This window comes from Dufourea novaeangliae, unplaced genomic scaffold (assembly GCF_001272555.1).
Source record: "Dufourea novaeangliae isolate 0120121106 unplaced genomic scaffold, ASM127255v1 scaffold7, whole genome shotgun sequence".
In the NCBI taxonomy this organism is placed as follows: domain Eukaryota; kingdom Metazoa; phylum Arthropoda; class Insecta; order Hymenoptera; family Halictidae; genus Dufourea; species Dufourea novaeangliae.
In genome coordinates, this window is record NW_015373896.1 from 2049652 (window position 1) to 2338009 (window position 288358).

The 288358-nt window shown below is 41.9% G+C and overlaps 13 protein-coding genes across 28 annotated transcripts in view; 5 read left to right on the forward strand and 8 right to left on the reverse strand.

Moving 5' to 3' along the window:
* Positions 1 to 2303, forward strand: part of LOC107193366 (flocculation protein FLO11) — an 8468-nt gene extending 6165 nt beyond the window's left edge. For all 4 annotated transcript variants that reach the window (XM_015582780.1, XM_015582782.1, XM_015582783.1 and 1 more), the window contains 2 exons: positions 1 to 192; positions 548 to 2303. The exon at positions 1 to 192 is cut by the window's left edge. In XM_015582780.1, the coding sequence (XP_015438266.1) occupies positions 1 to 192; positions 548 to 645 (290 nt within the window). In that variant the 3' untranslated portion in view covers positions 646 to 2303. The remainder of the gene's footprint in view (positions 193 to 547) is intronic.
* Positions 2304 to 14640: 12337 nt separating this feature from the next.
* LOC107192016 (ADP-ribosylation factor 1) lies at positions 14641 to 18443 on the forward strand. 4 transcript variants are annotated; one of them, XM_015581193.1, is made up of 5 exons: positions 14641 to 15028; positions 15910 to 16081; positions 16238 to 16347; positions 16548 to 16673; positions 16877 to 18443. In XM_015581193.1, exons 2-5 carry the CDS (start codon positions 15934 to 15936, stop codon positions 17039 to 17041), a joined length of 549 nt encoding a protein of 182 aa, XP_015436679.1. In that variant the 5' UTR covers positions 14641 to 15028; positions 15910 to 15933; the 3' UTR covers positions 17042 to 18443. The 4 variants fall into 4 exon arrangements, with proteins under 4 accessions (XP_015436679.1, XP_015436686.1, XP_015436693.1 ...); XM_015581200.1 differs by having other exon boundaries at positions 14641 to 14799; XM_015581207.1 differs by having other exon boundaries at positions 14641 to 14746.
* A 19601-nt stretch (positions 18444 to 38044) lies between these two features.
* On the forward strand, positions 38045 to 108717 carry LOC107193284 (dorsal-ventral patterning protein Sog). Its single transcript, XM_015582689.1, has 8 exons — positions 38045 to 38174; positions 79926 to 80029; positions 85444 to 85573; positions 97367 to 97432; positions 97696 to 99495; positions 101847 to 101998; positions 103920 to 104243; positions 108520 to 108717. The coding sequence occupies exons 1-8, from the start codon at positions 38045 to 38047 to the stop codon at positions 108715 to 108717; spliced, it is 2904 nt and encodes a 967-aa protein (XP_015438175.1).
* A 6638-nt stretch (positions 108718 to 115355) lies between these two features.
* LOC107192859 (serine--pyruvate aminotransferase, mitochondrial) lies at positions 115356 to 119959 on the reverse strand. 2 transcript variants are annotated; one of them, XM_015582216.1, is made up of 8 exons: positions 119720 to 119959; positions 118943 to 119170; positions 117917 to 118117; positions 117598 to 117755; positions 117077 to 117232; positions 115987 to 116334; positions 115506 to 115698; positions 115356 to 115395 (listed from the first exon to the last, which is right to left on the reverse strand). In XM_015582216.1, exons 2-7 carry the CDS (start codon positions 119117 to 119119, stop codon positions 115545 to 115547), a joined length of 1194 nt encoding a protein of 397 aa, XP_015437702.1. In that variant the 5' UTR covers positions 119120 to 119170; positions 119720 to 119959; the 3' UTR covers positions 115356 to 115395; positions 115506 to 115544. The 2 variants fall into 2 exon arrangements, with proteins under 2 accessions (XP_015437702.1, XP_015437695.1); XM_015582209.1 differs by lacking the exon at positions 115356 to 115395 and having other exon boundaries at positions 115439 to 115698.
* Positions 119960 to 123553: 3594 nt separating this feature from the next.
* LOC107193371 (rho guanine nucleotide exchange factor 10) lies at positions 123554 to 167572 on the forward strand. Of its 4 annotated transcripts, none has more exons than XM_015582793.1 (15): positions 123554 to 124171; positions 130666 to 130833; positions 130919 to 131187; positions 132634 to 132921; positions 133151 to 133311; positions 161971 to 162187; positions 162529 to 162766; positions 163243 to 163425; positions 163534 to 163830; positions 164057 to 164149; positions 164230 to 164454; positions 164538 to 164699; positions 164805 to 165011; positions 165116 to 165430; positions 165602 to 167572. In XM_015582793.1, exons 2-15 carry the CDS (start codon positions 130726 to 130728, stop codon positions 167468 to 167470), a joined length of 4632 nt encoding a protein of 1543 aa, XP_015438279.1. In that variant the 5' UTR covers positions 123554 to 124171; positions 130666 to 130725; the 3' UTR covers positions 167471 to 167572. The 4 variants fall into 4 exon arrangements, with proteins under 4 accessions (XP_015438279.1, XP_015438281.1, XP_015438280.1 ...); XM_015582794.1 differs by lacking the exon at positions 123554 to 124171 and adding an exon at positions 127023 to 127075; XM_015582795.1 differs by lacking the exons at positions 130666 to 130833; positions 130919 to 131187; positions 132634 to 132921; positions 133151 to 133311.
* On the reverse strand, positions 136484 to 142456 carry LOC107193372. Its single transcript, XM_015582797.1, has 5 exons — positions 142343 to 142456; positions 140538 to 140631; positions 138335 to 138437; positions 137263 to 137588; positions 136484 to 136871 (listed from the first exon to the last, which is right to left on the reverse strand). The coding sequence occupies exons 1-5, from the start codon at positions 142374 to 142376 to the stop codon at positions 136484 to 136486; spliced, it is 945 nt and encodes a 314-aa protein (XP_015438283.1). The 5' UTR covers positions 142377 to 142456.
* Positions 167573 to 174225: 6653 nt separating the features above from the next.
* Positions 174226 to 177642, reverse strand: LOC107193287 (transmembrane protein 47). Its single transcript, XM_015582691.1, has 6 exons — positions 177465 to 177642; positions 176593 to 176653; positions 175195 to 175381; positions 174877 to 175026; positions 174742 to 174804; positions 174226 to 174664 (listed from the first exon to the last, which is right to left on the reverse strand). Exons 2-6 carry the CDS (start codon positions 176641 to 176643, stop codon positions 174450 to 174452), a joined length of 666 nt encoding a protein of 221 aa, XP_015438177.1. The 5' UTR covers positions 176644 to 176653; positions 177465 to 177642; the 3' UTR covers positions 174226 to 174449.
* Positions 177643 to 179927: 2285 nt separating this feature from the next.
* LOC107192126 (cyclic AMP-responsive element-binding protein 1) lies at positions 179928 to 184502 on the forward strand. Of its 6 annotated transcripts, none has more exons than XM_015581325.1 (8): positions 179928 to 180001; positions 180815 to 181025; positions 181495 to 181644; positions 181754 to 181883; positions 183189 to 183278; positions 183724 to 183867; positions 184159 to 184246; positions 184358 to 184502. In XM_015581325.1, exons 2-8 carry the CDS (start codon positions 180834 to 180836, stop codon positions 184500 to 184502), a joined length of 939 nt encoding a protein of 312 aa, XP_015436811.1. In that variant the 5' UTR covers positions 179928 to 180001; positions 180815 to 180833. The 6 variants fall into 6 exon arrangements, with proteins under 6 accessions (XP_015436811.1, XP_015436818.1, XP_015436834.1 ...); XM_015581332.1 differs by having other exon boundaries at positions 184186 to 184246; XM_015581348.1 differs by having other exon boundaries at positions 180815 to 180926; positions 184186 to 184246.
* A 4218-nt stretch (positions 184503 to 188720) lies between these two features.
* LOC107192407 (uncharacterized protein C9orf78 homolog) lies at positions 188721 to 190272 on the reverse strand. The gene is made up of 7 exons (XM_015581651.1): positions 190167 to 190272; positions 189948 to 190069; positions 189704 to 189812; positions 189482 to 189627; positions 189189 to 189407; positions 188974 to 189107; positions 188721 to 188887 (listed from the first exon to the last, which is right to left on the reverse strand). Exons 2-7 carry the CDS (start codon positions 190067 to 190069, stop codon positions 188721 to 188723), a joined length of 897 nt encoding a protein of 298 aa, XP_015437137.1. The 5' UTR covers positions 190167 to 190272.
* Positions 190273 to 194151: 3879 nt separating this feature from the next.
* On the reverse strand, positions 194152 to 195531 carry LOC107192415 (syntaxin-7). Its single transcript, XM_015581662.1, has 5 exons — positions 195390 to 195531; positions 195257 to 195326; positions 194995 to 195169; positions 194707 to 194919; positions 194152 to 194621 (listed from the first exon to the last, which is right to left on the reverse strand). The coding sequence occupies exons 1-5, from the start codon at positions 195496 to 195498 to the stop codon at positions 194373 to 194375; spliced, it is 816 nt and encodes a 271-aa protein (XP_015437148.1). The 5' UTR covers positions 195499 to 195531; the 3' UTR covers positions 194152 to 194372.
* A 3362-nt stretch (positions 195532 to 198893) lies between these two features.
* LOC107192515 (adenylate cyclase type 2-like) lies at positions 198894 to 221520 on the reverse strand. The gene is made up of 20 exons (XM_015581798.1): positions 221328 to 221520; positions 208232 to 208366; positions 206938 to 207158; positions 204979 to 205135; positions 203793 to 203942; positions 203588 to 203709; positions 203258 to 203505; positions 202800 to 203152; positions 202326 to 202609; positions 201496 to 201672; positions 201225 to 201405; positions 201068 to 201151; positions 200902 to 201000; positions 200637 to 200780; positions 200445 to 200540; positions 200243 to 200366; positions 199958 to 200167; positions 199652 to 199832; positions 199440 to 199575; positions 198894 to 199200 (listed from the first exon to the last, which is right to left on the reverse strand). Exons 1-20 carry the CDS (start codon positions 221436 to 221438, stop codon positions 199036 to 199038), a joined length of 3378 nt encoding a protein of 1125 aa, XP_015437284.1. The 5' UTR covers positions 221439 to 221520; the 3' UTR covers positions 198894 to 199035.
* An 8427-nt stretch (positions 221521 to 229947) lies between these two features.
* LOC107192302 (importin-4) lies at positions 229948 to 234957 on the reverse strand. Its single transcript, XM_015581520.1, has 15 exons — positions 234815 to 234957; positions 234360 to 234446; positions 234181 to 234288; positions 233959 to 234111; positions 233689 to 233874; positions 233326 to 233620; positions 233081 to 233235; positions 232410 to 233007; positions 232090 to 232325; positions 231808 to 232013; positions 231398 to 231738; positions 231145 to 231320; positions 230861 to 231063; positions 230471 to 230781; positions 229948 to 230385 (listed from the first exon to the last, which is right to left on the reverse strand). Exons 1-15 carry the CDS (start codon positions 234866 to 234868, stop codon positions 230261 to 230263), a joined length of 3234 nt encoding a protein of 1077 aa, XP_015437006.1. The 5' UTR covers positions 234869 to 234957; the 3' UTR covers positions 229948 to 230260.
* Positions 234958 to 239902: 4945 nt separating this feature from the next.
* Positions 239903 to 246254, reverse strand: LOC107193310 (forkhead box protein E1-like). Its single transcript, XM_015582713.1, has 2 exons — positions 245069 to 246254; positions 239903 to 240162 (listed from the first exon to the last, which is right to left on the reverse strand). Exons 1-2 carry the CDS (start codon positions 246252 to 246254, stop codon positions 239903 to 239905), a joined length of 1446 nt encoding a protein of 481 aa, XP_015438199.1.
* Between the last annotated feature and the right edge of the window lie 42104 nt (positions 246255 to 288358).

A 288358-nucleotide genomic window follows, 5' to 3' on the forward strand; every position in this document is an offset into this window, starting at 1 on the left:
TGATACCCGATCAGGTGAATCTGGCCTCGCAGTTCTATGTGAAGGAGGGCGGGACCGAACCGGCCGAGAACCCGATGGTGATGTCTATCATGGATAACACAAGCACCGCGGACGTGGCCGAGGGACAGGAGGACGGTGATGGTAACGGACAAGTGGTGGCTCAAGTTGTACAAGCAGAAGAACCTACTCCAGGTAGAGTGATAAATTTAATGAAATTGTTTCGGGATAGGGGGTAGAATCTTTGGGACTGAAACATCTGAATACCTTTGATATCATCTAAAAAGTGAACTAAATATAATCCAATGAGAGTTTTATAGTTTATACAGGGTGAGTCCACCTAAAGCTGCGTCTACACTACATACCATAATATGTTATATAGCGAATGTATGACGAAAGATGTTTTTGTTTGGAATGTTCAAATTTATTCATTGAAGATATTCAGGTGTTTCATTTCCCGGTGACTTGTTTGTTGCATAGAACGAAATCGTTCTTTTTTTCTTTGTAATCGAACCTTATTGTTATTATATTATTGTCGTGTTGTAATTAGGAGGCACCAGAAGAGTAGTGTTACTCTTACCCGATGGAAACTTAATGATGACAGAAGTGACGGAAGAACAGTACGCTGCGCTGGGGCTGGGCAAGTGAAGAGAACACTTAAAAAACAAAAAAGAAGCAACTGACACACGCGGTTTGAAAAACAAACGATCATGCATCGAATATAATAATTTACATGGAAGTTGTACGCTTTAAGGGTGACCGTGGGTTGTATATATGTAAGAACGTTCACTTCGTACAATTGCAATGAATGAAATTATGTATTGACGATTTTCCAGCTAACAAAAGCAAGAGGCAAAATGTGAAAAGTAAAAACATATATATAGCTGGTGTGTTGTAAAAACAATTTAACAAAAAAAAATACAAAAACTGAGAAAAGCAAGAGGAAACGCAAAATAACAGAAATCTAGAATTTAGATTACGATTACAAACAAACAAAACAAAAGAAAGAGAGGATGACTATGTTTTAGAAATTCGTGTCTCAGTGTAAAAGGGAACCGCTGAAATTTTAATTTTTATCGTTTAATTTATGATAATACGCGAGGATCGCTGGTGTTTTGCCTAGGGTTTGAAGCGGGGTGAAGAAAACGATATCATATTACAGATAATATAAAAAAAAACACACATACACACAAAAACGTGCGACGACACCGTTATACACACAAGTTTGAAGTAAGCATTGTATTTGTAGGATTAGTGAAGTATAATCTGGGGTTTTATATTTTCCAAACGATGAATAGGCTTTTTAATTAAGAACTTTATTCCCCGCATACAAAGTCCAAGCTTATTATCGTCATCGCAGCATAGAGAACTCGCTGGACAAGCTATTAGGATAGTCGAACGAGAGATAAATTTGGCGCTTAATGGATTAATAAACCAGATGTAAATATACCATGTAATTGACTATTTAAAAAAAATAGATTTTTTCATGGAAAGCTTGAACCTAGTTTGACTCTGTGCTGAACCATTTCTTCACTGGGAAAATCGATAACGGAAACTGTCGCGTTTCTTATTATTATTATTTTTTTCCCGTTATATCCGAAATTACAATGATTTCGCGGCAGGCAAAAAATGATGGTGTCCGCGGGTGTGGAATTTGAAAAACTCTTCAGACTTGTTGAATCGTTCTTCGCGGCTAAGCAGCAACGGACACAGAGGAACACCCTGTTTCGCGTTTTCCACGGACTGTGTATGCTTACCTGTAGATTTAACTAAGCGCACTCTTATCAAAGATCACACATAATTTTCCGAATCTATAAGGCTTTAAGGAATGACGAGGGAGAACTAAGGCAAAAATACAGTGTTGTTTAATGGAACATAACGCGCGTCTCATTATTAAGCCCATTCCTTTTCAGCTTAACCGTGCACTGAATTACACGGAAAAAAAAGAAACAATAAATAAGTAAATGTAAACAAATAAGATTAATCGCTTTTGCGCTGTATGCTTCTATCAAACAAAATGTATTGATATATATACATATATTTTTTTTTGTTCATTTCTGTATGTTAATGGAAATCTGCGAACGATGGAAAATCGTTATTCAGGGGGGAGGGGGTATGTTAAACGACGAAAAGACTCGAGATTCGATCAGAGGATGTATGTTTCCGAAAAAACGCATAAGGAACAATGATTTTTTTCGCATTGTTTATATATCCTTAGATTGTACATACCGAAAGCGTAAATCTGTAATGTCGTATACGTGAAACAATACATATGATGTCTATATGCGTGTTAAAAAAAACAAGAAATGGATAACGAAAAGTAAAAAATCAGCGTCCATAGAGTTGAACTAGATTCAAGCGTTAAGTATAGGGGGAGTCGAGGACTCGCAATAAACAAAAGGGGAGAAAGAATTGCACGCGAAGAAAACGGATCATCACGTACAGTTACTCGCAAAAACTATCACGCCTGTAACAGTTTTTTACACATTTAATGGAATGTTGAAGTTGAAAAAGTACCAATTATGTACAGTGTGTATGGTTAATATACCTACTTTAGTTTTTGTAGTTTCCTTTAAAAAGAAAAAGTATTGTTCTCAATGGAAATAGTAAAAGAGCACACATGATCCACCCCAAGATCAATATTTATTTTGAACAAACTTATTCACGATACTCTCTTGGATATCCCAGCGATTTTACTATATAAGTTTTAATTTCTTATGCACACAGCTTTTTTTTGTCAAATTTGGTGTGTATGTGTGTGTGCGTGTGTGCGTGTGTGTGTCTAAATGCATTACGGTATATCGATTTAGTACCGAGATAAATTGTAATTGTTAACTTTAATGTTCAATCGAATATGTAAAAAATATGCAGACATGTGTATTAGATGGGCGGATATTTATGCGAGTAACTGTCCATTACGTTTCTCAGTATAAGAGGAAAACTATTTTGCACGGAGTACGGCCCAGGAATATAAAATCCTAGTATTTTACTAACGTAACCCTTTTGTACATAGAACTTCATTCTCTAAACCTTTATATAAAAATTGTTTCCAAATAAATCATAATCTTAAAATTATCGTATCTGTAGTTTTTTCTTTTTTTTCTTATATTCCTAAAAACACCTTAACCGAAGAATTTTTCATGTATTTGTATGGTGTACAGAATTTTATATCTAATCTTATGTAATGCACCAATGAATGAACGTTTACGGGATTTTGTAACTATTACAGTTGAATTTTAAGTGACAATAATATTAATAAATATTTAGCACATGAAATTTCGATTTTTTAATGTATGTACCTTTTTCTAACGTATATATTTCAATTTGGGAAATTGGAGAAATGTAATTAATGAAATTAAAATTAAAATTTTATCCCGGCCAATATCTTAGATTCTGGTTCGAAATAATCCTTGCGGTTGGTCGTGCAATTTCTTACATTTTTGCCATCCGACAAATCAAACGATCGAGCGTTCTTTTGTCAACGGGTAACGAACGCTTGTCAAAAAATAGAAACCAGCGATACCTATATCCTATTGAATAGCTAATTTTGCAACTGGAATGGCTTCTGTATTTGTGATTGACAATAAAAACGACGAGAACATCGATGCGCGAAATGTCGAGAAAAGATGGCAAAACACACCACGTCCGAAATCGTACAATTGGAAAATGTCGTACAATGTGATAAAGTCTGGTCAGCAGACTATAATGTTACAACAAAAATCTTCTTTCGTCATCTGTGTAAGTTCCTGTGCATCTTAAACGATCGGTAAATAAAGTAAAAACGCCAGAATATGAGGGTTGAATAAAACGAAATCTTGCTAGACTTACAGAAACAAATTACAAAACGCATGCCCTGGAGATATAAAACTGTTGAAAGAATGTACAGGCAGTGCTAAAGAAGCTAAACAAGAATTAAGAATCGAGGATGATGACTATGAAGAGCATGAAACAAAGCTGGGTACTAACATTGTTAATCAAGGGGTTCGAGATAACGATTTGCATACAGATTGACACCAGATAGTGACGAAATCTCTCTACAACTTCCAGATCCTAGTGGTTCGGTGCTCGAACCACCCAAATCGAAAGTCTGGGACGAGTACAAGAAATTGCTGCAATTGGAACGGTCGACTCCGAAACGCCAAATAGATTTTACGTCGCTGTTCACGGACATAACGTGTTTGAAAAGATTTTGCTTGGACAAGTACTGGATTCGAGAACCCTTATATATTTTTGTTATTTCAGTGTGACGCCGCAAATTGAAAGATCCTTGACTTTTTTAACGCCCAGACACTTAAATCGTTGTTTCAAAATTATGAGACTGATATACATACATGTAGTATGATGTTATTTTGAAGTAACAAAAATATCGATACTAAACCAACCTATTTAACCTTTTTGAAAATTTATTTTTAACCCTTTAACACTACTGAACACCTCTTTCAGGGGCAAAGGGGCAAAGGCCGTCGAAACGCCATATTTCTTTTTTCTGGCGAAAGTCTAAAAAGCATTAGCAGACTTTTTGTTTATCCTTTACTTTAATGATTCTCTATTTTTAATGGTCGATAATTAAGATCGAAAAAAATCATGGTTCGAGTAAACAAATTTAGAGAAGTAGAAGACTTTTTCTACGCCGCTCGTGTCCTATGAGGATTGAAGCAATATGGCGGACTGGTGATAGCATAAAGGCCTTGAAAACTCGATTAGTCTTTTCTTTAAAAAAAAACAACTTAGTTCTTTTCGCACAACATTAGATCGCTAGCGAAGTCGGAACCTCATTTTGGCGCTCGAGCAAAAAGGAGCATAATCAGGATAGACGTGCAAAAGACGATACTGGTCGCGGACACGAACTACGTGCAGTTTCGAAATTTCAAATTGAACAAGCTGTACAAGGTAAGACGTCGTCGCCCAAGTTCTTAACCGTTCTAATTCCATTTTACAAAAAAATTTAGAAATCCAATAGAATCCAAAGAATTCAAATTCACCATAATATAACGAAAATTCAACCTAGAAAACAACAAATATTCTTTTAAGCCATAACTCCAAAACTTTCAAAGTTTTTTTTTCTTAATGGTTGTATCTCTAAATACTAACAACAATTAAAAATTTGTGTGGATAATAAGATTAAATTTTGTTAACTATTTTAATTAATAGCTATTTTCATGACGCCTTGAAGACGCCTTCTAAACTTCGAAAATTTTAAACTCAGTTTTACTCAGTTTAGAAATTAGTGGAGATAGAACAATTAAGAACTAGAGCGATGACGTAAATTAGGTCTGATGCAACCTTCGCTGATGTAATTGTTACACGGTCGTTGATACAGAAAACGATCAGACTGCAAAACGTCACCACGTCCCCGGCGAGATTTAAGTTCGAGGGAAGGCCGATTCGATCCAAGTTTCAAGTTCTGGTGGAGCCTGTATTGGCGAACAGTGCGATCATACCGCCGGGGATGCGGTTGAAATTGAACGTTTTGTTTTACTGCGACGTGATCGAACAGCCGGAAGAGATGCTGATAGTGAACGTGCAAAATGGGAAGCCGTTGATCATCAGACTACACGGATTTAAGGACGCTCCGATTCTGTTAGGTAATAATTTACAGGGGAACAGCGAAGTAGAAGCCGTTCCTGGCGGGGGTGCAGAAAATGCCCTCGCACCTGGGTGGTCGCAGATCATTTATTATATGTAAAATTTTGGCTAGTAAAAATAATAATCATGATTTTTTTTATGATTATAAAAATTGTAGATAAATAGAATTCAATCAAAGGTTGTCGTTTATTGCTGGCAATTTGTTCGAAACTTGTACACAACTGGTTATCAGGGCTATCTGCTTCTGGCATAAAATTTTATTCAACAGGAACAGATCCACCGATCGAGAACGATTCCAACGATACAACAAGCATCCAGAGGTCTTTGATCACATCGCATCCGGAGCTGGACCTGCAGCCGGTCCAAACGGATGTAATATTCCAGTCTGACATTCGATAACAACGATAATGATTTCTGATTGACTCTTAAACACATTGTACATTACACGTCACTTTGCAGTCGTCGACGGAGACTAACACAAGCAGTGACACCTGGGATTCCGAGTCGCCTAAACGCAAAAGCACGACGTTCGACTGCAAGAAATGTTTCGTGGGCGAGGAGGTCGAAGTTTCAATACGATTCGAGAACATCGGGGGCGAGGGACGGTTCTTCTTAATGAGCGAGATCGATTGGAGTTCGATGTACATCGAGGTAGGGTAAATATTTACAGAAAGAGAGCCACCTCCGATTTCGATGATTTTTCAATTTATGTCGTCAAGGTCATCATCCTAAGTAGTGTTGTAACTTTTAAAAATTTGTCTAAAGGGGTGTAAACCGCCCTTAAATCTAAACAATCCAGACAGCACTGAGAGTCAAAGTAACCGTCAATTTATGGTAATTTATTTGTTTGTCCTACTCCAAGGATGTCACGGACAAGAACATTCTGACGATACCACCATTCGCGATCCGTCCAGCGTACTTCGAGCTGAAGCCCCAGGAAGAGATAAAGCTATTCATGCGTTTCCTGCCAGACAGTTACGGAATTCATGTAATAAGAAGTGGGGAAACGCAGCTACGAATTCAGCCGGGTTTTTCTTCTTTTAATCGTGTCTGTTGTTATCAGGTCGACAAGCTGTACATACTGAGCGACAACTGTGCCATGTTGGCGTCAGAAATGATCGGCGACGGTGTGTTCTACGAGCCGAGTTTCGTTCAGATTCGAACGATATTATCAACGTCACTCTTACGAAACGCTGACGACTCCGCATCGGTACGTTCTCGACGGGAGATCGAGTATCACTTACAATGTAGTACCACGTTACATTTAAAATATCTGAATAGATACATCATTAGCTAGAAATAAGAGTAAACATTTCAGCAACCGGACAGCGATTACGGGCCGATAGGGGACATCGATAAACGTACACGTTATCATGTAACCTTGAATGCGAGCTTTCCAGACGGAATTGGGCAATGCATGATATTCGTGAGCAATATTAGGTACGTCATCGTTAAACTGCGGATATTTATGCATTTATAGCGCCACTCCTGGTATTTAATATAATTAACCTCTTGAGGAATACTGACACTTATAATGTGTACGTTTAGTTTTACTTTCATTCATCATTTCAAAATAGTAAATACAATAAATATTCACGAGAAAATTCCCCAACAAAAAAGGATGTTCTACCACTTGATTGTCATTAATATTTATAAATATATTTCATATTAAATACAGCTAAAGAATAAAAAATATATTTTCTGATCTTCATAAATTCATGCCTGAAGAGGTTAATGGTATTTACGTATTATTATTGACGTATTGAAACAGTTAGTATGGAAAAGAAAATTCGGTTTGAGTTGGTTTGTTAATATATTATGGAATATAATTCGGAATTTGCATAAACATCCGTAATTTAGTCACTGGGATCATCGTAACTCATTCACATCACAATGCACGAAAGATCCAATTCGATCTGTTATTTCTTTTTTCCAGCGAGATAAGCATGCACTTCCGGTGGAAGAAACGGAAAATACGCTACGACGAAGATAAAGAGAAGAGTTACAATAATATGCCGTTAAAATACCTTCGTATCGATCCGGTTCACGGGATTCTTTCGCCCACTTCCGTGCATTATTTTAACGTCACTGTCGAATGCAGAGATTTACATCCAAACCTCTACGCCGCTGTTCTGCAGTTAGTATAGCAGCGGAACCTCCCTAAATAATTCTACTTTCATTTCCTTTGTCTTTCGATTTCTCTAAGTATTTCCAATTCCTTAGACGCTTTTCGTACAACGAACCTATTAACCCTTGTGTAGGCAACCAAAATATTCATAGTTATTGAGCAATCTGAATACTTCTATTGTGGTAGAAAGGAAATTTAGAAATGGGTACCTGAGTACCCGGTTCGATGTCTCGATTATCGATCGTTAGCTGCGAAAGACACTAAAGAAGCGTTAACTTGTTTTTAGACTATACGTGGAAGACATACCGCTTGCAGCCATTTCGAAAAAACTCGAATTGCATACCGAGAGGTGCGTCAACAAACGGCGGAAATGTTTAACCGTAAATTCTTCAATGATTCATCCAAACCAACCGAAACATACAAAACTGTTCGTTACGACTACATTAATGCGATCGTCAGTCCGTAGATATTATGGTCGCCGATTTGGTGGTCTGGTCGCAGTACACAATGGACAACAAAAGTAAAATGTGCGTTGTCTCCGAGAAAACGTTCGAATGCTCGATACGCTATTTAAATTTTTGAGTTTCTTTTTAAAGCGACGAGAAACCTAGCGAAACATCCGAGAGTCACACCGAAACTACTTTCTCCGATTTCGAATGTTCTCTGTCGAACGAGGAATACGTCGGAGAGGATACGTATTATTCGAACTATATCGAGAATCATTCTTTGCTTCCATTAGTGAGTCGATCGACGATACCTGTGCAACTCCAATAGAGTAAAGTCTCATTAACTGCGAGAAATTCGGGACCGCATACGCGCAGTAAACGTGGATTTGTCAGAATTTCAATAACTCGACATACCGACGTTTAATCTTTTTTGGAATGCCCTCGTTCAGGGAGGATCCCTCCAGTGATGGGGATGCCGCGTGGACAGTTAACGTGGAGGATTTTCCGCGCAGTTAACGCAATTTTACTCTATTCTGACTTCTTCGATAACTCTGCGTATTGTTACAGATGACGGATGAGATGATTTCGCATTACGATATAGTGAATTTCAAACAATTCGAACCCCTTGCATGGGAACGCATAATAAGCACAGGAATAGTCAGACCAACCAAGTTCCGTAATATTTTTTCGTGCGTGAATTATCGAATTTTTTAATGACAAGAAAAAAAAACTCGACAGAACGTTACACATTGGCATCGAAGAAACGTTCGTGTTGCTGGTTAAGAATTTTTCCGAGAATTCTTTGGCGTACTCGTGGGGAGAAGCGAACGGTTCCGATAAAGCGATGGTGAAGCTCTGCGTGTGTCCCGAAAATGGCGTCGTGGGTGCCAAAAGCACGGAGGAAATGAAGATAACTCTTGTACCTGTCAAAGAGGTCGATTATTTTCGCTGATATTCTTTTCTCTACGAACTTTTCGACTGAGCTTCGAGAATTACTTACGGCTAAAAAATGAAAAAAAAAAAAATACTCGTAGTTCGTTCCAAGAGGAATCGAATCCTCTTTCTCTGATAAGGAATAATAATAATTACAATCGAATAAGTGAAGGGTCACTTCTGATAAAAATGGTGGTTTCTCTCTCAAAGTCTAAAAGTAACACTAACCGAATACAGAGAAATTCGTAGTTTGATCCCATAAAGAATGTAGTTATAGAAAAGTAAAGAATTACAGAAAGTTCAAAATTAAACGTCTGATCAGAGGCACACAATTCGAATGAAACTTTTTTCCAGGGAATCGTGCAATACCTGCACGTGCCCTGTTTCGTCGGTGATTCCCAACGAATCGTGCTGTTGGCGATCGAATGCTCCATCGATCCGCTCCGAGTCACGTTTTATTTGCCTCTGAGCAACCCCGAGATTTTCGAGTGGGAGACGAATTTCACGCGGATCGAATGGCGGGTGGACAGCTTGAGGATGGCTTTGGACACGGCGGATTTGACCAAAAGGGGAATGGTATGTTTCATCGTGGATCGAAAAAGGGGTAGTGGGGTGATGGAGTCGAGTGAGTGAAGGTGAAAAACGTTAACGAGCGACTTTGCAGAAACTGTTGGACAGGTACAAGACGCGGGACGAACGTGAATTAATGAACACGAATCTGGATCAAGGGGACGTTCTTAAAGATGCTTCCGCTGGCCCCTCGGTGTCTGACGCGGAGGAATCGGGGGTGGAGTCCTCCTTAAGCACCCGTACTTCGGAGATCATTAAAGTAAAAGACCGCGACACTATTAACCCTTTCGTTCCCAGATTACAAAAACAAAAATTATTTTGTACTGGGACCAATATGTTGCAAGAATAGTATTTTTTTAATGGTCATTATTTTCGGAGTTTTCAAGGTTGTTAAAGACGAGGAATCCTTAAAATGTTAAATGATCGTTATTGGGTTAAAAAGATCGTAACGATAAACGGGCCGTTACTAATCTTGTGATTTAACGATAATGATTGTAGATGAGCGATTTCGCGACGGAAGAACTGGAAAGAACAGAGGATAATATTTCACCTGGACACGTGGTACCGTTTCACGAAACAACTCTTCCGGCGCCGACGCAACCGGTTGTAATTGAATTTTTGGGTTTGTCGTTACAAAAAGGTATCGGTATAGAATATAGCTGTTGGAACGAGGTGATTAATTTAAAAAAAATTCAATTTTCAGCGGTGAAGAAGACCTTCGTGATAAAAAATGAAACTCCAATACCGACCAGCTTTCGGATTTGGATGAAAAATTTCTATCCGATTCAGTGTCACTGCGAGAACCAGACGAGGAAAGATAATATAAAGTTGATTTACAAACAAGCTTTCGGTCATAATAAAAGTATAGTCGGTAGGATGATTTCTGAATGGTTATATTTACCCAATTCAAATCGTTGGATGATTGGATATATTTCAACAGGATATTAACTTTTTTCCTTCGTAAAGAATAATATACGTTTCCTCCGTTTTATTGTCAGAAGAAACGCTTTGCCGTGTGAAGCAACCCGACGCGGGCGTTGTGATTTACGTAGATCCTTTAAGCTCCGACCTCGACCCGTTCCAGGCCGTGTCCGTGGATGTATACGTCTTCGCTGACACTTGGGGCGTTTACGTCGACGAGTTAGACATTAATATCACCGGTCTGCCACGTTATACATTGGCGATATGCGTTCAAGTTGTTGATCCACCGATATCGTTGTCTATCGCGCAGCCAAACTCAACAAGTTTGCCCGTTATCAAGTAAGAAAAGCAAGAAATTCATTTAAACAATCAAATTGTTTACTACACGTTCTCAAAATCAGTATCGTTAACTTAAGTCGGAAACAAATCAAAACCAACAGACTCAAAGTAGACTCAAATTAGACCAACCCAATGCACGATTTGTTACCCCAAAGATTCGAATTGGACTAATACAGGACTGAGACGCTCGAATGGGATTCACGCAGGACCTACAGACTTGCATTGGATTCATACAGAACCAAGGGTCTCAAACTGAATCAACTTAGGGAGTCAGAGCCTTGAAAATTTGACAAACAATGGAGTGCTAAGACTAGAATCTGATTAATTCGAAACTCACAGATTGGAATCAAACTCAGAAACCTATGTCTGAGCTCTCCCGACACTGAGACTCCAGATCTTCAGACTAAAGGAAATAGGTTCGAGACTCCCGAATTCAAGTATTCAAGTCCAAAGTTACCTGAACTTCGAAACCCAAGACAGATACCCTCTAACCTGAAAGCCCCCGGCCCAGGAGATCCCTTAACTTGAATCCCAAAATTGGCAGGTCCTTAGGAGTCGGCTTCTTGGGTCCTTGGATCCAAGTCCAGTCTTGGCTTGGTTCCTTGGGTCCTAGGTTGTTCTGATCCAAATCTCTGGGCCCTAGATAGGTCTGATCCAAGATTTTAAGTCCTAGATTTGCCCTAACCCCTAGACTCTGGATTGGCCTGATCCGAATCTCTTGATTCTGGATTAACCTGGTGCGAGTGGTGACTTCTGGGTTCGTCTGATCCAAGTTCCTAAGTCCTGGATATGTCTGATCCTAGTTTCTCTTCCAAAAACTTCTAGGTTGGTCTGACCCAAGTCTTTGTATCCCAGGTTGTTCTGATTCACGTCTTTAAATCCTGTATTACTTCAAGTCAAATGTATTGGGCCTTGGTACCTCTCCCTTTTAGTCGCCTCTTACGACAGGCAGGGATTACACTGGCCGTATTCTCTATTCCCCGGTCCACAGGGTCCAAATGTATTGGGTCTAGATTAACCTGATCCAAGTTTCAGGATCGTAGGTCGATTCAATCCGAATTTTGTGATTACCTACTTTTTTCCCGCAGATATGGAACCGAAGAGATAGGAAACCGTCTGATGTCCAGGAAAATATATTTGAAGAATACAAGTGTTGTACCGGTAGCTATCGACTGGCACGTCTTCTTGATCCAGCCGACTAGAACTCAAACACTTCCATTTAATGTTATCCTCGATGTTTGCACTCCATTTACCGACGCATTATCCAAAGAATTAAGGGACAGCAAACATCGAAGCAAAAGTGAAACGCATACGGAAAAACACATAACAGTTGAACGAAAATCAAAAACTACAAACTCGGATGATGTTATTGGGATTAATGATAGTGTTGCGGATTTGTTGAGCAACGTAACAAACACTTATAGTGACACAACACTACCTTCTTATCTGTAAGGAGTTATATACCTACGTATGTCAAAGTATCTAAATATCGAAGACAGTATAAATTTCGCGCAACACATTTAGTAACAGTATCAATTTACATTGTAATTTTTAGTATCAAATATTATCTGACATTGTAATCTATAAATTAATTTAGTACATTAGGAACTAACTCAACTTGGATATTAAATAACAAGAATTCAGACAAGGCTAAACCTTCTACAGTTGACGTTAGCAGTAATGTTATTTGGTGGACCAAAGATCATCATGAATATATGGAGGATGATACACGTGTAGATTCACATCAAACTAAAACTACTGAAGATTTAGATATTGAATTTAAGATTTCCATACTTCCATACTATGGCGAGGCTGATAAAGATTTCTGCACTGTAAGAAGAACAAAGATTTGTGTTCTAATTATTTGAAATACTTATTATGTAATATTTCTCAAGGTCACTCCTACTGAAACATTTATATTACCAAAAAGTAATGAAACAGTGAACATAAGTATATGTCCAGATAAATGTACCAATAATGGAAACTTCAAAGGAGAATTTTCCTGCAAGGTCTTAGGATTCTTGCGAATAGCTCCAAGTGATAAGTTTGTATATATTATTAGTGTTTTACATGATCAGGCTATTAAACATTTTATTGCCTTTCAGATATCGAGACAATCAGTATTCTAGACCAGATGGAAACTACTTGCATCCCATAGAGTTTGATGTCACAGCAACTTTTGTTAAGCCACGATTGCTGTTTAACATTTCTGAAGCTGATAGAACATTTACATGCTGTGTTAATGATGTAATACAAACAAAAAGAAAAAAACTGGAGTATGAATATTTATTATATTCCAATATTTTTTTCCACACATACATTCTAATTGTAAGCTAAAATTATCCCTTTTAATTTTAGATTGAAAAAAACATTTTTTTTCTATAATAATCAGACTAATGTAATAAAAGTTGTTATGGAAACATATAATCCATTTCATATCAAATCTACTTCAATTTATGTCGAAAAAGATCCCTGCAAGCCTACAGTAGGCATGTGTGTAAATGGACACGGATGTGCTGAGGTAATGAAATTTTTTGTTTAGTGTAAAATATGTAAGAAAGCTTAAGTTATACTACCCTTATAGGTAGAAATTGTATGCACTGTGAATGAAGAATTAATTAATACTATACTACACACAAGTAAAACTGAAGAATTTCGTAATTCCATAATCACACTCAGAGAATCATTAGTTATCATATATTCAGATAAGGGCAATCAGGTCTGAAATTTTTATTTCTTCTCTTATCTGTCTTAATATGACTTTGCATATATTAAACTTATTATGCAATTCTAGGAGGTCGAATTAATTCTAGACATTTGGCTACCATTGTTGAAACTGTCATCGTATACATTAGATTTTGGGCTTGTCTACATAGGTGACACCAAAAAGTTAACATTACTTATTAAAAATTTATCAAGTACAGTTATTATTAACACCTCATTAGACGATCATTTAAATAAATTATTTTCCATAACAATATACACTGCTTCAATTGTATACAGTATGCACCCACACATTTAAAATAGAACGTAAATTTAAAAACGAAGACTTTGCGATTGATCACGAGGAAGGAAAATTGTTACGTACTAACATTAGTGGAAGTTGCTTTACACTTACAATTTCCTTCCAACCAAAGTAAATGCATTAAAGTAAATTGAATGCTGTTAATATCATTGCTAGCTTTAATTGTTTTATCTTCATGTACAGGAAACCAGGACAGTCTGTCGAGACATTAGAAATAATAACTGATATTCCGTATAATGTGGAAGAGTGTGAAATTTCAGGAGAAGGAACATTAGATGAAAAGTATCATAACCCAGGAGTATAAATGAAAACAAATATACGTGCCTATATAAATAAATACGATTGCAAGTTTTAACAGTTTTGTTCAATTCATGCCAGCGACTTCGTATGAATTGAAAAAAAAAATATGATTTCAGATTTTCCCTCTTTCGTGTCTAATACGACCTACTATATTTAAGAGACTTACCCATCTACAAATATCTGTGTTCACGAGCGTAAGCCTTTTCTACGAACACGCACGGTTGGCTTACCCAGCTTACACTCACCCACACACTCACGAAATTTTTGATGACTTACCAGAGTCGCGGGCGTCAGTATCGCCACCTGGTGAACTAAATTCGAGCCACCGCGAATACTGTACGTCACGTGACCGGTCTAACCAATCGGAGAATTTCGAGGGCCCTATACGTGGCATAAGGCATGAATCCTTTCCACGTCCGCCATTTTGACATACGGTACTTTTCAAGAGTGTTGGTTTTATGTTTTATCGTTTCCCGTGAAAATAATCTTTTTTACTGAAACGTAAGTAACGCAAGTGGCTTGTACGGGCGGCCTGACATTACGGGAAGCACACGGTAAATCAGACGACGTTTCTAAGTAATGGAAGTTTGAGCGGGGAACCTTTGACGATTCGCTGGGGAGTAGGTCGAAGGTGACAGACAACCGGGTGTACGCAGTGGCTTCGCAAACCGCACAATATCTTCCGCCTTGCTCGCAATACCTCGGTATTGGCGTATTAGCTAGCCGATCACGTATCAAAAGTGCATAGATCACCGACGAAACACTCTAGAGTGATCCCCGACGGTATGCTAGTCCGATAATCATAGCGATGTATTAAAATGAGAATCAATAGCGGGCAGCGTGAGCATCTCGTGCGTGCTTCTACACATTCCTATTTTTTTTTCTTTCTCTTTCCTTCGTTTTCGTTCGTTAATCTGAAAAATCGACGATTCGCGTTATTCGGGACGGTTTGGTCTTTCTTTTCTGTTTTTTGTCGCACACTCCTCGTTAATGTGCAGGTTAGCTTTTTCGTCTTTGTGTCAGCAGCGTATCGGTACTTCACGCATGTTTCTGGTCCGTTCGCTCCGTTTGCGTCATTTCGGTGTTTCGCGGGTACGTGGATCTTTTCTTTGGCCACCCATACTACGCGTTTTCTTTTGATCGTAGCGATTGTTTTTTTTTTCTTTTTTTTTTTACCCCATAGAAAATCTCTCGTCTCTTTTTCTTTCATCATCGGAGTTTAAAGGCCCCGACGTATTGTTGCACGTCGATTAGTCGTGGCATCGTAGACTCGCATATGTCAGGCATAGTTATTTCTTCGTAGACTAATTTTAACTACGTGTATCGGTGATGCAAAGTTATTGTTTCGTGATTACGTGCCTTTTTTTCTCTGTATTTACCCGCCTGCAGATGATGCTCTTGCCCCCATATTAATTGATCTGTATCTCATTCTTTCTGTGTATGTTTGTGCATACTTTTGAATAGATTTTACACAAACTTAGGAATTGTTTAACATTATTTTGAAATATTCAGTAGCAGCTGAATGAATAGAACAAAGAGAGAATAAAGTTATGATATATGTATATATATACGTGTATTCGAAATAAAGTATATGTTTTAAGAATTTTGATGTGCGATGTGCTTGAAATGTTATTAAGTTTGTTATGCGTCATTTATTGTTACAGGTATATACATAATCAACACCAGCCATGGGGAACATGTTCACAACGTTATTCAAAGGCCTCTTTGGCAAAAAAGAAATGAGGATTCTGATGGTGGGTCTTGATGCAGCTGGTAAAACCACAATTCTGTACAAATTAAAATTAGGGGAAATTGTTACTACAATTCCCACTATAGGTAAATATAACATTTTATTGTCATTATATTTTTTTTTTTAATTTTTAGAATTTTGTATTTCCTATGGTTTCATTATTATCTTAACCTTATTAAGTATATTCGTAATAACAGGGAACGGTGCTATACAGAGTACTAATGATAAATTAAAAATTTTAGGTTTCAATGTAGAAACAGTCGAGTACAAGAATATAAGTTTTACTGTATGGGACGTTGGTGGCCAAGACAAAATCAGACCTCTCTGGCGACATTACTTTCAAAATACACAAGTATGTAAACCACTGATTCGGTACTAAATTTTTGCACTAGTTACATTAGATCTAACATAAAGCTGAACAAACTTACGTAGTCCCTTGCTTTTTATGTAGATACAAATGTATATAGTCAAAATGTATGTTTATTTCATAGTTTACTTGAGACGCATATGAATTATAATGGACTTGTATTCATGGATTGAACCTACTTGCAGGGACTGATATTTGTCGTTGACAGTAATGATAGGGAACGTATCGGTGAAGCGCGCGAAGAATTGATGAGAATGTTAGCAGAAGATGAACTTAGAGATGCGGTACTCCTTATATTTGCTAACAAACAAGTGAGTATAGACTCGAAAGTATTTATACACTTAAAGACTTGTGTATAGTCCATTGAAATATAGTAGCACATAAAGCATTTAAAAATCTAACGCGTATGTTTGTTGTGTAAACATATGCTATGTGCATGAAATGGAGATGTGCCAAGAAAAATATAACAATTAAGCCGTGACCATAAAAATAAATCGATCGATGAATATTTCAGGATCTCCCAAATGCAATGAATGCAGCAGAAATTACCGACAAGTTGGGCCTGCACTCTCTACGTAATCGTAATTGGTACATCCAAGCAACGTGTGCCACAAGTGGAGATGGACTTTACGAGGGTCTTGATTGGCTCTCCAATCAGCTCAAAAATGCCAATCGCTAATTGGACCGTTATTCTGTCAACATTCAGTTGCTATATTAACATCATAAAAAATCAGCTGCACACCTGTCCCCCCCCATGAATGAGTAATAATATAAAAACAAAAAAAACAGAGGTAACACTAAGTGCAAACTGCAAGATCGTCTTGGATCTTGAGTGGAGGGTGGAAAGATTATCGAAAGTTGTCATTGTGCCAGGAAGTTTTGTCGGGGGGAGGGGAGTGGGGAAATTCGGCCGGAAGCACACATTCGAACGGCCACACAGGACTATTTGCCTTGTGCAACTTATTATTATAATTATTATTATATTAGCATTATAGTTACACTTTTTACACAGAGATACCACGAGAAAAGTGGAAAAACTTGGAAGTAATTGTATTAAAGTACCTAACTCTGAAACATACAATACACATTTGATTAATTAATAATTTGAATATCTTTCGACAAAAAAAGTTTACGAACAACAAAAAAAAAAACCACAAGTGAAGTACCCACGGTGTTGTCAGTTTGAATGCGTTGGACATACTGATTATCATAATGTAGCTGCATATTGTACATTACATTATATAAATACGATGATAAAAATGTGATCAATAGATGAGAGAATGTTGCTCTGTCCATTACATTACAAAATGTCACATCGGATCACCAGTTGACATGAAAAAAAAAAAGAACGTAATGATGCAGTGAGTGGTAACCGACGGTGCAATGACTTACTGTTTCTAGTTACAGAAGTTTGTTTCTATTTTTTTAAGTTTTCAGTGGTATACGTCGAAATGAAAAAAATATGATGAAATGCAAAGCAAAACTATACAAATGGTTGTCTTACTGCTTGGTTATCGGCAGGTGCAGTTACTGCACCCTCCTTCACCTGCTCGCGATACAACGGTTAGCCAACCAGGTATATCTCAGTGTAAAAGAGATATCATTTATTTATTGCACCTTGATAAGGTAACAAGAAGAATTAGAATATTGTCAACATTCCGAAATTATGCATCGATCGTGGCGGGAAATGCAGATGAATCATTTGAGAAAAGAAAAAAAAAGGTAAAAGAAAAGACGCTGAAAAAAAACGTGTGAAGCAAAAAAAAGAACTAGGAAAGAACCTCTCGCAAGCAACGAGAGATAGGCCTCGCAATTTTTAAGCCAGCAATTCCGTACTGGCATGGCGATCCGCCAGATGAAGCCATTTTTGCAAGCCCTTCAATCTCCTAATGTTTTCCTTGTCCTTTTAAAAATACATTGTTTTTACGAAGTAATATTCCCCTAAATTGATCAAATCGCCTTTCCCTCCTATGCGAAGATTCGTATAATTATATATGAATGTTTAAACAATTTGTGAAATATACTGTAATTGTGCTTTATGTAGTCTATATGTTATTTGCCGTTGAAAATAGTTTTGTTTTTGTTCTGGCTGATTATATATATATTATATATATATGTATACATAGAATTATAGAGTCCTCTCTACAGGATGCATGCATACTGTGCAGGGAATGACTAGGATAAAGGAGTTTCTGCACTGATACAAGAAAAACCATAAATATCATGGAAATATGTATATGTATATGCATATATGTATATACGTAATGAAACGCATATATACATACATAAATATGTATATACACATACGTACCATACATAATACATGCATATTGTTACATACAAAGAGGCAAGCACACACCTCTGTCCTCCTAGTGACTTCGTGCTCGGTCTGCACGCATCCCTTGTTCAGACGATGGTACTTCAGTTTCACACGCACGATTACATTTCTTTATTTCTTTTGTTTTCTTTTTTTTTTAAATTACAACTAAAGACTGCGCACCGCCCATACCGCATGTTTCATTTAGCCACTTAAGTTCTCGTTTCTTACTTATCGACTAATTATAGGTTTAGTTACGGATAAATCATGAATTATAAATTTTTTATTCTTCCATAAAAGGAAAAAAATAACGAAATTTGCGTAAAATCTTACAAATTAGCAGTAAAATTGTGTGTGACAAGACTTTTCTTTCGATTTCCGAATAACGTGTGTATGTTTAAACGTTTAGAGATAATTATGGACTTGGACGAGGATATTATTTCCCCGACTCTGTCAGAACAAAAATAAAGAACGTAATATTTAAGGTGTACGATAACGTTTTATTACCGACACCGCGGGTTATCGGCTTATTAATCAGAATACAATTACTGTCGTAAATTTGAGATATTCTGTTTGTTGCATCGATAACGAGCCTCAAAGTTCATAGAACTGTTGCAAAAAAATTGTACGCAATACTCATTATTATTCTGTGTTTCATCAATTCATTGCACGTATACAGGGTGTCCTAAACTTCATTTCTCTATAGAGTTCTATAATTATACAATAACATATTTTATCATTATCTGTATACTTAATGATTGTATAAATTTCAAAAGCAAAGGTCAACTTCGATTTTTCCACGTTCAAAGACAACTTTTACAATAATATTTAACAATTGCACAGGATCGTCTCTTTAATTACAGAAAGCATTTCGAACGATAAAGCCGTGTGGAACACTGTATATAAAAACGTCATGGAAGTGTATAAACATTATTATGTTGTTTCCTTCTCGTACATTTCAACGTGTGCATATTTGCTTCAAGTCCCTCTGGTTGTGTTTCGTAGAACGGTATATTTACTACACACAGAGTTAGGTTATCGATCACAGTCGATTCGGAATCGATACCAGAATATTCATATTGTGCCACAATGCATTATCGCCGCGACAACGATAAATGGGTTAAATGCTTATAAATTGCATTCATGACATCGCACCCATGCGCGTGACCTCAGTGTCGTGACATTTTCTCGCGTCGTAACCTTCGCCGTATGAGTAAGTACTCAATACGGTGTATTGTCATTCGACATCGACTGGAGATTATACGCGCGCACTAATGAATCCGGTTCCATTAAGAGTGGATTGTTCGATAAATATATTAAACAAATATAATAAATAGCTTTCATACCCGCGTATGTAGAACGGTCGTCACCACAAATCTCGAGATGAGTGATCTCTGAATTGCATGATCCCTTAATCATAGGTTGTGTCGCCTGTTATAAGAGCCCTGATTTTTCACTGGAATTATGAAAAATAAATTTCTGCATTATACAACTTTCTATGCGATTCGATTTCTATCGTAGATGGACCACGATTCGTGACATTTCAAATAATTAAAACGAAAAAATTAATCTTTATCGTCTATGACAAAGAAACATTGGGTAAAAATATTTTCCCTTATGGGGAACTATAATATCGATACGGAAGATGTATTCTTTTCCTACGTTCGAAAGATGCAATTGGGAAAAAAAGATGGCGCTGTCAATCAAATATAGGCCAGAGTTTGTTATTCCATATCTATTCAAACGTACTTCCTATCCATCATGCTTACGGTTCCCGCGCGTTTGTATGCCATCGCGGACGCGGACGTGCTTGTGAAACGGCGCAAACCCGGTGCCCCCCTCGTATTTTTAGAATTATTAACAACCTGCGAGAGAGTAACGATCACGTATTGAATGTCAGACGAAGCTGTTTGTGATAGATATGTCTCGCAGACGGCGCCAGGCAGGCATCTCCACGCCGGCAATATAACGAACCGTTCGGATGCCGCTCGTCATCGGGTGGCCTTTCGGATCTCTCGCGGCGTCTTCTCGCAACCGCCACGTAAAACTGTTCATCGGCGAATAACAAATAGCCTTAGCAGAGCTGAAGGGTTCCGCCGACTTCCGAACGGGCAAGGTAAGTGAAAACATCCTTCGCGGAATGGTAATTTGTTCACGGAGCAACACGCGTACGCGTAAACCTTCCGAATAGTACTGATTTAAAGACTAGGACAAGGCGATGAATCGAAATAGTTAACGAAGATATTTGTTATTTCCAGTTATCCTAACCTTACCCGGTTCACGAGTTCATTCGTTTTTTGTTTCACACCATAACACTTCACTAGATTTAAATACAGTTATTACCGTTGTCAGTTCTCGAATACAAGTCGGTGTCCTTTTAAAAAGGCTAACCCAACATCTCACTAGCAATTGCAGCTAGCTACGTCAGGAGTCGAATGACGCGTTTACATTGGTGGTGTAGTTCTATGGTTTGCTATAACCGGAACTGTTTCCAAAGCACACAACTTTCGTCCGAAAATCTCTACCTACCTGGAATAAATTTACCAAGTGATAGAAGACTTTTCTTCTACGTCGCTTTTTCCCCTAATGGAAGCCGAGTTTCCTCGCGAGTGTACAATTTCACCCTTGTAAAATTCGAGTGTCCCGGGAGAGTTTTGTTATTCGAAATAAAATTTTCTCGAACCCTGCCATCTGTACGTGAACGCGAGCGTTCGTGAGCGAGCAGTCGTGCGTACATCTGACAAAAACAAATGGTACACAGGCAGTGGTCGAACTAGAAGCAGAGAGGCTGTTCCTCTCGACCTCAGCTTCGAACAATAACGATCTATGGCTAGGGCTTTCAACATCGCCGGATCCCGATCAGGATTATAAGCGTTCGAATGGCAAACGAGATTCGACTTGCTTCATCATCGTCGATTGTGCCACGCATAATGTCTGCTGTCTTGTGCGTATATGTATATGTGTATGTGTGTGGCGTGTGAACGCGTAATGGACGACGAGAGGTTGGCGCCAACATTCCCATCCATCGGACACCGGCGTGTATATTCGCCGCGAGAAACATTGAAGCGAACGTACTTACACACAGAGCACAGTGATAACGTGACGCGGTCGTTTGTGTAGGTGGTTGTGTGCGTGCGACATATTGGAATTATAAGGTGAATTAGCCGCGTGTGATGTAGGTAAATCCATGTTGGACAGCAAGAAATATATGTTTTCGCGTGCCGGCGTTTTAAACATAGAATCGCCTCTTGACATTTTCCCCGTTTTTCCAACCGTCGACGACGATCAGACGCGCGCCACGCATTTTTCTTTTCTTTTTTTTTCCCCTTTACTTCTCGCCACGTCTTCGGCCGGCTATTGATGACTGTTTGGAATAACGGACGGTCTATATTTATCTTCCACTCGCCTTCGATGAATATGCACAGGGTGAGAGACAAACGTGACGGTCGAATTGGGATACAGGGGTTGATTCTTCGCGAAAAAGACGTCGAAAGTCGAGGATAATGTTTTCTGCGAGTACAACTTTGGCGTTGATGGAATTCACGTCCGAACATATGCTTGGTGCGCATGTCACAGAATGGGACCAGAAATGGGCAAATTCTTTATCTGAACACAAAGTTTTGAGTAAAAGATAAAAACAGTACTTCGCTATTTTTAATCGATTGAACGTGGAAATTTCAATTTCTATAATAGAATAATACTTCTCCTTGAATGAGTAGACACTTGTCAAACAATTATTTAATCTCACTAACTGTTTAAAGGTTAGGATGACAATCTTAAAGTACTGTTGCATTTTGAATAAAACTATTCCCAACTCTGAACAGTATTAGATGAATGTTCAAAATTGATTTTCTTTTAAACAATATCTGGTATACAAACTATTTATTTTTCCATTTCGATTGTCACGTAGAATTAAATCACAAGTTTATCTGTATCCAGTATGCATATACATATGAGGTGACCTATAAAAAGTGTCAGTTAAAATATTCCTAAAATTATCGTCTTTATGAGAAACAGACAAAAGAAAAGTTTTTATTGTACAAATTATACAATCTGTTTCCATAAAAGGGACATCGTGTTTTCAAGATCGTTTAAAACTGAACTCGATTTTTTTAATTTAATCGTGCATACGTATACATTTGCAAACGGTAGAAAGCGGAAGTGGGTTTACGAGCTCGATAAGATTTTCGCGAGTGATAGTGACTACGCGGGCCTACGTGATTTACCGATCGGACTGGCGGCGGTTCAAGCGTTATATTTATTTTACAACCACGACAGTCACGTCGTTCGCCGTGAATTTAGTGATATTGGCTGTCGGCTACGGATATACGCGATTTGAGCGATGAAATAAATTTAATCCGCAAATGACGATCGATTCGGTTCAGTGGTTCGGTATCGTGAACGGTTGATCGATCGGAATGCCGCAGTATCAAGGGGACACGATGAAGTTATCGATCGGGGCACCCAATACACCACCGTTCATATATTTAAATTTCCCGCCGTGAACCACTTCAACCACGTGGAGAGATGATGTGCAAAATCACCAACAGTGATTTATCACGATCACGGTTGTGATTTAACTTCATTCACAACCGTGATCGTCGTTTCTTTTTATCTTGAGTAAATTTGCTCGTTCTGATCGGTAATTCTTGATCTTTAAAAAAACTTTAATGAATTACTTTACCAATTGTGTTTTTAAAAGTCAGGAGGAAAAAAAAGAAATTCTAAAAGAATGATTTGCTAGGTAATATATAGATTAGTATTTATAATCATTAATTGAAAATATATTGGAAAATAGGAAAGCACACACTAACCTTCAAGGGATGTATGTTTTCACCCCGAAGAACCGAATATCAGTGAAAACGAAAAATTGCCCGATGCTTCTGTCGAGGTTCCTTACAAACCTGTGAAGTTTAACAAAAAAAAAAATTGGAATTTTCAATGTACCGAATATGCCCCTGTTCATTCCAGGATCCACCACCCCGTTCGGAATTTCACGTCGGTGGCGGCGCAACAACAATCTGGCCCCGGGACTTGGAATAATATTTTCCCAATGTCCAGGCGGGAAAATTGATAACCGCCGCGCCGCCACGTCGATGGGAAAACACAGACGGTCGTGTAAACTAAAACAGTTTATCGTACGTGTACGGGTAACGAGCGAGCACAGAAAGCTCTCTCTCGGTCGAACCGTCCGAGAATTTTCGTGAGCACATTTTTGGCCGCCCGTGATTCCGCGAGGACAAAATGGTCGTCGTGTCGAACGGCGCTACGATAGATGAAGAGAGCGAGAAGGAGAGAGAAATCTGGCGGAGAAATGTTTCCGCAGCGTTAATGGCCGCGCACGTAGATGTATTACTCTCGTTAAAGTTTCAGCGTGAACCCCCAGTCGAAGCTTGGGTTCGACGCCGGGGGCTAAATATAAAGGTTTCGGCCGAATAACAACCGATTGCACGCGGCTGACGAGGATTTTTATATTCCGTTTCTCGAAAGTGCGCTACCCGATGTCCTGGTGAACGGAAAAATATTTTGAAATTAAGACCCAACATACCTTCGCCGCCGTGTGTTGTCCGGAGTTTTCGTCAAGCATGCACAAGTGTCGGCGACGTTCTTAATGTTCACACCGTGGAATAACGTTTCGATGGTGTAAGTCACTCGATGCGTGCTCCGGAAATTTACATAAACACGCGGGCAACCCCGGCTAAAACGCATTCACCATAAAGCACGGAGGGGATCGACGGCGGGCGAGGCGCGATGCAACGACCCCGCCGGGCGGTCGTGTGGGACGAATAATGCCGCACGACGGTATGTACAATCGAATTCAGTAACGTTGGTTTTTAGACGCATTGTTTCACCTCAACTTTGGTGATCCCACAACACAAATTACAGTAAACTCGCGATAATTGCTCGCATTTCGGGCTCTGTGGATGAGCAGATCTAGGAACGAGTAATTATCGAGGGGTAATAGGACATCGCTCGATTAATTACAGTAAATCCTCGATGAGTGTTCGAAACCTCCTCTACACTGACAAGAAAAGGTCCACAGATGTTACGCTGACTTTTGGAATGAGGTTTAGCACACTGTTAGAGCTTGGAATTCTGAAGCCAATGATATTTTTTTAGCCGCATGTTTTTCTGAACTTGTGACCGACTAATCGCGATTTGCTGGAGTTTATTAAAGATTAATCACGACTGGTTGACATCTAACAGAACAGTGACAAAGTGAAAGACGTCGTCCAGGTTGTAAACGTCATCGAAGTGTTTTGGTGTTACTGTACTCTGGAAGATGATAATCTCATTGGAGCATCGGCCGATATTCGAATGCATGTATGCCAACAAGGCGTGGACTAATACGGATCCACGGGAACAGTAATATGTTCGCCGGACGCAGAAGGGCGAACGCGTGTTTCTGCTCCGGGCACGTAGGCCACACGGGATCGATCCGTAGGGTGTGTTTGCGTTTGGACCGATTTTATGCACATACATTAAGGACAGATTATTTACATATGTGTATTTCATATTTATGCACTGATCCCGTGGCGGTGAACCGGCTGGCAAACTGTTCGAAGTGTGCGTTTAATTCTGATGTTGAAAGTGTACATTTTGGTCGTAGATCAATGGCGAAAGTAGACGATACATGGGTATGGAGTTGGAGAACCGTGAAAAGTGGATACATCATAAATGATGTGCAGAATAATTTTACTCTACCTGATAAATCATCGCGATCCAATGCTTAAGAAGCTAAAGATCCAGAGTCTCAGAGCCCAAAGATCCAAAGCCTAAGAACCCAAACTACTGTATATGCATTTTGATTCATCAAACTATATACGAACGCGCTCGGGACAAAGAATTTCCAGCCAATTACTTCCGACGGCATAGAAAACGCGTTCACGAGGGCATGATTAATTAATTGTCGGAGCGGAACGCCGGTGAAAGCCAGCGATCATAACAAGCTGACGTTTCGCGAGGGTCAGTGGGTGTGTTCGTTTTTTTGGTATCCCCCTGGTAATGTTTCAGGACGTGTTTCGCGTGATCGATACCACTACGAATCCATGGGGATCGAACCGTGAGGCCCCTTGAAGGTTTCTCGCGGTAGCTAGTGTTCGACGTACCGTGCGTGTGTGTGTGTGTGTGTGTCTGTCATGTGAAGATTATAAATTGATTGTTATTGGAGCGATAACGTTAAGACGGTTACCCTTAACACTGTTATTTTATGCTCACGTTCCTATGGCCGTATAATGTAAAGCATAAGGTAGACCAGAACGAGCCTGATAAAAGCAAGGATAAAGGATCCTGGAAATCGGTAGATGAGAGATGGAAAAGGTGATGACACGACGAAGAGGAAGAAGAAGCGAAGGGAAAGATAACCAGAGAACCGAACGAGGCGTAGAGAATGGAAAAATATCGCGGGACGGCTGGTAAACATCAGGGAAAAAGAGGGAGGTGAACCCGTGCACGTTGAATACGTGGGACGGATAATACTTCCTTGGCGCGTGTAATGCGCCCGTCTGGCGGCGCCGGCGCCTGCACGCCTCCTCTCTGTTCCATTCCCCGCTTCCATCTCTGTCTCTGAGGCGTATTTATAGTGTATTATTATTGTAGTATGTTTACGCGGCGTGACATAGATTTGATGTGACCAGATTTGCAAAACTCCGCCGCGAGGGACTGTGTGTATACACTTCTAGTTTCGCCTCGGTGACGAAAGTCGATTTGCAGGATTAAGGTACGTCTCCACGTGATAGCAAAAGTTATGATTTTCGTTATCGTGACACTGTATGCTATTATAAATCAATGTCACGATAACGCGATACAGTAATGTCTCTGAATGATATTTATATATTTCTATCAATATAATAAAACATTTCATGTTTGTATATTAATGTCTAAAATTCCGAATTTGCATATAAACATCCGCAGTGTAATTGTAAGTTTCAATTTTTTCGTTGCTCGAGTCAAAACAGCTATGACCTATATAAGCTAGTTCGTATAACGGAGGTTCCGTTGTCTCGCGGTTTTCGGCCCACCCTGTACGCAGGCGTCGCGGGCGGCATTTTTCCCCCTTTCCGCAGCCGGTGGAGAAACGATTTCTCCGCGTAACCGATACGTTGTGACTGGCGTGGGGGCGACAATAACGAGCAGAATCGGTCGCGATTCGCCGCGCCGTTAATTAAGTGCTCGACCGCGCAGAATGGACCATGCGCGCATTCCTTGGGGACTCAATTACCGGTCCTGCGACACGGTTTCCGTCGGTAATCGACGACCAATAACGGCCAATTTACGTCCCGACGGGAATAATCGAATAGCTCCGGGGACGACATTAAAGGCTGGCGTGGACATAACCTCGAACCGAGGCACGCAACATTTTTGCGCACCTGACGACTCGTGTTGTGTGAATCTCCGACCATGTACAGGGTGTGACAAAAGTGTTGTAGGTCTTTGAAATGGGTCATTCGTGAGGTGACTTGTAATAAGTTTTTCCTTCGCGAAAAAGTTCTCCGAGGCTTTGTTAACGAGATACAAAGGAAAAACCCCGACCAATCACTCTGTCTGCTTTGACGCCCTACCAATTTTACTGACTCGCTGTCATCTTGGTCCGTACTATAGAACGAGCCCCCCTCCCCCCTGTTCGATGGTCCGTCCATCCTTGCACTCGTATATCTCAGTTGTACACGGCTGGCTACCATCGATAAATCATTCAGGTGCGCCGAAGGTATGCGGGGCTTGACGTGCCCGATGTTCGCCACGCATCTCTCTTCGCGGACGGTTTTTTTCCGTGTGTCGCTAAATGAGATTTGAAAAGCGCGGGAAGATCGGGATCGGTGTTGTGAAATTATTTTGAATTTAGTTTGTTTTTCTTTTTATCTTACGTTAATCCAGCGTACGATATTGTGGTGATATACAATTGGAGAATGTGACCTACTTATCTTCGAAGGTTTTAGGGGTCTGAGAGACCAAAGGGAAGGATTTACTTGGTACCCCTTGGGTCAAGAAGCTTTAATTTAGCCTGGTCTTTGGAGTTTCTCGATATCCAGACTTCAGGTTCATATATTGCGATCTTTTCGTGGTGTCCACTAGCTCTCGAAGCTCCAGGTTCATATCCTCAAGCTTCTACCGAGTCTGACGTGTTTGGTTTCGTCTTCTGCGATCTCTTGCTAGTCTTCGTTGGGCCTTACATACCTGAGTTCGTTTTTCTACAGCCTAAGTATTTAGATTCCACTGGGTCTTAGGTATATATGGGTTTGTATCCGGTGCTGATCTGTATCGCTCGTTACGTGTACATAGCGCGTCGCACCTTACGACCCACAACTAGTCCCCATTCCTATCACACGTATCTGCCTGTCCGCCCTACAACTCGACGCTGTGCTCCGTCGAGCCCTACGTGCCTCTGATCGTTCTCTACGATTCACAGATGGTCTCCATTCAACGACTATATATTGGTAATCCTATCCCGTGAATCGGAACCATTCTAGTGTTTATCTGATCCCCACGTGTCCAGAACCACGATTTCTCGACATCCACGGGTGTCTGGTATCCGAATCTACTCGACTTGTTTAATATCATTTGTCGAGTTACACGAGACTTTGCTACTCCAGTTCTCACGATCCCATCCTGTCTTTCGAATTATGGGTGGTGACTAACCAGTCCCAATGTTTTTACGACACTATCAATAAACGTCTTAATCGACGTTTAGAATGGTTCTGATTGAGAAAATTACTACCATCTAAACTGGTTCCAATCAAACATACCTAGACGTTGCTGTATCGAAACGAGATTTCGTTCAGAAAGAAAAAGGGGCCACACCCGTTCAACTCGAGGGGTCCAGAGCTTACGAACCCATTCTCAAAAAGGTGTACAACGCGCCTTGAATGTGTCACGTTCGGAACACCCAGCATGCGCACCGAGCAACGGCCTCGGTAGCGGCGACATTCACCAAGAAACCGGGCGTTTTACCTGAATGGAACCGTCGTCGTCGTGTCAGCGGTATTTTCAAGAAACGGCCTCACCGGTGTCGGTGTCACCGTGAAGCAGCGCGCGGGCAGGTGTCTTTCAGACAAGGCGCCGGAAGGTCGTAAACCGATTCATGCCACGAGGTTTCCCGGTGTCACATACAGGGTGTCCCATCTAACTTGAACACCGTCAATATCGTTCGTACAGTCATAGAATACGGTCCTAGATCCGTAGGACCCAATAGAGATCATAGGTACGAATAGTAGGATGCACTTATGACCCATTTTTCTTCGAAGTTTTTAGGGGTTTGAATGACCCCAAATGGTTTGGTGGGTCCAAAAGGTTCTAGGTCACATACGTTTCGGAGATCTCGAGAGTCCATGGGGCCTCAAGAGATCTGTTTAGGAATCCTGTACACTATCATCTCACAAAATCCCGTTAAAATCGAAGTCGGACAGTCTTTCTCTTGTTGGTAGAAAAATATGTCAAATTGACACACGGAACTCGCAAGTCAACAACCCCGTACACGAGGAACGAACGCTGTTTCACGTATCGTCTCCCCAGAACGTTCGAGTAGGTGGGCCATAAAAAGAAATCGCTTTGTCGTGCGGCAGTGTATATGTACCTTGCGCGATTAAACGTGCTTCCGCGCTCGACACAGGGATTATCCATGCCCCTCGGCCAGACCAGGTGAAACACCGGGGTGCGTGTTGGTAACTTTATTCATCGGGTTCGGGGGCACCCTCGGTCCCCGCTCAGTTTTTCGTAGAAACCGGGCCATTGTCTCGGAGATTAATGGTCTCACGGGGACCCCGTTCCTTCTGCCCGGCGAACCGGGGGAACCCCCGGAAGATTTCGCTCCTTTGTGCCTCCCTTCCTTCCCTCTTTCCCCACCATTCCTTGCTCCCTTCCTCCTTCCTACCTTCCTTTCCATTACTTGCTCCCTCCCTCCTGCTCTACCTTCTTCATTTCCTCCCATCTCCTTACACACCCTTCCTCTCTCTCTATCGACCTACCCTCCGTCACCCCTTCCCTTAGTCCCTCCCTCCCACTCCCCCCATCCCCGCCATGACTCACTCACTCCCTGCCTCCTTTCCTTCCCTCCCACCCGTTGCCCCCACGTCCTCGGGATCCGACGGTGTGAAAAAGATAGGGTGGCCCTAGGGGCCCCCATTCAAACGGGCGAAATTATGCGCCAAGGGTGGCTGGTTTCCGTTCCGTTCGCCTTTCTCCGGGCACCTCCGGCCTTTTCAACGCGGCACGCGCGCTACAGGTCCTCGCAGGAGGATTTCTTAATTGGCGGATGAAATTAATCACACCGTTGCTGTTCTGCCAGCCGAACGTGTTTTGGGTCTTTTGTGAACAGACGCAGATTAGGGACGATTTCACGTGAGTCGTGCATCACCTTTCGGAACATTCGCATGTTTTTCTTTTGTTTGTGTCCTTCGAATGAGGACGCGAGCTTTTGAGAAATTACGCAAGTGTGCACGGTGATGAAATATTATACGTATACTAGACTGCTAACTCCCCAAATTTCGCTTAAATGAAATGTCTTCAAAAAGTATGTGCCTATTAAAATGTCTCATTCTGCACATACGCAGAAGCAATGTGATAGGTATGGTTAATACCTATTAAAATTGTATTATGAAAAATACATTTTGTCAGACTAAGGATAAGGTTGTACTACTGAGCAAATAGAACAGACGAACTACCTGAAACGTGTTTGGATTGGAATCAGGCGGATAGGGGCAGAATTCAGAAGACATATTGGGGAATAAATCGATCACGTGTCGCCGATTGGATTTTACTGATTTTTTAACAATAATTTCTATTGGTAATAAGAAATGCTTGGATTCCCGTAGCCACCGATATCTGTTTCAGTCGCATTTGACCATTAGTTTATGAAATATTTAATATTGAGTGCCGTAGAGCTTTCGAACACCTATAGAGGATTTACTATACAATAATACAATAACTTCGTTCGAATGATTGAACGGAAAGTTCATTCCGACAACGCCTTGCCCGTACAAACCACCCAAGGATCACCTCTATTCACCGCCGCGACGAAAGATCCCAACCGAGGGATCCACCAAACAAAAAGACGCAGAGCGCGCGAACGGAGCACGGGCACAAAGAGCACGGAAATGATTTATTTCAATTCTCGATCGCGGTTATTCTACTGTCGCCCCTGGTGGCGCAGCATGGAAAGGAAAGGTAGAGAGGGTGGGGGTAGAGGATCATTTGCGCGCTGGACCACACGCACAATGAAACAAGAAGAAACCCAATTACTTCGGGGAATCATTGTGGGACCGAGGGGGGGCATTGTAGTGCACCTTCGGGGGCTTTACGATCGTGAATTCTGACGTTGCATCTTGCGTTTTCGCAGGTACACTACGTCTGACAGCGGAAAAAAGGAGGTCGACGGAGGGCCTCGAAGAAAAAAACGGGGGGAGTTGGAAAGAGGTGAGACGGCGTGGGTAAAAGGGATCATCCCGACCTGGACCATTCACCGTGGCTATGACAAATCTAATAGATCCTCGCCGACTTAGGGCTCCCCCATAAGGGGGACCTGCTTCCCACTAACCTAAAAAGGAGAAGAAAAACCACCGAATAGAGGGGGAGTAGGTTCTATTGAATGGTAGATGAGCGGATGTAACGCTGCATTCGGTTGGACCCTTCGCTGTCCCTTCTAACAATGATATCCTCGCTCTGCGGCGAGCAGACCAGAGAGACCGAGAAATAAAGTCAAACTCCACGACCGAACGAACGAACCACTAACGTGGGGTGAGGAGGGGGGAGGAAACCTCTCCACAATGGTTATTGTCGGGGCCGCAGCGAATACGGGGGAGAGTTCTGTATTGTCGGCGCACGCCAAATGTGTATCCCCCTTACGGTCTGACACCGACGTTCACGCCAACCCCCCCCCCTCCTCTCCTACATTATACATTCCTTCCTTCGCAGCGCCAGGCGTTGTGGTTTTCTTATTGCCCCGCGTATTGCTCCGACCTACCCTCCAGCGCGACTACGGAGCGCCCTCGGCACAGTGGGACGAACCATGTAAAAACTGCGACATGGACGAAAATTTCAATTTCGGATTTGGTCTTTTTTTAACTATCCCAATGTAATCCTTGGACATTAACGAACAAGGTGTGTACAAGGTGGTAACAATACAGTGCCATACAAATATTGAACGGTTTTCTTTTCAACATCCTGTACACGATACTTTCGTCTATGCCAACATATATCTCACCAAGTTCCCTCGCTATTTTACCACACCGCCAAACGGTTAAACGGAACACGAGAATCCGACACGGCTAGAAGATTAGGAGGCTTCGACGCGTAAACGTCGCCGCGAAGAATCACGGTTCGTCGTCGGATTAGGAGGATTTTATTGGCCCCGCGGCGTCTGTGTGTCCTCCCCAGTGTCCGTGAAATAAAAAGATTGATGTACAAAACGTAAAAGAGAAGAAATCGTCCCCAGTCCTGTTTGTCCTGGCCCCGTGCGGTCCGACAGGAGGTTCCTCCTCTAAGTCGCGAGGAAACAAAATCTCTTCCCCCCCCGTAAAATTCGTCTCGAGGCGGAAGATACATTTCTTGGAAATGAATTCACGTAGCGTCCGTCCACGACGAATGTGCATCCGGCTTAAATGGCCCCCGGTGCAGAACGAAGAATGCCGCGCCAGGTATCTCACGTGGAATCTGCGAAAGGCGTCGTCGTCGGGTCCCCTTCTCGCCTTCGAACGACGGATGCAGCAGCAGCAGCAACAGCCTCGGGTCGATCTTCGCCATTTTTCTTTTCTCACCTTAAGGCCTCACACGCACACGTTCTTCCCCCTCCCCCCACCCATCCCCCTCCCGCTCCTCGCCCTGTGCCGCCAGCGAACCTAACCTCTCCCTCTCCACCCACCGACCACTCCATTTGTCTCTGTTCCGGCCGCTTTCCCTGTCGTTCGCTCCGTGTTCTCCCTTCTTCTCGCGGCCGTCCGTCTCTTCTCTAGTCGACCGTGCGCGTTGCACACACGGGGCAAAAAGTGTATTATAACGGCCGCGATCGGGAACGGGGGCCCGTAGCCAGGCCGCACGATGTCGACAGACTGTCCTGGCGAATTTTTACAAGCCGCTTAGCAATTAGTCACCCCCCTCCCCCACGTCTTAGGGACGATTCCGTAAAGAGTTTGCCCGGCTACCCCCTCCCCCTCCCGACACTCCGCCGTGTAACGATGAGCGATATTTATCGATGACTGTATACATCTACTTTTAGTATTAGTTAAGTGGAATATGGTGTGATATCATGTAATGTAGAATAAGAAAGCATAATTTCAGGAAATGTGAAGTCAATTTTTGTTAAGAATACTTTTTAATGGTTTATCCTCGTGACAGCATCTAATAAATAATCAGCATCGACCCACGAAGTGTGGACGCCCGTGGAATCCAGTGACCCAGCCGTAGGAGCCTAAAGGTTAGTCATTATAGGATATCCAAATAAGGTCGTGTTTCAACTGTTTTTCGGTATTTCAACAGAATTCCCAGATATACGAACTCGCGCAACGACCGATAAATGCTTCCATGGGAATACACATCAATGAGCCTCGGGGACACCAGCGTGAATGGAGCCGCACGATTCCCTTGCGGCCGGGTTCTCATTCGGCTTGTTGTTTCGCGACACGCGTCGAAATGACGTGGACGTTAAATACGTTCGACGCGCGTACGATGCAAATCGGCGACGACGACGGCGGTTGCACGCGACTTGCATACGTAACGTACGGGTTCGCAGTTATCGCGTGTAATCTATATATTCGCGTGTCGATGGTACGTAGCTCAAACGGCGTCGCGGCCTTCCGAATTCGCCTTAAAGGTCTCGCCCGTAAGACCCATGGACATCAATTACGTCTGACCTTAACTTTCATCTGGACCTAAAGCCAGGCTACGGTTTGGTCTGTGTGTATGTCTTTCCTTTGAAATTGCCCAATTAGAGGACAGAATGGTATGAAATGGACTGGTTTGACATTGAATCAGGGTACACCTTGAATTGTCTATGAAAATTTCGAGTGAAGCTGAAATCACTCATGGTCTTTGAGCAACCTCAAAGAGAAACAAACGATTTTTGTATTTGAAAATAAAAACACATTTCGATCGAGTGAAACTGAATTTGTTTCATGAACCCTTTCAGTACCCACAAGACGAAATATAAATAATAAATTCTCCTACAGAAAGTGACGAATATATAATACTTGTAATATTTATTATATAATACAAAATAGACTTCACTATAAAATTCAAAAGAAAAGTGTAAAATTATCTCTATTTTTAGAAAAATATGTGTGAATTTTAATAAGTATCTTCAAGAATGCATATTTCCCAAGGTATATCTAGATGATACACAGAAAAAGGATAAGATACTAAGAGGGTTAATAAACAGCGATTTTTCTTTCGACCAATGTGACCGGCTGTTTCGCATCGTGGAACCCAATAAATAAATAACAAACCGCGGGGAGAGTGTGGGTGAAACGAGACGAAGAGCTAACAAGAAGTTACGTTTCATGCCTGCCACTCTTCGATACCGGTGTATTTCGCTGTTCAGTGGTGCACAAGATGACGTGTGGTGGTAGTGGTGTGCCGGCAGCCGGTATACACGCCGGTGGTGGGAATCGTGGTAGTGGTGGTGACCGTCTGTGTAGTGGTGGGGGGAGGGGAAGGGAGGGGGGAGCACCCACACGCGCGGCGCGCTGTCGCACACCTCTTGGACAGAGGCACAGTCATTCGCGACACCCACCGCGATCGAGGTATCACACACCGGACGACACGAGTTCCCCTTCGGTGGACCCTTGTTTCGCTTTGCTTGTCTTTCCTTCGCGTATATCCTATATCTGGACACCAGAACCAGAGTGTATTAAGTCACACTATCCAAATTTTAGAGAAGAGCAAATCAAAGGTGCAGAAAAACCTTGTAATTCTGGAACGATTACCGGTAAGAATTCAACGAGAAACAATCACTACCTTTGAATTATTGAATGGACCTAAGACAAGTCTCGATATAGTAGAAATGGCGTACATTCCATTAAGTCCCTTATCTGTTAGAATTTACACTGTTTTGCTCGGAACAAGATACGGACATAATGTCACTTTTAAACTATTATATTAAAAACTACACGATTTAGTGTATCACGAAATAATCTGTACCATCGAAAAGAGTGACAGATTTCATACGGGAAACATGTAAAATGTCATTTTTTTTAAAAACCGGACTTTGTACACTCTTGCTCTGGGGTTTAGATACATGCATCTGGCCCGCGTCGCGTCGCCCAGGAGAAGATTATCGAGAAACGATCCTATTCGGTCATGCATACATACATACACACACATATATATATAAAGTCCACCACTGAGAGAGAGAAAGAGAGATAGAACGCGCACTTGCACGATAACGCGGTACATCGAGCACGTAAACTCGGTACGCACACACTCGGGGGATATACGAGGCACGGGTCCCGGTGCAGCAGCGTGCTCGGCTATCCCCATAAAAGCGACGGACTCGACCGGCCTGCGGACAGTTGTCATCGTTGGCTACATCGGCGCAACGTGTCTCTCTCTCCTCGTGGGGGTCATCCGAGTCGTGCACACAGAATTTCGCGAAGCATCCCGATCGCCCCCCCCCCTCCGTGCTTGCGAACCGTCCTCTACCTACATATAATCCCAGTCGAACGTGTTCAGCCGTTGTTACACGGACGGTGGAACCATGAAATGACACACGATCGCGACGACACCGCGATCAACCGCCAGTGAATAATAGGAGAGGCGTCGTGGTGCCTGAACGGAGGTGGATTTCTCTTGCCTGTACTGTTCCGAGACCTGTGCCGCGTGTCTTGGGGGTAGAACCGAAGCGATTTCGCGAAACTGAGAGAAGAGAGAAAACGGAAGGAACGATAAGATGGATCTGTTTGGTTGGTAGATAAACACCATCGATTATAACGGTGCGATCGTGCAACGAAATCTCTCACGCCTACAATACGATTTCGATTTTACCTCGCGAGGGCAGACCCCTTCCCTTGGTAACACGGCACGTGGTTGAAAACTATTATAAGAGAAGAGGAGAGGCCGGATGATACACGGCGAGTGCAAGCGCCAGACAGAACGACGCTTCCGCGGCCGAAGACGTGGTCCTGTCTCGTCTTTCGTGTGTGCGTGTGTATGTGTGTGTAAAATAGCGAGAACGTTACACACAGTGACTGAGTGGAGGGGGGAGGGGGAGCGAGCGAGGGAACGGCGAGCGCATCGGCTGCTGCTGCTGTTATAACACGCGTACCGGTGGGGCGAACGCGCGTGTACGTACGTACGTAGAGAGAGAGAGAGAGAGAGAGAGGGAGGGAGAGCGAAAAAGCGAATCGTTGTGTGGCGCAAGCGCCAAAGCACCCAAGAAGCTTTTTCGAGCGAGCCAGCCAGCCGGAGGAGGACGGTGGTGCCGATGATCAGATACATCGGATTCAGTGGCGGCACGGGCGGTAGAGAGCGACTGGTCGAGTATAACACAGCGTCCCACCAGTCAGTAGTCACTCACTCACGGCTAGTCAGTCACGGCAGTCACGGCAGTCACGCGGCCGACCGTGTCAGAGACGCGCACACTCGACCTGTTGTTGTTGCGCGGTTACCGCGTGGATAGAGGGCCGCTTAGGAACGGTCGGTGGTAAAACGGGTGAAAAGAAAACAGACGAGCCCAGTGGTTGGAAAACAGGGTGTTTCTAATTGAAAATTCGCGGCAGGGGAGACGTCGGTCGAGCGAGTAGAAAATTGGAGGAGTATTATAATATACCCCGCTGTGTGGATATACCGGCGGCGCGCGGAAAATCGCGAGAGAGAGCCACTCGCGCAGGCGCGATGGACGGACGTTTCACGTATCACGGGATTCGGTATCGTCGATGATCATTCGATACGATCCGGCGACGAGCACACCGGACCCCAGCAGCTCTCTCGATCTTCATCGCGGGGCTAATCTGGTCGGTGTTTGGACGATCGATCCTGACACCTCCCCCTCCCCTCACCCACCTTACTTCCCCACCCTCCCTCTACCCTGTCTGTGAGATCATTCCTAGCCGGTACGTACGGATTCGAGAGCTCCGTGGAGAATCATCGGCGGTGTGGTGTGTAGTAATCCGCGCGCGCGCGCGCGAGTCTCTCGGAAGTTATACCGGCGGCGGGCGTCGAGAGATACGGACACGGGACGACGACGCGTACGCGCGATCTAAGGTAAAGGGGAGGGGGCGAGGTGGCGCGTGGAGGACGGTTAGTTAAAAACGGTAACAGAGGGAAGAAGACGCAGAGAGAGAGATAGAGAGAAACGACAGAGAGCCACACACCACCGCGGTCTTTCGTGTCCCGTCCCTCTGGTCGCGCGTTCGAAACTCGTTGCCGTCGTCGCCGCTCCGTTGCGTACCGCCTTATAAAACGCCGCCGCGCGCAGTAACACAGAACGCGCGACGAACCAGCACGGTGGAAAGAAGAACGCGGGAGAGAGACCAGAGGAGAGGACAAGCAAGCAAGCAGCAGTCCGTGTACGAACTGTGTGCGGCACTCTCCGGGTAAAAAAGAGAAGGAAGGATAGCGAAAAAAACAAAAGAGATATCGAGAGCGGTGAAAGAAGAGAGAAGGGAACGTGCATAGACGGATCCGCGGGACCCCAAGAGAGAGACGGCGTACGAAAGAATAACGATCCTGCGTGTGTACACCTTAGCCTATTAAGCCGTCGGATGCACTCGTTGAACGTGTCTCTCTTGAACGGTGCACGAGTATATACAAGCTCGCGCGCACGTTATCTGCAGTAAATATTGCGGCTGGCACGGGCATCTCTATCTCTCTCTCTCTTTCTCGCACGGCTGATTGTTTCTAATCATTATCGTACACGTTCGCGACCTGCGAGCGTATCGTCGTGCTCGACGTCGTGGTTGTCGTCGTGGTTGTCGTCGTCGTCGACTTCGTGGTCATCGTCGTCGACTCGGAACAATAACCGTATTTCCCTTTTACTTTTTTTTTTATTTTTTACTTTCAATGTGTCGCGTTAGGCTGGCAAGAGGAGATTGAAGGTGGTGCGAGGTACCTTACAGTGGCGTACAGTGCAGAAAGTTTCGTGCAGTGAACGGTCGTTAATAGACCAGTGCCGCGGCTCCGACGACAGAGACAGAACGCTCCGAAGAAGACTAGTGCGCGACTGTGAGAGAGAGAGACAGGCAGTGGGGGTATCGGGAGAGAGAAAAAGAGATACAAATAGAAAATAAGAGCGAGAAAAACAGAACGGTGGAACAGAGAGGACGAGAGACCACGCTATATGCGTTGTCGAAGCACCGTGCCCAGGGACGAGAAAGTGAAATAGGAGATACGCGGGTGTAAGTGAGAGAGAAAGAGGACCACGATAGACCGAAAGCTGCCGAGATGCGTTACTACGGTGCCTTCCTCTTGTCGATTCTACTCGTCGTTGTTTCTTACCCGTCGACTTCACGCGCCCGAAGGGTCGCGCCCTTGATCGAGGACGACTGGGCGAGGAGGCCTCATCGTGCAGCCGGTAAGTCGCCATTGTTCTCTCACCTTCATTTCTATGTTGTGTTTTTCGTTAACACGCCGAACGAACGTTGGATCCCGACGGGGGACGCGCGTGCATGGCGACGCTCGAGATTCATCGTTGACGATCGCCCGTGCGTTCCCGTCACCCGTGGTCCCAACTTCCCGTCGCGATTTCGTCAGAATCCGTGCAGTTTCTTTTCCTTTAAAGGTTAGAGAACGCTCGAAAATACCGGGGGGGAACCGTGCCGAGAGTGCCGCTTTTACGTAACGAGAGCACGGTCGCGAAAAAGGCGGGAATCGAACGGCCGATTGTCCGGTTTGAATCGGTGTCGCGTGACGCGGATGCATTCCGGCCACGCTTCTCTGCTGCCCGGTGAACGGAGAGCATGTCTCGTGAGATGAAACGCGAAAGAAACACGGGCAAACGGTCCAAATTGTGTCTCAAATGCCGCGTTAGTAGTTTACGAATAAAGTGGTGGTGTTTTATTTGTACCTTTGGCTGAATCTTTTGTGGACATTATTAACTGTCGGAAGGCGAATAGTACCGTCGCGACACGACGACCAAATGTGAGGTTAGTTTGATTTTCTTTACATTATAAGTGGTTAACCGTAATTTCGGACTTTGTTTAGAGAACGTAATTATCTCTACGACAAATAGTTTATCGTCTACATTTATCAGAGGCTTTAAATTTGAAAATTTATATTGTTTGTACAACCTTTGTAGAAGGTAAACGTATTGTAGTGTTATGGTGCAAGCATAGGTCAACGAATAGGCATCTGTAATAGATGCTAGTTGTAAAAAGTAGAGTATTTCGATTCCTTTTAGAGTAATCGTGCGTGTAGATTAAGTGAAATGATTTTTTCAAAAGAATTAACGTATGCAAGTGTTGCGAAACGGTCGAAGAAAAATACACAATCGTTCATGGATGTCGCGACAAGGCAGGAAGTAACGTACCGGTTCTTAAACACCTCGTGCTGACCCAGATGTTAGAACGAGCTAATAGATGTGTATTGTCGTTGCGTTTCTACGTAAAGTAACCGTCGGCACAATCCTTCGAGAATGTACTGAAGTTTTCAACCGTATAATTTACATTTTTCTTTTCGTTATATTCGTTCGTTATTCACAGTACTTTATTTAGATCAAATATTTTTATCTACACTGAAATTCTAATTCTAAAATTTTATAAACAAAATTTTTTTATCTAGATACAAAATTCTTCATTCAAATGGTAATTTTAGTTTTTCAATTTCTATAAAGGACTGTTCCAATCTTTATTTAAATTATATTTTTGCTCGTCTACACTTAAATATCTATTAAACTTGGATCGTCGACGACAAAGCTTCGCGTCGGTGTACAGTGTACACGATTCAGTTATAACACCTCTACCATACTGCGCTGCAACGTAAACCGAGCTACCAACGGAATTATCAGCGTTTAAACACAGTCCTGCTCCGTGCGTCGTGTGATTTATTCTCACAAAACACGCTCGTCCGACGCTGAACAATTTAAGCAAAAATGTTTCGAGAGGAAATGCGGTTACATAGCCGGGGATTAATTACAGTTGCTTCTAGATTACGTAGCGTAATACTTACCTTTAATAACGATCGTGTTACCAGGCGAATGAGATATCGAATTCAACTATCTAGTAATCAATTTAATGGTGGAACGCCGAAATAAACTGGTGATAAAGGGTTACACAAAATTATGGGGTTACCCACTGAAAAATCGGTCGGGTGTACGTGACGAGTGAATTGAATTTTAGGCGGGAACAGGTTCCACCGATCTATCGCACGGTGGACTGCAAATTGTTTATGCAAATATGAACATTTACGGATTGATTTACAAGAAACTAGATTCAATCAGAATTCTATTACCGGACTGTCATCCGATTCTAAATACAGTAAAACATCTCGTTAGACTTTACTGAAGTTTTCTTGCTCCAACAATTATTCTATTCACCTTCAATACTATCCGCCATTTTTTTGCCATCCCTATTGGCTTGCCTCACTGACGGACTCCGTCAATAAACACAATTACCGAACCATTTCTGCAATGGACCAAGTAAACATCAGCTTATACACATACACATATTTGTGAGGTTGTGTTATGGGTCACGATTGACCCAGACGCTGGACCTCGACAATCTAAACACTGAAAATAAAGAAAAATAGGTTATGTATTTACTAATATGCATACAAATATCTGTGAGATAATGTTACGGGTCACGATTGACCCAGACGCTGGACTTTGACGGTCTAAACTTTGAGAGTCAAAAAGAAATAGGGTATCCACTTCTATTTAGTCACGTTCACTCCATTCCCAAGGAACATGCCATGTCGTCCCTCGTTTTTTCATTCGTGTATTTACCCGGAATAAAGTGTACCACGAGTATCCGCTGGCCCGGGTCAGGCAATTAACGGGAATACAGGTACGCGTCCCCGACGACGGTCGTTAAAATCGTGTAAAGTCGCGGGCGGGTCACAGTGCTCGCGCGCGCCCGGGCGCGCACGGCGGCGTTATTTGTCGGCGCGAACGCAAAGCGCGAGGCCCGCGTGAATTACGCGCTCGTCGCCGAGCGAATATGTAAACAGGCACACCGCGATGAATGATAATACCGGCGCTCGCGGTAAAATTTCCGCGGGCCGGTTCCCGACGTCGCTGCAACCGGGTCCTTCTCGCTGTACGTCATTAACATTTCCGACGGCGACGTAGTGCAGACTAAATCGGACTCACGACGATTGAATGTCGATTCTGTCGCGATATTGTTATATTGAAAATCCGTTAAAACTTACAGATGAGCGAACAAAAGTTAACTTTAGTCGTGATTTTGTAAATTGAAAATCTTTTAGAAGTCACAACATTTTGAATTTCTTGTTAAAAGTTGCACATTTCTAATCGCCGTGAGAGATTGTTTCTGTCCCACTGTGTCCGGTCTCTGAGTGACAGGACGAAACGTATTTCGTGGATTTTCCAACGACTGGAATTCCTCGACGTGTCGGCCGCGGGAAACGCGTCGTCGCCGTCGTCGTCCTGATTGGCGCTGTATATCTGAACCGCCCGATAACCCGTTTAACTGCACCCACATACCAGGCGCGTTTACGTTACGAGTCGAGCGACTCGCGAACCATACGTTTGACCCGAAAGTCGCGTAGTCGGATCGGCGGGTGGGAGGAGGGGCGAACGTAGGATTGGCTCGTGCGCGCGAACCCTGCTCGTAACCGAGGATATAGGGAGGGACAAAAGTATTGGTGCGATTCGTGTATTACATCCACATATTGTAGAGCAGGTTGTTTACAATTTTCATTAGTTTTTTTTAATCACCCTGTATATCACCTAGTATATGGTAATAGTTAGGGTATTGATTTTCGAAGACCATTAGAGTCCGTTGTATAACCGATTAACCGCGATTAGAAAAGCTCTGGAATCGTACCTGTCCCCGTTTCCAGCCCCCGATCCATTTCGCGAACACCTGAACTTTCGCTCGAACGACCGTCGTCTCTCCGTTTTCCATTTCGCGAAACCAACCAATCTCCCCCCTCTACCGGCTCGACGATCACGCGCTGAATGCCGAACGAAGCTTATTTAGATCCAGTCCACACCTTCCCTGAACATCGTTGGCAATCGACTGAATATTCATTAAGCTGCGTGGATTTAATTTATTCGTTGTACATTTAGTATTTGGATTGTTACCGCTAATTATAAATATTATTTATATTTTATATCAATTACCTGTTTACAGTATATCGCGAATGTATTACAAGTATTTGTCGTATAACTTAATGGCGCCGCTCGCTGGATGATCATTAACGACAGTTAGCAACTCGTTTTCACTCGTGACAAGTGGTATCATTTCCCGATGTACCAAGAGCAATTACAGATAAGTCTAAGTGTTTTACTGTGAAATATATCAATGGTGTAATTTAGATAATTATAAAAAATAGGACGCTCTGTATAATGGTACTTAAACCAGACTGAGACCAGTTACCACGCGGAAATTATTATCAGACATTGCGGTTCAACTGTTCACTTCGCAGATTACTCAGTCGTGGCCAATATTTAGTCATGGTTATATTTATAACTAGTGGGACACCCTGTATATTAATCCATAACGAGGACCTAGTGTTAGCACGGATGTTACAATCAAACATTGAAGTTCAAACCATTTACTTCTCAAATAACCCGACCGGTCCCAACATTTGAAACGTTCGTTTACACGCGTGTTCGCTCTCCGGAAGGCGCCTTTTCAGAATCAAATAATACCCCGATCGCGGAACTCTGTTTTGTTACCGTGTACGATGTTTGTCGCCGTAATTGCGCAATGTTTTTGTAGTTTCGATTGTGAAGCATATCTCGAGCGTTCGTCGAGAGTACGTAGAACAAGGTCGGCTCGACAAGACGCCGCCGTTGATTCTTAACGAACCAATTCGTTTTTTTTTTCTTCGATTATCGCGTTTATCCTGTATACGGACGAATTTATCGATTGACTGTTCGAAACTTATAGGGATAAAGCAGAGATCTTCCGCCATTTTCCCAACTTTGTTTGACAAAACAGTGCATTTTTACGTTTCTAAATGAGCTCACTTTCTGAAATTTTTTAAAATGCCCACGGATCTTGAAAATCTGTATGTTCCGTTAAATACAAAGAAATGAGCAACGAAATTGAACATTTAAGCCGGACAGATCGATAGGGAATTTCATTACCTAGAGTTGAAAAAAAAAACAGCTTTAAATTTACTCAAAAATTACGACTTGTAGACTGATTTGAAAAAAATAAGTCATTATGTACCACTGTGTGCAGGGGGACAGAAATCTCTCAGTATCCGGTCGCGTTTCGCCGTGGCGAGATCTAAGTGGTCCGTTCCTCTTCTTTATAAGGATCTAGCAGTTGTCCAGTGTCGTCCACCTCCTCTCTACCCCTTCTCTCCGATTCTCTTGCTCTCTCCTCTGGTTTCGTACCTGTTCCCGGCTGCTGTTACCTTATCTAGCCCGGTCGCCGTTTCGCGGCCGTTCGAATCCGCGCCACCTCGAAAAACCCGCGTACTTACATACACGAAACGATATTTCATCGTTTGATTCGTCGTGGAGGCGACGGACGTTCGTCGAGTGTCCCGATACCGTTTTATCGCCGGTGACATCACGTTGCAGCACTCTCTATTATCGTGCAACAATAAAAGAAAAAACGGGAGCAACGATATCTCGCGACCAACGGAGCGAATCGACCGATCCCTGGGACAATCCACGGAGATTTGTCCCTTTTGCGATCGTGGTCCCCGGATGCTCCTCGATGCAGCTAGATCACACCTGTACGGATAACGGAGATTCCCAGTGCAATATTCACAGAAGACCATCTCGTTCCTCCCACAACCTGGACCCATCGTGTTGTCCCAATTGGGGGGAACTAAAACTGGGATTATCCAGTGAACCGCTGTGTTTGTCGGTAGTTAGGTCCAGGGACACGATGGGAAAAGCCCCCTGGGGGCGTACAGGTTCCGTGCTCGGACAGCAACACCTGTGCGTTACCTGCCCCTTACCTTGATTGATTTCTGGTGGCCGTGAGGTTAAGTACACGGCTACCTGTCGACCGTGATAATTTCCGTGTACTGGATTACCGACCGTTTTCGGGACACGCGCACGTCTTCGAACATTTAAAGGGGAAGGGCGGTTTTTGTAGTTTGCTGGTCGGTTTCTCTGCACGAATATCTTAAACTGTTCCGTGTTGTGTAAAGCTTTATGGGACCAGAAATGTGTCCGACAATGGTCAGAAGGGTAGGTCGGTGCAGTAAACCTGAATAGGGGCGGCTCGATTTTGCTGCAGGCTGACCCGCAGTGTGGTATTATGGGGAAAATGACGGACAATTAGGGGAAACGGGAAATACAGTAATTCCCTCGTAACCGGGTAAATACAGATTTCGAGTTTTTAATGGTGATTCGTGTTGGCTGGTTTTATGTATTTATGGTGGATACAAATAAAATCTCGTTGTATTTCTTTTTTTTTTATAATACAATTTATTAATGGGGAAAGTGTGATTCTGTTTAATTTTGGTTTCTTGATGTTGTTTCGAAAAATCGAAAATTTTGTATAAACGAGAGGCAGCCGTAATTTTTATGAAATACACATTTGCTTTCTTCTGCGGATATATCCGCTCCAAATCGATTAAACAAATTTTTTTTCTTTCTATTAAAAGGTTAAGTAAAACATTCCAAAAGATTCGAAAAAAGTGCGATTTATAGTTTGTTTGTAAAAAAATCCCGAAAATACCTGTATTTTTGGGGCCATTACTGTCCTCTTGAGGAATTAAAAATGATTGGCCCCGTAAGTCGAACAAAATGCCGAAGAAACTGGAATTTTCGTCGAGGCGTTTTCTCCCGAGGCGGCATTAAGAGGTTTCAATCGCGTGTGCCACGTTTTTTCTTAATTTTTTTTTGTTTTTTTTTTTCATTTAATTCGTGAAAGTCCCGTCGATTGTCGGGCGATTTGTCTGATCGCATCGGTAATCGTTGGCGGTACGTAAGTAAATTAGCGTTTTGCGAATGGGCCAACGCGGACCCTCCGATTTTCACGTGCATTACGCATTATTACCGTGGAATCGGACGGTCGGTCGTTAATTTGCGAATCGATTTACGAGCCGGCGTGGCCTTGATGACTTCCATTACGGCGTGATCCCCCCATCCAGAGACCGACTGTTATTGGCGTCTTCTTGTAAAAGAACAAAAAAATTGTAGCATTCCGCGGGAGAAAAAGGGACATACGAGGGTCACCTTGATCCTTCTCCGCGTGTGTCCCCCCCCCCCTCCGTCTGTGGCCGACAACTTCCGTGAGAAAATGTTTGCGCCAAGTTTAAGTGAAGTGAGAGAAAAGGACGTCAACGTGTTTGCCAGTCTCTTTGGTCGTTTCATCGTCGACTTTCAAACAGTAATTCTTGTATCGAATCGTACGTCCTTTTGTATAATTACATTTCGTAATACCTATATTTTTGGTAGTTTTTATGGTTTGCTTTTTGTAAAGACACTCTATTCCGTTTTATGCACATAATTTGTTTCCATAATGGTGAGCTTATGAAATATCAGGTTTTAATAATTGCAACTTTGCGTGTTTGGATTTGCCTCGGTTTATTATTTATACACAAGGGTGATACAAAAAACAGTGAAGTTTATAGAGTCAAAGTGGACTCCGGCGTGTACACGCTCTGTAACTCATTTATGCAAAATATATAGAATCGTAACACGACGGACACACACGAGAGACAGAGAAGCTATTTTGCCATTAGAATTTCTAATTTTACGACAAGTTGATATAAAACCGCGTGTCCTTGGTGGCGAACAGTAACTAATCATATAGAAACTATTGCAACAGAATCCCACATAGGCTATATCGCAACATTCTGTTCCCGAGGAAAAACAGTCTTTTCATATGTAACTGACCGACAGTGTAGTGGACTCTCTTACTGCTCAATGACCACTATGAGAGTATCATATAGTACACGTAGCTCACAGTAATAGTAGTGGTAGTAATAATAATAATAATAATAATAATAATAATAATAATAATAATAATATTAATACCGGTTTTATTACCACAGACTAATAGAAAATACGAGAGACAAACATATAGTGGGGTGAAGGCGAGGCTCAGCCATAACTAGCAAGCACAATCTACTGTACACTTATTGTGCAGGGTGTTTCGTTTATCTAGACCACAAAATTTTACTGTACTATACTTTATACTGCCATACTAAGCCTTATACTACACTTCATAAAATGTTTTGTCGCGGGTCATCGGTGACCCACGTGGCATGAACTCGAAGAGTCATACGTAAATGTCCGGTGTCGAACAAAGTACCGAGGTGCACGATAACTGCGCGAAGAGAAGAAAAGGGGGCGTGGCGCGGGCGGATGGAGCGCACCGATCCCAGCGATTTCTTTCGAAGTTCGTGCCCAGGAGGGAATAACTCCGTAGCGCGTGCTATGGAGGTTCCGCGCTTACGGGTCTCCTCGGTGTAAATGGATCTTATTCACGTGCGGACCGATCGGTCTCTCTTTCTCATTCTTTCACTCTATCCTACTCACTCTTTCACGTCCCTGTTCCCCGTGCACGCCACACCGCGGATCCCTCGCCGCATGATTCGCGGCTAATTGGCCGCAGCCACGAGGACAACGTGGCCGTTGTCCGTTAAAGAAGTGTAGCGAACCAATGCGCGTTTTAAGTAGGTAAATCACGACGGTTCCTCGCCAGCTCGAACGACGACGCGCTGACCCCGGTGGTCTCCCGTTCTCTCTCTCTCTCTCTCTCTCTCTCTCTCTCTCTCTCTCTCTCTCTGTCTTTATAATTCCTGCGTTCATCGATCGCGGTTGTAAGAACAGATTTCGACGGTTCAAGGTCAACCGATCGACCTCTGCCTTGAACCGTCCGAGAGTCGTCACTAAGAATTAATAAATTATGTATAAAGTCATATGTATTACAAACTTTTATGTTTGCTTAAAAAAACTTCATCGACTTGTTCCGTTCCCATACTCAAAAGGTTCCGACTGCAAAGGGTGTTAACGCGCGCACAGTCGTGTCTCTCCGATTGATGCGTCGGGTCGTACAGGTTCGGTTGACGCGCGTGGATAATCCTTACGACCGGCATCGGTCACGTTCGAGCGGGGTCCGTCGTCGGTGTCACGTTCGGAGCGGCGGCGCGAGGCGGTCCGTCGATCGGTCGCGGATCGACGCGCGCCGTCGTGCACGACGTTAAATTCTATTAGGTCCGTTTCGATCTCATTGTGTCCACGGTTCGAATCCAATAATAGAGCGCGGTCGGATAAACAGGGCACGGCGGGGCTCGTCCTTGATATATATCGACCTCCTTACGAAAGGCACTAGCTCTCGCGCGGCGGGGACGTATTTTTAATTCGCGAAATCACTTGACCGGCAAAACACGATCGTTTCCACCGCGTGACAACACGCCGCTCCCGCGCTCTTAATTAAACGATCTGCGTTGTTATTGGCCCCGTGATATGCAGTAGCTCTGAACCGGTCACTTGATACGTCTAGCGCACGCGTCTGGGATATTTTTCGCTGCGGTGAAATTATTCGCGATGACTGTAGTGCTTCCTGTATCCGAACTAACAGGGAGAGGATAAGTGTTCGGATGAAGGAACTTCTTGGATAATAGAATCCATCGGTTTTCCGAGATTAAAGTTTCGTTTATTTAAATAGAGATCTAGAAAATTGACAGTCATCTGTTGCTGGGAAACACTCTGTTCGGATAACAGAACAGATGCGTAGTGGAATGTTCGAATAACAGAACGTTTGGATAGTAGATTATTCGAATAGTAGAACGTTCGGATAGTAGAATTAGAGATAACAGGCTGTTCGGATACTAGAACATTCAGATGGCACAGCATTCCGATGGTGGAACGTTTTGATGGCATAGCATTCCGATGGTGGAACGTTCGGATGGCACAGCATTCCGATAGTGGAACGTTCGGATAATAGAACATTCGAATAGCAGAGCATTCCGATGGTGGTGTGTTCGGATAGTAGAACGTTGGGATAACAGAACATTCGTATAGTTAAGGTATTCGGATTACGGGTGTTCGGTTACAGGAGGCTGTACGTATCTAATGCCACAGTCATGAAATTTTATTCTCGAGGCTTCCACTGTTACCCTTCTCCACCAGAATATTTATCTCGCAAACAAAGATATATACCTACTACATCTCCTAAACTTATTTTCTTTATGAATTGTCTTATCGAAATATCAGTGTACAGTTTCTACTCCTATACACAAACACCGAAAGACCGCGGATCCAACGGAATTTATTCGCCTCTCCACCCCGTATATCGGGTCACGTGGTGGTGTCGTTAGATGTTGATCACGGTACACGCCGGATCCGCGCGCTAGCGCTCGCGGCTACGGTTAATCGCGTGACAAATATACAGACACGTCTATATTCGCTTGGCTCGGCCCGAAGAATTTATATAGGGAGGAATGCAGCGCGAGTCAGCAGCAGCAGCACACCTCAAAGGATCATACGAGCTTGTGGGAGTCACGTGTTTTTCGCCGGGATGGTCGTGGGGGCAGGGGACGTGTCTCTCGATTTATGAATAGGTCTCTTTACTTACGGCCACCGGCACGTGAACGCTTTGAGAATCTATACAAATAAAAGAAGACAACGGTCCGCCTAGACTCTCTTGCTCGCCACGTGAATCCACGGGGGACACGACCGACGCGGCGGATTGGACGGGGTAATACCCCGTCGGCGGATTCATCGTCGGGGTCTCAAACGTGTACCGAAAATAACTCAAGTTGAAGTTTGAACGCTCGCGGGGTATCTAATCGCCCCCGAGATATTTATTGTCCAGCCAGGAGATGTTGTCGCATTGTTCAGATATTTGTCGATTTGTAAAACGTCCGCGGTCGCAACGGTTCCGGGGTCGTATTTATAACAGCTCTTGAAAATGGTCGAAAACACATAAAAATTAGACCTTTTAATATTTACACCTTTTTCCAAAATGTACAGATTTTTATTTGAATAATTGGAAAACTGTAATTAATTCAATTGAAAAGGAAGAATACAAATTTCACCAGTGGCGCAAAAATTGTTTGAATAGAAATAAGGATTTCATTTACTGGTACATCCCCCAAAAAAGTTACATTTCCACCAAATCTGACTGCCTAGTCCCCTTAATGCAGTACTCCTGGAAACTGAGCCCTCTACTGTAACGGATAACGAGGGAAAAAAGGAGACCGTATGCCATAACTGTGCATCCAAAAATGACCGATCGGGCAATGCAGAATTCTCATCCGAGTAATCCGTTCTCGAGCGAAAAAGACCGCATTGGTATTCGCGAGTCGAATGGGGCGAGATATGATAAACAGAATTGTCGCGGGTGCGCGAATGTTTTGACTTGCCCGAATACTTGGGAAACACGATATCACGATTGTTTATTTTAAGAAATCCCGCCGTCCCCACGATCCGTTTACACGTGTGCACGCGTCTGTGCGCCTGGGGGAGGGCCATTGGATATACGCGAACGATCGAACGTGGTTTCACGTTTGGTCCCTTTGCGGAAGTTCATCTTGTGAATCGCGTTTCCTCGCGTTTTCCGACCTTTCTCTGAAGTCGCGACAGCCGTTAGACAGTTCTTCTATCGGCCTGTCGGCCGATTCCCGTGTGGAAACGCTGTGCACAACTGTCGGAGAGGAGAGGACCCCGCGTATATTTAGACGGGCTGTAGACACAAAACGACTCACCACCAACACCAACCAACCACCAACACCAACCAACCACCACCAATTCGCGTCTCTTCTCGCAGTTTCTTCTCTCCCCCTTTCTGCGGCCGAGTCTCGCGTATTTTTTTTTTCTCCTGACGTTCTTTTCTTCTTTCGTTTTGTTTGCTTCTTTTCTCTCTGTCTCGCGACGTTTCGGCAATCGTGCCTGGACGAAACGGGTATTGAATCGCGTGCAGAGACCTTCGGGATGATTCGGTTTTTCTATCGTGCTTCTCGATCCAGAAACGAATCGAAATACAGTGAACTCACGATAATTGTCTGCATTTGGGGCTCTGGAGCAGTTCTAGGAACGGGTACAGTAAATCCTCGATAAGTGTTTGAAGTTTAATGAAGTTTAGCATCGCGATAGAGCTTGGAATTCTGTAGCCAATGGTATTTATTTCAGCCATATATGGCTTATAGTTTAGAATATATTTCATGTTCAGTGGTTTTATTTTTGGCATTTCATTCTCATCGAGGTTTTATTGTAATTATCGAGAGGCAATAGGACGTCATTCGACCCAATTATTAGTAACAGAAGCTGAAAGGGAGTGGGGTGCGTGTGTGAGCAAGGGCATTCCTTAACGGGTATATATCCAGCGAGCAGTTATCGCGACTCTATTGTACATCGCTAATATCGTCGAGTTATGAAATGCATCATATGGATTCGTTAACTGCTCGTCGGAGTCCGGTGAACAGTCGTTCCGTCCAATGATTTACCGCCGTGAACCGAGACAATTCGCATGGGTTACGGCCGTGCGATACGGACAGTTTCAGGTGTCGCCACGTTTTACTTATTGGTATCAGTTTCTCGACACGGTGAGTAATCGACGGGAGCACACGAGGAAAGTCGAAGTATGCGCAATGTATCACCCAAGCGAGCCGCGTTGCGCAGACGATTAATGGTCCGATGAGGAATTCGGCGCTGTCGCGGCCGGCAGCTGGCAATAATGATGTTTCGAGAGATTTAGATTCTCGGAAACGATACCGAACCTGCGCCGTATACACTTCGAATGTATTTTAACCCTCGGCTGGCGGTTGCAGAGGGTGATTTTATACCCGAATGGCCATCACATCGTGTTCAATAAGGCGCTAAATGTTCACTAGTCAGATCCCTTCCGGAATGTTGTCCTCTACAGTAAATCATCGATTAGTGTCAAGTTCGTCGCATTGTCAATAATTAACATTACTGTATTAGTTATTTTCATTTTCGTGTACGTCCTTCTCTTGGTACCATAACTTTTTACTAAAAGGGTATTTGTCCCCTTAATAAATAAATAAATAAATGGTCACAGAAAAGTTGAATCGTGGTATGTTATACACTTTGAAATTTATGCCACTGGTCAAAATGACCCTTGCATTCAGTAGTCGTATCGCTTCGATACGATTCAATTCGTTTCTGATACACATCAAATGATAGATTATCTGGAGTAAACAGGATTGCGCGATCGCAAACGATGAAAGTGAGATTTCGTCCAGCAGATTTATAACCGTTCGTTAAGATCCGGATATACGTGCTGTCTGATTAATGATTGGATCATACGGACCGGACAGGGCACGGCAGGATACACAAAATAGGTTGTCCGGTCGCATTACTTCGCGTAGGTGTGGTTTGCGCTTAACGCATTCCCGCGTTCGCGATCGGTTTCGGGTCGAGACTTTTTTTTTTTTCAAATATCTTTTGTCGTGTTAGGTCACCGTGCGGGCGGATTTGTAAAAGTAAACGGACAACAGGAAATCGAATTTTTCGTGTCTGAAGCTTGGAATTTTCAAATTCCATAGAATGAATCAATTGGTATCTAGATTGGTCATCAAATAATACTTTGAATCCAAAATTATTCGAACACACACGCGCATACAGTTCGCTCGAATTTATTCGAACGATGAAAGGTCGTATAGATAGAGAGCGAGAACGGCGACGGGGGCAACCTGATGTCGACCCTGATGAATCTAAAATTACGAAAGCGTTTATTTGTCGGTTTTGCTCCTTTAGAGCCGCATGCTTCCAAGGTCACCAGACGCAACGAAACGAGATTCCTCGTTACGTATGTGCGGCATGCACCGGCTTGTACACGCGCGTGGCCCCCGTGCACGAACGTTTCACGGGATCCGCCGATCCGTACGCATCGCTTCGCGACGGCGGCAGCTTCACGCGTATCACTTTGCCGCAACTCCACGCGCATCACTTTGCCGCGTCGAGGCGGTTATTCGGGCGATTCTTTCCCCCCCCCCCTCTCCTCCCGCTAGTGCGTTTCTCCTCTTTCCATCCCCTTTCTCTGTGTTTGCATTATGGACTCGGGCGACTAGTGAAATTTCTCTCCGATTTAAGTGCTCGCCGCGGATGAATGAATCGTCGTCGAGGCAAAGAAGGCCGATTGCGCGCGCCCATTTTAAGGGGATCATGAAATACGTAATCTGAGCTGCTTCAAAAACCGTCAGGATAAGAAGTGCACGTTTACACCATTGACCGAAATATTTATGGATGAGAGGATTTGTTCGGCAATACAGTAAATCATCGATAGATCTGTAAGAAAGAAATGTGACAAAATATCGAATGTATCTGATCAACAAATTGTTTATTTTACGATCAAGTAACCGAAGCGAAACGTCAACAGCTTATAACAGAGTGGAAATGATTAGAACGTCGTTGACCTCGGGGAAGCGAGCGTGTTTTCGTTTGGTCTGGCGACGGGAGTCCACGCCGCGTTTGGATTGCCGACTTTCCCGTCTGTTCGTCGTGCGACGACTTTTCTCCAGGAGAAATCGGACGTCCGATTGGCAAAAAACAGAAGGAGACACCGCCATGTAGGTGTGTTCCCGAGAAACCGCAACCATTAACAAGACGACTACGAGTCGTAGTTTCGTATACGGTTGTACCGTACACGCGGCGGTAGCCATCTTGAATCGTCGGTCTCGGGGAAAATAGGAATTCATTGTTGACTCGATAAATGGCTCAGTCATGTTGAAATTACAATTTTAAAGTAGAAATTAAGAACTTATCGCCCATATCCATCGAGTATCCTTCGCTACTATGTCGCCCAAGTGAATACGCGGCCTAACACGAGCGATTCTCCTTCGTTCACCGAATTCGAGCACGTCCATGCGATCCTTCGAGGCATTCCGGGCGTAACCTCCTCGGCCCCGAGTGTTTTCCCTCCGACATTGAGTCGCGACGCACGAAGACGACCGTTAATTTTTTTCCAGATCGAAAATCACACGGCTCGCCGAGATTACACGCGTGGGCAATTTCTTCGGCGCGAGGAAAGCTTGCTCGTCGCCTGCATAATCAGCGCGCGGGCATCAATAAGCCAGACGGAATTGAAGCCCACGGGGTCTCTCGCGTTGTTTCATTTGGTTACAATGTACCTTGCACTTACAGGCCTGTCCGTGAACGTCGTCGTCGCGCGGTCGTTCCCCAGCTCCAACCACGGGGCGTCGTACACGGGACACTTGGTGTCCGTAATTTCACTGGGTCGTTCTTCCCCCAGACGCGCCGACAGTTTCCACTGGCCGATTACAATCCGAGGATTCTGCATACAATGTCGACCGATTCGTGTCATTGTCGTTTTCTAATTATCTTCCAACGTGTTCGTTTGCTCGTGTTGGTCGTACGTGGGTGCGCTCGAACTCTGTTTTCCCGAGATCGATCTGTTTCTTCGTCCGTTGGATCGCGAACGTTTGGGCTGATTCATGCTTTTCTCATGGCCGATATGAAGAATTTTCTTTCTAATACTAAGGCTTTCAATGTGTTAACAATAACGCATAAATACTATTCAATTTTACTAGAATCATGACATACATAATCATCCACAGTCTAGTTATGACATTTGTCGTCGTGGAAACCAGATGTCGCGTTATCGTGACATTGGTTTACAATGTCATACAGTGTCATGACTTTCACTGTCACGTGAAACCGTACCTTTAGGATACAGCTCAATGCCCAGCCGACGTAAACGGACCTCGGCCGGTCTATCGATCTCTCTCGACGGTGCTGCACGAGTCTTCCAAGAACTTGAAAGACGGTTAATCCCTCGCAGGTGGTGGCGCGAAGTTTCAGTTACCGACAACCGATACGGCGAAACATTAAGCCCTTTGTTTCCGGAATGGAATTCTGACGACGAATCGTTTCTCGTTCGGTCCAGAAGCGGCTGAAATTCGAGATCGGTCTCAAATGAGGGGGTTCGGAGAGGGATGGGGGTACACACATACACACCGTTGATTTATCGCTAGTCATGTTCCGTTGTGCCAACAATGTTTTGGCTGTCACATCGAACACCACACCGCCGGCCCGCCGCGTAATAAAGCGAAACGATGCTGCATTAAACCGGATTACAACGTTAACGGGTCTGGGACGGGGCGGTGTGTTCCACGGCTCGTCCATATTTCACTCTATGGCTGTTACAGGTCGAAAGATTTTCTGTGTGTGTTGGATCCTTGGTTTTAGTCATCGAACATTACACGCTCCGTGGCTTTTGCATAAGACGGAGATGCCTGTCCTTAGCGAGTGTATACTATACAGGAAGTAACAAAAATGTTGGAGGGCCCGGTAATGGGAGACTCGTGGGTGATTTGAAACAATTTTTTCCTTAGCAAAAATGTTATCCGAGGCTTTGTTAACGAGATATTAACGAAAAACCCCGACCAATCAGAGCGCGAGTCTGTCGGCCGAGTTCCCGCGGTAACGTTGGCTACGCGCTGCGATTGGTAGGCTACAGGATTATTGTCTCGGCGCGGACCCGAGTTCAGGACGATAATCGCGAAGAGTCTGTATACTTAAAAATTCAGAGTATAAACGTTAGCAGCAGTAATACCGTAAATCCTACCGATGAGAAAAATGTTCCAAAGTACGTCTTTCCAGTAAGTTTCCGAAATGTCCAAGACGAAGGAATATTTTTATTGTTCCGAACAGAAAAAAGAATCAGACAAGAAGAAATCGCAAAAAGAGCGGGACCAAAGTGGAGAATCCGAAGGAAGGGAGAAGTGTCGAAAGGAAGACGAGTGTCCCCGATGCGATTGGATCGTGTGAACCAGCAGCTCGATCCACGATTCCCTTCTTTCTATTTGTTCTGTGCCCCTCCTCTGGACGATGGTCTCAGTCTTTTTTCACTTTTTTCCACCGTTTTTGCGGCTCAGCTCGTATTGTTCATGCTCGCCGCGTTTTCTGACCCTCGCACCTCTCGCCCCTCGATAGCTGGTGTCCCGTGATTCCCAGGCGACTCCGTCGATCGCGTGCCACTTCGCGATCGGTTCCACGTTTCCAGTCGATTTTGCTACCTTTCGTGGGGGCTAATACTGGTTTTCTGTTCGAAATTTCTTTCATCCTGCACACCAAAGAAACGTATTCTATTTAGAAATGAGAAGCCCAAAGGTGCTGCTGGAACTGCTGGTAGACACTCAATTGTTCGATGATTGGAAATATAACTCCGAACGGGGATGGAAGTGTTAAAATTGGCTGACTGTATCGTCTGCATTCTGCAAACCAGAAAAAAATATTACATGCATAACAATAGCGCCCAGATTCCAATAATACAATATTTTTCTCCTCTTGGCGGGGGAGGGACGTTTAATTTTTTTCCCCTAAGTGGGCAAAGGCCACTTTTTTCTTTCTAGAGGATCGGGGTAAGTGCCCCTCTTTGTCCCCCTTGGCTACGCCCATGATTGTACGTGCCCCGTTCGGGTTTTCAAGCGACCGGCCGCGAGCCAAGGTGAAAATGCGACGGGCAGCATGCGAACCATTCGAAAGTTCCTATTCCCGAACGTGAGACGACGTGTACGGTTTTACGTGAGCCGAATACGAGCGTCGGGGATGATTTACAGAGATGAATCCCGTTTGATGGAAGAGGACCGTGGACAGGCGCGCATGAACGCCGAGGGTATCTCGCTGTTACACGGTCGTCGGGTTGGCGCCTGGCAGCCACAGTCGACCGGAGAGGAGTCCCCCTAGCCTTCCTAGTTCCCACGTGCTCCTTAAAGTCCGGTTCTCACGGGGGCCCCTTCTCGTTGGAATCTGAAGGTGGATCTGTCACTTGCGATTGTGCCGATTACGATTTACCGATGTCTTCTCCCACCCCATCCTCTCCACCTCCTGCCACTGATCGTTAATCCGTTGTATCGGGCTGCAAAGGCGCGCACGGTTCAAAGGGGATCAGGCGCCGCGGACCTTTTTTATATTCCTTGCCCGCGGAACCGGTTGCCGCGCCACCGTTTTATTCGCGAGATCCCGTGATTTATGGCCGATTCCCTTTTTTTTTTTTTTCTTATTTCGGGTGGCACAGGGGGCGGAGAGGAGATATCCGACACTAAAAATCGGATTTTCTCCTTGGTCGACCGTTGACGATCCCCGGACGACGCTACTAAGTCTCCTGGGAATCTCTTGTCCCCTTTGTGTTGCGTGTGCCTCGCGGAGTGAACGAGACTACAGCGAATTGTACCGGTGATTTTCGTTCGGTTGACGAAGCTTCGACGAAGGGATGGATGTTGATTTATCGAACATTTTTCTGTTCAGTATTCCTTGATGTTTTGGGAAACGAGGATGTGTCCGAGGAATGAACAAAAATGCAAATTTTGCATTCCTTTTTTTGTTTTACAAATTCTTGTCAATGAATATAACATTTTTATGTAATGTATACGGTCGACTAACATATATTTGTTTACATCTATATTTCTAATCGTAAGAATCCCGGAAAGCTATTAGTTATCTGCTATCCATTCAGAGCTCGAGTGTTCCGAATGAAATAAAATAAAAAGTCGCCGGTGTGCATCGTTGAAACGTTCCACCAGACGTGTGCGCGTCATCCGTGGATTCGACATCTGCGAGAATTTTCCTCCAAGCGTGTTTCCCAGGCGTACGTTTTCCGCGGAAACGAGTCTATGATAGAAACGCAAAATACATACATAGGGGAATCATGCTCGAAACCACCGCCGCCCTGGTTTTCTCGGTAGGCCACCGCGATGATCAAAGTCCGCGTTATCGGCACCTTCTGGACGCGACACGAATCAACCCGCGACGTCCTATTGGTCGTCGTCGGTTATCTTTCATCTGCGACGAGATTTCCAGAACACCAGAGCGCAAACATGCTTCCCCCAGAGCCTTGAGCCCGCGAGTAGGAGGATGAGGTGGAGGAGGATGCCAGGGGGGCCTTCTCTACCGGGGAATTCTGCGTAACTCGGTTGCACCGTGACCGAGAACCGTTCACGGATCGCTTGGAATTCGTTCCGTGATTCCTTTACCGCGAAACACTACGGGAAAGCGGCGACGCTTCGTCCGTGTCGATTATTGTGTACCGCGTGGAGGGGGACGTACAACGAATAAAGAGGAGTTCTCTAGTGACTGTACAGGTGACTGTAATTCTCCAACGTATTGGGCAGGGTATATCGAGCAGAGAAACATAGTCATCGAACTGTCTGTCACATATAGACGTGTCCTATAAGTTCTTGTTGTGGCTCACGATTAACCCAGTCGGGAATCGAATCGACTTATATGTATGTATATATGTGTATTGATTCCTTATGGGTCACAATTGACTCTGGCATCCGTTTTGGAAGTCGCAAATTCGTCGATGAACGTTCCAGTTTTTTCTCCACGTACGTTGTAGAGAGAGAAAGAGAGAGATGATAAGAATGCATTATTCATCGTTGCGATTCCATCGTATCCATCCTCGCGGCGTTGAACCTAGATGAGGAAAACTACTACGTCCCAGGTCGCGGATATACATCCAATGGTTTATCGTGATTTCGCGGGTGTCTTGTGTTCCCTTACCGCGAGACCAGTCCGGTGTAATTTTCCCTGACGCCTTTGGACCTCGTTCCTCTCCGTGGCGGGAGGGATGAGGAAAGGAAAATGCCGGTTGTGTGATGCTTGTCACATTAACCCACTATCTTTCTGGCACAGTAGCAATATACTTCGTCCGGCTTCGTAACTGGAACAATTATGCGTGACTGCATGGTTTTTCCTTCCTTGTTATCGAACGGACGGTTAATTAATCGCTCGTCGTCACATGTTTCAATACCGACAGCCGGCGGGGGATTCACGTAATTCCGTGTCTCATTTCGCTGCAGGGATTCGTTTCTTCTCTTCTCGAGTTCACATTGCGTTTTCTTGTGACACCTCCGAGACACTGTATTAATTGAATGATTGTATTCGTGAAGTGTTCGACAGCTGATTTCTTGTTTCGTTCGTGTGATAATTGTCACGAGTACCAGAGAGATTCGTTAAATGCTCGTCACGAAGACTTGTTAAACACTCGTCGTTGTAGTACAGTAAATCTGTATTCGCTATGAAGTCTCGTTAACTGCTAGCTCCGAAAACTCGATAAATCCTCGTACCTAGTTAAATATTTGCCGTGACAAACGCACGTACCTGGTTAATATTTCCCATACGATCCATATAAATGTTCGTCACGAGTAACATATTACAAAACTACATCCTGAACCATAAAAGAAAAAACATCTCGTCTTTGCTTCCGAACACTAATTCTCATATTGTCAGCTATGGACTGTGCGACGAGAGTATCGGCGGTCAGTCGCGATAAAAAACGATCCTCGTCCGGCCGACTTCTGCGTTTCCCACCGAAAATACGTCTCACTCTCTCTGCCCCGATGATTTACCGCGTTATTTTGCCGTGTCCCGTGCGCGGTAGAAACACCGTTCCAAGGTCGCGTCTCGGGCACCAAGTCATTTCAGAAAATCCACGATTCTGACTCACGGCCACTGTTTTTAGCGCGACCGTTGTCGGAAGCGTAACTACACGACCACCGCCGAATAATAAAAAAATAATGGGTCCTCGAACGTGCTCGACTCGACCGGTCAGTTTTCTTGGCGCTGTGAATTGACGCGTGCCACCCGGATCCGAGGGGAGGGAGGGGGGACTTGACAAGCCAAACCCCGAGCTTGCTTTTCGGCTGCGACAGCGGATCACCCGTTGGGGACGGTTTTGATTTAACGCAGCCTCTAGACCTGGCATCGTTCCAGCGTGGTTAACTCAATACAGTGACCGTGAATGGCGAACCACTCGTTCGGATGGAAACTGGACCTTAAGGTCCTACCGCCTCGTCCACCCCTATTTGGCGTTGCTCGTCGAGACACTTTGTACAACGGGTGACCCGAAAGGTTCTCTCCGGCACAATAAGTTTTACTATACGATATTTACTGTGGAATTGTCAGTATTCGAAGTATTCGAATATTCGAATATTTGATAGTTTTGTTTACAATCTACATTCACGAGAACGTATTGCAAATGCTGTAGCTTTTCGATACATATCCACGGGTGTGTGCGTGTGTAGACTACTGTCAGGTCAAGCACACGCAGCAGGAGTCCCTTTGGCGCCGGAAACAGGAGCAGGATGTAAACCGACTACATTCCGTTATCTGTGACACTGGACGGATTGACGACGCGGAAAGACGATCGGTACTCTCGTGTCGTGGCATCTTGTAATGTGATATACTTTTAATCAAGCATCAGACACACGTACGAAGACTATAAATAAGTTTATATGGAAAGTTTATGTTGGTAAATGGTATAATGGTTTACGTATGATTACTTTAAAAATAAACTTTGCCTGATACATTAAAAGCTACCGTTTTCAAGTTATATTTTACAATTTCTAGCGACATTTGTTACATTAAATTTGTCATATTAGCAACAAGCTGCTACTCGCTTAAAAAAATGAATTTTGGCCAGTTTACGAAATAAAGGACCACTGCGCGGCGATGCGTATAGGTCCATTGGCGAGTCGTATTGGTCCGCCGGCGAGGTATGCTTATCAGTACGAAACGACAACGGTGGGATCGGCCGAAAGGCTTGGCCAATACAAATGCATCGCATTACGCGTGCACTGACTTGAGTCGCAGCCGCAAGGTCGGCATTTCTGACGCGCGCATGACATCACGTAGGCGTGCAACGACGGAATATATCGTCCGTGCCGTATATAATGCACCTTCGAAGCGAAGAAGTCCCCTTGTCTCGTTTACCACCGACATCCACTTACGGGTACGACCTCTCTCTACTCGCGCGAATTTTACCTTCCGTCGATCAGACATTTCGAAGTTTCTCAAACGTTACTTCTGCTAAGAGTTCCAGTAAATTCAAAGTATTCCCAATAAATGGATGTCATTCAATTTTTACGAAAATTGTCACCGTACCTTAAGTTGGGGTGATTTCAACTGACAACGGATCATCGTAAACTCTGACTCGCCGATTGGAAAGAAATTTCGTGGGTTTATAGAGTGATTTAAGATAAGAATAACGATATTGACATTCTTGCCTTGAACAACTCTATAAATCCACAAAGTTTTCTTTCCGAAAAGCTGCTGCAATCGAAAACGATCACTTTTGGACTATGTTACTACTGGCTGAGTCAAAGTTAGCCCAACCTACGGTTATCAAACATTAGCCCCTCAAGTGTGCTATAAACGCATGAAATCCGCAGTCTAACGATCATAAATCTTCCTCTTTCCTGTTGCTTTCAATCACAAGCAATACTAGTTCCTATGAAAATGAAGCTGGTCCGACAGTTACCAGGATAAATGCAACGAAAACGGGTTTGAATACCCAACATTTATCACGCCATGGTCACGTCCTCCACGATCTGTCCAGGGGATCCAATCCGCTCGAGTGAATCGTTAAAACCAGGGTAAAAATGTCGAGATGTAACTCGTTACCCCGTAATACCGATGCAAATCGCGACTTTGTGTCCGGATCGATCGCGACATCGCCGAAGGAAGGATCGTCTAGGGAGCTGAGTGAGCAAGGCCTCGATCGTCCCCATAAAGCCTGATTGACGCAGCCAGTTCTGCTCCTGGGCCGCGCGATCTCAATCCGTTCAAATATTAATCGATGCCATTTCAATCGGCCCGGAGATTTGATTTGCATTGATGATCCAGACGGCGAGATACCCAGGGGCCTCGATTCGCATTCGAGACGCGTTACTCAATACGCACTCGAAGAGGGGCCTAAGAGCCGACTGACAATGATGGGGGGGCTTAGTCATGCCCACGGGGCCCCTCCCCCTCCCGATGTCAGAGTGTCGCTTCGATCCATCCATTCGACGCATGATTTACGTGTACGATCTACCCGACGATCGAGTTTATAGATTGAATATGACCGACGTTGTTGGCCGCCTTTGCTTCTTAAGGTGGGCAGGAGATGTGGTTCGATTGGATTATGAATCGGGACATACGGTTCGTCTGATGGGTGAGGTCGCGTTGCTTCGAGGGGACAAAGAAGATTCCAGGGGTGTTAAGGTAATTCAGGTATTCTTTGTAAGTTCAGTATTTTTATTACGAATGTGTGCTGGTACTTCTTGTATTCGCCACTAGAGAACTTCCGAGTCAATACCTTTCCCGTAGCTACTCATTACCATAGTTGGAACAATATAAACTTCGATCCGATCATTTTGGCCTGCCTCGTTGAATTGGTACGTCATCGACAGCATCTATCCCCCAGTTCTGATCTGGCTGAACGTAGACTCGGTAGACCAGCCACCCCAACCGAGGTCGAACCATGAACAACGTCGCGTTGGCACCCGCAATTTCTGGAATAATGCGCTGAAACAGTTGGGTAGTCGCGATCGTTTGCGTAACAAGCGATAATGATCGCGCGAGCACTCACTCGCTCGCGGCAAGAATTAACGTCGGGGCTTGCGCGAGCGCACACGTGTCCGAAAATAAAACACAGATAACGTCAGGCGGCGGCGGTGGTGATCACGCCGTGAACCCGTTGCTCATTTGTTTCCATCAGTTTCCATGCAACGACGACGACGACGTCGGCAGTCGGGGGGGTCATCTTGGCGAACGGGGCATGAGGTTCAACACGCCGCCGCGTCGTCTTATTCCCCTGAGTCACTCAATAATACAGCTGGTATTTTTACTGACCGACCTCACACGGCAATTCCGGCCTGGTGCAACCGCGTTGATGGATGTTGCGCGACCAACACCGACGTCCATCGTCGGTCCCGTCGTCTTTGGGTGGATGGAGGGGCAGCCACGATCACGTTCGTCTTCCCGCGACTTTTTTCTTTCTTTTCTCCTGCCCGCGACTGTGCATTCTGCTCGCACGCATTGCTCGTTGAATGGAGAGAGAGAGGAGGAGGGGGGAACGCGTGACGACTAAATCTTTTGCGTTCGTTCGAGTTATGCTGACTGCGTCAAGAAGCGGCGAGAAGAAAGAGACTGGGGTTAGATTTGTGTTGAACTTGGGTTAGACTTCAGTTAGACTTTAAGTCTATCTAAATAGACTTTAGTTAGATTTTAGTTATATTTGGGTCTATGAACCTAGGATCTATTGGTCTTGTGTTTATGAACTTATAGTCTATGGGTCTACGAGTGTAAAGGTCTATGGATCTTGGGGTCCATGGGTCCATGGGTCTAGGGGTTTAGGGGTTTAGGGGTCTAGGAGTCTAGGGGTCTAGAAGTCTTGGGGTCTAGGGTTTAGGGTCTATAGGCCTAGTGTCTATGAGTCTAGGGTCATTGGATCTATAGATCTAATGTTTATAAGTCTGAGATCTAGAATCTTAGTCCTTGGTCCTTCGTCTATAGTCTTTGAATCTGGGTCTTTGGTCCTCGCCAGCTCCAATTTGAATCTTCTAACTCCAGACCGGTTTGCCTCAACTCTTCCAAGTCAAAAACGGTTAAATCGTCCAAGTCTCAACCATTTCGAGTTTCTCCATCCACAATCATCACCGCTTCGAGTGCGTTTTACTTTAAGCTCGCTTGAATTGGAATCTTCTTATCCTGACCAGTTCCATCAATTTCATATCCGTTTACCTAGATTCCACATCGAAATCTTCGTGTATTTGTCAGTCCGTGCACTTTGTCGGATCAAGTAACTCCGATGACTCTGCGCATACGTCTCCCAGCTACGACCGGGCAAGAATCATTTCAGCGAGAGGCACGAAGTAACGCATAGATCGCGCGCACACCAATGAGTTAACAGTGACTTTCAAGCACGATGACGGATGAGGCCGGTTCGCGTATACCCAGCAGAGAAGAAATTACGAGGAATCCAGCTTTGCGCATCTGGGCGGCCCCGGGAGCACACACCCGTTTTCTGACTTCTCTATTTCCCGCCTCCGCCTCTGCGTGACGTCCCTTTGAGCAAGCCTCTGCCACGCCACGATCCGCTGTCGCGTGAACGACCGAATCCAGCCGGGGACGCGAATTTTTCCTCGGTCCTGAAGAGACACACGCGATTTAATGGGACAATTGAATCAGGGATATCCCCCCCACCCACCACGGAGGCCCTTCTTTACGACGCGCGGCTTTAAATTGGAATTCCTCGCGCGAATGCAAAGATTGGAGGATGTAGATTACAGGAATTCGTAGGAATTGCATGCGCGCACGTTCGTGATTCGTCCCTGTTTTCCTCGAATGGTATGCACCTTTTTGTTCGCTGTGCTGCTGGTAAAATCACATGTCAGTCTAATGAAATTTATCGTTAAGCCCCTATCGTCTAATCTTCAGTTAACCTTTAGGGAAGCTTATTTTTATACTCTAGAGGGGTTGTTTATTTTTCGTAGTATCATACTATAACAAATATATAAAAGTTCTAACTCGAAAATATAAAAATTTGTGAAAAACACTTTTGGAGGATATTTGGTTAACTTAACATTTCGCTTAGCTTTCATTGAATCTTTCTAGGTAACAAACATTTCTGATAAAACTGCACACAGTCAACGCACAAATCCATACAAGAAAGAAATTATCCTCTAATTTTTATCATCCTGAATATAGACCCCTGACATTACGCTCTTGAGACCGGTCTTTTGAAAGACTTCAGGCCAATCTTGGATCTAGCTTCTGTATAATTTCTTTTTGTCCTTTTTTTTTTACTAACATTAGAAAAAATTATTCATTCTCTACAACAAACCTATAATTTCTTTCCAAGGTGTATGGGAGTCCGTCTAGCCCGTGTCTAGTCGCGGGCCCACACGATGCATCAGTTTCAGGGAGGGGGGGGAGATCACGAGACGGTAATTTCCAAGTCACGAACCAGGTGGCAGAGTTTTGCAAGAAATTATGAAGAATCGGTGCCGTTCGATTTGTACATCTGGCTGCTGCCACAGGCCGATTTGTTTTGCTCCTCGATATGGGGCTATTTATTCCTTCCGCCGTCCAGTCAACTTTTTCTCCGTAATACTTGCCCCCCTACGCTGCCTCCCAGCCCTTCCTCTCACCTCGTTAATTGAATCGCTCAATTTTCAAGCATCATCAGACCACCGTTTACCGTCGTATTTTCAGAATATTATTGATGGTTTACGATCCAATCGATGGAGGGGAACGGAGCGCCCTCCAGTTCGTCGTCGACCCGATTAATTTAGCGCGAGCTGTCATCGTGAAGGGGGGCCTCTTTTATCGGTCGTTTTTTCTTCCGTCGACACGCGGAATGAAGTTGTTTTCCGCGGTGGATCGTACCTTGTATACACATACGTACAACCAGACCTGGGAAAATTTTATTCGGAATGAAAATAAGGAATAACTATTTGAAATAATTTCTTTCGGAACGTTATTTTCAACGCTGTTATTTGAAAATAAAAATATTATCGATTCATAGCAATTTCAAATAATGAATTATTTTGTTATTTGTGTATTTCAAATTTGGCGAAAGAAATAATACTCAAAACTCATATTAGAATTATTACATTTACAACTTATATTAGGAGTAGACTGCGGGTTTTATGCAGTTATAGCCTATGGTTAACAATGTACGTTTTTTGTTAACAAGGTTGGATTACAGTTTGAACGTAAGGTATCTTCCCGCCCTTTCGAGTGACAAAAATGGTGGCGCAATATTGGCGACCAATGGCTAATATCTATAAGGGGTCATATTACTCAATTTTCTTGAAAACAAACATAAACTTCGCTTTCGTATGCAACTACACAGATGACCAATTAAGTGTGCGAGACCTTATAAAAGGGAATATAGAGAATCAGGAGCTCGAAGTCGCCTTTTTTTTTTATAAATCGTCCACGGGGACGTGTTCCGGAAACGTAACCAAAATGGTAGGCGGCACTGAAAGGGGGCGAATAATGGTTATTAACAGTCGACGTACATATAATTCGAACCCGCGAAACGGCGTGCTAACGACTTAATAGCACCGGAAGAATTACCGTTTGTCAACGTACGAATCACTCGCGACTGTACTTCAACGGACACGATCCTCTATGCGGAATAAATCAACAGAGAATTCGTGTGTTTAATTCTAGAATCTCGAGACAGTACGAATTTCCCGAAATAACGCCCGCCACCATCGACGAAGTATTTCTTTGATCGTCAATTTGTTAGTTACGGTTAATTACGGTTAGTGACGTGTCCGTCTTCCGAAGGTTAATCCGTGAGAGAAAAATAAAGTGTCATCCCCGACGAGGCATTCCCCGAAAGCTTATCAGCGGTTATCATCATCGTCCCGGTTTGTTCGCACGGGAATAGTTTCGCGATGCGTGGCACACACCATCACCGGCATTCCTGTCCCGTTTCTCGTTTCCCTCCAGCGGAGGCTTCCAAAGCGGATTCCGAGGACGTACATACGTTAGGTGTCCGCTCGGAGTATTCCAGAACGAAGTGTCGGCGCCTAGCACTTCGTCAGATAGTGAGAAAGCGACAGGGGGTTGGGGAAGCATTTATCCATCGGTCCCACGAAACGTGTCTCCGGGTGCCGTGCATTATATGAAAGGTGCGTATATACATAGCCACCGGCGACAAGTGGTAGGGGTAGTGCAGTGGCCCGTGCCGCCTGAAATACACGGACAACCGACTCTCTGGCACTCGACTCCATTCTGAGTGTGCCAGCACACCGAACGTCCTACCCCCTCCCCCTCCATAGCGTCACCCAGCGGCCGTTTGCTCTTCAAACGCGCGGACTTCAGTCCCCTCCCTCCGTCTCCAACCGTCCAGTTCGCCTTACTAGATCGCTCGAGAGAGGCTGCTTTACACGAGTGCGCCTGTGGCTTTTTTGCGACGGGCACTCTCTCTCGATACAGGGTAGATATGTTCGATTCACTTCGAAGAATCGATTCAAAAATCGATTGTAGGATCGAATCGTGAGAATCGATCTTAAAATCGTAAAAAAAAAACATATATGCATACATATGTAAGTATAGGGTAAAAATCCGTTTTTGCACTCTCGTAACAAAGTTTACACTTGCGGAATTTGAGCCCGTCTCGCGGAAATCCGAGAAACCTTCAGTCACCGATACGAACGCGTATATACACACTCCTTGTGTGTATGCGTGTTGATTCGTGGCGTGCGGTTAAAAAATATATTTTATACGCTACAACGCCTGGAAGAGTTTACGTCCTCTAAAAATACCGAACGAACTGCGCTCTCGAATGAAAGCGACTGAAAGACTGCGCGAACGCATACGCACGCGCGCATGGTTCGAGGGAACGCGTTTGTCAGGTTTTTAAAAGGGCCCCGGCCGCCTTCCCATTATTAACAAACCAATGTTTTCGCACCTTGCCGCCAATAAACTTGCCTACCCCCGGACTTTACAACGTCCGCTCCCTGCCAGCCTCGTGACGCGTACACACAAGCACATTGGTCGTTCCTCCGCTCCCGTAGCCAGCACCGACTCGCCTTCTTTGTATCTTTTTCCGGTGCGGTTGCTCCTCCTCTCTCTTTCGTTAGAATTCCGGTTCCATTGGCGCGTCGACGCGAGAGGAAACAAGTCATTTTGCGGTGAAAATCCCTGGTTCACCCGCCTGGTCGTGTCGGTTCGAAACGAAACACGCGGGGGGTGGCTTTAGTTTTGAGATAACGTGGTTTAAGATGGAAGTATAAATTTGTGTCACCGTTGATTCACGTGAATAGAGCGGTACACTGTCTATTGAAGGGAGAAGTAGATTGGACCAAAATTGAGAGGAGTCGCTTCAGTTCTCGAGAGTCTCGTTAACTGCTCACGCGTGGACACACAGCCTAAGGTCCCTAGTCGCTTCGCAGCAAGCAAGGACTCACGGTGGGGGACGGTTCCCTCTAATCGTTTCCATACTCACGGAAAACGCTGGTCGTGGAGGTGAACGATCAGCCGCGATTTATACCCGATCTATTCAATCTTCGACGCCGTTACATATTCAGTGACTATATAAATAGGACTGGTAATTGCCGCCACGCGTAACGTGCAATTGTGCACCGTGCGTCGACGATCGCCGTGGGATATCTATCGAGTAGGTACCTGTCCGCAAGGATCGGGGGAATAATGGGCGTTGATCGGTTTTTCTTTTTTTCTTCTTGCCCAACAGAATCGTCGACAACACGACCGGGTAAAGACCGTTAATAACAGTCGTCGACGGGCGGGAAAAAGTAATAATTTTAGGTTGCCGTGGCTGATCCACGAGAGGAACGGATGACGCCCGGGTTAATCGCGATATTATTCTGTCGTGACAGAGGGTAAGAAAGGAGAGCAATAAACTGATTACAACGATGGACGATCGTAGTCCCATGATCGGCGGCGCCGTCCTTAGTCGGACCATCAACTCGCCCCGGTTCTGTGTAGTTAGCGAATGTCGTGTTAACTGTTGCCCAGTTACGAATAATACGGGGTACTGGCTACAGGAGAACATGAATCGAATATTAAAACGATAATATTGAATTCCGAATCGCGGTATTGAATGCAACACTTTCAGAAAAATCTTGAAGAGGTTTATTAATTGTTACCCCTGTTTATTATTCAATTACATGGCACAAGATTTAATCCATTATCAGAAAGCTCAGTTTTTCGAATTTGGCACGAACCGCCTTAGTACGAAGAAGAAGTGCTACAAAATTCCACGATTGTCGTCCGAGGAACACAGCAGTAAGCAAGTAAGGAAGGGGAACTTAGTAAAAAGGCCCAGTTAATGGTCGTAGAAATGGATATAAGGAAAAATCGGGTGGAACTGTAAAAATTGATAAAGATTGAGGCTGGAAGAAGCGTAGAATTGAGAGGGGGATAAGGCACACCGAGTGGAACAGCGGTGATCCGAACCGACACGACCGATACGGTCATGATTACGCGTGTAAGGAAGTGTAACAGCGAACCTGCCCCTTTTCTCGTTGCGAGGTTTGGCCATTTTCGTACGAAGCCAGGCGCTCACGCCACGATTTTTTTCTTGCCCGTTTCATTGCACGGATACGGTCGTCGTCGCCGCGGCTGACTTATCGCTTCGTCCGATCTCTAGCGGGTTCCTGGCGCCGGCGGCCGCGCGCGAATTTCAATTATTCCCCTGGGCCCAATGTTTAATGCAACACCCTATCGGGATTTCACCGCGGTTCTAAGCGCCGAGAACTTTCTATTGACACTCCCTTAACCCTTGAACGGTGGAATTTTGTAACCATTTGATTCCCTTAATAGAAGTAATGTATTTCTTCAATTTTTACTGATATTTCAATTTTTATTGGGAAAGGTAGGTTTATTTTTACACGTGACGAGTATACTCGTCGTTACCCGAAACTTAAGCCTTAAATGAAAAAACTTTATTCCATATTTTGTTCTTATTTTTTTCGTAAGGAATCACTTCGTACCAGCTTGTACATGTTATTCGGCCGCACCCTGTATATGGCGGGCGGTGCGCGAGCTGAAGCGAGAGCCACGCGAAAAAAGGGCCGTTTTGTCATCAGTGGTGAACGATGACGATGTCGTCGACGACGACGAAGGGCGACGTCCGTCGAGTAGTTCGAGGGTACACGCAACAGACCCGCGGTACCCGTGCGATGCCTGGCGTGGTTGGTGAATGGCCCCTTGATCCAGATTTTTGTAGGGTGATTTTTGCACACTCAGGGCCACCTATATATAGCGCAACGGGCATTGCATCGCCGGTTGTCGCCTCGGCGACAAGCGTACGAGAGTGGCTTCCTCCGCGTTATACACCCTTCCCTTCGTCCTCCTCTTCGTTTCTCTCGGACTTCATCCATCTTCGATTTGTTTACGCCTTTTCTGCGTCTACCCACATGGAGTCGTCTTGGACGGCGGCCATCTTGGAAGGCGGTAGAGACAAGTGACTTTTATAGTTTTCTTTAACGATATTTGGTCTCGTTAGGTGTGTATATCCGATGATCGTAGAATACTTTGCATACCGTTCTACGTTATTTATTGACAATTTGTGCAAAAGTACAATCAAAATCGAAATATATCCAATTGGTAGGGGGGGGGGGCATTAACACGGCTACTGCCCACGAAAACAAAGGGACCCCACGCTCTGATCCGTGTTTCTATTCGAGATTGCTGCTTCTTCAGCGCCTGCATGGCGACAGTTCACATATCTGTTCGCGCCCGCTCCTTGCGAAATCCCATCATTTGTCATAACCCTCGATGCTCTCTGGGGCTGCATTAACATTCCCGTCGTTCTTGCGGCATGGATCTTCGAGGACCTGTTCAGAGCGACGATCGACTGGCAGAGCGTTCCTTTTCTTGTTCCCGTGATGATTAAGGGCGCCGCCGCACGCGTGGTTTAAGCTGCGTCTCCACTATGTAACATAACATGTTATATAGCAAAGTTATATAACAATTTGTTGTATAACATTATTTTGCTGTATAGTGTAGACGCAGCTTTAGCTTCTTCTGCTCTTTCGTATCTTCAAAAACAACGGAGATATTCAAGTTCTAATTTTTATTGGACCACCCTCTGTAAACTGACACGATTATTTAAGTACAGTTACAAAATTTTCCTGTAAAATTAATGTCACAGTATAATTTCAAAGAAAACCAACAGCCTCCTGTTAACTGAACGCCATATATTTCCGACGATTTATGACTGAAAAAAACGAAATAAAGCATGTCTGACTACGGTACCGCCTTTTTCACTGTGGCGCAGTAAACGTGTTAAACCCGCCGAAACAGCCGTGTGTCTGGAACTCGTGAATTCTTTTTCTTCGTGGCACGATCACGATCAACATTGTTCCCCATTCGTGAATTTCGAATTCCACCGTTTCTTTTATTCTCTCTCCCTTGTCCTCGAAACGCAGGTAGGGCCCCCGATTCACGCCCGTTTTAACGCGCCGTTATTATGGATTTCACGCGTAGTTCGCCAGAGAGGATCGTGTGGCTGGACCGCGCGCGCGCATGCATTGTTATATACAGGGTGTCCGAAAAAAGATGGGACAATCTACAACATTAATCGAAAGGTCCTTTGCCATTTTGTAATCTGAAGCTTCATTTCCGAGATGTTAGCAGTTAAACGAACTCAGTACGTGTGGCCCACCGCTCAGCTGATTGGAGTTCGTTCAACCGCTAATATCTCGGGAATGAAGCTTCAGATTAAAAAACGGTAAGGGACTTTTCAATTTGTATTTACACGAGGAGTATGCATGTTCCGAGTTGTCCTATCTTTTTGGGACACCCTGTATATATGTCGGGGTTTTAACTGTATCGCCTGGGACGAAACGGATAAATTTATTCCGTAGTCGGTGGAGAAAAGAGACCCCCGCCTCTAAATCGGCGCCGCGGCGGGCTCCCGAACAAAGCGGCATTGTTAACCGGGGCTCCATGGCGGCAGTAAAACATCGCGGAGTGTCTGTCAACCGGCGACAAACGCTTGTTCTTCTTCCTTCCACAGATGCGTTTCGGGAGATATGGAAATTTCACTCGATGCGCGCACACAGTGTGGCGGGTGTACCTATACGTGCAGATTATGATAGTGGTGCAAGTAAAAAAAAATGGAGTTCTTTCCCTCTTATTTTACATTACATCGATTTATATTGCAACATCGTGGGGGAATTTTCGAAACGAAAGACACATGATATGGAGAGGGGAAAAAAATTAAAAGCCAAATTTTTTCGTTAAACTAGTTAATATTTAATCTAAGTGCACTTGTTTCGTTCACTATATTTGCTAGAGTCGCTACATCCACTGTGTCCACTATATCCACTACATATTACTTATTAATGTTTGCTTAATACGCTAAACTGAAAATATGGGATATTAAACGTACAACTAGATCCCATTTATAAAGTTTAATAATTTTAAACTTCTTTGCCTAATGGTCATTCACTGTTATGCAGTCAATTGCTGATTCCTTTACCCTACAATAACCATATTCGCTGTAAAAACTGTATTCGCCACAGTCACCACAAGGTACCTACATCATTCACGCCCACGAAATTTCATCGAAATCGGCGGGGCAGCACATCGTAGGCAGGGAGGATGATGTCCCTTATAAACAGGCATCGTGTAGACGCCACGCCCACGCGACTTCTGCTCTCCTCGGGGGCGCGTGCCCCAACCGGGTGACTATATAGGGCCCCGGCGCGTCGCTGCCCACGTTTAAGGGTCCCGTCGACGATCGACCGAGGAGACACGGTATCGGAAATAATTCCGACGTGAACACGCGAGGAGAAACAGGACCTTCGTTCCGACCTGGTGACTTCAATGATCCGCCCACCCCCCGTCTGGGGGGAGGGGGGAGGGGCGTCGACCGCCCGTGGACTATTATGAAATATTAATGGGCCGGCGTGACTGAGATTAAAGGCAATTAACTGGTCTCGGAACGGTGCCACGGATCGTGGAGAGGAAAGGGAGCAAAAAAATTAAGAGGAAACACGAGGTGTCCTCACCAGAGGGAATCGAACGTCTGCCCACACGTAGAACCGGCGGAATATTAACCGGTGCTACCCACGGGAGGAACACTTGTACGTGGAGTTCGGGCAACTTTGTACGCCGACCATGTAAAGGATCGTGGTTTTTTTGAACCAACGGAAATTTATGTGGTGAAAGTTGAGATGGTGGGTTCGCTGCTCGCTGCTTTTTCTTCTTCTCGAATGAACTCACCCACGACGTCAAATGATTGCCCTATTTCTGGGTTTGAGGTTATGTGCACCTTGATGGAAGTGGATTACCGATTGATATACCTAAGGGTGTTGTATTTTATTGAAAATACCTGAAAAGAAACCAAAGTTGCGCTTATTTATCGAAAATGAAGATCGTAGAAGGTTATTATTTGGACAATCTAGCAATAAATAATAAGAAAAGAAAATGATCAATCATGAATGCAATAGCGAAACTTAACAGAATCGATAACAGCTCTATTTCACGAGCACACTGTATCGCCGGGTCCACCAGACGCGCGCGCGCGCACACAGAGAGACCACGAGATGTCGAAGAAGTCGTGGCGTCGAGTCACCGCGTCGCCTACGTGTCTGCCCACTTGCGGAGACGCGACGACGAGGGCGATGGCGAGCGACCTATGAGAAAGTGGCCCCGAGGATCCGGCAACCGGAAGATGAAGATAGCGGGTAGCCCCCTCCCCCCCCCCATCTTCGTCCAGACGGCGGCCCCAAGGGAGTCGTTGCATAAGGAGAACCCACGTTGGTGTGTGTGTGTGTCGACGCACCTGGTTCGTCCGTCTCGTCGCGGTTTCGTTTTCCTTTTTTTCCCCCCCCAACCCTCCACCGTATTTTATTTTTGTTCCTCGTATTTTTCCCTCTTTTCTTCGTTTTTTTTTTTCTTTCTAGTTCCTGGCCCCGACGATTCCGTTGGTTAAGCAGTCGCGAGGACGCTCGCGCGCGCACGACGTCGCTGTTTTATTTTTGTCCGAGCTTGCGAACTACACACTCGCCCCGCAAGAAACACCTCGCCCCGGCTACGTGGGTTTTCGACTTTTTCTTCCTCTCTCTATCTCGGCTACCTTCCCTCGCGACGACGCCTGTCGGAACGGCCCGCGAGTTCGTTACGATCGGACGGACGGATTTCGAATTTGGAATCGAACGGGGCGAAGGACTTTTAGGGATGGTTGATCATCTTCTCGCGAGAGTTATTCCTAGTGGCACAAAATATTGAATACATTTTTATACAGTATGTAAAAGAGATTCAGAGTTTTTGTTTCAAATGTAAAATCAATATTTATTTAATATTGGAGACGAAATAGTTTTTTCCAAATATAAAATTATTTATTCTATTTATTCTACATTTTCTGAATATTTATTTCACATTGTCTGAACATCTACTGTACATTTTTTAAAATATTTCTTTGATATTCTCCTAATATTTAGTTTATATTTTCTAAACATTTATTTTCGATTTCCTGTATACGTATACAATATTTTTTTCATATTAAAAAGTGAGGCCCCAATCCCTACATTGCTTTTTCTCCCAACGGAAGCCGACTTTGCTCGTGGGTGTACATTTAAAATAAAACACCTAAAACAATAGGGAGTTATTGGAAAGAAAATCGAGAAAAGAATTAGAGGTACAAACGACTCCCCTCCCCCCTAGCCACAAACGCGTCCTCGCTAAAATAAATAACGCTCTCCTCTCGCGCAACCGTGGAAAAAAAGGATGGCCAGAAGTAGCGCACGATAGTCGGGTGAGTGAACGACAAACACACGTCCCTTTCTATCCTCTTTTTTTTGTTCTGCCACCTCCTCGCCCCGTCTAGCTGCTTTTTCCGCGGGCTCACCTCGTCCCTTCCTTCCTGCACCCCCCTCCCCTCATCATTGGTTCGCTGTTTCTCCCTTCTCTTTCTCTCGTTGCTGCCGTTCCGTTCCTTTTTCCGTACGTTTTTCCCGCAGCTCTGCTGCTGCCTGCTCTCTCACTCTCTCTCCTGCTACCGTCTCGAGTTTCACATCACCTTTAGCATCGTATACGATCTCACGTGTCACGTGACGAACGGTCGCGATGCACCACTCGAGTCCACCCCCTCCCCCCGAGACGGTTATTTTATCTTAACGTGCGCGAGTGTGTACGTCGCTCTCTCGCTGATTTCTAACGTTTCATTGCCATCCGAGATAATGATATTGTAGCAGCACGCGCAATCCAGAAGCCGGCGCGAAGGAAATCTTATGGTGTGTATCCATTTGTTGCGTATTCTTGTATCGTGTCAACGTTGCCCGTACGCATTGATACGCAACAGTGATACGATACGAGGATACGCAACAAGTGGACACGCACCTTAAGAGGCTTTGCCGCTGTAAAGCCCTCGAAAATTGTCAATTTTTTGAGAAGTTTTGTTTCAATGAACAAAATGGTCAACATTACGGAAGCGTTATCTATTTATTTATAAACTTATTGAGTGTACACAAATTTTTTTGAAACTTTTATTAGGCTTTTTTATATATATATAAAGAGATATTAACAGAGCCTCGGGTAACATTTCTGCTAAGGAAAAACTTGTTCCACCTCACAAGTGACCCATTTTAGGGACCTACAGCACTTTTTTTACACCCTGTATATTATGGGTAAAACGACCTTTAACCCAGAACAAACGATAGGCGATCGACCAACAAGATCTGTGACGATAGGTGTTCGCCGCAAATTCGTGCACTCGAACGTCGACTGAGTAGATTCGTTCACGGCGAGAGGAGCGACACACGAATTTATGTAACCCGGCCCCAGCAGACGAAATTAATAACTCGGCCGACGGTTACATCTCGCGTATACGGGCACGGCCGTTGCGGTTTATCGTCCCCGAAATTTCTGTCCGGTATTTAATTTACCCACCATCCGTAAACGACAGCAACGAAGTAAGAGAGGAAGGAACCGAGAAACGTGGAGAAATTATCATGTTCGTCCCGAGGCCAGCACTCCTTGCAACTTTCTTAACGTTTTTCAGCCACACTTGTATACAGGGCGGTCCACCAGAAGCCGAACACCTGAATAACTATTGAGTTGTTCGGAAAGGAATTTCGTTTCTTTGTTGTTGAAACGTGAAGAAAACGATCCATTTTTGGATCGAAAAATGGATGTATACGACAGTGTTAAAAGTAAGCTAGCATGGAGCAGACGTGATGAATCAGCTCAAAGTACATTGAAATTTGAAATCCATCGAAAGAAGGTTATGCCCTCTGTTTGGTGGGATTAGAAAAGTATTGTTTCTTCTTTGAGCTCCTACAAAATAAACGAGCTGATCGCGAGACGCCGCAACAATTCCACCAAGCATAAGAGGCTAGAATTGGTGAACAGAAAAGGTATAGTGTTTCTTCACGACAACGTTAGACCTCGCACATGTTTAGTGACCTTCATAACCATATATCCAAGTAGATATTCAGATGTTCGGCTTCTGGTGGACCAGCCAGTATATATTTAAATATATTCATCGAGTTTATCGAACATCGGTATAAATAAAACCCGTAACGTGTTGTTCCCGCCTTGGGAATCCAGGTCGTGTCTGTTTTATTTATTTATTTAATTTGTTTTTTCCGTTAGTCGAGGCGAGAAAAATTTCACGTCTGTCTTCGACGGTTGGGAAGTTCAACCGGGGTGCGGGAAGGGGAGAGAAATTATCATCGAGGACGGGTGCCAAGAAATGTCCTCTGCAACTTTGTTGATGTTTTCGAGTTCAGCGTGTGTCTGGTTGCTCTGGAAATAATCACAGGGAAACACGAGTTTTCGTCTCTTTTTTGCCAGATGATTGCCGTATGAGAGAGGGAAACGAACTTTTTATCGGGGGTTCGGTATTATGGGACGTTTTATTGGGCATGTACCAGTGAGTGTGACCTAATAGTTTTTATGAAAATTTGAGTTTTTCAGAGATTTCTGGATTATCCGATTCGCTCCAACTTTTGTGGCGAATCTGATATTTTTCACTTTTTCGTTTTTTGTTTGCAAACAATTTTTAAGTTTTTTGTCATTTTACTATTATTAATGTTCAAGTGTTAAGCGTTGTGGCAAGGTTTAACGGCAGGGAGGGGGATGTTCTCGTGTCCACACTTTGTGGACGTAAGTCGCGTTAAAGCCCCAAGCCTGTGGAACGTCGCGAGCATCCTGCGCATCGAGACGGACGAGTCGACGACGGGTCGACGGCTCACGGATATTTTCGGATTAACAGTGGTCTATCCTGTTGTATTTTTCCTAAACGGACCACGGGCGGAGGATTCATCGCGGTTCATCGAACCCTCGGCTTTAGAAGCTCTGCGACGGTGGTTCAACGGTTATCCTAGACCGGTCGCAGTATCTGCGAATAGTGGCGAAACAACAGGTGTGACCACCCAATACAAATATTTAGTACTCGTTTATGCAGAAAATATGGTACTAAATTTAAAAAAAAGAAAGTATTGCGTTTTACTAGGTAAAGAACAATTTACGATATTACTTACCTTATTATTGAAACATCCGACTAATTTGTTTAACTTTCAAACTTTCAACCCATAAGTTGCAAATTTTTGGATTTTTTTCCCCACTTCTTGGGCTTCTGCCTCACTGTGCGTCGTGCCGCGTGGTTCCCGGAATTCGCGGTGAAGTTCGAGGTAAGCCTGCCTCGAGAGTCAACCTCGAATAACCACTCATGCGGATCGAGCGTAAATGACGACAAAGTTTCGCAAAAAAAAAAAAAACGAAAAAAATTTTTTATCGGGATCAACCTCGAATCCTCGTGAATTATATTAGGTAATCCCATGAGTGTGGGCTGTTGCAGCATCGTTCGTTGCTTTTTACGGTCCTCGAGACCCCGCGACTCGAGTGCACTTGGTGTCGGGGGACGCTTGTTATCATCACGCGTGGTGTCTTTGATTCGATCGTACCTATTTTTAGCGACTACTTTTCTTTACAAGCAGTTTATATACTTGGCAGGTTTGAGTGTACTAACTGGTGACAAGGACAGATAGCGTGGTGGTATAGTAAGGCCCATTGATAGTCGGATCCAGCTAGCGACCCAGAATATATATGACACTGGTAGCTAATTAGGCGACTCTTCTGCTGGCTGAAATTTTTTGTCCTATTTTAATTTGTGCTCGCCGTAAATACTTCTGTAAGTTTTTTATTTTTTTTTTTATTCTGGTGTCTATGTTTGTAATTCTTCATACAGTCCCATCGAATTTTTGTTACATTTTGTTACATTTTTTATACATTTTCTATAAGCCTTTGTGAACTCTGACATATCTTGACGCATAATTGTAGACTTCCATATACTTGTATATTAACCAAAGAGTTCATAATCCGTTTCTAAATAAATATTGTATTATTATTATTATTATTAAATCGACACTGATATCGAACTGAAGCGATCTCTATTAATTTCTATCGATTGCTCTATTTTAGTGTTTGAAACACGAGCAGTTTAGATACTATGTATACTTGGTTGTAGAATCACAGTATATCTACTTCGCCAAGAATACTTGATATCTGTCTTGGTTGAGTTTCTCGGTACCACCAGACTTCTTTTTCATTTAAGCAAATCGCGGCCAATTCACGAACTCGTCTAATCCACGTCGCTTCTCCATTGTGCTTAATTCATGGTAATCCGTTTATGCAAATCTCCGCGCAGTTCGCGTAAACGTTCTCTGTGACGCTTTCCGGGTATCCCCGATCACGTTACGATGAGCAACTAAATCGTCCGTCGTACTAGACCGCCTAGACACTTGTTAGGACCACTCGAATAGTCGAATTATTTGAAATATTCGAATTGTTCGAATTATTCCACTTATTTTAATTATTCGAGTGATTCGAATTATTAGTTTCATTTGACTTATTCTAATTATTGAAGTTATTCGAAAGTTTCGAAATATTTGTTTTATTCAAAGTATTCGGAATACTCGCAAAATCGGTTCAGATCGGAGCAACGCGATACGAGAGGTCCGTTCGATTTTCTCCCTATATCCGTGTGTTCTCTAGGCAGCTGGGACGTATTACTCTCGTTTTGGGTTCGAGCCTTCTGCGAATTCGACTACGCGGTATGTTTAGACACAAAAGACCCGTGGTCCGTAGATAAAGCGTACAAGATTTCACAGTTCATAAGTTCCACCACCGGAGTCAACGGTCTATGAAACGTTGGTATATGGGCCAAATTAGCACCAGCGGGCTCTATACTCCACACCCGTGTCGACCACGGCGTCCTATTCTCATCCTTCCAATAATAGATTAAACGTTTAGCGGGATTCGACGCCTATGTTCTATCGTCGTTGCATTCTCCTCCTCCTCCTTCTTCTCCTACTCCTTCGTGGCTCTCGCGATGGACATCGCGAATGCGTCATCCACCGTTGATTTAACGAGCCTCTGTTGCACACCGCTCAATTCAAAGAAAAAAAAAAAAAACAAATAACCTTTTAAACTTTCAGTACAATCACTATAACACTTTGTAAACTCTCGTATATCTTTACGTATTATCGTATTTTCTCCTTTTTTTTCTTTTTCTACTTTTTATTTCCTCCCCATACAATCGGAGTTACGTAGATACACAAAATCTCTACAGTGTGCCAATGATTCGAGACTTTACAAAGTTTTCAGATTTTCAAAGGCTTTCCAAACTTTCTAGACTGTCAAGACTTTCAAGACTTTTCAAACCTTCAGGACTTACTTGCCAGTCGGTAGCTGTAAGTCCATGGGTGTTGCGACAGCATCATTCGGGGTCGATTCTATCGTGGAATTCACTAGTTTTCCAGAATCGTGTCGCCTCGTGGATCGCCTATTGTGCCGAACGGGGGCCCTCGATGGAACACACAACGTGCCCGGGGCCGTTGTTCAACTCGCATATTTGCGATGCGATGGCGTGTCGAGGGGCCTCTCCTCTCTTTCTCTTCTGCTCTCTTGCTGGGCTGCTTAGGACCGCGGCTCTGCGCTTAGAACGACTTAGCACACGCGGTGCAACGACCTCGCGCAACAAGCCTTACCGTGTGTCTCTTTCTCTCTTTATCTCCCCTTCCCCCCCCCCCACTCACTATCTCTTTCTCTCTTTCTTGAGTGCATAGCCAAAGCAAACGGACGAATGAACACACGGTACCAGCTTAAGAGGGACCGAGTTACGATCTTTCGTTCTCTGTTCGTTGGCGCGCGAGCGTCGCGACGCTCCCCTCGAATTCAGCCTGTCGCTGTTGTCTAATAAACCGTCTGGAAATATTGCCGGGTCGCGCGCTTGCACGAATAGACGTGTGAAACCTTTCGGTTGTTCGAGTCTACGATTATGACCGTTGGATTCGAGTGGGTATACTTTACTTCTAAAAATGATATTAAGTTTGTATTGTTAAAACAGTGTAAAGTCCATCACATAGTCTTAAATCCGTTCAATAGTTTGAAGGTTTTCGCACCTTCGGTTTGCTCTCCAAAGTGTGAAAAATGTGACTTCATACACTCAGGCTCTGGGGTCCAGATATACAAATGTCCCAATGTGTGGCGCGACGAAACGGCTCGAAAGTCCAGAGTTTCTTCGACCCCGAGGATAAAACCACGAGACGACGCGCATAATACATCCTAAAAACAAAAAAAAAAAAAGTCCTCCCGCGTTATTTTCGGCACAGGCCGTCTGTTTATTTTTACGCGGAAACGGAAAAGGACGTCGTGACGCAGTCATACACGGACCAGACGCCCGCCCCCCCTTTTTTTCCCTCGCCGTTCTGCGCTCCCTCTGCCCCTTTCTTTTTCTTCGCCACAGGCGGAAGAAGGTGCGACCGTCGCGCCGGTGCGCGTCACTTTTAAACGAGGCAACGGCCTTGCGTGAATGGAGCTGCTCTCCGCTCTTTTTTCCTTGCGCCACACGGCGCACACACGCCTTCCCTTCGCCCCCGATCACTCGCCGAGCCACGCTTTCTTCTTTTCCCAAGCGCCGCCGCTGTCTCATCGTCGTCTCGGGCCGATTTTTAAGCGGTCACGGGCTCTCGTACCTACCCGCGAGATCGGTGATTCAGAACTCCCCCCTCCCCCCTGGCGATTAACGTTACTCCCAGCTGTGTGTGTGTGTGTGTGTGTGTGAGAGAGAGGGAGAGAAAGAGTAATTCATTCCGCGGGGTTTCACTTTTATTCCGCCGTTCCTGTAGAAGGAGAGGGACGAGAGTACGCACGAAACGAAATGGAAAGCCGTTCCCCGGAACGGTTTAGATTCGCTCCAGGGGCAGGGGGGTACGCCTCAAGGATGCGACGAGACTACACTTCGCTAGCTTCACCAACGGGGATGCTGAGCGAAAGCTTGAAAATAAGGACCATGTAACGCGTCCCAGTACATTCGTCTATAGAGCTGTAATATGTACAGGGTGTCCCATTTAAATCGACCCACTCGAATATCTCCGAAACTGTTGACAGTGTTGAAAAGTGTTTCGCATCGTGTCAGGGTGCACGCACTTTCTGGTGGAATTTTTTTTTAGGTATACGCGTAGAGGTCATGTGAAGGTCAACTTTGTTTTTGTTTTAATGGAATCGTGTATGTTTTAATTCACTACTTGATGCTGTTTGTTATTAGAAAAATATACGATTATATTTGGAAAAACAAAGGTCACCTCTATATGACCTCTACTCGTCGACCTAGAAAAAAATTCCATCAGAAAATGTGTGCACTCTAGTACCAGTGAACTTTTGCTCGAAACATTTTTTAATATCGTCAACAGTTCCAGAGATATTCAAATCGGTCGATTTGGGACACCCTGTATACTGATACGACTTATGTACACCATAACGAGGTTGTATAGTGTGTTCCAAAAGTTAGTGTTGTCCAATGATATTCTCTATTGCACCATTATTAACATTTTAGAAAATATTCGGTTGTTACCTCGTTATCCGGGTCACCCTGTATAAGTGACGCTGGTAGCGGATGTATTAATTGAATTGCATTATTTTTGTATGTGAGGAAACAAGGAATGTGTAATAATTTGACCACTGTATTTGTTGCAGAATGCACGTTTGGCAAGCAGATACGGGAACTGGGCTCCACCTGGTTCGCGGATTTGGGTCCGCCCTTCGGCGTCATGTACTGCATCAAATGCGAGTGCATTCCGGTACGTATTAAAGTGGGTGTGCCCGACACGCATTCGCGCATGCCTCGTGGAGGTGACAGGGCCTGAATCCATGACTATTTTTGACGAGCATTTAATAAGTCCCCTACTCTATTAACTATCATATGTTGCTGCATACGACATAGAAGCTTACTGGAAAAAACACTGAATTCCATTTATAATCGATCAGTGTGAACTTAGATTGGCGAGCATTTAACGGGACCCGGGTACATTTATCGGTCTCAAACGTAAAAAATGAAAATATTGGTCTAAATAGAAAAGTGTAGGCAGGTCAAAATTTCATTGAAAAATTAAAAAATTCACATTTTCTCTAATAGAGTTTTTCATGAAAATTACCCAAGCACACCCTGTATATCGTTACGATCCAAGCTCAATGGTCCGATACACGCGAAAGACCTCCGCCGGCTTACTTAACTGGCCATTTTTCTTGTCGACTTTTCTTGCTGCCTCGTAATAATAGAGCCCCGGGTATTAATGAGAGCGATTTTGTACAGATAAACGGGGCGGCTGGAACCGATTAGGCCCCGTTTAGCGGCTCTCTTCCGGACTTTCTCGACGAAAGGCGTGTGCAGACTCTGACCCAGGTGTTCTAAAACTGTTTTATATTAATCGTCAAGAATTACCGTACAATTGAAAATCAACGAATGTCTAAATTAAGTAAACTCCACATACAATAAACAGTTATGTTTTATGTAGATTTACAGTATACAGTATTACGTACGTATATGAAAAATTACACTGAGGTATAATTTACATTTCGGTAAAATGAAAAAATTAAACAAAAACTGATTTTCCTCCGTTAACGATTGGCTAGGTGGAAAACCTGTTTTACAATGTTCGAATCAAGACAGTCAACGTTTGTTTAATTTGGAATTTACATAATTCTGAATAATGAATAAGAAACACTTCGAATATGTGTCCTATTAAAGGCTCCATCGGACCGTGAATGTTTGCGCACATTGACATTTTTACTGACCGGTTCACAAAGGTGTACGGTAATTAAACAGAAAATCATTTTCCGTGATAAATTATGCTTCGCCGCGTTGTCGGTCGAGAAATCGATTATTAAATATTATTAAACGATTTCTTTTGTCGTCTCTCGCGCATTCTGCAATAAGAAACGATTGACGCAGATTCCCATTTTTACCATACACCGTTGTGGTAAACAGAAATTCATACCATCCGTCGAAGATTCCAATTATCGAAACAAAAACACTACGATCTACGATCACAGTTGTTTTTTCATTGTAAAATGTTTTTGTATGTTGTGTTTCCTGATTTACGTACAACAGATATATGCATAAAATCCACGGTCTATATCTAATAGATACGGAGGTATCATCCAACCCTATCCGACTCTTCGATATTACCAAATTCAATAATGACCAAAAAATCCCAGATGATCCTACTATCTGGTCGGCCACTGATCGCACCGGCCATCTTAACTGTTAAACCATCTACAATATTTTAGACTTTAAATGGACAGGCGAAAGTTCAAGTCGAATTGGGCTGGTATCATCCAACAACGGTTTAGATAAATCCAAGATGGCGTCGTTCCACCACCTCGCCGTTAAGAACTCCTTTTATTCATTCCATCGGAAACGACGGAGCAAAAGGGTTTCATTAAAGAAGCGACGAATCCTGATTTTTATCGGTCGAGACAGCTTTTATCCGGTCGAAGGGGGAACAAAAGCGGCGATTTAAACGGAAGATCCGATCGAGATTTGGTTCGCTGCTCGGGTACCCCGATGTCGAAAAGGGGGCGGCCATCTTTGATGGATACGAGAGAGCGAAGGCTCTTTTGATGCCCACGACTCCCTCGGCCGTCTCGTATCGTACGACTATTAAAGATACTCATCTTATTATACGGGGCCCACCGACACCTCACCCACGCGATATCCGTGTTCATTCCTCTTCCCGCCACATACATATTCACCTTTCTTCCCTCTTCACCTTTTCTTTTTTCGGGGGCACCGTGTCGCATATACACAAAGAATGTCTTTTTTTTTTTTCAGTTTTCGTCTTGCTTACTTATGACATACCTTCACGGACGAATCGCCCAATTAGCCCTAAGGGAAACGTCGACTTTCCTCCAAAGTCTTTGAACACTTATCGAAGATATACTGTAATGTGTTTATCAACACGGTGCAGTAAAATAATAGAGATGTAGACGTAACAGAATAGTAAACAAGATATTTCAGCATCATAATCCGACTCTGTTGGGAGAACGATTCGCGTCTTATAACGAATAATACGACGATCACCGTTATTTTTCTTTGCGAGACGAATGACTCTGCAAACTCGCAGTGGGTATATGTACTCACTAGGCTACCATTAACGCTCGCGAGAAGTAGAAACAACAAGTAATGGGCAGACACGGCGGCCAAGTCGTATTTAGGGAAGCTCTATTACTTTCACATTAAGTTAGATCGTGCTCTTTATTGCTTATGAGACAACCATATACCATTAAATAGGAAATGAATTTTTTAAATATATTATTTGAATAAACTAGCGTTCCAAAAAAAAAAAAAAAAACAGGAAAATTACTTTATGGAAAACAGAAATTAGGCCCTCGATGGCTGAGTCATGCCACAGCCTAGGGTTTTATAGTAACAAACGTCGGGGTTAACAGCAGCATGATCCCGACGGAGGTTTAATTGTGGGTTACAGAACGGGTTGGAAATAAATTCCGGGGGTCAATCATAAAACGATTCGAAGCTCATCGGCTCCTACGTCCGGCACAGAAACAGTCGCGACTGCACTAATGGAGTTTAATTTAGCCAATCTTCGTAAACTCCGTCCTTGACTGGCCACCGTTGGCTTACCGTGTCTCCATCCTGTAATGTCTTGCCGCGTTTCGCTTTCGTTCAGTCCCATGTATACAATGGGTGACCAAGTTATTATGAACAAATGGAGAAATTACATATTTTACATTTACGCTGTCATTATGACTTTAATAATACAGTAATGACTCGATGAGTGCGCGTTACCACGTCCCGAGATGTCATGGGAATGTATTTTCGCGAGGTCGGAGATCAAGCCGGCCGATCCCACTCGATTAAAAAGCCTGGTCCCACTATTCACGAGATCGCGGGGCCTACGGCGTGACTCATCCACCCACGAGTTTCTTCCCTAACCTCGTCCCAGGAGGTAGAGCCATTCCTTATTTTGACACACCGTTGTGCAGAAATAATGACAGAAGTGGCCGAACAGGGATTCGCCGCGTGCAGACCGGAAGTGTTTTAAACGCCGATTTCTGCGTGGGGTCTCCCGTGTGGGCTGTCTTTCAGGCGTTCCGAATAAAACGAAAGAAAGAAAAAAAATAATTTTACAACCATCGCCTCCATTCAGTACTAACGCGCCTGCAGTCGCGCGAAGGTGTACATCGATTCGAGCACCACGAATAGTAATACTTTCGAAATAATTAGCTACGACGAACGGACGCTATTAGAATCGTTTAGGCAAGTTTTAGAAATAATTTTATAGATTATGTTCTGATTTCAGCTCTATATACACATGTTGCGATTTTTCAAACGATGTATTTTTTTTTGCTATTCTTTATTACTCACTGTATTCAACGTATTTGTTATAAAAACAAATCAGAAAGCAATCGTTAAGCTGCTGTGACAGACGTGTCACCGGGACGTGTGATGTTCGCGTGCGAAACAGCGAAATCGTCTAGAATGTGAGCAGAGCCAGTAAAAGCAAAACCCTCTGACGTTAGACATCAGGCCCGCGGCGGCTGCGGCGGCATCAGTTTGGGTAAAGAAACGACGTCTCGTGTGATTCACGCGACGTGTGTCTCTGCCCCGGCTCCTCGCGCGCAACGAAGCCCCGCGACCTATCAATAGCTCCTCATATACACTGAAGAGGGACTGTCATTCCTCCGAAGGCTAATAATAGAGTTCGCGGCGTCCATAAGCTCCGCGCTGGCTTCCGAACGCGCCCGTCCGCGCAGAATCTCTCGCTATCGCGCGCGGTTAGGGACAAACCGATACCGTCAAGGTATCAATAGTTTCACTCATAATTAGTATCGGAAACAAGTATCGATATCTACTTACTATCGCATTGAAGTTATCGATATCTACCTAATCTCGCATGAAACGTATCGATATCTACTTAGTATCGATGTCTGGTTAGTATCGTAACCGAAAGTATCGATAGGTACTGAAAATACTCAGTATCGAAACGAATCAGTCCCATAATTTTAAAATAACGATATCCAACATGATGCATCATTCGAAACAAATTTTCCTAATGAAATTTTTGGTCTGTCTTCGACTGTTTTAACGCCTATAGCTTGTCCCCCCGGTTGAGTGGTGACACCCTGTATACCGATGAGGCGAGAGAACAGTCCCGCAAACAAGTGGAGCCCCCTCGAACCGGGACAATTTACTTCTGGCGCCCCGGTTCCCCGTGTAATTCGAATTCTAACGTCGTCTCCACCCTCCCCCTCGTCTCGCCATCGCCGAATCGGCATCCCGTACGCGCATCGTTTCGTGTTTCAGGAATGCCGACGGCCCAGCCCCATAAAACCCTGAACTTAATTTCCGCTCGTTCGAACCGCCCGTAACCGGAACCCTCTCCCCGATTCTCATGCTTCGAACGAAAGGAATCCGACGAAAGAGATTGGCTTTTCACGCCCGAAGATACGATTCCGGGCGTAAGCAAAATCCCCCCCTAAACTCGGTTAATTTATCGGCCGGTTGACGCCTGTGCGTGTCAGTTCGGACCGCGAACCTACACGCGCCGCCGCCAGTGATGTTTGAAGATCCACAATCGTTGATCGGCCCTTGTTGTCCTACTAGAGTAAGATGTGTGTCCCAATTACCGATCCTGTCACAATGATGGAGCCTCTTTATAAAAATCATTGTTAAAAAAAAAAGAGTGCTCGATTTGGCATAGAATTACCCTTAATCGTTAATCCCAGCTCTGATCGTGAGTATTACCAGAATAATGGTCACTGAGGGCAGGTCGATGATTCTTTTTTCTATCAGGTAGTCATGACATATACAGGGTAGAAAGTGGCGACCGACAAAGACATTAAATAATAGTTTATATTACGCCGAAGCACTGTAAATCGCGCCTGCGGATAATGGCACCATTGACCGTGATAAACGAGTCCTTTGTGATCAATAACACCAACCAATTACTTCGCCTCAGATAGATTTATCGCGTGGACTGTGTATGCATACGTTCGAACTTGTCGTTCAGCGATGCGTAAAGCAGTAATAAACATGCGAGAGCGTGTGCATAGGCAAACGAGGGAAAAACGTCACGCGATTTTGCGAACTGTGTCACCTGGGGGAGGTATTAACCCCCTCAAGAATCCTGAGGGATTATTGATTTGTACCGAATATACAAGCTTACTCAAAAGGATACGTTTCTCGTTTCAGGTGCAAAAGAAACGACGGATCGTCGCGAGGGTCCATTGTCGCAACATCAAGAACGAATGTCCAAAGCTGTCGTGCCACGAGCCTGTTCTCCTTCCCGGCCGATGCTGCAAGTCTTGTCCAGGGGATTTCAGTGAGTAAATACACGCCACTAATTATTTGCACATTTTCTAATACATTACACATTTTATATTACACTATATTACGTTAAATTGTACTATATGTTCAGTATATTATTATATTATACAATCTAATTTAGTATACATTCAGTGACTGCCACAGTGAAAAAGGCCCAACGTAGCCAGACACTACACTATACTACTACTATACTAATACCACTAAACTATACTGATATCGATAAATCAATTCATTGGTATCATTCAACTGGAAATCCACTAAAACAACTGGTGCGTTCGCTTTAACGCGACTTTATCGTCGTCTTAACCGAGGGAGAAAAACCTCAGACCGCGCGGGCACGTGTCGAGCAAATGCATACGTCGATAAATATCGTCGGACGCGCGACTTACACCTGTAAAGAAACGCACGGAATGTCGGAGAGAAAATAGGACACGCGTCGGTGCTAAACACGACAATGTCTCCGAGATAAGGAAGGTTGGCGTCATGGGGTCCTGGGGACAGCAGCCTCGTAACAATCGCGGACTTCACGGGGACATGTGTTTTTTTTGCCTTTCACACACACAGGTATTGTTTCCGATCGCAAAAAGAGTATCAGAAATATGTTTAGAATGCAATACTGTGCATAGTATGCACTGCAAGCATGTGTCCATCCATCATGTTTGGCGGTAGCCAAAGAGTTAATTGAAGAAGTACCCTATTTTTTTTTTCCAATTTTCAGCCCGACAAGCAAACTCCAGTACCCATAAATTCCGTACGAATTTCTCCTCGCATTATCATATATCAATTCCGTGCCAATAAACACGCGTGCCCCCGAGTCACCATTTTAATAAGTGACCATCAAACGCCGCAATGAAACGATGGATGGAGGAATCCAGTTATACCAGCACAGCCCCCCGCGTCTCGAAAAGCTCTCGTCACCGCTCGTAAACACCACCGCAAAAGGATATAGACAACAGTCGTCAGTGTGTATATATCGGGGCAGTGAAGGCATTAATGAGAGTCAAGTGGCTTGCATAAATCATTTATCAACGATCTTCGCCTCTTTGTCTGTATCTTCCCTCTTTATCGACTTTGCCGTCCCCACCCCTTTGGTATCTTCTCTCTATCTCCGTTTCTCTTGCTCCCCTAGATCGCCTCCTACTGCGCCCTCTGTCGGACGCGCGATCGAGGGCCCCTTACGATGATAATCGTATTCGCCAATGCCCCGTGTAATCATGCCCAGCCGTTATCGCCCACGATACCTACATTACCTACCTATTTATTTTTGTTATCGCCTCTCAGACGCTCGAGTGCCCTTATTAACGGATTAAAGGATCGGCGGCTCGGCAATCGTGCGCCACCGGCGGCGGCGCACAGTGGGCCCAATTCGAGAAATTCACAGTGACATTTTTGTAAACAAAAAATAATTGAAATAATTTTCCCTTTTGAAGTAATTCGAAATCGCACTAAATATAGAAATAAATCGGAGCATAGTTATTAAAACATAACGAAACATTGTTCGTTACGATTAAATGTTATTTAATTTTATTTAGGACAAAACTTCAATATTTAAAGATTTATGTACTTTATTTCATGTTTTATTACAACAAATTTTTAGCCCCCTCTACCCCACTTTTCAACCAAAGAGGTCCACGAAGGTTTGGTAGCCCCGGGCCTCAGAAACCTTAATCCGACCCTGCGCAGAGGGCGCTGTACTCTCACCTCCTTAAAAAGGTGAATTACGCCGCGGAACGTATTTACGATTAAGGGGTATAATCGTCTCTCTCTCTCATTGCCGGGCAAAAAATGACTTTTAATGCAGTCACACATACACACGCCGGGTTCCAGGCCGTCTCAATTTATATCCGTGGCGATTCCCGTTGCCGGAGATAATGGTCCGTTTTACATTGCAAATGGCCGGTTTTATATACCCGCCTGGGGGCGAAAGACACACGTGGGCTGCACGCAACTGCGTTTCTTTAAATGGATTTTATAGAATTACGTGAGTGAGTGGTAACATGTAATTAATACCCTGAGCGCCTGTGGCCGGGTCATTGGCGACCCTGAAGGCACAAATCTCGTCCTGTATATATAAGCATCTGAGATCTTGTTGTTGTGGGGTCACTGTTTCACATTGTGTCAAAATCATATCTAAAATCATATCAAAATCTAAACCTCGTTAAGAGAAGCCTTCGAACACTCATAGAGGATTTACTGTATCTAGGTATAAGTGTCTATATCTTGTGGCCCACAATTCACTGACGATCGGTAATTCGGGTGTTGTAATAAGGATTCTTGTTCCTTTCGATTATACTTATGGTAAGAGACTAGGGAGTGCAGTTTTTGTAGAAACTCCGATGAAATCACAGACGTATTGTATGTGACCGTATATTTGTGGAATTCAATAGTTCCTGTATTCATTATCATAGCCCGAGATAGAACGGTTATCTCTGAGATATGCGACTTTCACTGGAACACAGTACGGAGCCGAATTCTCCTGCTGGCTCGCTCGATTTCTCTCCCCTTTTCTTTCCTTGCGCGTCCGTTTCTTTCTATTCCGTCGAGCCCGATTTCTATATCGCCGTTAATCGCCATAGAATGCGGATGGAATAAACGAAACGATCGGGATACTTGCGCCAATTCCAGTCGGCCTTTAAAGTGGAAACATAAGGAGCCTGTGAAAAAATGAAGGCCGAGGATTTAGCACTTGTCCCGCGAGCCGTGGATTTCTGGTCGGGCAACCGAGGCACGTAACGCCGTTCAAACGGAATCGACCGAATTCCCGTGCGCCCCAGGAACGTTGCAAAAACCGGTATTTCCATACGGCGTATCTCTGTTTCGCAACTATGTTGAGATTTTAAAGCCTTGCTCCTCGCATTAAAATGCGTTAAGAATTGGTCAGAAATCAATACATCTGTCTGCACTTTGTTTGCAACTTTGTTGAAAATACGACAAAAACTGTTGTTTATTTACAGATATATTTAGAATTGTATGGTTGCTCAGAGATATTTAGAAATACTTCCAAAAAAACCGAGATCCTGATTGCAACTTTGTCATGCCTCGGGAAAATTCACATCTCTTGATTTTGCAACTTTTTACAAATAACTTTGAATATAATAAAAAACAATTAATTTCTTTCATTTTTCAACTTTGTACATTTCGATGGTATTGTTTCCCCTAATTTGCAACTTTGTTATATCTCTTCAAAGAAGTTACTCGATATCTCGAACAAACTAGATATCAATCGGTCCTCGCAGATTTTTCGTTACAGCTGTTTTCTATTTCAGACTCTCTTGATTTCTCATTCTATAGAGTACCTAACTGCATCACTCACGTCAATGCTACCATTCACGGAACGAGGGAAAGTGCATAGCGATTTCTCTAATAATGTATTCTTAATTCGCTGATAAAATATATAAAATGTTACGATACTATATTGTATAGAACACACGACGCGAATGTTACCCAATGCACACACAAACACACACCGTGATTTTACGATATTATGCGCCGCGATCCGAAACAACACGGAACATCGTGCACGGAATGCTATTTTTCGTTAGACCGCCACGAGCGAGACAGGAACGTGTGGTGGACGACTATTTTGTTCCATGCGACGTGTACGAGGGTATTGTACACGGTGCTGACCCCGCTTGGCACCCAACTCCATTTAAAACAGTCAACGATAAATTCCCTGTGAAATTGTCCCGGCCCTGTCTTTTCGTAACGTACGCGTTCCTCGGATCATTGGCATTGGTCGGGCCGTGTAACATTGTGCGAAACGCCCATAGTATTGAGAATCGAATAAAGATAAGAGCACGTCTCGCTAATTTTCCATGGACGAACAAGAAAACTCAATTTAACCCTTCCACGGTGTATTGACATGTACACTCGTTATGAGGAAATGACCATTTTTTGGGTAATGACGAATATACTCGTCATGCGAAAAAATAAAAAAACCGTACACCATTTGATTCCTTTGTTTGCAACAAAAGAAATATGTTTTTCAGTTTTTATAAAAATTTCAATTTTTATAACCAAAGTTTTTTTATTTTTTCACGTGACGAGTATACTCGTCGTCTTTTGATTTTAATGCCAGACAATTTTTATTTAATTCCGAAACAAAATTGCACAGTTAAACGGTTAAAAACACGAGAAAACGGTTGCAATCTGTGTAAAATGTTGCAAATTGTGGGCAAGTGTACGCATATCCAAACACGATGACCGTTACACCAATGGAATTAGTGTTCGGGACGGCCGTGAGACGGCGGTAATGGCGCGCACGTGCGCGCTAAAGAGATTGCGGGGTTAGGAAAAAAAGCCGTGAGTCCGAAAAAGACGCGACAGACGCCGGGCGCCAGGTATCCTACATTTTATTTTACAAATAAGGAAGCTGTTGCCGCCGTTTTACGTGGATTTTCTTACAATGCGGTCGAGGACTGGCTCGCCGAGCGTTACCGAGCTTATCTCGTGACGAAATAACGTTGCAAGAGGCTGTTAGAAGGAAAAAAGGAAACCACGTTAATGGGATATTCAGTCTCGGCCAATTATCGATTTTCTTTATCCAACGATATAATCTACTGTCGTTAAATTCTTCATAAAACTTAATTGATTTTTTCTGATGTATAACAGCGTGTGGCAGTCGACGAAGAATCTGCATTTAATGATTTTTACGTAAGTTTTAAATCTAAACACGATAACTATGGAAAACCATAACTATTATGATGATGCAAGTACTATGCGAGTTTCGATGGAATATACCAATGATTCAAATAAAATGCAATTCTTACGCCGTCTGATAATACGTTTGGTTATTGTTAAAAGATTTCCATTAGGACGTATTACTACGTCATTTTTGTTAGAGCCCAATAATCCATGATAGTGATCAGAGTGCTGTATTTCGTAATTTTTCATTAGAACGTAGCACCAATTGACTTCACTAGAACGTAGTACTACGTGATTTTCATAGCACTCGAATAGTTACGCAATAGTCATTAGAAGTGAAAAATACTGCTTCTAAAACGTTCATAATTAAGTGTTCGTACAAATTAAAATTTGTATTATGTCATTAATTTCTTCATTTTCAAGGTTTACGGACATTCAGGAAGCAATCCAAACTCCGTTGATATCGATATAAAAAAGTTAATTGTCTCGCGAAATGTCCCTGAAATCTTCGATACGACCCCACTAGCGCAGCAGCGCAACGATAAAGAAATCTCTCGAGCCCCCCGAACGGGAGTAGAAAGCGCGCGAATAATGACAGCACGGGAAACTTGTCTCGCGGGTAATAAATGCGAGTTCGCTAATTGATTCTAAGTAACCAATAAATTGCGCTCTGTCTACGTTGCAAAACGCGTCAGGCGATTGAATAGCGCCTGCGCGCGCGCGCGCGCGTTCACTCGCGTCGTAACGGTTCCACCACGGGGCAGACTGTATTTGTTCCTTTATATTCTATTTTTTTTTCTTTCATTTCACACTCGATACCAACGGTATCGCGAAGCGAAAGTTCACGCGGTCCACCGCTAGAAAACGCAAGCCTCGATCGAGACGGTTTTTTTTTTTGCTTCGTTAACGGCAATATGGGAACACAGGCGATCGTCGATATCTCTGTATCGAGTGTCATCGAGATACCGTAGGCAGGAAATAACATAGTGGGATCTCGATTATCGGGACACCGTGTAGCCGAGCGTTGCTTGATTCAGGTCTCCGTTATGTAACCAGATATTTTTAAGAAAAAGGAAATTCGTACTCTTTGGTCTTATCTTTAGAAATCATTTTAGGAAATGTTATTTTGCATAAAAATCCGCAGTCTAGCAATGAGTTATTTTAGATAGTAGTTCTTATCAACTCACCCTGTATATGAATACTCACGCGTAGTTGAATATATTGTATATCGCAACCACGGAGACGGTCGCGTTTCCTATGAAGATTAGCAACCGAACAGCCAAGCTAGAATCTCATAAATATTTAGCGTATCGATACGGTCCACCAGACTTGTTACACATTCCAGCTATGAACTTTGATTTCCACGCTCATAATTAGAAGCGTTTAAACGCTGGAAGGACAGTTAGATTACTGCTGCGCCGTATGTGTTGCTTATTAACCGAAAGACGCCGGTGCCTAGGTCTATTCTGACTCGTGGAAATTATATTCCCAACATTCGAAGTCTTAATCGTTTTCATCGACGGGTCGTCGATGACCCGACCACAGGACCGCAGGTATCGAATCTGGAAAATGGAAAACGAAAAATACGATTTTATTGGTTTTGAATAAATGTTAAACCGAATATTAATTTAGTATAAATTTCAGTAACTCCCAAGACTAAATGGTAAAAGGAGTGAACACTGGCGTGCAAGCTCGGCTTCCGCAAGGGGCAAAAGTAGTGTTGGTATTGGGAATTACTGACATGTATGTCAAATTAACATTCAATTCAACATTTATTTCGGTGCTTGAAATAAATTTACCAAGTGGTAGGAGACCTTTCTCTTACGCCACTATTTCCCCTAGTGGAAATTTGCTCGCGTACCATTCGACGATCGACAACCAAAACGAGATCAACGGTTTTGCGAAATAATGGGAGTCAGCCAGAGGTCGCCCGCTGGGTCACGCAAAGTTCACCGATCTATCCGGTGGTCGAGATGGGGAACCGATTTCGAGAGAGTTCTCGTCGCCTGGAGCGGTGAGCCCAACCCCGTGCGCGTCGTCGCCGCGGGACAACGCCGCCGGTGCAGATAAGCGACAGTATAACGACCCGTGGGATAGACCGAATTAACCGGCGGGGGTTCAACGTGAGAGAGAAAGAGCGAGAGAAAAAAAAAAGAAAAACGGAACGTTCGCTGATAAAGGAGAAAGAGAGAGAGAGAGAGAGAGATAGGTCAGGCGCCACGGTTTAGCGCCATGGCGCCGGCTATATTACCGCATGGCGTCACTTCGATTAAGCCGTGCAATCTAAATGTAAATATTAGCATACGTAATGATCGGGCATAAAGCGCGCGCGCCCGGGAATGAGAATAGACGAGGAGAAATACGGTTAGAGGGAGGGAGGGTTGGAAGGTCGGTCAGGGGGAGGCGTAGGAGGGAGATATCGTTGCGAGCCATTATTCTTCCAATCCAGAACCGACACGATCGCTTCGGCTGTAGCCGATAGGTTAACGGTTTGGCCGAAACGCATGCCGGGAGCCAGATGGATTGGAAGACGGACGTGTTGTGTTACGGGATTGTTTGATGTTTTTGGAAATATTGAGAAGTAGACTTGGGACACCTTGTATATATAGGAGAAAACAGTTTGGATTTGTTGAAATTTACATCGAACACGGGAAAGCTTACGAATTGAGATTTTTTTACGGAAATTCTAAGTTTTTTGTTGAAGTATTGAAACGTATACTTAGGACACCCTATGAGTTTGTGAACCCTTGACAAGAGAGATACGGTTACGGGAATTCTTAGTTTTTAGTTGAAATATTGAAAGGTACACTTAGGACACCCTGTATATACGCCACGAAAGACACAATTGCCTCAAGTTATTAATATATTCGCCTAAAAACAGCTGCAAAATGTCAGGAGTGTGAGAAAATCGAAACGGTCTTAATGGAAACGTATTATTAAAATATCTACATTCTAGCTTCTTAATTCTACGATTACGGCGACAAAAATTGGGAAATTATGGATGGCCCTAATTATTTGGCCAGAGAGTGTATATGTACAGGTGCGTATCCATTTGTCCCATATCAATTTGTCGCGTATCCTCGTATCGTATTAACCATACAGTTTCACACGAAACGATGCAACGGTTGCCCTTCCATATTGATACAGAACAGTGATACGATACGAGGATACGCAACAAGTGGATACGCGCCTTACCGGTGTCGCGGGACCGATTAAAAATCCCCCGATAACTGTACCGGATTCCGATCGAAACCGTTCCGACGCGCGAATAATCCAGCGAAATAGACGCGTTTAATATGTAACGTGTGTATGTTAGCGCCGTGGCTTCGATAAGAAGGATTTACATATGTACATATAACCCGTTACTTATTTGCTGGTGCAACTTTCTCATCACTGTTACCTAGCCGCCGAACGAAACGAACGGTCGCGATTTATTTGCGATAATCAAAACCGTCGCCGAGTCGCGTTACGCCGCGTCCTCATGCAACGACGCGCTTTGTTTTCGCCGAGTTGAGGTGCACTTGGTGGTCCGAAATAATAATATATATATTTATAAAAATAAATTCTAATTTAACGAAGATCTAGTTCAGTAAGACTGCTGTTTCGGGAAATGATTTTTATATTCCAGTGATTTTTATAATAGGGCCAATTATCGTATTGTCCGGCAAAATTGCGTATGTGAAAGAATATTCAAAAAACAATATTAGTAGTTTTTTCTCGTGACTTTTATGGCATCGGTAGCACCAGCAGTGTTCCATTATCCGTTAATCGAGGTGCCTTGGCTCGATGTTTAATCCCTGTTTTTAGGATACGATCGTGACATTTGTTTAGGAGATAAAATATACGAATCCGATGAGAAACACCGGATTAATCATCGGTTACAGCCAATAAAACGGTTACGAGCATGCGTCGAAAAGAAAGCAAGGTGTCTCCCACCAGTTGGAGAACGGCGTAAAAGGTGTGTAGCTCGTTAGGCGGCCGACGAAGATTTTGGCGCCGTTATCACCGGACATCCTTAATCCTGAATAACGATCGTCCTTCGGCCGGAACGGTAACCGTGCAAGGTGTCGCCGTTACGACCGGTGAACGCCTTTAAAACCGCCTCTGTCTAGCCGCGTCTACTTGTCGTAAAATCGCGAATCTATACCCTATAACCCCCGTTTACACGAAAATCCGATGTCCGTGGAATTTGCATTCGTTGTTATTCGAGGATCGCAAAAAAACCGTCTGTCCTTGTGGAAAAAGGATATGGACAGAGTCGAATAGATTCGTGTTTCAGTTTGAAAGCGATATCTTACTTTTGCCTTTCGATCGGATGCTCGTGCACCGATTTGGTTCTATTATATCTCTTACGTAAACTTTGAAAACTTGCATTTCGAGTAAAACGCATTTAAATGACAGCCATTTTCTTCCGTTGATTGATATATAGCTCAATTTTTCGGAAATTACTGAGGAAATAACATATAATAAGATTGTATGGTGAATTTTTAATAAACATTAATTCTGCAGATACAAAAAAATTGTTTAGGTTTCCCTCTTATTTAACGGCTCAAAGGTATGTAACCTCTTAAGTAGGAAAAACAGTGGATTATTGTGTAACTATAAAACAGTTCGATATCGTCTGAGTTTATTGGCTTCGAAAGATTAATATGGTTCCGTCGAAGTTTCTATTTTCGTCTGGCCAGTACAGGACGCGCCATCGATTTCTCTAGTGATCTCTGCCAATAGGATAATAATCACGAACATAGATCGCCGCGCGTGTGTGTATGGAAAGTGACGTAATCGATCGAAAAGTGCAGCCTTTTCGGCATCTTGCTCGACGGTGAAACGCGTGGAATATACAGAAACGAGGCGCCACGGGCCACATGGCTTTCCGATACCCCGGGGCTGGGAGATCAACGGCAATTTCGATCGATGGATCGCACATGGTATTCGATCTATATTCATCGTTCCGTCTGTCCTGTAGTAGTTGGTGATGTAACAAACAGAATTATGCATAAATCACGCACCGCGACGACGAGTCCGTTTATAATTAACGGAATATGAAAATAGAATTCTCCCTGATATTTACGTCAACTTATCTCGATTACCGTGCTAAAATTAGACCTCCTTCTGTTTGCGTATAGAATGTTTCATAACCACGTTCAGCGCAAAGTTCACACGCAACAGATCGATCTTTGCTTAAAAAATACTTGTTCCTATTTCGATTAGAAGAGAAAGAAAGCTACCGTGTTATGACACCACTTAAAATGGAAGTTTTCAATTTCACATCGATTCTCCGATGTATTTAACCATCGAGAGAAGATACTCGAATTTTTACCGTTTTTTTCGAGCCTCGAAACACCAAGAAAGGTACTTTCTTTCATTCTTATACAAGAAAAAAGTCAGGTGATTCGGAGGTTCCAGGCATACCATGTCCGCCATCTTGAAAACATGACTGCCAGAGGAATTCACATTTCGACATTCATAGTCGTACAACCGAACGCAATAAAAGAATATACAGCTAAATAAATCCTAGAATATTAACCCATGCTTGTGTTAAACATTTAAAATTCGAATTATCGTTGTTTTTATTTTTGATATTGCAGTACCTACGGGAGAATGTTACGAGAGGTTAGAATTCTCGGAAAAAGTGAGGAAATACGAGAATCGATTTTTTTTTTCCTACCTCGCGGTAGAAATATCTCTCTAAAACAGTTTTGTTCGTAAACGCAAGGTTGGATGGCCAAGACGACGGGGTCAGAAAGGTGAAGCGACATCGCGGGTATATTTCAGACCTCTTGTCATTGGCCCGTACCGCGGTGAACCACCAATTAACGTGTCCGCGCAGCTGGACCGTTGCGGTATGCCGCGATAAAGGCAACATTCGAGGTAGTAGCGGTGGTTGGCGCCAACCGCCTCTTTTCCTACCATTCTTTATGGGCCTTACACGCATCGCGGTTGAATGGTTATACCCCCGTCCTCCTTTCTCTTCTCTGTTCACTCACTTCCAACTTACAGCAGACCAGAGAATTAGTCAAACAAAAAATGATTCGGATGGAGAAGAGTCGTTCCAACGATAAATTGTTGTTAGCCATTACTACATAAAAAAAAGACATTTAAGGAGCCGCAATTTTCATTCGATTTATCCTGTTCTCTGGACAACTATAAAAGAGTTGAAACTTTGGTTCATTCTACATTAAAAAATCATAAAATTTAGGCCTTTCATTTTCAATTCACAAGTGGCCCACAATAATCGCTAAAAATCGAACACACCGCTAAACGCCCATTTCCAGAATTATTTCCGATTATTTGGATTTTTTCAATACTGTGCTCCGTCATATTGAATCGTTCGACCTCTCGACGGACGGGACATCTAGTGTCACTGTATGTGTATGCAGGATGGATTTATTGGAATCGTGTGCAGAAAGAATCTTGTCTCCTCGTTTGTAGCTTCGATGCCTCGGGTTCGATCATTTCAGTGGCAAGAGGTTCGATGGCCGACGTCGCGTAACAACCTTCGGCGTATATCAGCGCCGCTTAAGGGACGGAAGTTTAACGAGAAGTTTCTCGCCGGAGGGGAGTAATCGTCGGTGGCGTGTGCGCCGTCTACGACCGATTTACGAGCTATAAAGCGATTTTTCTTGCGGCGATGCTCGTTCGCTGCGCTGGGCTCTTCGGGGTGTACGCTGTCGAGCGTGTTTTAGTCTACGACTCAGTGATGGGCAACTCAGCGCACGCCAAATTCACTGGCAGGCAACGAGCAGTGGTGGGTGAAATGTGTGAATGACAGCGCGTATCTATCATTTACTTCACACACAAATATATCGTGAATCACGACTCGTGACTCGTGATGTGTCCTGCTTTGCAACCCCTCCACAGAAGTCCGACATCTATCGTATGTCCCCAAGAATGAAAATTTCGACGACAAACGTATAAAACTATTCCATATGAAGCTTTGAACATCGTACGGAAAATTTACAAGTTACAGAAGAGGGAATTATTTTTGTTATAAGTCTGAATAATATTTAAACCATGTTTCGCTGAATTTATCGAATGAAATTATCGACGTCGTCTGAGGGTTATAAAACCAAACCAGATAAATGAAAATACTGCCTCTACTCTTAAGAATGGAACATAACTCGGATCATTTTGTCTGTTTCAGGTACGGACATAGTACAAGACCTACCAGCACAACTGACCTCCGAAGAAGAAGAACGAAGCCTGAAACGTAATTGTCCAACTCAACGAATATTATTAGGGTTGTACCGCGTGAAATTGCCGATATTCGAATAGTCGATAACTCAACAGATAAATAAATAATTTTTTTTAACATCTCTCCGAGGAATACAGATCATATAACAAATCCAAGCATCAATAACAAATTTTTGACATCTATTATTGACCTATAGAAACGGCAATTTTATACGGTAGAATCTGCTGTTAAACCCACTCTCCAAGGATCAACACCTAACGAAGTTTCATTGATTCCAGATTTCGGGACCCTCATAACCGGTCGTACGTCTCAAGCGTTGCGCCGCGACGAGCCCAGCCCGACATCCATGTACAACAGTGCCTATAACTATATAGCCACCGGTCGTTTCACCTTCCACCGGAAGAACCTCTACTACGCGTTCTACCTATCGACATCAACGCCCCGTCCGCGCAGCATACAGTTCGTGGACGGTTCCGGTAGCATCCTCGAGGAACAAACTATCGATCCTATCGGCGGTGTCTACCAGAACGCGACTGGGAAGCTCTGCGGTGTCTGGAGACGAGTTCCACGGGATTACAGGAAGCTGCTACGCGAGGAACGTCTTCACGTCTCCTTCATATGGGAGCCATCGGCCACACTGACGGGACAATTGTCACGATATCGTGCCCTGTCCACGGAGCAATTCTCCTCGCTACTGGAACCAACCATGGGAGTGGATCGTTCCCTGATGTCTGGGGCTGGTGCAACGGCCATAGTCTCAGCGTCATCCGCGTCAGCTCCTTCGATCCACGTGTCGTTGGTCTTCAACGGTGTATTTCTGCCGAACGACGTGTCCGAAGTGCCTCTGATCGTCCAGTTAGAACACACGGAGAAGGACTATGTAGTCCTGCGTGAAGAGATAGTGGTGAAAAAGCCATCGAACGAGCTGAATTTCGGGGAGGTTCGAAGCGCTTTGTCGGGGGCAGATCTACGTCTACTGACCAGAGGGAAATTATCCATCAGTATAATGTCTCGGAAAGACCCACAGGCGCTTAGACTAGCCGGTGTGGTAGGACCCAGAGCTACCTGCGACATGTACCAAACGTTGCTACAGTCGGAGACTCCATCCGCCGCGTCTGGAATCGCCTGGGCGTTCCTGGACCGTGCTGGTTCCCTTCGTTACGGTGTCCAGCTGATAGGCCTAGAAGAGGAGAGTCCTTTGGTGACTCTAGTCGACGAGGGTGGGAAACGTCGAACGGAGTTAGAGGATCTGACCCCGTCATTGGTGGACGGTCTAGCCAATGGGTCCTTGGACCGTCCAGGTCCGAGGTTGCTGGAACCGTTGTTCAACGGAGAATTATCGGTGGTCGCGGCCTCGCATGTTGGATCGATGTTGCGCGGCAGATTGCTCCAGAGACCAGTCGCTGACGCACGGGACACCACCGCGCCTGTTTTGCTCAGAAGACTCTCCCAGGAGCCTGTTCATCCTGGGCCGGTTGGGTTGGTTTGGACCGCGGTGGATCTGGACTGTTCGTTGCACTACGAGCTCGAGATCGCTGGATTCCCGCAGACCTCTTCTGCGTCGAACAATCACGAGCCGCGTACGTTCCAGCTTTACTTGGAGACGATGCCGCTTCTGGCCCAGGGGGCGCCGGTCGCTAGAAGACTACTGGAGGAGTTCACCGGTTACGTTCTCGAGGGTTCTGTCACCGGGCTATCGCCTGTCGAGCTCTATAGAATCGAGTCTGGTATTGGATTTCTCGAAGTAACCGATAAGCAGTCGGACAGGATCTTGAAGGCACCGTTCAAAGCCAGGGCGCCAATGAGCTGTCTGCCCCACTACGCGGACAACGACGTGGCCTCGGTGGTTGCGTATAACCTTCATCCGCCTAGGTCGGATATCGAGACCGGAGCTTGCTACCATGAGACCAGGTTCTACGAGGAGGGCACCCAGTGGACGTCAAACAGCGACCCTTGTTCAATGTGCCATTGCTACCGGGGTCTGGCGCAGTGCGACCCGGTCCCGTGTCCAGCACTCACTTGTCCTCAGGCGAAGCAACTGAAGGCCCCTGCCGGACACTGTTGCCCTATATGCTCAGGTATAATCGTCTTTTCAAAACAATTCGCAACGGATGATCTCATACTGATGATCCTGGGGGAAATGATGCGTGAAATCTGGATTGCAGATAAGCGTCTGACATATTCTAATACCGTATTTCTTCGACTGCCCCTTTACTAGCTTCGGCACGCCCATCTGTCTCTCGACCCGCCCAACTTACGATATACTTTTGAGAAGCAGAATATAAAGTGAATCATAAACACTTTCGTGAAAATGTTATCACACAATTCGGCTGGTCCATGCTCGCCTACTTCGCAGAATTTAGATTCGAGTTCCATGCTTTCTCAGAGCAGGCTTCTATCTCTTCCCAGGTCCGTCGTAAAGAAACGGAAAAATTGAAAGCTGATCAAGAGGCGTGGACAGGATAAATTGTTCGTTTATTTCCTAAAGTGTCGTGCGTGAAAGTAGACTTCTCTTCACCACAGAGTTTCACCTACGGTCGCGACGCCTACGTGTAGCAACAGGTTTCACAGATTTTGTTAGATTCTGCATGGGAATCTTTCAAAGCCTCGAAGTAACATCATCGAGGCACCAACGACATGTTGTCGGGTTCTGGAGTCGTTGTAACACATGGGATAACGCGCGCGCCGGCGACCGTCGGATTAATTATCCTCCCTTTTTGACGATGTTGTTTCGATAAGCGCAAGAGCCTACACCGAGAGACCAGGAGAACCGGGGGGAATTAAGGGAACGGCCGCACAGTGTACGTCCGCGCGGCCGATATTAAATCCGATTACCCGTGACACATTGCATGAAAGTAATCGCGTAGAATTAACCACGCCTATCTACAGCCCGTTTAAATTACACGACTATGTTTCTTAGGCGTTACCTTACATTGTTCTCATTCGATTGACATGTAAAACTAACCACTTCGATACCCTGAAAATCTCCATTTCTTTGTAAACTTCGTAGGTTTCTAGGGGGCCTTGATAAAAGCATATGGCAATTTGTCGTTTTTGCTTATATTCGATTTTTTTCTTGGCGAAACTACCCTTTGAAGGTTAATGTGTATTTTCCTATTTTCCTGTTTAGCTTCGAATGAAAATTTAATGGCTCTTTCTGCTGTATAAACGTTTGGAATGAAATTATTAATAATTTATTTATTTATTTAGAACAATTGCAAAATAAACGGTTGAAAAATTTATTTTTGAACTGAAATCATTTTTATTGGGTACTCTTATTATGTCTCCACTATAAGCACCCGCAAACCTAATTTTGATCAGTTTGTTAGTTCGACAATTATGATTTATTGAAGTGTCACTGTTGACACTCTATTTTACACAGCTGCAAGTGTCAACAAAATCCGAAATGGTTACTCCAACAACATTTCCGATTTCCCGTGGAATGACCCCATCTTGTTTTTCCTCTCCGCCCGCCATCTTGTTTTTCCTCTTCGTACGCATCTAGAAAATACACAACAATCTTGCCCGTGGTTCGCGTGACTCACCTCCGGACATACTAGCCCGACAAGGGATCATTTGCAAGTCTCATTGCCCCGACCTAATCGGCCAGACAAATCAAGTAGTAGCGGTTTCCATCCGACCTGTTCGAATGATAGAGACGTATTACCCGGTCCGGTGGCGGCGTCAGCGGCGGCGGGGGTCTGGTACCGGTGGAAAAACGTCCATCGAGCGGAATCGAATTAAGCGTTACGGGCCCCTAGTCGCTGATCCGTCATTTTCTTCAGATCGTATCTGGCCAGAGCATTGACGTTTAGCTGTATATAATTAAATCCCCGCAGCTTGGGTCCCCCGTCTCGGTGTTCCGTTCGTCCGGTTCTATTTGTCGCGTTATTTGTCCATGGTTACGGAGGAATGGGCGGGTGGTGGGGGCTTGTCCTTGCGCCGGAGGCAGACCGGGTGCAAGTCGGCGGAATTAATTTTAGATAAACGCATGTGTGTCTTGCCACCGGTTTCCCGGAAGATTGTTCGCCCTGATACTACCGGCGCCGTTCCCGCGAATCTGTGTCGTTCACCGTGAAACGACCCCCCCCCCCCCCCCGTCGGTGGCGGACTTGCGGTGTTAACGAGATTTAGCAGAAAAGACCCCCTGTCGTCTCTGTGGGCCCTTTCGAGTAATCGGTAAAGACTGATTCTGAGAAACAAAGAGGAACACGGGGAAGCTTGAACTCCCCTCTTTTTTGTTTTGTGCACCAATGAGTCCTAGCGGCCTAAATAAAAACATAGCTCGTGAAATCTGTTCTAGTTCTTAGGGTGTCTTTATAGATAGATTAATGAAATTTTGTTTATCATGTATAGCGACATGTCCAGTTTTCTGCTATTGTTATGGAGGATATTATTGTGAAATATGTAATGTCTCCTCTGCCTTCAGGTCCAGGAATCAACATGAACGCGACGGGGAAGAACGTTAGCTCCATAACGAGAGGCTGTACCCTGGCTAGCCAGTTTCATCTGGCGGGAGCGTCTTGGCATCCTTATCTACCGCCTGTAGGATTCGACACGTGTGCAGTCTGCACTTGTGACGTAAGTTCGTGAACTAAGATCCTGTTAAACCCTCGAACCAACCTGGAACATGTGATCCCCGGCGACAGACATTATAATGCTGGACGATACAAAACGATAGAGGACTCTTCGATGTACATTTGCATGGAGAATATGCGTGTTACGGATTGTCCAATCTTTTTGGGACAACCTGTATAACTTGTTACAGCGTATAGTGTAGACGCAGCTTAAGAGGTCGACGATATAAGGCGAACCACTAGCACAACGGGCGGAAAAAAGAATTCAGCCGTGGCGCGCGCGCTTTCTCATTGCGCCAGAAGAATGCGGTTGCTCTCTGCCGAGTCATGAAGCGGCCCGAACGATCGGTGACAGGCCTTTCTAAACAGATATTAGTAAATTGTTTTGAGGCCGTTGTCTGTAACCCGGCTGCAACAAGTCAATACGCTCGTTATTTGAGATAAGGCGATCGGTTTTGATCCGTTGCTTGTCACTTAAATCACCCTCGACCGGAACGACCGGAGCCGGGGGCATTAAAGCGTGTCCCATTCGATACGTGTCTTGAACGCGCTGACGAATTGCGATTTAATCCTCGAGCGTGTAGCACTCGGGCTCAATCGTTTTGAGTATCTTTCCTTTTTGTTTCATTGCACGTTGATTATGTCGAATTGAAACTGGTGACGCTTGTTTCAGCAAAAACTGGAACCGGAATTTCGTTCGGTATGTTGTGGACTCTGTAGTGAACCATTTTCACCCTGCTGGATTTTTAGAAACTGTATATATATACAATGTGAACAATGGATTAGCTTACAATTTCTTCTTTTTCTAGTTACATAAGGTTTTCTACGATTCCTATTAGTTTTTGTTAGGACTTTTGTTTCATTGTTTGGCAAGTACTATCTACCTCAGAAGTTATAAACCCTTTTTTTTGTTTCACCCTGTATACTACGGAACAAGGATATTACGCTAATGAACGATAACAAAGTTACGCGAACCTAAATTGATTGAAATATAATTAGCCTGTACGTACATGGTGCTATTCAATGGTGATCAACATTTAAACTGAACATAGGGAAAAATGACTCAAGGGATGGTTGCGTAGATCAGAAAGATTGAATGGGATATCTTCGAATTTTTAAACAAGAGAAAACATTATTCTTGCAGTTACTTTAGTGACCATCATTGGTAATTTCCTCATAATTTAATCATTTAAATATTCACAATCAGACACCCTGTACATAGTACACGATTTAACATTCTCTAAAGTCTATGCATTCAATATCAGCAGTAATTCGTTAATGGTTCTTCAAGGTTATCTCACATTTGGCAAGTGTCCTAATGAACCGTAAGTATACGTGTATGTAGTGATGTGTTGGCGAACAGACTGTTTCAACATGTTTAGTTTAAACATCTGACGGAGGAGTTCAAGGAAACAATTCAGGCCGAGTTCAATCCATGACAATCTTCGAACTGAAGATTGCTTCCAAACAGTCTGATAACGTTACAAACTCCAAACTCTCGAGCCGCTGCGTGCTGTTAACTTGCCAAACAGCGATGACACGTTCCAAACTTCAAGCCGCTCGAGTGCCGTGAATATCGACCAAGTGACTCGAGGTGGTGGGGGTATCGAATGTCGACGTATCGAAGATTTCAATTGGTCGACATTCGTAGCTCGAGTGGCTCGAAATTTGTAACGTTTCATCACTGTTTGGCAAGTTCACAGCACCCAGCCGCGCGAGAATTTAGCTTTGCTACCACCCCGACCGCGGCAATATAACAAGAGTTCACTGTATCTGACATTATGATTTTCCATAAACGTCCGCAGTCTATGGCCCAAGAAACTACTGAAATCGGGGAGAACCTTTACAAAAACACTCTGTATCAATTGTTACACCTTTATTCGAGGAAGTGAATTTTGCAATAACGATCCCCATTTATCACGCAGCCGATCACGCTGGAGGTGAAGTGTCCGCGGGTACACTGCCCGCCGTTGGATTGCGACGAGAAACTGGCGTTTAGGCCGAGCAAGAAGGCCTGCTGCAGACAGTGCCCAGCGACGACGCCTAGTACCTTGAACACCGGCGTACCCGGCGACACGTCGCGTTTGCCGCGTGACCAAGCCGCGCCGTCGACCAAACGCACCGCCGAGGAGATACTAGCCTCCGGGGGCTGCAAGAACCCCCTGGGCGGACCGTACGAGAACGGGATGGAGTGGCATCCACGGGTCCACTCGCACGGCGAAATGAAGTGCGTCAAGTGCAGGTGCAAGGTGAGAGAATCGCTGGTGCTCGGAAAGCCTTTTATAATTTTTTGTTTAACTATATTTCGCGTTTAGTTACACTGCTTAAAGCAATTAGACTCCCAACGTTGGCTCTACCACCCACCGGTGGGTGTTGAGGAGATCTGAGAGGACGTTTCAGTTATTTTATTTTCTTCATTTTTAATTTACCTTTTCAAGATTCGAAGATTACACGCACAACCACACGGTATTACATTCGGTCTGGCCCATTGTGCCATATTATCTAATACTTTGTTGATGCAAAAATTCTAATATAAAATACAATAAATTCCGCTTATTTAGGCCACCGGTTAATCCAGGCAGCCATTTACTTTTTTTTTTTTTGCCCGAGTGATTCGAAACCTCGACCGGAAGTTGATAGAAGACTTCTTTAATCATTTAACTGTTTTTTATAAGAAGTTTGTACAGATGCAGATTTGAGTTGCAGATGGGGGTTACTCGAAATCGCGGTGGTTCGAAACCTTGTATACAACCAATACACGCAGCTTTTAGTGAACAGGTTATTTAAAGCGTCGGGGCAATAAATAACAGTAGGCGGGGATATTAACGTATTTTGTGGTCGTCGGAAAATTTATACGACTTCCAGTGGCGCAGGTTGCAAGTGCTTCTGGGTAGTAAAGAGGCAACTTGTAATTTTGTGGGTAATACAGAGAGAGGAGGCGGAGACGGAATGGGTTGCAGTCGCATAAGTTGCACCTTGAACATGTCAGTGATTGATATACAATTTCCGGTAACGATTCTTGTTCGATGACGATCATTCATCGACTTCCGGCGTGTGTATGGATTATAACTAGGTCGTACCTGATCGTATATTCCGCAGTTAATAAAATAATAAAAAACAATAAATAAACCCGGTTACGGTTACGATTTTCAATTATCAAAATCGATATCACGAGCGAAATAATATAGAATAACATTCGAACAGCCATTATTCAAACGCATGATTAAAAAGGTCTTGCCGCTTGAATCGTAAATTAACGAATATTAAATCGGGCAAAAATTATTCGAACAATAAGTAATAAGTGGACTGTGGGTTTTATCGATCCGTAGTAAATGCAACCGAGTGTAACGGAAAAGAGAAGTAAAAAAATTCCAATGAAATTTAATACTGACACTTCACATCTTCTTTTTATTATCCAACATAAAACTGTCCGTCGCGGTGAACAAGTCCTCGTTTGACTGCTGCTGTTTTTTCCGAATTAATCCGCGACAATGCGGATATTTCCATGATCAAGTTGCAACGACGAGGTCATTCCAGTCGTTTACGATCAATGGAAAAAAAAGGGTCGAGTTTCACTGCTGGGCTGAACTTTACTTTGTCAGACCAAACAATATTGACCTCTTTTTGTATTTCCTAATAGTTTAACGAGTGGAATCTAAAAGTACACGTTTAAGTTTAGAAATCTCCCGGTTCAGAAGCTATGCATATGTAACACCAAATATTTTTACTGTACTTTACAGGTTAGTTTGACGCCATATTGATTTCTACCCAAAATTCGTCCAATAAGTCTAATTCAAATCTGCTTGAAAAAAAACTATTTATTCAAAGAAAAGTACTGATTGATGTATTGGTTAGAGCACTTCATTCTTTGAGTTGAAATGTCTTTCTCTGAATATTCGATCAAACCCTTATCCGGTATAGTTGAAGTGTTAAATGAGGTACGACGGAAACGCGACCAGAAGAAAGCTCGAGCCGATAATAATAATGGATCACCGGCTGGTGTCGCGTAGACATAAAGTGGCTTTCATTGGACACGTACCGTCGAGAAACTAGTAGCAGCAGGATGGTCACGGCACTTTATGCGAGCGTGCGCGACAATTTCCGGTTTACACGATCGCTCTTAACCCCCCGTCATCAGTCGGGATTCCGTTCGTGCCTGAAGTTTCTCGACGACACGATTTAGAAAACACACGTCGTCTGCCTACCAACTTCAAGGTATCGATCTCGAGTGAACCGAAACTTAAGGGTCCGTTTTCATATGACAGTAAAAGTCATGGCATTTGTTGTCGTGACATTGTACGACAATGTAAACCAATGTCACTTGTTTTCACGACGACAAAAGTCATACATTCAGTGCAAAGACCGTAAAAGTCACGATTTACTCTCACGTGGAAACGTACCTTTACGTACCTTACGTATAAAAAATCTTTCACTTACTTGACACTTTACGTCCCTAGGAATTATTTTGTAGGCATTTCAGAAGCGACGTACGACAGCTAAAAATATATTACGAGTTAGACCGTCGCGACGGTCACCGGTGACCGACATTGAACTTTCAATGTATTATCCGCCTGCCATCAGCGATCAACACTGATACTTTCTGTAACGATGCCAACGACTGTCAGAAATGTTTTATGTCCTTTTAAACAATGTTGGGAACCGGTTCTTGCAAAAGTCGCTCGGAGGTCCGGAGTGTCGTTGCATGGCGAAGTGGACGACTTTCTTGTGAATGAACGTGTACAGGAAATTTCAGGGGCACCGTCACATCTTTTTCTCTTATCGAGCCTTGGTTCCCGGTGTCCTTTTCCTCAGGCACACGGCACAACGACACTTGCCAGTACCTGTTCTAGACGTGCCCCGGAGCAGAGGTCGTTCAAGGTCACCTGATTAACGAGTCACTTTACTCACAATAGGATTGCAATAGTAGTGATACGGCGTCTCGCGATAACCTCGCGAATTAACCACTGCTCGTTGGTAAATTAATCCCGTGGAGCTCGTTGGAAAAATGATGTGATGACGATTGGTATTATATGTTTTAAATGAATGACACAACTTAGTAACACACTTCACTTAAGTACTGGTTGTGATCGATGTGTTCCTGTTGACGGTTGAATGTGTTCTCGTGAGTGAGGGAATGTATAGGTGCTTGCTGGAACGGATCGACTCTTGATTGGTGGGAAATGCAGAAGTTTGGTTGGTGTAGGTGGTTCAAGAGATGGTACTATGAATTGGAAGAAGTGGGGTTAGGTGTTTGCATTGTTACTTGGATTCCTGTGAGTCAGCGCCGAAATATAAGAAACGGTCTTAAAGACCGCGATTGTTTTGCACGTGATGTGCAGCTGTCCAGAAATCTCTGTTTATGATGGTTTGGTGACCGTGTCGACGAGCATTGCGACCATCGCCTATCAGCGTTGGGTCGCAACAAGTAGTGACAATCTGTTTTTTTAACTCTGTCAACCCGAGGATTTTGAGTCTTGAAACAGAACGTCTCGAAACTATTTAAAAACCCTCGATGACCCATCTTACGATTACAACTCCTCTCGACAATATACATTACACGCGCGGTTTGATAGCTCGAACGCAGTAGCGCGAGCAACAGCAAAAAATCTCTAATGGCCGATGACTCGTGTCGTGTAGTCTCGATTCGTTTCTTCCGCCGTGGCACGAGTTACGCCGGCTATCGGCGGGTTTTAATAGGCGCGCAAGAAAGCCCCTGGGGCGTTTTCGTTTCGCGGTTTCATTACTATGCGAAGGCCTCCGTCGAAAAAACCGCACACTGCCTCTTGCACGCTCGTTAGAATCGGTCCAGCGGCGTCGTCGTCGTCGCAGCTTCGTCCCTGCCGTACACGACCGCGACGCGAGACCTTTAAGGAGAAAACCTTTAACCGGACCTGTTCCGCCCAGACTCGGCGACCATTAAAAGGGTCCATCCATTACGATCAGAAATGGGAACGCGGCCACCGATTCCCGCCGAGAGAAAGGTTATTCCATTTTCGATATACGCGAGAGATCTCGATTACCCTTGAGATCGATACAGAGCTATTGCAACGCCTCTGGCGTCGAAGACTCGAAATCCTTGCGAAATATTTTACCCTCCCGTTTCTACGACCGTCGATAAACAGATGCACTGAATTGTTTTTCCAACAGGGTCATTCCACGCCAAATCGATCATTTTTTTCCCCTCGATGTCTGGGATTTTGTTCAAAATAAGATATGATATAATTCACGTGGAATTAGGGGGTCTTTAAGTCATCATTTTTCGAGTCTCCTTTATCTTAAAAAAATAAACAAAATATCATCTAAACAGTCTCCTAAATTAAAACGTGTAATCAAATTTCCTTTACGCTTAAAAGAAAATTCAGATCTGAAAGGGTAAATCGAAGTAAGCCTCTTACGAGAAACAGGGATTACTATGAGGGGGTGGGGGGGTAATAACCTTTCTGTTATTGGTTACCAATCGAATCAGTCTGGACGAAACATGGCGGTCCCGTCTTAAACCAAGGTTCGCTGTTTGGATTTTTGCAGAACGGCGAGGTGAAGTGCGACCGGAAACGGTGTCCACGGGCGCTTTGCAACTCGATCGCCCATCAGATGAAACGGGGCGAGTACGTGGCGGACGTGGACGACTGTTGCACGGTACAATGCCGTCGCGCGAGGCGTCATCATCGCAACAACAATCATCATCCGGCCCGGCACTCGGTGACGCCGCGCGAGCTCAGCTGAGTCAGGTCGGACGATCCGCCGTATCAGCCTCCTTGGAACTCTCCTGGTGCACGGAAAACGCTCCTGGGCCGTGTTTCATAGTGGATCTCGGATCAGCGGCCAGCCCGGGCCATAATCGTCGTAAGTCATCGAGGGTGATCGGACTCCGGAGAACCGACTGACGAAGGGACTCACCGTTCCTCCAAATTGGATCCAATCCGATAGGGACGAAACGGTGCTCGGGTCTTTAGGGCTGAGTGACGGAGAAATTGGAATATTAGAATTGAAAAATTGAACACTCGAAGAGCAAAGGGGATGGACACCGGTGTCCTAAGCCCTCCTGTCGTTTGCGGATAGAAGCAGACTTTTGAAGTGGAGAAAAATGCACTATAAAACACACTTTCTGGTATTGGATTGGAAATGCTAAGATCGAAAATTAAGGATTTGGGACGTTCAGAATTAAAGAAACGGTACCAATATCTTGAAGCCTGTAGATGTTCGACCGGAGTTAAGAATTGGGTAACTTGGAATTGAAGAGACGATGCTGATTCCTGAGACCTTCACTGAATTGATCCAATGAAGATTTAAAGATATACTTTCTCCAGTGTTTTACAGATGACCGTGATCTAAGTCCAATTCTGAGTATTCTAGAGACGTCTGGTTCCAAGGCATGACTGGGGATATCGTTCGAATCTACTACGCCGCCTGTAATTCGATGACACACGAGGGCCGAATTTTAACTAGGCCGTCTGATCAAGAGGGTACATAAATCTCGATTGACATTATGAGTTCGTCCGATTCGAGCAATGACATCTGAATCGACGATCGCTAAAACCTTTGTGTGGTCCACGTGTCAACTTCCATTCTGTTTGCAATAATGTTTAGAGACATAACCAGACCAACCCAAGATATAATATCCACTTAAACGTGGTCTGGAACAATTCCAAATTCCAACGTTCATCGATTATTCGTCTACTCTCTCCAGAGATCTAAAAGTTTACAACGGCCCAGAATTTGTTAAGGGAAAGACGGTCGTTATTGATCGATCCGAAAGATCGTTTTGAATGACGGAAGATGGTAATCAGCAAAACAGAATGATCGCCCGAGAGGAGGGAGGGGGGGGGCCTGAAGGATGGTGCTCATGCAGGAAGTCATAATAACGATAATAATAATAACACGAGCCCCCCGTTGGGGGGAAGGGAACGTGGACCGTCAGACGCCATTCTTATTCACCGTCAGTCGTTCTGGAGTCCGCAGCACCCACAAGCAGACGTTCATTAATCAATTGGCTCTCATTAACGGATAAACGGACCGGAAGCCAACCACCGCTCTCTATTCTCGAGTGACCCGACACAGTACCGATGACTTGTGTTCGGTTCAGCGGGAAAAATAAACCGGGGGAAGGGGGGGAGAAGAAAAGTAACGATAGCCCTCTGGGAGTAAGAACAGGAGTACATATAAAGTCGTACGCGGTAAAAACAGAGCCCTACCGTACCCACCAACCTCACCAAGTTACCCAGCAACCAAAGAAGACTGAAGAACCTCCGATGGTGGCATCAGTTATCATTGCGCGAAAAAAAAAATGCTAATGTTTACTATTAACTCCAAACTTATTGATTACGATTTAATTCTTACGATTAACATCATTAACGTTATTAATCATACCACGATAGCCATCATTTTCATTGTTCATTCGTTCATCGTTATATCGTCGCACGACCATCGTTCTCATTTGTCATTGTCGTTGTCTTATATATTATTATCGATGTTTCTATTACTATTCTAAATAGTATAAAATACTATCGCTAATTATCGATTACCGTTAACGGACACGTCGCGATCGGTTGATCGTTAAATCGTCGATATGGCGGGACGTGCGCTTGCTATTACCACGCGAGCGTTACTTCTGTCTGTTGCGATAACGGTGACTATGTTTCATTGTAACTTTTTCTTTTTTTTTTGTAATTTATAGGCGTATTTATTGGTAGGTCGTGTCAGTTATTCGACAGCGGGCTTCACCTTTCGACGAGAGTTGGGCCAACATGGCGGGGACAGCTTCGAATATCGAAGTTGAGAAAAGAATTTGCATTGAGAGAACGTTGATAGTCGCTATCATTGTATGTGTGCACACTCGGATTAGTGAATATATGTATGTGTGTGAGAGTGTTAAGCGTGAGGTAGTTTTTTTTAGACGTATGCAAACCGATGAATACGAAACGAATGTAAACTAGAATTTTTTAAGGCAACAAGGAATGGGAGTATATTTGTAGAAATTCTTTAACGTTTGGAAAGATAGTATCTCGTAATTTCCAACGCAATTGCCAGGCTTGGCAGCCCCGCGCATGATTATTGAATATCTAGCGAATCAAAATTCGATAGTGTTCTTGAGGATATGACGAGTGTCGAAGATCTGAGATTTTAAGTGGTAGAAGTCAACGATTAATCTGTCTATATACACCGGGTGGTCCATTAGAAACAGGTCACCTTAATATCTTCCGTTGAGTTGTAGTTTAAATAAACGTATATTAGCCAAGAATAGATAATAACATACGAGATAGAAAGGAGATTTAACTGAAAATTCTTTTTATAATTATTTTTTTTTTCAATACAATAAGTCCAATGAAAAGAAGTACTGTTTTTGTCTTGCAGTGGTAGCTAGTAATATGACAAATACAGCTTTTGTAGATACACTGATATTCTTCTCTGACATACTTTTCTTTTCATTAGTTCCACTCGAGAGATATTAAGATACCTAGTTTCCAAGTGGACTGCTCATGTGTACTGACACCATTTCTCAATCTCACATCTGTCGCCCTTGAGGCAGGGAATATTAACTGCTCAAGGTCATTCACCTGTTATTATAATATTCCTTATGCCGAATATTCTAGTGAAAATAAAGGAAAAAATTCTGAAACATTGTTAACCGACCTTGAGCAGCCGATACAATCCGCCTCCATTGTTCTTCCCAGCTTGCACCGAGTTAAGTGTATCACGGCTGTCTGTGCATTTCTTTATTATCTAGTCTAAGGCTCTGAAGCGTCTTTTCGGGCAAGTTTGGAGAAATGACCGGTGATCCGATCGGTATTGAAAGATGAGATAGAAACAGGAGGAGGGATGGGGGGTAGTTCACGTGTATCGCGGCAGCTGGCAGGCCTGGCCACTTCTACACACCTCTGGTACACACCACGACACTATTCTTCCAATAAAAAGTTCCAATAATCGTCGAAAAAAATTCACATAATTTTTCTGTAATATACATAGACATAAAAATATAGACTGCGGGTCAGGCTGGGCCGACATTCCAACTTTAGAAAGAGACGGGTTACTTTCGAAGGACTTGCTATCTATTTCTAATATAACTGAGTCGACCATTAAAAATGCATATCCTCAGAAACTCACCTTCCACTACTTAGATTTGAAAAGAGATGCTAAGTCCTCCAAAAGTTATCTGCTTCTTTCTAAACTTGGGACGCCCATTTCAGGGGGATGCGCCGTTTATTTTTCTATGTCTATGGTAATTTACAAGGTGTTCCTAAAATAGCGTAGCTAAAGTAATATCAATTATCATTTCGATTCAGTGGGATACACCGTCTTATTTTATAAACACCTTGTTTATATGCACGAAGTATTTCGAGTACAAATTTTCGGCATTATTATACATTGGAGAAACATTGTAATATAAATTATCTCTTGGTACATCACCGTGACCACAAGTGAATTACGTTCAATTTGAAAAGTGATTCTGAGTAAGCCGAAGGGAACAGTTTGGGCTTCCGAGAGTAAATGATTTTACATCGTGGGTCCGATTCAAACATATCTGAACTATCCATATCGACTATACACACACGAAAGGTTTTGCGGATCGTTACGGGAGGCGTTGATTCGCCGTTCAACCGTGTAGTGCCTTAAAAAAAACAAAACGTGTGCGTACATTTAGTCAACGCTATTAGTGCTAGTTACTCGCGTAGTTGCCTTTGAAGACGATTTATTGTCGACATTTTGTATATAAGCGCATGTAATACGTAACGAAAATCACGACTATTATTAATGGAGTATCAATATCCGCGATTAATATTATTCATAGTATTTATATGTATAATTATAGTGGATCTTTGTAGCTGTCGGGCTCGCTGTTTCGACGGTTGATTATTATTATTATTATTAATGTTAATATTATTCTATTTTATAATATCACTTACGTAGAAATATTATATTCACGGTCGTTTAACGCTTAGCCAGTGGGAAATGGAGAAAACAGTGTCACGAAATTCCGACCAGAACCCTAAATTGGAGGTTAGATCTATTATTTCAGTTATTTTTGGTAGCCAATGTAGAAGCCATGGATATTACTTTCGATCAAATAATATAATTTACTATGGAAAGATTGATTTGTAAAAAAGAAATCGTATATAAATGACGTTTAGATACAATTATATAGTAGGCACTGGTTTAGCGACGAGTATCGCACGTACAGATTGATCGATCGAATCGTTCATAATTTTTATAAAGGAACTATTTTATCACGCGCGTTTTTCTATTATTTTTGACAAGTCCCTGCTGGCCAAGTGTTAAAGTAATCCCCGTAAATATATACGTATGTTATACTATTCTTGGCGGGGAAGCGTTAACCTCGCTGTCAAGAGATACTGTATCGTCCTGAAATGCATTACGCTCGCGTTAATTTTTCTCTTTTTTTTTTTTTTCTTATTTTTACTAACTCGCCTAACGTCGTTGCTGATTTACACACGCATCAGCGGTGCCAAGTATTGAAATAACGATTGTTGCCACACGTTCGCCGAATGCATTCACCGGGGACACGAGAGACGGGAAATTATACAGAGACGCTGAATAATGGCGGCCGAGGCCGTTGCAACGTTATCGTACTGATCGATCGTGCTTGTTAACCGTGATCTGTCGGTAAAGCGTGCTCGAATTGGACACGGTCACAGTGTACTTTCTAGGTTTATTGTTCTCGCCTAATTGAAAAAACTCTCTTCAGTTATAGGTAGTAATTGTGACCATTTCCGATTCAAAGAATCACGTATGTATCCCGTGAGAACGAACGTTCCGCATCAAATTGTAAATTTGTTATGTATAAATTATATTCAGTGATCGCAGAATGCCGCGCTAGTGCCTTAAAAAAATTCGAATCAGCGATCGAAACGACATCTGTACGGCGTGTCGATGTGATGACACAGTATTCAGCTTGCCACGGTCTACGATATTTAACCCTCGGTTGTACAGAGTGTGCTTCAAGGCAGGATTTTACGATAAACATGAAGAAGTAACGTGAAAAAGTGTATTCGTGATTAAACTTCATTTCTCGGGAGTATAGTACCGTAACAACACCAATGTTTGTCAGAAACAACCACAGCAAGCAGTAGAAGATTGACACTCCAGCCAGTGACAATCAACGAAACTTCGTACTGTGAAATTTTATTCGACACGTTCTGTTCATATTTTGACTGGTTCATTTTATTAATCGTTATGAGACACACTGTGTATGTAAATGTGGAATACCGTTAAGGAAACGAAAAATGTGTTGTTCGAGTAATGACAACTCACATTTCGCGGGTTCATATGATACAGGGGCATCGAGCAATATTTTAATACGCAAAACGAGACACGTTTGCGAATTTTCTAGGTTCGCAGAGAATGGTTATGTACAGGGATCTAGGCTGATCCGTACTGTGCCAAAACGATTGTCAATTGAATCGTGATTAATCGTGAATTAACTCGCTAATACCGTCGTTACTTCAATCAGATTGTGTAACTGCATTACACGTACAGTGGAATATGTGTGCGTCTCTTGCTCGAAAAATATCGAGTCAGGAAGAAAGAGAGAGAGAGAGAGAGGGGGAGAAAATGAGAGAACTGTGAGAATGAGAGGGGAGAAAAGAAAGAGAGTAATCGATTGTTGATATTGCTAATGAATGTAATAAATCGTATAATTGAACGTAAACAGATAATTATATTAGAAATAATTGTATGCCGATTTCAGTATTTCTATTAATAAACAGATACACATGACTTGGCCTTCCTTGTGTTTCACAAAATGTTTCAAAACACGCCACAGTCAATCAAAGTCTGGATTAACAACAGATGATCCACCGATGGGGCATTTTATAAAAGTAAACAAAAAGTTGCTAGATAATAGAACCCACCTCTATACTCATGTTATTATAGATTTCTTTTGAAAAAAATGAAACGAAATTAAACATAAGTTAATTCTCTTTAGCAATGGTTTCCTGGTAGTAAGAATATTAGTTATTAAACTGTACTGTAACTTTTATTTCACTGTACGTTAATGTAGTTTGGCCAACGCCTACTGTACCGCAACTCACATTACGCTGGTGAATGTAACTCAAGTGTGAAGTGTACACGTGATGCAACACGAGAAATTCATAAAATAATATCAGTATTTCCGCAAATTTTGCAATTATAGCTATTATTTCATATATTGATACGTGTAATAACATGCAAAAGTTATGATTTCCGTTGTAACCGTAAAAATAAATCGACAATATAAACATCCAATCACTGCTATGTTCCATGCACTGTAATATTTTTTATATCCTTTACGTGCACCGCGATAAAAAGGAAAATACATTTCCCTATTGTATAAATTTTATCCATAAATATCATAATAGGTCATTAACAGTCACTGTTTAGTTTCACGTACTAAATATATGTTTTCGTCTAAAACCGGGAAGGAATAATCATTGTATTTAGTTTTCAAATTATTATTACGACCTATCTACAAAATCTTACAAGTCAATCATACAGTAATGGGAAAAATAATTACTCACACAATACGTTGTTGATGACAACGCAGTGTTAATTTTACTTTACAGCTTCGATCGCGAGGCCTGTTTGAATCCGTCGTCAAGGGCACGTAAAACTAAATCAACTGTCTTCGACGCAGCGTTAGATCCTAGCAAACCGACTCGCAAAATTTTCCCTTTAGTCGGTCCCAAGCCTGGGCTAATATCGACTTTGTACCTAACAGAACCAAAACAATAGTAAATAAAACAAGGCGTCACAACTGATTATAAGAACAAATCACTGTGACACAGGTTGGCACACTATTCAATACAAAGAAGTCACTCCACGTTCATGTATAAAAGTAGCGTATAAACTTTCTTTTCACTTATTTGTCAATATCTTAAATGCACTGATATTTGCAATATTATAAAAACATGTATTTCGGTAATATGTAAACTATAATTGTATTTAGCCTCCTTTTAGTGCCGCAAAGCAGAAGGACCGAAATTGGAAGTATGTCCTTACCTGTCCATGGCTCGTCGCACAATGATCTTCTCGTCGACGCCAGGTGGCAGCTCTATAGAGGTTATGGTGGATAATTGATATCGTGGAATTTTAACATAACATCGAAGCCCCCGTAATTTAAGACCGTCCCTTAATCTGGCAGCTGCGGCTGCGTGTCTCAACCAAGACGAGGGCAGACCCTCTTCAGCGATTTCAGCCAAGGCCTCACGCAAACCGTACAGAAGCGTTGCGCTTACCGTGTGATGATACACTCGTTCTTCGTTCCCGAAGCATTTCCAGTAAACACCGAGAACAGTCATGTCCCAGTAGAATGAGAACGGTTTCGTCTTCCTTCGAAACAATTTCTCTCTACCATAAAAAGAAGAAGAGAACGGTATAAGCAGTATCTGAAATGATTTCGGGCAAAAAGTACCAAAATATTCTACGAAGCAATTTCTATCGCTAAATGCCTCGAAATCCGTGAGGACTGTTACGAGCCAAACACCTTTGTAATTATCTAGACGTTATGTGAGTAGACGGAATCGACCGGAAATAACAGCCTGGTAATGACTAGGCGCGGCGAACATTAATACTAAGGAATTAATAGTAATAACGGGAAAGGTAATGATACGAAGCCAATGATAGCACACACGTACAAAAAAAGACCCAATCTAGAATAACCACGCGACACGAAAATAAACACTGCATACCGGTTCCCATAATAATACCGTCGACCATAACAAAAAGTCTCGATGCTGACAAATTGACGCCCATGAATACTCTGCCGTGGAAATGGACGGTTTAATGGGGTATCCGATCGGTTGGCACGAGACATTCGGAAGACGGTAGGTATATGTATATGTACTTAATTCAAAGGATGCCCCCCCGAGTGTCATCGAATAAGAATTCATCAGCCATTCACTTTATGATTCACCGAACAACTAACAGTCCGACGTGTGACCGGGATGACCTCACAAATTCGATTGATATTCCGTGTAGATAGTGGCTTTAAGAGACCTCCGATTTTTATGTATTTCCATTTGGGCGGCTGAGTCGCGGTCGAAAAAAAAGATAGAAAACAAAGCACGATCCGGGCGGGATTATTACGTACTCGGCCCGTGGACTGAAAGAAACTGGGGAGAGTCCAGAGGGGGCACCGAGGGCCTTCTGGCTGCAGCTGAACGTTGCATCGACGCCCCAGGAATCCATAAAGAACGGCTCGCCGCCCAGTGACGCAACCGTGTCGACGATCAGGAGAGCATTGTATCTGGAAAGAAGAATGTTTTGGTTGTGACGTGATACTTGGGCGAGTCTTGGGGTCGAAACTGCCAACAGTATTCGAAAACAACAAAAATAAAGCAATTTCTGACAGGACTGTTGTAGCATTTAGGCTAATATCCACTGAGTGGGGGTTATGGTCTGTGTGTGTATGTTGTGTTTATGTTTATTTTCAACGGAAAATACTGATTTTGTGTTGGTAGAGACAGTTTAAGCGAAAAGAACACTTATTCCAAAATTATTTGTTTCGGAAGTATTCCATCATTTTGTGAATTACACCGCGGTGACTTTTTATTTGATTGTTTCGTTGAATAACTGTCTTTTACGAGTATTTCGCGAGTAATTATTATATACTTGTGCACGAGGTCTCCAATTCCTTCCAATGGTTGCTTCAAGCCTGTGGAAGATTCAGCGTGCACGATGAAAACTGCTACCGGTCGATGCAACTTTAAGGAGGTTTCTAATTGTTCCAATGTGACTGCCTGGTCGTGGTCCGTTTCGATCAACTCGACCTGTGTTTTCATATTGAAATGAAAATTGAGTCTGTATTAAGGGGTGGTACATGATAGGCCTCATTTTGTAAGATTTTTAAACTTCCTTTTGTAAATAAAAAGAAACAAGCATCACTGTACGAAAAACCACAATTTTACTTGACTTACAGAATAGTACGTACACATGCACCAATTCGATGAGCAATGTCGTTGGCTCGTTCGCCCCAAATTCCACATTTCACGATCACTACTGTTTCACCGGGTTCAAGTAAATTTCCCAAGCATGCCTCCATACCACTGTGACCGGACGCACTTATCGCCAAAGTAAGTCTGTTCTTCGTTTGAAACACATATTGAAGTCCCGCCTTAATTTCGTCGAGTAACTGAAAACGTAATAAACCTGCAAACCTCTTCTTTAGGAATGTGAATACGCATAAACATTCGGTGGTCTAGTAACTATTAACGCCAAAATTCGAATTAATAGAATTTAAACCTCAAATAAGGTGGTATTAACTTTAAAGCACAAACAAGGCTCAAAAACTTTAAAGCACATTCAGCACATTTTGTGTCGTGTCGTACCACCATACGATACACAACCATACACAACGGGGATACGCAACAAGTGGATGCGTCTTGCGTTCAATTACATTACGTCGCCATCTGACGGAATATCTGCAACCTGTGTGTACTAAAGCGATCGACAGAGGCTGTGGAACTATACTTCACTATGTACTAATTATTAAATGTGCTTATAGACCCTTATTCGAAGTCTCCATTCATACAATCAATGCGAATCAGGTTGACAGTAAATATTATTTATGTACAATAATTGATTTAAAAGTTGCTGATGATCTTTCACGGAGTTAAAGGCTGATTCTAATTGCGACACTGTCACGTTCCCGGTTAAACTGCCTTCGCTGTAATAAAAATGTACACGACGGCCAGAGAGGGCAAAATCCTTAATTCCGATGGGATATCGGCAAGCATGCCTCAAGTTTACGTAACGGACGGAAATTCAGCGATTCAAGTACATGTAATACCGTTGTACGCGTGGTACGATAGGTATACAATTTGCGAACGGTTATTATGAGTGCGCCTTAATCTTTCCCTCAGGGGCAAGGGCTTACATTGTCGGTGATGATTATAATCAGGCAACTTTGAACCTGATACGCGACTTGTCGTGCCGGAGATTGAAACGAACCGATTACCTGACAAATTTCGGCATGGAGATTCCCAAGGACTTGATTCTGCAGGGCCTGAAGAACCCGCTTTGAGCAATTAGTCGGCCCGGGGCCCGTTAACGTTTTTACCGGTAACCGGAGTTTAGCCAGGAGTTCGCTCGGTGGTGTCTTGTGCACCGCCAACTGGTTCCACTCGCGATTCATCGCTCGATCGTTTTTTTGCGTCCCCCTCCCGAGTATCGCGAGAACGACGATCTAAAGGTTGAACACAATGTCATGTATAATATCAAATATTAATACAGGGTGTTTCATTTAAGTGTGACCACCAGAATATCTCTGTTAATTGTGAAAACGCAAAAAATATTTTCATATTCTGCTGGCGTTATTTTCTTTCAAATGATTTCTTCTCGAAGGTTTCAAGGTCATCGACATTTTTTTTCAAATACCTACAGGTCATTTGAAGATCATGTCATAATACATGTCTAAATGTATTTTTTCATGCGCTACGCGATGCAATAGAAAAAAGTACGTAGTTAGTTGAAAAAAAAAACAACGCCAACAGGATATTCATCAGCTAATTCCATTCCAATTACGTATGAAATATTTTTTGCTTTTCACAATTAAAACAAATATTGGGGGATAACACTTAAATAAGACACCCTGTATAAATCACGAATTGCCATAAATGGAAACAGTTTTCACGAAAAGAAAATGGTGAAGCTTTTAACGATTAAATGAAGTATTTAAATTGTCATCCGATAGAGAAATCTCATAATTTTAATTTAACTAATTAACTAACCGTACCTGTATGATCGTTCAAAATCCCAACTGTTAATAAATGCCCTTGATTTGAGAATCCGTGTCACTGTTGACGCTACGAAAGCACGCTGAACACTGAAAGTGCGAGATTAATTCGACTGTTGGACAGTTTGACTTTCTGTAATCACACTGTTCGATCATGGAAGATCACGAACCGAACGATAAATGACAATATTTATTCGCGTTATCGCATAAACCGAGAGTCAAATCGTCATTTGTAAACGGAATATTGTTGACCGTTAAGGCTACGGCGGTACGCTTGCACTATTCCCGCGACTATTACACGATACAAAGCCCACGGGTCTAATTTATAAACAGATAGAACGGGAAAAGTATAGATAAACACAGCGTTTCAGCGTTATCAATGTTCCAAGAGAATGAGAGCACAAAGAAATCTCTTCATGAAAAGACGAGAATAGCAACGGATACGTTACCGCCCCCTGATAATCTCGTAGATTCTCCTCGCTTATGTAAATGGGGAATAGAAAATGTGAGCAGGTCCGAGAAAACAACAAATTTGAAAAGAAAATGTTTCGTAAGACCTACACTAATTTTTCCAAGTAATCACGTCGAATTTGAATTTCCTGAGACTTCGCGTTCTTTTCTTAAAGTAACGGCTAAACTTTATTATATACGGCTAAAGTTTCAAATCACTTTGCCCCACAAAAATGGATCAAAAATTTTCGGTCCTCCAAAAGGAAGCTTAACCAAGGTAAAATATTACGTTGCCACGAAAGTCTCCATAGACCCATTAATTTAAGTTCTTCATTTCATAAAAGTTCTGTGTCATTAATCATTTTATGTTCAGTTGCAAAAGAAGAATTACACTCGAAAGAATCGAGCAGAGGAAAGGGAGCTAATGGAAGAAACGAATACGTACACGACCGCTTTGAGTCCTTCTGTAGCCCCCCCCCCTTCCCTCCACGTACCCACTAAACACGAGAGGAGTCGTTATCAGTTCCGTTTCGGGTTACGTTTATCATGGCTGTTTTCGTGGGGTCGTCCGTCAGTTGTGCATCGAGGGCCCCTTTCACGCACGTGTTTCTAAAACACGTGACCGCCACTCAGCCACCTCGGCAAAGGAATTATGTATATGTATTGTGACAGTAAACTCGCATTCAAAGAACTGCCATCAGCACCAAATTTACCGAGGTGAACGAATTGTGCTTTCTGCTCTGGTTAAAAATTCCGAGCCACACAAGTCGAACAATTCCAGAACTTTCCAATAAATGTTTCTCCTGTTTTACAGTCTATTCATTTAGATAATTAATTTCCCGTTAAGACAAACGGATTTCGTTGATTTATTCTAATGTTAACATTATAAAAAATTAAAACAGAAACATTTTAACTGTATAACAAATAGCCACGTCACTCTGGTGGTAACTTCCGTGAACTACAATTTTTTCTATTGAGTAAAGTACTTGTACTTGTACATACTAGTACTTCGGTGATGAATAAAATAATTTTCCCATGATTTATTTGCAAGTATAATTATCCACAGTTACGCTGAAGATTTGTACGGTTAAACAGGCACCGTCGTGTGTCTGGGGGTAAAAAGTGATCTATATGTAGTTCATGGTTCTAGGCAAGAACGAATTCCTTGACGCGCATTCAACGCATCTAGAAGCTCATAACGGAGCACTCGGCCGACATTCCTTTCGCTACAATAAAAATAAAGGTACGTGGATAGGCGTTGGTATTAACTTCAAGACAGGAATTTCAAACGTTCCCCCGTCGGTTCGCGGTTGGTCTTTTCAAATGTCCCCTCTTTGTTTCTTTGTACAGCTGCTCCATCTTAGGTCTTCAACGGTGTAATTACTCTCGGTGTTGCGCAACTAATGGCATATCGATTGAAAAGTATCGGTTTTTCACGGGACGTGTCGACACGAGGAGAAACATCGATGCAGCTTTCGACACGTAAATGAAAGAACTAGACTGTGGATGTTTATGCAATTCCAGAATTTTAGAGTTTAATTTACGAACATGAAAATGAGATGGAAATTTCGTTCTTGTATTAAATGTTGACAGTAATATATAAATATTATTAAGTTTCATTAAAAATCGTGCGTTTATCTTATTATTACAGAAAGGCAATTCGAGTGTAACGTAAGAACTCTCCTCTAACCAAACTGCACACCGATGTCCAGTATCGCTGAAGAAAAAGGACAACCGATGGTCCCGCCTCACGGAAAAAAAAAACTTCCAGTATGAAATTACAGACCAGTATTTTTTCTACAAGTAGTACGTTTTCCTCGGCGGCTGACCGATCACTTTCGCGATCCATTAAAAAAAAAGAAGAAAAAAAAGACCGAAGATTTTCTAGCGGCTAAGCAAACCGACGAAAATGCAGATCCACGCCGAGGGTCAAGTTCGGTTGCTCGATATCGTCTTCCCCTTCCAACGTCGTTCCACTAGCTCCCAGCTCTTACCCCCACTACTCCACCCACTTGAGTTCCCTTTGAGCTCCATCCTGCTCTTTCCCCTCAAAGCGCCTCGATCCCAACCCCTCCATCTCTCTCTCTCGCCACTTTCAGCCTCTCATCGGGGGTCACGAGTGGTGTCGAACGGCTAATAGTAAATACCGTCCCAACGACGGTGAAATTGCCCGAAATGACTGGCAAGGTCGACGAAGAAACGAGACAACGAAGCGGTAAGACCGGGGTAATACAATAAATTTCCCATCGGTACTCGAAAGCCCTGTGATGAGGCTTTTCGTTGGTGAAGAACAACTCCGGACTTGCTGGGTGTAGAGAGAGTGTGCGCGCACTCACTCGCTCGCGCCTACCCAAGCTTCTCTCTCTCTCTCTCTCTCTCTCTATCTGTGTGTTCGTGATGGGTCGGGTCCGGTGGTAACCGTACTACACATTCATACACGAACGAGAGATCGTGCGTGACTGGTCGAGCGGTCGGTATAGCGGAGAGTGCCTGTCCCCCTCCGCCAGTGCTCTGGTGTATGCGTGCTCCCTACCTGCTCGTACGTATATTACATAGGACTAACTGTGTGTGTGTGTGGTCGCGGGCGTGCACGTGCGCTACCGCGTCTCTCTGACTGTGAACTGTGCTACGTGCATGTGTGTGTGCCACGCTCCCGAGCCAGGAGACAACGAAACAATGGAACGTCGTCTCGGAGGCGAGTAGCGAGCGGAGCGGGCGGATCGGTACACGCTTGGGCTTGCTCGTTCGTTTCCCGTCCACCGTATACATATACATACATATCCCACTAAAAGCAGCAGCAGCGTGTGCACGAAGGAACAGCACCGGGGGATTTCTGAAGACGGTTTTCAGGCTCCCGGGCTCTCTCTCCTCGAGAGAGAACCGCTTGGTGCTCGTGACTGCCCCCTGGCGTACTTGTTTCTCAGTAGAGGCCGGGACCGCGATCAAGGAGGCAACCGGGCTGCTTTGTGTATTCGATTGGAAAAAACGAGGGATAGAACCGTGAAACGACAGGATTCCGCGGGACTTGGCGCCTCTTCTATATATACATATATTCATCGGATACTTGTGCATAGACTTTGCGCGGATTTTCCCCCGTGTTTTTCGTCGCGCCTCAATCTCTGTTACCACCGGTGTATGTGTGTGTGATCGTAGGGAAAAAGTGTTTCGATCCACGCCGTGAAAATATCCCCGAGGATCGATACTGGATCGCCCAAGTGGGCGCAGGTGAGCGACACAAAGTGCACGCCAAAATTCAATTCGAGTGTTTACCGACCGGGGGTACGTGAGTCGATTTTCGTGTGAAATCGATATAGTTCGTCGATCCTCGTTCACTCGAGGACGAACCCGTGGGACGCGGCGTATCGCAATCAGTCGTCGAGTTGTACTTGTCACTGGTGGTCGGTGTTCCCGTGTATCAACATGGGGGGAGGAGATTTCGTCTCCAAGTGTGATCATCGAAGCCGCGTGTATATATAAGTGAATCAAACGGGGATCAAGGTGTTATACACCGGGAAAGTGTCGTGTCCTGTGGTTTTAAGAAATCCGTGTGGTGCTACGAGACGCGCTTTCCTCTCCTGCCTGTATCCTTCGCGGTCACTCTCGCTCCTTTCATCTTGCATTCCCTTCGATCGTCCTGTCCCTTTCTTCGGTCGCCGATCCACTCTCTTTCTCCTCGCCCGCTTCTCTTTCTCCGTTTCTTTTTCTCTGTCTCGCTCTCTCTTTCTTTGCCCCGTTCCTCGGTCGACCGGTCTCTCAAAGGGGGCGTGCTTGGCCACATTCAACAATGAACGAACGCAAAACTATCTAAGCACGAGGCGCGAACGAATGGTGGTTCTCTATGTTTTCTGCCTGTGTGTGGGCCCGTTCCCCAAAGTGTTTACACCGTGAATATATACGCTTGCTCGACCTTCCCCCCCCCCCCACCGATTTCGAATGGATTCATAACGGCCAGCGAATTAACCAGAGAGGATCGTGTCTTTAAAGTACACCCGCTGCTTCGTGGTAAGTGTACCTGTAAATGTTATTAACGCGCTTATTCGTAGGGTCTGTCTTGGAAATTATACGGGGGTGAGGGCATTTATTAAACCTGAGAAAACCTGGGTATATTACTGTTCTTGTGTCTCGAAAACCAAAGGGAGGCCTCGTTGAGTCCACCTGTTCTTTAAATATTTCTGTTCCGGAAACGTTGGTCAGAGACATATATTTGAAGAGTCAGTTACTATCAATGGTTTTGAACATATGTAATTATTAGACTACGGATTTTAAGCATTTATTACACACACGACTATTTACAACTTAGTGGATTAACAAGTTTAATAAGTCGCGATCAAGTTTTCATATTGTTTGGAACCTAGTAGAATCCTTAATAAGATAAATATGGATCTATTTTACTCTTCAGTTTCCATAAATTACTTCAAAAACATCTGTATTTGCATAAACTTCCGCAGTCTAGTACTGTTCCCTGTTGTTTTCCTTCGTCTTACCAACGTCTCCATTAAAACAAAACTAAAGTTGATTTTTATGGATCAATTTTAAGTAGCGATAAATTGTTTTTCGTTGCACTACACGTACAAGAATGGTGTAACTGTACATCGTATGTATAATATTCTTTAACCGGTGGGCTCGACGGACTCCTTTCCAGGCCTAGGGTTAAGCGAACCGACAGTTTCAATTAACTTTTCAAACGAGCGATTCGAGGAACGACCGGAACGATGGACTTCTCCCCGGTACTCGACGCAATACGGTTGGGTTATCTGAACAGTTTTTCCGTTGGAGGCTAATTGCGTGCGGCGATAAATTCTCCGACGCACAAGCCATTCCTGAGAGACAGGACGAGAGAGAGAGAAATTTCGTGTCGATTGAAATTATTTCTTAATACGTCGTGTGCAGTCTCGTTTCTTCGTGCGCGCCGGCTTTGATTCCATAATCACCGAAGCCAATAGGTATTGCGTTCCCATTTCGAAATACCTATTGCGCCCTCGTGTGCAAGATAGATCGTGAGAAAAGTTACTGGGTACGAACCACGGTTAACCGTCTCCAGAGAGAGATCGATACGCGACGGCAACGGACAAGACCTCGTAATCGTCGAGTGTTTTTTTTTTCTCTCTCCCGTCTCCACGGTTCTCAAAATAATCCAGCAGAATAATTGGTCGAATAGAGGCGAATAATTGAGCGCGCCGTGGGGCACGCGCTTTGAAAGTGAATCCTACCAAATTGGATACGCTTCTTCGGACTTGACTTTGGGATCCTCTTTCCGCTTGAATCGGGATGAAACGGAATAAAAGCTAACCGTAAAGCCGACGTAAAAGCGTAAGTGGCTCCCCCACCCCCTTCGTGACAGTAGGATTAGAGGAGGCGCGTGTGTTGATTTTCCTGTACTCTTGTGGAAGTCGTTACCGTGGTTCTCGAAGTATTTTGGTTGCGTGTCGCGTGGTGCACACGGAGGGAAATCAACAACATCGAGGGGCCCTTCCATCCTATCGTTTCGGCGGTTGCTTGGCTGGACCCAGGCCAAAAATATCCGGCGTCCGTCGAAAATATGTGTATATTCGTGGCTCTCGAGACAGGACATACCGGAAACGATATTTCAGTTCGAAGAACGTTGTTTTTGATCGCGGGTGAGTGACGGGGACTGCCTTTGTAGTCTGTCTCTAGTGATATTGACATGGTTCTGAAGGTATTATATTGGTTAAAAGAACAACAAGGAACAGTGGAAAATTAAATTCATTGAAATTCGCCTGTCTTTTGTCGAGAATCTTGATTGAACTTGGAAATGTTGTTTTTCTATGGAGTTGTTTTGAATTTATATGTTCCGTTTATATTCGCACGACCGATTTGTACTGCTCGAACGTTAACATGTTTTCCCGCCCGAAAACAATCTCGAACCTTCATTAACCTCTTAACTGGGTAAACAGTGATCCATGTGGACGTTATCAAATATGACTAAAAGTGATGTGACGCAACTATTGTGGTAATTAATACGAATATGATGTATCCTAATATTATATAGGGTAAACTCATGAATGAATAAACACTTAAAAGGAATGTCGTTATTAAAATCGAATTTTAAATGATAATAATATTGATGACGTATAGATTTCAATGTGAAAACTTGGACAAGTGTAATTAGTGAGTAAATTAAAAAGACAAATTACGGATTTTACCAGGAATGAACATTAACCAGTAAACGAACATTTCTATCCAATGGTGCGAAAATTATTTGGATATGAATTTATATATAAATTCATTTCCAATTTTGGATATGTTTTTATATATAATGTTCATTCACTGGTAGGTACACGTTCATTTACTGGTACATCCACCCTCATACGGAAACTATTGTGTAAACAAAAGAGAATATAGGAGATCATCAGTATGTGAGGTCAAAGAAAAAAAATTATTTATTTTAAACGTTCGTGTATGTTCTACGAAGTTCTCGAAGTACAAGTGATTCCTTGAGCTATCAAGAACGATAAACGTATCCACGCGAAGGTCTCGTTTAAATAGCCCCTTCTATTCTTCGGTTTTCCCTCGCAGCACCAGAGTGTAAACACCACGTGTAAACTAACGGCAGCTGGGGAACCACGGAATATTGAATGAAATTGTTGATACTCGAGTCTCGGATATCATCGGAGCCCCGGGGTGAATACAAATCGTGTGGACGTTAACGTCGCAAATATTTACGAATTCAGATTCGATCGTTGAAGATCACCAGTAAACGGGTTCCCCGCGGAGGCAGGAACTTCGGAATCTCCGAACCATGCGAATGTATAATCGTGGAATGGTGAAATGTCGCGAGTGACCGCTGTAGACTACGTAATTCAAGTAAATTGTTCATCAACGCGAGACGGAAGCGACGAATTCCTCCGTGAAATTATATCAACGCAACAGAGTTAAGCAACATACGTATGTCCTTTATGATATCATTTTTTTCCCCATTATCAAGATGAACGATGGTAAAAATGTTCGTATTTGTCTGACGCAACAAGCAGATCCACTACGTTGGTCGAAATTTTAAAAAAATTTCTACAAAATTTGTTTAATTAGTCGAAGCCATTAGAACGTTCGAGTACAGAATTTGAATATTATGACAGTCATTTCGTTTATTATCGAAAACGTATGTAGGAGACATTGATCGGTTTAGGGTTCGTAAAGTATTTGAATAGTATAAAATTAATTTTCTTTATTATCGAAAATATATTTCTAACAACATATATACCTTGTTGGTATGAATTCAGGAATATTTAGGTTATGTTCGAGACACTGGTCGATTTACGCCTCGTAAAGAATTTGAGTAGTATACAAACAACTTTTGTATATATGTATACCCTGTTGGTATGAATTCACGATGATTTAGGTTATATTGGAGACATTGATCGGTTTACGCTTCGTTACACGTCCAATCGGCCGTGTTAATTCTTTTAAGGACTAGGTTCCGATGGGAACGTTCGACCATCTGAACTGTTTTTTTTTTCCCTCCTGTTGCTCAATCTTCGAGTACGTATATATTGCAACCACCGTACGCGAATATGAAGGAGGCTTGAGAGAACAGAGAAGGGAAAAGTGACGTGCGGGAAAGAGGTTTATTACGGGCGGATTACGTCAGTGTACCATACCAGAAAAAAACTTCACATATACTTTCCTGGACCAATGACATTGTAATGTATTAAATAATGATTGGCCATTACTAACATAATTAGTTAATACATTTTCTGTTATGGACTACAAAAACTCACGCTGTACAAAACTAATGAAAATTCACCTTAACCCTTTAAGTGTTTTATTTCATTTTGAAAACGTGCACTAGTTTATTTATTTTTAAGCTGCCTTATCAAACAGCCCTCGTGCAAATACTGCTGCATATTTCTTCTCTTTTTCAAGTTATTATTTTTCTTTGTACGTTTCCTTTTTTTTTGTCCAAGAATATTCTAAAATGTGTTAAAATTACTAAACTTTACTTTAAATAACAAACGCAAATTGTTTATCCTTCAGTATACTCGTTATTAAACGAAAAAAATACCAACTTTTCATAACAAGTATACTCGACATAACATCGAAAGAGTTAAGAGTTAAATCCGGAATGAAGTGAAACGGGTCTAACGTTTATACGAGTTTTCGTTCGTTATTTAAATTTATGCTCACGTGTTTCGAAACATCTTTGAACGAAGGTCGTTACCGAGGGGATAGGTTAAGGTCGCAAGAAACCAAAGACCTCTTGCCAATTTCAGCCTGGAACCACACACACACACACACGCACATCAGTTCCGCGTTCCCTCGTTCCCATGCGCCGCGCACGCGCGTAATCGCCCGCTCGAGATATCGGTAATTTCGATCGGCGTGCTTGATCGGAAAGGAATTATGACCACGGCCGAATCACTTTGGTCTGTAATTGACTGCATTAACGTTACGTGGGCAGGTGAAGATAGACACCGGTCGTTTATCATCCAATTCCCGGTGCCCCTCGCTTGTCTGTCTGACCAGGCTGCATTCCCATGCGCGCCACCTACACAGAATGAACTTGAAGTCCGTTTCCGCGGAGAGGACGGCCTCGTTACGGTTCTCGAACGTTTTTACACAATACGTCGGGTCAATATCACGTCATTGACGACCCTGTTCAATTTATCGTCGGATTAGCCTGCTTCACTTTTCTACGAGCGACGATATCTAGGGAATTGATCGTGAGACCCTGAAGTGAATGACTCCATTTAGCACTTCGACTGCCGCGTGACCCGCCAGCGGGTCACACCCTGTTAGGACCACGTGACACACCGTGTTGCGCAATTTTTTCCTAGTATTTTGTCGATTCGAAAATTACAATATAAAATAAGTTATTTCCACGGTTACATGGCACATATGGAATATTTGTTTTTCACTAGTACCATAGGATTTTAGAATTTCCTTTAATTTCGTCGAAGAAGAGAGTAATGAAGATGTACTCTTTGTTTTTAGAAAGGAAAGTAAAATCAGCTCCGACAGCCAACGTGTTAAAGGTTATTCGATCTTCCTAGTTTTATTCTAACTTTTTTATATTAACTTTTTCCACTCTTGAATGTAATGGATACTGGTCGCTGGGTCAATTCTGACCCGCAACAAGATCTCTTCACCACGATTTGCTGTTGCACATATCTCACCATCCGTTTGCTTTCAGGATCGCTGGTAGGTCCGTGACTTTTCAAAGTTCCCGCGTCAGAAGTTTTCGAACCGATGCAACTCGACTCGCGGAATGTTGTGTCGCCGTTTTTGGCCACGCAGTCGTGACGGTCTGTAACGCGCATTGTTGTCGTCGCCGTCGATGCCGTCGTTGTCGTGACACGCGAGTGAACGTAAATGCGGCCGTCGCGAAATAACACGACGTTTATCTTGTTAGCCGTGGATCTCACACCCGACGCAGGTTATTACACGTCGTTGAGCGTATATGGCGTTCGCGAATTATATGCGCCGCGTTTTGAATCTGAATCGGGCGATGTCGTCCCACACCTGCGCGCATTCTTTGCCCTCCCCCCTCCCTTGGACACCGAGCCTGATTCCTATCTCGCGTTTACGCAGCCAGACTCTATCCAGCCTTCCTTCTTTAAGGGGTTACATACCTTTGAGCTGTTAAATAAGAGGGAAAAGCGAACAATTTTTTTGTATATGCAGAATTATTGTTTAGTAAAAGTTCAACATATGCATCTCATTATATGTTATTTTTTTTAGTAATTTTTTAAAAATGGAGCTATACAAGGAATTAAAACAGGCCATTTAAATATCTTCTCTATCTGTGATCATACGAGAAATATTCTTTACGTAATTTAAATGGTTTCAAGAGGCGGATCCGATGGTGGGAAAAATTATATAAGGGAATTTTGAGCTTATTTGATGTAGCAACCTACGACGATTTCAATGATTTTTTTTAGATATGTTGTCGGGGACATGATTCTGAACAAGTTTTTGAATTCTGTATTCGTTAACGAATGAGAGAGGTTATGTGTGTAGGTAGGGCGTTAACTTTCGTTACGGTCTTCTGGTCTCTGAGAGAGTCCCCGACGTACCCACGTATCGCGTGTCCTGATCCGACTCCTTTTATTCGCGGTAAGTGATAAATTCTTTGACGGAGACACATCGGTTCTGGTCGCGAGAGCCTAATGATACCTTCCCTCCCCACCCGTTAAAAATCCGTGTAGATCGTGCACGGAGATCAAAGCTCGACACGCCCGGCTACATGCGTCGGTGAATTTCTTTGAAAAGATGAACAGCGCCCCGACCTCGATCGGAACCTTTTCCCATTGAATTTATGGTATTACAGGTTTACAGAATTGTTCTCCTGTTTGTGGTTCTTCGTGAGCTTAACGTGAACCAACATGTTTTTTTTACCTGTTTGAGACTAGCAAAAAATTCAAATTAAAATTCACATTACAAGTGAAGGGTTAAGAACTTAAATTTTGGATCTTAAACAATGGCGGAAAAATTGTTCCTTGTGTCTAATAGTAATCGCGAATCGATTACGATGTTTATAGAAAACTGGTGGGAACGATGAGAAAGAAGCGTATCGTCGATTAGCCAAAGAACGATGCGTCATGGCCTCGTCTTTAGGGGGACCAGGAATGGCGTCAGGTGTTCCGACCCCGCGAAGAATCAACCTGGAGTTTCCACCGCCTCCGCCGTATCCACCGCCTCACAGTCAGGTACATAATGTACATTCCACGGATTAACAAACTATTTCGTTTAGGTTTTTATTATTAATGCAGGGTCTTCGTTTTTTTTTCTCAGATGCCTTGCACGGGGTTGGTGGACCCTGCGTCGGTCCCGTCGGCCATGAGCAGCCCTTCTCACCAGCATCCCCTTCAGGATTACTCGTACGCTTACTACGAGCCGGGGCCAAGCCGACTGCACGGCACGTATCCGCCGGAAGTGGGCCTGAGCCGTGTGCAGCCGTCGCCGCAGCAGCAACCGCTGCGCCCGGAACCGTTCAAGAGGCACACGTACATGACCCGATACGGAACCGAGGAGAACATTTACGAGGAGATCTCGGAGATCAAGTAAGATAACGACGGAAGTACGCTAGCGGTTAACAAACATTGTTCTTTCGAAAATATCAGGTCGTAAAATATGAATCGTATTCACGAATTTATTTCTTATTTACAAAAGTTGAGGGAGGGGACGGTGATCTACAACTAACTACTTCGTAATTTACATTCATCGATTATCAACGTATAAAAACAGTAACACGTGAGAACGCATAGAAAATGAAGGGTGATTCTCCGGATATTCAGAGTCGATCCTCCGAATCGTACCAGTTCGTCGCGACTTGGATCGAATTCTAAGTCCCACTTCCTCCCATCGATCGGTGTTAGTTTCTAAGGGAGTCACTGCTACACGCGGGGCTTCTTAGCGGTCGATAGCGGTGCAGAATTACGGTTCCCATTCGGTCTAAACGGTTGATGAATACGCGGCGGTTCCGTCGCCGGACGCGAAGTGAGCTTCGCTGTGACGCGAGTGAATGGTCGTTTCAAGTGGACAACAAACCCTCCGCAACCGGCCACTCGGACCGTTTCGACGCGTCTCCCGACGCACCGGATGCCCAGGGACAGTGATTAAGGCCCGCGAACAACAAGAAAACAACGATCATAGATTGTACGCGGCCGGGTACCTAAAGTCATTCATCGGGACAAGATAAATACCCATTGAAATTGGCCCGATTCACTGGTAAATTATTATGCGACCCTTCTTACGGGGCCGGGGACACAGAGGTGGTCTCGTTGCACTGCTCTTAAATGGCGGCCATGAATAGGGTACCGCGGCCTTGATCCAACGGGAGCTATTTCAACGCTCTTTGAAACATTGAAGACGATTTTTCAGAAATTTTTTTGCTAGCTCCCTGATACATTCGCCCTCGGTTGTCATAACTGTATTTTTTTTCCCGAAGTAATTTCATCCACGACGATTCTCGATCAGCTGCTGTTTAACCCTTTAACGGTGTTCGACGAGTATACTCGTCATGACGAAATTACCACTTTCTGGGTAGTGACGAGTATACTCGTCATGTGAAAGAATAAATTATCTTTTGCTATATGAAAATTGAAATTTTAGTAAAAATTAAAAGATATATTTCTTCATACTGTATAAGAGAGGTCTCGTTAAGTGCTCGAGAGCAGTCCCAACAAGATTTTAGTCGGATGAGGTTTCGTTAGGACCATTTAATCTATCCAAAGTTTTATCTTCCTACCGCATTACACTTATATTACAATTTTCTGTACAAAACAATCATTCCATTTCATTTCCATTTTCACTACCAATACTTATTTACCTGACGAATGACAATTCTTTTCACCCGGTATGCAAGAAGGGTATCGTTTCACTGGCGGGGGGGGGGGGGGGGGGCAGCACTTGTATGGGTTCCAAAGGTGGTTTCTATATTCGTTACCACGTATAAATCAATCTCATGGATAATGCGCGCACGTCTATTAATCGTTTCAATTCATTAGCAGACAATGTCACCGAGCGTTGCACGGCTCGAGGAGGTCCCTGGTGGCGGAGGAGGTACGACGTGTCCAGTCACGTCACCGTCGGGTGCTCGGGGAATTGAACCTGAGCGTGGAGGCGATGCTGATGCCGACCGTGGCCGATAACAACGACGAGGACGAGATGCACGACCAACACGGGGCCTCCACTGAGGAGCTTTTATCTTCGGTCAGTCCCACCGACGAGCTCCTTTCGCCTGTTGGCTGTGACATGGACAGTGGCTTCAGTGGAAGCTCCAGTGCAAGTTACAGGTTGAGAATAACAGTAACTCTAGTTATAATTTTTATACTACTCGCCCCTCGTCTCCTATTGTTGTATTCTAATTGAAATAAGATATTCGGAGGTTCAGAAGTAAATGCTCCACCCTGAATTCACTCGGTATATACTGTCCCGTTTAACGATTCAGCGCAGCCATTGCACGACCATAAATCGAGAAAGAAAGAGATTCGAAAGATAACGTTATTCTGTTTATTCGCTTAGGTCGGGTCTGGGGTCCTTGAGGCGAGGAATCTGCAAAACCAGTACCCCTGAATTGGCAGGCGGCGGCGGTCAGCGTAAAACGAAGGCCGCCATGATCTGGAAGAAGGGCTGGAAAGGCTGGAAAAAACTGCATTCTTTCGGCGGCAATAGTAACAAGACTGGTGAGTCACTCATGAATCATCATCCGTCTCGTGGAATTTCTATTGCGGTTCTGATTCGCGAATTTCCTAGCCGCATCGAGTCAGAAATCTTACGAGACCACAGAACGAAAGAAAAAGGAGACGTTTAAAGAAATTTCGTTCGTGGGTAGAGAGGGACACGGAGCGATCGTTGTAGATCAGTGTCTCCCAACGTGTGGCGTACGCCCCATCGATGCCATGTGCCTATTCGAAGCAGCTATTAATGTTAAATTTTTTGAGAATATCGTTTATTATCATGGCATCGATATGTTTGAGGTATTGAGGTTCGGGCATGATCCAAAAAAAAAGGTTGAAAGACACTGTTGTAGACGATAGATCGGAAGTATGACGATAAATTCACCATTTTGTTTCCACGATCGTTCTCTGGGGGGACAATAAATCCTGACAATGAAAGTGCAATCGGAGCTGGTCACAGGCCTCGGTCGCGAAAGCGGCTGTGGCCGGGAATTAATTGTGTGGCCTCGTTAAAGATTCTTGTTGCGCGACCCGTGACTCGCGTGCCAAGACTATCAAAGCGAGCGAGGGTGTAGATACACGGATGACAGAGAGGGCGCCGCTCCTTTTCCACGGGCGTTTCGCGAAGCATGCGAATATGCCTTCGACACCTTCTCTGATGCGAGACCGACACGGAATTTCGAAAAGAACCGACCACGAAAGCATTTCCGATGGACGTTTACATTCTCGATTCTACTTAAGTTAGGCACAAGTATTTTGTGAAAACTGAACGAAACAGTATACTGTATAAGAGAAGTAAAAGTCATAATTTTCGTTGTGACAGTGTACAACAGTGTAAACCAATATCATGACAACGCGACATCTAGTTTTCACGACGACAGAAGTTATAACATTTAGTCTCTCGACTGTAAAAGTCACAATTTACTGTCACGTGAAAACGTACCTTTATATTAACATTTCTCCTATAAAACAAACATTCGCTTGTTTACATGCCTACTTATTACTTTCATTAGCATCCCTTATTGACCTATTTCGTGTTTATGTTCGGACGGCCAGTTTTATGAATACACGCCCGTAGTTAAACGGTTAATATTGTAGTATACTAGTTATTGGTCGTATGTTATATTCGGACTTTCAGAGGCTTTATGTTGTTGTTCAGGCACCAGGTGGAATACATGCGAATATGGGTGTGATCGCGATCAATCTTGGGAACGCAGGCGGTCGTGCACAGTTCGAATCGTCGACGGCGACCACCTTTTGTCTCCGGCCGCTTCGTGGCCCGTTGTGTCGCGGTTAACTGCACAAGTATGCGCGCGCGGCCCTTTCTTTCATGGGAGAACACTGGCCGGGCGGTATGACGCAAGCCTTTGGCCCCGTGCGCGCGCGCGCGCGCGTCAGCCAAACGTGTGTGTATGTGTGTGTGCATTTGGCGCACGGAACAGAGTTAATTATTGGTACTTGGAAAGGGTCAACCGCGGGGTCACTCGGTGGAGAAGCAGATGCAAGACCACGTGCACACATACATGTACCTCCTCCCTGTTAGCCGTGATCCCTCTTTCTGATTTTCATCCATTCTAACTTCTCGCTACAGCCGCATCTCGCTTGAATGGCGTCTGATAAAAATACATTATGATAGTTCGTATGCAGTGGTGATGTTGCATGGACCAATGGTACAACGTGATTCTTTTTAACCCTTTCGATACTTTGAGAGACTACAGTCGGTCTTTACGAAGTATCTTGTACGTTAAACAATTCTTAAACTGTCGAAGTAGAGTCAATATTAAATTCTATTGCGATCAGGATTCCAATGGACGTTTGTTTTCTTGTTTGGAGTATTACTTGTAATTTAATACTTAATTTAATTTGTTATCGAGCAATCTGTTGGTGGGGCGTCAGGTGTTTAGCATGGAATCTTTGTTTTGCTCTTCTCTCTCGCAAAAAATCAGGACGATAGCGCGTAGAGATTGTAAACGGAAGAATTGTAAGGGGGAATCGTGGGCAGATGTTCCGAAAAGAGCAGCAGTCCTTCTTGGCCATATGGTTTCCGGGATCCCATCGAGATTCTCGAACGAGACCAGGCCTACCCTAATCTCCGGGACTGAACTCGGAGGGCACTCGACAACCGTGGCCGCTTTAAACAATACCGGGCTTTGTGAGTGACCATCGGATGCTTCGATTTTTCCCGGGAATTTCAAGGTGAAGTCGTCGAGTTTAAAATGAACTTTGTGCTTGTTCATACCCATTCGTCGAAGATTCGATATAATATATCGGTTTTGCCGATCGGCATAATGGGGATGCAGCTTAATGGAATTTATAGGAAGCTCATCGTCCATGGGAACCTTACGAAATATTTGAATTTTCAGATTTGTCCTTGAATTCGAAACGATATATATATTTATTAAAACGTATTACAGACATTTCTTGTGTCGCGACAATTATGGATTGAATCGAGAAATTGGATAAAATCGAAAATGGACGAACATTAAAACTTTTGTTCATTGTTATTGATCCCCTTCGGGAAGTCTTGCGTGTATGTTCTAGAGAAAAGTGTAATACCGCTTGTACTCGATAAGAGATAGAATGCCTTATAAAATAATTACTCTGGGGTTCTTATAAAAAGCATTCAAACATATATACAGGGTGTCCCACTTAAACCTTTCGGGAGACATTTGCGTGTAAACTAAGGTTTCAAATGAGACACACTACATATACATATGTATATGTATATATAGAATAATAAGAACTGTTATATCAAATAACTCGTTGCCTACTGTTTGTATCAGAAAACGTTTTAATGAATTATGTAGCCTTTTAAGGAATGCTTCGAATAGATATTTTTTTACATATCAAGGTGACCTTCAGTTTTGTCAAGGTCAGTGCATCTTTTTCTAATACCCCGTTATTGCCAATAGAAGGACGAATTCAACAACCTATAGCATGATAGTATTTAAAAAAGAAGGATGCATTGACCTTGAAAAAACTCAAGGTCACCTTGGTATCTAAAAAAAAAATAAGGTACAATGAAATTAAATTGCATCCATACGATCAGTCCCGTAAAATGCTGTACAATCCATTTAAACGTTTTTTTATACAACTGATAGGTAATGAGTTATTTTAGATAGTAATTCTTATTGACTTACCCTGTGTATATATGTATATCTACGTGTATTTAATAGTGTCATAATTTATTGGCAATACTCTCGACGGCGTGCATCACTCGGATCATGATGGATCTGTTCTCCTCGTCACGTCGCTTAATGTACTCGAAGATCTGCTCGATACGACGATCGGTCCATGACTCGTGATCCTCGCGATACGGTGCAGCCTGCGTCCGCCTCGACTTTCTCGGCCTTTCCTCATCCTCGTTACGCGACTCGCTCGCTCGTCCTTTCTCTCTGGTGGAATCGACCGCCTGGTCGGTTCCTCGTACCCTCGATAAGTCGTTGGAACAGTCCGCCTCCGACGTGATTTTTTTTATCGTCAGCCCCGTGGCGCGTGGTAGTCGTGGGACGACTGCTGCGCTCCTTGCCGCGCGTTTTCTTCTACCGTGATTTTTGACGGGTTGCCTGTGAACAAGAATCCACGTGATTGTACCTCTGGTTTCATCCAAACGTGTAGAATCATCGTACATATCATTTGGAATTTTTTCACCTGGAAAAAAAGATCCGCGACTGCGATTTCCTTCGAATATTAACATTCGCTATTAGTTCGCGAGAAACGGTACGTCAAAATCTATAATTTCTTCTAATTTTACGAAATTCCTCTGACAGAAAGTTCAATCGTATTGTTACTAGATCAGAAACGAATTCGATTCATTGTTCATTAAGTAACTTAAACCTCACAGTTGGACCGACTCAGAGACTCGAATAAGACCATAATGTTCCTCTACTTACCAAGTGTGTTAGGTCCATAATAATCGTTTCGATGCAACAATAAAAATCTTTCATATCCACCTACCTGGTGGCCTCGTCCGAAGGCACTCTCTCGATCTGAACCGAACCACCATCCCCAAACGTTCTGATCCTCATTCCAGCCTGGAAATCGGTAGTCGGACGACCCTCGATATCCGGATTGGAGGAGAGCAACGGAAGCGCGTCCACCGAGGAAGTCGGCTCTTCCGGTGTCACCGATACGCAAAGGAATTCGTGGGGATCGATGTACTCGTCGTGGTTCGGCGTGACGCGATCGTGTACGCCGCCTAGTAGCTCGTCGATCGCGGTGTAGAACGGCCAGGAGACGTCGTCCGCGTTGTTCCTGTCCCCGTGCACCGGGTTCCGCAGTTCCTTCAAACAGCAGATCGCTGTGGCTGATGCATAGTAACAGGACCAGAGCCAGAGGCGAGACTCGGTCGTGCTCGATCGTGTGTGTATGTGTTTGTCGATCTGCACACGCGATTCGACGCGTTCCTCGCGTGCCGCGAGTTTACCGATTCTTCTCCCCCTAGTCGCCGTCCTGGATCCCCCAATGGATCTTTCGGACACCGATATACGTTACACGACCAGGAAACGTTGTTCCCTTCCGGGAACGGGTTTACCGTGATCGTGTAAAGTCTAGATATATCGTGCACCCCGATTGTTTACGAATCCGAAACGAAAACGAGCTATACATTGGACCCCAATAAAACCTTTAAAAACGGAAATATAGTGTCTGACGTAAATTCAGTTCAGTAAATTAACTAATAAATATCTGAATTTTCATAGAGATCCACAGTCTAGTGATCAACTCGGTTACAAAGAAAAATGTAAGGTTTGACTATCTCTAGTTCCTTTCGGGTCTTATAAGGGAACGACAAAAATGGCGCGAGAACGCGTGCTTTCGGAAGAATCCTCGGATCACATCGTAATTCTCGTCTCAGGCCAGTGCCCCTCCCGAGACTTTATCTAAGCTCGAACGGGGGAGTACGTTTATTATCCTTCCACGTAGGAGGGAACAGAAACGGGGAGACGGTAAAGCAAACTAACGCGCGCGCAGATAAACGAGCAATCCGTGGTTAATCGCGGGATAATAAAAGGCATCTGCCTCGTCTCACTTTGTATTGCTGCAACAGGTTTGACCATTTCTTCTTCAGCACCCTGTAGTGCACGTTAGCCATTATGGTGGGAAACTCTTCTCGCATTTGTTGCAAGATGTATCTACGAAAATGAAGAAAAGAACATGAAATCGCGAAAAAAATCAGATGCCGAATCTTAAGATAAGAGTATTTTGCACAATAAGTGAATAATAATTAATTCATTATTATTTATTCACGGACCACCTGTCGATCAAAAAGACCCAAGACACGAATTTAAATTTTTCTTTTCCTATCGCCACCTGGCGGAGAATTTCGGAAGCTCTAGACGTTTGAGCATCTTCAATTGACAGCAAGTGGCGCACTATTTCCGAGGCGATAACGAGAAATAACATGCAGCTGTTCAAGTGTACAAGTAATCTGAGATAAGTAGTCTGTGATTAGAATGTAGAAGGGCTATTCAAAATTTTGTTGTACTAGATATCAAGAAGTTTAACTAAAACCAAATAATGTAGGGAGAGTGCAATTACAAGACACGTACGCTTTCCACTTGCCCAGTTAACAATATTGAACTCGCTTTGTTGCCGCACAACCCTACCCAAACGTGTGCAAATATTTTCGCGTTACGACGTTCCGAGAAACGAACACTGGGGACACTGTTCGCCAGGGGGAGAATTAAATCGGCCTATTGTTTTGCTCTTATCACAGACGAGAGTACGCGTCTCGCGCGATAACGAATCAAACCGAAGACGAATAAAGTCGTTGAATAACGGATGCGGCGATGCTTTATTGCTATTCCCTTGAACGTTTCCGTTTCCGTCCCCCTTTAATTCATTACTATTGCACCAGCGGGATCATCTTGTGTATCCGAAGCTTCACGGGTGAAGCAAATATATACTGGCCAGACCTGCTGTATCGCAACAGGTTACTCAAAGTTCACCAATTTCCGCGGATTAATTTACAATAAGAATGCAAACAAAACATTCTTGTTCGTTACGAAAGATTGGTAGTAGAATAAAAAGCGTAACCTAACCTATAGATTGAATACGATTTAAAGTAGTTTTTCTGTGAAAAGGATTCAAAGTTCGAAATTTTCCGAAAAAATATACTTTTATCTCCTGAGAATGACAATATGTAGTCCACAAGAAATATAAGATTTGTTGTTTATACATAAGGGTCTATAAGGTGCACGCACAACGCCGATGAGATAAGCCTAATATTTTTAGTCACGTTCCATCACAACGGTGCGGCAACAAATGTGTTTCGCATATATTTCTAAAGAAACCATTTAGGCTATTTATGAAGTCACGGTTCCGGACTCGTTAAACGGAACCGCGGACGTGTTGACGCACGATCGCATTTCAGATTCGAGTTACGGAAAAACACAATAATATGTCTTCTTTTTCTAATATCTCTGCCCCTTATTTCGACGTTCCAGGGTTGTTTCATCCGCCGCGCGGATCCTTCGATAAATAGTCCCCCCTTTTTTGGGATTCACGCGCCGCTGCGGCTTTCTTCGCGGCAGACAGAAAAGGGGGTTATGTTCGGCTTTCTTGCCGTCGGTTAAATCCCAATAAGGAAGTAAAACGTGACGGAACATGAAACGAAGCAACGCGGCGGCATTTAAAACGCATGAAAAACGATCGTTCGCGGTTTTTTTGGTTGATGTACACACCGCGCAGATCTATAAAGATGAGAAATACCGTAAACGAATAACCTTTTCTTCCTAGCATCTCCTTGGCCGGAGTGCAATTATGCGATATGACGACGGTTACAACTATGATGGCGGAAGCGAAAGATAAATAAAAAATGGGAAAATGATTTTTTCTTCGCGCAAAGCTTACCCCTCGGAGTAATAAATTTCAAAATCAGTCGGATTCGTGCACATGAACGTGAAATATATTTGGATTAAGCCTGATAGGAATGAAAATTTCAAGTACAGTATTGCCTCAGTAGTCGATCACGGTTCTGGCACAGCGACGAATCTTCGAGATTCCGCGCGTAATATTTTACAATCGAAAATGGTGAATATCAATAAACTAGTAATGAAATCTGGAATTTCAACCAACGGTCAAGGAAAAATGGTTCTTCGACAATAAAAAAGAAGATGTTTGCGTGCAGGGATACCTGAAATCTTTTTTCAAGATCATCCCAAGCCACCCCCCCTCCCAGTGTACCAGGCTCATAATTACATAGAGAACAAACGTTCAAGATGTATACTTACTCCCAACCTGCCTGGGCGGAATATTTGCGGCCGGTGAAGAGCTTTCCGTTTTCCTTTCTCAGCTGAATGAACCGGCAGGTGAGATTCTCGGTCCCTGTGGACATCGGCAAAAAGGGAAGAAAATGGTGGGGGGGGGGCGAAGAGTGTTTTCCCCGGCTGCGTGTGTGACTCTCGTGATTATAATCACGTGTACCCGCGGTTACCATTCCTCTATTAGACGTTTATTATATTCGTCGGTGGAATGCCGTCGTCTCCGCCGGGACCGAAGAGACCGGTCACCGTCGGTGTAAAGATAGTAGGAGGAATAACAATTTCAACCGCGCGCAATTTAATACCGCGGGAACACGTGTGTGTCACGGAGGGACGACGCTACGCGCATTCCATTAACGGCGCTCTCCGTGACTAATATGGCGGTTCTCAATTAGGTCGATTTTTGAACGATCTCCAAATTACAGACAAAAACACCGGAATAGCGCGAAACAGTTTGTTGTCAAAATGGCACGCAGGGCTAAAATCTCTGGGTTCGACCCAATTTCGATATACTTCAAAAAATTTGTACACGTTCGCTTGTACACAGTCAGGTTATACTGCAATTTTGCCGTCGAGAAATATAACATTTATTTGTTCAAAAATATGCCGTGCAGTTAATAACAGATCAGAAATAACAAAAATAAGAATTTTATTATGCAATTTGCATTTTATGTCTCGCGAGAAGAATGTATAATTTTCTACCGCTTGTAGAACTAGTGTAAAGTGCAGTATAAAGTGTAATACAACGTGTCCCCTTCATTAAGTGTCAATTATGAAGGGGCTCGAAAAATAACGTAAGATTACAGATTTAGTTGCATTTTGTTTTGTTTAAAAAATAATGCCACCGACGAAATTACAGTAATAAACGTGAAATGAATGCGGCTCTGACAGAGAATTGCAGTAATCGCCACTGAATATTACAAATACTATTTCGTCGCGGTATTCAACGCTCTATAATAGCGTGTAACATTGCATAGTACTTGAAATCATCGTCGTTAATGATCGCTTAGGTTCACTCGATGCGACGTTAATATATATATTTTAACAAAAATCACGGTAATTCGATAATAACTGTTCCTATTGAAATTCAAAAGTATTACGGAACACGATCTGTGTTAAACGAAGGACGATGACAAAGTTCAAGCCGGTACAAAGCGAGCATTAGAGCGATGATGACGCAAGAGAGGACACGGGCCGCGACTCGCGCACTTACGTATCCACAGTGGATCTACGTAGCAAAATGGTAACAGTTGACTGACGTATGCGTGTACGCGGGACGATTAAAACGGGAACGAATAGAATACCTATCTATGAGATACATTTACAGCAGTTGTACGATCATTAGACTGTGAATTATATCGTATTTTACGTCACGCAACACAACCAACGAAACAAACATTAACAATGACTACAAAAAATTTTCAATTCTAATTTCAACTTCACACCTTATCGACGGGAACAGCACTGGATTATTCACAGCTGATGCTGGTGAGAGTAAAGATACATACAAATCTTTCGTGAATTCTCATGTTCGATGGAAAAATAGAAAACGTGTTTCATTGAATTTTTAAAGTGACACAAGAAATTCGATAAAAACTAACTATTAATTCTGGTGCGTTTGAAAAATGGATGTCCGTTTGCATCCACAGTCTAGCGATCAGCAAGCGTAACACGACGCGTCGGTAAAGCACAATCGAAAAATCCGTGTACACGTGTTTTTGTCGATGCACCCGAGCCTCTCTGTGTGTTGTTTATCCATACAAGCCAGAACTCACATCGAAATTTCGTCTGCTGTGAAGCCTGCGTCATGTCGACCGTTCCATACGAATCTACCGTGGACGCGATCGCTCGTGTGAAAGCTTCTCATAGTCGGGATTCTGATGCGTACTAAAATCTAGACCTGGTTTCAGTACTCGCCGCGGAACTAGAGGGGAGTATATACGTGGAACAGGCCAGGCTGTGCTACCGCCGTGGTGGAAGCTGCAAACATAGATCTCTGGTGGGGACCGCGGATACTTAGACGGTATATACGCGAGTCGTTCTGTCCGTGGGACAAGGCGGTATAACCGGCCGTTCTTTGGCTGGACGCCAAGTAAGAAAGGAAAACAAACCGCATCGCCATCTCCCATTAGAGCTACACAACACAGCTCTTTTTCCTCTTGCTCGGCCAACTCGTTCTCGCCACTCTTCCATCCGATACGCACTCTGTCTTATCGACCAATGCGAGATGCGTACCCGAGTGTGTTATCGATCCTTTAATCGATCGTTAACAGGGAACACAGAGGTACACACATACGTCACATTCTATCTTATGAAATATTTCTTCGTCTTGTGTCTATCATTTCTAACCCTTCTGTGAGAATTTCGAATGTAAATTCTGGTAGGCGGCATGTGTCTCTTTTAATAGACCGTTAGAATATCATGGAGTAATGCGACGCATCGAGTACAGTGTTGCCAAGATCGAAGTCGAAGGGAATTTCCATAAATACAATTAACTCCTAGCCTTGGCCATCTGCCCCTTTGGCAACACCATTCAGTCAACTTACGTATGTATTTCGATCTTGGCTGAAACTTTTATTCCTGCTAGATGGCTCGCTTCTGACTGTTTCGTAGAATCCACTGTGAAAACGACTTTGCAGAAAAGTTTTTCTTTTTTCCCAACCGTTATTCGGTCTTGACACTGCTGGATGATATTTCGTGGGTACGGGTGTTATCGGTTTTTACGAGGAATAGTTTTGTTTTATGGAATCTTTATGGGAGCATTTATCACGCGAGCAAACGTTCAGTCCGGGTTTCCGGGGACAGGCGTTCCACACGCACACGCAATAAACACGACTTCCGAATCGCATCGTATTTCAACTATCTAAGCATTCTTTGTGTGTCAATATATTGCTTACATCGGGGTTTCTTTGTGTCACGAGTCACGAATAATGCATTTCTTCGTGCTATGCGCACTTTAACGGTAATACAAACTACATACACATTTTTCGTATATAGAGAACCTACGTGAACAAAAAATTTATTTGGTTCGATCTGTACGCGAACGTACATTCAGATAACTTCACGCGCAATTCGATCACGAGTTCCGTTTTTGACAGGAGATTGACGTGTTTAGATTCGCGGAAATATCTAGAAATACAGTCGATAATTTCATTCTATTGATCCGTAAAGATAGACATAAATGTATCTACACCCACGCGTGTAACTGAACACCACAGAAACAACCGTCTACTGTGTATAGTAGAAGAGGACAGAATTCAATTTGAAATTTTTCCCAAAGAATCAGTACAAGGTGATCGTTTCCAATGTCCCAGCGTTTCCAAGAATTTTTCACATTTCCAACTTCCCAGAACGCAGAAACCTAAGCATACAATTTTCAACCGTGGTCCAGCTGCCTCACGCTTTTTCCGTTCAACAATACCCCTCAGGTCAGAAGATCGTGATTTACCCAGGTCCGTTTCAGGAGCAGTCGAAGTTCCGGCAATCGTGTCTAGCCATTCGAGGTGGCGCCGCCACCCGGCCGTTTCGACGAACTACTATAAAACGTTGAATCTGTCTCTGTCTTTCTCCCACCGAACAACAATCGTGTCCTCTCTACCTTCTCGTTTTCTCTCTTCTTCCGTGGCCACCACGCCACAGTCACGATCTTCTCTTTCATTTTCTGCCATTCCATCTGTCTTTGTCTCTCTTACCACCTTTGTCTCTTTCGGTAACCGGCTTAACCGTCTCTCTCTTTCCCGTCCGTTTTCCACATTCAACGTCCATTATCCTTCTCTCTCTAACTTTCTCTCTCGTTCGCAGCTTGCAGCACCCTCTCTGTTCCATTCTCTCTTTAGTACCCGTGCTGGTCTCTGTTCAGTCGGACGTCGTAGTCTCGTATACGTTCGTCCCGTTCTCTCTCTGTTTCTGTCCTCTCCTCCGTGCCCTTCGTTTCCATGCAACCTCCCTCAGTGCGTGACGGCTCCGCGGGCTACGGAGAGCCAAGAGAGTCTCGACGTGCACGCGGCCATGTTTACTCGGTCCTCCTCGGTGGCGTTTCTTTGTCGCGCGCGGACAGGACGACGCATTCTTATCGGTGCACAGAGCCGCGATATTAATTATGCCCGCGGCCAGTGATACCACGTGTGCCTTGTAATTCGCTGTGCGGGATCGTTTTTCTGTTTCCCCCCTCCTTCGGGACCACGCCGCGGGAGTGTCGTGTACCCGTGAACGCCGGTTTGAATCGTGGAACAGCTCGAGCGTATGTTTGCTCCGAAGTACGGTATCCACGAGCACGTTGCGAACGACGCGAAACAAGACGACGGAGGCCTGTGCTCGATCGAGAAATCGTCGTTGTTTAACCCTGGAGCACGAGACGCGAGGAGAATCGTTCGCCTCCGCGAGATGGAGGAACTGCATAATGGTGTCATCTTGATCAAGTGTAAGTTTTGTTGGTATATCTCGTGCCTGTCAGTCCTCCTCCTCCCTCCCGTGCTGACCAAGAGTCGACGATATACGGTCTCTCCGCCGCGGTGTGATTTCGCGTCGGTGGTGTAGTTATGCCCGGTGACGGCGTTCAACCAGAAACAGAACGTTCACCCCTCTGTTACACGGCCGGATCTAAATTCCTGAGCACACACAATTGGCACACAGTGAATTCGTCGCCGTCGCTGCGTTTGAACCACGGCTGTGATGCGATCGTGTGAACGACTCCTGATAGCGTGTGTGTAGTCTGTGTATGTGGCGTATGTTTCTTTTTATGGTATCCTTGTGTTGTAATTATGAGGATAATATATGTGTGTAAACACATGTGGGTAGAAAGTTTTCTTCTTTTTTTTTTTTGTTTTCCTTCGGTGTAACAGTGAGATTTGAATTGGTGAAGTGGCTCGATGTAACGGATTCGCTTACGACATATGTCGATCATTGTTCCCCCCAACGGTAATTGGCATCGGCACAGTTGCGTGGAAACTATGAAACGCGCCCGTATCGCCGCGCGCGCGGCGTTCACAGTTTCAGGACAGTGCCCGTTCCGCGTTCTTGATGCACATCGTCCCGTGTGTCTTTTTCTCACTTATGATGGATCATCTTCGAGACAGATCCATGGTATTCTCGATCACGGAGACCTTTTGAAAATTAAGGAATTCTTAATAAACGAAAGAAAGGGTAAACAAGGCACGAAAATGCCCCCCTCCGATGTTGATCATGTGCGGGGGAACAGTTATAACCTATAAATAAGTTTGTAGTAGCCTATTACTAGTAGAATTGTCGCTTTGTTCAAATTGTCTCCCTTAACGGTTTCAAAATATATTCCCCGGAAAACTGTTTCCCTCCGCTCCCTTCGCCTCACGCGTACATATCTTCTTGACTCGTAAACGCTCACGTGCGATGGATTTTGTAATTTTATTTTCCCCCGAGAACCCCGCGTCGTAAATCTTGTAGCAACCGACCGCAAGGCACCAGGGACTATTACGTCGCGAAGACAATAGTATATTGAATGAGCGACCGTATGTTGCATCGCTATTGCATTCAACGATTTCGATGTTTCTCATTGACGAACGGGAAAAAATGTGGTCTTGGGACATTTTCGCGGTGGAAAGTACAGGGTGAGTCAGTGAAACGGGAAAATTTACATGATTGATTGCGCTACATCGGATAATTATATGTTTTGAAATTAATGAATACACGAGTTATAAAAAAAAAAGTTATATTATCGATACACACGTATGTATATCGAGAATAAAATATCGACATTATCGGTATCGACACTTGCAATTAAATTAGAAGTAATAAAATCCAAAAATGAAAATAAATCATTTATTTAAGCAAAGATATTTTACTAAGGTAGAAATTCTCAGGTAACAATATGAAAAGAAATTGGCACCAATCGCAAACTTTATGGGAAGCCCGCGATTGGTCCATTTTCCTTACGACCTGTTACGTTACGGCAAATTTAGCGATTGTGTCGAAATTTATGGGTTAAGTATCGATACTGGAATATATTGTCATATTAAATATCGATACCATATATATATATTTGAATTGAAAAGTATCGATACAGTATCGCCCATCACTACCACACACCGTAAAAACCGCGTTCGTCTTCCGAACGGTTAACCCTATGTTTTTCATACGGAATATCGAGGCGCGGTATCTCAAACCGGCACGCCTCCTATGATTCGGCTTCCGAGCATGGTAGAACACACCTGTGACGCATCGACGTAACGTAACGATTGGTCTTAAGTTTTTTCAGGGACTGGGTGGTTCGGTCGATCTGTTTGGGACACCACCATAGCCGGTTCGTTTATACGATAATTTATGCGGAATGATGTATAGGCTTATAAAATCTCGGTGACCAATATACCGAACGTGTTTAGTAGATCGCAGGACCTGTTATTTGACGCGTGGGCGTGCTTTCTCTCTTATAAAAGTGTAGATTGAAATGTCATGCCGCGGCGGTCGGTATTTCGCCGGTTATTAAAAATGGCGCCCGTTTGTATTTTCCACTCGCTCATTGTCCACGCCAATGAACCGGTCGAGATAGTGAAAGGGAACAAATGGGTACTAATTTGTATCTTTCGAAACGACGCGGATAATTGTACAGCGAACACGTCCGATTGAATATTCATATACATGAATGACACATTGTCGCCCCGCCCCCCACTCTGTACGAGGAGTGCGTACACGCTTCGTCATATTCGTCAAGCAGTGACCACGTGGAGATGGCTCAGCGGACTTATTGAAGCACACACAGCACACTCAGGCCCGGTTAAGTTTTTTGGAGCCCATGGCTATCAAACACCTTCGAGAGCCCCCTTGCTTGAACAGCGGGGGATTGTTATAATAAAACACGATAATTCTAAGTAAAATTAATTACTGTTGAGTCATAACGAACGCTTGATTGTAACGAACAATGCTACGTTATATTTTAACAACTTTGGTCCGATTTATTTCTGTAATTTCTAATTATTTCGAAAGGGGTGGGGTAAGCCCCCCTCCCCAATCCAGCGCTGGACACAGTTGACTCAAACGTCTCACTCCCCACTACACAAGAATTGTCAGTTTCCTTCGACTCTCATATGATTCATATCGATACAAACCTGTCAAAATACTATTTCGATCAGAGAATCGTTGTATTTCAAAGGAAAAACGATATTTCAGTTAGCTGACATTTAGACTCGAACACCTTCGAAGCGTGGCCGGGATCGTGTTACACAGGCGCTGTTAAGGCGAAAGTAAGCGCGAACAAATCTGCACGAGAGTTTATGTACGGTTGTCACGAAAGAGTACAAAGAGAGAGAGAGAGAGAGAGAAGGAAACATAAAAATCGGTGCCGAACGAGGGAAAAATGGGACACTGACCGTGGACAAGCGTTGCGTGTCTACGACCGCAAAAGGCAATTCGTAGCGATAATGGCGGGGCGGCAGAGAGATATACATATATGTAACCCGATACAACCTGTGTCACACGCAGGATGCGAGAGAGCCACGTCGATTTTCCTGAAAACCTGTTCCCCCGCTGACAACAGCTTTTCCTCTCTCCCACAGATATAACGTTAACAAAGTTCAATGCCTCTGAACAAAAAAAAAAAAAAAAAAACGAGAAAAAAAACACCTTTGTTCGTGTTCAGATTCTAGTAATTTCGTGTTTCTAAATCACAGCTATTACCGATCACAGAGGTGTGTATATATTCATCGTCGCTTCTAGCTTAGAAACGCACATATGCTTCCGATCTCGTTACGAATCGCGCGTTGTTTGTAACGTTCGTCGTCGTCGTCGGGGTCGTCGATCTGTTACGCAATAATAACCAGCGTTCCGCGTTTCGTTCGTGTAATACCTGCACGGAATGCGCGCATCGGGAGACACATTAAAAGATGAAAAGTCGGGTGTCCGTTAACGAAGTGTTGCATGCACAGGGGGTGGGAGGAGACAGTCTTCGGCGCTAATCTCGATTATGTGTGTTAAAACGCGCGCGAACGGTTAAAGGGGCGATGGAATAAGTGAACGACTCTCGGCCCCGTAGTCGAGGCGCAGTAAATTCGGCTTCATGCTAGCGAAAAAGGAAGTATTCCCGTGCCGATGACTCCTCGAATCGTGAACTCTGTCGTCAGAAATAAAGTTAGTGGGGAGCACGTGTGGTGTCACTGTAAAAAGAGCTGGTCTCTCCGTGAGCCGCTCACACGACTACGTGCTCGCCGTTGCGCGCTCACAATGAGCATTCAAGTGGCCGGGGCGCTGTTGCCAGACGTTATGTTAGGCCCACACTTGGGATCCGCGTATCTGGTCGTTTTTAACTAATCGACGCATCCTAAAATTAATATCCACATTAAAACACTATTATTTCACCGGTTTATACGTGCTGTGACGATTATTGACGTACAGTGTGTGAAAAAAGTAAGTGCACACACACACACACATATACAGACTCCTCTGGATTATTGTCTGGAACTCTGGTCTCCGCTGGGACAATGATCTTGTAGGGAGAAATGCTTTCATATCTTCGTAAATTCGTTTTTTGTCAACAATGTATGCGCTTGACAGGTTCCACGCCCCCTTCCCTAGTTCTGGGAATAATGCCTGGACAATAATCGTGTAGAACATGCCAGACGATAATCGAGAGGAGTCTGTACGCTGTTTTGGAGATAATTTTATAGAGGTTATATTGTACAAATTGCTGTTACTTTGCTCTGTTTGCAATTAGGTAGCAATCTCTCAAGTAATACATTCTTTTTATCGTCGTATTCTTTAGAGTTGAGATACTTCATCCATTTATCTGTGGTGTTACTGGGTAATAAAGGGAGGTGTATCATTCCTGAAACGGCCTTGTATACTTTCTCCGGAGGGGAAATTGTTTCCCGACGAAAATACAACAGCAATTAATCCTCCGTACCTGTCAGGACACAGAGAGGGAGAGAGAGACAAATGACACGAGCAGAGTTAATTGGACATGCAAGTACAATAGAATTCGACATACATGGTACACCTGTGACGCAACGCGTTTTACAAGACTCTTCCGGAAAACAAGGACAGTGTACACGGTGTGTGTATCCTCTGTTTAATTGAATTGTCCTCGTCGCTTAATTACGTCCCCACCCTGCCAGTTCGCTCAATGTTATTCGTCAATGTCAAAAATAAATGTTTATCCAACATTCATTTTTATCTTTTGGACGACAGTCTAACAGCAATATTTACGGTAAATATTTTATCGCGATCAGAGTCCACCAACAATGCAAGCAAACGGTATTCGGTACCAAAGGCACCACCACTCATGGTGTGTGGGATGCATCGTAGAAGTTCCAGCGTTCCGTGCGAGAGGAACGGGGATCGTGTACCTGCAGTTTGTTGTGCATTGCCGCGTTGCACCTGCATGGTATGCATTATCCGTTCGGTATGCCCGTTCCTCTTATTTCACCGACACTCAGCCGACGGATTCATTGATATAGGGAGAGGGGGGACGTGCACAATCAAAGGGGGATGGCGGTGGTTCCCACTTCTATTTTAGCTGAAAGGAGGAGACAATATATGTGGGACGTAGGCGAGCCCTGCGTTTCACGTAGGTGTGTCGATACGAGGAGGGCAAGCTTAACTAGTTCGGTTGACGGCATGAATTGTCTTGCAGGATTTCGAGCGTGTGTTCTCTGTGCATGTGGCCCCGGGTGTTCACCATAGAATCTGCGCGCCCGCGTTCAAGCATCTGTTCCTGGCGTAGTATGTGTGTGTGTGTACAGTTATTTTGTAGAGTGCACTTCGCGTGGACTTCATTGAGCATCCGCAACAATATGGGCATAGCAGTATCTCTGGGTTGTTTTTAAGGTGGCTTCTGCAAATTTTTAATAATTATAAATTTAGTTGAAAATTAAGCAGAATATTCTTAAAAGCTTCAACTTTCGATTGCTACCAAAAAAAAAACGCAAGGTCAACGGTAAAATTATTGAAAAAAGATCACCTTATGGCTCGATATGTTTGCACATGTTAAAACCCCTGGGGAGTACGGATCAGTCGAATCCGGTGGTTGAGTCTATCGTGACCCATAGATATATACCAACATCTCGAAATATTCTCTTTTTCGCTGTATAAACAATTTCATGATTGTAGCTGGCGACGGGTCCCTGGTGACCCGGTCATGGGAAGGCTAGAGTTAACGACTGTTGCTCTTTAAATAATATATATATATATATATATTTATTATAATATAAGGACCCAACCATCGTGTTATACGAGGGTCACCTGTAGCCGTATGGAATATAGAAAAAATACACGGTACTATGTAAAGCTAAAAACGTAATATCACGTTCGTACAAAGAACATGGTGACACAAAGACCCCGCTGTATGTACCGTGTGCTCGTTATATCGTGACTTTCGTGTTCCAGACACAGGTCGTACAGTAATGGTACCTACACGTAACTTATCGTTGCACCTGCACACGGTGCTTCCTGTGTGTTTAAAAGTCTATGTTTACCGAGGACCTAAACCGAAGACGAAACAATTCCGACCCCGTTGCACCTGGCTGTAAACCCCTCTGACGCTATCGCGGGCGATAAAACGAGACCCATCGTGAATAACAGGACGAAAATTCGTAATGGCACGTAATATACATTAATCCATAGGATACCGGAACCTGAAGAAAAATATCCCAATCGAGGGAGAAACAGAAATCTTAACATTGGTCTCGTGGAAAAATCGAACGTATACCCGGTTCTGTTCCCGTTTCTGTGAATTACGATACGCCACCCGTATGCAAATACATGCAGGAAACTGTTTCAAGTAGCGTGTTGTTCGCCGTGGCTGTATGTATACAATATACCTAGTGCGTAGGATTAACAAATAGGCTGGGAGCGCAAGTGATAAAACGCCCCTGGGACCATATTGCCCCCGATGTGTGTGCCATTAACGAGTCACTTGCGGTAAATTGCACACGCTCGCGGACCGATATCAATCTGCGCGACGATAAACGAACGGCAGGACACAGATAGCCAAGATTTCGTAATCCTTGATATGGAAACTTGCGATCCACTGTGCAACCAATTTGAGACGACAGTCTAAGTAGTAAAACAGAAGTTATGCAGGTTATGTTCTGGGTATCATTTCCTTCGTGATTTCCTAAGTGATCGATGTTCGAAGGGGGCGACAATGGTGATTATTGACACTTTTTAACACAATTTCCTTGACTCTACTATGGAAATTACTACTAATTTTCCCGATTGGCCCACGCAAAGCCGACAAATGTTCTGCATGACCAACACTTGACACTATTATGGGTAAGATTCTTCTGTGATCCACATGATTGTATAATACTAAATCCACTTTGCATGACCCACGGAGTCGGTGTCAGATCATTATCCACCGACTCGATAATCCGTTAGCAATTTGAATACTTGCCCATGTGTGTGGATTTAGCGCGTTTCTATCGAACCTGGGACCACTGATGAATCAGACCTGTCCATGAAGTCATAGAAGCCCACGTGACTGCCCGATATAATCACTGCGTTTCCTTCGATAATACTCCGCTTCAAAGAGCATGAATATTACCGGTTATAAATACAAATTACGAAATACGAAATTGTCAAAGTGTCCCACCATCATTCGGGGCTCGTTAAAGATTCATTTCCACCCTGCGCGCTCGAAGCGGCCCGAAATTCACTACATATACATGCGCGACGCGGCACAGTGTCATAACGTTCCAGACACTCGGACGCTGATGGTCAACGGGGAGAAACGCATGCGCTAGTGCTATCGCGCGTGCATCACCGACAGAGAGAGAGAGATAACCAAGCTCCTCTCCGTCCATCTGTCTCTCCCTTCCGCGAGAGAGAGAACGAAACGGCGCGCGTGGGTCGTCTGGTACATATACATACAGAGAAGAGAAGAATGAGCGACGCGCGCGGCTCGCGGAACGGATAGTGTCGATCGTGTGCTCGACGGATACGGTTGTTCTCTCTCCCTACGGTTCGAATTCGACGCGTGTTTACGTTTCTATTCGGCGAGAAGTGATCAGCAGTAGCTCGTTTGAACGGTTGCAATCGGGCGAACCACTGCGCGGTGGTCAAGTGTATCGGTAATTTGAGATTATTCGCCTTCTATCTTGTTTGGACGACAGTGCGTCTGGTGTGTGACATCAATGTTGACGTCTAGTGACTTCTACTGTCAAGTTTTCACGTGAAGCCTCCAGAGACGCTAAGAGGGAGAATACACTCGGTCGATTTGTAAGTGAAGCAATTGCGGAGTTTCGTGTTTGTTGTGATCAGTTGGAGGAAGGACCTAACACACTGCCCAGAGGGGTCGCCAGGTGGTGTTTTTCCAGAACCGGTCAGTACGAGCAACCTAGGTTTCGGATGTGTCCGTGTGAAGTCGAGAATCATTCCGATAGTTTCGAGACACTAGTAGCGTTTCTTGCGTCTATCTCTTGAATTAGTCGCGCAGAATAATTGAATTAGTCACCCCCTCGAAATTGTTGGACTAGTCGCCGTAAGTGAGAACGATTTGTGGTGTGGTTGTTTGTTCAACGGGATTCGTCGTGTGTAGCGTGGGTGGTTAGGTTATGACTCGATTTATTGGCAACTACGTTTTCACGGTGAAACTCCATTTATTGGGAGAAAATTTCACTCGATACCTAACTCATCGACCCTCCGTGTAGTTTCTGTTCTTCGAACTGTCGTCGAACGTCGTGTCGATTACATTGAACGTGCACTGTTAGTAAGTGTAAAGGTTAAGGTGATTTGAAAACTTAATGGCTCAGACTGTTCCTTTCTGATTTACCGTTAAAATAAATCATTGACAATTTGAAGAAAAAAAATAATGAAAGTTTACACAATCGTAAGGAAGGTATGTATTATTCTATCGTGGCAGAACAGCTTTTTAGGTTTCCCAAAGTTTACACTCTAACGAAGTGGGAATTGTGGACACAATCGGTTGGTCTTTTTTTCCTCAGTGTATTTGCTTTTGTGAAAAAGGGTCGATTGGTTAGCTTGATGGAAACGACAGAGGACGGAGAAATTCTATTATGTGTGTTATATTGAATCGGACGGTTATATTTTACTCGATTCTCAATTCTGTCGGACACAAAACAAAATTGAATAGGGGCAGCATAGCTTCGAGATAGGAATGTCAGTAGTATAGATGTAAACAGGGAGGTCCTTTTCATTTTTAGCTCTCTTCAATATCCAACTATTGTAATATTCACACGGAAATTGAGATATGCAAATAATTTAAATAGTTTTATTCGAATTTCATCTTAGAGACATGAACAAATTGTTCCTGTACAGTCACTCACGAAAGTCATCGTACACCCCACAAGGAATATCACTTTTATGAGATACATAATTCGTCTTTTTCTTATTTGTTGAAATAGTTCCTATAGACCAATACCTTTTTTTAAATAAAATAGTCAATATTACTTCATATGTTAATACATGAACATTTCACATGCAGTTATTGTTAATTTAAATCTTGTATTATTAATTTCAATTTTTTTTAAATCAAAATTACATTTTTATGAGGTGTATGAAGATTTTCTTCGTACCGTTTTGCTTTTAGAGATCCAAGGACTTCAAACGTTCTCGAGAGCACTTATCGAACCAGGGTTTATTCTTCCACGTCTATCAGAGGGAATGTACCCGGATTCGTTTGGAAAAGGGGATAAAAAAGAAATCGATGAACATTCCCGTTCGTAAAAGAGCCACGTGTTTCGTTATGCTCAACTCGCTCTAGTCGGATCCGTTTGTACTCCACTCGTCCGTGGCCCGCCGCGTGGGTGGACCGCGCCGATACGTCCGTTTTCAAATATTCGTGAAAGTCCCCCCCTATGTGTGTTGCAACGTGACACAGAAAAAAAAGTAATTCGAGTGTTCAGTGAATCGGGCAAACGAGTCGTCCTCTGTCGCTTTTGGAGAAATCGAAGGTCATCGAGTGTTTGTGTTCCTTTATTCACCATCCTTCGTTACCCCCTTGCTTTCGATTCTCAGTTGTTTCTAAACTATCTTAGCAGTGTACATTTTTCATTAACAAGTTCGCCGCCAGGATGATCTGGTCACCGTCGTAAATGAGAAACGTTCGTTTTAGTGGAACAACATTTATGTACGGGGTGTCGCATTTGAGTGTGACGCCCTCAATATCTTTTTTGTGAAAACGCACAATATATTTTATATGTAACTTCAATGGTACCGACCTCTTGAGGTATACTGGCACATACGTATGTAAAGGTTTAGTTATTTTCACTAAGAAATTGCTCCACAAAAAAAGTATTCTTCCAATTGATTGTCGTTAATATTCACAAATATATTTTAATTATATACAGCCGAAGAATAAAAAAATATTGTTTCTGGTCCGAATAAATTCGTTCCTGAAGAGGTTAAGTGGTCAGTATCCTGCAGGCATTCTTTTTTTTTTCAAATTTTATTTCTTCCTCAAAGTTTTTAAAAATGTACTATATTCGAGAGGTTACACTTATAAGGGGTCACCCTGTATAACCTCGCAACTCCAAATCCGTTGAAATTCAGTTTTGCAATATTTTTCGTACGGTCGTTCTCCTTGGACGTCTCCTTGGCTCTCCTACGCGTGTTCTCCCCGAGATTGAAACGTCTCTTGGTGATAATTCAAGTGTACAGAGCCTATGGAGAGAAAGAGATAGGCTTACGATAAGATCAGGCACGAAACCGGCACGGTGGTTCTCTCGTCCGGTTTATCACCGACCGGCCGCGGCGTTTTGCCCGTAACATTTATCACGAGAGGTTCAGTGAAACCGGGAGGAAAACACAATGCGTCGATGGTCTTTGAACGAAGGAGAGGGGGGAGGGACTGTTCGTGGAATAAGGAAAAAAAAAAGACGACTCCGTAGATCCCCTGGACCGTGACGGGATAAATCATCGTTCGCCACCATTGGCAGACGGCTCTCGGTCATTACTGTCTTCGGTGATAAACACCGACGACCAGCCTGGAGAAAGACACCCCTTCTGCTGTGAGTTCACTTCTCTTTTGCTCGCGCGCAGAAAGTTGATTATCGCACCGCCATGCATTGTGCGGCGCGCTAATCGAGAAAATCATGCTCAATAAGAACGACCCACAAGGTATCTTTCAAAGGCATTGGAAATCCCTCATTTGCCCCTGAAACGAAGGGTTAGATACGCGGTGAAAATTTCAAATTAACACTAGAACTATCCAACCTGTCAAAAGGACGGATTGCGGGTTTATTTTAGGATTACTGAAATTATAATAGTGTTTTAGGCGAAATTTACATGGTCATCTAATTCACTACACATTTTATGTTATACTATAGTACATTAAATTGTTCTATATAGAGAGTATATTACTATTTATATTATACAACTGAATTTACTATACATTCAGTGCTGGTAGTTCTAGTTGTTTTTTTGTGAAACACTTTTCACACTCTAATCTATGTTCACCGATTTTCTTTCCTTCACATTCTCTGCCGTAAAGCTTACGAAGAAGAAAAAGTGCTCGCTCCATTGGCGGATTGTATCGTTAGAGCACACGGAAATCTCTGTTTACCATTTTCGTCCCTCGCTACTCTCTGTGAGATATTCCGAGTTCTTAAAGCGACCGCCGCGTCAGCGTCGAGGCCAACTGACGTGTCGAGTGACCACTCTGAATGCGTTGTGCGTCGCTCGTGGCGGTTTCCGGTTCGCGGGGAAGAAAGGATACTGCGCGCGAAGCGAAGATTGCGTCCCCTTTTTTTTTTCTCTCCTATGAGATGTTTTTATCCTTGAGCGTTTAACCTTACGTTGCCTGAACCGGAGGGGGCCTGATATAAATCTCCTTCGCGTTTTCGTACCTTCCCTTCTCTAACCGAACAGACATCTAAATCTTCGTATGTATGTCTCGCGACAAAACACCGGCTGTGATTTTTTAGGTTAGGTCAATCGACCGGATTTACCTATCTTCTTCGTTCAAGATCATGAATGAACCAGCTGTATGTGTCTTGTGAGTGTCGTGTTATCATTTGCTGTTAGAATATATCGACTTCTTTATTGCCCCGAACGAGGAAAAAAAAGAGTAAACCAGCGATGCAGCTGCGCGACCAGTTGCAGGCTCTGATAAATCGTCGTCGGTTTCGTCGTTTCCGAGGATTGGTATGTCTGTCTATATTGATAGCCGATTTTTATTTCGTCGACACCCTCGAGGTGACGGAAATCTATTTGATTACGAATGCATCGAGAATAATTGGTTTAACGGAACATGTTTTTGCATTTTCTACGGGATCTCGATGTAATCAATTGCGTAACTCGGTTGAAATTTTCTGTAAAGGTCACTCGACAGATATTGCTGTACGTTGTATCACTGTTTGGATAGCCAAAAGCGATATAGACGAAGACAATTTACAAACACAATTCCTTTTTTGGCTAATAAGAAGGAAAAAAAATACAGATACTTTACGTTCAAGCCGATATTAATGTGTAAAAAGCGAGAATGTACAAAGTCCAACAAGCACCCGTTAGAGGTAACCCTTGACGTGACACAGCCCGTGTGTGTCTAGCCTCGTCTTAACCATTTACGGGAAAATGACGCAACGCCATCGTCGCCGCGTCGTACATTCATCTTCCGCGCGATTGTGAGAGAGTCGTTACACATTTTTCAAAGTCGCGTCACCGCGCTGTGATCGCGATTCCTACATAAATCTCTCTGACAACCTTGCGGCAAATGTCAGCCTCGCTATGAGGATCGGACGATAAGTTCAATACGCTTGGTTATTTTACCATAAACAGATTGTCTCCGAGGACAGAGTGTTATCGGTGCGCGTGAAAAAATTCGTTCCATCGTGGTGGCAAGCGGCAGGGGGGAGAGAGTCCTGACGGCGTAATGAACCGTCGAGGAAAATTGTAATAATCGTCTTAGATGACCATGAACGTGATACTTGCGCACTGTTTTTCTTCTTCTTTGAATTTCTCGTCGGGAAATCGAGCTTCGATCCTCGATCTCCTGCAATATTCATGCCGGGGGCTGGAAGTTTCAAACGGTCGACGAAACGATGCACACATTCTGATGGATTATACGCCGGGGAGGTTATGTAACCGCGTGCACCATGCAACATAACTAGTGTGGCCAGTGGCTAATTCCATTAGGATAGAGATCCAAGGTTCAGGGAACATCGATAAAAAAAAAAGCACTGACGTGTTAGTAACGGCTGTGCAACCCTGGCACGATTTTTATTAGATAACGTGTAGCCTGGTTTTTGAAAGATGATCCGGTATGTACGAGTTCACTTTGTACCAGCGGTTAGGATAATCTGTTAATCCTCTATGACACGGTGTGACATTGGCGTCAGGCACTTACACGTTTATATCATCGTAAGCTGTTTCGTGTATGTATATGTATATATATTTATTTATATTAATTATGACATGGAATTATAAAAATCATTTTCAACTCCCCGTGGGCAAACTGGGTTGTATATGTCAAGCCTAGTTTTTCTTGCTGTTTTAGGCTTTCAAAAAATTATGAAAAAATTGTGGGTTACTTACCAAACTCTCTACTATCATATTACAGAATCCTTCGTTAAATCAAATGTTTAAAACTTTTTCCAATAACGGTAAAATTTCTTGAGAAAGTCCGGGAAAAATTGAAATTAACTTGAGTCGTCAATGACCCACATTACGTACAGAGGCTTAATATAAACGTTAAAGGGTGTAATCGTTACAGGCTATAATCGTTTCTTCTATGTTAACCCCTGAGTTCCTGTGGCCGGGTCACTGGCGACCCATAAATGAGTCACTTATTTCTTAACGCAGTACCAAAGCAAATATCGTTTTGTCCTGTTTTTGTGAGTTTTTTTTCTCAGTCTCGATCGATCTAGTACCGAATACTGATTATACATGAAACGCGCGTCGGATCGCAACGTAATGGACGAAACGTTGAGTGAATATCGGCTGCTCTCCGGTTATACTACGCCTGATCGTGGCGCTTTCTAGGGAGCAATAAATAATCGTTGCCTGCACACGTAACACAGTTCGATCGTCTGCGCGCAATTACGGGAAGCCCTCCTCTTGTGAAACGTTGTTCCCCGAGGCGTGTCCATTCATATTTGCCCTTGAATTTTCCTCGAAATCATAATTTAGTATACATATATATGCAGTATACATATATTTTAGTATAGATATATATACCTGTGGCCTTGATCTACTCGACAATATAGTGAAGGAGGAAGTCATATGTATATTTTTTGCAGTATTTCTTTCGCTTGAAATTCAAAGCTAAATCGTAACTCACGGCACGATGACCGAACACTGGGTCATTTGAGACCCACAACGAAAATATCATTATGATCACATCTACAGATAGAGTAGCTACATTTATGTTAACATATACACGGATATGATATATGTGCCTCCGTTGCATTACATAAACCAAGTATCTGTCCGTTTGTTTATATTCTAAGCAGGCTGGTGTGTACACTTTGCACTCTGAATGTAACTGGATGTCGTAGGTGATACATGCTCATATTTGCATCGATCTCACCTCGAACCGCCTGTCAGACAAATGGACTTTACGCTTTCGTTGCCAGTGGTAAATGATTCAGAACACTTTAACAAATCTGGATTTGTTTTTATTTAATTTCTAATTGGACAAATACTTTAGCAGATAGAAGGGACAATTTCGGTCGTGTCGGTTCGCGTGAAATATGGTCTGCGAGAACATGAATTCCCAGAAACGGTGTAACGATGATAGAAACGGATTCCTTTCCGCATAAATCACATAAATTACGGAACTTTAAACTTTAATGTCCGACGAAGAGTGTGCAGGTCGACAGTTGAACGTTCAAGTTGTAACATCCTCATTGTACTGTTGTATTTGCATAATACGCGTGCTGGGTATTATAGGCGCTTTTCTATACCTATACCATTGTCACAGTCTTGTAGGGTGGATGCACCCGTAAATGAACACGTACCAGTGAACGAATATTATATATAAAAACGAGTCTACGAGAAACGTCCCTTGTAAGCTCAGTTCCCATACACATTACTTTATATATATTTAAAGTAATTTCTCTGTCCCTTGAATGTCGCTATAAACGGACTCCACTGTACATGCTTTTTGAGGACATTTTATATAAGTGAAATTTGGGGAGTCTAGTATATAATATAGAAGTCTGTGGGTAGAAACGACTTTTCCTTCGTCGAAGCATCATCATTGTCAACTAAACTTGAACTTTAGGAACCTTTCTCCCGCGATTAACGAGTCACGCGGGGCGATAGTGGCGGTCCCCTACGTGCGGAAGCGGTAGGTTCCCCACGCGCGTTGTCGGTTTTATTGGACCTTCCGGCGTGCGTGTCGCGCGCTCAAGTTACTACGGCGCGTTAACGTTGTCCACAGGGTGACTATCTGGTTAACGCGAGTTCGTTCCGGTGTTGTATCGTACGGCTCCCTTTCCCACATTTATAAACGGACCCATGGAACAGTCTCCTCTTCGTTTACTAGTTTCATGTGTATATGGCGTAAACAAATGATCTCCGTTTGTTTCTCATCCCAATGGAAAGCATTCGTCATTGAGACCGCTCTGTAAAACAATAGTGCTCGTGCAACGTAAATCGATGAATACTTGTCGAAAAATTTCGTTTATTAAGGCCCCTTTCCACTATTGCATACCTAACAGTCCTTAGAAGTGCACAGGTAGGGGACAAATGACTCGAAGTGATTCCAAATTCGAAGTATATCCGAAACTATGGATTTTTCGAAAAAAGTTGCAGAATTATTTTTTGAAGTTTAATCATTGCACTTTCAAATAGAATGCAGTAAAAAAAATAAAGTAATACAGAAAGGTGTTTAAAGTGAGGGTCTTTTAAACAATCAATATTCAAGACCAACTTGAGATTCTGGGGTCCTTTATCCCCCAGATACACTGGAAGTATTAATTATATTGGTAATTATCCTGCGCTTGGTCGAGCGAAACTGAAACCACTGACGTGTCCGTTTATCTGGGTATTCGGTCGAGAACGTGGGAAACATGGGCGGAGTAATAAGTCAAAATGTCTTGAATCCTCAAAATAATCCGTGTTTCAATAGGATTCGGTGTCTCTAGAACGCAAGTCCCTGAATCACTCGCCAACCCCTTAAATTCAACCTGGTCAGTTTATTTCCGTATGAAACTCAACTACGTGGAGTAATGGAACAGCTTTGTCAACATTAAGTTCACCTCGCATGCAAGTGACTCACCCCAGGGGCACCCTTATCTCTATCCGCATTGTCTCTAAACGCGTTTTATTGCCGGTTTAATGATTTTCATGAACGACGGGAATGCAAGTGGTTACATGCATACGTGTTTGGTGTTTTTCCGTTAGTTGATTACGACCGATTGAAAAACTTCCACGGAAATGTGTAAAATATATCGCAAAAAGAATTATTTTTTGAATCGGTCAATTCTGCTCGATATCGTAATAATAATGCTTCTTTGCCAGTTTCGTCCCGTGCTTCTCGAAATGCAACTATTTTTTACAATTTTTTTTTCCAGTAATTTTTTTACAATTGTAAAATTATAGAATAGTGGTATCAATTGTTAGGGATGACTGAGATTTCTGCACCAAGGAAGTGACACAAGCAGGTAGAGACTCTTCGAATTGCGAAATCGATTGCAAGATGACGTTCGTGCGAAAGACTCGGAACACGTGTTGCGAAACGATCTCGGGTAGACGCATAATTTTCATCATTACGGGTTAATTGTAATTGGAATTTCATTAAAGAAACATTTTCCAGCAGTCATTAGACGTGCACAAGCTTTTTTTTTCTTTGATTCTTTAACACACGTCGACCGTGTTTTTTTTTACCCTACACTTTCGTAGAAATAAAAAGAGATGGTCGCCTCTTGAACCGATTGACACACGTTGTATAAATAGAGACTGTCGTCTTACGTTTAACGAAAATATAGTAACATTAAGGCGTATGGTAATAAGTTGACTTAATCTCGAGGAGTTCAGCGAATGTTGCTGTTGCTCGCTCTTATGAAACCTGTACTGGTTTACATTAGGGATCCACGATGTCATGGCTCTTCGGTGTCCGGGCAGAAGTAATTCTTTAGCGCAAACTTTTGTTCTAAATATTATTCAACTTTACACCTGAAAGCTTTTGTTGTTCTACAATTAACAACCAACAGATTTCGATTAATATTGTATATAGATATAGCAACAGGCAGCCATTTTCAAATGTAACAAGACCAAGTCTAAAAACAAAGATGGCTGCCAGTTACAACATCCGATAATATATATCTGGCGGTTACTCGCTTTACATAACCGTACTATGTCGAAACAATCAATTTTTTCGGCCCAAGACATTTATCGTACAATCAGACCATTAAGTATGTCCTGTCGTATAAGCAATAAAGATTCGATAAAATTCGACGAAAGCGTAACGGAAACGAGAGTACCCATCCGCATCCTCCGAGTCTCGCGTCTCAAAATGGCGAATATCGCTTGATTTCAGATGAACCACGTTCAAGGTGCAGATCATGGGATGACGTAGGACCGACGACGAAAATGGAAACTGTCGGGCAAACGCACAGACAGCACCACCCGTCCCTGGAGGCGACTAGGTCCAACACTTCGACACAGTCCGCTCGTAGCGAGGACTCGTGGTGCTCCGCGTCCGATCATGACCTCTCTTCGGACGACGAGAGCGAGAAGAGTAATATCAGTATTAAGTAAGGGGCTGTTAAAATATTCTCCGTTTGAAATTCACGTAGGTCGACTTGTATCATTCCTTTTTCCAGTTGAACGACAAATCATAAAAAGGGGGATCTTGTGATCCCTAGTAGTATTATCAGGTCTATATAACCTGCAAACGGTTATTATTTTACTTTTAAGTAATTTTTAGTGACTATGCAGCCCACATGTTCCAACGTTATCAATGTTTAATTTTAATTGGAATTTTTTTATTTAAAATTTGCTATTTACAATTTTTTGTTTCTGATTTTTTTTATTGTTTTCAATTTTTTTTTATTATTTACAATTTTTCCAACGTGGCGATTATATTTCGTTGCAGAAGTAACTGTCAGTTAAGGAACACGTTGCACAAGGCGAGGACGCTTTGCGACAAGTGGAGGTCGCAGAACATGCGAGTGAACAATGCTGACCCATTGGACTCGCCTGGAAACCACGGAAGACTATCAAGATGGTTCAGCATACGACGCGGCTCGACGCAACAATACGACGTGGACTCGTCGGACACGGTGTCTCTCACGAGCCCGATCAAGACACCTCAGATGCCGCAGCTTTGCGAAGTAATCGCCGTTAGAGATTCTTTCGAACCTTCTTCTTTCCCGTTAGAAAATATCCCCTGATATATAAAATACAACCTTGAGTGAACACCTCGAGACAAAAAGAAAAATTTCTTTTCGATCATGGTACACTATATTCAGGGTGTCCCACCCAACGTGAGCAGATACAAAAAAATGTGAAGGGACAGTATTATTTGGTTGGAGGAGAGCAAATACTGTGACATACAACAAACTTCATCAAGGTCATATTTTCATTTTTTTTTAACATGGTATATTTTTATCATCGTGGCGTAATAGTAAAGGTCAAGACCAATCCAATGACTTACAGTAGTGGGACCTTCATTTGACTTTGAGCATTTGTTAAAATAATTTCGCCGATAATCAAAAGGAAGTGAGATATTTAAGATGCTCATATTAGGGTGGGACACCATGTATAAATTCCTTTGAATCCAAACTACTTAGTGTACCTGGTTTCTCAGGTCGAAGAGGAGAATAGCGCGATGGTGCAGTTCCAGTGCATGCAGCAACGTCGGCAAACGCCGCCGGCTCTTCCGCCGACACCTCCGAATTTAACTCCGCAACAGTTGAAACGTCGACACATAGTGGCCGCTATAGTACACTCGGAGAACAGTTATGTGTCGACGTTGCAGAGGCTAGTGAACGTACGTATCGAACCGCGTCGTGCACCGAGAAACACACCCCTGATCCCGTCCCTGGTTTCGGGGAATTCGGGTTTTCCGGTTAAAAATACACCCCATTCCCCGTTTCAGGATTACAAGAAACCTTTGGAGGAATCCTCGCCGCCTATATTGAGCCAAGCGAAAATAGCGACGTTGTTTCATAGATTGCCGGAGATTCTGCAATGCCATACGTTGTTCAGAATCGCGCTCGCGGAATGCGTTCGTTCCTGGGACAAAGACGAGAAGCTCGGCGACGTGTTCGTCGCCAGTTTCAGCAAAGCGATCGTCCTCGACATTTACAGCGGCTTTATAAACAATTTCTCGGTGGCCATGGATCTGGCCAAACAGGAATCGAAAAGAAAGACCGCGCTTGCTGACTTTTTCAAGGTATATAGAGCCTTTTGGATGTTTTCGATAGTGCATTATATAGTGTACTAGATAGTGTATGAGATAATGTACAGATATGTGATAGACTTCATACCAAGATCACGTCTACTTATGCTTTCATAAATGGAATAGAATAAAATGCAAAAATGAAGATTCTACTGCTTGTGAAAGAAGATCAGGACGTACTTTATGTGAAATATAATACGACTTATTCTTTTCGTCGCAGGTTAAACAAATTAGTGCACACGATAGATTGTCATTTTTTGGACTAATGGTTAAACCGGTGCAGAGGTTTCCACAGTTTATATTATTCCTACAAGTAAGTACAACAACGAATCATCATTGAATCCTCTGTTCCTCTCGATTGATCGCGTTAGAATTAACAGACGATTTCTTCAGGACCTGTTGAAACACACGCCGCAAGGACACCACGACAGAATGTCGTTGCAGTTAGCGTTAACCCAATTGGAGAGTTTAGCAGAAATGTTGAACGAGAGGAAACGCGAAGCTGAACAGTTCCAAGCGTTCAAAGAAATGCTGCGACACGTCTCCGGAAAATTATCTCATCGACCACTTTCGTCCTCGTCCAGGTATCTCATTAGGGAAGACAACGTCACGCAGTTGGTACGTAGAAATTTAGAGAGAATCAGAATAAGATACAAAGGACTTAGTCTGTTTATGATAATCGTTATCGTATAATCTGACAGGAATTCAATCAAAACGGCATGATCACGAAATCGAAAAGACGAAGGTTGTTACTCTTGAATGATCTCGTAGTGTGCGTGTCGGTGACGCCAAGGTCCGCAGAGGACTTCAGCGGAAGCGAACGACTTACTTTAAAATGGACGTATCCTGTATCAGATATTGAGGTTCGGTAAAATTACTTCCTTAACTTTGACAGTTCCTAATCCGTAGTAATAAAACCAAAGATTAATTTTATCTTATATTCCGTTTGAAATAATTTAATGTTTTAGATTCAGGACACGAGTACTTCACCAACGTTAAGTCGTTTGTTGACTGCTGGCCTGAGTAAAGGCGGCAGTCTGAAGTCCGAAAAGAGTGGGGAAGGCGGACAGGCGGGCGCAGACAATCTCTGTGTTGAAATGAACGATCTTATGCACGATTATGAGGTGATGTCTAGGATAAGCGATTTAGTTGCACAACTAAAGGGTAAATACGAGGTAAGGAAAAGTACCTTGGATGGTCGTTGACCGGGTCACTTTGTATTACAAAATATTACGTTTATTTACTGTTTTAGTATCTATGATAGACATTTCATTTATAGGGAATGACGTTAGAAAAAACCAAACAAATTCTTCAGTCCATACAACTGTCGATACAACAAAAGGACGAGGACATGGTTTGGGCGGACAGCTGTTGCTTACAGTTGGTAACGAAGCAAGGACAGATGTACACGTTCCAAACTGAAAATCCTTTAGTGAAAAAAGACTGGATAACCGAGCTTAGGCTAGCACAATTGGCTTTAGATCCAAATAATTCGCCTTCTTGGGAAGTACCTGAACAAGAACAAAGACCATCCACCAAGATGCCATTATTCGTCAGTTCGCAGCAGGTGTACCATTCGCAACATCAGACAGAAGTAAGGTTTTATTTCTTTACATTTGGTATTACTATTCTCGTTTGCATTTAGTATTACAATATATTATTATCTACTGGAATTAATCATAACTAATTTCCGCCTTGCTGTAGACTTACAAATGTGTTAGAGGTTATGTTAGTCCACACAGAAGACATGTACGATACTTTTCAGGTACGTTGCGGATGTTATTACACCACCCAAAATCCACGACCTACTAGACGTCGTGGCAGAAGTCAAAGTTACTTATGGATCTGTACCGGAGACGGTATATCCAGTCATGTGACTGTATTCGGTCAGTCAACGACAGCTTCCGCGACATCCTTAAAACAGATTACATCTTTCGACTTAGTAGAAACTAGAGTGGGTGCTATAGAATTCGTAAAGGGCGTCTCCACGGAACCATTATCCCTGGCGAACGACCTTGTATGGATGGGCACGGATTCTCGCAAGATCATCATCTACGCTGCTTCTGAACCAGAGAAGCAAGAAGAACTCGGCCACTATTCCGTGTCAGGTCCAGTGATACAAATCAAGTACCACTGCGATAACGTTTTCGTCGCGCTAGGGATTGGTCTACTTCTCCTGTTCAGAAGACAAATCGATGGTACCTGGAATCTCAGGGATCCGTACGTGATATCCTTGGGTAGTGAACCTGTCTCCTGTTTAATGCCAATCAACGCGTCCGTTTACGCCGCCTGTGGAAAGAAGGTATGGGTACTTAACGGGGTCACCGGTGATGTCACGAAAAGCTTCAGTGCTCAGCACGAACATGTCGGTAGCGTAAAGCTAATGGCCCATTCTGGAGTGGGCCTTTGGGTCGCTTTGAAGAACTCGAGCACCGTGTGCTTATACCACACCGAAACATTCAAACACCTACAGGACATCAATATAGCATCCAACGTTCTGAGGGTGACCAGGTCCAATAACGCGGCCAATTCTTGCGGCGATAATCTGAACAACAATCAGACCGCAGTTACAGTCACAGCGCTGTTGGCGTGCAAAGGACTCCTCTGGGTTGGTACCAATGTTGGCATCAGCCTGACGATTCCTCTGCCACGTCTGGAGGGTGTACCCATTATCAGTGGCCGTGTTAACATATCTTATCACGCGCACTTTGGCCCAATCACATTCTTACTGGCCATTCAGAATCAGAAGAACACGATGAACTCCGCAACCGATGAAATCACCGACGAGGAGACCGTACAGTTGAGGAATAAGGAAACTGAGAATCGGAGTAGTAGGGATAGAGCAAGCTTAGATTCTTCTATGTCGAACAGCATCGTAAAGCTGAAGCAACAATTGGCGAGCAGCCCGATAATGCTCAGACGGAAACGGAGCAAGGAATATGAGTACAGGGGCTCGAAGACACTTCCAAGGGGACTCGGTGCCGGTGGTGGATTCCTCTCCAGTTCGATGTCCGGCTCGCAAAGCTCCGGCGAGAACTGCGACGTTTACGGTCTATACGGGGAACTGATGTACGTGAAGGATTACGAGAACGAGAACAGTTCTGGCATCGATCCAATTTACGAGTCCTTGAGGAGGAGCGATCCAGAGCTGGCAGCCATACCAAATAAAGTTAGTACATTAGACCGTAGACTGAAGATGAAGATCACCAGGCCTAGGTCCTTGGATCTGTCCAATTGGTCCGTCGACTCACACGCTAGCTCTCTCTACACGTCTTCCGGCTCGGAGGAGAACATTTCCCTGAAAACTGGGAAATTGTCTCGCAACAGTAGCTCGGCTAGTCGAAACGGACCGTATGACACAACTACTCCGAACAGTAGTATAGGCCAATCGGTGACGGAGACACTACCACCGTCTAATAATCTGAAACCTAACGGAAAGAAAATAAATAAAACTCTGCAACAAATAGAACAGCCTAAACGGACAGTTCTGACGTTGATGGGCGGCAGAGGTTACATTAACTGGAGGCAATTGAACGCTCAGTGCGTTGCCGACAAGAGCTCGAAATCGGGTTACACGTTCAAGGATCCGAACAGCAACGATGCTCACATCGTGCTGTGGGAGATGAAATTATGATACTCAGTTATGCTAGGCCTACCGTTACGCCTACGTCAGTATGGGTAGACATGCTACTTTAAAGCCGAGATACACGGGTATGACGTGTTCTCGGGCGATTAGGACCAAAAAGTACTGTTGAACTGATACGTTTGTCTTTAATGTAATAAGGATACTCGATAGGGATTCGTTGATCACTTAGCGCGATTTTAAGTCCGGTGTTCGCTGAGAATTGTTTCGACACTATGGATATAAAGAGGAATATAATCCGGACACGAATATATTCCGATGATGTCAGTTGTAAAGATTTAGTTCTCGTATAGCTCTCTCTTAAAAAGAAAACAGTTTCTATATTTTATAAGACACGCTTTCATTCTGCTGAGAAAAAAATATCATATATTTTTTTGTAGACTGCTTTTACCGTGTACGCTCGTAATGTTATTTAATCGTGCGTTGAATACGATTCTCATTGTGCAAGGTTAGGATGGAAGAACTGGAACAAGGATTAGTGTGGATCAACCGACTTAAATTAAATGAATTGAAAGATTGACGTAGGCGAGGGATAAAAGTATTTGTATAGAAAGAATACTATATTTTTTACATTGATAAATATATTTAAATATACAGAGTGGACATATCCTCGAGAGTATTTGAAAATTAATCGGACGCGCGTACGTTTCTGCTTGCAATAAATTGCAGTGGCAAGTAACGAATGTTGTTAGATTGTTTGCAAAAATTTTATTCCAGGCTTTCAAGTTGTTCTATTACAAAAATTTCACCGCTCGGTTCTGCCTTAAATTTATGCCCACTTTGTGTACACAATGGTCATTTGTTGAAACAAAAAATATTTAACCCTTTCACTGTTGTTGATTCCTATTGAGGTCCAATACCGTCATCGGGCGCTATTAAGTACTTTATTATCGGTTATGACTACTTTAAAACAATTTCTTTATACTTGTAAGAGCGTTTTATTATAACTGTCCTATGCCTTTCAACTGTGAAATCTTATTCCATCACGTCTCAATTGGACGTCTACGTTCTTACCAGTGAGGTATGCAACAAGAAAGGGTTAAATACTATTAATGCAAAAATCATGCAAAGTTTACATCCACGTATCGGTTGTATAATAACTTTTTGTCCCTCGCTGACCTATACGAGTGTACGCGTCATTGAAAAACGGATTAATTCTCGAATGTGTATTTTACTAAATATCGTTTATTTTCAGGTTACATAGTGAAATAATTCGAAGTAGTGGTATTCCATGGAAAGGCGGTGAAAGGTATATAGTCTTTGAAAAATTCGAAACCTCTTGTATTAAGATTTTTAGTGGAAGATTCTCGTTGAAACCGCCGCAAGGGTAATTGAATCGTATGGAATACCACTGATTCGAAGTGTTCGGTGCTCTCCGAGTTTTAACCACTCTCGGTGTGGCATATACAGTACATGTGGCGCACGCACATAAGTTTGTAAGATAAGCAAGTAACGGAAACGGTTATCTTACGGTTTATACGCAGGACGTTTCGCATCGTGGAGGAAGACGATTGAATTCTTTCTTTTCCTTTTTTTTTTCTTTTCTTTTTACGTGTTTCGTGTTCTCGTTTCGAATCGTGTTTACGGAAATGTTTGAGCGTCCCCGTTCACGCACGGGGACAGAGGACGAAGCACAGAGCAGCGCCTGTGATTTATTCGTTTGATGAGGATTGGCCTTGACTTGTAGCACACGAAAATTCTGTGACGATATCGAGGATTACTTTTCTTTTTTTTTTTTTTTTTTTTTTTTTTAAATTTCTTGCGTCTACGCGACGAAAGAGAATGAGAAAAATTCATAGAAAAGAAGAAAGAAAGCAAAATTGGCAGGTTCTCATTTTGGACGCGTTTGGTTCTTTTTTTTTTTGCCGTGGACGGAATAGTTGTGGAACGTAAAGGATAATTGGAGGTTTAGTTTTGGTCGCTTACAATGGGAAGTGGGGCGGAAGTCTCTCGTCGCAGCTGCGCTTTATCGGCCGATGGTACAGGATGATCGTCTAGTATTTAAACGGCATTTCTCGAGGGTGCGTAAGATATTTTATATCTTTTAGAGGCGTTAGCACGTTGAACATTTTTGATACATGTATATTTTACTGCCAAACGCGATAATAGTTTCTCTGGGACGATGGAAGGAGATTATTGGCGAAATGACGTGAACGTTGTGGAAATGATTCAAACACGATGACGTCGCGTTGTCTGTTCTCCGTTTTTGTGATAGATCGCGGGGGAGGGGTAGAGAGGGAGAGAGAGAAAGAGAAGAAAAAATTTATATCAGTTACCCAGTGAGAGAAGTATATCGTAGTTTTGTCACGAATGTGCTTGTTAAGTTTTCCGCAACCGGCATCGACGAACGAAAGTCTGCGTGTACATATATATATTTTTTCCGAGGAAAATTAATTTTTATATTGAAATGAATCCTGGAAATAGATTTCTAACGATGATAGGAACACCACACGTGTAATAATTATTCAGCAATACTTCGTTACATGTACGTACACGCACACTATTACAGCAGACGTGCACACACATGTATTTATTACTTAAAATCGTCGTCGTAGCGTTGTATCATTGTTATAGTCCGAAAAAATTTTTGTTATGTTTAGCGTTCACAGAGTCTCTCTTCAGTACGATAATTTTTCACTCTTTGTATCGCTCTATATTGCTGAATATTAATAATTATTTAAAAACGAACACCGACTATTTCGTATCCCCCCTTCGCCGTGTTCCTGTATAAATTATATGATTCTTGAAAAGCCGTGGTATATAAACGGAATTTATTTAGATGTTAATTGCAGTACGCAACAGATTCAAAATAACGTTTCATTCAAAGAGATATTAATAAGAATTTCATGTTTCTCAGATGTGAAATTTATTTTCTTGATTTAAATTTCTAAAATATATGTTTGTCAGAGGATAAAAATTGATACTCGGGATTCTATTTTTTCAGATGTATAGTTTATTCTTTGTACAATATTACGATATGTTTTACACTGTAATATGGCGCATAAATAATTTTCTCGTATAATCCTACTAGTATCGCTTCGTAACACTTCTGACTGCGGAAAAACGAATTTACAATTTCTTTGCGCTACACCTTCTTGGGACACCAACTACGATATGCATGGATAAGTACGATATGTGTACTATACAATATGAAATGTTAAATATCGGCTAAATTATGTTCATCTACCGTGTGTGCTGTACCGTGACTCTATCACGTACAATAGACTTTCTACTTTGCAAACATTTGTATTATAAATAATCATTAACTGGTTTCAACTATTCTTTTCAGGGTGTAATCTTTTCCTAACTAGTCTACGGATTTGCATGCAAATATAAATTTTTATGGATTGATTTAGAAAAATTTGTTTACTACTCCATTAGAAGTTTTGCACGATTTCAAGTAAAATAAAAATCTTGTGAAATATTATCGAGTTTGATTACACATTGTACACTATAGATGTGTAAAATCCGTAGTCTAGTTATCACAATGTACAAATTAGGAAGTAACCGTCGTAAAAATAATTCTCTGATAAAAAGAGTTTCTCCATCGTGCTTTTGAAGATTTCTAATTTTAATGTTACAGTAATATTAATTTCATAAAAGTATCGCATATATATTCTTCATTTACGTTCGTTCAATTGTTCCATTGGAATAATTCCACGTTTCTTGTACACGACTGAGAATCTGCTTCTTCATTTGAGAATTTGTGCACGCAACAGATAACCATGATATTTTCTTTTTTTTTACTCTGGAATGGTGCTCTATTAATTCTACGTTATACCTATCATCACTTAATTACACAATCATCTTATGCCTGTCTAAATCGTTTTTATATTAATTCTCTGATAATCGAGTAGAAAACAATGGATAGTTATCTACACTGCGATTTCAATGCGTGGGTGGTGAATGCAAGTTGGACATTTTTCGCCCCCATGAAAAACAGAAGTTCTATAAACACGATTTCATTGTATACGAGTAGTCTGTAGTTTCAGGCTGCCACTTAAATGTACCAAAATGTTCTATACTATGCCAGCCTTATTTAGTCTTTTCAAGGAGTGACTACTGGTGGCAGATAGAATGCAATTACTATTGTACTCAATTTACAATCACTTCTCAATCCTCCCTTTGTCGACATATAATAATCTCCTGTATATATATATATATCATAAAACTTCTTAATTAACGTATCAACGACTCGCTTGTTCTTCGTTTTTTTAAAACACATTTCAGTACTCGGTTACACTTAGTCTTACGTAGTACTCCTATGTCATTTAATAGCACATATCAAAATCGAAAGGCGCAAATCGACAGTGTTCAGCAAAGAATCAAACGCACTGTAATTCTTAATCTTAAAAGTCCTTTTCCATTCTTTCTTTCTTTTCCCCCGTTCATAGAAAGCATGATTGATCGGCCGCGTTATACGAAGTGCATGTGTATGGAATTTCGTTCCCCGTTAAGATTTCGTTCTCTTTCTTTCTTTCTTTCTTTCTTTCTTTAGAAGTATCGCAGTAACTGCGAGTGTATCATTCTATTACATGTATTTATAAAATACCTATATATACATATACGTACACGTATGTAATGCAGATAACATAATAAGATAATACCTGCCCGAGCTGCCTCTATTCCATCGCACACATAAATATTTGGTGCTGTGTTCAACATAAATATGTTAATTCGATTCATCGGAGAAGCATAACCTCTCCCTAAAGACAATGGGTGGAAATCATAAACGTTTGTTCTATTACGAATGATTAAAGGAAAACAAGAACGAAGGAGTGATCACTGAACAAGAGTCACTATGAAATATATATATGTATATAATACTGCTAGAAATTGTATCTTTGTTCAGTTTGGATTCAATGGAACCTCGCAATATCACCATTCATACGTGTTTCGTGATACTGACACTATCATTGGAAACTTCATAACGCGTGCATATCTCAGCTCTCACATTGCATACATGTTTCGTTCAAATGTGTCCGATAATTTGGTAAAATTACTGTCGATACAAATGACACATACTAACTCTGTTCGTTCTTGGAAACGAAAATAAGTGTTTCTGGAAGTATTGGAAAATTTTTATAAAAAAAGAAGACCGTCTTGTCGATAGTTCATACCAGCCTTGTACATACGTATTTTAAATTTGCACAACTGTTTACTTCAAAACGTTTCGCAAAATGAATCTCTCGGAATTTCCAGTCGTTTGAACTGTCTTGGAAAAGAAAGGTCACCGTAGAAATGACAACATGAAGCAAATATTTTATGCGAGTGATCACGGAAAAAGTCGTAGTATTGTAATGTGTAAGGTATAACACGAGAGACAACTGAAGTTAATCTCTTGGAAAACTGATTCAAATCGTGTTTTATCAGCTTGGAAGAAAAATGTTTTCCCGTTGCTTACTTTGTATAGTCCGAAAACAATTGCACGGGAAAAATCAAATATTTACTGGAGGTAGCGTTTGCATGTTTCATGGTACGATAAACGAACATTTTGTATTTCCATGAGAAATAAAGGAAGACTGTAGGAGGACGTATAACAAATACAAAAGTAATAAACTAGATAGTAATATGAAAATGAATAATATACTCATTAATGTGCAATTATGCCGCGATAAATGTACAATTTTATAATTCTTTAGACTGACTGAAAAGAATCATATTTTTTTTATCTTCAAAAAATAAAAATAATCATATATTTGTACTAATCGACATAGTGTGCCCAAGCATGCGATTCTTTAAATATTTTTATTATTCGAAACTGAATGATTTGATTTCACTCGAATTTTCGTTCATATACTTCTGTGCGTAATCGCAAGATATGTCACTTCGAACAATTTTTGGCCATGATACGCTATGGAATACGTGGAAGTCGAAGTTATAAACTTTGTGTAAATGTATATACTGTATACCAAAGAATTCTGGTAAAAGCTGCGAAAACGCAAATCATTTGATTAAAGCAAATATCACTTTCAATAATAATAGGAAAAAAAATAATAAATGAAAGCGAATAATAAATTACTAATATCTAATATATGTATATAGATATGTGTATATATGTACATACTACATATAGAAAATATACTAATATGTAATAAATAATAACTGAATCAAAGCTGCATGTTTTACACAAAAACAAAAATAAGAATCAATCATTTATTATTTGACTAATACGAGGCAGTGTTCTGTTCTTATAATCGTATTAATTCCTTCCATGTTTTTTAATTGCTTATCGCGAATATTCTTGTTTGCATTTTCGAGAATATGGAGGCATCGAATTGCATTAAGTACTCAAATATCGTGAACGCGCAGCTCCGAAACAGCAAAAACCATTTTTCAAAGCTAGCCAGACACGATAGTGATGTTTTAATGCAGGCACAGTAAAAGTTCGAAATATTAGCAAATTCAAAGGTCTGGATTAAAAAAGTTACTTGCCCATTACGTCTGGAGTTACGACAGTAGCGGTAAACGCGGCTTTGTCCATCGATTGATTCTTTAGATACGAAACGCAGCATCAATGCTACCATTGGCAATGGTATCAAAAGGTGGTTAGTGAATTCCGAAAGTAATGTAAAGATACTATAAAAAATATTTCTGGTTGTATAATACGGATAAAACACAATATTATATAGGTGAACCAAAAACACCGATGGTCCCGAAATTGTTGATATGAGAGATTGGAAATTGGTAACAAACGAGTGAACGTAATCAACGTTTCAGTCAAGTCGCAAACCCTTTTTGCCGTCGAGTATCCGATTAACGGATTCGATTAGATGCCTTTTCGTACATCCCATATATCGAAGTATTAGTTAAGTCCAATATATGCTGGTGTAACAAGTAGTCTACATATAAAAACCATTCACTCTTTTTACGTGTGTGTACGTCTCTTCATGAATGTATCAAAAATGTGAGGACAGAAAAAGAAGAAATTAATCACCTAGAGAACAACGTCGGGCAGGGAGCAATGCCACTAGGCCAATTGCGTCCCACTTCGTCCACCATGATGTCCCATACCAATCATAGAACCTCCGCCACCAATATCGTCGCGGACAATCTTTCTTTCTTTGTAATAAATCTCCTCGCTTTCCTTATCGCATAACAACAACACCGCTCCGCCGAACAAGAATATAGCCGCACCCCATCCGACTCCGTATGCCCAACCGAACTCCCACATCGCTCGGTTTCCTATAAGTATACGAAATATCATTTTAGTATGGAATAATACAATTGAGTTCTGCAATCTTTTTGAATTATAAATTTACCGAGATTCAGTTCCGCGGCAAAGCACACTGGATATATCACCAAAGCTATTAAGAGCGATACCACTGAAACAAAAGGAATTACAATTATGCAGTACAGAAATGGATGTCTTTATTAATGGACTGGTTTGTACTTACACGCGAAGCCCATACAGAAGACTGCAAATCTGTAATACTTATGCTTATCGCGATTATCCTGTGACCTTAAACCAAGTCCTGTGAGAATTGTTGCAGCAATGTCCGTTAATAAACAGACTACACATAAGGCAGCAGCTGCTCTTATATAGGCTACACAGAAATTCAATATTATTTTGGTTGATTTCTTTAGATTTCACGATTCTGATCTTACATAAATGTTACAAAATCGTTTGATTAAAAAATGTTTCTATACCAAAATAATTTCAGTGTTACCATCCTATCATAGAAACAGAACTTTATAAGGAAACTTTGTCGTACCAACATCTCTGGACTGATAACACCCAGCTGGACCTGGCATATTAAACGGCAATGGTGTGGGTGCACTCTCCTCGATACAATGTGCAAACAAACCCTGTCTCCATCCTAATGCCATCAACCAATCGGTGGAAGCTAAACCCATTATCATCAGCAATATCACTATTATCCCGCATATGAATGCTATCACCTGTAATAAATGATAAAGCAATATTTATTATACAATCATAATGGAGCACTTTAGGAACAGGACAAATAAAATCTCAAGAATGCAAACAATTATGCAACATGTGCATCAATGCATTCTAAATAACATTCAAGATAATATTAAAGCCTTTAAGATTTTTCACAGAAATATGATTCATGGAAATCAATCATGATCATAATGAACCATTAACGGTACACCACTCAACAAATTCAAAACGTGGCTGGTGTGTGTACCTGTGCGATTTCGGTATCGCCCATGTGATCATCCGCGACTGTATACATGATCATCGTAGATCCACGATATGCTTTCAAAATCAGTCCCAAATGGACAAAATCCGGAGGCCTCTTACGTAGACGAAATTGTTTCGAACTTTTTCACAGTTTTCTTGGTCCGTTTGAGTACCATTTACGGAACATCGTACACTCTTCCGCGAAACAAGCTCGGCGGACGACAGAAACGCATTTAAAGACCGCTCGAAGATGCGAAACCCTTTTCACGAAAGAGAAACACTTCCTACGTAAACATCGGTCGAATATTCGTCGACGTTTCCGCAATATTCGCGAAACAATTTTCGATCCCACCTCAAATACCACGCGATGTTACATTGTTGACGCGAGAATTTTTTGACAGCGTTCGCGAAATGTGTCGAGAGATTGTTCGTTCGGCGAGGTCAACCAGGGACAGAGTCTCCGTCCGCGGTTGGGGGAGTAATTGGGTTTCAGGGAGTCTGCGCCCATTAAAGGTCGTGGCGCAGTGCGCGTAGATGGTTTTTACTTGTGCCGAAACTTGAGATGCACGCGTTCCATTTATAGAAATATTTTCTTTTTAATAACACGGTTACAAGAACGATGCAATTTTTCATTGAACGTTGATGCTTCCTATTTCGTAGAAACGTTACTTTAATTAGAATTTAGGATACCATTTCATACCTTTAATTTGATTTATCTTAATTAACTTCATAATTCCTTATCTTTATTGTAAACGGAATTAATATTATAAAAATACATTTTTTTATTAGCTGCTTTAATCTTAATACTGTCTTCTATTTCATACTATAAATCTGTACTTTGAACATTCTTATTTATGATACTGGGTGAATACAAAAGTCTTAATTTGATTGTTTTATTACTCCATTATTATCTTCTACTGTTATTGGATTATTGGACTGTCCAAGTATGAAAGTTACAGCTTACCTTCAGTGGCCTGGTAATGGTGATTGTTTCAATGGTGGTGGTTTGAGCCATTGTTGCTTAGCTGTAATAAGAATAAAAGGAACTTATAATAACAAAATAAAGAAAAATAATAACATTGATAAAATGAATATGCCATTAATGTAAAAGAATGAAAGTAAAGATTACGTAATAATAATTACAGGAGCAAGAAAACCATATTAATGATCATCTTATAATAGATGTTACAATAAAAGGACAGTAAGTTGTCTCGTAGATCCTGCTAATAACATTTATTCTATATATATTGTACATACATAAGATAATGAATGGCAATTCTATAGGACATAAATGTTGCAACTCTTACAGACTACTTCACTCACTTATTATTAGCTCTTATAACATGTAATAGATGCTAACAAGTTCTAATTCATGAAATACTTTATTACTGCAAAATCTTAAAATATTGGACACAATGTTGAAGGACACTTTTTTGTTCTATGTGTGACACATTCTGTACATCCTACATTCATAGCTGGACTATGGATTTATAGCATACAGATGTATGATTCATACACGAAAACATTTTCAAATGACTAACTCGAATTTGTTTATATTAAGTCTGATCAATATACTTCTATACAGGAAAACAATGAATGAGGGTCTAAATGGAGCCAGACATCACCGTTTGTACGGTAATAAAAAACCGTCTGCCTCTCGAAAGTTAAGATTTTGTTACACGTGCTGACGACGGCGAAGATTAGTCACACCCAGTCTGACTAATGTTTCAAGTTATACAAACTTATATATTTTCTCTCTTCGATTAAGCGTACGATCTCCAATCGTTAAATACTATTCATTTCTACAATTACTTGCAACGAAACAAAGGCACTTACTACACGGACCTATATTGACTTTATATAGAACAATATCAGACTGTGCGACGCATCGGGCGTAAGTGGAAGAACAGAAGGATCTGTCAGCTTGCGAAAAGATCGTGCGTGGACACAACGCGAGCCTCGAAATATATAAACACGAATGCGATTCGAACGCAAGGGTTATGTCACTGGAAGTGTCAACAACAGGTTTCGATACACGCTCGCGTACTCGTAGCACGCATACAACGAGAAAATGCAGATTGCCTCAATGAATAATCGCTCTAAGCTTGCAAGTGACGAACGTTCTTATTGGCTCCCATTCTGACGGAATTTCTAACCTCGACACTGGTTGGCATTTCAACCGTTTCCTCGAGCAACGAATAAGACCTCAGAGTACTCCCCGACTGGATGCAGCCAATAGAGAAAGTGATTTTAAAGTTGTAATCGCTAAAGTGCCAATACAACAACATTCTATTTTTGTATTACAACAACGACAGCTTTGTTCTTCGCATCATTCACATGCGAGATGTTCAAATCCAATTGAACTTTCGTTTTTTTTTGAGTGACAAAAGTTGTGTCTTGTTTAAATAATGTTTCATTGTTGCAGTGTACTATGAAGTACGATAAATGAAATTTTTTAATACTTCACCTACCAGGTTTTTTTTTAAATAACAACAATTAACATCTAAGAACCTATTAAGAAATATTTTAATCTGCTTTCGATAAATTAATAACTCAAAAGATGTCAGATATATAGTCTAACCTCCTATACAATTTAACTATGAATTAGTTAAATTATTCAAGTCTCGAAAGAGCGAAATCTTTCGTAACTATCTGCATATAAGTATGATGTATATAAATAAGGAAACAACATGGCATGAAATTTACATTAGTTGTGTTACTTAATGAATAATTATTGCTTTGACATGCATAAGGCAATAAACGTTAGAAACAATATCTATTACGTTATGCAAAATTGTATTTATTATTCTATAACGTTTATAGATTTATATCAAGTACTTCTAACAATTAACAGTTACTCAGAGCGTATACATGTGAATATATGTGCATCCACATAAATACGACATGACGTCACTAAATGACGTCAGCACGACTAATGTTCCATCGAGCTACTACATCTGTAATTACGTCTATCCACAGATATATATCATATTTAAATTTTATATATTATTTAAATGATATTTATGTTACAGAATATTGTTGATTGCATATATAACAGACGTGAACAAACATTCCATGAACGAAGACAGTTTTCGTACGACTTCCTTGAATTAAAGTGATTCTATCAATTTTATTTTCCTCCATAATTTAGTGTATTTTACAACCTGTTAATTTTGAAAATTCACAACAATATATTGATCGTTAGTTTTGTGGAATTACGTAATTAAGTAAGTTAATGTCATAGTTCATTTGGATACTATTTTTACACGTAATGCAACCTTTTAAAAAGTTCGTTAAAATGATAATTGACGAGCATGATACGAATGAAAATTAGCATACAAATATGGAAACCAGATGAATTAATAAATTAACATTAACAGTTTATTGAACAAATACGGTTTATATGGAAGAAAAACAGGTTACTGATACATGTATGTACGTAATTTTAAATGATATTAATTAACGTGCTTTCCTTTGTACATAGCTAAATAACACGGATCACACGATAATGCAGACTAGATATCAAAAAGATAGAAAAATGTGAAGAGGTTGACGGTTTGAAAGTTGTTAGCGATGAAACTAATCCGATATTTTTTAAACATTTTCACGTTACGAATAATTAACATTCTCTCATAAGACAAATAAAATTAGAAACAATATGTGCATAATTTTATTTGATTTTTACACAATTAACTTCTTCAATGACTCACACGAAAAATAACGTAAATAAAATTGTTTATTATCGACCTAATACAATACAATAAGTCAAATTCAGTACGACGAGATAAATATGAATTTTTTTAATATCTATTTCAGTTACGATAATGATTATTAAATCGATGAATATGAGAGACAGCTGTTTTTTGTTGTGGAATACTACTCTACATACACACTATGAAAAAGTACCCTCGCTTTTAACTGTTTATACTGTTTCGAATATACAGAAAGTTAAAACTATTTCACGTCAGATTATTGTATAAAAATTTAGCTTTCTATCAACAAACAAGAAACAGCGATGCATAGAATACTCTTTTCGGTCACTTGTAATTATAAACAAACTTCGAGAAATACAATGAGTTGATCTCGTTGTTTCTTTAGTTTCGACGTGCTTTAGTTCGAACTGTCGAGAAAACTTTTAAGGAAACGGATTCGGTATCACGGCACGAGGATATCGGGTCCCATCACTATCCGTTGCACGATCAGCTACGAGGGGGTGGAGGGATAACCGTCGGCCATTTTGATTGTGACGCGCAGCGCGGAGGTCGTGGGCTCCACCAGTGACGAAGCCACTGGAGTTTTGACGTGGCTGCTACGTACCTGCCCGTTTGCCCACTCCGATTGCAGCAAAGTTGGTGACGAGAAATACGTAACTGGTAAGTACCCAGCTGGAGAATAATAACAACCGGGCATGGACCACTGCACTTACGGCACATCCGAAATGCTGCCGAAACAACCAGCATATCGTTTCATGCGATCAACACGGACAGTTTTACGTCTGCTGTGGAATATGCCGTAAAATATGGCGCCTTAAGAAAGATGTACGAATTTCTTGAAAAGGGCAATGGGGGTTACGTGACGATTCTGACATCTCTTTCCGCCACTAATTGACACTAGGAGACACTGATCGGCCGCAATTCTGAGCCACGTTAAATCGTGTTTCTCCCCTTTTTACAACATCTGGCCCTTCGACCATGTACGAAAGCATCTTAAGTGTTTATTGTTCCCGTATTATTTTTAGATCTGCTTATGTAAATGACGCAGTAGCACTGCCGATCGCTTGAATGGCGGGAAATTTAAAAGTTCTCGCACGTTACTAAATAGCCCTGATTTTTAAGTTAACAATCATTCGAATTCTCGGGCTCCACTTGCTTTAACCATGTTTATCTTTTATTGAGCGCTCAGACATGAAGTTTCGAATATGCATATATAAGTATTTGATTTTTTTTAATTAATAATCATGCACGTTTCTGTATAGTAGTCTTTTTTTTTTTCATTCGAATTGTTCTGAATTTGTCACTACAATGTAAATAGTATTCTGTATTGTAATTAATAATTTAAATAATATTCATAAATTTTCAATAGTATTGATATAAAAAAAGAAAATAATTAGGAAATCAAAATTATAAGGAGTCCGAAAATTTGTGATTAAGGATATGCATAGTTTTGAAACTGCCATTTCTTTATAGGGTTTGAAGTCCCCAGGCTATGGAAAGCATGGTTGAGGAAAATGGATCAGCTGTTGACCCATTATCTGTGGGTTCTCAAGGTGGCGATGCAGCACCAGCAATAGCTACATCGGTACAATCTCTCAATAGAACACATCAGCAGCAAACTCATCATCTGGTAGCTTCTACCAGCATTGTGCAACTGACGCTACCTTCGTCAGGAACAACACAGGTATACAGGAGAAATTCCTGTGTATCTATGTCTGGATCATTTATTTACATCTTTTGTTTCAAAGCATGCATACATAATTTATTTACATTTTAATTACACTCATAAGGTCCTATATCAGTTACTCTAAGAGCACTGTGTATGGATTCAATCTTGCATAATGCTGGTTCGTCCTTGCGAACTGAAGTTAGAATTTAGTTTTTCGTAATTCAGTAATCGGAATTCACCTGTTTCCAAGTTATTGGTACAATGAATATAGTATGTACTACATTCTGTGAATCTTTTTGATAGATCTGTTGTCATATAATTTCATTATAGTGACTTGTATATGCATGATAATAGTAGGGATTTATAAATGTCTTTTTATTTAATAAATATTTAAACAATACAAAAATATATTCGTGTTTATACATTTGACAATGTGTGTTTTTGTGGGTTCAGGACATTAATTGATATTTATCTGTTGATTTAGGTACAGTCTGTTATACAACCTAATCAACAGTCAGTTATTCAGACTGCAACAAACATTCAACCTGTCGCCATTTCGAAAGGAAACGTCATTCTTGTTAGTAAACCCAATTCTGTCATTCAAACAGCACAAGCAAGCTTACAAACACTTCAAGTAAGTTTTAAGATCAAATTAAGGTCCATTTACTTTAAGATTAAATTAGCAAAAATTATAACAATCACATGTAAAGAAACAAACTTTAATGAGAATGTTATCATAATAGGTGGTCGAGACTGGTAGTGATGATAGTTTTTCAGACTCAGAAGAATCTCCAGAACAGAGAGGAGGTATTCTTACCAGACGACCATCCTACAAGAAAATTCTTAATGACTTAGGGGGTGGTGAAATTACAGGTAAGTTAGTTCTTGTTCTATTTAAATATTGTCTGAAAATGATTACTTAATGATTTTAATATTAGAGTTAAAACATTCAAACTACATTTGTCAAGAAAAATTTCAAATTTATATGAAATTAGTACTTCCATTTATCTCATTTTTATATATTTTTATTAATAAACAGAGGTGTAGAAAATGATAAAGTGCATGTCAGTTCATACAGATATTATTAAAATATATTTTAATCATATTGTGAAATTAAATATTGTCTTTTCTTAATAATTATTTTTTTTTTCAGTCCATGAATATAGACATTTGTTTTATGAATCGGGTTTAACATAGTAAATTTTCTAAAAAAAATTTAGACATTTATGTTTTCTTTAGAATTTTATTAAGGAGTGTGAATGTGACTACCTATGCTTTTTAATATTTCACCTTATGTATGTAAATGAAAAAAGGAATGCCATACCAAGCTTAGGGTGTAAGATATTGTGATCGAGTTTAATTTATCAGCAACTGAACATTTAAAAAAAAAAAAAAAAAAAAAAAAAACAGGAATCTCCTCTAATCACTACCTGTGTGAACAAAGCATTGCATTTATAAGAAATAATTAATTTTATTGAAACAAATACAATCCCATAAACGCATATGCTTCATTTAATGAAATACCTTATTTTACTGAAGTTAATAAAATATCACATGGTAATAACTAATTCAATGTTTATAATACTTATTTTTTAAATTTCTATGTTCCCTATTTGTAGGTTCATTTGAAAATGTAAAATTAAAATCCACTAATGGAGGTAGGATGAAGGAATTGAAAAGTAACAAAAGAATTCGAGAACAAATGAATAACAATAAATATTTGTGTCCATTAGTTTCATATTTTGTTTTATTTGTAACACAGTCATGTCCGTTATTGATCTCTTTGTTGACTTTAAAGCATGTAGTCACTTTTAATGTTCGTTTTCATCTATTTCCTTTTTGTATGAGCTGACTGCACGACATTATTGTAAACTATATGTAAACAGCAGCCAGAAAGGAAATAGCAAATGACACTATACGTTTGTTTCTGTTTGTATTTTCACGTTTAATGCATTTTCTGGATGCAGATTGTTGTTGAAAGAAAGAAAGGTATATATGCAATTATGCACTTTTATACAATCAGGAAAGTTATTTCGGAAGAAATGTTAGTTGCATCGTTTTCAAAAAATTAGATTACTATATGAAATTCATACAGCTTTATGGGGGATTGAGCAAGTTCAGTTAGACACCGGTAACAATTTTGTTATAACGGGGGGTTGTACTGATTCGGTGTTACAGACGGTCGATTGCCCCCCCTAGAATCATCTTCTGAGTGTGATTCTAACGTGGACAGTGAAGTGTCTTCCCACTCTCTCCATTATCAGACAGGTTGGTTATTTTTTCTTCTACGTATCTTTCCTGGCTGTCCTTTATATATCACTTAATTCTGTGCATATTCCAGCGCGTCTGTGTTCCGTTATTTATCTGAGAAATAACTTTGATGAACGATAGTAAAGCTGTTAGATTAAAGTGATTCCTTTCATCTTTGTTTCTGCTACCTCTAATTGAGAACATTTTTTATCATACTTGCTTGGTGTGGCATCCTTGCTTACAGGGTTCTTCTGTTTGTGGATAGGCATACGCACATATGTATATATGGCATACACAAAATTATTCAGTGAAATATGATTACTAAGGATTCGTATAGATTTTTATTTAGCGCAAAAAGTATACTCTACCAGATAGTTCTCAACTATGTGTACGTTTGTTTTGTTAGTATAAACAAAATAGAACGCAGTAGTTGTATTGTAGCTGAAGCTAATATATTTTGCAGTAATTCCGGCTGGTACCATTCAAATTGCAACCCAAGGAGAGGGTGTTCCTGGACTTCATACATTAACTATGAGCAATGCTGCGACCGCTGGCGGAGCTATAGTACAGTATGCACAAGGTCAAGATACACAGTTCTTTGTTCCAGGTGGGCACTGTTTCATCTCGTTCGTATCAATTATAAAGGATTGTAATTAACCCCACAATGATATTCCTATTTTCGAGATACGAATAATTTCGAAAATTCTTTAATACGAAAGTTCTTTTAAACAGAGAAATAATTGGCACGAATATAAAAGGACTATTGTAAAAATATTCCAAAGCATAGAAGCGACACAAACATAAACGACCCCTTTGTCATTCTAGGGTTAATTATTTGAATTTATAATTTTACTATAATTAATTGTAAATGAAGGAGATATAAATTTAAAGAGTACAGCCTCTGGCAATGTTCCAGCTTATACAGGACACGGTGTTGTCGTAGAAGATGCAGCTAGAAAAAGAGAATTAAGGTTGCTTAAGAATAGGTAAGATTTAAATGACAATTCGCCAATTGTCTTCAACTACCGTTCGCATGAATTTTCTTTTCTCTATTTTATATATTTTAATTTAAAACTGTAAACTTGTTCTCCTTGCAGACAAGCAGCACGAGAATGTAGGAGGAAAAAGAAAGAATATATAAAGTGTTTAGAAAATCGTGTTGCGATATTGGAGAATAGAAATCAGACGTTAATAGAAGAACTGAAATCGTTAAAGCAACTATGCGAACCGAAAACTGACTGAGGTTGGTGTTCGATGTTAAGACGCTGTATCAAAACCATTAACTGGCTAAAAACCTTGTACATGTCTTCTTTGTGTACATTATCCTAAACGTTGTTAGGTAAGCGATGGTGATGTGTACATGCATTCTTATAAATAAGTGTTTCTGTAACATACTGTATTTAAGTGCGAATACAAAGGCTTGTGAAACTTGCTATTACTAGAGCGAGGAGCCAAAGGTATATGATGATGCAAAGGCAGCAAACTCATAGGCAATATTCAGGAAGTCAATCTATATTTTGGATAAACTAACAATCATACAAAAAGAATTCGCATTAATGTTCGCATATTCGAAGTATGTGTTGGTAACAAGAGACAGTAAACATAAACGTTTCGAAGCGTATTCATTTAAATTACATTGACTGTGTAATGTTGAACAGTACTCTGTACTATTCCACCTATACATGGAACATTTTATTCGTGTAGTTTCGCTCTATTTTAGGAATCTTTGCATTAGTCGATGTTCGAGGATTATTAAAAGAAAAAAAACAAAAAGAAAGAAACCAGAGAATATGTTTACTAGTAGTCAATTTATAAACAATATGATTGGTCGCTGATACGAATACTTCGGAGAACCGCCTTATACAGAATACGTGCTAACGTAATCTAGAAATGATTAGGTACAGCTGCGATTTAAGAATTACATAGTTTTCGCGTAAGAAGAGTTATATTTGTTAGACAAAAACAGATGTCTATAATTTCGTTTTCCGATGTCTTTATTTTTTGGTACTTGAAGAAGGCAGAATTGGTGTAAAGAGAAGGGAAAAGAACGAACGAATCTATTACATGTTTCTGAAACTGTAATACGGTACGATCGATGAGATAGAAGGTGTTGTAAATAGATCGAAATTTTACTGATTTGATCATGGCTGCTGCAATATGTATCTGTATAAAGTGTCACCCTCAGTATGATTTGTACTGTCGGGAACTATGCTGTAGCAAAGCATTAGTTGAAAAACATTGTCGTCTGATTTTACTTTCTATCTTAAGATGCCTCAAGTGCGAAAAATTGAAGAATAGAATTTGTAAAATATGAATGTAATATATATCTGGAGTGCCTTGAAGAATTCTGTATACTTACGGGTATACAATATACACGTGGATACACGTACTGAACACGTATACACACAACACACAGACACAAATACACACGCCCGCGCGCAAACACATTGTATGTATGAAATTATGTTTTAGGTAAATATGGGTACATACGATATTTTTAAATTATATATCACATTATAGTTTTGTGTCCTGCGCAAAAGATCATAATTAGTTACATTAATATTCGAATTTTTAATCTCGTACATTCTGAAAATTAAATCCAAATATATGAAGCATTGTTGTATGTAGTGTACGCAGTGTACTGTAAATTACACGCAGATGTGATTGAATGAATTTTATGTCAACATAGAGAGAAAAGAATTGATTAAAATCAAATGTTTTCGTATAATTTTTTAAGTTCGTCAATGAATCTTTTCATTGTGTATCCTACACATATTTACCACCGTGAAAATAATTATTCTCCAATGCATTTTTCTTATAGAATGGTTATTCCTTGACCGAAGTATGAAAACAGTTCAATGTATAATTTTAATTGTTATATGTTTATAAGAAATATAAATTTCATACATCGAAAATCCAGTTTGATCATTCGATTACACAGCATGAATTCTTTAACATTTTTTAATATTGATATAAACAAGGCTTTAAAGATTATTATATTATTTTAAATATTTATTGTACATACCATAATTTACACCGAATAGGATAATGAAATAGATTTGCATGTGATTTGTACATGTGTCATTCTTAATTACAAGAATAATTTATCCCTTTTTTAAGTGAATTTTTATGTGGTTGATCAGACTGGAAATACTTTGTCTCGTCTAGCTACAGGATGTCATAACTTGTTTCTTTAAATTTTTGATGAATGGAAGTATATATTCTTCATATACATGCTTGATGTGCAATTTATAATTATACAGTTTTTACTAAACTGAAAACTGGATCATTTCCGAATTCTATCTCTGTGAACTCAAAGTACAATGTACTTATAGTGACGTGATATGGATTAAAAGCGTTTCACTATAAGTTCCTTTTTTCTTACAGATTAAAATTTTAGTTACGAGGATCAGTCCTCCTTACACTTTCATCCGTGTTCTAATGTTAATCATTTGTAAGATATATGTATATCTTGATTGCTGCACCGATATTATGAAATATTGTACATAAATAATATATGTATTTTTACATATCATCTGCCTTTAAAAAATATAGTTCATAAACCTCTTAAAAAGTAGTATTATCTCTATAAATAATGTATCAAAATAAAGAAGGGAAATATAAATAAAATTACATGATTTTTATTTTTAATAATTTAATTTTTATATGTAACGTAATACAGAGTATATACAAATGATTTATAAAATTTGATGTATAACATATGTGATTTCTCCAATGAAGTACAAATTATATGATACAGCCCTGTTGAACTGATTGATTACCTGAAACAACAATATAAGAAAATATGTACATCATAATAGACTTACTATTATTTTCTATCAGAGTTTTAAAATTCAGTTGGTAGTGCATGTAAAAAATAATCATGAATTCATAATTAGTGGTTCAAATATCATCATATTATTTTTACATATAACAATAAAGTTTGTTATAACAAATAATACTAACCATTTATTAAATTTGAACATGTTTGTGATTTCTGGCAATATTGTTGCAAAACCTGCAATGAATAAAACTAAATGAAATCTTATTTAACAATTATATAATGAATTATTATAAAGAACACATTTCAGTTGGTAGTGCATGTAATTAAATAATCATGATATCATACAATTGGTAAAAATTTTCATCATGCGTTTTGAATGTACAACTTATAAAAAAAATATTTAATAAATACTATGTATGTGTACTGTGAATCCATTCCAATATGTGTCCATTCCTCCTTGATAGTATTTTTGTGTTAATGTATATTAGATCGTCAGAAGCACGAGTCCATTTTCCTGTAAACGAAATATAATTCTATACATTACTCTTACGTGTAATTATTATAAAATAATATACATTATTAACAAAATATACATTCTACATTTTAATAATCAGAAAAGACTAGTCAATTATAATAGTATTATATGAACAACATAATGCATTATTAAAGATCTTTTCGGATTCAAAAGTTCATGCTGTGCTATCAACAGGGGATATTCGTTTGCTGCTTTGTAGATACTTACCCGTAAAAAAATACGTAACGATATTTGCCAAAAATGACTGAACGATGTAAATCACATTGAACGATGTATAAGCTTAGTTTCCAACTACAGCTTGCTTAATTTTTCAAGTCAAATATGTTTGCATTATCACCTCTTTTACTTCTACTGCTCCTACTAACCACTTTCCATTACACATTTCAACCCACCGTGATCAAAGCCAAGCAAAGCAATGCTTGAAATGGTTAAAATTACCGGAAACTCATGGTAGCTTCAGAGGAAATCACGAAAAAGATTACATAAATTGTAGACTGCTATCCTTCTAATTTTTGTAATTCATTTTGCAGCGCCTCTTGTATTTAACTATCAAATTACGATGACAGTTAGAAATTATAATTTCACGAACGCATTATGTTTTCAAATACAAAGTGTATACTTTTATTCTGTATTATTACATATTAGTGAGTAATATTTAACAAAAAAGCATTCGAAACACAAGTTTTTATTGTACCTCGAATTGTTTAAAAAAGACAGGCGCTCAAAGCTGCTAATTTGCATCGTTTTTACGAAATCTACTTTAACAAAAGAATTTTTATCTTCAAACATATATTTATATTATAGATATAGACGTAAACACTCCATATCGAATTCATAATTAAATAATATTAAATTAATAAGAGCGACATTTTTTTTTGTAACTCGGCGGACAACCCAGGAACGGCCTGTTTATTTGGAGTGATAGAAATTAAAGAAGGGAATTAATCTTCAGTTTTATATATGTCTTGATTTCAGTCGTAGGAAATGAAGGAAGGAAATGAATTTATTATATTAGCTAGTAATGTAATACATAAAACTATGAGCTTTACTATTAGGCTAAAATTTATTGACTCACTCTTTATACATAAATAATATGTTACAAAGATATACATATTTATTGAGCGATTATTTTACAAGTATTTTAGAATCTCCTGAATTGTTTTTTGAACCTTTCGTAATGGTAGTCGTCGGTTGCTTTTTCTCCATTGTCCTTTCTCTTCCCTTTGGTGTCATCTCTGGGTGTTGTCACTTTCTTTTTATCATCAGAATCTTGTTTTGATTTTTGGAAATCTGTGTCTTCTATATTAACTACAAAAATGGAGTAAACTGTGTTTCTGTGACGTTTGACATACTTTATAAATTAGCAGAATGTAAAATAAAATTAAATAGCATACATCTATTGTGTTGTACAAAATTCACAGCCATATTTGTTGGCACGAATTGTGAAGGACCATCCTTCTTTCTGTGCCTGTCCCAAAGTAACTTCAACTTAGCTTCCTCTGTAGCCTCAATATTGCGAATTTTTGCTCTAAAATATGTAAGTGATGTGTGAGTTAAAAGGATAAATTACTTATAATTTATTCGAGTAACAAAACACAGAAAAACGTACTCTATTCCAAGATCTACTTCTGGAATACCAGACAACATTTGATTTGAGAGCATTTCTTCACTCCTATTTGCTGAACTTTGCCTCAGGTGTTCAGGTACAGCTTGTAATGCTGCTTCTTCTGGGGAACAATAGGATCCTTTATCATTACTCGATCCGTTTTCTATTTTGTCTTCATTTTTGCTCTTTCTCTTTGATAATTCTTCTTCAATATATTTTACCCTATTAATTAGAGAAAAAAATATTAATTAAATTAAAACAACTTCATGAAAACTATAAAATGCTTTGGAACATACATTTCTTCATCTTCATCCCGCTTATTGGTTTCTGCATTAAACTGTGTACCAATTCCTGTTTCATAGGCATCACTTTGCTTTAGTTTTGTATTTTTCAATGCAGCCATGTTTACCATTCCTCCAGTTTTTATATTAAAAGGATCTGACTATAAAAAAAGTTTTCTCTTCAATAAAGGAATTTCCCAAAATTGTATGATTTACCAATTGTGTTATAAAACTCACAGTCATTACATCAGAAGTTACATTCTCTCCCAGTGCTAGACCAACAATGTTTACACCCTTCGGACGTTCTCTAAGCTTCTGTACAATTTTCAAGTCTTCAACCTTTGCTCTAAATAAACATTGTATTCATTATAATCTAATAATATGAATGTAATTATTATCTATTAATCAAATAACACTTTGACAGATATTAGTCATAAATCAACATAATCTTGTCGTCTATACAATCATACTTTCCAGTTACCTGACAGATGTTTCTTCGTTCTTATTGTCGTCCTCATCTGACGATGCTTGTCTCCTTCTTATTGGTTTCTTAAATTTCTTCTTAAATTTAATTTTAGTTGTACCTTCGTCTGCACTACTCATCTGGTTTGGAATAAATATTTCGTAGAATGAAATTTTAGCAATTCTTTGTACAGAGGATACTTATTATAAATGTAAATATAAAATAAGCAATTCTTACTTTGTACGTTTGTAATAATTTATACTGATTAATTACGATGATACCAATAACATCTTCAACATGAAACTTCGTAGGTTAACATCAACAAGTCTCAGTTGTACGTCATTCTTCCTTATACCTTGAAGAACATAGAGCAACATGCTACGGGGGTCTATGATCCCACTCACACCACACGGGGTCCCTGGCGCCTCCACAGGGGGTTCTATGACCCCACGCTCGCACAACACGGGTTCAATGGCGGCTGCTGCGGGGGCTCAATGACCCCTCGTTATCACAACGCAGGGTCCCGGGCGCCTCCGCCGGGGTTCTATGACCCCACGTTCTCACCACACAGGGTCCCTGGCGCCTCCACCGGGGGTTATATGACCCCACGTTCTCACCATACGAGGTCTCTGGCTTACTACAGAAACTAACTACTGCCTACTAGAGATGGCGTGCAAAATCACTAACGGTGATTTATCACAGTGATCGCCAAATCACGATCACGATCGTGATTTAACTTCATTCACGACCGTGATTGCGATTTTTTTATCTTGAGTGAATTTGCTCACTGCAATCGTAAGTCATTAATCTTTAAACAGAAAAACGTATTCAATATGATTTTACGATGAATTACATTACTGTGTTTGTAAAAATCAGTAGAAAAAACAAGAAATTCTAAAAGAATGATTTGCTAGGTAACATGTAGATTATAATTTATAATCATTAATTTATTCATTATTCTTCATTGTTTCTAATTATTCTTTCACTTTATACGATATAACTCGAATTTTTGTTTTGATGTCGTTAATATAAAATATACAGATTATGTGTCGCGTGTAAAGAACTGTTAGGTTTCTCCACCAATAAGAAACGATCACGGGAAATCACGAATCACTGTGAAAAATCATCGTGATTGGGAACGAACGTGATCGAATCACGAGTGATTCACAAGTAGCAGTTCACAAGTAACACTTAAAAAAGTGTTAAAATTTCATTTATATCATTGTCCTGTGAAAATGTTCATACTTCCAGCAACATTCCAATTCCAATCAAAGAATTTACATAATAAGGAAAGGGAATGGAAAGTAATTTCAGTAGTTCCATGCATTTTTAACTCGAATAATTTTCTAAAACATTCAAAGTACTAGACATTTTTACACTTTGAATCTCATATCGATTTCTAAAATAATCCTAGTACGATGTAATATAGAACGTAGTTTCATGAGATATATTCGAAGTTCGCAGCCATTGGCTCGATATTGTCTTCAGTTTACAGTATTTTACCGATGACAATACCGATTGCCCAGGCCTCACCACGAGGAGGTTGCTGCGAGTGGAGGCCCAAGGCAAGTAGATGGAATCACAAGTTCTACATCTACCCACCTTTCACAATAAACCTTATAAATTACTTAAATCTTAACTATATAATACTACCGATACTAAAATCCCTCGGCGGATGACTTCTTTCTTGAGCCTAAACCTATAAAAAACTAAGTTCCCTCGTCGGTTGTCTTCGTTCTTCAGCTTAGAACTAATATTATCTTAATATTCTAATTAATACGAATTAATGCTATTAATACAAAATAACTTAAATTAAACGCAACGTAGTCGCTAATACTCAAACGAAAGAGATAGACGGAATGGAAAAAGTTCCATCGATCATTTCGTTTACGCACCTAATATACCAAGCCAAAAATTAATTCTACGATGAACCACGTTAAACTACAGTATGAACAAGTATCGCGATGAAAGTGTTGTCGCCAGAACCTGGTTTAAGAAAATAGGAAAGACGGGCGCAACCTCGCAAACCCGAATCCATCTCTCACTTTCCAGGCCCTTTGGGCTGGTCACCTACGTACCAGACCCGAGCACAGGTCATGACCAAGTATGGTAGTGCAAGCGAGATCCCCTGTAAAACAGAGTCCTTTTACGGAGCAGACTCCCGTCTACTCCGTAGGCGGGTACGTTGTACCCAGGCGCGCACGAGCCTTTACTCCAAATCCTACTTACCAGGCAAAGACTAAACACGTCCGATATCTGGCTTCTCAATAGAAACCAGAGGGATCGGCAAACAGTCTTAGTGCACAGGCCCACTGCCCGTACCATAATAGGTACAGACCCACTGCCCATACCCCAAGTCTGTGTAGAGAAATCAACGAGCAAAATGAATTAATAATAACTTGGTATGCACAATGGCTGATCACAATTTAAGTCTATTAATAGATAGACTAAAATTAATAATAAACGATGTGATGATGAATATGAATATAACAATGAATATCGAATTATGATTTAAGTTTAACTTACAGTAACTTAACGCAGTGGTAGACGCACGCTTTGAAGATGTAGACGTTGATCGATGTCTTCTTTCGATGGAATAACTGTTTGGAAAAATATTTTTCATTATACAATACACATAGAATACATAATATGCACAGTAAATAAATCACAGTAAATGAATCACAGTACATAAGAAAATAAATATCGAAGCCAATGGTTCTCGAACATCTGTAACATACAAGGAATTAGTAACAAGAGAGGGGACACAACAATATGCACAGTATATAGATTAGTAACATGCACAGTAAATAAATAAATAATATGCACAGTAAATAAATCACATTAAATGAATCACAGTACATAAGAAGATAAATATCGAAGCCAATGGTTCTCGAACATCTGTAACATATAAGGGATTAGTAACAAGAGAGGGGACACAACAATATGCACAGTAAATAAATTGATGGTTGTCGAATGCCTGCAACAAACAATGGGTTAGTAACAAGAGAAAGGACGAGTATGAGACGCGCGACCACCCTCCGCGACGGTTCACGACAAAGTGAGGAAGCAAGCACAAGCACAGACCTGCACGGGATGGTACGACCTTGGTACACGGCGTACACGGCTAAGTCAATAAACTGGGTGACGCAACTCACTAGCGCGTTGGATCGACGGAGAGCACCGATACTCGGCACGCTCTACCGTACTCTCTCGCTCGCACACCTCCCTCCCATAGACCACCGAAATTCTTCGGCACGCGTCAACACCGACGGAGAGCACCGATACCGTGGCTCGCTCTACCGCTCTCGCTCGCACGCCGTGACGTCACCCGATTCCCGGAATCCCGCGGCCACAAGATGGCTCATTATGGTAAAGCATTCCCGCAAGCGAAATTGTAAGCCGAAAGAGATGCCAACTCCACGAAAAGCTATTTACCTCTTTCTAAAGTTGGGACGTCCGTTTCATTTTGACGCGCAGTCTTTATTTCTATGTCTATGGTTGAATGGGATAACATTTTGACTTCTACTATTTCCGAAAGCTTGTTAAACCGAACGACTCGGTTGGGGGCGCTAAAATAGCACATAAGAAAAAATAGAAGAACCGCGCGAATTATAATTACATATAACTGTATAGTAAAAAGTAAAAGTAACCTTTTCTTTAGACAGTTTAATAAATGTTGAGATTGAATATGAATCATACAATAGTCATTTTGTTTAAATTTAGTAGAATGTACTTTGTATTATTATAGTTTATTATATTTTGATTAAAATAAATCGACATTCTTAAATATAATACATAAACTTATTTCATTCATATTCTCTGTTGTTTTGCATACCCTTATTAATTGTTCATTTCGACATTATTAATAACACTTTTTAGGACGTTCGGAACGCATTTACATACTATACAATGATTATATCAACGCACACACTCCACATAGATTCATACGTTCCACGTAACATTCTCGTTTCAAAGTGTACATGCGTAATATTTCAAATGAATCCCCATACTCTCTGAGTATACTCTTTAAAGTCATATGGAATATTGATCACAACTATACCAGCGACAGATCTATGTGTATACATGTATATACTTTTATAGGTACATTTATGGGCTAGTATTATGCAATGAGTAATGAAACGTATAAATGGACAGGGCAGTCACAGACTCGCCATTGTACACCTTACTTGCAAAATAGATCTTGCACCATTTATTATCACAATTACAAGAATGTTATCAGTAAGATACAGAACGATGCAAGTTTCTTTGCGTTCATTCTCCTTGATAGTACTATGCAATGTTCCGTTTAATTTTAAAGCAACTGTAAATCAATCGAGGGCCATTTTCGAAAGTACACGAATGCATGGTTCCTTGCAGTTACGATACAGCTACGCAATTAACATCAACTACCGCACAACTTTATCGGTCTCAGTATGAACAAATTTAAGAACTCTGCCAAACTATAATTCCGATTAATATAGAGAGTACGACTACTCCAATGACAACGAGTATACATTTTTTCTTGCGCAGTTTATTCTGGTACATGCTTGCTTGCCTTACATGCGATGTAGCATCGTTGACGGATACCACTGTTCTTTCAACTGAAGCTTCTATAGAGTCAATCACTTCTCCTTGATCGTAAACTAAAGTACCAAGGTCTTTGAAGATTTGATTAATATCGCTGATATTACTCTAAAAAAATAATGATTTACGCGGTCAACATATATTACTACAAGTTGCAAAAATTTTTCTAATTTTAATGTGAAAAAACATATACCTCCAATTGCCTTATGCTCGCTTCCTGTTCTTCCAGCATTCGCAAATTTTGTTCTTCTTTCATCTGCTGCTGTTGTATTTGCTTCTGAGTTCTACTATCTTGCAATTCTATCAATGTCTCCTGTTTCTTCTCTCCAAATGGTGTAATACCCGAATTTTCTTTTGCCTTTTTAACCATTTCCTTCTCCTTGGAAGCTGCAAGCCTTTGTACTGCCTAAAACAATATATAGATGAATCTACCTGCGTAAATATACCTGATGTCATCTGAATAAATTAAACTAATACTCACTTGGAAAGAATTTAATGCACTTGTGAACTCATCTTGGAGACGCTCCCTTTGCATTTTACGTTGTCTTTGCTCGCCAGGACTGGTTGCTCCTGAATTGTTAGCTAATATAGCTAATTCCCGAAGATGTACACTAGTGTCTTTTGCCAACTGCTGTGTGTAATGTTGTATTTGGTGTCTGAAAGAAAAAACAACCAGTTATATCATTTAATCATCTTACATTTTTGTGCCATTATAGGGTCATTATTGCTAATTTTATACTTACAACTGGTTCCGAAGTTCCTGAGAGTCTGTGGAACCTCCCAATTGATTGACCATCTTTTGCATGGAAGATACTGTCGAACATAAGCCAAATGAACACCATACTCGTCAATGTTAATAGAATTCAAGGTACATACCATTTTGAGATATCTTGAGAATCGATGTGCCAATTGTTTGCGAAAGCCTACCAAAATCTAGTTCCCTCGCAGGACCACCATTGTGGTACGATGAAAATCCAATATCCATATTGACTGGACCTTCGATTAGGCTAGGGTTTCAACTATTGTATTATCCTTTACTGTATAAAAGAGAGAAACAGAGAAGAAAAGTAACCCCTTTATAGAGGTTATTTACTTGCTGGCTAACACATTGAGATCATTTACAATGGAATTCACTCTCACAACTATCCAAACTTGAAGGCAAAAACGGTCGGTGATTATACGTAAAATTAGCGTTACACTTGCGTGTTTCGATGCGAGAGATCTGCGCGAGGCAATATTCACGGGTACGCAGTATACAATGACAATTCAAACGTCAAAGAATTATCTGTTTAGTACGTTGTCCCACTCTTGTCAATAAAATGAGCAGTGGGACGATCGACTCGCGGGTTGAGTCATACGGTTCCCGTCATAAAATACGTATTTCTCCTACGTGAGTTTGTTGTATGTAAATACATAAACTCTTCTGTCGTGCCTAAAAATGTACCAAGTTCACAACGCGAAGCACTAAAACTTCGCGTAAATCGATAATGTGTATCGGGGAGGTCTTGAATGAATATAGCCGTCACCACTGTTCGTCACGACGTAGGCGTACCCGTAATTCTACGCGACGGTCGCATATCGGGACAAATAAACGGTGCTTCGAAGGAAAAAACGGGGTCACTACGCATGGGAAACCGTCCTTGCTGCCATTTCCCGTGAAATTGAAGAACAATACCATTCGCGTGGAGAACTACGAACTTGTATTACACGCATGCACGCGATTATTGAATACCCGCGTCCCGTCAGGAAACTTCTTCGCCGTGCATTTTAACTCCTTTCCGTTTCGCTAAAAATATCCTTAATTACGACGTGTTGCCACGTTGTTCGATTCTTTATCATGGAATCTTCGTCCCGTTAAATTGCACGGAACGTTGAAACTATTTCTGAATGTATTACACGGATGTTATCACTTAACGCGATGATTCATTCCACTTGGGAACATGTATTATCATTACTGGGCATTTAATTGGAAAGGAATTTCGTTTATCGAAACTTCTGAGGAAGGTTAAAAAGTTGTAGAATGATTATTGTTTTTCTCATAAAAACTGTGAGAACGTTATCTTTCAAATGGTATTGTTTTGTTATTTTGTACTTGAAATGTTTCGAACGGATGGTGTTCGGAGGAATGACCGTTGAATATAGTGAGAATTATCGTTCTTCTGAAAACGGCTTGATTTGTACAAAAGGCACAAACAAATTGTTCGTAGCACCGATGCTAGAATTATAGAAGATATTTTTAGAATCTTAGATATTTAGAAAGATATAGATTATTAGAAAATATTAAGAAAAAAGAACCATTGATTTTTTGACAGTACTACATAGGGATACTCTTTTAAATGTGGTAAGACTTTTTATTCGACCGTAGAAACATCTCGTCGAAGAATGTTTTACAACGCTCTTTCATGTTTGCTTGTTTACAAATTACCTTTGCATGTCATGCGCGTAGTAATAAATACATACTTTATTCGAATCGTCGGATAATCACATTGGTCGTTATTTCTAACAGTTAAAAAAATATATGTACAAAAGTATTTACACGGAAAAAACGAGCGCTGCTCACGCCAATAATGTAATCGATAGAAAAATAAAAACAACTGTATGTTTACAAGCAGAGTGAGGGAGGTTACTTCACGAAGCGCGCGGTGTATAAATTGGGACACAAGAAGGAAATGAATTGTTTAATGAAAGTATTAATTGTTTCATTAAAAACAAGTCACGTCTTATTCTCGTAGAACGATTAGGTAAAATGGAAATACAGAATGCCTCCATGCGTACACTGCACTTTCAAAAGGGCACTCGTATCACACGAGAAGAGTGATTTTACAATAAATTACCGATTAAACACGAGTTTCGAACTTTTCATGTGACTGAAAATATGAAATTACATTAATAAATTTCAAATCGTTTTCGCGTATCGAAAAGAAATCTATAAAAACAATACGCCATGGTAAAGAACTTACACATTACAAATGAAATTATGATATCCTAGATGGACGCATTCGAACGAAACATTTTATCTTTGACGTGAATGAAGGAAAGTCTATAATCATCCGTGTGTTCGAAGACTACGTTATGAAATTCACGAGCACCTTTGGTCGCAATGATTTTTTTTGTGACTTTTAGCACGGACAATAATCGTACGGATGGACATTCATTCAATAAACGTTCGCCTTCTGTCACGATCCCGGAACAGTTTACGTCAATAAATATCTTGAACTAGCTACCTTTTCTTTACCGAACACGGTACATTGTACATTTAACATACAGTTGAAAAACATCATTATCATCATTCGCATGCACCGATATAAATAAAGTATCATATCTGTTTTGATTATCTCTCGAATCGCTATACATCAATTTCTCGCTTGCAGAAAATTACTCTTCCGAGGAGAGAGACAGAGAGAAAAAAAATTAGCCAATCGAATTCTCAGCTTTTGTTTAAATTAATGGTATTCAAGTACGCAAACTTCAACGGTATATTCGATTACGTAAATTTGAATTGGAGTACTTCCAATTGGAACGAAATGGTCGAAATTATACGTACTCCAAATTGTCGCAGAGTACTCGAAAATATAAGTACTTTCAATTGGATCAAAGTATTCAACGGCACAAGTGCTCCAAGGTTTAAGTACTTACAACCAGAATAGCGTAGCTCGAAGGATACGAGTACTTAAGATTCTGACCGAGTTCCTGAAATAGTAAAACACTTGAAATCCAGATCAACGTACATATGGTAGTTCGAAGTACTCAAAGTTCGAGCGAAGTAATTGGTTCTTTAAGAATTCGAAATGCTTAATGACCACGTTTTCTTTTTTCTCGAGTACTCGTACAGCTTTACAATCTTCTCAACGACTAATTTTTTTTCCGCTTCATACATTCAAAATGGCTACCGCACACGCGAGTGGCTTTATCACTGATTGTTTCATCGTACTTTCAACTGGATCGTCGTGCATCACTCAGGACAGCGTCTTCAAAGTGTAATCGTTTTAAAAACATCTTCGCTTATGTACAATACAAACGTTCTAACCAATTAAATAATATGATATTTAGTAATTGTAATATCGACTCTTTACTTAGGACCACAATTCCATAGAGAGTGGCATCTTTACAGATTGAAAAACGCTGATGTATGGTATTTTCGCGGCATAGCCGCGTTGCACAGAAAATCGATCGTGCAAAATCGTTCTCGGTTTCCATGTAAAAAGACGCTATTAAAATTCTCATTCTTCTCGTACAACGAAGTCGCGTTCTCACTTGGCCGGGCAATCGAGCTCGGACGCGTGACTGCAAACTCGATGACCGTTTGAGTAAGCTTTGAGGTATTTTCGCACAGAATTACAGCCGTCGGACTGCGCATCTCGTCAGTTCTTTGGTCTCTCGGGTTCTCTTTGGTTTATCTTCCTGTTCCTCCGTGTTCACTTAGGTACCTAATATCTCACTTTCACACATGATTCGTCGGCCACCGTGAATCACCGTGACCAAAGACAGGTTGATCCGTTCAGTGTCAGTATCGCGATAAGGATCACAGACTGGTTTCCTCGACAGAGTCGGTTCTCTGAAGCTTTCGGTGCTCGTCCATGCCCACGAAGTAGGTCGTCACGTATCCCTTTGGTTTTACGTATGTTTCTCCTCGAAGGTGGCACTTGACGCCCTGTTGCTCCAGGACGGCTGCGGTTTCCGCGGTAACCTGCATGGACAACAACGCGAAACAAACACGTTTCAGTGACGAAAGTAATCTTGGATATGGTAATGAAGACAATGTGTTTATTACCGATATGTTTTATCAAACCGTGTAACTGTGCTAGTAATATGATGCTTTGTATCTATATGCGCATACATATGCATACAGATGACAATTAATTATCTTCTTGTAAAATAGAGAGCATTATAATATACATATGGTTAACAGTTCGACGTCAAACGGACCTGTATCTTTCCCGGGACACCTGTTGTGTCCATCCGCGACGCCATATTCACAGCGTCCCCCCAAATATCATACAACGGCTTCTGAGCACCCACTACGCCTGCTGTGACCTCTCCATGAGATATTCCAATTCTCAATCTGAAATGTCACGTTTTGTCCTTTGTGAATACACTAGTTTTCAAGTACCAGTTCAGTTGCAGGTGTGGAACAGTACCTGTAGGGTTTCTTTGTACGAAAGGGTCTATTATGCAGCCTGTCAAGAACTGCTATCATTTCAGCGGCAAACTGAGCCATCACTTTGACCACGTTGTCGCCAAAATTTTCATCGCTTTCCGCACTGTGCATTGAATCCCGTCGACTGGCTTCTAATCCGCAGGCTGCCATGTACGTGGTGCCTTTAGAAATTATAATATCCGATATAACATTCATTAATATGTAATGGAGGTCTGGGTTAGGTAAATGCTGGCGAATTATCCCAATAACTTTTGGTTTGAGGTTATCTTAGCGTCCCATTACTTACCAGCAATCTTGATCTTCTCGATTCGACAAACGAACTGCGATTCGAACAATAATTTATCGAATTCACAGATGATTTCATTGAGATCTACCAGAATGTTACTCTCATCAATGCTCACATCCGTTAATGAAGCAAACATGACTGCTACATTGTTATGTGCTTCATGATATGGCTCGTTTTCTTCGATTCGGTTCATGTTCAAATAGAAGTCCGCTATAAAACGACAGATGAGATAGAATACGTTTTAATGATCGTTTCGTGTATTATTTATAATACTGCTTAACATACCAACGTGTTCTGGCAAGATATTGCGAAGCAAAAGTTTATTCGCGTTCCTCGTATGAAACGCCTCGTCCTGTTCCTTCGTTAGCTGACGTTTCCAAAGGTAATCTAGCCTACTCAAGTACTCCGCCTAAATGGATTACCATGGAAGTTAACAGGAATATATAAATGTAATCGTTCAGCTACTTTCTAATTCGGGATAGCTCACCTGACGATCAATGAGGTGCAAAGAAAATGTAAGAAAAACTACGCTTAAAATGTGTGCCAGTCTCGGTTCTAAGTGTGGATTCCACCTTTCTCCAGACTGTGGAGGACAAAACAGCAAATGAAAAGAAAGGATTGCTAATACTAATCCACACTAATTGAAAAGATTAAGCACTAGAGGTGACGGAATCATTACCTGGAACAAATTCGAACGATGTATCCAAACAGTGATCGAATAAAATGCCACTACAGCGATGCCTATTACTAGCTTTAGGAGATAATGGACTCTCAGAAACAAAAAACTCGTTAGGATTGCCAAGGAGCAGGTTTGCGTCATTTGCTAAAAAAAAAAAACAACAGCAATCAATTCAATTGGTATTAAGAAGATTGTTCTATAGTCTCTGCGTAACGTCGACTGAAAGGAAATCTACAGCAACCAAGTACCTACTAAATTATCTTACCCAAGGTGTAGCCACGCACTCGAGCTGAGCAGCACCGGGTTCTACTACGCTGGACGTTACGTTATTACTCGCAAGATCGTTCACGTTCTTGCATTCGAACTGAAATTACAGAGTATAATAATTTATTCTAATCCATACGATTATTTCGTTATTATCGTTCGCTTACAATCATATCAAACATGGCACACGCGGCTAACATGATCGTTATGACCAAGTAGAGAATGGTCCTAAGATAAGCGCTCCACACCACCTGAAATATGACATAAAGATTTATTAGACCGGATTGGAAGCAAATCGAGTGGAAAGTAGAACACGATATTGACCTTCACGCTGCTGTGATAAAGAAAACACAATATTTTGTTACGTGGATGGGGAATCTGGCCCTCATGCTCGCCGTGTGGATCCTTGTATCGGTTCCACGCGAAATGCATCCAGGCGATTGGCATCAAAACGATTAGGAACAGCATCGCCACCGAATAGGTGATCGCTGTGCCCACGTGCCACCTGGAAAATTAATTAACCGTTCTAAAGACTCTGTGTGTCTTATGATCGTAGGCGGATTACTGACCAGTCGGTCTTACGAAGAGAACATACTCGGAGTAAGAAAGCGTAGGTACCAAATAAATGAGTCCCATAAAGATTAGAACAAAACCGGCGGAGCAGATGTAAAATTTGAAAAGTGGATCGGGTTCCTTTAGAAACGGTATCTCCCAGCTCCATTGACGAAACGTTAACAGTAATGGGTTTATGTGTTTCCATCTGCACCATTGTCTGAAACGAACATGTAAATAATTATTAAAATAATTAATGTTACTGTAGTGCTAATATAAGCTCCCTCCATTCCTTGTTCCATTTTGTTTCTGTCAGTTCTCCCGACTCTAGCAAAGCTACATAGTTCCCCTAGTTCAACGCTGTTCATAGATGAGGTATCCCCTAAGCGGTTATATCCCCTTTTGTATACAATTTAATGGAAGAAGGGGAACAGATATAGAATGCAGGATCTATCGAAGGACGAGTGGGCAAATTAATCTGAAGATGGGATCGGGGGGCTAAATAAGCCGGAGTGGGGGAATTAATAGAAACCAAAGTATGGTAATATTCTCGACGAAATGAATCTAATTACGCGATCTTGTATCATTCTGTACACACGTTCTCTTTATATAGGATGCATATAAAAACAGAGCGAAGGAAGTAACTCAAGCTCCCAGGCTTATGTCGGACAGTGGTGCTCTACTCTGACCAAGTTGACCACACCTTGCTTTACATTCAGTGTTCTCGAGATCACTCGCCCTCCTGTTTCCACTACTATCGCCCACATTCGGTCAATAATAGATATCATACGTGTAGAGAGGGAGTATAATCCCATGAAAGACACCTATCATCCGTGATCAACAGTGTCGTACCGGAACCAATTCGTTACTTACTCCCACTTGGTGAGTGGCATTTGCTTAATGGCATCCTCCATCTCGGCGTCCGCGGCTTTCAGCATCAGATGATAATCCTTCAGACATGAATCCATAAAGTGTGTTCGCCGTCTGTAAGTGCCGGCCAGCACGTCAACATGATTATTTATAGTAGTGGTCAGCCGTCTGCTGTTTCTAGAGCCGGAGTTGACGCTGCTGGACCGTACGTTGTAGAATCTCACGTAATGTGTGTTCGCCACCGGTGGGGAATCCGGAGCCATGACCGTCAAGGTGTTCTCGCTGTTCTGCAACAAGGTTCGCCTGTCAACGACGCGAAACCCTCAACGGAAGTTCGTTCGAACGGTCACACGACTTTGATCAGTGGCGTAGGAACAGCCTGTACAACACCCTCGTTCAATGGGGGGGTGCAATAGCCTCTCTTTCGAATGTATGATATTTCCTTATTGGCTTCCTACGCCACTGGGAGATACGCACCTGCGTAGGCAGTGGCTCGTCGGGGCACGAAGGTGTGATCAGGTAGCTACGGATCCCGTATTTCTTCAGAATCTCGTCGTTCAAGGACTCGACCGGCACGCAATCGTACTCGGTCGCGTCCACGAGATCCAACGTCTGTTGCGTAACGTGCACCTTACCGGGTTTCCCCGTTTGCTCCATTTTATTGGCTATAACCACGTCGCGTGACCAAACATCGTACTGCCATTTGTTCGTGCCCAGAATACCAGATATTATGTTCCCCGAATGGACCCCTATCCGCATGTTCACCTCCACGCCGCTCTCCCGGCGTACCCTGGCTCTCACCTCTTTGATGATCTTTATCATGTCCAGTCCTGTAACCACGATGACACAGATTTTAGTTTCTATTTAAAGAAGCCGTTTCATAACGATCACTTTAGAGGTTAAGTGGATCGGAGGAAAGTTCCAAGGAACCGTACCTAGATCCACGCAGCTTTTCGCGTGTTGAGAATTCGGTGTGGGCACACCGCTCACGCAGTAATAACAATCACCCAAGAACTTGATCCGCAGGACATTGTGCCTCTCGGATGCCTCGTCGAAGCTACCAAACAGATCGTTCAGCGTTTCTACCAGCTTTCGAACCGGCAAGGTCACGGTCAGTCCGGAAAAATTCACCACGTCCGCGTACAAAATGCTCACGTTGTTGTGTGTCTCGACGCACATATCACTGTAAACGATAATATTCTTTTGTCAACGATGTTCGTGCTCTCTTGGGCAGAAAATGTGAAACAGAGGATATGTATACCTACTTGTGGGGTCGTCCTTTGGGCGGAGGCTTCTTGTGCTCCTCAATGAACTTGATTATGTCACGGAAATCTTTTTTAATCTTCGCGGCTATATGCTGCGGCAATATACTCCGCGTCAGTTGCTCCTGCAAAATGTTCGTCGATAATTTCCACGGATAAGTTCGCGGAGTTATCGCGGGAAGTATATTTATCGGATCGGAGAACGTACTTCCTGATCTTTCTCGTAATTCAATCTCAGCGTCGACTCGACGCATTTCCGACGATCGAGGAAGGACCGCCTGATCACAACCTCGTTCATGAACCTGAAGTACAATCCTAGGCCATTCACGCAAATAAAATATATCGTGTCTGTGATTATCTGGAAAAGTCAGAAATAGAAAAGGATTGCGATTGCGAGTCAGGATGAGTACACTCCGGGGATGATTAGGGGAATCACGTTTCAAACATGTATATCGTGCATCTAATCCCATCATTTTTTGGTATATCAACATTATTATTTAACGAAATATATAGAATGTCTCATTAACTATAAAAATTACAATCCCTCACATATTAATCTTTCCAAAGCATTCGTTGTAACTCGATTGAGTGGATAATTACAGTCGTGTAACCGCTAAACACTTGTGCTCGAAGTGCTAAGAACCATATTACTTCATTTTCACGGAAACGGTAACATACGCTTAATAGCAATGATTGACTGTTTTTTTTTTTTATCACTTTCGCGTCCTTGGGGTTATGAAACATCCTGGGATAGCGAGAATCACGTTCCTAATCAAGATAAACGGATAATTTTTTTTTTATTAATAAAATCTCAGTTCCGTGTATTTAATTCATCACGTCCCCGCGTATCTCGTACAGGATGATTCAGGGTTGTGTAACGTGAATGATAAACATGTTTCGATATAAATTAATTTCTAAATACACCTAACACTTTCTTGTATATCCAGAATCTACCTTACAAAGTGATCATTTGTGGAATTATTTATCCGTGCTACCCAGATAACACATTACGCCTTGAAGACGCCTATTTTACGGTTATTTTAGATATGAGGCGCCTTTAAGCCGTCTTCCAGGCGTCATGTGCTATCTGGATAATTATACCACTGTATTATTCGACTAAATCCTTTTTATTTCCTTCGTTCGCGAGAGTTCTCGAGCACAGGCATCACGCGGCCGGCGCTATTGAAACAGCCTGTAGACACGCGACATCGTCAAAGTTGACCCTGACACATTGACACCCGACGTGGCCACCCAGCCCCGTCGACGATAAACCTATTTGACTAGGTGATCCCCGTAATTATCTTAAACGGCGTATTATCGCTTCTTATCCATTATTTATTCGGCCGGAAATTCACGCGAATGGAAGTAAATGCCCGTGGGCATCGGCGGTTTACCTTGGCGGCGTAATCGGACGTGTTGCTGTAAGTGATTAACGAGAGCGTGGCCAGGTAGCATATGGTTGCGGTGATCCCGAGTATGAAAGCGTGCAGATTCTCCGTGAGCGGTAGGAAGACGTAGCAGGCCAGCAGCGCGTGCGTTGCGTACGCCGGTCTAAAAGAAGAAACGCAGTTTGCACGTGTCGAGCGTGTGTTAAGTTCATGGCTACCACCTGGTCGTTAGCGGAAAAGATGAAACACGATCGGCAATTAGCACATGTTAAGGAAAAAAAATGTGGAAAACCAATCGGCCAACACGTACCCTCGCGAGCAAACTCGGCTTGTGCTAGGGAAATAAAGTGTTGTAAGAAAAAGACCAGCTGGGCTGAGATTTACTGAAATATATGCCAAATTAACATTCAGTTAAATTTATCAGGCGGTAGAAGTCCCTTAATTTAGTTTAGTTTAGTTTAGAACGTGATCTCCCGGGAGAGGGGAATTTCGATATTCCCCTCCAAGGCCCAGCTGTAGGAGTCCCTTACCCCTACATTACTTTCATTTCACGACGAGACGTGACCAAACGGGGAGAGGTGGGTAATCCAAAAACGATAAAGATGGTTCCATATGAAGTGTCCCGTTTGACCTTGCCTCTTTGATTACAGCCATTTTTGTCCGCGCGGTAACGTGCTATTGCTTACACACCTTTATAGGAACTACTCGAAACGTATACGAAGTGGAAGGTACAGTCAAATGTATAGTCATATGATCGATCTCATGTATAGACAAACGATCTACTCGATCCCACGATAATACGAGCGAAGTTTCACAAGATTTCATGAAACTTCGGACCGATCGTTCGAGAATTTGCGTGTGGTGAAATCTGAGTAGGATATATATATATATGTATACAAACATACTGAGAGTGAGATAGAATGAAAGCTTATACGATGAGACAGTAAACTTAGCGGAGCTACAAACGGAGACACCTATTTCGCCAGATCGGTACACTCATGAGCAAATTCGGCTTCCACTAGGGGAAAAAGTAACGTAGAAGGGCCTCCTATCACTTGGTAAATTTATTTAAAGTACTGAAATAAATGTTAAAATGCATGTTAACTTGGCATAAATTTCAGAAACTTCCAAAACCAAATGGTAGATGGCCCTTTCCCTTCGCCCCTTTTACCCCTTACGGAAGCGGAGTTTGCTCGTGAGGGTACTAGTAAAGATCCTCGAGGTCAGAACCGTTTTTTTTGTAATTGCCGCCAGAACTTCAGTCCGAATTGTATTTAAAGTGCAAAAATGACGGCACTCAGAGACGATGTGTAATAACAGCACACACACACACACGCGCGATTCTCGTGACCTTTCATCACTATTCTTGTATCCCCCATCCACCACCGAAGTGGGTCCCTCTATATTCGGGTAATAATAGTCACCGTTAACGTCCATCCGCCGCGCGTGGAATGGAAAATCCCCCGTCTACACGGAGTGTTCCTCCCATCGTACGACAGTCCCACGGAGATAGTGATTTACGATGAACGACGACCGGTACATGTATCGTCCCCGAAGTTATCGCGTTCGAAACGTACATCAAATTCTCTTGTGATTGACGCGAGAAACGTTCTAGGAAGTACACCGGTGAGCAAACTATCGGTTTCCGCTAGGGGAAAACGTTTAGTAGACGGAAGGCCTTCTACCATTTAGTTTTGGGAATTACAGAAATTTATGCCAAATTAACAATTGGTTTAACACTTATTCTAGTACTTGAAATAAATTTACTAAGTAGTAGGAAGCATTTTTAAGTGGTCCATGATAAGTGGTCCGTCGATCCTTCGTAATTGGGCTTCTCGTGGAAGCGAGACCTGGCGGGAACCGGGCGAAAAGAACTAGCAAGGACGCGGTCGATAATTAAACGATGGAAGGGGGGCGGCTTGAACAGACGTCTAGGAATCTTCCAGCGCGTGTTATCGGTGCTACCTTATCGGCGGTATGACATCCGTGTAGGTGAGGGTGTAGTACATGGGCACAGCCAGATCGCCGACCACAAGCAGCACCACGATCAGACAGGACAGCATGACCGGCAGATAGTTGTTCCTCGCGATTAGCTTCGAACGGAAGGACAGGGCGATCACCGGGCAGAGCAACGCGCTGCCGACGATGCAGACCACGACGTCCGGCACGCAGTTCTCGATGCTGACCTGGAGAAATGAAAAAAAAAAAAAAAAAAAGACGTTTAGCCGTGTTCGATTACTACTACGGGTCTCCTTGGGTCTATTTTTGCCTACAAGAACACCGCCGCCGTTTGTACACGGTTAATGGCGCGGTCGTTTTTGGTAGACTGGGTGGGCCTCGACGATGATCGTAGACGAAATCACCAGGAGGACACTCCTTGGTCATAGATTAGCGCGGTTAGGATGATCGGCTCTCGTAACAGGGTGGTCCGAAAGTCGTGCGACCACAATCGAATGGAATGGAATTGAATCGTTTTTTCTCGTGAAATTGCAAACTGACTTTTGGTCGACCCTGTATGATTATTGATTAAGAGGTGCACGATGCGGAGAAATGTTTGAATGGGGTGGTGGTAAGACGTTTCCGTGACGATTAGTATGGACGGAAAATTTGGTATCACCGTATTAGCACAAATATTCATAAATTCACGAACATTTTTATAACACTCGTAATATATGTTATTTTTGTTTTTTGATAACTTTAAACGTTAATGCGGTGTACATGTAAATTTCAACTTGATAAAATGTTTGACAGTTACTTTAAATTTAAAATTGTTCAATTTAATTTATGTACATGCATACATATGGTACAATTTATAGGCACGTGTCACGTTATTAATGCAAATCTAAGTAAACGCGAAGCAAATTTTTCGAACTTAATAGTCGAACGAAGTTTTTCACGGGAGCATATTAAATTTCAAATTCAAAAAAAACATTTACGAACTCGGTGAACGGTCGCTAAAAATAGACACACGGATGACACTTTTACGTCCAGGCTAATTTTAACTTAAAAATTCAATAATTCTAAAACTGATCGTATTAAGATATTATTTCTTCTTATATTCAACATAGTTTACTAAGAAAAAAAAAACAAAAAAAACCGCACGATCTTTGTTCTCCGTCACCGTTGTTATCGATCGAGAGGAGTACAGGTGAATGAAAAATGTGTTGTCTCGTTAAGAAAATGGCGAACTGTTAATTGGTACGTCTAGAATTTAAAGTGAATTGACAACGTGCGTTGCGTTAAATCTTGCTTTGCTTACCATTGTGACCAGGATCAAACAATACGTGGTACCAAGCGCCAATTGCAATAGAACGAAGAGCGACAGATAACCATACTGAAGCCTCCTCTGGTAGACCGTGAACAGCTTCTCTAGGCTCTTGTATTTGAACTGTTCCTGAAAGTGAAAGCTCACGTGAGGATTATGTATTCGGCGTGTGACCGTTTGTTTGAACTTTCTACCTAAGTTAACAATGATAATCGCGGCAGAAGCAACACACGTTAACTCCGTTTTCGATTTTTAATCTCATTAGCGTCCTCATCTTTTTATTACGGACCGTTTTCATGAAAGTGTATTGTGCACGAAAATTTCTCCCGAGAGAATTCTCTTCCATCTATATTGCTCTTACGATAAATCGAATCCAAAATATTTACCAATGCTGTTATAATTAGACCGTGAATTTTATGCGTTCGCGTGAAAAATAAACAATTCTTTTTCGGGGCTTTTTTTTTTCTCTCGACGCGTTTATCTTTGTGAGTCACGCGACAATGCCTGGGTGAGGTTTAATGGCAGGTACACGACTTGTGAAAAACATTTGTCCGTTTTACTTTTCGAGATATTACGATTTTTTCGCTTTTCGAATATGTATTTTGAGGCTCCGTGTGCGATGACGCAACCTATCTATATACGCTGCTGCTTGCTTCAACCCTAACCTCTTTTTCAAGGATGCTACGAATATTATCATAATGTAATTATCGTGGATCGATGGACGGCAAAGAAGTGGCAAATTCAGTTTCTGTAAATTACGGGTACAGGCCACTATCGTAATCACCGGCGCCGGTTATCGATCTTTCGTTTAATGAACATAAAGCTGCGTCTACACTCGGCGAACGAGCACTAGCGACATTCATTCGTGCTCGTTCGCTAGGTGTAGAAGCAGCTTAAGAATCTCAATAATCTCCGTTGTTTGTGCCGGTGATTATGAAAGTGGTAAATTGTAAGTAAAAATATCTAAAGAAAACTGAACGTATTACTTATTTGGTGTTACATCGATATAAAATATAAAAATAATAAAATGTCGATATAGAACATTTAATTAACTTAGGCCATTTTCATAATCACCGGCATTTAACACTAGAACTACCAGCATTAAATGTATGCTAAGTTAAATTTTGTAATATATTAATACGTTTAATATATAATGCAATATAGTTTAGCATACTGTAATATAAAGTGTATAAGAAATTAACATAAATTCCGATGAAAGTATCTCTAGGATTTCAACAATTGTAAAATAAAAAATCTGGAATCCGTCATTCTGACGGGTTCGGTAGTTCTAGCGTTACAATCACATGAATCGCTTATGGGTTGCCAGCGACATAACAATATTTTGGAGGTTCACGACAAATAACATAATCCAATAGAAATCTGGTACTTCAAAAGTATCCATTTTGGAATATCATTCATCAATTACATTGAGTCTCCACAATTCGATCTTAAACAATTCGCCGTCAGTGTTCTATTTCCTAGATTGAAGGTTAATGAGGTCCACAATCAACTCGGTGTTGCGTATTACCCATAACGGCCTTGTCCGTTAAAGAGGTGTTGAAGGCAGGGTTTCGTATGTCCAGTTCTCACTCTAGAAACTGCCATTCGCCCGATTGTACACACTTCTCTATCGAACTAGTATTCGAAACGACCGTTCGGTACACGATCGATCGTACGATCCCCGGAACGGTCGATTTAAGTACACATGTACTCGCCGCGTATTGGTTCGAACAAAATCACACGCCAGTCCCCGGCGATTCCTCGGTCCCGCGGATCGATACGGCCCCAGCGCTGAAAGGCGGTCGATCGCCGCGGATCGCCGTTTTGTAACACACCCGTACAACTTTCACCCGTAGGGGGGGGGGATCATTTAAATTTAACGCATGATACGGCAGGTGTGCCCGGCTCGTTAGCTTCCGAGCGGAATCAAAGCCCGTCAAAGGTGGCCTAATAATAGAAGGTTCGGTGACGACGTCCGTGAATAACGGACAATGGCGAACGAGCGGGCAGACGGTCGAGGGGGGCAATCGAATTCGGAATGGAAGGTCTTTTAAACCGGCCTCTGACCAACGAAAATAGCGTTCTATTTGAAAACTGAATCAGCAAGTGGCCGCGCAAGTGCGCTCCACCACCGTCGGTCGTTCCGGGTTAAAATAAAGCCCCCCTCCCCCTCCCAACATACACTCGTGATCGCGCAGATAACGGAGAAGAAGCACACTTTAATATCCGTGATGAATTATCGATTTGGAGGAATTCATGGATTGCTGAGCACACGTGGTTCTTCGACGGAAAAAGTAGATCTCTTCAGGTTCGTTTCTACCGACCCTTTGTCGCGCTTCGGGACAACTTCGAGGTCAAGCGAACACTTGCCGCGGGATAAGTGGAGAGACAAAAGTAAGTTGCAGTTGTACGCGGTAGGGGGCGGCAGCCATCTTTGTTTGGGTTATTGGACTTAGGGAGAAGTAGGAAGAAGTACAGTGGACAATACGATATATAGCGTGGTAGGAAACTTGGGACCTCAACAACAGGATTCATAAACGATACGGTTTGGCGGGTACACAAAACGGATATATTAAATACAGTACCGTTTTCAGACATTTCTAGAACCGATTTGAAAGGAAAAGTAATTTCGAAAGGGGATGCTTTCGATAGAACTGGCCGAGATCTGGGGTCAAGTATCACTTCCCATATCTTTTGTCGGCCCAAATCTCTGTTTATGGCTCCGTTGAGCGTACTGCATTTATATATATATATATATATATATATATATACACCCAACTGCATCGTGTTGTATCCGTGGGTAATAAAAACTTTTAATTGCATTCCGTCGCTCTATATATTTTCCTTGGAAAAAAAGCACTAGGTGTTTCGCGTTGCACGCGAGCCGAATGAAATCGGAGACCGGTCGATTATCATTTTCTGTGAAACGACAAGAACGCCGCGCACACGGTTACGATAACGAGATTCTTTGGCATGGAGACTACGGTAAAATTCCAGTCGTCCGTTCAGCGTGCCATTGCTGCCGGTTGATTGACGACACACCAAACCCGAAGTCCTTCGACGTTTCCCACGCGACGTTTGACACGGAATCGTGTGCAATTCTATTACGACAGTGTTTCCCAATCTTTTTTCGATTATGGCCCACCTCAACGCCTCGAAGATCTCGATGCTCCTCTAGCATAGTAATAAACCAAGTTCTGGAAAAAGTTTAATAGATGCTTCGAATAAAAAAAGGCATGTAGATGAAATTGATGCCAATATGATGACGGATGTCAATGATTTTTCAATTGTTTCCCGAAATATTCAAATTACCCCTCCAGGACCACTGTTTTACGAAAAAAAAATCATGTATCAATCATGCAAACATATGGAAAATCGTAGTGACTTTTCTGGTAGCCCTGTAGACCTTCCACATTTCCCAGTTTAATTTTACGATTGTTGGTATAATTTTCACACAGAGTTTACGAATTCTTCTACAAGAACGACGAGAATGCGTAGCAATGTGTGGGCAGTGTTTGAATTGCAACAGTGTCGGGGCATCGAGTTTTGGTCTAAGCTGTTCACCGGGTTCTATGAAATCGTTCGGAGCTAAAAATACCATGTTGCAGCTATTGCACATCGACGTCGCGCCTTACTCCATTGAACACCGCACCACCGGTATCAACTGGTAATTTAACGGAAGAAAAACATGGTCAGTTGAGGTGGGCAGGAGTTATCGTTTTGGTAAAAATGTAGGGAAAAAAGAACGATCAAAATGTAATTGATACGAAACGATTGGCTGGTAGTGCACGAGGAAAGAATATGGTTTCTTGTTGGTGCGTTTGAGAGGGAAATAAATCAGCGAGGAATGATTATCCTTCGATTTGGCGCGCGAGTATGAGTCACGACCGGTAACGCCGGGTGGTTAAGAAAGTGAAAAAAAAAAAGATAACGATAGAAGTCGTTATTTTGATAACAATGCCAGAAAGCCTTGCGCGTTTCTCTACCTGTCGCCTTTGACAAACATTGTAATCCAATGGATGGGAAGCTATTATTTTTACAAAGCATGTCCACGGAGGAATTACGAGGTAAAAATAAGAAAAAAAAATATAATGGGTTTAACAAAAGTGTTGTAGGTCCCCGAAATGGGTCACTCGTGAGGTGATTTGAGACAAGTTTTTCCTTAACAAAAATGTTATCCAAGGCTTTGTTAACGAGATATTAACGAAAAACTCGGACCAATCAGAGCGCGAGTCTGTCGGCTGAGCTCCCGCGGTAACGTTGATATAACATTGCTAGATCCTATCGAAGATTCACAAAGATAAAATTTCATCATGGATTATACTTTACTTCTTTATTTCTTCAGTTTTATCCTGCAGCATACTCTAAAAAAAATCAATCTGAAAAAACTTTCCTAGAGTTGTCTAAGGTCACTGTGTTACGAATTGTGTTAATAAAATTGGTAAGAATGATAAGCATAAATATTTTCTTTGGTCGTAGAGGTTCATTCAGTTACATTGTGAAAAAGAACCTTGGTTATCCACTTTCTTGTTTTCTCGATTTCTCCGACCAACGTGCGTCAAAAAGCCAATTTCGAGACCAAATATTATTGCAAGTTAATATATATATGTTATCACAACCGGGGCCCACGCATGGCTCAGAAAGATAAATGTCGTATAACCTCAGATCTACCCTCTAATACATCTCAAATCCCAGTTCCAAATAAAACTCTCCTCACGCTGTAAAGTCCCCTTAAAACAAACAACAGGTAAGTATCGTCGTATGAGTCACGAAGATGAATGCATTGAAAAAACCCAAGTGGGAATCACATTATATTTATCCTACGTTTTATATGCTTGCAATTGTATTACCATTAATCTGTAATTACAACAAACCTTCGCATAATATTCACAAAAGTCAATATAATGACAGAAGTTAGAAGAGAATCTAATTCCTATTATTTCCTATATTTCCAATTATGTCTCAAAAATAGGATGTCAAATAAAATTCTCTTAAACTCGTACAGACCTCGGATATATCACAAGTATCGTCGCCTGAGTCATAAAGGTAAATGTAACCAGGAAAATCTCGACCCATATGTCCCGCCACCTATATTTGCAGGTCTATATTCTCCAATACACCTTAAAACACATTTCCAAGAAAAAAATTTTCGAAGTCGTACTTACAGGCCGATCGAAGGCCAACAACAAACATACCGAGGAAACCCACAGGCGAATTATAATACAATTTCCTACTCTACATCCTATTTTTGCAGTTCAGCCGCCCATTGCACTCCAAAAACTAGCTCCGACGTAGTAGTCTATTTAGTACTATTAGTACGTAACCATAGCTAATGTCGACGCAGCGTCCTACACGGAAACAAATTTCAATGTAAATTTTCTTCAAGTCGTCTTGTCCACTTAAATCACGTCAGGTACCGTTGCATAAACCATTTTTTTGAGAAAATTCGAACTCAATATGTCACCTCCTAAACCACAAGCTCCTCCGTTCGCTACACCTCAAAACCCAATCCCAAACATGTCATCTTCTACAATGCCCCTCAAAAAATTACATCCGGTATTATTGCGAGAACCACAAAGGTAAATACTGCGAGAAAAATCGAACCCAATAAGTCACCTCCTACATCCTCAGCACTCCCGTGCCACGCACTTCAAAATCCAATCCCAAACAGGGTTCTTCTAAACCTTTACAGGCTCCCTGAATCACATCAGGCATTGTTACAAGAACCACAAAGATAAATACTTCAGGAAAAACGAACCCAATGTGTCACCTCCTATACCCTCAGCACCTCCGTTCGCTGCACCACAAAATCCAATCTTAAACAGGCTACTTCTAAACCTCGACAGGCGTCGTGAATCACATCCGGTATTGTTGCAAGAATCACAAAGGTAAATACATCGAGAAAAATCGAACCCAACATATACAACACGTCCTACATCCCAAGCCTTATATCCACTACACCTAAAAAACCCAATCGGGGTTCCCCTCAATCTCTACAAGACCCCCCAAAATCACGCACAACAGGTGTATCATCGCATGAGTCACGCAGGAAAATGTCACTAAAAAACCTCCGAGAATCGAATGTAGCATGTCATGTATCACGGTTCCTCCTACCTCCAGCGCCCGTAGCAAACTCGGCCACTCGACGGCACCCACAAAAATCACTCCGAAACAGCGTTAATGGTACATCCAGTCCGTGCGATCCTCACGCAACCGGTATCGTCGGGCACATGGTTCACACGCCAACACAACACACACACACAACTCCAAAATGTATCCTTCGCTGAATACCGCGCGTGACGAACACGCGCGCGCGCGCGACCGACCTTACGTGCGTGTATCCCCGGCGGTCACCGGCGGTCTGATGGAAAATCGGCGGCGGCGTGAATTATGCAGCTGGTCGAGCACGATAAAAGCGCGGCAGTGGCGGCGGCGGCGGTGAACGACGACGTATCGCGGGGTGCGGCGACAGCGCCTCGACCCGGCACCCGCGTCTCGTGGCGGTGTCCTAACGGGGCAGGAGATGGCAACCGACGAAACGACCGTGCGGGGAACCCTTTCGCGCGTGTGTGCGTCTCTCCGCTCAGGGAACCCCCCTTCCTATTTGGCCGTGCGTTTCGCACGGAGGAACCTCCTCCCCCTTCGCCGCGCTGTGCGTCTCCCGCGATGAACCCCCTCCCCCTCGCTGTGCGTCCACGCGAGGAACCCCCTCCTCCTCACTGTGCGTCCACGCGAAGAACCCCCTCCCCCACACTGTGCGTCTCGCGCGTGCGTTTCTCGGGCATGTCCCGAGCTGGAGCTCCGCGGCCCGACCTTTCTGGTCCGGCGAATATTGATCTTCAATCCACCGAACACCGCCGGTCTCTCCTCGCCTCCTTCCCCACCCTGTTTCTTTCCGCTCTTACGGGTACATTTGCAATTATCATAAGGGAATAATGAGGATTGGTCGTCCTCGGGAGTCGATGGTTTCTGGGGATATCGTGGCTTTTTATTGGATTGGCTGCTGGTTTCGTGAGGGACTGATGATAGGGTATTTTGAGTGGTAAGTGGGCAGGTTGATGAAGTCGATGGTACGAAGAGTAGTTTGTACGCGATGATTGGTGTTTTTGAATGTACACTGGCTGAAATTTCTATAAAGTCACCATGTTTTTTGAGGAATTCTTATAATTATTCGATACCACTACTATGTATCTACGATCTTACTACTTATGTAAAAAGCGAATGACTTTATAGAAATTTCAAAGTTTATTTTCTGTTGAATTATATTTGTTTTTTTTTTTTTAAATAAATGTTAGGTATGAAACCGGTGTGTACGCTTTCTTTAATTAATCCCAAAGTGCTACCAAACACAAATTTTTCATTGGTATGGAATAATTATAGGAATTCATAAAAAAACATGGTCACTTTGTAGAAATTTCGGTCAGTGCATTTGGTTATTAGAATGATCGTGAAGTATGGGTTCGGTGACAATTCGGTAGTGTGTGATTTTTGGAGCTTTTAATTAAGACGTTTTATTTTTAAGATGCTATATGACAATCTTTTTATTGATCAATTAGTTGCCTTTTATCTGTAACTATGGCAACCGTGTTGTCGTTTTTCCTGCAATTTGATTTGCACAACTTTCGAAATAAACGGCTGAATTGTGTTATTAATAGACTGCGAGTCTGCGAGTTTTGTGGGTGTATACCGTAATGTACGCGATTGTGTTGAGTTTGGTAGGGTCTAAGTGTGTAGGTTGATGAGGTTGGTAGTATAAATAGTAACGGGATGGTTATTATTTTTGCAGGTATTGGATAATTGGATTGACTGTAGATGAATATTTCGTATAGTGTGGGTCTGGGAACAGGTTGGCATTGTAATTTCTATGATTAGTGTTGTATTATGGAATCTTTTGAGACATTTCTTTTGAATATGGTCTAGGTTCACTTATTTTTGTACGATGATTTGCAATCTAATTTGTATGTATCTGTAGCCAAAGCAACCGTACAGTCGAGTTCCTCGAAATCGAATTTCCATCAATTTCGAAATGGATGGCTTAATTGTGTTATTAATATACTGTGGGGTTTACACGTTTATATCGTAACGTACACGATTATCTAAAGTTCAGTAGAGTTAACGGGTTGGATAAAAATAAGTTGTGAGGTAAATGAAGAAGTTTAAGGTGGTTTAAGAGGTTAAGAAGTAACGGAATTAAGGCGGTTTAAGGGGAAAGAAATAACAGAATTAAAGAGGTTTAAGGAGGTTAAGAAACAAAGTTTAAGAAGGCTTTCGTTTCATTTCCAGTCTGCTGGAATAATAAATGAAGTGAACAAATTTTTGTCTGACTTCAGTTCCTGCAAATTAGTCCATAGAGAACTACGTTTGCATAAATATCCGCAGTCTAGTTGTTGACACGTTAATTGTCGGACGGTTTTCGTACGTTTCACCCACAGTGCAAAGTGAAATCTCAGCTATACGGAGTATACAGGGTGTTCACGAATTATATAAAAAAATTTCTGAAATACAAAACTGCGTCTGAATAAAAAATGCAACGAGATTGAAGGTATTTGGATATGAACTGTTTCTCAATATTTTGGCGTCTAGAATCTACACTGTGGAAATGTGACATATTTTTGGTAACTCCATATACAAGCAGAATATGTTATACGAAAGTATTGAATTGAGGTGTGTTATCGTATTGGCATGTTACTGGCTAACACATTAGCTAGCTAGCATTGCCATGTGAAATTTCGGTTAGGTCTGACTGACGACAGCTAGCTAACACACAGCTGACACATCTTTGCTACCTGTGCTATTTAGTGTAAAATTCCGGTTTTATGTCCCAATATTAATGGTATCATTTTGTATTTTCTGTATTCGAGACTGTAGCATGAAACTTTTTAACACGTCGACTGCCAGACCAGTTCGAGTAATAAATTTCGAAAATTTGCTCGATTTTTGGTACCACAAATACCGGAAAATACACCTCGAATCGATATTACTTGTGCAACACAGAGGTCGGTATGTCTGAAAATATTTAGCATTCCCGCGATTAGAACTATCGATAACGGCTCTCCATCGATAAGTCGTCGCTGCAAAATGTTTTGAACACACGTCGACGATAAGGTTATTTAAAAAAACCGCCGTTTATCCGCTTTTCAACGTTAATTAACTATCGTAACTTATAGACTTTGCTATATACAGAGTGTATTCGAAATCGGGATAGAAATCGAGGTGATTCTTTATGAAGAAAATAAACAAAAAAATATGATAATTTTTTTTTGTACATAAAACTTCGTTTTTGAGAAAATCGAATTTAAATGTCTGGCCTTGCACTATTTCTGTTGGTATGTCTGTTTATTATTGGTCGTTTCTACTTATCGTAAGCGGAAATGCAAGTATTACAAGTGTATCGGATGAATTTTGGCTGTTGATTTTCTCGAAAATGCACCGATATGTATAAACATACCAGTTGTAATGAATTCAAGGATCTACATTGTTTCATAAACATTAATTAATTTCTAAATATTTCTAGAACACTTGAAATTGTATATTTGCAACCAAAAAATCCCTCCCCCCGGCAAAGTGTTTTAATTATTATATGCAGAAATATGTGAACGAACGTGTGAGTGATCGTGCATCAAAATAATTCATTCGAACAAATTTTGTCAAACATCGTCAAATTTTCTGTCTCTTTAAACATTCATAGAAAGTATCCATCTTCGAATCCACACGTTAATTCTAACAAAAAAAAAAAAATCGCCACCACATCACCTGTTGTTCGATAAAATTTCCATCGATAGATTCGAAAAGATTTCCAACCGATCCGATGGATTCGAAACGAGAATCGATATCGTTTCGCTCCCGTGCCGCACGGGATTATACTTCGAAGGACGGACGATAGAGATTGAATAACGATTTTTTTTTCTCTCCTCCATATTGCGGTTATCGAGCGATATTGTTGATACGAGGCTCCGCCATTACGATAAATACAGAACTGTATGTACGGCGTGCACCCGTAAAAACCTCGACTTTTCCTTGTAATCTGGCCATGCGACAGGGAAAAAAACCGCGATATAACATCCCCGAGACTCTTCAAACGGCGAGGTTTCGCGAGCAATCAAGTGTTCGGCTGGTTGATATCGACGATCAATCGCGATTTCTACGGAAACGGTTCGCCGATAGCGGCCGTGCGACTTCTCCGTTTGCGTTCCATCGCGAACGCCCACCGTTCCTCGCGTCCACTTCCTTTCTAACGTCGGCCGCCATAATTCAATTATCAGTCAGGAGTTGGAAATGTTTTTGTAGACCGTGTGAAACACCGGTAAAAAATAAAAAAAAAAAATAAATATGACAGCCGTTTACCCGTGGATTAGAATGACACCGGAACTAACGATAGAGATACATTTGAATTGTATCGATATTTGGTATCGAATAACGATCAATTTCTGATACGAAAACTTCGTTTGTTTTTAAGTAGAAAGTTTCCAGGAGGATCAAGCGAGCATTGAATGTGTTTGCGTCTAATTTACAAGTTAAAGTGAGTAATTTTAATGCGTAATTCACTGGGTGATAAATAATATTTGTGAATGGTAACCAGAACAGTTTGCACGTGATTTGTATGGTAATGCGTTGATAACGATAAAAAAAAGTCTCGAAAAGACTGAGTAAATCCTTAAAACAGACAGAAACAGTTACTTTATTCCCATTTTTGGTAATTATTCTAATAAAAATGGTAAATTTACATAAAAATCGTAACCTAGAGTCAACAATTCGTAATACATACTGTATGTTTCCAGAATAATGAAGTTTAGTATCAGCCCTAACAATTCAGTAAACGTTCTCAGAAACGGACACACACGAAAATAAGCTAGTTTCGATGGTCAAATCACTGTTTTAAATAAGCCCTCCAAATATTCCTTATTTTTTTCACCTCGGTATATTTAACGTTCTACTTTGTAGACATTTCGGTTGTAGAATCTTCTAATAATCTTCAGCGTGGAAAATCAACGACTATTAACACGTTGACTGGCGAAATTTTCGCTCTTAGGTCAAGTGTCATGACAAAACACATCTGTTTATTCAAATGCTTACTATTACATACTACCTACAAACTTCATTAATAATATTTACACTACTACTATTATTAATCTTTCAATAATCCTCGATACATCAATCAAAACATTTCATTACAAATCTAGAATGAAACTTTCTGTTGATTCTTCTTGTTTAATAATGTAAATAAAAAAACTATTTAAAAAAAAAAGAATAAGATCCTTAAGTAAATAAACAAGAAAAGAATAGAAACACAATAGGACATAAATGACTGATCTTTTCGTTCATTTAATTATTGTTTCAATCGTTAAGTAAATAAGATCCATAAGTAAGTAAACAAAAATGGAAATGAATCACCACATGATATAAACATCGATGTTTTCCTGAATAAAAAACATCGATTATACGCACAAGATCGTAAACATTACCGTTTAGGTATCGAACGTTTGTCCGATTTAGTAGCGGCGTCGGTAACCACCAAAAACGGTGGTCAGCCTGTCGATATTAAACCACCCAGATGAATACCGAAGTGGCTCGCAAACAAGTTATCCAGGATTATGTTCGGTTGGCCATAAACTGCTTAGCCGCGTTAGTCATTATCGACGCGATTAAAGCGTTTCCATTTAAAGAATACTTTTTTTTTTCATCGAAAATCGCCGGTAGGATAAAAAGAGCGACCCAAAGGCCGTGTTTTACAGTCGAGGAACGTTCCTTCGGCCATCGAGATCGTGATCGACAGGTGTAAGGATCAATTCCGGTACAAATTGCGAAACAGTTCTCGCTGTTCAAATTTCTTTCGGGTGTAACCTCTTCAGGGACGAATTTATTAAATTTTTTTTTATTCTTCGGTTGTATTCAATTAAAATATATTTATGAATATTAACGACAATCTATTGGTACAATATCCTTTTTTGGATGGTTTGGTTTGTTTCATTAGTAACTTGGAATCTTATAAAATCTTTAATAAATAGGAGCCTAGAAAAATTTATATTTAGGTAGATATTATGATTTTCGTAGATATTACAGAGCGTGAAGCCAAAGAAATGTTTACTTAAGCATGTACACGCTAACGTTTGTAACTCGATACAGTAAAAAGTTTAATAAACGTCACTCAAAGTTTTTTTTTTTTGCTTGGAAGCTCGTAGGAACTGTAATAAATCGGACTTCGTAGAAATCTATATATCATATATTTGCATAGGTGGTATGATTTTCATAGATCTTAACGTGGTATCGTAGAAAAATCGATTTGAACAGTTTTGTTAATATTAAGTTGACTAAAAATCAGAGTTTAATTTTTAATTATATTCTTCATCAGGGAAACTTGCAAATTAATTTAACATCAGTAGTTTACATATATAACAATCAAGCAACACGTATAAGTAGGTATATTCCTTCAATTCGATTTCAACCAAATCTAATTCAACAAATAGTAATATTTATCGAACGAGATTTAATACGTTACCCTAAAATAAAATTTTATTTCTCCATAAACGTTAAACGTATACACGTCTATGTGATTTTGTCACGGGGTCACAACCGACCCATCCATGAACCCCAACAATCCACACCTCAAAAGTAAAACTTAATTAAAACACCAGAAAATAAATTTTCCACGAAACCCGATACTATTCACAGAAAATCTATAAAATTCCAGGAGAACACTTTCTGCACCAATTCTACACGTCGCCATACATCATTATCCCTACCAATTACCCCGCCTCATCAGACTCAACAAGGCCACCCCTAAACCAGACGCGAACCACTTCATTGTCAACATAAAAACTTTCGAATAACGTACAAAAACATAAAAAAAAAACTACCTCGTCACTTTCGTATCGATTCCCAGTAGAAATTCCAACTTTTATAATAGCACTTCTTCTTGAATGAGTAGACACTTCGCAGACAATTACTTAATCTCATTAACGGATTAAAGGTCAGCATGACGTTAATAGATACCGCTGCGTTTCACTACACGTACCATTCGAATATAATTCTGCCCAACTATAATGCAAACAACGGAAAAAGGGAAAAAAAAAAAAAAAAAAAACAGACTCACTCGTAAGTTCGACCAGCTCCACTCGTCGAGACTGCTCGGCGAGACGATCCTTGCGTCGTCCACCATCTGCAACGAGTTCAAGGACGCCCGTGTGACCAGTTCCACGTCCATCCTTCCCCTATGTCGGGTCTCCGAAACGACGTCTTATTATCCGTTCTTGTGTATGTAGTATGTGTACTCGTGGTCACTCACTCGACCGACGTAAAGACGAAGCACGAAGACGGCGACGACCCCATCGCGGCGATTCGATCCATCGCGGCTACGATCCACGGGACGACTGATCGTACGTGGAAAAGTGAGTCACCCCGTAGCCGTTGGCCGGCCGGTCGGCTTGTCCGCCGCGCGGAAGGCTTCGTCTCTCGTACGTCGTCGCCGCGGCCTCTGAAGCCCACTACCGTTAGAGCAACGCTTTATCGTGATAAGGGAAATGGGCCACTCCAGATCACCTCGTTCTCTTCCCCTCCCCGCGGAAAACGCACACACTGGTCACGGTTTTCCGAGCTTTCGGCCCGGAAACGGTCGCGATAAAGGCCCCCCTCTGAAGCGTATCGTACTCTTTGGTTACGATTCGGAAGGTGTTTTTTTCTTTTTTTTGCTAATTTAAATGCTATCTTTCTACAATACGGTTGGTGATTTTTGATGATTCTAACGGTACCTTTGTACAATTTGGATGGTACCGTTTTTGTAATTCGGATGGTGCCTTTTTTTATTCGGATGGTACCTTTCCGCAATTTGGATGGTACCTTTGTACGATTTGGATGGTACCGTTTTTGTAATTCGGATGCTAGTTTTCCTGGATTCGGTTGGTATCTTTCCACGATTCGGATGGTACCTTTTCGCAATTCGGATGGTAACTTTCTACGATTCGGATGGTACCTTTCCGAAATTCCGACGCTACATTTTCACAATTCGGATGGTAGGTACCGTTCTGCCATTCGGTTATTACCATTCCACGAATCAGATGCCACCTCTTCGTGATTCGAAAGATACTTTTCCGTGAAGTTTCGCCTGTCACGGAGATCCCTTTGTGTTTGGCCAGCGCGCTTCCGTCCCCTGATCGTCCTCCACTGGAAGCAAAAGCGAGACGCCTGTGAGTTTTTCCCGTGACGAGGACATTGGTAGCGGGTTTTAATTGCGGAAAGTGTATCCGAGAATGACGTTGGAGATAAGCTTGAGTTAGGTGTAGAGTGGGATTTGGAGGATATAGCTGTTAACGTAATTGTAATTGGATTTCCTTAACTCTGCTACGGTTCTCTAGTCCAGCTAATACAATAAGGGTAGGAAATTGGTCTGTTAAGCGGGGACTACTCTACAGATACCAGGAACAATTCAAAATCTTTCCTTTTTCAACTTTTTCAAGTCCCTGGAAGTTAACCCTTATAGTACCTTATAAGCTTTTCTATTAAAATCACTTCGAGAACGGGCGTCTATATTAGAATACCCTGTTAATACCGGAAATAAAATTCTGTTTCATTCTGATTTTTAATTTTTAATGTCTAAAATTGTGCAATTTGCATAAAAATCCACAGTCTAGTAATCTAATAATTTGATTTCACAATTAGTATAGTTATTGTTTTAACGAGAAATGGACAGCTGATCTGTTACCTTCTTCTTCTTATTCGAAACGTGTTATCTGGACAACGCATTCGCTCGTCGCTATTGTCAGCCAGCACCAGGACATAGTGGGGATTGTGATATGAATATAAGGAGGTCAGTGACTGTAGAGAAGAAGTGTTCTATATGTATGTAGAATAATATATTATAATACTACATATTATATTATATGCATATAGTATATTATATAATAATATGTCAAATATTAGCGGATATAATATATACTTTTAAGGACCACACTTCTAAACACAATTATTAGTTTTGATAAACACGACTATTTTATTTCTGTAATCAGAGCATTAAATTCGATTTTCTGATATGTTATATTATTTATATTAGATATCTTTTATTCCTCCTTAGATTTTCTTACATTCTTATAATCGTAACAGATCGTATGTGTACTTCGAAACGATAGATTTGATGGTAGAATTTTTCGGAATGCTTGGTTTGCGTAACATCGACGTCTTTCGAAATACGGATTACCTCACTCGAGTAGGCGAACCTCTAATTATTTTGGGCAACGCCGGTACAAGAATGGAAATCGTGAGTTACTCAATGAAACACTGACTCAACCACAGCCGATCTCACAAAAATTTCCTACAAACACTCGACCGTGTAACAACTGAACTTGCCTAAATAAAAAGAGTCCTATAAATCAACTGGTTATAATATTTATAACTAAATCTAATCGATTACTTTTCTTATATTGTGATGTAACTACTACTACTTTAGTAACTATACTAGTAACTATTCTACTTTCTACTACATAGTACGTGAAGTAACTATCTAGTAGAAAGTAGAATACAAGTTAATTTAAACATAACCTACAAGTTAATCGAGACGTTCACTCGCCGAAGTAATGAATTTTTAACAAACAATAATTCTGCATATACGAAAGAATGTTTTAATTTTCCCTCTTATTTAACAGCTCAAAGATATATAACCTCTTAAGAAATCAATAATACGAATATTGGCAGGAACAATGTCCAAGATGAGTGTCAGCAAAAGAACGACGCACGTTATTCCGGGAACCGTGCAAGCACAGTTGGTTTAACGGTATATACCCGTTATTATTACGGATGACTTTCTCCGTTGGGTTCACGTTCAACGCATCTCCATCGAAAAACCAGTTTCGTGGTACGTACACGCATAAAATCGAGCTCCGATGTTTTTTCCGTTTCCAAGAGACTTGTATCCCCCTCGTGGATCGGCCGTCTCGAATTTACCGTGATTCATCCCACGGTCGATCTCGATCTACGGCCCCCCTCGCCGATCCCTGTGAATCTCACGGCATTGAGATCTCGATCGGTTGACCGTGACTCAAAGTTTGTACAAAGACACGCGGCAGCTGATACGAATCTTAACACAGCGCATTCCACGCTGACGGTCGCGATACTTCTCGTGATATATCGTGAAAGATACCGGTGACTACTATTTAACTCGGAATCCTACTCGTTTTTAGGCACTGTTCACATTAATTAAAATTAAAAGAAGAAATTTCGATTTTATAAAAGTCTATTTTAGCTATAGTTTACTGGGGATGGTTATTATTGTAACTTGAATTTATTCCGATTAACGTCTGGATCCTTAAATCGTTATTGAAAATTGTGAGACTGATATATATATATGCTATATGGTTTACAGTTATCTTGATTATAGATACATGTAGTATGTAGACAAATATTCTAGTAAAGGGACATTCCACATAAAACCAGCCTAGATCGAGGAGCCACGCATTTGATTAACCTAGAACCTAGAAACTCGATTCGGGTCATCCCAACAACAGTAGACTCGTATCTGACATACCTGGAACCGAAAGACTCGAACTGGACCCACTGAAGGCATTCTGGACCGAAGGACCTAAGCCTGAGACCCCTTAGACCTAAGACCCCAAGCCTGAGACCTCTCATATCTAAAGACTGAAATCACAGATCCCCCAGACCCCAGAATACAAGGACCTCCTAACCTTAGAATTCAAGAACACAAGCTGAAGACTCCTCAGGTCCAGAGAATCTCGAACTTCTATCCCCAGGTCTGGGCAGCCTAGGGCTTCAGTTCTTGATTTGAGTTCCCTGGCGTCGATTAATTCCGATCCGAGTTTTTTTTTTTGTTTTAGATTAATCTACAGATCTACATGCTAATACGAATACGCTAAAAGGATAATCAACGTCACGATTCGCATGAAACTCTACCGCCGTGTTATAGCCTATTTATCCATCTACGCGAAAAGAATAATGAATGATGCATGGACGAGCGTGATTGAAAAACCCGATGGCCTCCCACCGCGTGCTGCCATGCCGTCACTTAGTCTCTTAATCGTGGAATCTTAATCACATCCTGCATTTACACCTTCGTATGCGAACAATGTCGCGAACATACTCATAAACGCTCCACCTTCCGGATCACTTTAACATCCCAAAACCGTGCGATCCACGGAACGTATGACTCCCACCGATACGATTGGTCTGTTTGTCTAGGGATGTTTTTCTGGTTAGCAGATTATATACGCTGCTCGTTATAATTAAGGGATCACCTGCTAATATGACTTTATCGTCCAGTAATGTAGTTGATACACTTAAAACTCGCACGTTCTACACAAGGCACGTAATTTTAAATACAGTGGGTGATCGGTTAACGAACATAATCCGTTCAAAGAAAATGTTCGTTAACCGATCACCCACTGTACTTCAAGAAGGAAAAAGATTTCCCACTATAGTCCACGAAGATTCTTTTCTCGATTGTTCTTAAATGAATAATAGTGAAAGTAACGAACGAAATATAAAGGAAAAACGAAGAATATGTACACCGATTCTAAATTTTCATGTGGCGCCTCGAGTGTGAACTCGGAACAAAAGATATAGGCAGTTCAAGGTCACCCAACCGCTACCTACTCCAGCTGCGCAGTGACACGAAAGATTCTGCATAGGGGCGCTGGCATAATTTCAACTCGACCTTGCGTAAGAGCTAATTAATCACCGGTACGTGAAATAAAATAATTTTCCATAAAATTCCACTCGAACGACCAATTTATACTCAGAAATTTGTCCAGCAACGTGTTCTTGTAATAACGTTTCAACCGCATAACATGTATGTACTATGGTTGTGAAGGTTTTGGGGTCTCCGACGCGGAGGAATCGTCTTCATCGATCAAAATTTTTGACAGAAGCATCGACGACTGATAATCGCATTGTTAGATTAACAACCCGAATAATCGAGCAAGCTGCTGAATCACGCAATCGAAAGTAGAAGCAAAAACAGTGTCCCTCTTTGTAATTTTAGAACGAGGAAAAACCGTTGCGATACTGGGTCGGTTAGAGGTATGGGCTGGTGGTTTAAGGAAAACTGAGGGAATATTCAATCCCGTTTATTTCCCACTGGCCGTTATATTTTAATCAAAAACAAATTCTTTCGACAGAATAATATTAATAAACTACTTCAAAAACAAAAAGAAACATTTTCTCGATTCTTAGATGCTCAAACGATTTTCAAAAGCAATCGTTCTCGTCTTTAAAACTCACTCGAACGTATCTCGAACGTAATTCTGTTATATTGACATTTAAATTGAGCTTTATTTAAACGCATGACATTTAGTGGCACTTATACTATTTAACTAATTTACATCATCAATTACCGCGCAATGTTTGAATGTCATCGATTATGCGAGAGTCAACTGTTTGACATTAGTGTTCTATAATCACAATTTTCATTATATAATTTAACAACCATTAACACATTATATGTATGTACGTAATAAAATTCGAAGAGATTTTTCAGAGAGATCGATTAATCGAACACGACAATTACAGTCTACCATGAAGTACTTAATGCATCGATACACAAAGAACGTCACTTTGAAATTTTCATTCGACCCACTGTACACTCGCGAGCAAATCCGGCTTCCACTAGGGGAAAAAGTTGCGTAGGGGAAGTGGCCCCTACAATTTGGTATCGGGAATTATTGAAATTTATACCAAATTAACATTCGATTTAACATTCATTTCAGTACTTGAAATAAATTTACCAAGTGGTAAGAGATCCTTCTCCTACGTCACTTTTTCCCCTAGCGGAAGCCGAGTTTGCTCGTGAGGGTACACCACCAATCAATGTCGAAAAAGAATATTTCACAACTTATATTAATTCTTTTTGTGAATTAATAAATTATAATATTATAATATACGATAACTGAACACTCACCGAGATCACAGGAACGTTGTCTCCACCCCGTCCTGTTCGTAATTTCCGCCAAAACTGTCCACTATAGCGGGCACGAACGCGCGGTTTCCACTACGCAGACACGTTGCTCGGACAATTGCTCGGTGGATCGGACGATTTAGCCGCAGTGAACGGTCGCGCGCAATAAACCACTTTCGTCTGACGAAACTTTCCACTAGCGATATCTTCATGAAGCATGGTAAGCTCGGAACAGGTAGACAATCGAGCCCCACGAACATGGGTCGTACACCTACGGCTCCTTTTCGATTCGAGTCATGGTGGAGATCCCAAGGACGCACGGCCAGCATCAAACACACTCGATACGAGCGTACGTACAAGGTGTCCGAAAATTTGGTCGTTCCACGGTGTTGTTAAAGCGCTTGGCACGTTCCAATGACGATTATGGTGTCCGTACCATCGGTGGTCGATAACGTTAATCGATTCCTCGCGAGGCAGCGTGCGATTAAGGAACTGTCACCGTCACTACTGAAATTTTACAGTTCAATTTGTTCGATGAAATATCAAATATGATTTCTAGTGTATACAGAAACGATCCAACTATCGAATATATTTCGAGATACAGATCGATTATTGAAATTCGGATATCTGATTCCGATGATTTATTTCACTTGTTCGTTTTTATCGTGAACGGGGTCGATTTATTATTCGTAGAACGGACTTTTTTTTGTTATTTTCAATTACGAAAATTATGGTCGTAACGAGTAGATCGAAGAACTGAACGGAAAATGTGTGTGTAACTACGAGCGGTGTGGCCAGAAAAAGCAACGTAAGGGAATTTCGATACACCGTGTATGTAGACGCGTGTGGCTATGGGTCTAACACACGTTCGATCGTCGATGACTAACTCACCCGGCTCAATGGCACGAAAAGAACCTCGACAACGCTTTATGACTTCCGCCGTCTCGCTATCGGAAGGTCGTCGATCGGACAGATTTGTATTAGCGGACGATTCGCGAAAACGGCTCGTATCATCTGGTCATAGAACTCATCGTCACGGTATACGTGTACGGAACACTTTCTCCCAATGTGTTGCACGGCATCGTGGGAAGTGCACATCAAGCTTGTATCTCGACGTAGTTGCGCGATCATTCTCTTATTTTACTGACTGTTTCATTGATTCTAATCGATCCTGTTGGTCACGCGTGGACTGACGTTTAGTATTTTCATAGAGATTCGCATTTTCATAGGCGAACTTTTAAAAAGTACAATTAAACAGAAACTCATTTTCTCTATTAACAATATTATTAAGCAGAAAATAAAATAAACACCGAATCGAACTGTATTAATGTTTCGATTTTTATTGTTTTTTATTTGGCTGTACTGTCTCGCGTCGGCGTACGTACACTTTCGAGTTACTTCGTAATCCCGCGCTTTTTGCGTATGTAACGTCCATATAACCGTGCGATGCTTGTAAAGCCAGTCCACGTGATCGTTCTCATATTACTGAATATCAATGCCAGAGTGGGATTTCTGTTCCTTGAACAGACAACGGCTGACACGTGCTGTATTTTCTCCAGCACGTTGGCTCTCAAACAGATTGACGTCATGCTTGAATAACTTAGTTTTCGTGTTCATGTGTACACCTGGGATCCGATCGGGTGTCTAACTGTCCTTCTCCGGGACCGTTTTTCAATATATCAATTTGATCGGTGATTCGTACAACTGAGTTTGTTTTCTGAAGTTGAAAACTATTAAACTTGACACGAATAGTATATCACTTTTTATTCCACACTTGTGAATCGTGTAAAAATTTTACGTTAGCACTTGTTGGGGAAAAAATTAGTATTCACATTCACGGTTATAACACACTTGATCACCTGACACGTAACGTTGAACACTGATTCGCATTGAACACCGTCCTTTTATCAACGTTGCTTGTAAAAATACAATATAAACAGAAATCGTTGTTTTATGTAACCGGTCGATAAATGTTTATACAAATTTGCAATACTGAGTACTTGTGTTCATTGTCGAGATCGTATACGTTCAGGTAAGACGATGAGCGTTCGACTAAACTCACGATGGGTCGATGAGTTATCTCACGTTTCTAGATAATATATCGATAAGGTCACGCGGAGACCGATATCTATATCTGCGCAAATCCTATCAATTTTGCTGTGACGTTACTAGTCCACGGTGCAACATTCATGTTTTTACTGTTGTATAATCTAAATGTATAATTTTTTATATCTCTAATAAAACTGATATTTAAATGAAAGAAGTTACATATATGTTTACAATACTATTGTTAATTTATATTCCCGAATCATAAAATTTACACGCATAGCTGAATATTCCCTTTTGTAATACCATTTTATTCACAAAGATATTCAACTGAAATATTTTTCGTATTTATTTAAGCAGTGCAATTTCGGAGATGACAAAGGTACCAGCACTGGTTTCCGGAAAATATGCGGTACAACGGTTTTATTTCTCCAGATAATACATTTATGTTCAATGTATACATTTAATGCTTCATACTGCACCGAATATTCTCAGTTACAAAGAAACGCGAGTCACGATCACCGAAGTGCGTGTGCTCTTTAATAACAATATTTCTTATGTCCACGCCATAAGAATTAGAAATCACCGGTTTAACGCGATTCTTTAGCAATAATTTAACATGTTCGAGTTTACTGGTTAGAACAATTTACAATAATACAATTAATTTTTATGCAGCGTTTTCAGAATAAAAAAAAAAAAAAGAGGAATCAATCAACAGACTAGAATTTAACATGGACTGTCCAATCCTATTATATGTATATATCTCCGTATAAGAACTTCTGTGATACTTTATTGTGTACGGTTACGAAGTGAGACTTATTTCATCGCTGATTTAATTAATTGCACTTACTGACAGATCCGGTGTCATGGTTTCGTGATCAATTTTAAATATATATATGTATATATATATATAAAAGATTGTGAACTAGCACAATTAATCGGAAAAATCTTATTATATTATGTATAATTTAACAAGAAAATGAAATACATCTTCGAGACGAGAATATCTTCACATATCAGTCTGCATGTCTCATCCAATGCGGAACAATTAATGATCGTTGTTATCGAATTCGTGTCGAGATCTAAGAAAATATTTGTTGAACTTTTGTCCCGACCTCTACTGGAAGCTCGGCGTACATGGAGTTCCATTCGTTTGGAAAGTCTCGCTGTGCAGACTTGATAAATTCCATTACGAAACTTTTTGCCTCTGTACCAAAAAAAAAAGAAACATAAAGGAATAAAAAATGTTGATTACAAAATAAAACGGGATAAGAAAATATGATGAAACGTACCGTCATCAGTAGCACTTTCCTCGTATAATACATTGACCGCTACTTTCAGCAATATGTGCATGTGCGGTTGTAAAATGGAATGGCCAGCTTGATATAACGTTAATATACTTCTAAAAACTGCTTTGTTCTCCTCAAAATCTTCTTTCAGCGGCAACTGGCTGACGAAAATTGGAAACACTTGCTCCAGACAAACACCCTGGTAATTGGTGATTATTAGTCGTGCAATTGCACCGATGATATTATCACGGGCTCCTGCGTGAGTTTCTTTGCCAAGCGAGTTACAGAGAAACGACACAATTTCCTCGTAACGTCTACGAAACTATTGTTAAGAAATACATCGGTAACATTGTTTGCTCGAATTTTTCGTGGCAGTACACGTTAAAAGGATACGGATAAACAGCATCTTTGGCATGTAGCGCGAGTTCACCGATTCCGTAAATCGCATTATTGCGAACCTCGTCACTTGGATCATCCACAAGTGTGAATAACAGAGGAAGAAGTTGATTTATGAACGCAGCATGTTTAAGCCCCGCGAAAGACTCTGCAATAGTCCCTACAGCGAACGATCTCTGCGCTTCTGATTTGTTCTTTCTCTGAAAAGATTGATCAATATAGATTGTAATTGGAAAACTTAGTATTAATCGATGATCAACTCTACGAACGTAGAAGCATACCAATCTTTCTAAAAGCCTCGGCAGGATGGTTTGGAAAAAAATTGCAAATGCTTCCGGAGAGATCACCTTTCCTAAATTGGTGAATACATCGCCCGCGCATTCAACTAATAATTCATCTTGCTCAGCTTCAGTCTCTACTTCCTCTGTTTCTTCCTGATCTTGACATTCTGTCTTGCCTACAATAAATAATGTTCTAGGTATAAAAGTATTACTAAACCAATAAAAATGAAATAAGTTTACATTAAGTACTAACCTAACATAACAGCTCTGATGCAATTCTTTATAGCGTCTTTATGGCCCTCTCCTACAAGAACATCCGTCTTGATTTCTTTTAGAAGTTCGGCGAAAGCGTCCAAGCCACTAATTACCACACTTCGTTCGGTGTCTAGTTGTATTAACTCGGACAATTTTGGTATATACACAGAGAGAGCTTTCAACAGAGCTTCCTTCCCTTCATTGGTATTGATTTTCGAGAAATTTATACAAAACTGTAAGAGACCATCGATGGCAGCTTTACGGATATCCTCTTGAGGATAATTGATTAACTTAAATGTTTCTTCGAAAGATTTCTGGAGATATGGTAGGAACGCTTCTCTATAATGATAGTGATAAATGTAAAAATGATATAATATATTGTTATTAGATAAAAGTTAGATGTTTTACTCTGTATGTTCAGCAATTTCCTTTAATGCTAAAATTGCTTCTTCCTTCTCATCAATGTACGCATTTTCAACGCTATAGCCTGCTACATCATCGTCATCTTCTTCATTATCTGTATTCTCAATATCTTCCTCATCGTTTTCATTTTCACTCTCGCTAAGATCCTCATAAACTGGAAAAGCTGAACTCTCGTCTTCCTTATAATGGGGCTGCCAAAAACCGAATAACGTTATTATAAATGAACATTTCATTATTTCTATCTCCTTTTTCTTATAACTTACATACCACTATGCCTTCCGAACTCTGTATACTTAATATCATGTTCTCGACAATATCCGGCAAAGCGGACGCCATTTCCTTCTTCATTATGGTACTGATTGAGGCGAATAAACCGAAAATGGACTTCCTTAAATCTGGGTCTTGTGTCTCCTTCAGTAGATTCAGTCCAAAATTAAGCGACCTACCGGCCAAAGGTGCAAAATTTTTGTCGCCAATTGTTCTTGCAAGCACGCCAAGAGTGTCTGTAACGACGTAAACAATCTTAACGATATCAAACTGTGCATATACGATATTGCATAGTTCAAGATACGTTTAGCTATACGAACCAACTGCTTGTACTTGAAGACACATGGTTTCCTGTGTTTGTTTTTCCGAAAGATAAGTGTCCAAAATTGAAACGATCCTTTCAAAGTACGGCAACATGTGCTCCTTACTGGCTAACGCTGCCGAACCAATGGCGCTCAGTGAGAGTTCTCTAACGTGGATCGGGGTGTCAGCATTTAGAATTTCAAACAGCCTTTCCATTAATGTTGGTAAATACGGTAACAGACTTTCGTTTAGATTTTCGCAAAACATTTCTAATGCATAGAACATACGATCGACCGAAGGCGGTGCTTTCTTCTCTTGTTTAATATGAGCACATATTTGACCAAGGTATTCAAACAATACAGGCAATAAGACTGAAGAATATTTAGAAATGTCCGGTTGCAAATGTTCAGAAAATTGTCCAAGAGCAAAAAGGGCGGCGTTCCGCACGACGGGAACAGAATCGGTGATTCCCTGACAAGTGCAATGCAAGAAAGACTCGAGATACTTAGTGCGGATGTATTCGGAACAACCTTCTGCTAATACAGCCATTGCTAAATACGATGCTTTTTTTGCATATACATCTGTTCCCTGAAGACCAGGTTCAATGTACCGCAGCTATAAAAATGAAAGAACAAAACGTTAAATCCTATCGCATACGAGAAATTGTTACACGTGCTTTAAATCATACCAATTGAGGAATTAATTTCTCTGGCGGTAAATGAAGTGCTAGTAAATCCACAACTTGGGTAGCACAAGTTACAGGTGTATTGTCCTCATTATCAGTAAAGTAAACTTCATCCTCGTCATCCTCTGGTCGAGTGGACATAAGATTGAACAACATATCTGTAATCGACGAAACACGGTTACAATAGAAGATTAATCTCCATTTAAAGAAAAAGTATTAGTTCTCTTACGTACTTGCATGTTACTTACCTATAACAGGTTCAACGAGCTTATGTTTTATCATGGCTTTTTTCTTTGTCCTGGCTAACCATCCGATAGAAACAACTGCTTTAACTCTAAGAGCACTGTCCAATGACTTGTTACCAGCAATAGCAAGGCACATACTGACAAGGAGTTTTACATGAGGCGCTATCACGGCAATTGCATTTTCGCATAGTTCGTCTACTAGTTCGAAGCATTCAATAGCTTTGTCTTCGTTAGTAGTAGCAAGAGACTGAATTGTAGCCATTACCTGGGGCAACATCTGATGATAAGCATTCACCATCTGTAAAAGTAATTTTTTAAGGCAACCTGATTTTAGATTCAATTAAATTTTATTCGAACTGGTCTTACCATCTGATTATTTTGAACTAAGGGAACAAGGTTCTGTAATATTCGTAGGACATAATATGCAACAGGATTTCCCAGATCTTGTAAACTGTTCAATGTTTGACCCATAAGAACTGCAATTGAACCAGCATGTGTTTGATATGCATCAGGTGCAACTTCTGTCATAATTGACAGTGTGTAGGTTCCCAACTATAACAAATTTGTGCCTCACCAAAAAAAAAAAACAAACGATACATGCTTCAAAAGCTTTACGTATTCCATATTTTTTTATACCTCTTTTTCAGCCAAATTTTCACTAGTAATCAACTGTTGTACAAATTGTAAAACCTCAGGCCATTCATTATTAGGCAATTCGTGCTTTACAATTACACCTATTAATTGTGCAATTGCATTTTTTACAAATTTCTCTGGTTCATTAATTAAGGCCTGGAATATGACAAAAATCATATACATTGCTGCATTAATAACATGCATTTTAGAATAATCACTATTTACCTGTAAAATTACTGGTTTGAATTCACTGCGTATATGCCTAGGCAATTTTAACCAATGTTTACTTTTACCATAACGTTTCCTGAGTAATACAGCTGCATACTGTCGTATCTAAGAATATATAATTTTCTTATTGCAAAAAGTTTGCAAAACACAGAGCACATAATAATAATAATACCAACCTGTGAATTTGGTGATGATATAATAAGTTGACATAATGCTGGCGTACTCTCTGGTTTTTTAAAAGCTTCTCTGAGTTCTGCTGTTCCCTAAAAAAATATCATGTCAATATATTTCTTTACGTTATATCAATCGTGAAAATATTTTATTACAAGACCTTGAAATATTACACGTTAATACGCAAGACGGATGCTTGTCCTTATTGAGAAAGACTTTGAAGACTACATGACACGCATATAAATGTATCAATGCTAATAAAAGAAGGGTGTTTAAGAGTTAATGATAGGAAAGTATTTAGGGTATTTTGTCGATTTAATGCACAAGGAAAACAAAGCGTTAGTTGATATAAACTATATTTATTTAAGTATTTAAAGCGGTTATCAACCATACACCGAACACGTGTTTCGAACATCATATAATATGCTTCTATTATTAATTGTCACTTCTTTAGACATACCTGTTGTATCGTCGAATTATCAGCTACAAGTAACTTCGATAATATTTCCTCCATTGTTGGTTTAATATTAATAATAAAATACAATGTATTCCTAAAGTATCTCCGCACAAAGTAGCCGGTTGTCTACTATCGCTGCTCTGACCTGTTGGTGTCCATATGATGTGTTACGCGCGTGCGTGTACGCAACGTATAAACAGTGGAGAAACTTTTTTAAGATTAATTTGTCCTTCCACAAAATGGTTTCAAATGTTTACAGTAAACAATGATACATACGTGATTTAGTTTAACTATTCAAGATGTGTATATTACGTTACATCTCATAATTCTTTTTATTTAAAGAAACGTATCTTGTTTTAGACGACGAAATTCTTTTAATTGACTGTACAATATACAGTAATGCAGATGGCACTTCAGGCGTAACTTTTTACCGATCGAGTAGGAAATCCTTATTTTTAAAACTTGTACATACGTCGTCGAATTACACTTCTTAGATTAATTATTATTTAATTGGCTATTTTAATAATAGTTCGCGGACAATGTAATTTCTGCATCTCGCAAAAACGATTCATCGCCAATTTTGCAATGATCAATATCATGTATTTTGTTAAATACAACCCGATAGAAATAATGTACAATGTTTGAAGAAATTTTCATAGCAATTCAAATGAACCGCGAAAAAATTTGTAACGAGTGTTGCACTTGTGCAGAAGGAAACAGTCGTGCCTGTGACCGAGTGAAGAGCATAATCGGTTTGTAATTAAAGAGTTGTATTTAAAGAGTCTTGCACAGACCAGGCATGGACAGGATTTTATTTGAATAACAAATGTCCATTCAGTATACTACATAAACGGTACGTAATACATTGTATTGTTTATAATTACCTCGCAAGCTTCCACTCGTTCAAATTGAATAACGGATAGAAACTTCTTTCATTTCATTCGTATGAAAAATTTCACTCGATCAATAGTATATATCTACCAATAAGTAATCTACTACTGTCTGTTTCGATACTTATTTTTAAGAAAATCGTAAGTCTACGCTGTCCCAATATTACTCCCATATGTCCTCCTTTTTAATATTGGTAATTTAAGACTATGCTTTTTAACATCATGCCTGTGCAGTGTAAGTCACGCGGACCGTTTGTTCCGAGTTCGCCTAGTCTCGCAACGCGTTTCGAACAGTTTATTATTTTAGAGCGAATCCCTTCCACCCTTTCACTCGATCGTGCCCTCTCTGTCGCTTTCTCTCTTTCCGTGAACGCTTCGATACGGAGGCACCTTGAGATAATGCAGTCTTCCAAATTCCTTGGATCGCTGTTTGAAAAAATTCACGTACGCGTCGGTTCGTGGAAAACGTTGAATTTTCACTTAACCTCTATCGTTATTTTTTTAATTTGTCAGAGAATTCACGTCAGTCTAATCGCCCCCCACCAATGATCCTCGTTACATCGATGTTAAAACCGTTCTTTCCAAGTATCGTAATTTGATAAAACTGTTCAGTCAACTTGAAAACCGTCCATAATTCTTCGTTCCCTTATCCACTAGATTAACTATCTTAAGTTACGTCTCAAGGACCGTGTCACTTGTCTCTCGGGGAGTTACGCTTGGTGGAAGTGGATCCTTAGATTTGCCACAAGTGGACCGTCATACATGTAAGTATAATTTCGGGTTAAAAGTGATGCATTGCAGTAGATGTCGCGACTCGCGTATGATGACCGAAGGACACAGATCTTGTTTACCGATGAATCGATGGAAATTCGAAATAATTACTACATATAGATTCTTAAACTTCCAGGCGGGCACTTGTGCAGTGTTACTGGAGTCCCATCTTCAAGGAGTATCCTGCGTTAAGATGAATGTTTCACCTACGAGCAGCAAACTGGAGTTAACGTGAGTGATTAACGAAATCTTTACACTTGAAATATCGAACAATTACTATTCTATGCTAGTTTGTATACTGTTCTAATTTCTGGTATAACGATAAAAGGATAATTTCGTTCGGTTGAGTTCCGTGAGCTGGTAGTTTAGCTCGAAAAAATATCGCAGAAACGCCGAGCTCGATGAAGCACAGCGGGGATAGCCTGTCAACGGCGTCATTGAGTGACTCCTCTTGCACCTCGTGCATATTCGTCGTCTGGTTTACGTGCATTCCAGACGACTCTGCAGGAGGACTGGCCTCTTTTCGTACGAATTTAGTATCTGGATCACGTCTGCATCTACGAAAAAATTGGTGAACAAACCGATTCATGCGACGCAAAACAAAATTACGTATAAAAAAGTGTTATTTTATTAGAAACATTGAATTACCGGATCACAGATGTGACTTCAACTACACCTATACAAATCGATCCTCGCACAAAGTAGTCTTATGATTCAACATCCATAAGTAATTTGCGACTAGAATCTTTTCAGGTCGAACGATTTGTAATCTGACTTCGGTAAAAGGAAAATAACAGGTTAGGTCGAAAGGAAACTTTAAGGATCGTGTACATTTGCTGGTATCTTTGAATATGTTTAGCGTTTGAAGGTTATTCTTTATTACTCGAAGATCGTTTTAAGTTTTAACAAATTGATATTTAACATATAAAACTTTGAATATGTTTAGCGTTTAAAGGTTATTCTTTATTACTCGAAGATCGTTTTAAGTTTTAACAAATTGATATTTAACATATAAATAAATAAAGTTTGCGGGGATCCCGTGGTATCATTGCACGACCGGATTAGGGGCATGGGAAAAGTGTTCGTTGCGTATTCGAACGCGATAAGCGGTCTTAATCTTAACGCGAAATTCATGTCGATGATGAATCTGTTACGTGTAAGCAGACACCACATGCGATCCGCCGTCACGCGTACCCGTTCTCTAATTTATTACATAAGCAATCGTGCCTTTTGATTCTCTGAACTGATTCAAGGGGGAATATTATCGGTAGATTACCGGAGGCCTGAATAGTATGGGACAACGGGACCGCTTATTCGGATGACGCGCAATGGCCATTTGCAATTGCAATTATATTCAAACACGCGAGTGTAGTTACATACTGTTACAAATAAACGTTGCAAACGTATTAACAATGTACTACGTACGTATTTAAACAGAGGTTTGTAGCGGGTGCTCGGTACACCAAACTCCAAATTTTCAATACAATCCACTTTTTCAATCGAATCATCGAGATTCTAGTATTTGTCGACTATTTGTATCATAAATAGTTCATATTTTCTACATAAAGGAGAAAATACTTGGTACTTTCATGCCGCTCAATGTTAGGATATACACTACCCTGCTCGTAAGTATGTTCGACACTTGGTCTGTACAATGAACAAGTGATGTTTTCTAAAAATCATATATTTTGGGCTATATTTATTACTTCATAAACGTCGTTCATCGAGCTTCAATATTCCCTAAACAATATTTATTTCAGACTTTCAGCAATTTCGTAATTCCTGATCACATTTACTCTATGTTCGATACGTGTCATGTTTACGAGCGGGAGTGTACGTGGCGAAGAGAAAAGAAAACAACATGGCGGATGGAGAATTCTCTGTCAATTAGTTCACCATTCTTCTCACGATTAGTATGTTTACTATCAAATTACAATCGTCAAGTGTTTCGTTCACATTAGTAATTACAGTTACCGAAATTTATAGTTACGAGCCACCAATAATTTCTTTGAACTTACTATCCAAAATAGCGATCTGTTACTCCCACAGCTATTCAAGCCCCGTCCGTTGTTTCTTCTCCTTGACCGCGATAATGCGATCTGGATCGAGTGTCGCCTTACTATTTCGAGACGGTAACAGGGGGAATCGATTATCGGGGATCTTTCCGCGAAAAGGTGCGACACGTGATTTATAGGAACGTGTTCCCGAAAAAGAGGCCCCGGGGGCCGGTGTATTTGAACACGTGACCGAAAGAACGTCCATATTACTCAAATAAGGAGTATATATACGTGTATCCCAGACGAGCCGAAGCTCGGACGTGTTCGTTTTTACGACAGGGACCGTTGCAACAAGCTGTTTCAATAGAAATCTGTCGTACACCGGTCTCCGGTTCAGTGCCATCGTTGACGACCGCATTATCTTCTTTATAACCTCCCGCCGTTGGAGGATCTAGGAGCTACCGGGAGATCCTCGAGTTCGGACCCTTTTACTTTCGTTATTTTTTGCTTCTTCCGCCACGAGGAAAACGTCTGAGAACACCAAAAATGAGAATGTTGTATGCATCCCCTGGGTCGTAAAGCGTTACATTTAAAGAAAATCGTCGAGATTTTTTTAGCGAAAAAAATAATTCGAGCCACTAAAGAGTGGAAGAGCTGGAGCACCGACTCTTCGCGGGTCTTTGAAGTCTTTTGAGTTCGAATCTTTTTGGTTACTGTGCTCGCCATGGGGAAATAAATTTAAAGAGAGCAGATATTTTGGGTTCGGTTGGTCTAGAATATTGAAATTGGAATTCTTCAAGTTAATAATAATTTGTACTTAGACTCTATAGATATAGCTCTAAGTATAGAGGATCTAGAGTCTAAATCCATCGACAGTTTACATTTTAGATTGTCGATTCTTTGACATTTTAGAAGAATTGAGGTTCGACTATTATCTATCTTTCTTTGCTGTCGGTAGTAAGTTTGAAATCGTTTCGAAATCTCTGGAAGTAAATACTTTTCGTGTGATCTAACGAAGAAACATCACTTACTCGAAATTATGTTCAAGCTTCCAACTGTCTATTTAATTCTACAGAATTCTTTAAGGCTTAAATTAATAACATCTATCCTTCGCTATAAATATAAATAGAGAGATCTACGTGCACAGCGATTCCCAGCGTCGCGATACAGCTTCGATCGATCCTTGCGCACTCGATCGTAAGCCCCTGTAGGGCGTTTAAGATACCACGATCGTAAGATCCTACCTCCCTTTCCCCTCTTTTTTTACAACTCATACATATACATTCCTTCCTATAACAGAGTTCGACCGAGTTTCGACTCTCCTCGCACTGTTTTTTTTTTCCTTTTTCATTTTTTGATAGTCCGGCTACTGGCCCCACAAAATAGTACGTGTTCTTTTCGTTCGTTTCACTCCCGACACCAGCACCGTTCTTTCACATGCTGTACTTGATCTGATCGTAGTACATCGTCGACGACGGCGTCGTCGTCCCGTGGTGTATATTCGACGGAACTCCGCCTGGTATGTTCGATATGCTCAGACCGCCGATGTTGCTCAGGTTCAACGAGCCCAGGGAGCCCAACGAGCTCAGGGTGACCGATCCAGCAGCTGGATGGCCGAAGTACGAAGGCTTCCGGTCGATCAGTCCGCCACCGGAGCTGGTTGAATTCGTGTTCGAGCATTGCATCTTTATCCCTGAAAGAGAAAGAATGTTATTTATATAATTTGTAACATCATTGAGATTCAAGGGGGACATTTCGTTTTTTAGGGGGATGGACTTAACCCTTAACCCCTTTGGTAACCTAGGTAGCCTCTTAATGGGCTTCTGAATTTCAGTGGTTATAGATAGGAATTAATATTGCCTTTAGATCAGGGTTAAAGAGGAAATTGTTACGTTATTCGGTTTAATTATAGTTTCTTGGCTGTTGGTCGTTGGATCTACTAAACCTATTTAGGCCAGCATTATACAATTTTTTTAAAGTGCTCACTTCAGTGTATATATATATATATAAAACTATTAAAAGTAGTATATTTTCAGTGTATATTTTTTTTATACAGATGATCTCTTTCGTTTGTACTACTAATGAAAAGAAAAAATACGTCATAGACGAGAATTTCAAGAAATTTTGTATTCTATTTTCGATTTATTTCTTTTTTTTATGTAAAATAACTCTACCGTTTGTGCTACTTACGGACACAAAGAATATTTTACTTCGTTCTATCTTTTCTCGTCTCTTTAATCGTCTCTGTGAGCTGCATCTTCGAAGAATCTTCCCGTATTGCGAATATTGAGAAGATTCTACACTTGAACCGAAGCTTCCAACGGTTCAAGTAGCGCGTCCTTGAACCGGTGAATTTTTCGAAAAATCTCACCGGGGACCACACGCAACGGAGTAGAAGCAACGAGAAAAGAGACAGAATATATCTCACGATACGAAATCTGTCCTTGTATGAGTATGTAGGTACGATAAATCTGAAACTCCGGCAGCTCTCGAGCTCGGTTCTTCCTCAAGTGACCACTTCACTCGTGTCTCGACGACCGTCCTCGTCGTCCCTGTTCAACTTTCTCTCTTTCTCTTCGATTCGTTTTTTTCTGAATTATCTTGTCCCATGAACGGTCACTCGATTCTCTTTTTGCAACATTTCTACACTGTTCTATATAAATTTACACGAACCAAAAAGTATGTAGAAGATCGTTTAAATTAAACATTTTAAAAATCCCCGACACGGAGGAATCTAAAATCTTTATTTCCTGATACGTTGTAATCATTGAAACCCGATAGCAAACCACATAGCACTAGTTGTGCAGAATTTTATTCGAATAATCCACAGTAAAAACCAGCAGTATCTAAGGGTGTCCTTATGAGCTTCAGTCAATGAGATTAAATAATTGTTCGACAAATGTCGATTCTTAAAGAAGCATTATTTTATTATATAAATCGAAATATTCACGTTTAAATAATTAAAAATGATGAAATACTACTAGATAATGAGTTTACCCATCTCTGTTTCCAGGCCACTGTGGCACCGTATCGAAATCATCGATCATCCATTATCCCAAAACCATCGGATCCGTTCACGTTCAAGCTGTTCCCCGGTTACAAACTACAATCCATTCCTTCCACCCGTCTCGATACACCGCGAAATAGACAGGGGGGGGCCCCACCCTTCCGCCCTCGCCCAACCCCCTCCCCCTTCGCCACACCCCTCTCGCCCCACCCCCTTTTCCGGCTCACTTCGCCGGTTTCAGTCAGCAGAAGTGTAAACGAGATCAATCCGCAGGCGCCTCCTCGGCCGGGCCCCGGCACGTTATATTCCCTTTCTTTTCTCTTTTTCTACACAGGTCCCCTGGATGTATTTCTGGAGCGATCGTTCTACTCGCGCTACTATATGGGCATCGTTGTGTTGTAGCTCGCGATATTCAAGCTCTGGATCGTGGTGTTCTTCGATCTTTTTTACCGTCGACGTTTTCAACGATGCACAGAGAACACGTACGGTACATTTAGGATAAAAGAAAAGAGAGTAGGACAGCGGTGGAGGGGGAAGGAAGGAAAAAATTCGCGCGAACGCTACGTTTTGGTGGGAGGGGTGAGGGGGGGTGTGGTCGGGAAACCTCTGAGATGCGGAGGCAACGGGGAGAGACTTCTGAGTGACGGCTCTGGCCATTGAGACCACACACGACTTGCCTGGTCTACGCGCAGTGCCGGCGCCAGGTTATTTTGCGCTCTGGGCCAAGGCTAATTAACGAGATCCCTATTTTACAACTTAGTCACGTTTTCGTAGAATTGTAAAAAAAGAAAATAGTTTGAATCCATATATTTATTATCAAATGGTAAAGAAAAAATGTAACACATAGATCATGAAATTGAAATTTAATGTTTCTTGCCTTTTTCCTCGGAAAATTTTCTACCAGTTCCTTCAAATCAAGCGTTGAAGCTTGGTCGTATGTACATTTTTATTTATTACGTTAAACAAAATTCTGTTATTATTATAATGCTGTAATTCTACGAATAAAAATCTGAGGGTCAAATGGTCGGAAAAGTAGATAATTTACGAGATAGTTCAAAATTGTAAAAAAATTTGTTTACATGCTCTGGTACCGATTATAACAGTGATTCAACAAATCAGTGGCTTGTTATAGTAATCTTCGCTACCATAAAATCCCCCCTCTCCTGGATCGAAGCTGGTTCCGTGGCGAGAGGTTTAATAAACGAACCGGACTAGTGTTTGAGGTAGCCACGGTCGATGTACTTAGATTAAAGAACGATCTTGTTTACGCCACTTGTAAATGTTTACGCGATAAGCGATTCGAGACCTCGTTTACTAGCACGCGACTGCCGGTAACCGATACAGAAAGAATGAAAAAAAAAAAAGAAACGTGTATTTTCGTTTCTCACGACCATTTGTTTATGAACGTAGTGTACGTTGTTGCATTCATGGAGGCCCTGGTTCATTCATAAGTATCAATCGAAATTTAAAGCTTTTAAGAATGTTCTGTCAAATTTTCAACTAAATTTATATTTATTAAAAATTTGCGGAATCCACCATAAGAGAGTTCCAGAGTTGACATCTTTCGTTAGTCTTTTAGAATGTGACAGAAAGATATTTAACGGGTGTTTAATCGCCACGTTCCAGCCCTCGTGGAAACAGGGGTCGCCACGCTAAATTAATCACACAGGAAACGCGTGTCCCCCGGAATTTCGTGTCACCGTGCTGCGTTTACACGTGTTCGGTTACCGGTTACGAATTACGACTTCTCGCGCTGGGCGTGACAGAAATGTCATCCCGGCTAATAGGTCCTGTCAACTCCGGTGATTTCGTGTCTGTCGGCCCGCCCGAAGAGCACTCTCACCCCTGTTATTAAATGGGAATCACTTTTACGTCCACTGGTCCCGTAAAATGATTTCTAACGATCTTGGAACATTATTTTCTAGTCCTCTATTCCATCGGTATAGGAAAAACATTGAAATAGGCAAGCATTGATTAGGTTTAATCCCCTAATAACGACGTGGCGAGACAATATTGGGTCAATTGTAATCTGTACCAATTTTGGGTCAAATACTGATCTGTACCAATATGGAGTCAATTGTGATCTGTACCAATTTTGGGTCAATTGTGATCTGTACCAATATGGAGTCAATTGTGATCTGCACCAATATCCGATCAAACTGTGAAAACTTCAGGCTATTAAATTTGAATAGTTTTTTTTAAAGATGATTTCCTAAAAATGGGGATGGGAAACGTGTCGAAACACTTTGTTCTCGAGTAGCCTACAGTTTCGGTATCCGGCGCCTGGACGCTCGTAAACTGTCTACGGTTTTCCAGATGGCCCCTCCCCGACTGTTATGAACTGTCACTGTTGTCCGCAGCTCCGAGATGTCGAGCTAGACTCGCGAGTCACGTCGAAATATCCATGTCTACGAATTCTACGAATGTCCCGCGACGAACCGTGTAAATCCAGAAAGCTGACATGTTTCAACCCTACAATACTCTTTTAATTTCTTCCGAATCAATGGTCTTCTCCTGCCTTTAAAATATGATTTAAATTTCACGAAAATAATAGGTTGAGTCACGAATTTCGTTTTCCCTTTTTAACTACAGTTTAAGGTTAAAGACGCTCCTAAAATTAACATTAATACATTGAGCGCCATGTCGGTGATAGTAAATCTTCCGTTCAAGCTGCGTCGGTCACCGATGACCGACATAGCACTGTCCCTCCCAAGCTCGTTTCTGTGTCATATTTTTTGCAAGATTTTCTAACATTTGTAAATAACTAATATGTAATAATTTTTTCACAAGAAATTCTCAAACTACTCCCTTATAGCGCTGTTCACAAAGAGGTTAACAAACCCCCAATCAGAGATGGGCAAACTCATTATCCAGATAAAAAGTATCAAATAACCAATAAAAGATAAAAAAAGGTATTTCGTCATTTTTAATTGTTTAAACGTGGAAATTTCAAGTGTTTATAATAAAATAATACTTTATCAATGAATCGACATTTCTCGAACAATTATTTAATCTCATTAACCCCTTGGGTACGGATTTATTTGAGAAAATATTTGCATGTGGAACGGAAATAATTTTTGGTTGCTTGGAGTAGTATGTAAAGGCAGTACATTTTACGTAAGAATGTATTTATTTCTAAAATATTGGTGACATATGTAGTATTAAGATGTCTTCAACTAATTAGAATTGCAAAACAAAAATAAATTAATAACAACAAAATAAAACTAAATGAAATAAATTCAATTTATAAAAAAAAACAATTACTAATAATTATGCAGAGTGTGATATTTTTATTGATGAATGAAATTGATCAATAAAAAAAAAAAAAATGACGTATCTCAGATGTCAAATGTACCTAAAAGTTTAATTTTTGGTTTGACGTCTTAGACACGTCATCCGCTCTTAGGGGAAAAAAGTGAATGACGTGTCTCAGACGTCAAATGTACCCGAGGGGTTAACTGTTTAAAACTCCGGACGACACCCTTAGATACTGCTGCTTTCCGCTGTGTATTATTCGATTAAAATTCTGCCCAAATCTGTCCCCAATCAACCACGAATTAACACCTCAAAGAATCCATCCAATGGTACTCACCATTATCCGTGACAGGTGTCTGACAACCGCTATGAGGCGAACTGACGTTGCCCCCCACGGGGCTGCTGTTCCCCGTCTCGTTGATCCCCTGCATAGCGACATTCACATTGTTACCAGTGTTGTTCAGTCCGTACCCCACGTAATAGTCCTGCCCAGGAGTCTGAGCAGTGCTTGGCGTATTATTCGATTGGCACTTGTAAGTCATCATGGTCTCGTTTTCCTTGTAAACCGTTTCCGGATGATGCTGTTGATGATCCTTCACGGAGAATCCTTCTGTGGGCCTGTACGCCAGTGGATCCTGACTTCTAGGGTAACCAGGCTCGCTTTTGAACGCCACGATCTCGCCATTTCGATAGACCGACGGTTCGCCAGTTTTATAGGTGACCTCGGTGGTCTTATAAGTCACCTCTGCGATGGGTGGAGTCTTGTAGGTCGCCTCTGGATAGGCCCAGTCCGCCGACACTGCAGCACCAGGAGCGTACATCGCGTATTCCTGATAGTTCTGATACTGATTCTGATAGCCATTAGGGTACTCGATTGCTCCAGCTGTCAGATTCTCGTATCCAGGTGGCTGAACACTTACTGGGCCAGTTCCAGCGAAGTACTGGGGATACTGAGGCTTCAGGGCTTGGCACTTGCGACGGAAACCACGGGGTCGTCGACGGAACCCACCTTCCTCGAACATGTACTCCGTGGAGGGATCGATCGTCCAGTAGTGTCCCTTTCCTGGTCTACCTAATCCTTTGGGCAGCTTGATGAAGCACTCGTTGAGACTCAGATTATGACGCACTGAGTTCTTCCAGCCTTGGTAAGCTCCCCTGAAGAACGGGAACCGTTGTTGGAGGAAGGAATATATTTCTGAGAGGGTCAGCCTCTTCCCTGGACTCGACTGGATCGCCATTACGATCAACGCTATGTAGGAGTAGGGCGGTTTCTCTTGACGACGGGCACCAGGTTTCCTTGGTAGCTCCGTACTGGTTGGATTGCACATCAACGGGTCCAGGCTCTGGTCCTGGGTCAGACCAGCTGTGATGGACAGGCTGCCTCGTGGTACCACGGAGTTCGTATGAGCAAGAGTGGACTGATCGTGCAGGTGCATACTCGCGTCGGACTCGTTCTTCATGGCTAGCCTCGCGGTCTCGGTTGCGACCCGAGGATTCGACGGGACGATCACGGTCTGGTCCATGGTGTCTACCGTTCGTCACGCCGCGACGGACATTCTAAGACCGTAATTACTCGAATCCCTTGAAATTCAGGTTTATTCACTTCACCGACTATAAAACGACGTTAGTCTCTTCAAACAACTAACTCCTTACACAATCGTACTGACATACCAGGTACTAACCAGACAATCCAGTGAATTAATCGATACTTTATCCTTCGCGAAAACTGAACCGTACGGGTGAATGTGGTCACTACTCTATCACTAATTTCTTAAATTCCGTAAAAATATCTGTCCACCGTTTGTACACTATACGTGTCCAGATACACCAATATCACTCGCGTGGCGGCCGTTTCCCCCTCCCCACCTTTGATAATCACAATATAACGAGGAAAAGAGAAGGTGGTCGTTATTTACTACGGCGCGGCCCCGATGTAAATTGTTTGCACGCGAGAGCGCCCGCACGGTGGGGTCAATTATTTAGACTTGCCACTCGGTCGGAACGGGTTGCACCGATGCGCTCCGGGAAATGTTTTCGGATGACTGGTCCACGGGCTCGGCTCGGAACTCGGCGGAGGCTGCGTCGCGATGACGCGCGCCACAGGCAGCCTTCGTCGCTGTGGGGGGGCGTGGCCAGACGGTGGGCGGTGACGCGGCACCGCAGTGGCTGACGCTCGGTGAACGACGCTGCGGCTCCCAGTGGCGGCCAATGGGAAGTCACCCCCCACCAAGCATCCAATTGGATCACGCCTGACCGATTCACGACGCTTGCGGGGCTGTGACGAGGGAATGAGAACCGGGAGGATGAGTAATGAGCAATCGATTGCGTAACTTCCTTGGTTTTCATTGTTACGGAATCGTGGTGATTATTATTCGGCCGGTATTCATTGGATTTGTTGGAAGTGTTCGGATTGATTGAGGTGCTTGAGAGGTTGTTGGGGTCTCACGGAAGGTTCGCTGTCGGTTTTTGTGGATGCTTGTTTGATTTGCGGTCGCGTGTGTGTTTGTTTTAACGTTAATCTGGAATGTAATGGGTATTATTTTGTATGATTGTACACTTCGTTCTGCTTGTGTACTGCCGTTTGAGCACGAATGGAATGTCGACTGATGTTACTCGTAAATTTTGTACAATGTGTTTTATTTGGACGGTTTTGTCTGTTGGTCGTCTAGTTTGTTGGGGCGTTGACAAATGTGGTGTTATTGAGATTGTTATTTAATAATGGTGATTACATGGTGGGCCTGACATCCCCTGATTTTGATATGGGACTTTGCCTTTCAAATTAGATATGAATGTTTGTCATAAAATTTCAGACACTACAAATATTACGATTAACACTTTGCTGGTGGGAGGATTTTTGTGTTTACAAATATACAACTTCGGGTGTTTGAAAAATAGTTAGAAACTATGTACTACTTGAACTTTTATTTGTTTTTTACTATTTTAGTTCTTATTTAGGAAACATGTTATGTCAACCGATCACAACTTTTGTTTTTGGAAAGACGTACTACTACGTCATCCGACATTAAAGTGTTAACATTTTTCTGTTTGATTAAAAATTCGATATTTTATACATCTTATTATTATCCTGTAGATTTTATACATTTACAGCATATGCAACAAATCGAAGAAAATTTCTATAGTTAAAATGGTATTCTTAAAACTATAAATTTTGTGCGACTTAAAATTTTCTATTTCGAATTGTATCCATGTTGAAGTATTCACGAAATCATTATTTGTCTACTATAATTAATTAAATATAAATTTCTCTCTTATATAAAAGATTTTATTAACTCGCAACGAGAAAATAAAATGATATTCTTAATTTACTCGTTGAGAGGAATTTCTGTTTAATTAATTATTGTGGACAAATGATGAATTCTTGTAAATTTCAGCACGGACACAATTACACAAATCAATTTCCTTTTATTATAGAGGACATTCGTTCACCGAATACATTGTCTTCAGAAGCGGTTAGGAGCAACAGAGTATTATACGTAGTGAATTTCACAATTCCGGGTTGTTTGCCAGCAACGGAGCACGAAAAAGCCCCACGAACCGATTGGTCCACCTGTTGGCCAACGAGATGTTTGGACCCACGCTCCGCCCGAGAATAGAACCGCCCCTCCTTCCTGTTCTTCTCCCTGAATTTCTGTCTCATCGTCGATTATACTGAATTTAGTCCCACTTTCCCGGAAATTTTAATCGTGATACCATCTTCATTCAATTTCTATTACTCGGATGAAAAATATTTTTAGACAACCACGGACACTTGTCACCGTAAAAAGACATTATTATTAAGCAATTACATACGTTTTCGTACCGGTCAGCATTAATGGGTTAATGTAAAATCAAAGCCAACAAAATTATAATTTGTTCTTGAAGGGTGACGTTATACTTCTCCCTACGAATTTCCTACGTCTCCTTATCGCAGGACCCTCTGTCATCGTGGCTAGGCTATAACAAACCGCTCGTCAATTGGCTCGTTGATCGCAGTCAATCGGAGAGAAGTGTTTATCCATCGAAGCACGTGACAGAGTGTCGATTAACCGGGCCTGAAAGGATGGAGATTGACGCTTATCAAAAGCCCCGACATTATTATGATCCTTGAAAGACCTGGTCCACATCTCGACGAAGTTTCTGCTCCAGAAACTTCGTCGTACGAAATTCTGTTCATTCTAATATTCAATCATCCTCCTCTTATTTTGCATTCAATATTTATTCACTGTTTCTAAATGAGTATTTTGTATCCACTGTTATTCTACTCACGGAAGATAAAAAAAATAGAGATAATTATTCGTAATATGAAGTAGACGCTAGATATTATTGGCAGAATGTCTATTCAATTCGTCCTTAACCCTTTAACACCTAGACCCTGAAATCGTTATTTCAAAATTATGAGACTGATATATATATATATATATATAGTTTTCAAACTAGTTTTTTAATTCTTTAAAATTTATTTTTCGCCCCTGAACGCACAAACACCTTTTTCGGAGAAAAAAATTATTTCTCACGATTAGTTAACTCAAAAATGGTCCCAGTAGGTGGACCTCATTAACATTAAGGTACCAAACCATACTAAAACTCTACGACAATTTCCGAGTTGTGAAGATTTACTATTGCATTAGTTTTTAATTAGATTCCACAGTATGATAAGACATTATTGGAGTCTAATTTTGTGGTTCCTTAATATTAAGGTATCAAACCATAATAGATCTTTACTGTAATTTCAGAGTTGTGACAATTATAAAACGACAGTGACGTTAATTTTCCATTGCCGAAGAACATACAGTACTCAAAATTCTCGACTATGGATATATTCTGACGGTTAGAATCGCGTATGTTCCGCGAAACACGGAAATTTGGTAACGTAACATCACGAGAGCGATCATTTACTGTCATCCACCCCGTCCGTCCGTCCGTCCGGTGATATCATGGGCCGTGTGCTCTCTAGACCACGAATTCTCAAGGAGTTTGTTTGCGTTACAGCGAACGATCCGACGAAAGAGAAGCGTCACAGCCATCTTGTCTCTGCGCTCCGGCTGCAACGGGTGTTCCTATCTCTCCTCATGAACCGTACCCAGAATTTTCATCCATCTGCTCTTAGACTGAGAAAATTAAATTTAAAAATAAATAATAATTTTTTAATATCTATCCAACAAAGCCCTACATCCTTACAAAAAAATATCGTTGGGCTAGTGAAGCGAGTAATGAGCTGTATCTTATACATTTGTGATAAGTACTATTCCTTTTACCTTCGACGTTAACACGTTGACCGCCACGGTGGTCACCGATGACCGGCACCATTAAATTATATGAAGAAACATTGAATTTTTTAACAGGAACATTCAACATTTCATGAATATAGTTACTAGTATAGTGAGAAGAAAATTAATGAGCGTTCAAGTCAACACGTAAATACTTACATTTTTAATAATAAAAATCTAAACAAACGTATCAGATCATGATACTGTCCTAAGACTAAAACTGTGACGTTCAACGTGTTAATCACGAAGGAATTTTCACAAATTTATTCTTCCGTTTGAATTTTATCTCGAGCCATTCAATTTTCTATGGGACCCGGATATCTTACTATTTTCAACCCGTGTAATAAATTCTCAATTTTACGATCCTCCACTTCGAGGAAAAATTAGAAATGGTGGCTCGGAGACACGTCGAGGGCCTTCGAGAAACGGACGAGGGGACATTTACACGGGTACTCGTTCGAGCCATACAGCGAACCTCGTGCCTTAAGGGTTGAAAACAGTCAAGTGGCTCGTCCTTTCTCCCCAGCTTAGACCACCCCCGTGGTAATAGCCGGCGCTTGGCCAGTGTTTACCATTTTACTGCTTCCAGGCTCCGTGACGTTTTCCGCGACAGCTTCAAGTGGACCCTTGGAACGAAAGGAAGAAAAAAAAAAAAACTAATCGGAGTCCTGGAGCATCCACGACGATGAAGAAAGTTTCTTCTATGGAATCGTGGTCCCTTTATCATTTTTACCGTATTTGTCACGTGGAAAGAAAATAATTCCCGTTATCTCCTTCGAAAGCAAAATAAGCCTTTCCTGAGGCTGGATGGTGTCCCTTTGTTCCACGTTTTTTTTTATTCTTTATGTAAACAGTGCCCGAGTCTCGACTGAATCGCGACAGATCTTCCGATTCCCTTTTTTTTCTCAAGATAAAACAGGGCACTGGCGACCGAGACCACCCGAAGAAAACCCGTTTCGGTCGCACGTGTTCCCGTCGGAAAACCGCAGACCGGAACCAGACATTGCGACCTCACGTGTGCGCGACACGGACTTTCTAGTTTTGTTTACATCCGGCGCGCGCGCGGTAGCCATTTTAATTCCGCGCGAGATGAGGCCTCGAACTCGAGAATGTGATATTTTATGTTTCGAGTTTGATGTTTGATTGCTACTTAATGTTAGAATGTAATTGGAGATGGTGTAAAACGAGAAAATGGTACTTATGTTACTTAAGTAAACAGATTCTCCGCAAGCAAAGCATTCGGACTTAAGAATTTCGTATTTATATGTTCTGAATTTGATGTTTGGTTGCTACTTCATATTAGAATGTAATTGGAAATGGCTTAAAATGGGAAAACGGGTACTTGCTCAAGTAAAACAGAAATTCCGAAAAAAAAAGAGGGGTAAATTTTCGTCACACTCCTAAGTGCGATCGATTATTGACTCAACCGACGAATCGATTTGTAAATACCGGACTAAATAAGAAACAGCCGTCCCACCTCCCATTGCACATCAGCCAAGTAGAAACACCGTTTCAGAAGTGTGTTTACGGGTCTCCGAATCGTCGATGCTCCGTTCGCGAATTTCCGTTTCGTCGATTCCTTTCGTGGATCCGGCATAGCCCGTCGACAGGCCGAAGTTAGAGTCACTAGCTGCTTGTGGAGAACACGTGAGGCCCTGACGGCCACCCAAGCGGCCATCAGACGCGCCGACGATATTCTCTGTTTACACGATACCGTAATTTTATACCGCTGATCGTGGGTACACGTTACGAGCGTTACGCTCCTGTCGCATCCTCCCTCCGGCTTGTAGGGGAAAGGTGTCTAAAACGATCCCTTCAAGACGTAATTTATATAAAAAAATACAAATGTCGATTATTTAAATAAGAGTAAAGTAGTTTTTGTAAGTTAGTCTATCTATCTTATCGTTGGCTTAAATAAAATTTAGCTACCTTAACAATTATATTTTTCATTCATATTTTTTTGATGGCACACTTAAGGATCATTTTGTAATGTATGCGTATAAAATGATCCCCGGGGATCATTTATACACATACCTACATTCGGTGGTTGAATATAACTTCAACTTATTGCATGCGGTAACGAAACATTAATCAACTTATTATTGAATCGTGATCCACAAATTTTTTTTTATCACTGCAAATATTTGGAAGAAGAATGTTACAGTTTTTCCATTACTTTTTAAATCTCATGTGTTCGGTATTCGTGTCGGCTGGAGGTGGAGAACATTCGGCGTCCTTTAAGGAAACGGATATCTTTTCTCTGGCAACGGGCCTCTGTTTTGATTGGGCCCTAAACTGTATTCAAACCAAACAGTTTTGTCTCTTCCTCCTTTTGTTCTTTCCGCGTCCCGTCGCGAGAGAGAGAGAGAGAGAGAGAGAGAGAGAGCACGACCCAGGGTCGCGTGAAACGGAAGGGGGCGAAATGGAGCAGCACGTGGTTACCATACCGACCTCGTGTCTGGTTTTTCTGGACTCTTGGTCAATCTCAATTGAATATCCTCGAGCTGCATCGAAGATGCGTTTAGTAAGAATAACTCCAAGCACGGGTATGTTTCGCAATAAGCATTTATTACAACGGACAATTCTTTTGTCTCCCTCTCCGTATCGTATTCTACTTGTATAGTACTCCCGTAGAACCGTAGGATAGATGGACTGTAATTTTGAGCCCTCGGATCGATATCATCGGATAGATATGTCGTTCCGTCGCGATGACAAGCTTTCTCACGAGGCATCCACGTACAAGACACAGTGGATGGACCGTTTTCACCACTTCAGAGGGTCGAATCTGCCCGAAGAAGGGTGCAGGGTGAAAAGTGCAGCAACGAACGCCTCCCCCTCCTCCTACGATCGATCTATCCAGAAGCTCGTAAATTCCTTGACAAACCGCTGGCCCTCGTCCTGCTTTCCCTCGAGCACCGTAATTTTCCCTTCCCTCCTACCATCCTGTACCACGGATTTCTGCAGTCCATCCTTGGCGTACGGTGTCTGGTTAGTGTTTCTTTTGCGTAAGATCAGGCTCGACCGGTCGAACGGACTCGACGAGGAGAGAAACGGAGAATGAAAGAGAGCGAGAGGGAAGACACGGGGCTCTCAAAATAAGACATGTTTATCCGCCGATGCTGCTATTTTCGAAAGAGCGCGGCGAGTCCCTCTCCTGCGCGTAAGTTTCTATCGGGAGGCTACCCTTGATTCCCTTGCGATACTCCCAGCCGATGGCTCGGGTTTCATCGAATCGGTACATACCGATCCTTCGTTTGTCTGAGACAGAAATAGGCAAATTCAATATCTAGATGAAAAGTTTCGAATGAAAGATGAAAAAAAAAAAAAGAGTATCGTATTATTCGAGTAAAATGATTTCCAATTCTGATCTTAGATTCTTCGTATTTTATTCGTTCGCCTCAAATTTTCTATTCATAATGGGCAGAATTCGAGAAAGGCGACTTTTTAAATTTTTTTCACCTAACGACTAAAAATTACAGTGTTTCTGAGTTTGATTCTTAAAAACTTGGTATGTATATATTCCGACAGTGTATAGGTAGTGGAACTGTAAGTATTCGGATATTCGAATTCTTCGAATAATTTCGAAGGCGAAATAATAGTTATTAATAGTTTATTCGAAGAACTCGAATAGTTCATATAATTCGAATAGTACGAAGTATTCGAATAACAGAAATTTTCCACAGGCAAGTGAGGGTTGAATCGAGCAAACGGACGCATATCTCTTTCTTCTCGTTTTTGTTCTTCCGTGTAACGAAAGAAAAGACAAACGAGGGTAAAAAAAAAAGAAACAGGGTACGAGACGGGATCTCGGAGAGGTCGTGTCGGAGCAACCCCCTGACGGTAGTCGAGATCTAAACACTAAAACACTGGATTAAGTGGGGTACACACACACGTTGCGTAAACAGCTAGGCTCGACGGGGGTGCGGCCGGTCTAGTGAAAAATTTCATGCGCAGCACGATGCCTGTTACTCTGTGACCGAGTAAAGTGCAATCGAAACGGTGAATAATTAGTCCAACGAAAAATAGCCCACTTTATCGAGAAATCGATAAGAATTATGGCTGCTGTAGTGATTAATAGATTGAGGAACTTTATGCAAAATAACACTCTTGTTTCAAGTTGTTGAACATTGTTTGGCAACATGTAGACTAAAAGCTTGTGAAATCTTTTGAAAAAAATAAATTTCAGACACGTATAATAATATATTCTTATAATAAAAATACAGGGAGAAAAATAGTTTGGAAATAAAAGGGTTAATTATACAAGAAAAAAAAATAGATTTGAGCACCAGAAATTATTACAGAAAATTAAAAGCTTTACATAAATATTTTCAGAGCGTATCATCCAGTTCGGGGGGTTGCAAAATGGCGGCGCAGCCTTCTCCGCGGAAACCCCCGAGTGGCGTATTCAGATGGCGCAACCGGTTCGACGCGAAATAAAACGATTTATTATTCGGGCCGCCGCAATGTTTGGGCGATCACAATCGTCGGTGTAGTGGGACGTGTGGGAGCTTTATCCCACATCTCTTCCAGGCTCGCGAATTAATATTCGCTCGGTCGTCGAGCAGAACAGATATCCGCGACGGTTGGACGGGCAGAAATTGCGTCGTATCGATTCGGAACCGTGTACAGCTGCAGCCATCTTGCCGGGGCCGACGTTTAACGGCGTCGTTAAACGTTAACGACCGTTTGTTAAAAGACCTCGGGCCTACCGGAATTAGAAACCGGGCGATACCGTGAACACACACGCATGGCTGGGTGCGATTTACCAGCCGATCGTAAATGCCCGCGATTTTAGCTGTTTTTTTCGATCCTTTTGGACACCTGAACGGAGCCGCAGATGTTGTCGTCTGATGACCTTTATTTGTCCATTTCTTTAGGCCTACTGTCCACTAAGGCGTTTCGTCATAGACGCTTCATAGAAATTTGACGCTTGCAGGACGCTTCCATGTAGCGACCAATGTAAAACAATGGACGTGTGTCCCCTGGTTTATATTATAATGTCAATATTAAGGGGTTAAGGATGTTGCTATGTAGTTATAGTTTTTTTTTTCGATCGATTAAGGATCAATGATTTTTAGCAACCGTGTGCTTCGCGAGGGAAACGCCATCTTCTAAGAATTTTCTTCGGCGAACCGGAAGTTATAAATCTTAACTCTTTCTTCCACCACCCGTCCTTCCACTCGACGGGAATGTTTTAGCCGGTTTTCTGGTAGGAGGCTGGAAGAGTCATGACTGGAGAGCCGGCAATAGTTTTGCCGGCCACGGTGTGTTTACAAGACAGAGTATCGTTACGAGCTTTCGGACGTGAACCATCTGTTTGGGCCGTCCAGCGGGAAGATGATATCAAAAAAAGTATCTTTCTTTTCTACGTCACCCTCTGCCCACCCCTAGACAGTGTCGACAATTATAACTTGAAAATATTAATGAAACCGTATTGCCAGCTTATTGTGTTTCGTATTATGCAAAAATGGAAAAGTTGGCGAATATTCAAAATTGAATTGCCGTAGAAATTCCACTTAAAACATTTGCGATTTCATGTATGTGTAGAATATGTACACAGTTTTAGGGAATAGTTGACCAAATTAAGGAGTACAGAGTTACTATTGAATTTATAATCTTCAATTTATATGTCATATTAAAAATTGTATATGTTGTTGTTTAAATTTTGAATTTGTCATGATCTAGGTCCTAGGTAATGTATCATTGGTGGTCGATACTGTAGATACTTTTAGAATTTCTGTAACAAAGTCGGTAAACTAGATGTAGTAAGTCATTTACCGATAGGGAACTGCTATATCGACACAGAATGATCGGAAAGTCTGTCGATAATTACTGACTGTGGTCAGCTGTATCGACATAAGATGATTAATGTTTGCAATCCTCGTTGTTAGAGGTCACTATCTACATAAAAAAAACTTATTTAATCAATAAAGATCATAATTTTTAAATCAATTTAATTCATGTAAAAATGTTCTGACCCTATATTACCATATTTGACAATAGTTATTACCTCTTTTAATTACTAATTATTGCGATAACTACAATATTTATTGTAATCCGCAAAGAAATTTTGCATATCACTTTGATAAAAAAACGGTATTGAAAGTATAACTTTCTGACAAAGGAAACTGGAATATGTTACCGTAGAATAATATTAATTGCATTTCTTATTAGTATATAGAGGAACTCATCAAATATTGACGTAATCATTCAAGAAATGATATATTCTCGCAAAACAAGCGAAAGTAAGAAAAGATTATTTTTTTATTTTCGTTTGCAGTAAAAATGCATGGGAACGTTTGAGAAATTACGTGATACCTCGCGTAACACACGAAGCTGGTTTCTTAAACGCTTTATCTCAGACTAAATAAAAACATCGAGCGAACCCTCTTGTCCCAACCTGTTCACCGGCTGATTTCGTATATTTTCTGAATCAATATTGAATCTTCCGACATGACCTTGGCACAACAGGTAGGTTAGTTAGGTTGAAACAGGTCTTGCCCGTAATTTTTCTGTCCGTTCTGTTATATTCATGTCGGTAACGAATTTACGAGCATATCCGTTCCCCTTTGTCAAATTCATATCGAAACCTTCGGCCTCTGATGATCGATGGCTCGATCTTCAACGGCTCTAACGCAATGATACACTTTGCACACCGATAGAAACACGATGATTCGACGAAAAATATTTTTTCAGTTGCAAGCTGAGTTCCCTAAAATAATCCCTCGTTCTACTCCTTTCGTTTTTTCGTCGGACGTCATTGGACGGAACAAAAGATTCTTTTTCAGTATATTTACTTTATTTAATTTCCCTATCCTTTATATGCGAATGTAACATACCTGAAAAATTTATATCTCGTCGGTAATAGAGCCTCGAGACATGCTCTCAGAAAAGGCTGTCGAACGGCCAAAGAATCCAGGATGAAGAAAACCGAAAAATTCGTACATTACGATCCGAGATGTTGGCCGAGGTAGGGATTCGCGAGCTTGTGCAACGGTTTAGTTACAATTACATACGATGTTTCGACGTTATCACAGTGATTAATGTGGCGGAAGTTGTTTGTGAAGACTGCAAAGACGAAGAATCCAAAAAGGTCGAACGTCACACACTGCATACAATGGTGACGTCCGATTATCGAACTCTCGATTCTCCTTCATCCTAACCTAACAATCGGCGCCCGAACGCAATAAGCAATCTTATCGGAATAAAGTGAAAGATGAACCCAATCGAGAAATTTCCACGCACGATCGTTCTTTGTGTTTACAAAACTTTTCCTCGTCTTCGATACGGAAAGGCTGCGTTCGATGAAACGAATGTGTGTAGTGTCCTTTTTGGAGGGTTGTGGAAATCGCGGCACGAAGTCTCAAGTGCCGTTGCGTACGTCACTTTAGTGATGGGCGATATTTATCGATAACTGTAACATGATAAGAATTTCTATGCAAGTTTCGAGCAAATTGCCAATAAGTAATGACAAAATTTGTCTAAAAAACCATAGCCATCTGTTCCCACATTTGACTTGGGTTTTGCAGACAAAGCCTGCTGATAAAATGGTAAAGCGAATTTGCAGCAAATTGGCAACGAGTTGTGCAACACAACCCAGGCACAGTAACCTATGTAAGTCAGTTCAACAAACAACGTTTTTACGTATACTTTCGAATAATAAATAAATATTATTTAAAAAGTAAATTATCTGTTTTCATATCAATACTTTGAATCTTAATTTAAATAGAATAATTTCTTAATAGTACGGAAAAAACTTTTATTTTCGAAAATTCTTTTCGATCCAAAATGATATTCTCTTCAATATATGCAGCTCACTTTGTAATATTATGAATATCAATACTTTTTGAACAATATTTTTCATGTTTAACGAAAAAATATATATCGATAAGCATTATCGATATTGGAACTAATATCGCACATCTCTAGTCTCAAGTGGCGGCGCGCGTGTCACTCGTAAGCGAGGGAGAAAGGACTTTGCGTGGGAAACGAACGTGTTCGGAATAGAATATTTAAACTCGGTTGTGTGACGTGTGTTTACTCGTACGTTTCCAATTTTATTGCCGTGGGCCCGGCGTTAATTGTGACGGGACCGATTATTTTTTTCACCACGACCTTCCCGGCAACCTTACCTACGGAGGAAGTACCACAGTGAACTGGGATCGTGGACCGAAGCCTCTTCAGACGAAAAACTCTCTCTGTCTTCAAAAGCTTCAAGATGGCCCGCACTCGTTCTGACACGTTCTCTTATTACTTTACGACCTTTCAACGAAATCACAAGATATCGTTAACGATCCAACCGCGAAAAGATTTGGAAACGGTTCGAGGACCTTAATCCCAGTTTTTGGGTAATACGATCAGGATCGGGACGTCCTCAAGAAGCAATTTTAGCATGAAAGAACACCAGGATACTCAGGAATGAACGAAACGAAGCTGATTGGTGAGTGAATATGAATTTGAATAGTCTTTCTAGCTCCAGGTTGTCGCCAATCACTAGATGGCAGGTTTTAAGCATTTACATAACCTATAGGGTTCTGTGAAACACAAGAAAAGACGAAACTTTCGTCAAGTACAACGAGTTTCTTATTTTATTCTGAAACCAATAAGATAGTTAAGAGACGAAAAAAATTCTTACATTTGTACATTGACGTGCAAACTCGGCTTCCGCTAGGGGAAAAAGTGGCGTAGGGAAGGGCCTTCTACCACTTGATATCGGGAATTACTGAAACTTATTCCAAATTAATATTTGGTTTAACATTTATTTCAGTATTAGAAATAAATTTACCAAGTGTTATAAAATGTTATTTTGCATAAAAATCCGCAGTCCAATAATCCATGTAAGCAGTTGACGCGACGATTAAATTCCAAATGAGGGGAGGTTATGATACTGGACGAGCGTCTTTTCAATGAAACTTCGTGCACATGTAGCATATGTAAATTTCTAAAAAAAAATTTGTAATATCAATAGGTAACGCTCGGTTATTTTGATTAAATAAACAGCTTTAGACATTAATCACTTCGATACAGCGTGGAAAGCGTCGGCTAAAGTTGAAAAGGTGATAATTTAAAAATTATCAGATTGACTTAATTTTTTTTCTTTGTAACGCAGGTTTCGAAAAGATAATCAAGTTCAATACATTTTTCTTCTAAAATTAATAATTCGGCTAGAAAATTAAATTCTTCGTTCCTGTACATTCGCTTTCATTTCTATTAAATTTCCCAAGTCTTCTGATACCTTAGCAACAATTCCCGAAATCATATTACAACATTGTGGATTTTTGAACGAATTCAGATTGTAATAGATTAATTTATTAAATTGAAATTGTCCGAGAATAATTGCCTTTATTAAAAATTTCTCTCTTGCGTGTTTTGCATATTCACATTAACGATAAATGCATAAAAAATCGACAATCTAACTACTATCTTGACATGAATTGGGAAACTGAATAGAGTACGGAGAGACCGTATTATCAATTCTTCCCAAGAATCGTCATTTCCCCCAATTAACCGTGCTCTATCCACTTAACAAGCGCAAACACAACTCAGAATTCCCGTTCGAACATTAATCACGCCCGAAACGAATCCTCGAAAAAATTCCCCCCCTTTCCAGAGTGGAATCCCGCGGTCTGGCCACCGAACGTCGCAATTTATTCTCAGCCTGTCAGTATTTTTAACTCGCTTGACCTTCGCCATTCCAGAACTTACAATCGGGCAGCCACAGCTGCTCTTATCAACCAGATCAAACACAACTCGCGTGTCACGAACGCAGACCACCTCCTGGGTTGTATCGAAACCCGGACCGATTCGTTCGGTGTCGAAATTCTCGGTTAAGCACTCGGTTGGAACATTTGTTTCGGCTTAGAAGGGGGTCCCCAGCTTGGTAGGACCTACGGTGTAGGTGGTTGACACGGAAGAGGGATAGAGAGATAGAGGGTAGGCCACAGTGTCCGCCATCTGGAACGACTTAAAAACAAGCGGAATGGTGAAAGACAGAAGGATGAACCTTCCTGGGTCCTACGAGTCCGTGGCGATCGAACCTTGGGTTTCTTTTTCCCTTTCGTGGCCGTTTGTCGGTCCCGAGGATAGGATACGTGCGACGGAAGGGACCAGTCGGATCTGCGGAAAAGGACGACACGGTCAATGGGAATGTTGTCACCCCCCTCCCCCCGCCCCGATTCACTTGGCTGCGGTTAGATGAACTGGTGTAAATGGGGTCTAGATTAACCGGTGGATTATCGTCCACCGTCACGTCAAACAACAGCGCCACCAGTCGCTCGGCGGGACGAAGAAAAAAGGAACTCGTAAGGCCCCCGTTGGCCGACGATGATTCGTGAAACGGCCCACGCCATCAATCCGTGGATTATACAGGCTTAAGTCGAATAACGCCACCAGTCGATCCACCCCCAGGGGGGATAATCGCGCCTCATTTGAGGAGTACCCAATCTGATCTGGAAACTCCCGATTATTTGACTTACTGGGACGGTCCTACGCGGAATCGACGCGAACGGGATTCCCGTCGATGCTACGCTTTTGGGGAACAGATGCAACGGTTATTATAGTATGTTGGAAAGCAGTAAATGTTAGGGGAATACAGGATAGAATGTTTAATAACATATTGTGTTTCCAAACACAAGTGTACAGTCTCCGAAAAAAATGAACGGTTGTAAGCGAGCCTTACTATTTTTTTTCACGATTCCGACCAATTGACACGAGATTACACGTCATTTAGTAAACAAATCTTCCTAACCTCACAAACAAAATTCAAGTCACTTAGTCCAATTTTAAAGAAGTTGTCCCGTTTTCAAGGGTGTCTGGAGACTTTTCTTGCTTGACTGTACATAATTTGTGATACACAGAAAGCTACCTACCGAATATTTACATGAAATTCCAAATTTCTCGAATTCTTTTACAGCGACAGTGACGAACCCAGCTTCGTCCACAGTGTCCGCTTATTTTTTAAACGCTCCCTCCTCAAAATGGTAATAACAATAATGATATCTAACAGCCAAAAATCGTGTCTCCAAATGAAAAAAAAATATCTGCTGAATAACCTTCGATGGTTAAATGTATTAAGAATTTGTAAGACAGCCGTTAGATGGCCAGAAACGTTTCTCGAGGAAAACGAAGAATCAGAGGAAGTCTAAAAGGTTTCGCAAAGAAGACGGAAGTAGAGGGATAGAGCGAGAAAGTAAACGTGTGACGGAGGATGATTCGATGGCGAACAAGATCAAAGGGAAGCGACAACGGATACGCGTAAACCACGAGAAGCTGCGAATCCCCCGAAAAACCGACGGATGCTTCGAGGCAACCGGTCCCGTTCTCGGGAAAACTTCATCAAAGGCCCGTGGATGGATAAATGTAACCGGGCCGTTTAGCGTGAAGCCCTCGCTAATTTTAATTGCCGTCTGATTTACATTCTCGATTCGGTTCTCCACTTCGAGCGATTATTCTTTTTTTTTTTTTTTTTCCCCCCCCCGACCTTCCTGCACCTCGTGCCGCGAGGATCCCCACCCTTTTTTCGTCACTCTTTCGGCCACACATGGGTGAACTACTCTTTGCCCTCGGGGGAAAAATGATAAATGCCTCTGAACTGAGAAGAACGGATACGGATTACACCCGTGATTTGTCGGCGGCTTGCCGTGTCTATGATTTGTCGTGGAACTTAACAACTTTATTAACCTGTAGCCTATTAAATGGGCTTTTAAATTTCAGTGCTAATAGAAGCCCGTTAACATATTATCTTTCGACTACTATTTAACACTAGAACTACCAGCCTTGAATGTACAGTTAATTAAATTGTACAATATCGTAATATACAGAATATATAATACAATCTAGCAAAATATATAGTATAATATAAAATTCATAGTAAATTAAAAGTTATTACTTATTATAGTTTATTAATAATGATTTTTTAACGTCCTGCACCATTTGTAGTAACATGAGTGAAGGGTCAGAAAGATCTTGTTAAGGTAGAATATATCGGGTGTTCGTCCTCGGTTCGTCTGTCCGTCCGTTTCTCCTGTCCGCGCGTATTCAGGACACGGAGACAGCGCGACGTTAGCGTGGACGGCAATATTCGCAGTTTGGTTTGATGCCGCACAGTCCGTCACCCCTGCGGCTGTTTTCACACAAAACAAAGAAACCCCCGTTCTGTCGACGTATGCGCGTGTGTGTATCCTCGGGGTACACGAAGGACGGCAGCCCCAACCACCCCATTTCGGGCCACCCTTTTCTTGGCCGACCTGCGCCTTCCTTCGATCCGCGAAACGTGAAGTTTCCCGCCACCGAACAGTGAGGACAGGGGAGAAACCGACCTCCTCATTGGTCGACACTGCCGCCTTTCACTTACGGGAATGGTGGTGCTTCAGGGGTGTTCACGGTGGCGAAAGTGTCGTTGGTTGTTGTGTGGTAATGTGAGACGATCGAAGTGTAGTCACGGATTAAGGTATTAAGGTCATTCCATAATGTAAGGTTGAGCATACACAATTTATTTGGTGTAGGTCTGTAAATATGCTTCTGAGATATTTAGAGGTTTAGAGAAAAATGGCTGACCACTTTGCACAATGGTGATACATTTGAAACCATTACTGATCGAAACTGTGTAATTCTCCTTATAATTGCATCGTACGTGATAACTACGGAAATTTTAAGTTCATCGATTTTTATTCGTTTTCTTTTTTTTTTTTTCGTTTCACTGACGACTATAATAATAAATTATCGATTGCCTTTACTCACCGTACAGACGTTTCGGTTTTATCGGTTTCAAGGACAAGGTGAAGGTACGAACGTTACGCAGCTGACGGAAAAAAAAAATGAAAAGAAAAACTCGGCTGACATTGAAAAACGTGAAGGACATCGAAGCAATATTTTCGTGTTATCGTGAATTGTGCCTTCGACAAGTGTCTTTTGTCGACGATAACGATTTCGCCGATATTCCTCTCCGATCCCCTCGGCGACGATAAGAATTTTTGATCAAACATTTGCTCTTGTTGTTTTTATGCAATTCATCGACAATGGGTTAAATTTTAATCTCGCGGTAAATCGTTAAAAAGTTCCGAACGGATTCGAACGAGCCGTTTGTTTGTAAGGTTCGACCATATTTCCGATAAAAAATGGCACCTTGACGAGCAAATGTGTTTTTCGAAACGACGTACATTCGATGATCAATACAATAAATATGATTAAATCGACAATTAACGTAAAAAGAACTAATCTTACGGATGAAATATCGAACGAAACGACAGTTCGATACGTGTAATGATGACAATTGTTTTTTATACACTTTCCGTCTGGTAATGAACCCTCAAGGACACGGGCTGCGTATTCCGTACGCCACTGGTACGGAGAAATCTTCTATTTCACTAAGTTTTTATCGAAATCTTCCGAGGATATCGATATTCGGAATGGATAATGATTTCTTTGTCGAAAAGATTTCCAATGGATCCAAATGTTCGCCAGGTATGGTAATTTCTTCCATGAAATCTATTCAAGGATTTCAATCTCCTAATGAACATTGTTCTATATTCAAAACGATGGATGATCTCCACATTTAACTAACACCTAGAAAAAGTGCATTAAATCATGCCTAATCAGAATGCCAAAAATGACTATACAAATATTTGCGCAGCATAAATTTTTTATTTTAACCGTCTTTATTCTTGAAAATCCGTTATTTTGCAAATCGTGTAAAAGAAAGTATTAGGTGTAAAAAAAAAGTCCATTAATAGTCGTTTCGAAAAAAATACCCAAGGATCGCCTTTTTTGGTTTGCTGATTAGGCATGATCCCTTAATTCTGCTCGTGGTACTAACGTTCCCCGTCGAGTTACACCAAATATCTCCCCCAAAAAAGCGTTCCCTACGAGTGGAAAAAGGAGACGAACGACCTTTTCGTCGCGTTTAGGGAACGTCGTCTTTGGCAGACAGCGTGGCACCGACGTCTGTGTCTATCCTGCTTTTTTTTTCTCTCCTTTATGCCTCTCTCTCGGGCGTGGCAATAAGGAAGTGGGCCCGCTGCTTATGAAAACAGAGAGCCGCCAATATCGGGGGCAGGGCCCTGTCGGGGCTGCCTGAGAAAACAGTGAACCGTTTTCGGAATCCTGTGGAGGATACGAGACTTAAGGCTTTCCTCCCGTGAATGAAAACGTGGATATACTCGCGGCCCGTCGGATACGAGAAGAAATAACTCATCCAGTCGGTTTCTTGATTCATTCGGCACTGGGAACCGAATCCTTGAGAAATATTACCTCAGGATGCTCGTGATTTTCATCGATTACATTTCCAGGTTCAGGACGCTTCGAATCAGTAATATACGGGAGGCAGCTCGGTGCTGCCATCTTTGCAGATTGCAGGTAGTCTTAGGTTATGGTATTAGCAATGGTGATGTATGCAAAGGGTACTCTCTTCGTCTCGACTAATCCAAAAGAGGATAGAATATTATTAATTAATATTAATATATTAGGCGATCCGTAGTGAAATTTACAGATTTTTTTTAGCATGTTCGGCAGGTATTATTCTGAAAAATTTTAGACGTATCAGGTCATTCCCCATTACGTAACGAAAATTTTCTTTTATGTTTGTGGTAGGGAAATCGGAAGTTGGTAGGAAGATGCCGAAATATTGTAGAAAATGAGGGTTATTATATACAGATAGAAAATTAATAGTTTTAATTACGTTTTTATATATATATATATAGAAGATTAATAGTTTTAGTCTCGTGAGTGATCGAATCGAAGTGTGTCCACTCGTTCGAATGATTAAATAATCACTGTTGTCGAATATTTTTATGAGAATGTAAAGCTGCGCTTGGTGGTACATACGTTGTGAAACAGAATTTCGGACGTGAAACGCGCTTCAGCCCCCTCCGGCGGACCCAAAAACGAAGGGGGCCGCACGATCGTCTTTCCGGAACGGTCTGTGGCAGACAGCGTGGCACCAGCGCGGCAAGATGATATCCGTGCCGACACGTCCAGGGTAGGCGGTGACCGGTTAATTAACGGCCTGACGAAAGGCGGCGGCAATTAATACGAAACCAAGCTTCCTTCCAGGCCTCTCGGTTCGGCAACGTCGGGTCCGGCCTGCACGTGTGAAATACCGAGAGGACGACATTTGTCACGGTCTCTGTCACGCGATATTTCTTCTCGATCCCTTCCGCGCTATGGACACAAAACAATGCGGTGATTGTGTAAACAAACAACGTCAGCCAGGTAGCTCCGTGGAGCACATTACCGAAAGTGGATGTACCTGTGACATTGTTTGACCTTGGGTGTGACACTTTATTGTATTTGGAAAGCTTGTGATAAATTTTGTTTGAGACAACGTTTTTACGAATTGCTTAACGATTTGGATTTTTAGATAGCTTGGGATAATTCTAGGCATAGAGGATGAGTCAATGGGAAGTAGGGGAAAGGTGTCTAAAACGATTAAATCGTAATTTATATGAAAAATACAAATTCTCATTATTTAAATAAAAGCAAAGTAGTTTTTGTAAGTTAGTCTGTCTATCTTATCATCGGCTTAAATAAAATTTAGCTACGTGATCGATTATATTTTTTATTCACATTTTTTTGAAGGCATACTTAAGGATTATTTTGTAATGTATGTGTACAAAATGATCCCCTCGAATAATCTAAAGTTACATCTTTTCGCGTGCAAACGGTCGTTGCAACGATTGATTTTCGCGATCGATCTCGATTGCTAGGCCTCTGCCTCCGTCCGCCATTCTTCGAAAGTCATTCTGTCCCTCACGGTTAACGAGTCGGCCGCCGTGAACGGCAGGAAAGTTCGGTCTGGCGAAGGTGCGAGACGGTGAACGTTGTGTATCTTTCGGCCATAATGGGGGCTTAATGGAGCTGACTGTCAGCCGAAGAGTTTCTCCTTGTCTCCTCGGTAGCAGTCTGCGGGGCCCCCGGGACAATACGTGCTCCGGTAGCCATGTTGGCCGCTCCCGTCCCTATTTGACAAGAAGACGTGTGTCCCGCACGCATACACAGAGAGACAGAGACGAGCGCGCAAGTCTATACGAGCGATCATTATACCATGCTGCTTGGCGTATCGGGGTTGTTGTTGTTGTCGGAATGGGGTGAAATTAACATTGGAATAATAACGTTTAAGAAAGTTTCACGAACAAAGTATATCTTACAAGGGAAGTTCGGTAACCCGAAAATTCCGATTTTTTTTTTCAATTTGTAAGTAGGTGATCTCAAGAGACGTATAGCGCAATTTTTGTTTTTGGCCCAATTTCAGTTCTTCAGGGTGAAAACATCCCTTGAATAGGTGTTTCGATATTTCCCTGTATATCTTTAAAAATTAAAGAAAATATAAGTATACTCGTCGTTACAATATTATCTTCAAGGATCCCAAGAAGGTGCTTTCCAATATATCCAATGGTCCTCCAGGAAAATTGGGTCAAAGTGTCCACTGTTTACCCTAACAGCCTCATTACCATCATCGTAGTCGTCGCGGTTGGAACGCTTCGCAACCCTTCGAATCGATTGGCCACGGACCAAACCACCGTCGACGACCGTATAGACCCGAAGTCAAACCGTTCCCGGCGGTCCCCGGTGTTTTGACACGATGGCACCTCCGAGGATAATCCTTTAAACGGCCACGACGGGTGGTCCCCGCTGAGAGTCACCTTGCCTCGTTCGGGGACCTGCCTTTCGACTTTTAATCCCGTGGGCCAATCCGGCGCACGAGCACTTCCTGGCGTCCATCGTTGCCCGGAAAAGTCTCTCTGCGGTTAATCCAGCCGAGCTCCGAGAACCAACGGCTTTCCGTGTAAGCACGCTCTTTCGCCAAGCATATACACGTGGGTACTATGGATCTATTGGGAATCGATTAAGGGGTCATGCTCAGTCAGGAGGCCGAAAGAAGAGTGTTGTTTGGGAATTTTTTTTCTCAAAAACTATAAGACCTTTTTCGAATAATGTGTTTGTGCTTCGAAGATTGCAGTTTCTAGATTATAAGGTGATTTTTTTTTATTTAAAAATATTTATTAGTAAATAAATGGTGAGCGATCTCCCGGATGTCTCTTCACGAAATGTAGGCTGCCGTGATCACTATAACTTCGTAACGGTTCGTCTGAAATTAAAAATTCCGTAAGATTTATGTAATGGAAGAACCAATCTTGTTCTTGAACGCGGGTATTTTCGAAATATTTATTAGGAACAAAATGCCGGACATTTACTCGAAAAACTCGTTTTTGGTCACTTAAAAGAAAGGTATAGTTAATTATAATGCGGGTCGCATACGACCCAGACTTTATTGTTGGAGGATTAAAATTTATTATTAATCGTTAGAAAAAAATTGATAAGGCTTGCAATTGAAATCTTCCGAGGTCAAACCATGTCGAGTAATACAGTGACACTGGATTAAGTCGTCGGCATAAAAGGAGGGGAAATTGATGAGAATTTAATGCACCTTCGCGGGGGCACGTGTTCCCGATGTCCATTTTTCGATAGTTCGGGACACAATGCAGCCATTGTCCAGTAATACACACGAATACCGTTACGGGACACGAACCGTGCGCACGTCTCGAAGCACCCGTATAACCTGATATTCGAACAGAGATCCGACTGTCAGGCCCGAGAGAATCGTAGAAACGTGTGAAGCTGGTAGATAGACAAAAAAGAAAGAGGAATAAAAAAAAGAAGCTTGATGAACTCTAGGCAGGAACGTTTCTTTAAAGGAAGAGAGAAAATCTTATTGGGGAGTAAAAAGAGGAGAAAATGGCGATTACAGGTGGTCCTATTTTTAATATCGGATGAATATCTACTCAATATTTTGTGCTACTAGGCAGAGTTGGGCAAAATCTAATCTAATTACAAAATCCAAATAACAATTACAATGCAATTGCAATGTGATTATAAGACAATTACAATTACAATTACGTTGTGATTAACTATACTAAATGTACAATAGAAATTACAATGTAATTGTCTTGCAAGTACATTCGTAATTGCGATTTGGATTGTGCAATTAGATTACATTTTGCCCAACACCGTAACTAGGGAATGATCTAACGTAACCACTACAAAGTTACTTCACACAAATACTTTAAATCAAACTGAAAAACAAACTAATAAGCTACCGGTCAGTAAAGTGTTAAGATGCCTAAAACTAAACGACAATTTCTTATGCAAGAACCTAAACAGAATCACCCTGTTTTTAAATGAGTTAAATTTTTCCTTACATGTTTTTCTTCAACACATCATGTAATCCACCGGCTGGAATATTGATGATCTCTCATAACGATGTACACTTAGTAATGTATGCTATCTGCACATGTAACTTTACAAATATAAGTAGGCATTGGTAAAAAAAAAAATCCCTCAAATTTCGGGCGGCCTGACAAAGGGATCCATTGGACGGGTCGAAGAGAAAGGGACTAGATGCGATTTATCGGTCACATCGGCCTTCCTCGGGGCTCGTGTCTCCGCGGTTTAGGGAAGGTGCTCTTTCTCCCTCTCTGTCTTTAATTCCCCGCATCCGGTTCCGGTCCTTATCTTACGTTACACATGTAACCTTCCGCGAGCTATTCGGCCCATTGTTGGCCACATGTGTCTCGTCTCAAGAGGTTTGCTTATGTTGGCCCACCTACCATAGCAAAGCTGCGCCCCCCGAGACGAGTGTAAACCACGCCGACAGACCGATCCTGGAATCCGATTCCGTCTAATCGTCCCCTCTGGCAACGATATGACTCTATTTAGGATAACTTCGATCGTTTCGGATCCGCTGATCATCCAGAGAACGTGTGAAGTGTCAAGGAAAGTCACAAAACCTGTTTTCTTTTAAATAGGGAAACGAAATAATTCAGGACAAAACAGTTCGAAAGTTGAAAATTTGTAATTTTTTTTTTTAAATCGATTCTTGCAACCGAAAGAAACGGTTTGCAGATTCGTATTCAGCTGATAAAGGTCTATCAGAAATGCTTATTGAAAAGTGAAAAAAAAATTGTAGGTGTTGAACAGTGTAATAATAGTAAAATTTCAGTTTCAATATTAAATTATTCTTACAGGTATAAATTTTTATTTAATAGAACATGGTGCAGAATATATTCACGTGCGGTAAAATAAGACGCGCCACGAGTGTGTCTATGGGAAATTGTCATCACTGAAAACAAGATTTCCACGAGAGGTTCGTGATCCCGTGGGTTTCCGGGCCGTCAGAGCGAACGTTGTTCATCCTCGCGTGAGTTTCAAACTCCTCGAATCTCGTATAAATTTTCTACTGGCGGCCCGGGAGCATCTCGAAACGGTACCTGAAACAGGTCGGGGATGAAATTAATTCCTGGTTAATCTCTTGGGAATGGCCGTAAAAAGCCTTCTACAGACATAAATCGTTTCTTCGAGTGCGTACTATGCGGTCCTTCGATCTATTTTGATATAACAGATCGGAGAACTATGATCTCTAAATTCTGTCTACAACAATTTTTGATAGTTTGATAACACAAAAAAGGAAAGAAGGGGACATCGGTTCTTGAGATTAACTTTTCCTTCGAAATATAGAAAAACTAGATAATTTGAAATATAGTAAATAAATATTTTTGTATTTTTAATATCGGTCCATCCAATCGGCTACAACTTCGTTACCGATAAATATTTTTAAATATACAAAATCACAAGATACGTACTTCCCGAAATACACGATTTCAAGTAGAATAATATTTTCTTTTAAAAAACCTATATTTCCTGAGAAAAAAATTCCCCCAAAAAATCACTCTTTTTTTTTTTTCGGCTTCCCGAGTACGAGGGTCCCCTAAATCGACAAATTGCAAACGGGTCCCCGCCACGACCACCAAAAACGTCGAAAAATGATGGTAGTCGAATGTCAGTTCCCGAAAGATTAACTTTTCTTCGCAAATCGCCGGCCCTCGAGCGACAATACCTTCGGGACAATGGACTCGGAGAGGAGGCTGCCCGGTCCAGTCACACAGGACATCTAATAAACGAGTAAATAATTTCGGTCACGTAGCGGCGTCGATCACAATGCTGCCGGCTCCTTAAATAGGATTATATTAAGCTGTTTCGCCGGCGATGAATGCCGGGGTCAAACGGCGACTAAGAGAGAGGTGCCGTCGAGGATGTTTTGGTAGGCGCGACTACGTGAGCAGCAGCCGATTGCACCCGCGACAGAGCGTCCACGATGCGACGTTGGAGTAGGAGGATGGCCGTTTGACAGGTGAATGGTCGCTATCCTGCGTGGTCCGTCGTCCACGAGATTTCCCACGTTCGACGGCTACCTACAATCGAGGGATGCCCTTTTCGGCCCTTTCTTGGTCGTCTTTTCACGCCCTCCCACCCGCACTCCAATTTTTCTTAGGATCTGCGAAAGTTTGCGTAACCTTTAAACGGATCAACGGATATGAAGTGTGTCTAACCTAACCACCCCTCGAAGTTTATACCCGAAATTATTATTTCGAAAAACCAAAGGAAGGTACATGAAAACTTCTAATGGACAAGGTCTGCGGTTTTATATATAAAATATAATTTGTTTATAACAAAAACAAAGTCGGTATCGAAACTTCTAGGGATGGTTTCACCCTTTAAGTAGAACAAGCTAAGACGATATTCGAGAGGAGTCTGTATTCAGATTACAACGAAATGTTACCTCGTATATTCGGGAATACTAAAAATTTCGCGAGTCCACCGAATTCCCAGATATCATAACGCGAGGTTCAAAGAGAATCACCCATCGAATTGAGTTGGTCCCCATATGTCACTACGCTCGCGGAACCATTAAACCTTTCATTTTGCCAGGGTACTCTGTTACTCAGTTTGCTCCGACGCGATGTGCACGCGCACACGCATCGATTGAACTGCGGCCCATAAAACAGATAGCTTTCATCGGATACAACGCCGCATCACAGGCAGATCCCGAAAATCTTCGAGTATTTTCGAGTACGTGTGCACGGGGGCCGTTTTAAAAAGCCCGCCGATAGCGACACACCCCAAGACGGGGAGCCGTTTCGTTGGCTGGCTGGCTCTGTCGTTGGATCTCCACGGCCCGGTTTGTCGTCGAATTATTTCGGCGGCCGATATTTCCATCCGTACTGCCACCTAACCGGGGGCCACGTGCCAAAGTCAACAATCCACGGCCCAGCCGGCTCTCGTTTCCTTTCGATACGCGCCCTTCTTCGCTGTCCTTCGCGTACGTTTCACCCGTGAACTTCCAGAAACGTATCAGAATTCGAGGATTGCGAGCTCTCAGCGGTCTCCGTCGACGAATTTGGAGAAACCCTTAACGATCCCAGGCAAGTTTTTACTAGTAGGGGAGAGGATAAAGGACTTCGTTTAGATAAGTATCCATCGAACGTTTTCGGTGGTGTCTGTACCGATCGACGAACGTTCGAAAATAGCGTTGCATCTTGTCGTCGCTAGATCGGCAAGAGCCGTGCGTCTGAGAATAGAAGGATCGCATCGCGAGTGTGACGCGACGCGTGTCCTGCTTTTCCCCCGTCGCGACCGGCTCCATCGGGAATCAGAGCCCCGAAACGCGGGTGTTACATCGGCGTTCATAAATCGATCGTTTCCCGTGCGGGAACAGAGAAAGCAAACAAGTGATAAATCAACGATAAAACGGCCCGTCGATCGACGAATCGACCGGAAGAATAATAGTTCGGCCGACGATGGCACCCGTGCTAGGTGCCAAGCCGTCTAGTTAAGAACAGGGTGGGTGTGGGAGGGGGAGATGGGGGTAAGAAAAATAAAACCGTCGTGCATCCTGCCACCGTGAATCCGTTTTACGATCAAGATCTTTTTTTTTTTTGGCTGACAACGTTTAAATTTTTTAAGGGATTGTTCCTAAACCACTGACAATCGCGAGTTTTGAACTTGACGGTGGTAAAAAATTAGTATTCCTTTTCTTTTTCATTATTAGGTGCACAAATTAATTCGTGGCCCCTGAATAGTTAATTATTGACTCGAAACTGTCATTTTTACGAGAGGGTGTTTGTAATATAAGAAAAGGGTTAATTGAAGAATACAACAGAACATTGTTTCAGTGAATGTACAGTGTATTCCGTTTAATACCCGATTCAAAAATATCGTGAGGCATTAAATATATCGCTTTCTTGGTCAACATTAGGGACCAACCAGGCGGGGTCCCGTGTATTCTTAACGCCGAATCGCGGCTCGCCTGATGGCGGTTCAAAGTGATCCAAGTGGCTCGCGGAGTGAGCAAATATTTGAGGAGGAAAGATGAATTCCAATGGAATTCCACATCCCCGCAGACATCGCGGCACCGTGCTCGATCCGTTGATGGCGTGGCGAGACGTCGAAATCATCGCGAAATACGATTCTTCTCTTTTTCGAGAACCGAACACCAAGGGGAACTCAAAATCTAAATACAATTTAGTTTTATATTTAGATCTCCACACCGTTCGAATTATTCAAATACTTCGTACAATTCAAATACTCCGTACTATTCGAATTATTCGAATAGTTCAAATATCCGAGTAATTACATGTGATTCCGGCACGTAAAATCTCTGTGAAAGTGTTCCACATTTTCATCAACATCCTCTTATACAGTAACCCTCTCCTAATCAGTAAAATTACCATCGTTCCCAAATCCTCGGAACTGATTCGTCTTGCCGCCCAATCGCGACAAAAGTAAATCGAAGATCGACGGATTTCGCGTATCCCCGACGAAAACTCGGCCGAACCTACGACTCACCCGGGACCCATGGGTGATCGTTGCGTCGATTATTATTTATACTGTAAGCAAGGGTACACACGGCTAGCTCCTGGTCGCGTCAGGGAATCAACGGCACTCGTTTAGAGGAGGGGGTTATGGGTCGAGGATCAACGTTGCTGGCCTGTCAGAGAACGAAATACCATCCGGTCCACTTCGGGGCCCTGGCTGACTGCCTGCCTACCGTCCACTCGAGAAACGGTATTATGAATGAACGAACGCGACGTCGAACGAGTAGAAAGAAAGTGAGAGAGAGAGAGAGAGAGAGAGAGAGAGAGAACGACTCGAGAAGACTCGAGGCTCTCCAGGCTGAATGGAACCGAGAGAAAAAATCGGTGTGGTCATTTTTTCGAACGGACAATGAGGCTGACTGCGCTCTGCCTCCTACCCTTCTGCTCCCTTTCTGGCCCACTACCTTCTTCATTCGTTGCTACCTCCTTCGTGTGTTGCTGCGTCAGTGAACAGTGACACACGCCTGGATTCCTCGACGGACGAGTTGGTGGGATAGAGAAAGAGGAAACGATCAGGCTGACAATGAATACCGTCGGATGACTAGTCGAGGAAGAGACTGTGGGGGCTATTTATGCGATCTCATACCGGGGACGAAGGTGACACGGCCCCGCGTACCCTAAACAATAAGATCTCGACGGGCCGAAGAATGCCGGCTGATTCGATTAACGGCGATGATTGGTTGTATCTTCGAGGTATTTCCACGGGATTCTTCGATTGTGATCTGTGAAAAGAGAGAGAGAGAGAGAGAGAGAGAGAGAGAGAGAGAGAGAGAGAGAGAGAGAGAGAGAGAGAGTTCATGCACTGGGTGTTGGGAATGTCGACGCGCGAATGATTTTGTTGGGGGACCGTTGCTTGTGAATGGTGTGCTTAGGCGTGGAGAATGGAAGATTCAAATGTTTTTTAAGTATTTTTTGTTTTTTGTAGATTAGGTTGGAGAAGGTAAAATGGTGTTGGGAATACTCTGGCAGGGTGAAGAATTGTCGAAGGCATCGATGTTTAACGTTAGTATTGTGTTCTATGTTTGAAACGACTGATAATAATTAGAATTTTCGTATATTGGACTTTATGTAAGAGATCATGACTCGTGAATTGTGGGTGGTATGTTCAGGCGTGGACAGTGGAAGATTCAACTATTTTTAGTTTTTTTTTTTTTTTTGTAGTATGCTAGGAGGAAAGTTGAAGCTTTAAAAAATCTTCCATTGAATTTTCAACTATATTTATAATTATAAAAAACTTGCAGAACCCACCATAAGTGACTCAACCAGTATATCATTCACATAAAATAGTGCCCAATTCTACCGTTTAGTATTAGCAGGAATTTCTTCTTCCTGACACGCGTACGACACGAAACAGGGGCCACTGAGCGGTACCAATTACGGAAACGTTAACTGAACCCGGGTAACCGCAATTAACATCCATTAAATCTCGAAAGCCGAAACTCGACTCGCCTTGGAAGATCTCTGAACGGATCCTCTTGTGCAGCGTTCGTTTTGACGCGTCAGGGAGAGAAAGAGAGATAGAGACCTCACACATCAGGCCCAACGGGGCAAGCGTCAGAGCTGTCGACGGTGGGTGGACGGGGTATCCAGAAGACGAACGGCTTTTTTACGTGACGCCGAGACGTTTCTTGCGCCTCGTCAACGTGTCAACGAGTTGACCGATGGATCGACGAAGGACGGGCCGAAACGCCGTCTGGATCACGCGTCAGCATTGAGCCGCGTGATCGATCGGGATTGGCCGTGATCGGGACGCGACTTCGGTACGTTGTATCGCCGCTACGTGCCAGCGCGACTATTTTCGGAAATTTACGGTAACTCCCTTGGCAATTAAATACCTGAATAATTCAACGGAAGAGACGGTAATGGACGCTTTTTCGAGCCGTAGCGCAGTAAACGACCAATTGGACGATAAAATGTAGTGGAAAGGGAACGAAGTTGGAAAAGGGCGCGGATAAAATTAACTTTTTCTTTTAACGGGGTGAGAATCATAACGGTGTACGCGCAAAATTTGGAAAAGTTGATACTGCTTTAAACATCTGTTTTTTTTTTTTTTTAAAAAAAAACAATAAAAATTAAACCTGCGATAGGATATTTTTTTTTATTCTTTTTCTCCTGTAAGGATACGGTGTATCGTTGTATAATTAACATTTTCACGGTCTGCTTTAGTCGTCAGTGGAAAATTGTTAGGTGTTAACGAGGAACGGAAACGGTTCTCGGGCGACGATCCGCCCACCGATTTTAGCCGAAACGGGAAAATTTCGTCGGGGTAGGTGACCCCCGTTCAGGAAGTAAATGATCGAGAAACCAAGCTACATTTGTGTAAACACGTTCGTTTGTCTCTTCAAGTGTCTTGCAGCTTTGTCGGAAGCCTTGATGTTCTGTTGAAACTCCGAATAAACATGAAATTTCATTGGAACTTAAGGTTTTAGTAAATTTTTTAACTAACTCGCAAACTATAAGAAATTAGTGATTCTAGTGTAACTTAATATTATTCCACCACTATTTAAAACCATTGTACATCCTATTCAGTCATTTTTTTTCTTATTTTAAATAGTAACGGAAATAATTTATGTGCTCGAGTTTAAATTAACACCCTGTATATTAGCGAACGGAATTTTCAAGTTGCACGAACATACGGAATCTAGCTTAACGCCTTAGTTAACCTTTGACGGGACTTTCATTGTGGCTCAGTAGTGAAGACGTCGCCCGGTTTACGAGAGGTCACACGGACGAAACGAGGTGTCGAGACGGCTTTTTGCTGTCCTGGGACATTCGGCAATCTTTTGCCGAGAGGCCTCACGCCGCGGCCAATAATAGAGCAATAAAAAAACAGTCGTCTCAAAGCGACGGTAATGGGGCTTGAAAGCTCCGCCGGGTGGGTCGGGAAAAGGAAGTAAAGGGATGGAAAAGGGATGGTGTGGAGGTGGCCAGAGTGGAGGGAAAAAATGCAAGGGGGCCGAAAGAGACGAGAGACACTCCCGTTCATCGTAGGCGTTCAACCGTTTGATAGCGGAACCACCCAGCGTTTGCTCTTGCACAGCGAGGAGGAAATCGGCTGCGACCGTCGGAAGTGTTTTCAAAGTGACAACCGTTGGAACGCGAATTATCCACGCGTGTCGAGTGATGAATCTATGGTAAACACATTTTCTTTTTCTCGAAAACTGTATCGGATGGAGTATACTCGATTTTTTTTCTGCTGGTAGATCGGTCCCATAACGCAAAGTGCCTTGGCAGGGGGGGAAAAGTGTCTATTGAGGTGACTTTTTGGGAAGTTATCGGGATGGTCGGAGAGGTCGTAGCGTTTTTAAGGGCAGAATTCGAAATTATTCGAATAGTTCGAATATCTGGATACTTACGATTCTAATCTCAACCACTTTTGGCCAGTATTTACTGACTATTTCGTCCAACCTGGGTCTCAAGATCGTCAAACGATCCACTGAACGGGATCGATCACCCAATCGACATTTACGATGATACCACGCCACGTGTTCCACGTGAATCGCCATTAACACATGGTGTTTTCTAGTGTCTAACTGAAAGTTCACAGGGGAACACGATTGACGCGTTGTTTATTGACGTATTCGACATTTTCGAAGGAGTAGAAACCTTTGATTCTCGATGGACACGAGTGTGATTCACGGTTGATCCGTGTTATTAGTGGATAGGATGGAATCGAAGGAACTTGGATGGAATTCAAGTGTTGAGCATTATTAAAAATACAATATAAACTTACAAAACTCTATTTCATTCAAATATTTCAAGAGGATTTCTTGATCAAGGCTAAGAAAAATTGGGTTTTATTATGTATAATAACAGTATAATGGCAATTATTATAAATAACTGTGATAATAGTAACAAAAATTGTCAAATGTCAACGAATGAAAAATGACGATTTCAAAATGATAAATGTTCTTGTGGATCGTTTATAATGTCATTTAATTTACACAAAAATAAGACAAAACATTTCTTTGGTGATTTTTCAATAATTTAGGAATGAAAGGGTTAACGTTGAGGTGAATCGATCTTTTTATAATTGGTTGTCGCGCGCCTCATGATCCGTTTTCCGGATTATTGCCCGCGAATGCGGTCCATCGTAATTTTCCTGATCCGCGTCCGACACGTCTGTCATAATATGTTCTTAATATTAAACAGCGGCCGCGACAGGTTGCGTTGTGTCAACAGTACTCATTGCCAGGATCAACAAGAGACGGTTACAGTCGACGCTTTCGAGATGAACAGGGTCGTGCACCCGCCGATTTTCTCGCGGAACCATGGGAACAACTTGGTCCCGTCGGTTCTTATTGTTTTCGGGGCGAAAACTACCCCCACTCTCGAATTTCGATTTGTTATTATATTTATTACCTAAAATCAACACCACTCTTGAATTTCGATTTATTATTATTTTATGTATTACCGAAAATTAATCCGACTGGTGGATTTGAATTTATTACTGTATCGCTTAAAATCGATATAAAAATTTATCAACAAAATTCTACTTAGTGGTGACTGTTTTCTTTTGAAAAGCACACCCTTGCTACCATTATTACCATAACCAGAGAGGAATATCTAATGAAATCGGATAACAAAAGGTAGTGAAGTTATATCGATAAAGTAACCGTGCCTCCCATAAGGAACAAAGGTTCTTATTTCGCCTCCTTCCTACGTTCCACGTTCCTCAAAAGCGTACTCGTCTGACAAGAGGAAGTGCTTTTTGTCCTGCCCCGCGCGTCCTACGCGTATATTTAACTTGGCATACCTACTTCAACACCTTCTGCGCGCACGTGGAACGCTGACTTCTTCGCCTTCTTCTATTGTCCACTCCTTAGAAGCGTTCATCGTGAACGCCAAAAAAAAAAAAAAAAAAAAAAAAAGAAGAAAGTAAAGCCGGGCGTGCTGCCAAGAAACTACATGACCAATAACAAAGCGAAATATATTAATATAATTAATATAACAATAATGATAAAAATCACGCCAGTTTAATATTTTACAAAGATTAGAAACACCAAAAACCTCTTCAAATAAAGTAGTAATAGAAAATGCATCTTCTCTGAAAATGTTATGACGTCAATGGAAATCATTCAACATTGTTGAACGAACTTTTTGTATAGAAAACGAAAAATGTTAAATTTCCCAATCTTCTTTAATCGTTAAAAGAGGGGAGCCCAGAATAGAGGGAAATCCAAAATAAACGAAACACTCTATATACACACGACCACGCAAATCTCGTCGTCCCCGTAAAATGAAGCACCAGCGACATAATTATCGAAATGAAGACAATGTCAGTGATAAGAGTGCCGCGGGGCATGCTGTTCAGCCCAACTTGCATGCGTGTAACGCGAGAACAAGAGCGTCCGGAGTAAAAAATAAGAACAAAAAAAAAAAAAACGCTGTGTTTCTATGCGTCTACGTGATTATTTCGAGAAGTCAGGGCGCCGAGAACGCGTCCCGCCGCTCCCTGACGGATGCCGCTAACGAGCACCGTCGACGATTGACAGAATATTCTCAGTCCCCGTGACGGAACGCGACACACGGTTGGCTCCGACGCCGTGCGATTTCGTGTCCGTGATCATTCCTCGGGATAACATCGAATTCGCGTAAGAAAGAACCATCTTGTTGAATCTCGAAGCACGGAGGAACGTCAAAGACGACGGTCGAGTCACCGGTGACTCATGGGAAGATCTTGCAAAAACGTACACTTTACTCTAGATCGCGTACCAAAAATGACACTACAAAAAAGAAGGCACTATTTGCTCGTAATTACGAGGGTCGAAGAAAAGTATATGTAAATCAGTTCTTCTCGATTACATCGAGCGATGACACCTCGTGGAACTCGGTTTCGGTCGATATAATCCGGGGAGTCGGTTCGGTCGTGGGTATCAGTCGCGCGTGGAAACATTCGAGAATAACAGAAAAGCTGGAAAAATCAACCGAAGGGGAGGGAGATAAATAGGTGGGTAAATAAGTAAAGATCCAGAACGCCGGGGCCCGATTCTGGTTTCGCGCAGGTGGTTTTGCACGCGAGGACACTGAAGCCCCGCTGGCTTGGCTCCCGGTGTTTTCAGAATAAACCGGCGATAGCTTATACTCATAACAAGAAAAATATTAAATCACCGTCATCGCCCTGCGCGCGCGTAGTCCTTTATCTGTTACAGGCCTTCCGATAATAATCGCTGCGAGTCAAGTGACCTGTTTGCGCTGGCTTACGTGATTACTTTTTCTTTTTCGCTCGAAACCGTAATCCGATGTTAATGTGCGCATCGAAAGGGAGGGGTGGGTGGGGGTGATTGTTACAGTTGCGAAGTAATTAATAACCATTATTATTATTATTAAACTTCGTTTTCGCCTTTTAATTCTACGATTACCGCGAAAAATATGGAAAAATTGACCCTAATTTTTAGGCCATTGACTGTACTCCATCGTCCTCGGTCGACATTACGTGAATCTTCGATGTTTGCCCCACAATTGAACCCTAAATATGGTATTACCATTATCATGTCGGAAGTTATACACGATAAACGAACTCCGAAGCGAAGTGTACACAGAGAAACTTATTCGACCCATTACATGTATAATCTCCTTTGTCGTATATGTATCGCCTTAATGGATAAGAGGGGGTACACGTTTGCCAGTTTATATTCAGTTTCCCATTCTTCGTCCCGTTTGTCGTCTCGACGTACGCACACACACATAGGGGTGTGTTCCTTGTGTGCAAAGGTTCGCCCGATTGGGCTCGAGCCCACATCAACGACGCGCACCGATTGAGCCATTATTGCGAACGGGGCCTTGTAATGCTACTTCGAAGATTCTGGGCCGACGACCTGCGTCTTCCCGGGCCCCCTGTTCTCGTTCTACCGTGACACCGCAGGAGGCACTTCGACGGGACAATAAACCACCGAATTTTGCGTAAGGGCGCGCGCACCAGACCCACTGTTAAGGAACGCTCGATTTACCGTGAAATCGATGAATACACGCCCCCCCCCCCTCCTGTGTACACACACTCGCCGTCACCCCCCTTCTTCTGTCAGCACGATGATCTTTTCCAGGGGATCACCACAGGGGTAGAAAAACCCCGACCCTGATCCCATTCTAGGCTAATTGTTGCGTGGTTGAATTCTCTCGCTCTTTTTTTTTTTTTTTTTTTTTTTTTTTTTTTTTTTTTTTTTTTTTTTTTTTTTTTTTTTTTTTTTTTTTCTTCTTCCTAAGATTCCACGCTTTCTTGTAACTGTCGACACTTTGTGCGGTGTTTGGAACAAGATGATCGTTATACAGGGCGTTTAAGCTTTGCTTGATTATTAATATAAACAAGATTTTTTGGGTTGAAAGTAATTACAATAATCAAATGTTGATGGGTCGATACTCACTCCATTCGATCCGTGTAATTTTGTTTCGGTACCTACTTGGTATCGATACCAAAAGTACTCGGTATCGAAAGAAAAGTATCGCGTAACGTACTCGTATTTACTTCTATCGATTCATCCCTATATCCCTGAAATGGAAACCCACGAACATTGTTTTCCCGTTGCGTCGGCGTGTTTCTCTGTTTCGCGGCTCGTGTTGCGGCGTTCATGGACCAGCGGATCCCGCCACACGCGTGCATAATGGCGTATTGCAACGGGATAGGGAGGGAGTGAAAGAGAGAGAGAAAGGCCGTTCGACGCTGGCTCCAAATAGCATTAAGTCATTGCCGGTGGCCAGTCGTGCGCGTGGTATCCTCCTGTCGCCTACCGATTGTATTGTTGCGCGTGCTCGCGCGCATTGTACCGAGAGCTTCACATTCGGGGCCCCCGTCGGTACACATACAGGGGGAATATAACCTAGTCCCGGGTCAGAAAGATACACAATGAGAAACGGACAATAAGCTCGTTGTTTCGAGTCCCGTGGACCACGAGTTAGTCGCGCTGTTTTTGCTACCGTGAGAAGACGTCCGCCGCCGTCGTTGTTGCTCGATCGACTTCTATTATTCACGTTGGATTAACCTGTAAAGTATCGGTTACTAACTACGTCGGTTACGAACGGATGGGTCAATCGTGACCCGCGACAGAATTTCGCAGATAAGTATATACAGGGTGTCCAAAAATAGCTTCGACTAATGGAAATGAGGGATTCCTGAGAAGACTCAGATGATGGGTTTTCAAGCTCACGACAAATGGTAGAATAGCAAGCAAAGAACCTTAATATGGACTTCTCTCGATCATCAGGCTTGTCCTACACGATTATTGTCCAAGCGTTATCCCCACCACTGGGGAGGGAGAGGCTGTAGAACGTGTCAAGTGCATACTTATTGTCCCCCTGCTATTTTTAAAAGCGAATTTACGATGATGTGAAGCATTTCTTCCTATACGATTATTGTCCCAACGCGGACCCGAGTTCGGGACAATAATCGAGAGGAGTCTGTAATGAGAAATAGACCATCAGGGGACCTGCTTATCGCGGGCACCAATGATCCAGATCGAATCCACCCTATAACAGTGTCCCACATTTTTATTAACACCCTGTATATCGAAATACAACAGGCATCAGGCAAGCATAGAGGGAACAGGCTGAAAGGGCTGTCGATCCTATCGTTTCTTCTCGAGTAAAACGCTGCAATTCCGAGAAGAGTAGTCCATTCGGACGGTTTAATGGCATTTGGTGTCAGAAATTTCGTGGGACGCGCGCGCGCGCTGCATGTAAACAGCCGCAGCGTTACCCGTACCGGGGGTTGAACACCCTAAAATTAGCCCCGGAGGCGGGACGCGAGGCGCCGGGTGTGTACTACACGTCGTTGTGCGCACGGATCACGGGTGCGTGGACCCACACGCGTCGTGGAGAGCATGAAAAAGAAAAAAAAAAACTGCTTACATTATCATCCGTAATTTCGTAAACAGCACTGGGTCGGGGCCATGGGGACCCGCTCTGTGCACGCACTCGTTGCGTGTGGCCCGGACGAAAGAAACTAGAGGTTTCCGTGATGGGTTTTCACGCTGGGAAGTGGGCAGTCTCTGCGGATACATTAGGACCCGAAACCTTACCGCTACACAGTGAGCTGGAAAGCCGAAAAAGTGGCCGAAAATGAATTTTTCTTAATATTTTGAAAAACCACTTTTTTTCTATGAATTGACAACCCTTCTAAGCTTCCAAATTTACATAGGTTTCTTCTTTCAGATGGTTCTGTGATTGGATATAGTGTTACGGAGAGAAAATCATGAAATTTTAAGTGGAACCATTTGTTTTCGTTACTTATTGTAGAACAACAAAATAATTTTATTAGAAAAATTTCTCCCTGTCGATATATGGACAACTAGAAACAATATAAAATTTTTCTAACCTTTGTTCGATATCTTTGGTAGTTTACGAGTGGGAAGCGAATAAGTAAAAAGGACGCTCCGGATAAAAAGGGGTGGTATCTCCGTTAAAATCTAAGAGTAGCTTTGGACTATCTATATTTCTGACTGTATCTTGTATTTCCCACAAACCTAATAGTTTCTCGAATCTTTCACGAATGTCCAGTTGTATGTAATCGAACAACGTGCCACAGAAACCTGGACAATTTGACGGAGGTTACCGCGTTTATTTAGGTTACATGTCGCCCAGGTGTGCGAAACACAAAGTACAACGAGGTAATTTAATAGAACTATCCGTGTGTACCACGAAGATCGGTCCTCGGTTAATTAATTGGCTATTTTAAATTCGAATTACCATTTCCCAATAATGTGCCACCGCGTCAGAATGGCCGGGGGACGGAAACGCTCGAAGGAGACAGAAACCGGAGGGAATGTGACGTAGCGCGCTGGAACGGCGAGAGACGTCGATACTAGTGTTGGAGCTGATACTGCATCGATACATCTAACCGTAAATTTTCATTTGGTATCGAGTAATATCGAAGATACAAGCATCAACAGTAATCGATACCTTTTCGGTACTTACCATCAATTGGCAATACAGACTCCTCTCGATTATTGTCTGGCTCGATCTACACGATTATTGTCCAGGCTTTGTTTGCCCCTCCGTTTTAATACGGTTTTTTTTTTTGTTTTATATTGTAAAACCTCTCCCGACCCCGCGCAGATATTAATATAGATAATGAATTTGCCCATCTTTGCTTCTGAGTGGGTAACTTAGATATCGAATTGTTTGAGTACCATTACTATGTATCGTGTCAGTCCCATCGCTATACAAGATCCATGTCCCTTGGTGTGGCTGTTGGATGGCCGCGGGCCCAATTGAAATTGTAATTATCGAGGGCTGGAACGTGGAACAATTGTCGACGGGAGAACGAGACCAAAACACGCGTCGCGTCGCTCCACGTTTCCCTATGCGACCGATTTAGCGTTTAACGTCATAATGACGTTTGCATTTTCGACCGCGGCCGCGCACTGTTTACTTTATTTCGAATTAAAGCGCGATTAGGCGTGACCTCATCCGCGCCCGAATATCAGCACGCGAACGATGATGCGTTTCGTGGCCGATTGAAAACCGACGAAACGAAGTTAATCCTGTGGTCGTACGAAGTGAATACTCTCATGGAGGCTTTACTGTACTACGTCACCCGACATCAAACTGTTAACAATATATTGTACGACCGTAACAATAACCTAAAATTTAGAAAAAAAAAATTCGATCTCTTGCACCCCAGATGAGCGATAGTAGATTGTATATGATCGCCTCGAATAAACGAATTTTTCCTTAGAAGGGTGGTGTTTCAACGTACAACATACAGACTCCTCTCGATTATCGTCCCGAATGCCCGACAAGCCGGACAATAATCGAGAAGAGTCTATATTCTGCAGCTATTTATAATGATATTGTGTTCTACTAATTAAATGTACTAGAAAACATCAACTACACAAACCATCGAGTACAATATTCAGTATTTCTAAAATATTCGATTTTCGGACGTTTTAAAAAACGTGGTTCATCTCTCCCAGACTTACCCTAATCATGAGAATATCGGAAACGAAGCTTCCAAGTTTCAACAAATATTTTTCATTCGACAAAAATACCCATAACAAGCCCCGATGGACGCTCACGGCAGCTCGTTAAACCGCTTTCGAGCGATTTCGCAGGATGACGGGCGTCGTCGTCAACCGCGCGGATGCTCCACATCCAGCGGCCGACGTATCGATCTGCACCCGCGGATACTATTGGATGCTGGACCTTCTGTTCTACACCGTAGAGGCGAGTCCATTTCCATTGGTCCATGGACCGAGCTTCTCTTTCTATTTTCCTTTCGTCGTTTTATACGCCGCTCTTCTTTTGTCCCCACAGTATTCATTTTAATTGGCCCTTCGAACTCCCTTTTTTCCATCCCCGTCTGACCACCCCACCATCGTTTCCAGTTCTTTCACCCTTGTCTCTTGCTTTCGGCGATCGGTTTTTTTGCTCACCGCGCGTCGAAGAGCGACGACTGTGCGTTGGATGTAAATTAAATTCTATTTATCCACCAGTACGCTCGCCTCGGTTCCATTTGCACGTTTTTTCACGGTTCACGTCGGTAGGTACGCTCCTTTCGGTGACCGGGCGGCGGCCATCTACCCCTTTGGGCGACGTGTTTTACGGTGAAAATCGTAGGATGATCCGTCCAGTGAATTAACAATATACATAAAAACGAGTAAATTAAGTTATTAGAGTAAATAAAGTAGTAAAGTAGTATCCCCGAAAAATACATAATTCCAGTATTCTACTTCAACCTCCACTCCGCCGCCATCTTTATTTTTCTCTATTTTACATCCACGACCTCTCGATCGTTATTTTCTGGGATCTACGAAAAAAGTAGACAAAAGAAAGCAGTAAAGTAGTATCCCCAAAAAATACATAATTCCAGTATTGTACTTCAACCTCCACTACGCCGCCATCTTTATTTTTCTCTGTTTTACATCCGCGACCTCTCGATCGTTATTTTCTGGGATCTACGAGAAACGTAGACAGAAGAAAGTGTAAAGTGGTGTACCCAAAAAATACATACGTAATTCCAGTACTGTACTTCGACCTCCTTTTCGCCGCCATCTTTATTTTTTTCTCTATTTCACTATCCACGACTTGTCGATCGTTATTTTCATACGAGAAAAATAGATTTTAGAACCGGAATCGTGGTAGGCTGAGGGAGAAAATGAAGGATGGTCTAGTGAGAACACGTAACAACGATAGAAGCTTGGTTGTACGTGTATCGAGGTTAGGTCACGGCACTCTCTGGCTGCGATTCCACGTTTCCCGTTTCGCCGCGGGTCTCTGGGAACCGCGCACCTGTCGTCTTTCCCCTGAACGAGCAGACGATGGCGAAACTCTCCCCCGTGTTCGCTTCCCGTTTCCCTCTTCACGGTACGTTCGTTCTTCTGTTTTCAACCCTCCTTCTCCTCTCCGCGTGCCTTCGCTTTTCCATGCCGGCCTGGATTTCTACAGGTTCTCCGAACCGCTCGTGGAAGTGCACCGACTGTATATCCTCGGCTTGGAATTTTTACTCGTTAATTTAGTTTCGTAATTTTTTTTTTTTTTCTTTTTCAAATTACTCGAAGATTTTAAACCCCTCGAAGAATTCTGGTTGCATACAAGTTGGTCAGAAAAGTATTCGGTCACTTTAAGGCCCGTTTACACGTTCAAGTAATTCGCGCAAATTCACTTGTGCATTCATACTTACCGAAGCAATTCGTTGCGTTCGAATGGAAGCTAATCCTCCTGGCAAATAATTAATATTACTTTTCTTATTATTGCGTTTGTAATAATAACTATTTAAAGTTCAAGTAGCTATTACATTTATATAAACATCCGCAGTCAAATCATAAGGCAACCGTTCCCAACAACCAGAACCGAACGATGATCACCCAAAAAAGAAACCATTCAAAGTACTCTTCCTTCCAACCATCAACTCCAATATAAAATTAACCGATCCAACTCAACGCCCCTTCTCCCCCCGAAAAAAACCCCGTAGAAATAAAGAAACCGCGGGCTATTTGTATTTAAACATTCGATCCATCGTCTGTTACCCTTTTCTTTCCCGAAACGCGTATTTTGTAAGCTTTCGCCGGCAAAAGAGTTTCAACATCGTGTGCCACCGTAAAGAAGAAGAAAAAAAGAAGTGTCAGGAAGGAGGAGGAGGGCGCACGTAAGACGGAAACGAAAGATGGTTTACGCGTTCGATTCACCGTCGTTCTCCGTCCATTTCGTGGAGCGGACTGTTTGTTTAAGTAAGCCCGTCGCTCGAACGTTTTTTTCTCTCACTCTCTCTCTCTCTTTCCATCGTCGTTTTCTCCCTTCCTCGGGGCCGTTTTAAATTGATGATTGCACGGACCGCTAATACGACCGCAACGGTTACAACGTGGATGGAAAGGGGGGAGGAAGAACGCAGAAAGGAAGATGGCGACGTAGTCCGCGAGCGTGCGACTCTGCTCAAACGGGGAACGATCGTCATTATATATTCAGACCAATGGTTTTTCCGTGGAACGGTGTGTGTTTACGCGACACACGTGGGAACCTCGGGGTGGTGTGTCGTCAAACTTTCCAAACGGTTTTTACACCACGAAGATACGAACATTTCGGTTTTTCCCGACGCGGTGGCAGCTTCTTCAGCCTCGACGCCAGCTGTCCGCCCGGTGCGACAAGTGGATCACGGATATTGTTTACGTTACACGGGATTCGGTGTATCAAACGGTTTCACCCTCTTAGTGCATCTTTTTGGTATTTTATACTGAAATTTTCGCTTTCATAAACTCAAGAAACCAATAGTCATCTGAAGACTATTTAACAAGTTTTTAAAAATATTTTCAATTTTTTTTTTTTTTATATATGGACGATGTGTAGTAGTCATAGGAAGATCGTTTTTTCTGCTGTTTGGATGTCATTTGAACTTAATATCATTTTTAGACTAGGACATACCTGTATTAAAAACTAGACGACTTGGAACGAAATCATTTATGTAAATGTCATGTTTTTGAATGATTTATGTTTTGTAGCATAGACAAAACTGGAGAAAGAAATATTTCTCCATAACTGTTAAATAATTTTGAAATAAAAGGGTTAAACCTCAAAAGACACCTATCACTGTAATTCACCTAAACCCAAAGAAAATTCATTGATTTCCAAAAGTAGACCTCCGAATCTCACTTCGCAGACTATCGTTAAGGAAATACCGTGTTAAGTGTAAAATTTGGGTGGGGATCCAGTTTCACGGAATGCGTTGGGTTTTCCCGACAGGTTCCGAGACCTCGGCCCAAGGTTCGGTAGTTTTAGGTTAGGTTCGGGTTAAATATGGGGGCACGCGCGTCCTCCGTGGACGTTATTTGGTCGCTGCAGGCTGGATAATTTTTATGTGTTTGCCCTGGAGATCGAAACTGGGAACGCAGGGGAGAGGAATGACTTTGGCCACCCTCCGTTTCCGGTGCTACGAAATCGCCCCCGCGGAGAACCGCCGCCGCCGCGTGTTTGCACGGTTTTAGAGGCTAATGCTGAGGCTGCCGCTCGTCCCGAGAGTTTACATTCCGTGCAAATACCCACTTCTGACGGCCGACACTTTCGCCCGTCGAACGCTAATTTAATCCACGCGTTTGATAGAGTGGCCTGCCACCGACCAATTAATAAACGCCCCATTAATTCCGCGTCGATTCAACCGGGTCTTTTATTATTCTTACAGAGGGGCGGGACGGATGTTCTGTTACCGATTTAAAATTTTTTCAACTGTTTATACGGTAAACGTACCAACGAAATGAGCACTTACGGGATTTTGCAACTGTTAAAATTGAATTTCAAATGGTACGGGAGACCGGGGTAGAAAGTAACAGCTTTTTATTTTTACGAAATTAATAGGCTATATTTTAGAGAGAATATTTTTAAATTAATGGTTGAAAATATTATGACCGTGAAAATTGATCGAGCTGGATTGTTACTTTTGCCAATTCCAATTTTTAGACCGAACCAGTAGATCATTCAACTATTGTACACACTTCCCTAAATAATGGTGGAAAAAACACAGCGAAAAAGTCACGGTAATGTTGTATTTACCACGCCAAGGCGAATACACGATAAATTTTTGTATATCTTCACAAAAGGGATGGAATGATTGTTCGAAAGAACAGTTACAAATGGTTATAGAATAGAGCACGCGGAACAAAGTTGCACGGTCGTCTGGTACGTCGGTGGTTTTCGCCCCCGAGGCGGGATTTAACGTGCATCTGCCGAAACACGTGCTCCGGATAAAGCTGCCGGGGCCCACGGTACGTTCCGTGCGCCGCCAATCCGTTAGTTCGCCGAAAGATAGAGTGTATATATACCTATCGACCAGTTAGCAGGAATCCCTTCGAGCACGCGTCAGTCTATTCCGTTCCTCTACATCGCCTCCGGGGTTCTCCGGTTTATGGAAAACCCGGGGTCGAGGATCTGTGGAGGGCAACCGTGTGCGCCCTGTCCCAGAATACTTGATGCCACCGCACACGTACAATTTCGAACCGTCGATCCACCTAGACAGAGGATATTTCACGTAACGAAAAGCTGAGCAATAGCTCTAAAACAGTGGTAGATAGAAGAAGTTTCCGTTGGATAACTATAAATTTAGAGTAGCCCCTGTTCTGGAGTACTCAATGTTACTGGACATCCAATTCCTGACCAGTAATCTTCCTCTAAGTAGGGTATTCTGCGTAACTGGACTAAGCAATAACTGTAACATAGTCGAAGGTAGAAGAAGTAAAT

Bases quoted from the DNA above. Each gene is read 5' to 3' on its own strand.
- LOC107192126 (XM_015581325.1), top strand. From the start codon at position 180,834: ATGGAAAGCATGGTTGAGGAAAATGGATCAGCTGTTGACCCATTATCT. The intron at 181,026-181,494 runs GTATACAGGAGA...CTGTTGATTTAG, and splicing joins CTTCGTCAGGAACAACACAG to GTACAGTCTGTTATACAACC. The intron at 183,279-183,723 runs GTTGGTTATTTT...TATATTTTGCAG, and splicing joins CTCTCTCCATTATCAGACAG to TAATTCCGGCTGGTACCATT.
- LOC107193371 (XM_015582793.1), top strand. From the start codon at position 130,726: ATGGCCTCGTCTTTAGGGGGACCAGGAATGGCGTCAGGTGTTCCGACC. The intron at 163,831-164,056 runs GTATATAGAGCC...TTTTCGTCGCAG, and splicing joins CGCTTGCTGACTTTTTCAAG to GTTAAACAAATTAGTGCACA. The intron at 165,012-165,115 runs GTAAGGAAAAGT...TTTCATTTATAG, and splicing joins AACTAAAGGGTAAATACGAG to GGAATGACGTTAGAAAAAAC.
- LOC107192859 (XM_015582216.1), bottom strand. From the start codon at position 119,119: ATGAATCGCGAGTGGAACCAGTTGGCGGTGCACAAGACACCACCGAGC. The intron at 117,756-117,916 runs GTACGTACTATT...ATGAAAACACAG, and splicing joins CTCATCGAATTGGTGCATGT to GTCGAGTTGATCGAAACGGA. The intron at 117,233-117,597 runs GTATATAATAAT...TCTTCTTTCCAG, and splicing joins ATTGGAGACCTCGTGCACAA to ATACAATGCTCTCCTGATCG.
- LOC107192407 (XM_015581651.1), bottom strand. From the start codon at position 190,069: ATGAGTAGTGCAGACGAAGGTACAACTAAAATTAAATTTAAGAAGAAA. The intron at 189,628-189,703 runs GTGAGTTTTATA...CTTTTTTTATAG, and splicing joins TAACTTCTGATGTAATGACT to TCAGATCCTTTTAATATAAA. The intron at 189,108-189,188 runs GTACGTTTTTCT...TACATATTTTAG, and splicing joins GAAGTAGATCTTGGAATAGA to AGCAAAAATTCGCAATATTG.
- LOC107192415 (XM_015581662.1), bottom strand. From the start codon at position 195,498: ATGGATATTGGATTTTCATCGTACCACAATGGTGGTCCTGCGAGGGAA. The intron at 195,327-195,389 runs GTATGTACCTTG...TATGTTCGACAG, and splicing joins TCTCAAGATATCTCAAAATG to TATCTTCCATGCAAAAGATG. The intron at 194,920-194,994 runs GTGAGTATTAGT...ATATTGTTTTAG, and splicing joins GTGCATTAAATTCTTTCCAA to GCAGTACAAAGGCTTGCAGC.
- LOC107192302 (XM_015581520.1), bottom strand. From the start codon at position 234,868: ATGGAGGAAATATTATCGAAGTTACTTGTAGCTGATAATTCGACGATA. The intron at 233,621-233,688 runs GTAAGACCAGTT...TTACTTTTACAG, and splicing joins TAGTTCAAAATAATCAGATG to ATGGTGAATGCTTATCATCA. The intron at 231,739-231,807 runs GTAAAACATCTA...CTATCATTATAG, and splicing joins GAAATTGCTGAACATACAGA to AGAAGCGTTCCTACCATATC.
- LOC107193372 (XM_015582797.1), bottom strand. From the start codon at position 142,376: ATGACGCAGGCTTCACAGCAGACGAAATTTCGAT. The intron at 140,632-142,342 runs GTGAGTTCTGGC...CGATGTCCACAG, and splicing joins ACAGCAGACGAAATTTCGAT to GGACCGAGAATCTCACCTGC. The intron at 136,872-137,262 runs GTAGGTGGATAT...TCTTGTTCACAG, and splicing joins CCTTCGGACGAGGCCACCAG to GCAACCCGTCAAAAATCACG.
- LOC107192515 (XM_015581798.1), bottom strand. From the start codon at position 221,438: ATGGACGTGGAACTGGTCACACGGGCGTCCTTGAACTCGTTGCAGATG. The intron at 207,159-208,231 runs GTAAGCAAAGCA...TCATTTCTCCAG, and splicing joins GTTTGATCCTGGTCACAATG to GTCAGCATCGAGAACTGCGT. The intron at 203,943-204,978 runs GTAAACCGCCGA...TGACTTTTCCAG, and splicing joins CGTCCGATTACGCCGCCAAG to ATAATCACAGACACGATATA.
- LOC107192016 (XM_015581193.1), top strand. From the start codon at position 15,934: ATGGGGAACATGTTCACAACGTTATTCAAAGGCCTCTTTGGCAAAAAA. The intron at 16,348-16,547 runs GTATGTAAACCA...ACCTACTTGCAG, and splicing joins ATTACTTTCAAAATACACAA to GGACTGATATTTGTCGTTGA. The intron at 16,674-16,876 runs GTGAGTATAGAC...TGAATATTTCAG, and splicing joins TTATATTTGCTAACAAACAA to GATCTCCCAAATGCAATGAA.
- LOC107193284 (XM_015582689.1), top strand. From the start codon at position 38,045: ATGCGTTACTACGGTGCCTTCCTCTTGTCGATTCTACTCGTCGTTGTT. The intron at 85,574-97,366 runs GTGAGTAAATAC...TGTCTGTTTCAG, and splicing joins GTCTTGTCCAGGGGATTTCA to GTACGGACATAGTACAAGAC. The intron at 104,244-108,519 runs GTGAGAGAATCG...GGATTTTTGCAG, and splicing joins GCGTCAAGTGCAGGTGCAAG to AACGGCGAGGTGAAGTGCGA.
- LOC107193310 (XM_015582713.1), bottom strand. From the start codon at position 246,254: ATGGACCAGACCGTGATCGTCCCGTCGAATCCTCGGGTCGCAACCGAG. The intron at 240,163-245,068 runs GTGAGTACCATT...TTTCTCTTTCAG, and splicing joins GACACCTGTCACGGATAATG to GGATAAAGATGCAATGCTCG.
- LOC107193287 (XM_015582691.1), bottom strand. From the start codon at position 176,643: ATGGCTCAAACCACCACCATTGAAACAATCACCATTACCAGGCCACTG. The intron at 175,027-175,194 runs GTACGACAAAGT...ATTTCTGTGTAG, and splicing joins TTATCAGTCCAGAGATGTTG to CCTATATAAGAGCAGCTGCT. The intron at 174,665-174,741 runs GTAAATTTATAA...GTATACTTATAG, and splicing joins TGCCGCGGAACTGAATCTCG to GAAACCGAGCGATGTGGGAG.